Source organism: Setaria viridis, chromosome 1 (assembly GCF_005286985.2).
Source record: "Setaria viridis chromosome 1, Setaria_viridis_v4.0, whole genome shotgun sequence".
Taxonomy (NCBI): domain Eukaryota; kingdom Viridiplantae; phylum Streptophyta; class Magnoliopsida; order Poales; family Poaceae; genus Setaria; species Setaria viridis.
This window is the reverse complement of record NC_048263.2, coordinates 5,233,943-5,509,322: the sequence shown is the minus strand read 5'-3', so window position 1 is coordinate 5,509,322 and position 275,380 is coordinate 5,233,943. Positions and strand designations below refer to the sequence as shown.

The window sequence follows — 275,380 nt, the reverse complement described above, 5'->3', positions numbered from 1 at the left end:
ATCTACTACCATAAGAATGTGTATTTTTCGCATCCAAGTGCTCACACCAAAATCGATACCATCTAGATCCACCTAGCTGGAGCAGCCTTATCTGATACGCAGTAGCAAGATCTAGATTCTAAAACGCGCTACCCATGAAATAGAAAATTCGGTTAGAACCAAATGAGCCACCTTTCCGCATCCAAGCGCCATTTCTCACCGAATTTTGCTAATTATAGATAAACAAAGCACGTAGACGAACCTGGGGATCCATGTCCGGGAAGAGGGGGAGTAGGTGGTGGAGCAGCGCCTCCCTCCGGCGAGCCGGGGAGCAGCGAGCCCGCTTGGAGGGATGATGGTGATGGGGAGGGGACGGAGGGGAGGAAGGGGAAGGTATAAGCTCGTCGCCGAAGATGGAGGAGGACCTCTTGCCGCACACTACCGCAGACATGGTGGCCCCCGCCGCCGCCTCGCCGCGCCGCCGATCCGTTCGCCGCCGCCGCCGCCGCCGATCGCGCTACTCGCCCCCGCCGGCGCCGGACACCATCTGGCCCGCCGGGGCCCGGCCGGTGCGCCCCTCCTCACACGGTGATCCACGGCGGGATGGAGAGCTTGGGGTGCGGGGTTCCGAGGAGGCGCGCGCGGGGGGTGTCCGGACGGTGGCGGTGGCGGAGAGAGGAGGCGGCGGCGCTGGTTCGGGGATGGGGGAATTGCGTTGCTTGGTTTGGTTGGGTTGGGTTTGATGGTTGGCGACGCTGGGCTTGAAGGTTTGTGTGGCACGTCACATTTTTATGGGCGTTGCGATATTCGCGGCTCTGGTTATGTGTGTTTTCTTTTCACAGGCGGTGTTGTTGCTTCTTTTTGGGCTTTTGGCTGCTGCATGCTGGAGCTGGAGTGGAATGTCTACGCGAGGGCACTAGATGTTAGTAATAATTCAATCCAGATTTTCTGCATTGTGATTAAGATTTCTAGAGTTTTTAACAATATAATTCAGCGTGTTGCTCAGTACTTTAGTACTCCATCTATTCTAAATTATAAATAGTTTTAACTTTTGTAGGTTCGTAGCTTCCAACATGTATCTAGATATACATTATGTCTAGATACGCAGAAAAAATATGTATCTAGTACAATTTGAAATGGTGAAAGTATGTTTCAATGATTGGATGGTAGAAATAGAGCTGAAAAAAACTTAAGCATAATGCCGGACATCTTGAATTGTAGTATAGTCATTTTTAAAACTTAAGCATAACCTAACCTATGGCAAATAATTTTATTGCTGCAAAAAGTGATACCAGTCCAAGCAAAATGTGATACTAGTATACTACCTGGGTGGCTGGGTCACATGGGCTTACTTGGATCCTGTCCGTCAGCTGCTGGGCTATGCATACCTTGTTAGTTCCATCTTCGAAGAGACATCCTAGCTCACGCTTCTCAACCTTCGTTTCTCCTCGCCTGGAAGAAACTTTACCGTGACTTCGATGCCCGGTGGGGGGATCGGAGTTGGTATCGTGCACATGTCCACCTCCGTCGCAAAGAATCCTTCGCCCTCGTATTCTTCTTCCCTTTTCTCCTCGTCCCCCCGGCGTTATCCGTTGGTCGACCAGGTGGCTGGCTCTCCATCGCCGACCACGGCCTCTCCACCCTTTCCACTTTTTTTAGCTTGCCCGCTCACGTGTCCGGGGGAACAAATTCGTGCTGTTCCGATGGATCGTTGCTCCGCTCCACGGGGTCGGCAGCGTGCCAGAGCATATACGTGCCTCGTCATCCAGCGATTTTGTGCCGTTGGAACAGCACGCTCCAGCTGCGGGCGCGCGTGTGGGTCGGAGCATGCATGGAGCATACAGCGACATGATACTTTCTCATGAAAAAGAAACAGTTTTCGACCTCTGCAACCAACCGTATAGAGCCAAGTGCTTACAACATCTACACCTTCAGTTTCAAGCTGATCGCAAGAATAGAGATTACACTACTAAGAAGAAAAGGGAAATAATCAAAACGACATGATACTGGGCTACACAAGCCATCACAACTCTCAAGAGAAAATGGAAGGGGCATTGCCGCCCAGGTAATGCATGTTCAGAAGGTAAAACAAACTAAGGGTGGTTTGGTTATCTAGGAGCTCCTAAAATTCTTGTCACATCGAATGTTTAGATACTAATTATGAGTATTAAATATAGACTAATTACAAAACCAATTGCACAGATGGAGATTAATTTATGAGACGAATCTATAAAATTTAATTAGTCCATGATTTGACAATGTGATGCTACAGTAACCATTTGCTAATGATAAATTAATTAGGCTTAATAGATTCATCTCGTAAATTAACCTCCATTTGTGTAATTAATTTTATAATTAGTTTTATAATTAGCATTCGAATATTCGATGTGACACGAACTAAACTTTAGTCCATGAAACCAAACACCCCTTATCCAGACAAATGATGGAGAGAGGAGTCCATTTTCCAGGCTCAGCAACCGCGTGCCTTGGAACATTGCCGTTCCCAACCATTCCTTTCTTTTGCATTTGTTTTTTTTTCATTATCAATATGTTGTAACGCACGTACTCACTTCAAAATTTGGGAACAGTACAAACAGAGGGCAGTTATTCACAGCTCAAGAATAGACCACCACCACCGCACACAGTGACACAAACACCTCTACTACAGCCTACAAACAAAATCGCATTTCCATCAAGCATGGAAACGGTGTCTCCTTTGGTTTTCTCGTTCATGTGGTATGGGAACAGAAGCTCGGAATGGTGTCATTGCGTCAGTATACCCATCTGCTGCAGGGCGAACCTCAGGTCATCGGTCGTGTAGCCCTCGACGCCGATGATATTTGAGCTGTCGAGCGCGACGACATCCTGCAAGGGGTATCTCCTGACGGTGTGGATCCTGTTTACAGGGATGTTGAATTCGCCCTTCAGGATGACGGTCCTGTGGAGACCACCCAGCAGCTCCTCGTAATCTGAATCGCCACTTTCGCCGACGAGGACTGCCACATTGGGTACCTCTATCCCCCAACGTAAACACAAGTACCTAATGGAAAAAAAAATGTCATCGGTGGTAACAATATGATACACATGTGCAGACTAAGAGCTTATTGAAGTTACGCACAAAGCTCTCTATTCAGCAAACTTTAGGGCATATTGGTACTATTCATGAGAACTTTGCTTTTGCTTCAAAAAAAATAATAATAGAAAAGACAACTTTGCTTTGAGACAATAATAGAGCTTCCATCAACTCGTGAAAGAATCCTACTGAATGTTAAATATCTATTCAAAGCGAAAGCATGCAAAGGGAAGGCACAATCTTATACTAAAACTTGAGGGGATTTATAACAAAATGAACTGCAGTCGGGTCATCTGAACACAATAGTAACTAATGGAGTATGAGGTTACAACATCTCAGACTTCTTTGGCTAGGGGATTGTGACCAAATCCTTCGAATTTTGATCATATTTGAACTACATCCTGAATTCCTACCTATCCAGTCCATCCAGACGAGCCCTTAATGTTTTGCTTGTACGAACACACGTTCGTAAAATTTTTAATAAAATTAGTAGGAAATCTAAAATGCAGATACAATACCTTAAAGATATAAGCTGGTAACTGAAGGGATGACAAATAAATAAATAATAAAAATAAATAAAAATGCCAAACCTTAGAGCCTGAGAACGTGATGCGTGAATAGGGACTACAGATAATCTTGTAGCACTGTGGTTATACAATGCATTGCAACGGAGAGATTGGATTCTCATCAACTTCCTCAACTCCTTCAAAGGAGGGAGCTACATAAGAAAATAGTCATGTCAAAGGTCATGCAAGGAAAATGGTGGTAAATACTTAAATGAAGGGATGTGCACACGGAGTTTCAAGAAAGTAACATATGGCTGGGAAATTAAAGGCTTACATGATTGGGATTAACCACTCTAAATGCAAGACAATAGGTTGAAGAGTGTTCTGGATCTTCAAAAATAATTTGCCTCTCTGTTCTCCCCTTTCTTTCTACCACTGAAGTGGCCCACTTCACTAGATACTTCCTTAGGCCTTCTCCTCCCCAACGATACTCGATATGTGACTGGTGATTTTGATCTAATGCAAATGTAATCTTGGAATTGTTTGGCGTTTCACCAGAGTATGAAGGATAATAAATGTTGCTCCCACTATTACAGATGAAAGCATCAAAATCAGTGGGAAGCATGCCTGCAGGTACTAGCAATGAATATATCTCTGATATTGTGAGTGAAGTTGACAGCACAAAACCAGTTGAATCCGACATGTTTTGTGTCCGTATGACCTCAATAGCATTTCTGATTATCTTAACTAGATCTTCCTTGCTAACAGAGTCTACAGAAATAACAATGATATGCTTCCTTCCTGAAATAGGTGTATTACTCTGCTCCTCTGTGTCACCGATAGCAGGAGACCTCGGGCCAAGAGTTAAGATCCTTGACAGGTAATTCTTGCAGTGCTCAGGCCATGAGAATTGGTGAATATTTTTCAGTCCATTCTCTCTGCACCTTGACCAAAGTTGTTTGTCAGAAAGAAGTTTGTAGAGGGCATCTGCAATGGCATTCTGATCATGTGGATCAACAAGGAGACCGTTGTTCAGGACCTGCATTAGCATCAACAAGAAAAACCAATGTAGAAATGTAACATATTTTTCAAAAACAAAGTACGTGTACCAAAGGACTAACGGAAGGAAAACACACCTGATTAATTTCAACAGGGGCTCCATTTTTTGTTGCGATTATAGGCAAACCATTCATAGCAGCCTGCTCATGGATACAACAAATTGGTTGTAACTAGGATACAGAGACAATATAGTACGGTAATAGCAGCAAATAGTAAATTGGAATCTCAAGAGTTCTGACCTCTATCAGAGTAACCCCAAATTGTTCAAAGTAAGCTACATTTACGAAAGCTCCCTGCAGAAAGATAGCGTACGATCAGCATCCAAGTGTATAGTAAAGGAACACAACTCCTAAGGATGTAACAAGTTCAGCTGCTATTAAATAAACCATGGCTTCTAGTTCACAAAATCAAGAATCCATTCTTCCTTTTTTACTTGATTTTTTTATATATCTCAAATGTATGACTTTCTGTGCTAGAACCAGATAAACAAGTACAAAACAAGAACCTCAAATGATATGTTCCATACCAAAGGAAAAGAGTGTACCTTTGTTCTTGCAGCTAAACGATAAATGTCGGGAACTTCTGAGTGCTTATGATGCTTGGGGTATGCCACTTGACCATACAAGTCATATTCATCAATCAATGTAAGCACTGATGTCAGCACAGCAGCACTCATATTGTGCATCTTAGAAATAGCTTCACGATTACCCATTATCAATGTCTGCAATACAAAACCAGAAATAAGCACAAAAGATAAGATCATTCAACATCCTAAGGGTTGTGGTTAAGGTCCTGTAACAAAAAAAAAAGAATATCAGGACAAGTAATATCAATCTTACAAGATTTGCAAGCTCCCTTAGTGGCCGACATTCACCAAATGCCTTTACAAGTGTTGTAATATTCTTCTCAGGATAAGGGCGAGCAACAGCTAGAATCATAGGCTTCCTGGGATTTGTAAAGAAGCGCATTATCTGCCACCAGTTGTACACATATGTATAGTCAGTGTTTAAAATTTGAAATGCAGGTTTGACAGGTCAAAATAAATCATCTACGTTAACAATTGAATAAATGCTTAATTAATGACTTAGTGTGCAAAGTGTGCTGTAGAAAACGCAGTGACCTGAGACCAAATAGGTGGATCCTCAGATGCTGGGCATGGATTCTCTTCTTCACTATCCATATCAAAATCATGAATGATGTGGCCAAATTCAACTCCAGGAGGAATTATCTGCAACAGCCATGAAGAGAAAATAAGAGAAAAATCAAAGCCACAATAGACAATTGGTGCAATTACATCTTGTGCTAATTGCCTGGAAAGAATATACTTGCAACGTTCAAAGTTACAGCAGGAGGATAGTAGAATGTGTACTTACAACCATACGAGGCATAAAACGGCCATAACAATTAGCACCACGTTTTACTCTTGCTCGAAGCTTTCTTGCAAGTATAACCTCAAAACCATCATACAAGTTCCACTGCTCTTCTATCTCTTGCCTGGTGCTTGCAATGACGATCTCAGACGCATCAAGAGATAGCTCCTCTGCCTCAATTCGGCACATTATTTTGTATGTCATATTTATTTGTTCCCTTGTTTTTCGCCCTTGTTTGAGAAGCCCTTCCAATTTATCTTTCCCAAGAAAATGTCCCGTGAACGCCATAGGAAGGTTAAGTGCTCCAGAAAGTAGAGCAGCAGCAATTCCTGCACTGGCATAATGCCCATGAATCACAGCAGGCCATACTGGATGTCGGAAGCCAATTTCTTCACCTATGGCCTTTGACATCTTCACAATATGGCTGAGTGCACCATCAACAAATTCTTGAATGAAAGGCCATAGCTGTTCTTTAGCTAGATACTTGTCTTTTGGACCAAACGGTATCCGTATTATATATGCACCACTATTCTCTCCTCTTTCTTGTTTAGAATTTTTACCACTTGTTGAAACCAACAATTCCACTGGTTCACCATAACTGCGATCAAAATTTGGTGCTAAGATTTGTCTTGTTAGCAGATCAACCCGGTAAACTCCAGGAGATGAACTCAATGCTTTAGCAAGTTCGACCACATATTTGACCTACAAAAATGTTGAAATATATTGTTTACTCATCTAACCTTTACATAGGTGGGAAATATCAGATGACAAAATATAAATGTGAATGTGCTGTGTCTTTTCTAGGTATGTTCATTTGTAATGGAGAAAACAAGTGTGACCGATCAAATACTAAAATCAATGACACAAAATCTAAATGTTTTTGAGTGATAGAGCAAAATAATAGAAATTCCAATACAGGAGGAAAAGTATCCAATTATAATTAGATGACAACCGCTGAGTATCATATAGGAGTAGAAGTTTTTTTTTTTCCTTGCAAAATATAGAACCTACTTAAACTCCCATTAAGATACATTCTTCAGTAAAATTTGAGTTGTGAAGAAATAGGAATCTTTGTAATTTTTTAAGAAATAATCATCAAGTCAAACTTGAGTTGTCAAATATTGGAAGTGTGCGCAATATAATAGATCATGATGTGCACTTGTACATGTCAATAAAAGTTGTTATCTTATTAGCTGAGTGCAGCAAAGTTACCTGGCCACCTGTATCTGAATCCCGGCCAAGCTCCATATTCTCACCACGGACAAGACCATGTAGACTGCAGTATAAAGTGCAGATTGATTAACAAAGGCTATATGCCAGTGATGAGTTCCAAATTGCATATTAGCCACTGTAAAACCGGCTAGCTGCCCATATGCCACTAGAGTCGTGAGCGATTCATTTGGCTTTCCACTAACACTGACAGTAGGGAAACGCCATAAGATTTACGCATTTGTCAGAACAAAGAAATCAGTGCCCCTCCAAATACTAAAAGAATAGAAGAAATCATTTCTTCCTTGCTCCCTACGGAAAAAGATTTGGAAGAACCTGATTGTTTATCCATCAAAAAGGACCATAACCTCTTACTCTTAGTGCGCATATGTTTATTAAATCACCAAAATAGAGGTGGAAACATTTCTTTTAAAGGAGTATCATCTATACCTGATCAATACTATGTATAGCTTGTCAATTGAACTTGTCTTAGGTGAGCTCCCTGTTGTGCTGTCACCATACGCAACAGATGGATCACCAGCATCTTCTCCCTTTTCTCCTTCAAACAGATCTTCAGACATATCTGCAGTAGCATCAGCTCGTGTTTTCTCGGTTTCTGGCTGGCGTTTCAACATACGACAGGCTTCTTCCTTCTCAAACTGCATATCCAAATATGTATAAATAGAGGACAATTTTAGAAAGAGAAGAATAGACAAAACTCTAATATTTGGCCTCTCATGGAAGCAGGAATAGAACATCAGGACCTCTGCGCTCTTTGATATAAAAAAACTTATGTGGTACAATTAACACAGCATTGGGTACTACATAGTCATAGTTACAAAAGAGGTATAAATGTAAAACGGCAGGCCAAGTGGTAAATCAGAGGTAGACTAATGGTCTGTTTGGATTGTGGTACCGTCCCGTACAGGCTCAGTTCATCCGTCATGAAACCAAGCCGCGGAAGATGGGGTCATCTGATGATTTTTGAGGAATCAGCGAATCAATGAAGACCCCTCGCAGGGAAGCCTAGGAAGGATCACTTTGTGATAGACCAGATCGATCAAGGTCAGATGTAGGTTCAGGTGGTACCAGATTGGTCTGTCTGTCAATCGAGACATGCCCTAAGAATACTGTAAAGTGCTTAACAATGCGACAGGGAACTATAGTCAAAATGGAATGTGATGTGTTATGAGAACACAATAATAGCCAGGGTCCAGGGAGAGCTTTGGAATATACGAAAGGATGCCCGAATGTTATAGGCCGAGTCAGAATGGCCAATTGACTCAGATACTTAGCTAGTGGGCAGTGGACATTCATGAAATTCCCTTGTTCCCAGCATCTGTCACAATTGCTTTAGCTGCTAGACAAGGAAAGGCATTTACAAACTAACAACGATTAGAAACATAGGAGGAGGAGCTGACAAACTTGGGATTTATTAGAAGTGGGCAAGCTGTAACATCAAAGCTGTATCAGAAGGCAATGACGTCTGAAAGCAAACTCTCCCAAGTCAATATAGTGTTCTGTTTTTATGCATCTCATCTTAACTGATCGAGTTGCGTCCAAACGTCACCTAGCAACATCTGTGCAATTTCTGGCAAGGGATCCCTTCTGGCAATAACTAGGGAAAAAAAGCACTCGTCTATCCAACTCGCTCGAGCTAATCACCAACCTCTCGGTAGAATGGTCGCCACGAACTCCATCCAACGCCGAACGATACTTTGAACTAGCACGGTCCAAGGAGAGAAAAGCAACCGGCGAAAGAACCGAGCTCACCTCCTTCTTCTTCCTGGCGAGGTTCCAGATCCTCCACGTCATGTTCTCGAGCCGCGTGTTCCTCTCCTGCGGGCTCCTCATCGCGTTCGCCTGCAGACACGGCACGCCCAGATCGGTGATGGAATCAGAGCAGCAGCAACGGGAGAGAGGAGTCGGAATTGCGGTGGGCGCATCGGCGACGGACGTACGCGCAGCCATGTCTTGTAGAGGTCGGTCTCGTCGTACCCGGTGATGACCTCCTCGACGAAGTAGCGCGCGGGGGAGAAATGGCCGCGCTCGCGGAGGAGGAGGGAGGGCCGGTCGCCGCCGATGGCCGCCTTTCCGGCGTCCAGGATGGCGTCGAGGTAGCTGTTGATCCAGTTGTCGTTGCCCGCCATCGCCGCCGCCGGCGAGGAGATCCCGGCGAGATCGGGGGGACGGAATGGGAGAGTGGAGAAGGCTAGGCGGAGGGAGGGAGAAAAGGAGAGGAGGAGGTGAGGAGAAATAAGCTAGCCTAGTTAAAAAAAAGATATATATAAAAAAAGCGTTGGAATTGTTATATTGCAAAAAAAAAGGAAAGGTGTCCTCACAATGGGGTGAGTAGCCAACAAGAAAATGGTAAGGTGGCATGGTGACATAAATGCTTGTTTAATTCAATTGGGTTAGTCGATTTCAGATTAAGTTTAATCTTGAATAAAAAAGTTTGAATTAATATATGCAGTTTTCATCTTTGATTTGGTTTTGGGTTTCTCTTATGCTCAATTTTCCATCATTGCCGACAAAAGATGTAGGAGGGGTTACTATTTTCGTACACACTCAAGATCAGGTTATCTGGACCCCAAGACTCTTAGGGACGTTTGGTTTCATGGACTAAAGTCTTTTGATTAAAATTTGCACTTTTTAGTCACTAAACACCTAAACAGGTGGACTAAAGTTTGGACTAAATCCTTTAATCCTCTAGTCCACAAAACTGGACTGAACTAGATTAAAGGATATTGGGGACAACCCTACCCGTCATTTATTGCCCACCCTCCTACCCAGCTCCCTCCTGCCCGCCACCTCCCTCCCACCCGGCCTCCTTCCACCCGCCGCCGCCCTCCCGCTCGCCTCCCGCGTCCGGCTGCCGCTCCTCCACCCGCGCCTACCCACTGTTGCTCCCCTCCCCTTGCTGTTGCTGCCTACCTATGCGTGCCCACCGCTGCTCCTTCCCCTCACCTACGCGGCGGCACTCAGCCGCATCGCGGCTGCACCGTCGGAGCTCGCTTGCCCCGCAGCTAGGCGGCGGAGCTTCAACGTGCGACAGTGCTCACCCACCATGGGGGAGAGGCGACGAGAAGGACTGTCGCCGCCCTCTCGGGGTCCTTCGACGGTCAAATCAATGTGTTGCCGCCCCGTTGAGCCTCCCCAGCGTCCAAATCAACGCGACGCCGCCCCCTTGAGCTCACCTTGCGGCCGAATCGACGAGCCTCCGTCTCGTCGCCGATTCGAGGCTCCTCCATTCGGGCCAATCCTCCGCTCGCTCTGTTGCTCGCCGGCGCACAAAGGATCTTGCCTGCACCGCACGGGAGTTCGCATGTGGCGGGATAGGTTAGGCACGCCTGGACGGTGCTCCACCGGTGCTAGAGATGGAGATTAGGGGCGGCGGACAGTGGGTAGAAGCTTAAACCAGCGGTAGTTGGAGTTCCAGCAGTAGTAGGCGCAGGGGTACCAGGAGGGTAGAGAAGAAGGATAAAAGTATCTTTGTTCAATAGTATATGTGAACTTTATTTACGAACTTTAGTCTATTTTAGTTCGCGGAAGAGTGGGACTGAAGGAACCAAACTACAGTTAGAAAAGAGAGAATTTAATCAAAACTAAACAAGCGAAATTGCCCCACGAACACCGCCGCGTACCTAGAGAGCATGCGGCCCGGTGGGCTTCTGGATGGAGTACGTATACTTCCAAGGCCCGCCCTCTTCATCAAATCATCAAATGACTTTTCTAGGTCTCCTGGGGCCAATGACGATTAACCCAAATATTTTTAAATTTTCAGATCCGAATAACAACAAGAAAATAAATGAAACTTCTACAACAAAATAAATGCATTATTTAGAGATTGGTACGAAGTACAGTCGCATCCAGGCTGCCACGCACACGATCCAGCAAATACGAGCCATAGTACAGGCTCATCCAGCGAATACGAGCCCTAGTACAGCCAACTGGATTCGCCACAGCCGTCAGTGAGTGCCTTTGTTTTTTTTTCTCTCCTCCTCTTCGTCAACTTCGCTGGCAGGCTAAGGAAGTCGTTGGTTTCCAGACGCATTTTTTATTTGTCGGCAATGATGACGTCAGTGGGTAATTGCTCATTATATTTCTGATTAGAAATATGATTAAAGAGGTTTTGCATGATCAGTAATCTAAGTAATTGGTGATTGCAAGCATGATATTTCTGATAAGAAGAGCAGGGAATGGTTTTTTTAGAGAGCAAGATTACGCGCGAAAAAATCAGTGTGTTTTGTCCATATTCTAACTGAAATTCAGGAAGTTTGTTCATCGATCATTGCTGTTGTTGTGTCTTTGTAAATGCTTCCTTTTTGTGACATTGATCATCAGTTCATCGACAACTTGACAAGTGTTTGCTTCTCCAGATAAGCCTCGGCGAGGTCCGTAACCCCTGAACCAAGTGGGGATCGTGTCTACTCTTAATTTGCTCACGTCAGGATCATCATCCCTGGAACTATTCCCAAGTGCCAACTACTCAAAAAAAGTGAAAGGCACCCCCATTATAAAGCAAACAGATCTATGCGTCTGACGAGGACGTGCCAAATCTTACCCGGATTGCATAAGGCTGGTGTGTTCCTGATGAGGTTAAGGAAAAGATTTGGATTTATACACACACACAAGTACTATTTATCTCATTGCTAAACGATGAATGGATCACATCGTTTGATGCACGAGAGGGGTGTGGAGAATCTATTCATCTTGTGATGTTAGCTTGGCAATCTTATCCCTTCGTTGATTCTTCATCACAAAATAAAGGCAGCTCTTTCAAAAATAAAATGAGAACAAAGATGGTTGATCTAGGAGTATGTGTAGGTGTTTGAAGGTTCTTGGTCAAAATCGATTTCATCATCAGCGATGACTCATCAGAACATTTCAGCTCAACCAAATGGTAAACCTTAGATCGATCAGTACCTAACAAATGGGAAGCATATTCTTGGACCATGATACTGACATGGTGCGAGGACAAATTCGCTTGAAAATTATAAAAGGGCGTCATTGCTCTTCTGAATAAAGTACTACTCTCTGCGTCCCAAATTACTATTTATTTTGACTTTTCTAGTTACATATTTTTTATTACGCACCTAGACACAGTATATATCTATATATGCATCTAGAAAAGCCAACACGAATTTTAATTTGGGACAGTATATATCTATATATGCATCTAGAAAAGCCAACACGAATTTTAATTTGGGACGGAGGGAGTAGCATCTAAAAATGCCAGAATGAATTCAGCCGCCACTTTGAATTTCTTGTTCAACTTTGTTTCGCATGGTATCTAGCTAACGCCAATGGTTGTTACTTAGAATTAACACGCGTGGCCCTTACGTTTTCTGACCACGTGTGAATATTGCAGCAAATAGGAGGTCAAGACAGGAGTGCCGTTGGCTATCCTGAACTCTGTCAAGGTTTTCTTTTATTTTTAAGAGAGAAACTCTGTCAAGTTTTAGTATATGTAATTTCACTACTTTGAAAGTGTCATGAATCAGTACGTCAATGAAAACTGAAAAGAACAGAGAAGTTTGTCTGCCAACTTTTGCTGAGCCTTCATCAGCACGTTTCTGGCGGCTGAATTGGTGTTCAATATTTTTCTCCATGTGACAACTGAAAGTGACGGTTGCGCGTGCAAAGGCTAAAACGTGCAGGACTCCAAGAGTACATTTCTACTGTTGCATGTAATTGTGTAATTCATGTTCGTCTGCTTAGGTCAGGTGCGTTTGCTTCTAAACCAAGTATCAGCTGATGTAATCCAATAACGATCGCTTTGTCTGCCTATATAAGCCCATGTTTCTTTAGCAGTAAGCAGACTTTGACACGGACGGTGAACTAGCCCAAGATCGACAGGAATTATTTGCATGCCCTTGTTACTTTCCAGAACAGCAGCCAAGTTTGAACCTAATTCTTCGAAGTTGGAACGGTTGAACCTGATTGAAGTTCCAGAACACAAGCACACTCAGACACTCTGAACTGCTACTTCTACAAACTATTTCTTATTGAGTTGGTCAAGGCCAGCTTTGGTTTAGTCTTATTTTATCTAAAAAGCCTCCAAATTCAGGTTGAGGAGGACTCTTGTTTGGAAGATCGAGTCGAACAGGACGACTCAACCTAGACGAGCAACGTCTGCCACCAATTGAGCTACTGCATATCTCTCCTGTTATGTAATAACGCGAGTAGAACCCTATGCACACATGAAAACTATGCTGCCAGAGAACAACAAACGTAACAACAATACTGCGGCACCACCAGACAGTGGTCCACCATTCCATGGGCGAATTGTATCTACACCGCACAGCAGCCACGCCTCATCGCCATCCGTAAGCCATAACCATAGGAACTTGTGTCCTGCAATGGCCTGAATTCCTGAAAGAGATAAGAACACCAATAGCAGCATGGAGACTGTGTAAAGCATGAACGAAGCATCTATCTGTATCAGAGCCAGATAACACATTGGAGTCTGAAAACGATAAGCTCCATCCAGAGGATCACACGCATGTAGGATATATGCGTGCAGATACTCGATTTTGTTCTCTTTTTTTCTTCTTCCCATTTTGCCTTACATATATGATTGCATTCGTGCATTCCTGCTAGTACCATATTGTAGCTAGGATATAGGATGTCATTCCAGAATTATTGTGGCCTGAATGAACTTTGTGATCTGAAACTGGTTCGTCTCCTGGCCTCTTATCCACGTTGTATGGCAATGGCGTTTTTTCGCAAACCAATTTTCTCCTCTCTTGAAAAAAAAGTATTTCTCATTCACTTTGAAATTTGGCAGAAATGAAAACTATCTGTCATGTGTCATGTATGATTGGGAAACACGGATATTCAGTGTTCTTGTTATTGATGATGGTCCAAACAAAGATACTGTGTTCTTTGGTAGCGTTCCATGCAAGCTACCCACCCATGCGGATGGAATTTGCGCATTTTAAAAAAGGTTCATCTAGTAGGAATATGTACCTTTTAATGTTGGAATATGTTCTTTGGCAAGGTCAGAATATATAGGGCAAAAGAGAAGCCCACTCAGTTGTGACAGGAGAAGGAAAAAAAAATTAAAACGTGGCCAGTTCAGGTGTGCTGTTAGCTGATTCTTTCAGGCTTGCAGTGTGCTTAGTACTTACATTTCGCAGCATAAAAAATGAAGTTGATGGGTTTGTTGCGAAATCGCCTTTGAAGGTCTCTGATATTCTGTCGAGTAATTCCTTTTCGGCGTTGACACCCGGATGTCCACTGAGAGAGTTCCCATCGGACGGTCGGTTGCAACATACGGAAATAACATCTACAACATTGAAACTTAGTTTTTGTAACATTCAAAATAATCACTACCATACAATCCTAAAAAATCAAATTCCCACCGCAACAAATAGAGATGTTTCACACAACATATCCTCCCCTATTTTTTGGAATCTCAACTTTGCAAAAAAAAAATCTACTAAAACACGTCAGACCTTCTGCAACATTAAGAAAAGGCCAATGCAACATATCACTTATTCCAATTTATTCCGATATAAGTAAAAAGGTTGTAACATTTCAATTTGATTTCTACAACATTAGCAAACATTGATGCTAACATCTCAAATCACACAATACATCAGAAAATCGAATAGAACTGGACATTTCAAAATTAATCTTGCAACATAAAAAATCATCTAGTTCAACCTCAACCAAAACTCCTAACATCTCAAAATACCAACAGCAACATCACAAAATTTCGATGCCTCTCAGCATGGAGTCTTCTTCCTCCTAGAGCACAGCAGATCGAAAGCTCTCGTGGAGTAATAATTTCCCTTCCCCTTGACCTGCTCGGCAGGCACGGGAGTAGGGGTAAGCATGCGGCTCGGCTACTGGCACTGGAGGGAGCGGCATGGCGGCCGCAGCTCAGCGTTCGGCAATCATGGCTTCAAATCTCTCCGGGTGCGAACATGAGGAGCTTGCATAGGTCAGCGGTGGGCACGCAACAGGAGCTCTAGCCTCCAAAGACGCACTGCTAAGGAATCTGTGGGGTGCGACCACTGCAGCCTCACCATCATCTATGTCATGGACGAGCTGGATGAGCAAGGGAATCGAGGAAAGAATGATTATAGGAGAGAGAGTGAAGGATAAGAATACCTGGAAGATCAAACGACTGGTGGAGATGCATCTATATTTTTTTGTATGGGATACGTCCGATATTTTCACTGCCCTCGGATGGCCGGATTGAATCATTACCGATTCCCTTTCTTGCTAAAGAAAAAATGGACTTACACGGGCGTGACAGTGACAACGAAATTAAAGTGTTCAATGGAAGTTGCTTGGTGACAGATTGGTGGTTCCAGCAAAGATTCTTGTGCGTGGGTTGTCATGTACGGAGTGGTTTTGTTCATTTGGTACTGTCATGAATTCATTTACAAGATCATGTCACCTTCACGGCTTCACATTTGGATTACGAGATTTGTTTTTCCAGAATCATGGGGAAATTGATCTATCTCTCGTGTTCCAGTGACGATAAAGGGCTAACATTTAATTATTGTCGTATCGAATCTTCGGATGCTAATTAGAATAAAAAATATGAGCTAATTATAAAACTAATTACACAGATGGAGGCTAATTCGCGAGACGAATCTATTAAGCCTGATTAATCCATGATTTGACAATGTGATGCTACAACAAATATTTGCTAATTATGGATTAATTAGGCTTAATAGATTTATCTTGCGAATTAACCTCCATTTGTGCAATTAGTTTTGTAATTAGTTTATGTTTAATACTTATAATTAGTATTTAAACATTCGATACGATAGGAACTAAACTTTAAACCGTGGAACTAAACTGGAGCTGGCAGGTAGCTATAGGATGCCCGACAATGATCTTTCATATGAACCACAAAGTGTCGATATCACATCAGGTTTTCTTTCCCAATAAGGTGAACAGGGCATGATCCAGTGCTGACGAATCTCCTCTGTCGAGAACTAATTTTACACGTGCAGAGCTCGGCGTGCCGTGCAGTCTGATGCACAACTTGTAAATACCAAGCATTGTGTTTGGTTTTGGAACGACGTGAGTTGTGTGGGAGCCGACCCACTTTTCTAGATTAGATTTGACCTACCTCGTGTTTGGATGAGAGTGATGGGTTGGATCTAATTTTTTTATTGGAGGGGTTGAGAAAGTTGGGATGGATACCATTTTAACACCGTTAGCCACATTTATTGGTGGACCCATGTGTCATCCATTAGATCTCACGTGTCATCCACCTAACATTTTCTTTTTTTCTTTTACCCCACCTTCTCCCAGCCGGAGCAGCTCTCGGGCCATACCGGCAGCTCTCAGGCTGGCGGCGGAGCTCCCGGCGCCGGCTGCCCCTCCGCTCCCTTCTCCCCGACGCCAGCTGCCCCTCCCAGCATCGGCCACCCCTCCCTTCTCCCCGGCGCTAGCCACCCCTCCCTTCTCCCTTCTCCCCAGCGCGGTCCTCTGCCTCGCGTCACTGTCTCGGTCGCACGCCGCCACACGACTGGAGGCCGCCCCCACCCCTGCCCCGCCTACTACCGCTGCCCCACGGGAGAACGGAGACAGACGGTGTTGATGTGGGTCGGGGTGGTCCACTTATTTTGGATGGACCATTCCAACCGCATCTATGGGGTATATTCCCTATGAGGGTCGAACCTAACCCACTACATTTCCAACCAAACACGGGTCGATGGGGGTCGAACCCGTTTCAACCCAATTCGACCCCCAAACCAAACACACCTCAAGAGACTCCAACCTACCAACCTGACGTGGAGATGATATACATATTACTCCTTCCGTCTCATATTATAGATTGTTTTGGCTTTTCTAGATTCATAAAATTTGCTATGCATAGATATATGTTATGTCTAGATGCATAGCAAAAGCTATGAATCTAGAAAGCCAAAACGACTTATAATTTGGGACATAGGGAGTAACTTTTTTTTTTTCAAGAAAAGAAGACAGTGTTAAACCATTTGATTTGAAAATCGCTTCACGTCCGACCAGCATGTACAACTGAGTTTTTGATTTTACAAAGTATGCTTGCAGGACCCACTGCCTTGCTGGGATTGCAGTCGGACTGGAGTCATCGGACGACAAACGTTCTGAAGTAAAAATGGACTCGTGCATTAGGAACTTTTTTAGAGCATATATGCATCATGAATCTTCGTCATGCAAATAAATGTTTATCCTTTAAATTATATGCTTAGGGCGGAAGAGAATACCCTTCCTTTAGATTTTCTGTAAAAAAGCAAGCACACTGGAGTTTTAACTAAAAATGCTGAAGATTTGGATCTGGACTTCTCTCCATCGAAGGATGAGAGCATCACCTTTCAAAAGAAATATAAAAAAAATACTTATTCCTTTTTCAAGAACTGAAACTAACACGATGCTTGTGAAGCACAAAGAGAAAAGCGTCTTAGCACAAGTAGTGCCTAATACGGAAACTCCCATGATGGGGAAACTGGTACTCCAAGTTCCAAACATGAAACATGACATGAACACCAAAAGGTAGGTAAAGCTAGCAGCACCGGTACAAAGTAAAGTAATTAGTAACTTCCAAGTTCCAACTAAGGGCAAGTACATTGCTACACGTCAGCGGTCTCATAGGTCGTCTCATGCAGTACCACGTAGAATTTTTGATGATGTGGAGGAGAGAGAGCGAGGAGAGAGAAAGAGGTGCTTCGCGAAACAACCACCTCATGAGCTAAATTGTAGGACTACGAGACAACTTAACAACCATTGTACGAGTTATTGTTACCATGCAACTCATAATATTTTATTTTTCTTATGCACAAATTAAGGAATTACATACCACTACCAGACAACTTATAGGACAACCCACTGTACAGGTTGCCTGTTAAATCGTCTCAAGATTACGTGTCAATGCATGAGACCGCCTATTAGACGACACCAATGTACTTGCCTAGTATCTTTAGTTGGTACTTTTATTTTCTGTTTCAAACAGACCCATGTGAGCCGCGTATTGGAACAAACTGGACAACTCGCAGAAGTGATGCTGCCTTAAGTCATGTTTGTTTCCTCCTAGATTATATAAGTTGGATTGTGATCAAAGGGTAATAGGGTAAAAGATAATCTTGGAATCACAAATAATTTGAAATAATCTACTTATTTATTTGAGATTATTTGTGATCCCATGACGATCCTAAAATATTTTTTTACCATAGTACCCATAACCCTTAATCTAGATTATATAATCCGAAACAGATCGGATCTAAGGATATATCAGTGCAATAATCTCCGCTCCTAATTTCGCTTCCTTTCTCTTTGATTTCAATGTTATGATTTCAATGTTACGTAACGAATTGACGCTTGGCCTGGGCGATTGCTATCTCACCACCGTTTCATTACTACGTCACGTGCTTGTTTGTTTAAGGGTGTTTGGTTTTAGGATTAAAGTTTAGTCCCTGTCACATTAAATATTTAGAGTATTAAATATAAGTTAATTAAAAAATAATTGTATAAATAAATGTTAATTCGCAAGACGAATCTATTAAATTTAATTAATTCGTAATTTGAATCAAACACTCTTATATCAGGATGCAGCGGCGTTGCCTCGTGTGGCAGGAGCTGGAAGAGCATAGCCGACGCCGCCGGCGGCCGGCAGCGAGCCGCCCGGGCGCACGGTAAGTCCGGCGAGGCTGGAACAGGGGGCTGCCTCACCCAGCTCGTCGATTCGGGGACGCTGTGGAGACGCCGCGCCATCATAACCCTACGTGTCTACGTGGCTACGTCGTTAGGGAGTTGTTGGGGGAGCGAGGCAGACAGACAGGATGACCATGGCTGTTTGTGCCGCGTACGTACGTTCGCCCGGGAAAAAGGATCGGAAGAGGTGAGCGGCGGCACGCCACCCGCCACCCCCCGATACAACCGGCTTTTGCCCTTTTGGTACGTCAGCGTCTTTTTCTTTAATGCCCGTTTTAATGGAGCTGGCGTGCAGTGAGATCACGAGCTACTAGCTGTCAACGGCGGCGAAGGAGATTCTTTAAAAGATCATTCACACGAGCCTATTCGGATTTTTGCTGAATTGTGATTTTGTATTTGGAACGTTGGACTGCGAGGTGCGGTTCTAATGCGACAACCAAGAATATGTCGATTCATAGTACCATCAAAGGTTTCGTTTTTTCACATGTCTTCTTCTACACATCAAGAATACGTCGGGTTCGTATCGTTTTTCTCCTGCTGCGGCTCCACGGTACCGCAATGCTTCATTCAACATTTCACTTTTGTGCTTCTTAACCACATTCTTGACACGGCATTGGGTTTGTGCGCTTCTCGAATCTCGATGCCTAGCGCCGCTATTGCGCTGCATCGCCTATTCGGCGGCCCTCCTCATGGGGGTTTGGAAGGAGGAGGCTAAAATTTAGGAGTATTAAATCTAGACTAATTATAAAATTAATTGCACCATCCCTAGGTTAAATCGCGAGACGAATCTATTAAGCCTAATTAGTCCATAATTTGACAATGTGGTGCTACAGTAACCATTCACTAATGATGGATTAATTAGGTTTAATAGATTCGTCTCGCGATTTAGCCTAGGGGTTCTGCAATTAGTTTTGTAATGAGTTTATGTTTAATCCTTCTAATTAGTATCGAACATCCGATGTGATAGGGCTAAAGTTTAGCCTCCTCCTCCCAAACACCCCCTTACGCTATTCTAGCCGGCACCTGCTTTGTCACTGCTTCCATGTCGGTTGCCACTGCTAGAGAAAGACCTTCCTTCGAACCTAAATGAAATCAAGGGTTGAAGTCGGCTAAAATACTATTTTAGATTTTATAATTTGTTAAACCGAATAAACATAAAAGAACCCATCGTATTTCATGATAACTTGAGAAATTTCCCCCAAAAGTGTTTTGAGACTTTCCCTATAAAATAATTTGAGAAACTGAAAGCCCGAGAATACCCTTCTCCCACCTAGCAGTCACTCGCCTCACAAGTCACACACACACCTCGCTGCTCTGCTCCGCCCGCTCGTTTTCCCTTCCTTATAAGGCCCGGCCGCGACTCTGCTCGCCTCTCCTCCCTCCCCATACCACTCTCGTTTCTCTCCGGTTTGCGGAGGGGCCAAAGCCTTCGAGAAAAGGAACCCTAGCGCGGTCGGAGCAGCTTCCGGCGATGGCGGCGATCCTGCCGGAGCTGGCGACGCAGGTCGTCATCCCGGTCGCTGCGGCTGTGGGCATCGCGTTCGCGGTGCTGCAGTGGGTGCTGGTCTCCAAGGTGCGGCTTACCCCCGAGCGCGGCCGCGCCGACGGGGGAGCCGCGAAGACCGGCCCCAGCGACTACCTCATCGAGGAGGAGGAGGGGCTCAACGACCACAACGTCGTCGTCAAGTGCGCCGAGATCCAGAGCGCCATCTCCGAAGGTGAGGGAGGGATCACGTGGCTGGTTCTGTGAGTGCATATACACCCGCGTGGGTTTGCCCTTTTACTTCTCTGTTTAGGTTTGCAACTTGGAAGCGCGGGTTTTTTTCTGGATGCTTGGATTAGGACCTTAGCATTTTTTTTAGTTGGATTCTGTTGGAAATGATCAGAATCGTACCTGGTTTGCCTATTGGCTTAGGCGCGAATTGATGCTCCTCGTAGGGTGGATTTGATTTCGTTTCCTTCCGGTTTTCAAATACAAATCGTGAGAAAAGGATTACGAGAAATCCCGTCTGTTCAAGTAGAAATCGTGAGAATTCTATTCCGTTCTGAGCAATGATCTCCCAACCGCACTGTTTATGGAACCGACTTTGATTTTTACTTGCTTGCTGTGTGATTACTTGAAGGGGGCAAAGAAGCGTTGATTGCGATTTTGGGTTTTGTTGGTGGCATGAGAACGTCGCTCGTATGCAAGTCAGTTTGAGCTCGAAAGGAGACTTCTAATCGACTAGCTTTCATGGAGGTGGTTAGGAGATTGCTCGCCTTGCACGTGACAAGTAAAGGCGGTGCTCTTTTCACAGTCCTCTCAGAAGTTAATTGTTTGTGGCTTCATGTATGGGTGATTAAACTATTTGTTTGTGGCTTCATGTATGGGTGAGTAAACTAGTGCTCCCGGCTATTTGGATCTAGGCAAGGCATTAAACTATTTGTTGTTGCTACTTTATGCAGCAGAGATTATACTAAGCATTAGTTTAATGTGTTCTAAGTGTCGTTAATTAAGCTCTCTGAAGCCCAGCTAATTCTAGTCCAACCAGATACCTTCTTTGGACGTATCTTTTGGGAATGTGTGAGCTCTTGGTCAAAATTGGTGGTTATAATATAATAGTCCAATTGGTCAGAAGCTGCCTGTAGGGTAAGAGATGAAGGGATAAGTTCTTGCAGTCTGAGTCTCTGAAGTAAGCCCACAAGTGGGGTTACAGATAAAGAGATAAGTTCTTGCTGCACGTGGTCCTCACTACTCAAATCTTCACTGCAGCTGATATTAACTGTAGTCTGTCCAGACTCCATCTTGTGGGAACCACATCCCGCTGCCTTTGGTGATTTCATAAATCATTGCAATCCTTGCATGATGCACATGTGCTGGGAAGTACTGTTGTACCTTGGCTCCTCATGTAACTCTTAGGCATCCTCCTAAAAAAAAGGGAAAGAACTGTTGCAGTCAGCTGATGCTGGCAAACGATGTAGCTTGGCTTCTAGTGGGTTCTTGTACCATTTCAAAGCTATTTGTTGGTGTGGTCGCAGTAGTGTTTGTCGGATAGTCTCTTTATATAACTAGAAACAAGCATTAGCTATTTTTCTGAATTAAGGACTCTATGATATTCCATAATCATCTCTGATGATATGTAGGCTAGATATTGTATAGGTTAATTGTGACGTTTTCCGTGAAGGTGATTGCTTGCGGTTTACTGCTTACACGATGCCACGATGGGCCAGAGACAAGCCATGCTGTTTCTGTTGCTATTGCAGTGAAACTTACTGTAGCTATTTTGGCTTTCACCAATAACTGCCTAATTTGTTTAGAGGTCCTTTAGTAGGCTGTGTATTGACACACATTTTGTAAAGATTGGTGGATTAGATTTGGTTGGTTCCCATTGCAGCGCCAATTGGCTGTGTCATGTTGTATTTTCCAGATAGGTTTGATGGATAAGTTTCCATTGGACGCCGTGGTTTTCATTTAAATTAGTACCAGATTAATTTGTCCTTCAGGCTGCTGTCACTGTTTACCATTTGTCTGTAGTTCTTTGTTCCAGTTGGTTTGATGCTGACCCATTTCCTTGTGCTGTTGTTGACCGTGACAACATAGAAGTGGAAAACTGGTAGTAGCTAAGCTATCGCCAGAATCTTAATTCGAATATTTTTTTTTGTCAGGATGGCTAACTAAAGTATGTAAATTCATCAACTTATTCACACTCCAAAGTCAAGTGCAAGGACTGTGATGAAAATTTGCGCATCTGTGTGTTAATAATAGAGAAATATGGTGTATGTTCATAACCGTGTCAGCATGGTAGAACTGTTTTGAATAACTTCTATCTTCCTCATTGAGTGAATATATTCGTGCACATAGAAGTTGAGGTCATTCCGGGATTTTGCACTCCATTGTGTCACTGTCATGTGGTGATTGAGTGGCAATCCTCAAGCACAGAACATGATGGCAAATCCTCAAAACTTTCATTATTTAGAGGTGTTTGTTGTATAATAGCATCACACTCATATTTATTGGTAGTTCAGAGTCGATATTGTTGTTGTGACATTCTTTACTCATTTCAAGTTTTTATTTAGAAAGCATGAATACATTGTCTGCAACTGCTATAATCACTTGCCATCCTGTTTCTTACTTTGTTATGAACAGGAGCAACATCTTTCCTTTTCACTGAGTACAAGTACGTTGGATTATTCATGGGCATCTTTGCAATACTTATATTCCTCTTCCTTGGGTCCGTTGAGGGATTCAGCACAAAGAGTCAGCCTTGCCACTACAGCAAGGACAAGATTTGCAAGCCTGCTCTTGCGAATGCCATCTTCAGTACTATTGCTTTTGTGCTTGGTGCAGTCACCTCACTGGTGTCTGGCTTTCTTGGAATGAAGATTGCAACTTATGCAAATGCCAGGACAACTTTAGAGGCCAGAAAGGGTGTTGGGAAAGCATTTATTACTGCCTTCCGATCTGGTGCTGTTATGGGCTTCCTGCTTGCTGCCAGCGGTCTTTTGGTTCTTTACATTGCTATCAATTTGTTTGGGATCTATTATGGTGATGACTGGGAAGGTCTTTTTGAGGCTATTACCGGCTATGGCCTTGGTGGTTCTTCTATGGCTCTTTTTGGCCGCGTTGGTGGTGGTATTTATACTAAGGCTGCTGATGTTGGTGCTGACCTTGTCGGGAAGGTTGAAAGGAACATTCCTGAGGATGATCCAAGAAACCCAGCTGTAAGAATTTTTTCACAAGTTCTGAAAAGTTCCAATTGTTAAGTGCTATCTTGTTACACTTCAATTGCTTAGTGTTCGTACTTGCTTTTGGTTATAGCATATAGCACTGCATTTTGCTTGCTATGGGAATAGGTTGGCGTCTGAACCATGGTGTAGCCTTGTAAGGATGATCCCTTGTTATACATGCAGGTCATTGCGGACAATGTTGGTGATAATGTTGGAGATATTGCTGGGATGGGATCGGATCTCTTTGGCTCATATGCCGAATCATCATGTGCTGCTCTTGTTGTGGCCTCAATCTCATCTTTTGGAATCAACCATGAATTTACTCCTATGGTGTACCCTCTTCTTGTCAGCTCTGTGGGTATTATAGCATGTCTCATAACAACACTGTTTGCAACTGATTTCTTTGAGATAAAGGCTGTGAATGAAATAGAGCCTGCTCTGAAGAAACAACTTATAATTTCCACTGTTGTGATGACTATTGGCATTGCACTCATCAGTTGGCTAGGCCTCCCGTACACCTTCACCATTTTTAATTTTGGAGTCCAGAAGACAGTGCAAAGCTGGTAAGCAATTTTGGATTGGCCATTGAAATTTTGTTTAATATAAACTTCATATTACAATCTCAGTATACTTTAAATTTATCAGGCAGCTGTTCTTATGTGTGACAGTTAGTATTTGGGTGGCTAATTGTTGATTTTGTTACACAGCAACTGTGTATTTCAGTCTCATTCTTATTGAAATTTATCAGGCAATTGTTTTTGTGTGTGGCGGTTGGTCTCTGGGCTGGCCTAGTCATTGGTTTTGTCACTGAGTACTACACAAGCAATGCCTACAGGTATCAGCGATTTTTTCTTGTCAGTGAGTATGGAGGTAGCCTTCATTCTCTGCTTCCAACATATGACATCTTTGTTGTTTTCCATTTCAGCCCTGTACAAGATGTTGCTGATTCCTGCAGAACTGGAGCTGCCACCAATGTCATTTTTGGGCTTGCTTTGGGATACAAATCAGTCATTATACCTATTTTTGCTATTGCTTTTAGTATCTTCCTCAGCTTCAGCCTTGCCGCCATGTATGGCGTCGCTGTGGCTGCTCTTGGAATGCTGAGCACCATTGCCACAGGTCTTGCTATTGATGCATATGGCCCTATCAGTGATAACGCTGGAGGAATAGCTGAAATGGCTGGCATGAGCCATAGAATTCGTGAGAGGACCGATGCTCTAGATGCTGCAGGAAACACCACTGCTGCAATTGGAAAGGTAGACATGTGCCTGCCCTTGTTGTATAACAGTTCTGATTGTCTGGCAAGTTTAAAAAAAATCAGTTCTCTTGTTGTTTTCATTTACAAATTTGGTTAGGGCCATACATAGTTCATATTTTACTCGTGGTTTGGTCAAAGAGATTGGACACCCCCTAGAAAGTGCACCTTTTCTTTTTAGATCATTTTTGTACCACCTTCAGTGTGATTAGTTTATCCTAGAAAAAATATCTTATGGTTTTGTATTTGCAGGGTTTTGCCATTGGCTCTGCAGCCTTGGTGTCACTTGCACTCTTCGGTGCCTTTGTGAGCCGGGCTGCTATCTCCACTGTTGATGTTCTGTCTCCTAAAGTATTCATTGGACTTATTGTTGGTGCTATGCTCCCATACTGGTTCTCAGCAATGACCATGAAGAGTGTAGGCAGTGCTGCACTCAAGATGGTGGAGGAAGTCCGCCGGCAGTTCAACACCATCCCGGGGCTCATGGAGGGCACCACAAAGCCGGATTATGCAACCTGTGTGAAGATCTCCACTGATGCATCCATCAAGGAGATGATTCCCCCGGGTGCTCTTGTTATGCTCACCCCATTGATCGTTGGGATTTTGTTTGGGGTTGAGACCCTCTCTGGAGTCCTTGCTGGTGCTCTCGTCTCTGGTGTTCAGGTTGGTGAGAGTTCTTCTCAAATTTTGGCATGATAGTTGCATTCAAGTTTTTTCCTTAATCCGTTTCATTTTTTTCAGATTGCCATCTCTGCATCCAACACTGGTGGTGCCTGGGACAATGCCAAGAAGTACATTGAGGTAAAATTACACAGAATTTACCAACCATTGCTTCCGTCTGAATCTGCATATTACCTACTGTAAAAAGGTATTGAGAAATGCCTCTACTAAAATCTAAAAACATTTTGATCTTTGGTTTGTTCAGGCTGGAGTTTCAGAGCATGCCAGGACCCTTGGCCCGAAAGGTTCTGACCCTCACAAGGCGGCTGTCATTGGTGACACCATTGGAGATCCTCTCAAGGACACGTCTGGCCCCTCTCTGAACATCCTTATCAAGCTCATGGCGGTCGAGTCCCTCGTGTTCGCCCCCTTCTTTGCCACTCATGGTGGCATCCTCTTCAAATGGCTCTAAACCGGCTAGAGTTGGGGACGAAGGCCGTAGTTTTGCAGGGTGGAGAGCAGTGTGTCAGCTATACAGCATCTATGGCATATGCTTTGCTCCTCGAGTTGATGAACCCCGTCGTGTGCGTGGTTTCCGTTTTCTTCGTGCCTTCTAGTTCCAGATTCCAACCATGTTTTGATCCCATAATTTCTCCTCTAGCCTTCGTGTAACCGAGTATATCGTCATAAGTCATCAGCCCCTGCGGAACATTGAAGCATCGGAAAATTTAAAGATTCTAAGAGATATATGTTGATGATGTTGGTTAATCTCAAACAATTTTTTTCTTGACATTTATTAGAATAGTCTTTGCTTAAAAATGCTATTTTTCTTCTTTTTCTCAAAACGTCAAATGGAAGTGCAGTTCCTTGAAACTGTTTAAATGCGCAGTGTGGCTTTTTTTTTTTTGAAGAACAACGCAGTGTGGCTTTTAACAAAGGTAATTTGGTTTTCCCAACGACGACGACGATGGTCATATATAACTTTTCATAAAATAAAAAAATAAAAAGGTGCGCATAGAACTACAGATGTTTCACAGCTTTCGATGGCTCCATGCCAAAGCCTACCCGAACCGAGTCTGATCAATTTCCGTGATTCACGTAGTGAAAGAAACAGGTTCTACCCGAAGATAATGTAACAAAGGCCTGACGTGCCAGGGAATCTTTAGGAACGAAGAATACCGTAGCGTTTCGTTTGTATTTATGAATTATTATCTAAATATTGACTAATTAGGCTCAAAAGATTTCGTCTTGCAAAGTACAATCAAACTGTACAATTAGTTTTTGATTCGTCTACATTCAGTACTCCATGCATGTACCGTAAGTTTGATGTGATGGAGAATCTTCTTTTTGCATAGTGCCAAAGTTGGGATTTTAGGGTAAGCCTCAACTCGTCCTCGGCCTCACAAGTCCCAACAGGGGAGTCTATGCTGTTCAGGATCTTAGACAAAATTACACCGATGTCGAAAAGTCAGGACCAATTCCTCAGGCTATTCTCTGTTCATCCTGGAATGATTTGGCAGATTCAACACCTCTGCAATGCAAATTCTGCTGTCCAGTGTACCCGCAGTCACGCATACAGGCATCACACATCAGAGGCACCGGGATAAACAGGCAAAGGAACATCAAATTCAAACTGCAGTGCAACAGGCAGTACGATCATGAAGACCATATGTGCCTCAAATCTCAAGTAATATAAGCAAACGTTGCCGATTGCAGTACAGGATTGAAGCAAACATGATTTATAAACCATTCAGAGTATCAGGAGGGGTTGATAGCAATCTGTGATACAGGATTAAAGGAATGGTTTAATAGTACATGCACAATTAAATGTTTCTCTTTTGTTTGCAAACTAGGCTATGAATCGTCCGTGACAACGAGCAAGCTAAAAACCCCTACTCACTAACCAGTAGGCTGCTATGCAGTGACGAACAAGGCTGCATTTCCTGCACACAAGGTACCCGCTCTAAGCCATTGATCATTTTCTCTTCTTGGTAGGTGGTTGGGGGACATCGTCGTCATCCTCCTCCTCTTCCTCTTCCTCTTCTTCTTCCTCCTCCTCATTGTCATCATCCCCATCATCATCGTCGTCCTCTTCTTCATCGTCTCCACCGTCGTCATCATCATCACTCCCTCCTTCACCATTGGCTGCAGGATCCTCCTCCTCCTCCTCCTCCTCCTCGTTTCCGTCATCATCTGATCCTTCTTCGCCACCATCATCTTCCTCTTGGTTTTCAGCATCCTCATCATCTCCCTCCTCCTCCTCATTATCATCATCAGACTCACCATCATCCTTGTTCTCAGGTGCAGTTTCAGTTTTGCTTTTACCCAGAATCCTTGGGAAAGGAAGGACAGAAACACTCAGTTTTGCGAGAGACAAGAAACAAGTATGGCTATGGCAAATAATAATGCAACACGCGTTTGACAGTGTCAAATGGGTTGAGAGAGAGAAGCTGCATAGGGGCATACCTATTAATCAAATCTTTCTCTTCAGCAGATGTAAATATCTTGTGGTGCAGTGACAGCATCTGGACAACAAAACCAAAAGGGCAGACAAGATTATCTATCTAGAGGTATACAATTTAAGTGCACGAACAATGCTAAATGTTTTTTTAGAATGGCAAAGCCATAAAGGGCAACCATCTTGGCACAATACGGTCACCAAATTATTATGTTAGTAAAGGCACCAATTCTAATAGCTTTCCTTTTTTTCATCAAGCTCCCTCTGCAGTGAATCAATTATTCTGCATAACTTTCAGGCTCAACAAAAATCTTCACAAAACATGCATTGCACTCTACTTTCTGAGTAGAGGTCACACAATATGTTGAAAATGAACATTGAAACAACTAGGCAGCGAGACATTGAAGTACAGACGGTACAAATATCAAAAGCTAGGCCAAATGTCTGTTAACAGCACAAAATGTCTGTAAACAAACAGAAAAGCAGGTAACCTAATGTCTGTTAACAGCATACAAGTACAGTTAAATAATTGACTTGCTCGTCAAAAAGACCAGACCACTGGTTTTTCATGGGCATTGACAGGATGTAAAACACAGAATAGGAAAGAAAAAATGCTAGAGCAGTAGAGCTTTCACAATTCCACTCCAGATGCAGAAAGTATGTCAAGACATTGTAGCATTTGGCTCAATAAAGACACCACTAGGCATTGTCAAGGCTATTGTTGGGCAAGAAAAGTATGCCACTTTAGACCAAAGACCTCCTTCAGAACTGCTTTTATTGAAAGTGAAAGGATGCCTGAGTGGTTATACCAGTTACAGAGGAGCACATCAACAGAGTACAGGTTCATCTCTAAGCTGTGTAACCTTCAAACCAAGCAACACTACCCAAGCAACAGACCGATAAATTTGCCATGCATGGCCTGTACTTGTACCAGCTCAAATGCGATGGCGCGAGCATACAGAAGATAATTTTGGCAAAGGAAACAAACAACTGCCAGATTGCCAGGCACCCAGGTAATCAACCGTTACCATAATGCAGCAATTGCATAAACTCCCCAAAATTAGTCCTCCGATATCACAGTAAGCTATCATTGAGAACAGTACAGAATACGGAGATGCAACAAATCCTAGAAACAAAACATCGTGACTGCGTGACCCATCAATGATTTCTCAAGTGAACCTCTATCAGCAAGAGAAATTTAAAACAGCAACAGAAGAACCTCGTTACATTCCATACAGTAACACAGCTGTTGTGCAGACAAAATACACAATATTAACTAAAAGAAGTATGGGAGAAGGAAAACATTTTACCACGGCCACGAGCCCAACAAGCGACCTTTGCACCTCCAAGGCGACCTCAGCAACGAGCAGCTGGGCGAAATCAGCTGCCTTCGCCTCCACATGGTTGTTGCTCCCAAGCAGCGCCTCCATATTCAAAGCAGCTAGAATTCTGCACCAAGACCGAGTTTCACCAAACGAATCATACAACAGAGAAGGATGGCGGAATTTCGGAACCTTCTGAACTCAAGCGAGATCTACGGTAGAACCTACGGTCAGTGAAGAGGGCGGACTTAACACTAGACATGGAAGTGGAACTCTAGTTTTTCACTCTTTTTTTTTTTTGGAAAAGTTGGATTTAATAGATGATAGCGGGTCACAGATCTACCAGAACAAGTAAATCTTAGAAGAACGAAAAAATTCCATCGAAGAACAACCCTAACTCCACAGATCTCTACTTCACCCAAGTCTTTGTGAAAGAAAAAAAAATACACAAGCAAGTTAGGATCCCTTACCAACGGAAAGAGCACGTTGCGAGGTGCGGAGTACTGCGGGCGGCTGGCTGCCGTCTTCGGTTGAAGGAGGCCGGCGGCGACGGAGAGGGCGGCCAAGAGAGGAGAGGAGATGCGGTTGCAGTCGAGGTTTTGGGGTCCGTTGCAGATCTGGGCCTAATATTGGGCCTGTGGCGGCCCGACACGATGAGGTGGAGGCCCATAACAACTTCTAATACTTTCATTTTTCAGAATTTTCTAAAGAAATGACGTTTAAACAAAGAAAAAAACAAAAGAACGCCAAAAGAAAATGGGAATTTTGTGTGTAGCACACGTGGTATTCTATGCGACACAGTTGGCTGGACACTACGATTTTACGTTTTTGTCTCCACCTCACCACAACACATAAAAAGACCGTTTTGCCCTCAAAGGACCAGTCCCACACGTCAGCCCTCTCCCTCTCCTCCTTTCCCTTTCCTCTCCGCGTAGCCACTTTGCCACCGCCGTCCGCGTCCCGTGCCCCGAGCCTTCCGCACCGCCGCAGGCCATGTCCCGAGCCTGACCTCTCTACGCGGCACCGGCGCTCCAGCACCGCAGGCCACGTCCCGCACCCTACCTCCTCCGACCGCCTCTCTACCGCCGCAGGTCATCTCCCGCGCCCCGCTCCTCCGCCACCACAAGCCACCTCCCGCGCTCCAACTCCGTGCTGCCACGTGCCACATCACGTGCCCAATCCCCTTCACGCGCGCTGCGAGCCGCTGCAACAGGTGCCATCCACCCATCCAATGTAGAGCAGCTCTAGCGACTTGCTAACGGCGGAGCTGTTCACCACTTGTGCTGAGCAGTCCCGCACAATGAGGGTGGACATCGCGATTGCCACCCGATCCCTCACGAAGATCCCCTGGTCTCCACCCTGCAACTGGCCAAGCACTACGTGTGGGGGAGGCGCACATCACCCGCTTGGTGTTGCCTTCTCAGTGGGGTGCTCCTGAGCTACATGTGGAGGTAAGGGAGACGACTAACAGGTTGACCCGAACTTATGAGGACAAAATGATTTTTTTACGTGCTGCGGTGTGGTGGAGATAAAAATGCAAAATTGTAGTTTCTAGCTGACTAAGGGGGCGTTTGGTTCCCTTTGCTTATTTTTAGCACGTGTCACATCGAATATTTAGGTACTAATTAGGATTATTAAACGTAGACTATTTACAAAACCCATTACATAAGTGGAGGCTAAACGGTGGGACGAATCTATTAAGCCTAATTAATCCATCATTAGCAAAATGTTTACTGTAGCAACATATTGTCAAATCATGAACTAATTAGGTTTAATAGATTCGTCTCGTCGTTTAGCCTTCACTTATGTAATGAGTTTTGTAAATAGTCTACGTTTAATACTCTAATTAGTATCTAAACATTCGATGTGACGGGTGCTAATAATAAGCACGAGAAACCAAACCAGACCTAAATTGAAGAATAGTGTCCCTTACAAAACCATGCGCTACGCACAAAATTCCTAAAGAAAATACCGAGTCAAAGCGGCCCCGCGTCGAGCAGGGTCCTCGCCTTGCGTCCTCCCGACCCAATCCCACGCCGCGAGGCCGCCGGATCCCCCATGGCCTCGTCGGAGATCGAGGTGGTCGACGACACCGAGACCGTCTCCACCGCCGCCGCCACCGGGGACGGGGCGGGACCGGCCGTCGCGGCGGGGGCAGGGCAGGAGGGGGAGGAGGAGGCGGCGCTCAAGGACGACGTGTACACGGGCGCGGCGTACGGGGACCTCGAGAAGCTGCACCGCCTCGTCGAGCGCGAGGGCCGCTCCGTCACGGAGCCCGACGCGCTAGGGTACCACGCGCTGCAGTGGGCGGCGCTCAACAACCGCGTCGCCGCCGCCCAGTACATTCTCGAGGTTGGTTCCCCACTCCCGGCCCTTCTCCTTTGTGACCAATGCGGTAGGCTGCTGGGCACAGCTGCTAGTAATGGCGATCGCTTGTTGGTGGTGGCGATTTTCGAGGAATGTGCAGCTAAGCTACCTGCGCGTTCTTCTATCTGAATTGTATGTGCTGTATGTGTGGCGTCTCCAGCCTCTGCTTCGATGAGAACTGCGCAGCTGAGCTCAATCTTGTAGGCATTGAGTTGTTGTCATTGGGAGTTCTGATCCGGGGTAGTCTGTTCGAGATTCGAGCCTGCCGTGGGCGTTATGGTTGGTGGGTAAGGTTTGGGCAGAGCCATGGCTATCACTGAGGACTTAATGCACATGTTTTATGCGTAGGTTGTAGTTGTAGTGTGGCGTGTTAGCAACACGTTTTGATTCTGCACTTATAGAGGCCTGCAGCACTCTGTTGTTGCTACAATGCAGTTCGGAAAATGTTGAATGGTGGATACAATCAGGGCGGAGCTAGGGGACTTTATTGGTCTGAGCCTGATGAAGTCTAGCAAATTCAGTAGAAAATCACTGTTCTCAGCGGTCCAGATCCCAGCCTTCGTGTGGAGAAGACACCCAGGCTAGCTCTACCCCTGTACAATCTGCATCTTTATGTAGGGCTGACGGGTGCGTTCGAGTCTGTTTGGCTAAAGTTAAAGGCAAAATGAGATTTTGTCTGGCGTTGTCCTTTAGTTCGGTTTGAAGCTGAGCATGCAGTCTTATCTCTAAACAGATGGCATTTTCTATCTTCTTAGCTGATATAAGATATTCTCAAATTGAACCTGAATCTCTAGTTGGGCTGATGTAATGGTCATCTTCAGAATTTACTCTCCTTGTAATCATACAAGTCCCTACCATAATTATTAACAATGTTAAAATCTGCCACTTTTAAATTGTTGTTCTGATTATATATACATGTCATGTGTTGTGCAATGTAGTTCTGTCGTTAACTCTATGTTTCGTTTACTGCACTAAAGCATGTGCATTTTCCCCCCTTTTGGGTTAGCTTTTGCAGATGATGATTATGAACTTTTTTTTTTCACAGCATGGAGCGGATGTAAATGCTATAGACCACACAGGGCAAACAGCTCTTCACTGGAGCGCTGTGCGTGGTCATATTCAAGTTGCAGAATTACTTTTGAAAGAAGGAGCTAAGATGGATGCCGCTGATTTATATGGATACCAGGTTTGTAGTTTGATTTCTCTATTGCACCCATGGCACTTCCCGCTATAATCATATCTTTTGTTTGTCTAGTATATTTTCATAATTTCTCATGATGGCCCACTTCATCTGGTACAAAAATTTATGAAGTTTATTTAGTGGCACACAGATCAAGAAAGGGCACCTTATCACTGTAGACCAGACTTCTTTCTGGCTGTAAGAATGCTTTAGATGGGGTAATTAAGCTGTACTACAAATTATGCCATTCTTTTAATTGCACTAGGCATGCTATTGAGGTGTCCAACAAGTCGGTAATTGAAGAATGGCTAAATTTATATCAGTATATTAGTGCAAGGGCAATTTTGGAAAGAAGATGGCTGATTTAGCTTACTTATGGATTGCACCTTTTTTTCAAAGTTTATGTCTAATCCTTGTGCTAGAACTACTTTAGATTCCCTCTTAATATACTAGGTTATTGTCAGAAGATGAAATATAGTTCTTGTTTGGCCCTAAAATCCTCATTTGTTCAAAAATCAAGAGTCAGCATAATTAGCTTGTGGCCGGAGTTTTACTCATGATTCAGTTATCAATCTACTGTTATATCACAGACCACACATGTTGCAGCACAGTATGGTCAGACAGCATTTCTTTGTCATATAATTGCAAAACGGAATGCTGATCACGATGTCCCTGATAACGATGGGAGAAGCCCTCTTCACTGGTTTGTACCTTTATTTTGTACATTTAATATGAGCCTGGTGGTATTATATATGTTTAACTTGACTTCATAGTTTCCCTACTGATGCATCTATTATCATGCCACCTTTAGGGCTGCATATAAAGGATTTGCAGATACCATACGTCTCCTCTTGTTTTTAGGTGCCTATAGGGCACGGCAAGACAAAGAAGGTATGCGTTGAATGACTGCAGAACTATTCCTGTCTTTATACAGAAATATTCCTATCAAAAGAGCCTTTGTTTCCACCAGCTTGTTGCTCATTTCCATTGCAAATGCTCTCCTTAGGTTGTACTCCTTTACATTGGGCTGCTATTCGGGGGAATTTGGAGTCATGCACTGTGCTAGTTCAGGCTGGCAAAAAGGAGGACCTTACGGTGCAAGACAATACTGGCTTGACTCCAGCCCAAGTTGCCGCTGATAAGAATCACCGACAAGTTGCATTTTTTCTTGTCAGTATTATTTGTTATTATTGATCTTTCTGTTTAATGTACTTATAGTAAATATTTAGCGTATCTTGATTTTGGAGTCCAAAGTCCATAAGCCTATAAAGCGTTGTTATCTGACGCAGAGTCTATTAGTGCATTACTGTCTATAAAACTTAATCTAAATTGCATGAAACACGTTGCTGTGGGTTATTTTTATTTGCATTGCGGCAGATTTTTTTTCACATGCTCTTCCTTGACAACTTTATCTTGCATTTTATACAAAAATTAATTTTCAGAATTAGTGAATTTGATCTCACGTTGCTGATTTTACATGAAAGACGGTTGAACTTTTTTTTCCAAGAAAAGTCATGTATTAACGTGGAAGCAACAAAAAGAGGAAGAGATTTCTTTCTCAAACTCTTTAATGCCGAAATCCAAAAGTACTCTTCTGTAGCTTTTGTGGTTTGTAAATGCTCTTGTAATTTTTTGAATACCCCTTTCGCAGTTCTTCTGTTCCAGACCATCTTGGTTAGGGTCTTACGGTGGCCATTATTGACCTCAACATAAAATGTCCTCTAGTGCATTTAGGAAACACAAAGAATTCACTTGATGGTTTGCTCGTTTATGCAGGGGAATGCTAGAAGAGTACATGAAAGAGGATGTGGTGGGAACGGTTATTTTCGGAAACTATCAAAATTTGGGCTTGCTCCCCTGCTTTGGTGCATCATTATAGCCTTAATATTTGTATTCACACATTCAATTATCTTAGGTATCTTACTATTTTGATGTATTTCAGATGATTGAATCTTCCATATTGTGGCACTTATTTTATTCCTTCTATGCAGGAGACTATAACACAAATATGACTCTACCTTTGGGGTTATTTTCATGGTTGGGAGTTTTCCTTGCAACTGCTGGCCTGGTTATGTTTTATAGATGCAGCAGGTAGACATCTTATTATAATACTAGCTACAAAAGAAAGTTAAGAAGCAGAGAAATAGACCTCAAATGCCTTACCTATTGGCCTATAAGAAACAGCTTTTGTAAGAATCTGGGTTATGTATTATTCTCACGTATTCTGTGCTAATCTTGAGTTAAGCCACATGCAGTTTGTAAAAGTAAACACTGATTTTTTTTGCCAGACCCTATCAGTTTGCATTCTAGATTATGCTTCGTTTACTAGAATGCCATGTTATTTTGGTGAATTACTAGAATGCCATGTTATTTTGGTGAATTACTAGAATGCCATGTTATTTTGGTGAAATCTCAAGTCTTTGTGGCAATGCCTTATCTAACGTCTCACATTATTTTTCATGGGTGTCTATAAAAAGTTTGTTACTTGTGAACACCATAGATTTCAATTTGTTTAATGCATTGTCTATTTTCCTTGTGAATCTATATATGCAGCACCCGGCACCCTACTTCTTTCACTTCTCAACTATGCATTTTGACCATCTATTTTTTTCGCTGGAATGACTGTACTGTTTGTTATGCAGGAAAGATCCTGGTTACATCAGCAAGAATGTAAGAGACTCACAAAATCAAAGAGATGACGTAAGCTTGAAAGGAAACCTACTGTGGCTTCTTGTCAATACGTTTATCTCCTGTCTGATTATGAAAGTGTCACTTAAAGAAAATTAAATAATAACAGAGTCCTAAATGTGCAATGTTTATCTTTTGTTTTGCACCTCTAGGAACCTTTGTTGAAGAGGGACCTGGACAACCTTGAACTTCTGGATGGTAATTGGTCTCAACTATGTATAACTTGCAAAGTAAGTCTTTTTTTATTGAGCAATCTGTGGTTTTCTCCTGAAATTGACATTTTTCTGAAGCGGCCTGATTTGTCTAGTATCAATAGATTGTCAGGCCTGTACGCTCAAAACACTGCTCTACATGCGACCGCTGTGTTGAGCAATTTGATCATCATTGCCCTTGGGTATCAAATTGCATTGGAAAGGTAATCATTCTATCCTTTTATATGTTCAACCTCCTATTGTCAATATATCAATGGTGCAGGGTTAAAAAGTTAAAGGATAAGGGAAATATCCTAAAAACTACACTTATAGACCCAGCAGAAGCTGAAGAACAAGAAAACATAGTTCTGCTTCTAGTTGATGAATTGCATCTTTCTTTTTTGTTACCCCACTATGAATATTAACGAAAAATAGTGATATTCTTCAGCCTAAGCTACAATGGTTTGAAATTGCAGAGAAACAAATGGGAATTCTTCATGTTCCTTATCCTAGAAGTTTCTGCAATGATTATTACTGGTGTAACGGCCATCATAAGTATGTTTGCATTTTCTGCTATACCAGAAATTTACTGTATTAAGAAAAAAATAATTCTATATTAATTTTCTTGTTGCAGGAAGTGTAGGAGACCCAGCTTCTCCAGCATCATTTGGTGGATGGCTTGGCTATACAGCTATAAACCATTCGTGGGTGGTGTCTTTTGTCATAATGGACCTCTTCCTTTTCTTTGGCATTATAACTCTAACAGTAATTCAAGCATCACAGGTATGAACCAAGATGGTATTCACCTCCAATCAAGTATTTGGCTTTGACATGATTCTGTTGGTCCATCTGCCCATGTTTGCACATAACTGTGTAGATTGTTCCTGCACATGACATAATTCTTCATATTGTCATGTTATATGTCTTGTTCATACTAAAAGTTATTGCCTTATCGAGCTTTTGTTTGTTTGTTGTGATCCACTGCTTCTAAGATTGCTGAGGCATTATAACTTTCTTTACTGCTTGTATCTTTAGCACACTTTTTCCACAAGCTGGTCATTTCTTGCTTTTCCTACCTTGCAGATATCAAGGAATGTAACAACAAATGAGATGGCAAATGCCATGAGGTACAGTTATCTCAGGGGACCAGGTGGCAGATTCAGAAATCCATATGACCATGGGGTGCGCAAGAACTGTTCTGACTTCTTCCTGAAGGGATACAACGAGGATATTGAGAAGGTTGTGCAGACATTGCAGCCTGATGAGGAAATGGGACCGATTCAGATGAGAAGCGCAGTCTCGCAGAATAGTGAGAGCGTTCCACTTCATGCGAATGGCAGTGACCATTCTTCCACCCATTTACAAGGGAACTCAAATTCCCATCGCCAAAGTTCGTCCAAGTGTTGCAGTAACAGTAAGAAATCTGAGAGGACCCCTTTGGGCCTAGGGCTGGGCCTTGGGCGTAACAGCCCCTCTAGCCGTTATTTGCGGTCTCTTCTTCCCTTGTGATTCGTTTTGAGAATGCAGATGTGCTGGTGTTTTTTCATTCTTGCGTGCTTGTTGCACAGACACAGCTTTGTTTGGGCTATTTCTGCGTTGGTGGTCCGTGATTTCTCTCTGGTTGCACTGACATTGCAATGCTGCTGGAAATGGAGCCCCACCATCCACCAGAATAATGCAATGGCGAGGGTAAATGAGATGGGAGTTGCTTGAGGGCTTCATAAACATCCTCGACTTACACCTACATATATACACCACAATTCATTTTTTTTTTGCCAAAGGTATAGTTTTTCCTCTCCTTTTTTGTTGGCAAAAGTGCACCATTGTGCAATGTCTTTGACATTTTGTATGTCAGGGGTTGTAGTTGAGGTACCAACCCATTTTGAGGCATAGCTGTACACAGTACACTAGAAGAACTGTAAATTGTAGAAAAACCTAACGCATATGGGCATGATTTCCCCTGTATCTTTTTTTAGTACAAAAATGTGTTGCCCCTCTCATGTAACACGATAGATGGATTATGTCGAATGCTTTAGCTGACTAGGCGGTTGTGTTGATGCAGTTTGTGATCGTTTTTTCCCCCTTTACAGCTACGAGTTGCGATATCGATGGCTAGGTGTTCGGTCTTGACTCTTCTGCGCAGTGCAGGAGCCTCTTCTTCCTGCAGTCAGATACTCAATGTAGCTGGAGTGCCGGACGACAGAGACAGTGCCTACCAAAATCGCCCACCCTGGGATTCAAGTATTTGCAGTTTGCGCCTATCAAACCCTGACGAAGATCTAGACTGTTTGGAACCAAACCTTGCCTACTCCCTCCGTTGAAGAAAAACAAAGTCATTCTTGATTCAAAATTTGTTAAAAAACAAATAATTTTCTGGGATTCAAAATCTCTCTCAAAATCAAGTCATTACTTATGTACATGTGCATGCGATCATTAATTAGCTGTCAAATATGGCCAAATAGACGGAGGGAGTACACTGTACTTATGGTCAGAACTCAAGTACATGTACAGAAACAAACAGAAGACTGCTCGTCCAAACCACATATCATGGCACGACATGGCGGGCACTCTACCGAGCCCTACTAGCTAGTCATCCATGGCGGTGGCGGTGGCGGTGGCTCCCAGTCTCGAAGGTCCTGGCCGGAAAGTCCCAGTCACAGCCACACCCTGCCGCCTCGGCTTCCGCGCTATCCGCTCGAGGAGTTCGCGCGCGACCGCGGCCGCGGCCGCCGCTTCCGTCGCCTCATGATCTGCCCCCGGAGTCGCCTTGGCCTCCGCCGTCGACCGGTGCAGCCTGCACCGGAACGAGCCCGGGTGCGTCGTCGGCGCGCACAGGCAGTACTTACTGGCCGGCGGCGGCGCGCCGGCGGCCTTGGAGCACGGAGGAGAGGAGGAGCTCATCGCGAGTGTTTGATCAAAGTGGTGATGTCAATGTCGACCCCCTTAGTAGTAGATCCTAATGTGCGTGCTGCATGCTCTCGGGCAGAGAATTTTTCGTGGCTGTTGAGTGCAACGGCCTCCTTGTTTCGTGGCACAAAGGGATAAAACTGCAAAGGGAGATCCTACAGAAGAGGGGTGTTTATCCAAAGGAAAGAAGATATGGAACAATAAGCAATCGCAAGATTGAAAAAGTTCAGTGCAGGACAAAATTGTTAAGAGGCTTTTCTTTTTTCCCTCATGTAATGCGGGCACTATGGACATGTGCTAAACATGGGCCCACCAGTCAGCCTCTCATCGTTCCCACTAGGTCCCCTTGCAAACCGCACCATTCTCTCAGCAAGAGTACCGGTGATGATGATGTTCTCTCTTCGGAGAAATTTTGTACTATAGGATCACTGTATAATGTAGTCGCCAGAATTATCGAAATTGCATAGTGTTTCGTACATAAAACACTAATGCCGACGACTTGAATGCAATGTACAGGTATAAGTATAATACGAGCCTAATCAAGCTAGCTGATGCTACATGCGATTCATCTTCACATGTACTGCCTCGCCGGGCTCTTGAGAAACGCCCTCTCCTCCACGGGGAACTTGTACGGCGGCGGCGCCAGGAGGAGCTCCCTGGCCTCGCTCCTCCGCCGCCGCTCCCGCGCGTGCACGACCCAGAGCAGCACCGCCAGCAGCACGGCGACGGCGGCGCCGAGCAGGCCCCGGAACACCTGCCCGCTGTACCGGCGCAGGCCCGGGCAGTGGTCGCCGCCGATGGACCCGAACGTCTCCCTGACGAACGTGCAGTCCGCCAGGTCCACCAGCACCGGCCCGTAGTGGTAGAGCCCGTAGCTCACGTTGGCCGCGCCGGCGAGCTGGTCGTACATGGACGGCGTGACGCGGCCGGGCGTCGCGCACACCTCCGCCCCCGACGCGGCGTCCGTGGTGGTTGAAGCGCACACGTAGCGCCGCCAGGCCTGCGGCGCGGCGTCGAGGGTGAGCTCGCCGGGCGCGCAGGCGCGGTCGCGGAGGTCCGGCGTGTAGGGGTTGCAGAGCCGCGGCACGGGCGGGCCGGATTGGTTGTAGTTGAGCGGCGGGGGTGTCCCCGGCGGGAAGTCGCGGTTGGAGACGTTGGCCAGCGCGCCGTTGAGCACGGCGACGAGCTGGTAGTTCACCTCCTTGCTCCGGTCCAGCGCCTCCGTCGCCGCCGCGGTGTCCACGCACGGCAGGATGTCGTCCAGCGCCGTGCGCGCCTGCGGGTGCGCCACCCACTCGCCCATCGCCACGCAGGTGTCACCGACCACGCTGCAAACATGGCACGCGCAAGCATTCTTTCCCTTTAAACCCACGTTACAACTTATGGAGTACAATCCAAGCCATGGAGCGAAACATAAGAATAAAACAATTCTTGGTCATTCCGTATGAATACGAATACAGAGGTTGTATGCTAAGCATTTCATTGTGTAAATGGAAAATTTCTTCAGGCAGGTATTAGTAGTGTGGCCACCAAACTGGAGTGGTAGTGAGAGTACTGACTTGTAAGCAACAGCTAAGTAAGTATAACAGCAAAGGCACTTACTTGTGAAGGAGGAGAAAAGTACCGCAGAGGACAAAGGTTCCTGCAACCAGGATCCACACGAAAAACACCAACCTGCATGTCAGTAAAAAAACGGGGGCTTGGCATCAGATTTTCATGCTGCATTTTCGTCAGATGAACTCTGGCGAGTAACAAAGCATTGAAAAAGCCATGTGTCGATGCTTACACGTAGATAACCGATTCCAATCCACAAAGCGAGAACACTGCAAGATTGCAACCCCACTGTAAGCAAACGTAGAGACGAACAAAGCGTTGTTTGAGCTTCCTGTCAACTTCTTAGCGTGAAAAGCTAGAAGCTCAAACAAATCAAACAAACAGTAAACTTCTCGTGCAGCTTCCGAGAAGCTAGAAGTCCAGAAAAACTGAGTTTATATGGAAAACAGAAAAGCTAAGTTTTATGCGTTTTTTATAGTATTTTTAGCACATCTTCTAAAAATTAGTGTTGGCTTTGAAAAAAAAAAAGCTAGCAGCAGCTTTTCAAAAGCTCAAAAGTTGCAGCTCAGACAAACAGGCTTAAAAAGACATTGTGCACGGAACTGTTTCCGCTAAAATTCGAGACATGCCCTAAAACAGTAAGAGGTGGATAAGTAGTATAGGTTTGCTCACCAAGGCCAAGAAAAGCAAGGATTAGCATCGCCGCTGCGACGACAATCAGAACCTTCCTTCTGCAATGGAGCAAGAGAACAAATTTATTCTCTTACGAAAAAGATAACGACAAAATGATTAGGAACAGGTCCTTGTGATTTTTTTATTTGCAAGAAAGAAGAAAAGCACTGGGGATGGATGCTTGGGTCGGTGACGTACACGGTCTCCAGGGCGGCGCGGATCTTGGCAGCGTTGCTGGACGTGCGGGCGGCGAGCACGTCGGCGGCCGCGCCCACGTTGCGCACGACGTCGTCGATCCTCCCCTTGACATCGTCGGGCAGCGTGACGGGCCCCACGCCGGCGGCCTTGGCGGTCTCGAGGAAGCCCGTGAAGCTCCGCAGGTTGGCGACCGTGTCGCCCGACTGCCGCACCACGTAGTCCACCGTCGCCGCCATGGTGCCGTGGAAGCGGCCCTGCCCGTCGTACAGCACGGCGCACCCGACGCTGCGATAGATGACGAGACACGAGACCGGTTAGTACTCTACTTGATCGACGCCGGTGATCGAGATGTAGGGGAAGAGATGAGCGGGGATCGGAGGATTACTTACGCGGCGGCGGCCGTGGCGACGAGGAGGAGCAGGAGCGAGACGACGAGGCAGGCGCGCGAGTACGAGTCGGAGGCGCCGCCGCCCGGGCAGCAGCAGAAGCAGCAGCCCGCGAGGAAGAGCGCAATGCCGAAGACGACGAACCAGACCCCCGCCGCCGCGAAGACCGGCGCCGCGGTGAAGCCGACCGACTGTGGAACGGAGATCGCGCCGCGGAAATCAACAACGAAATCGATAAAAAAAACCAGGAATTGTCGAGGAGAGAGGCGTAACAAACGAGAGGATCGATCTGATCCGGAAGGAGGAAGGACTCACGGCCCAGTAGTGCTCGTTGCTGATGTTCCACCCGCCGGTGTAGTACCTCAGCGCGTCGAGGGGATCCTTCCGATGCGTCTTCTCCGCCGCGAGCACGAAGGACAAGTTCGCCCCCGGCCCCGCCGCCGCCGCTGAAGACGACGACGATCCGAACATTTCACCGAAGTTAAACGCCTTTCCAAATTCTCGAAGCATCAAAATCAAAGGAAAAAGAAAACAAACCAACCTGATGCATCGGCCGGGAACAAGGACGCGGAGACGAGGAAGAGCAGGACGAGGGGAGTCGCGCGACGCGCCGCCACGACCACCGCCATGGCCGTGGGGAGAGTGTTCCCTGCTCGAGTCGTTCGTTGCAGCCTTGCAGGTCAGCACGGCGTCAGTGAGTCGGAGTTCAAACGGCGGGACTGGGGAGGAGAACGGTGCCGTGGGCCATGAAATCCTGACGAGTACTGTCCGGCTGGTCGGTGGAATGCTCGGTTGCTTGGGGATATGGGAACAAGACGCAGGGGATAGAAGAAGACAACGTCGACGACGACGAGAAGAAGACGTGTTGGCTTCGGCAGGTTACAGGCTTACAGCTAGCGAGCGTTACTGCTTGCTCGCGAGGAAACGGCCGCGGTTCTTGAGAAAGCTCGTTTTTCTCGTACTTTTTTTTAAGGGAAAAAAGTTTCGATTTTTTTATAAAAAGAGTGCGGTCAAGAAATGGACGCGAAATTCAAACGGGAACCGAGTGGAGCAGTACGTGCCGCCGCATGTTGTTGGCGGAATATTTGTTGCGCGTTCCGGGATTCATGACGCGGTTCGCGGGCGGGGCGGAGCAGTAGTGCGTGCATGCACAATTGCAGTTGACGTTTGCGTGGGAGGATCGGGCTCCGTGCCCTGTGACGGGACGTGATTAATCGCATTAATTTCTGATTATAAATGAGGCAACACATAAGAAATTTTCAAAACTACATGGATGATACTGCTAATTTTAATTTATGGAAGGGTTTTCTTATCCTCCTCTTCTTTCCCTACCGTACGGATCCAACATGGAGCTGGAGCTCCCCTGTTCCCGTACGGCCGAAGGGAGCTAAGTGGAAGAAGGTGAAAAGGAGAAGGAAGAAGAGGAGAAAGAGAGAAAGGAGGAAAAGGAAGATGACCCTCTCGGTGAGCTTCGCCCAGTTCTCCAAGATCTTCCCTTGCCTATGTTACCATGGGTTGAGCAACCTAACCTTCACATTTTGCCAACCCCCATCCTAACTCAATGCATGGTACCGTTGTCATGCCCCTCTCTCCATCTTTCCCCTTTGCGCGTCTTCAAGGGGTGTAGGCCAGAAGAAGTACTTGAAAGGTGAGGAACCGCGATGTTCGTTCCTCTCCCAGGCGATACCAGAGGTGATCTAAAATTTCTTTCCACAAATCGACACAGCCAATCCCTTGAAACCCGAAACCAACAGAAATCGAACCCCAAGAGCGAAAGCAACAACCCTATCCGAGCAAAATCACAAGATCATGCTAGAACCCAGACCAGAGGCAATAGAGCCGCCAAAATATCAAGTAACCTTGTAGATTGACTACGGGTCCTAAGAAAGAGAGTAGACGGTCTGAAGATCAAAGTAGCTAGCATTCTTGAAGATGTGTACAAGATGCCACCTGATCCGAGCCCTAGGAGCTAGCCACAATCACAACCTGGTGCTGCTAAAGCCCTTCATGAAGAGAGGAAGGAAGTCACGGCCCTTGCACTTTTAAAAAAGGAAAACATATAGTTGTTTACAGGTAGTAATTTGAGGTGTCTTGAGGCAGGTTGCAAGGGAGAAGATGAATCCATAAATGGAGAGAAGATCTACCTCCAAAATCAACTATTATCGCTAACTCATTTTGAACCTTGTTCCACCCTGCATATAAGGTGTTTGTTAAATTGCCTCAAGGTGTCTGGTGGACTTTTGCTGGCACTTTTCATCAAGAAGTTGCAGGAGGAAGAGGAAGATGCCATTGAGATTGATCTGGGGGATGTGGAGGAGGTGAGGAAGTGGTTAGCGATCGGAAGATACTATTCGGACCAGAACTGCGTTCAACATACTATGCTCATGGATATGGGCACAGGATGGGGTTTGACGGAGCCAATTTCCACGAGGGATTTGGGTGGTAACAAGTTTCTTACGGATTTTGGCTTGGAGGAGGTTTTTTAAGCATGTGCTTAAAGGAAGGCCATGGAAGTACAGGGGAGACATGCTAATCTTTGTGCACATCAATGGATTGCAACGTCTATCAGAGGTGGCTTTTGAATCAATTGCATTATGGTGTAGGAGTAGTGACCTGCCAAAAGTGTTGATGGACGGACACTATGGAAAATTCATGAGAGTTAAGCTGGGAGATGTACAGTAGGTGGGAGGGATTGTAAAAGTATCTTTACATGTGAAGTATGCATATCCACCATGGTTGAAGTTTATGTTTTCAGGAAAGTAGGTAATGGATCTCGATGTGCAGTACGAGAGTGTGCAATCTTTATGCTTTAACTGTTGTTTCATTTGGCACATGAAACGAGATTACCCTGAGAAGGAGATGGGAGAAAAGGTGGCTAATTTTGGAAAATGGGTGCGCACATCACCAAAGAAGGATGCTAAGATTATTACGATCATTTCACCTGCTTTCCAAAGATAGGTGAATGGAGTAATGAATATAAGTGGGAACCAGAAGTTTCGTGTATGTTTTGGTATGTGCTCACCTCATGATTGTACATCAAGCAAGAATGCTTTCATGTGTGGCACTAAATGTGCCTACAATGAAGAGGTCAGGGAGGGAGGATAAGGACAGAAGGAGATACAGATGAACTTGCCAAGGCTTGTGGACAGAGACAACCCAGAAGGATTTAATTAGAAGGCAAGATGCTCGAGGAGTAGTGAGTTTGACTCACTGGATGTTGGCTCTTTGCCGTCGGGGTAGGCTACTGTGATTGAACCGGTTGTTAAAATCCAGGAGATGTCATGTAAATATTTGTTGTTAGACTAGATGCCCAATAAAAGGCTAGGATCCAAAGGGGAATTGTAGGAGAAGAAGCGAAGGCTAAATTTCTAAAGACACCAAGAAAAATGGGAAAAGTAAGAAGAGTGTGGTGCAATTAAATGCTACAGTGGAAATATCCCTTAAAGGGCTTAAAGATCAGGAGGTTGGGACGACTTGTTTACTAAGTCAAGCTCTAAACATGTAGAGACATTTACTGGAAAATGTTAAGCAGGATGTAGTGGGGTTGATGAAGCAAGAGAATGAGGATGAAAGTGTTACTAACCTTGGAGATTTGAGAAAAGAGAAGACCGCTATCTGTAGAGATGACCATACATTTATAGAGAGCCATATAGGAATATAGAGAGTCTAATGGGAATCTGGAGAGCCTCATGAGAATATAGAGAGATTTTATATATTTAAAACCCCCTTCAAACTCAAGGTGGAAGTGGAGGATCTGAAGCGTTGAGTTTGAGCAGGTGAAGCCGATGCTGCTCTCGAGTTTATGCTTTAGTAAGAAATCCGCTAACTGCAACTCAGAGGGCACATACTGTAGAGCAATGGTTTTCTGATGACAATGGGATCGAGTAAAGAAGGCATCAACTCCAATATGCTTGTAAGTTCATGCTTCACAGGATCATTGGCAATTTGTATGGCTCCTGTATTATCATAGAGAAGAGGTGTGACGGCATCACAAGAAATACCAAAATCAGCTAACAACCATCGAAACATACAATTTCTGCAGTAGTAGTAGCCAATGCTCGAAGTTCGGCCTCTGTACTAGACCGAGATACAACTGCTTCCTTCTTAGACTTCCAAGCAAGAGGAGATAAGACAAGAATAATGCAGTAACTTGTGATAGAATGACGATCTGTTGGGTCACCCGCCCAAGTGGAGTTCGAGTAAGCATGAAACTGAAGCGGACTAGCATGAGCATAAAACAAACATTGAGATGAGGTCCCCCTTAAGTATCTCAGCACACGAAGTAAATGTCCAAAGTGAACAGAGGTAGGAGCACTCACAAACTGACTCAAAATATGGACATCATGAGCAATATCAGGTCTAGTGACAGTAAGATAAAAAAAGACTGCCCACAATATGCCGACATTGAGAGGGATCCTCAAGAGGTGTACCATCAGTAGGATGAAGTTGCAGGTGTAGATCCATAGGTGTGGCAGCCGTCCGATTATCACTAATGCTTGAACGACCAAGAAGATCCTCTATGTATTTAGACTGAGAGAGAAAGTATCTCTTTGGAGTGCTGAACCTCAATCCCCAAGAAATAACTCAGAGGACCCAGATCTGACATCTGAAATTGCTCACCAAGTTGCTTTTTCAAAACAGAAATGTGTTCCGCATCATCACCCGTAATCAACATATCGTCGACGTATAGAAGAAGAAAAGTACGGCCGTGTGGAGAGAGATGAATAAATAAGGCAGGGTCATGAGCACTAGGTGTAAAACCAGCAACATGTATCACAGAGACAAAACGCTCAAACTAGGCACGCGGAGCCTGCTTAAGACCATATAAAGCTCGGCGAAGACGACAGACATATGCTAAAGGAGCATCAACACCTGGGGGTGGTTGCATATGAACTTCCTCATGCAAATCACCATGAAGAAAAGCATTCTTAACATCCATCTGAGAGATAGTCCATGAAGAAGTGGCAGCCACTGCAATCAAAGTTCGAACAGTAGTCATATGAGCAATTGGAGCAAATGTCTCATCATGATCTCATCTTTGAGTCTGTTGAAAACCTCTTGCAACAAGACGAGCTTTATATCTCTCGATGGAACCATCTGACTTGGTCTTAATTTTGAAGACCCGCTTAGATGTGATAGGCATAGCATGGGATGGTAATGGAACAAGATCCCAAGTTCTTGTACGATCAAGGGCAGCGAGCTCCTGAGACATAGCAAGCTGCCACTCTGGAATACTAGCAGCTTCATGATAAGTGACTGGCTCAACAACAGCAGTAGTCACATGGGAAAAACCATACTTGTCTTCAGGACAAATAGTACTACGATCTCGTAGATTATATCATGGACCAGCCTCTGTCTCATTAGAAACAATATGTGACTCATCAATATTATTATTAGGACTATCAACAACGGGCACATCAGGACTGGCCAAGGTGAAAGAAGTAGAAGGATGTTCGGTGGGAGGTTTTTGGACGACGACTACTGAAAAAATGTGTGATAGGTTGTTTTGAAAAAGGACGAGGTGGAGGTGGTGGCGGTGTAGGTGGCGTATGGGAAGGTGATGGAGGAGGTGTAGGCGGCGCATATGAAGGTGGTGGTGTAGGTGGCGCATGTATAGGAGGCATGATGGAAATAGAAGGATCAAGAATGGACACTGTCGGGCATACATCCATGGACCCACCTAAAGGTTCATACGGATCCATACAAGGAGAAGTACACCAAAACATATCAGGACATGGAGACTACGGTACAGGGTGGTGTAGTCTACATGAACTACCAGGAGACAAGTTATAAACAAGGAAACTACTCCTCTGAGTTATAGTAGAACTCTATAGTCGTATCCAACTAGTACTCTTGTAAAACAACTACCCTATAACCCTGCTTCCTCGAAATATAAGGGCAGGCAGGGACCCCCTCCAAACAAGTTCAACCCAATACAAGCAAAACGACACATATGATGTAGGGTATTACGCTATCTAGCGACCCGAACCTATATAAATCGCGTATCTACGTACATTATCGAGCTCCTAATTTTGATGACACCCACCAACCAAAACTCTATCTTGGGGATTCCCTTGGTAGGTTGCCGGATTAAAACACCGACAGCTGGCGCGCCAGGTAGGGGAAGTCGCTAAAATTCTCCAGGCGAGTTCAATGGCTCAAATCATCATCAAGCCTACGATCGCGTTCGAAGCTAGCGCGACGTTTGTTTTTGGCTCCTAGGTCTTCATCGCCAATGGCGCTAGAGGTTTCCACCGCTACATCGCAGAGGCCCCGGAGAAGAAGCAACTCGACGTCACTCTTCGTCGACAAGCTACGGAGGATTTCATCGAGAAATTCAGCAAAATTTTCAATCTGACCAACAACGAGCTCGATTACAACTTGGACTCTACAACAACTCGGACTGGCTCCCACGAGCAGGCAACCAAGTCATCGTGTGGACCGAATCAAACTCTGAGTCAATTCTCATTTGGACTCCAAGACGCGGCTTTGGTTTATCAAGCAACTCTCTCCAAGTCACAATCCGGATTGGAGACGATTGAAGACCACAACCTTGACTTCTACTCGAATTCCATCAAAGAAATCCCTTTATCAGGTCCACAGCAGGGTCTGGTGATTACTTCAAATCCCCAAGGCAGATTCGTCTACTGGCCAGGCATGAAGCCATCGTTCCTTGACTAGAATGACGAGTCACGGATGATCGCCAACCTTGAGATACTACCATACCAAGAGGGAACACCCCTGTCACCAATCTATGAAGAAGATGGCTCTACAGAAGTCATTACCTCAAGCTCTGACAGTTATAGTCCAGAAAGAGAACTTTTCGCTTTAATTACAAATGGGAAAGAAGGTGAACAACATCACCCAAGAACCCCCCGACGAGAGCATCACCCAGATGATGTGTCACAAGATGAATTATCTGCCAACATTGTTGAAGAAACTGAAAGTCAAAGGACTCGACGGAGGGCAAGAAATGCGCAGAGAGCAGAACAATGTCTTCAACTAGCCGCCCAGCTCCTAATTATGAACCTCGAAAGAGCATTCGAAGCAGTGCAAATGCGACAACACAATACGCCACTCGTCACTATTGCCTCCATCGACCTCATTACTCGTGCTATGCCTCAAGACAAGTACAGTACTCTGATAGCTCAATTGGCGGAACACGCTTATGAACTACTCGATAGAGCGACTCCAATTCCATCGGTATCTCGCACCCCGTCGGGGCGTAGTCAGCATGGCAGCAGCAGAGACCACACATGACCTTTAGCTCGACCACGCGAAGACGCCAGACAATACGGGAGCACAATTGGGGCTCCAAGGCAAAACAGAGATGTACTCGAAAGTCCAAGACAACACAGAGGTGCGCCTGAGGGTAGTCGAACAGCTTCTAGGGGAGGCGCTCGCCACCATAGAACTGACCCCGAACCCTTGATCATCGATGGTGATCTCAGGAATAAAATCAACAGCAACCGTGATGCACGCAACATCATCAACAACTGACGTTGGGAGCATGAACTCGAAGAAGATTACTAGGGTGATGACAATGATCACTTTCCCACCTTTACAAGTCGGGTTAGGAGTACAATCTTACCAGAAAAATTCAAACCTTGGGTATCTCCAAGTACGATGGCAAACAAGATCTAGTTCAGTGGCTCTGCAGCTACTCGCTGGCGGTCTAGGCTGCAGGGGGGACTGACGACACAAAGGTCATCTACTTTCCTGTATGCATGGAAGCTGCGCCACTGACCTGGCTCAAATCCTTAAAGCCCAATTCCATCAACTCCTGGCAAGACTTGAAACGAGCTTTCACTAGCAACTACGCAGGGGCAATGCAACGCTCCGGTAATAGGATCAAATTAGCACAAGTCAAGCAGCAACGAGATGAATCACTACGCAGCTATCTATGACATTTCTTTGATAAAAAGGCCACATTTGTGGACATCTCAGAACCAGACGTTATAGAATGCTTCCAAAATGGCCTCTATGATCGCCGCATGTTCCAAGACTTCGGTAGGCGTCGCCCCGTGGATGTCAAGGCAATCAAGATCATGGCCTAGGCATGGGCAGACGAGGAGGATAAAGAACACGAGAGGTTTGACTCAAGCCACAATCGTGGCCGTGACAACAACAATTATCACGGCAACAACCAAGAGCATGACAGGAACCGTAACAGCGATCACCGAAATAACTACTCGGGCAACCAAAATCGCAAGTGCGAGCCTGGAAATAGTGTCACAACAATGACAAACTCAAGTAAGAAAGGGTCCAACAGAAATGAAGATAGGTTCGCATTCAGCGAACTGCTAGAAAAGCAGTTCCCATAACACCCGCACAGCAAGCACGCTGCAATAGATTGTTACAGCCTGCGCAGGGTAATGAAATACTTGCAAAACCCGCAAACAATAACAATGACAAGGGGAAAGACAAGGTAGACGAAGGCGAAGACGGCGACAACAAATTCCAAACCCCATCCTAGACCGTCTACATCATCTTTGGCGGGATCCCAGTCACTTCCTCTAAGCGGTCCCAAAAAGTAATACTCAGAGAGATCATGTCCATTGAGCCCGCTACTCCGACACCCCTCAAGTGGTCCGAGGTACAGATTACCTTCTTCAGGAAAGACCAATGGACAAGTTTCTCAGAACTAGGATGGTTCCCCCTCGTCCTGGACCCAGTTGTCGCTGGCTCAAGACTCACCAAATTACTCATCGATGGTGGCAGTAGCGTCAATGTCATTTTCTCCACAACTCTAAAGAAGATGAGCCTTGACATTACTAACATGCTTACCCCAACGAACTCCCCATTCTATGGGATCGTCCCAGGCAATGCAGCTATACCGCTCGGACAAGTAGTCCTACCGGTTATTTTCGGAACCAAAGAACACTACCGGACTTCGAGACTTCTTATCACGCTATCCTCGGAAGACCAGCGCTGGCCAAATTCATGGTAATCCCACACAATGTTTACCTGCTCCTGAGGATGCCAGGACCCAAGGGAGTACTCTCCCTCCATGGAGACTTACGAAGATCATCCAAATGCGACACAGAAGCTGTTGAGTTGGCGGCAACTACTCAAGTACCCAGCTCGATACAACAAGTCTTCACCGCTTCAAAAAACCTCTCCCCGACAGAATTTGAAATCCCGGAGAACAAGTCGGGAGCCACTAAATTCAAGCCGGCGAGTGATTTGGACTTCAAAGCCATTGACCTTGAGATCGGCGACTCCTCCAAGACAGCTCTGATTGGTACAGGGCTGGATGCCAAATAGGAGAATGTGAAAGGGAAGGATCCAGTGATCAATGATTGGTCACTGAAATGAATGAAGAACCAGAGTCCTAAAAGCAGGAAGGAGAATTGGTTATTGCCACCTGAGGAGTGGGTGAAGCTAAACATCATTGCCGCCTTTCAATCTGCATCGAGGGAGGCTAGTATTGTATCAGATTTATAAGCCTGACAGTCCACCAGAGGGTTACCCAAGTGGTTGATTTGTAAGTGGAGGCGATTGTGAAACCAAGAACTCGAAGGTGATCGCGAGAACACAAGGGACATGAGGGTTTTAGACAGGTTCAGACCTCCAAAGAGTAATACCCTACGTCCTGTATGCTAGATTGTATTGCTTTGCGTTGGTGCGTGGAAAAGTTAGGATACCCTCGGGGGGTGCCCTAGACCGCCTTATATAGACTGATGACCTTAGGTTACAAGTCGGTCTAAATCTAATCTACTCAGTAGTTACATGGAAGGTAATCTGAGTCGAATTACAACACGCGTTCCACGATAACCGAGTAGATTTGAATTGTCTTGTTGCCTTGACATGACTCCAAGTATCTTCATGTGCTCGGCCTGCACGCCCTAGTTGGGCGGGCCCACTTATCAAGTCCGGCCAGTATCCTGGTCGGTAGGGACCCATGGGGTACCCATATCCCTCAGTCGGTGTCATCATTAGGGACCATATGGGATAGCCATTGCTCTCGGCATGGAAGATCATCTAAAATTGTGCATTAGTGGAAGTAGCATAAGTAGAAGCATGCCTGGAGGGTATCCAGTTAGCCGCTGAATGGATCAACAAGCCTACGATCATTGAATCAGACTGCTTGAACATTGTGAAAGTGCTGCATGAGATGGGTGTTAACAGGTCAGGCATCACCAACATAGTTAAGGAGCTAAAGGCAAGTATGACACTATTGCTGCAGGTGAGAGTTAGAAAAATTGGGAGAGAGTGCAATAGAGTGGCTTATGAGTTAGCTCAATTAGCAAAACTTATAACAAATTGTGCTGTCTGGAGAATGAGGGCCCCTAGTTGTGTAAATGAGCTTCTCAAACTTGATTGTAATCCTATATTTGATTAATTAATGGAATGCACTCTTTTTCCTTGAAAAAAAGATGACTCTCCCATTTTTTTCCAGATCTAGATCCACCTCTGATCACCGAAGCTTCAATCTACCACCCCCATAACTCGTCTCCCTCCTCATCCGATGGCATCTCTATAGACGCCCGCACCATGACCACCCATGACCACCCATGACTTCCATTTTATCTACCATTACTTCTTCTATTGTTAACTCATATCGCTAACACTATTCACCAGTGGTCACTTACCACTTGGCAAATGATGCCTCCATCATCTCACCTCACCGCTCTTGATCCACAGCTAGATATCCCTTTAAGCCTTTTAAGCCGTGAAGCCCTCTCCAAACACCCAAAAACACTAAGGCTCCGTTTGGGAGAGCTTATTTCGGCTTCAGCTTCACCTATTTTACGCAAAATGAGGTATTGTAGTGTGAAGCCGTTTTGTAAGCTGAGGTTAAAATGACCTAGAAGTCAGATAAAACCACTATTTTTGGCTTCACTAGTGAAGCCATTTTGGAAGAATTCCTCCCAAGCAGCCCGGTTCGTCAGCTTCTTCTTCTAGCACCGAGCGGCGTTGCATGAGCGCTCCGGTAGCTTCACGATAAATATAGCGTTTGCGATGCTGTAGCAGCACGGCGCACACGCTTCTTCTTCTTTTTTTTTTGTCTCCGAGTGTGCGCAAGATTACTTTTGGTGTTTTAGGAACTCCTTCAAATGTGCATGCTTTACTATCTCTTAGCATATACAAGTACATATCATCTTTATGTCCTATGTGTAAGGACAAGAAAGAAGGAAAACAATTGAGCTATCTCCTATTCCCACGCTGGCCGGTCTCACTTAGAAAAACAAGGCTCCAAGATGCCGACTGCTAACTTTTCGCTGACTCTTCATCATCTTCTTTCTATATATACGCATGTAGTCTCGTTAAGTAAAAGCAACAAGAGACAATCTTGGAGATAGTTTATTGAAAAAATAGTCTTAGTAGTTAGTATGCAGGGTCTTTTAGATGATATCTATAGTCTTAGAGATAGAACCATGTCTAACCGTCGTTGGTTGTGTCCACCACGCAACAACGACACCATCAGCCTCTTTCTCTCTTTCTCCATGAAAAAGAAAACAAATATAACAATCTCACGCCAACTGCAAATTAGCAGACCCCAGGCCACCATACAAAACTGCCGGTGCTCGATCGATCGATCGCCTCGTTCGTTCGAGGTCGTTACGACGTCGAGCTTTGGATCGATCAGAACCGATACTCTACAACACTACAACTACACAGTTATATTATGATTTGTGCTAGTAGTGGTGGCTGTGCCAAAGCTCTTTGCGCCAAGCTAGCTAGCATACGTGCCTGGTCCGTTCATCCGATCCTAGGCACGATCCGGGACAAGGTGCCCCTCGGTCCTCGGCCCGACTGCAGCATTAAGCGAACGGTCAACAGCGGCGGCGTCTGGGCGACCGGCACGTAACCTCGTTACCAACCACCACTGCACGCCGGGTGTAAACATGCCGTTGGGCTGCAACCTAGCTACAATGGTTCCGACCTGGATCCATGGTGCATTTTGCTGGGCCGCTTGCTCGTTGGAGAGAAAGTCGTCGACCCCCGCTGCTCGCGTCGCTGCTCAGCTTCCAGGTTAGAGGGTCCACCCCTCATCAGCGGACCTGAAGAAGGTAGCGGGAGGCCTGTCAAGCAGAGCAAGAGCAACTCCAACTCCAACTCCAAGAGACTATCCATTTTAACTCTTTATTTTATTTTTTATCTAAGTTGGTAAAAAGATTCCTCTGCATATTAAGTTGCTTATTCCAACAGACTATCCATTTCTCACTCTCCAAATCCCAACAGCTAGTTTCCTTTCAAAAATATATACTCTCCATCCACTCCAACAACCTCTCCATTTCGGACTACAGTAGCCTCCCTATTTTGCACTTCCATTTTGACAATTATTGCATGTGGGACCCACACTTTGGCAAGGCAAATTGGCTTGCCAAGTTTGGCAAGTGTGAGGGGAAGTTTGGCAAGTCGGATAGGATGAAGAGCTAGATAACAACTCTGTTGGACCCAGGGTTCTCAATTTTGTTTTCACTCTTTTTTCGGTCCCCATCAAAATCATCGAAATTCACAAAATTTCAGCTGAAATCCAGGTTAAAAAGATGACCTTTCGGTGAACAGTAATTTTGATCGCCACTGAAAAAGATCGAAATTTCACGAAATTCACAAAATTTCAGCTGAAATTTTATCACTGGTCGAACCACGATTTTCTTACTAACTTGACAAATTTTGACTTGGGGAGTCAGGTAGCAACTCTCTTTGCTCTAGCTATGCGCAACCAGAGATCCTACAGACCTATAATTTTCAAGAAAGTTCATTGGATTTCAATTTACACATATATGCACCTACCAATAAACCCCTTCAAGACAAAGAAGTCGAAAAATTTGTAGGATATTAAACCTATATAAAAATATCTAATTTAGAACAAAGAAATTTATCTTATAAAAATTCATAAATATCAAGGAAAGTTTTTTTTTTGTATCTGCCTTTAAATTCAAGCTAGTAGGATGAAGTGCTAGGAAAGTTACCAAAGAGCATTGCCGCAACATGAGAGTTAGCTTATCAAATTACACTTTCAATCCATTTCTAGATGAACACTTCGTATATTATCTGAGATGTTGATATATATTTTAGGAATTTGGTCAAAACTAGACAACCTCGACTTATAACAAAACTATAGTGACAAATTAATTTAGAATGAAGGGAGGATGTGGTGAAGAAATTAAAGAGACCACGTACTCGAAGAACTTTGCATAGTGATCCAAGCATACAAGTCGTTCAGCATGACTCGACTCCTCCATCTACGGAGGGCAAAAGAGCTTGCTAAGATGAGGTTTCTGTGGCTTCGTGCCCTCGAGCCCCTTGATCGGGGAGAACTATTTGGCGCCATGGAACAACTAATGGGCCTTGAAGGTAGTAGCATGGGCTGGACTTGGAATGACGAAGCTGACAACGAACGCACCACCGAACTAGAGGTGAGAGCACCTATCTGTCTACATGTCCCCCCCAAAAAAAAACCTATCTCTCTACAATCTTCTTCCTCCCAAAACTACTATCCCTTGTACCTAGAGCGTTATAAAAACTAGTTCGATCGCTGCTGTAGTTTGTTTAGTTGAATTAAACATTGATCGAGGTTCGTGACACAAACTATTGTGCCTCGAAGAACTTTTCGTTTGGACAGTACACTACTTGGGCCGGCCCAACACTGGTTTAACCGTATGCTTAGAATATATAATACTATCATATAGTAGTACATACCTTCGTCAAGTACCTGCATATTTCAATAATACGCCGTCCAAATCTCCTAGGAGAGAGAGATGGAAAAAAAAAAGAAGAGAAAATAGAGCGAGGCGACCCATTTTGCATTTAACCCCCCGAAGCTTTGTATCAGCGGCCGCAACCGGCAGAGAGGTCCACAGGGAAAACCGCCACAGCGCATCCCACCCAACGCGTCCTCCGATGCGCGGCACGTGAGGCGGCCTCCCCGCATTAACCTTGTGTCAGACGCCCCTCACGTGGCGGGCACCAACCCGGCCCCCCGCCCCCACTACGCCACGTGTGCGTGCCCCCGGATTGTCTACGCAAAGGGCGTGCGCGCACACGTGCGGCGGCCGTGCACATGCACCGCCGGCCCTGCTTCCTGTCCGGCTGTGGCGAAAGGCAAAAGCCAGGCGATCTCGTCGTGGACCAGAGCATCTCGTTTGCTTCGTTGTCCACGTCACGATGCAGCCGCTCGCTCACTGACATCTGGGTCCCAAGTTGTGGGATCCAGACGTCATGGTAAAGGTTGGTGTGATGAGTCCGGTTCGGCTTCCGTACGGCGTGAACGGCTTTTGTTAACTGGGCGGAGAGCGATTTGACCAGAGATTAAGCTCATGAGACCGACAAAGCGGAGTTAGAACCATGAAAGATTATTCTGGTACTCCAGCAGCAAAGCTCCTTTTGCTAGAGCTTCAACGATATAAAATCAGGCAGAGTCTACTTGGGTATTGTGTGACCCAAGCTAGGTTCATGATTATAGGTCACCTACAGCTACAAACAAGAGAAGACATCCATTGCTTCGACACTACTCTTGGCTACTAGATTAGGAGTAGTGTCCTAACACGTCTAGAAAAAAAATGCTAAATATTACTAGCTGGTAATCCTAATTCGTCACCAAGCTAAGCCGCCGTCCTTGGGTCAAATCCTACGATCAAGTTGATGCTTTTTTTAGAGCTTATAAGGGCTTATTAGGGTTGGAGGTATGGAGATTAAGGCCGGGTTTATTAGGCTTGGAGTTTTGCTATTACACTTCAGTATCTCGAGAATGAGGAATGCTTCGAGTGCAGCAATTTGAGGACTTGTATTATAGCGATGTTTCCTTGAGAATATGTTCTCAAGGCCGGGAGAAATAAACTTTCAACCTGATATGTGAAGTTTCAGGTTGAGCACAGCTCAAATTCCCACCTGTGACGCCAAATTGCGAAAATCCCTAGAGCAGTTCCCTCGTCCAAACACGCTAGAAAGTTTAGTACACACAGCGAAACACGTCAGCTTTTTTTGGTTTAGGGAATCATATATAAAAGTACTACTAAACCTGAAGTCTCTAAAGAATGGCAACATTGAAGCGAACAGAATGAGAATCTTACTGTAGGTTTCTGTTCATCCATGCATGCCAAAAATACCCTACACCGACCTCAGCCACGTCATGCTCAACCACTCTCCTCTAATCTCACTTTATGGTCATTCAGTATCATCGTTACGTATAAGAAAAGGATGGCAAAATGTCTTTCCCTGAAATTCATCATAATTTGACCAAACTATAGAACTAAAAAAGCCTGTCTAAGACCAGGTACAAGAGGCAAGAATAAATGCAATCATGGTCAAGATCCTAATAAAAAACAGTTCAGATATGAAACCGAGCAATTGCGTTTGTTAGATCATGTTACTGCTTCATGTCTGTTTGACTTCCAGAGCTGGAGCCAATCAGACGGTTTATTAGGGATTTCCTGTCCATCAACTCCACCCTTCCCAGGGACAATGGACAATTCTCTGCAAAACAGTCTAGGCTTTTTCGATGTATCATCAGCAACATCTCATCAACAGTTTGATGGATGGTACAGTGCCATGTCAAAGCTTCTAGAGTGTAACCATGAGGCAGTACAGGGGGAAAAAAAGTGTGCCTCAATGCATCTAGGTGAAGAGATTCATCATTTACAAACCATATCACACCCAACCTGAGATAAGCCATTACAAAACCTATCTATCAGATCCACACCTGGAACAAGTCAGAACCAGATCACTAACTGTTAGATTCAACCAGTATTCATCTTTTGGAATCTAGAATACATACTTATAAAGGCCAAATAGAGACAACTTATTCATTTATTGCAATTGTAGTAAAAAAACTCGACTAGGGGAAAGACCGCCCCCACGGCATGGCAATTGTAGTAACTAGTTCAAAATGGTATCAATGTTGAAGGTTAGCAGTAGTCTATACTCTACATTGTATAACAACGGACTCTAAAGTCTAAACACAGAGAAAGTAACTGTAATTTCACTTTAGCAATTCCACTCAAACATATGAATTCAAAACCATACAAATTTGTATTCAAAGCAAAAAACAAAAACAGCTGAAGGGTGAAAAAGAATGCAGATTCCCCAAATAAATTCACAGAACACACTACTCAAGCAGATTTTGTAGTGTACCATTTGAAGTTTAAAACTCGAGTAAAACAGAACCTATCCTGTAGCAAACACGATGGGGCAAAGCCCAAGGCAGTAATTTGTTAGTGGAGGCTGTCGATTTGTATTGTATGCATGTGTTGCCCAGGAAAGGCCGTACTCGCCCCCACACATAAGGCTCCAAACAAGGAATCAAAGGGGCTCCTTGGGCACTGCATTTCTTTTTTTGTTTAAGAGAGGTGAGCTCTGGTGCCAAGGCTAGAGATTTGAGCTTTAGTCATAAGTTAAAAAGTTGGCACAAGGGTTGGGAAACACTAGAAACAGCATCCACGTTCTCCTCACCTCCCCACCTCCCCTTTCCTTCCTCCAGAATTGTTTTTGTACGTTTTGTTGGCTCACTATGTACATGTCACATTAGCCCAATCTCCAAGAGATGCAAAGGATCTATACGGTAAAACTTCTGGCCTTGCCATGTTCCAATGTCAACACAATTGAAGTGTTGAACTTGTGAAATATTTCCTTTTCTATTTGTTGAAGGAAAGGGGAAATGTTATCACATTGTCTTTAGAATTCCACATCAGGAGTTTACTGGAATGAATAAGGTTTTAGCTATAATAATCTGCTTTGCATAGTAATTTGTTTTGATACTCAAAACCATTATACCACATAAATTTATGTTGTAAACAGTAATAACCACTTGGCCATGTTATCACATTGGGCATCAGGATTCATGATTGTGGTCATGCAAAACTAAATATTTATGCTGCCAATTCACTTGTACCAATTTTGAAACAGAGTTTTCAACTGTAAAATTATTTTTAAAAAGGTATTGTTTGTTTCAGGATTAAACTGATGAAATTATCACCGAAATCGGCAGACTTTTCTATGAGAACGGAAAGGCACTTTCTGTCACAATTATTGATTGATCTCAGAACAGCTATTGAAATTTTAATAGGATCGACTCCAGCAAGTTCGATGAAAGGCAAACCTGGTACAAACTGATGTTGCAGCCCCTTCCAATGAAATTACAAAATCAGCTCCCCTTTTTGAAGTATAGCATCCCAGCACCTACAACAGCAATTACGGAACATGTCTTAAATTTGATTCAAAAAGTAACTACAAATGCCTAAAACTCTGTCATAAAGCAAGGTGCATTCCATGATAGTGCCATAGATTAAGGAGTCAATTGTCAAAAGCCATACTGATGCAGATATATAGACCCCTCTCCTGGTTGTCTCATTAATACTTCTTAGCCCACTAAACACCCCACCCTCCATCTTTCATAAGCTCTCATAAGCGTCTCTCTCTTCTTCAAAACTCCCTGCCTCATCCAACCCAGAACACACACAGCACCAGAGGGTTTTTCACCTACATACATGATCATGGTAAGGACTCTAACCTTCTTCATGCGCTCCTGCGAATTCTCAGATGAATTCACCATTTACTGATGCAAAAACTGTTTGGGATTTCGCAACATCAGCAGGCAATGTGGAAGCCGGCATGGTTAGAGGCACTCAACACACAGAAGTTCTTTGTAGCATGCTCCTTCCATGAGCATGCCAAAAAGAATGAAAAGAACATCTGTTGCCTTGATTGCTGCACCAGCATCTGCCCACACTGTGTGTCAGCACACCGTGTACACCGGCTGCTGCAGGTGCGGCGGTATGTCTACCACGACGTCGTTCGGCTGGAGGACCTTGAGAAGCTTATTGATTGTTCCAGCGTCCAGGTACATCAATTATGCATAGTTCGTGCATGCATGCGAGTCTGAGAATCGATGTCTGAGGTTCAATATGCAAGAAGACTTACAATTCTGTATCAACATGGTGCAGTCTTATACCATTAACAGCTCTAAGGTTGTTTTCCTGAAGAAGAGACCACAGAATAGGCAATTCAAGGGGTCAGGGAATATTTGCACCTCCTGCGACAGGAGCCTTCAAGAACCCTATTTCCACTGCTCTCTGGATTGCAAGGTGATTACTTAGCTCGAAGAAATAAGCATAGTTGTTCTATGTGACTTTATATAATTGAATTATAGTGGTTGAGAAAATGATACAGTATAATTCATGCTAAATGAGAGGAGCAGAACAATTATGATCTAAAAGGTACTCTGCAAGAGAAGTATGCTTCTATCTGTGGAATTTTCCCAGGGAATTAGGATAGCACTACAAACACAAGTTTGGATATTATATCAGTAAATTTATAAAAAATATTTTGGAGAGATATGACATGCGATGAAGCTCACCATGAAATTTCTACACATGCTACGAAAATTATTTGACAATCTGCATCTTTCTCAGGTAGAGTATATACTACGGCAGAAGAAAAATTTGTCAGCATACTTGCGCCCATGCAAGATCTTGCAGCTTGGACCTGACTTCTTCATTCCTCATGATGCTGATGATGACACAACTCACTCAACCCTCGTTGATGTTGATGAGCCTATGGGATCATCAGACTCTGAGAATTTGAGTGCCCCATGCACAAATTTTGTTCGAAAAAAAAGGAGTGGACCATATATTTGTGCACGATCTGCGAATAGAGTGTCTGATGAAGACATGGCCACAAATATGAGCAGAAGGAAAGGGGTTCCTCATAGATCGCCTTTGTGCTAATAAAATCAATAATTAATTCTTTTTCCTTTTCTTTATTACTTCTTTCATGTTCTTTATCTGTTGGACTAAGCTGGTGCAATACTGACAGAATTTTGTCTCAATGGAACCATGTGATTTTAATGTACATCACTAGAGGCAATTGTACTCAAATTCTTCAAGTAGGTGCACCAGTTCATATATATGTACGTTTTAACATAGTTCATGTTATCTCCTTTTCCCAAATTCTTAAAGTATGCTGTTCTTATTGTTCAGAAAACCAAATGATGTCCATAGTTTTTTAGTAGATCATTAACTATGATTAATATCTAGACATGGTATCCATTATGTCATTTTTCTTAATGCTTGACATGCCTACAACTACGTCCAGTAATAAAAATATTGGTTTGTATATAAATTCAATAGCCAAGTCTCAAGATGTAATTTTGCATCTTAACAAGGAAAGAGTTTATATTTTTTCCCTTTTGCATTCACAACCTGAATTTGTGGACAAAATAGAGGGGTTCTCTGAATGGGTTTAATGTTTTCAAAGGAATGTGAAAGCATATATAGTTAGTATTTTGTCAGTTATAATCAGCAATAAGATCAGTGAAAGCGAAACATTTTACTATAGCCTCAACTCTAGCAGAAAATACTGCTAGCACGTTCAGAACGTTACTGGCTGTTACACTTAAAACATAAATAAGAGGAAAGAATATTAGTGAAATTATGCATAGCAGGTTTAGTAAAAATGAAAAGTCATGAAGTAACTATGACAAAGTAAGAATTTCCCACTATTCCTTGTTTCAGAAAACATCTTCTATTATCTCAAAAGTTCATGCTGCAATGTAGTAGAAAATAAAAAAAAATGCCCACTATCATTCCTAATTTCCTACAACCCAATGTTTAGAGGAAAAGGATACAAACTTGTCGAGATACAGCAGTTTCCATGAAAGCAATAGTACTGTAGCAAGACAACACGGTTGGATCTTGTTGATTACATTTTGCTTTGCAGGGAAGCGTTAACAACACAAAGTTAAAATAAACTTCAACCATTGGAAGCTGAGCAATTCTAGCTTTAACTAATGAAGGCCTCAGTGATGCCTACTCAGATCATCTCGAGATCAGAACGTGAGACTAATATTTTTCCCATGCAGCTCGTGATATGATTCGACACATATAGCTGGAAAGCTCGGGAAGTGCACTCGTGCGCGTCATCGACTAAATATTATAAGCGCATTAAGATAATCTAGTGTTGATTAAAACAGTGAAATCTTTGTCATCCTCTCATGATGATGATTATTAAAAAGGATCTGCTTAGTTGTAGGTACCCTCTCCCCCTTGACTTTGACTGGGACCGAACTGTTTTTTCCCTTGAATTTTCTGTAAGCATTTGCATTTCAAGTTTCAACCACTGTAATTTCTTAGCAGCGTCGAATGTGTTCTCGCTTTTATAATCCAGATGCATGCATTATCTAGTTCCATGGCAGATCTCAAATCCATGCAAATTAGTATCGTCAAAAGTAAATAACAATTACAAAAGAACAAATTCAGATGTTACATTCAAATATCACCAAATATGGTTATATGTGTCTGGTGTATTCATTTGGGAAGGGGAAAAAGCTAAGTGGCAGTTGATTATGTCATGTTGGGATGTTAATCTAGGATCACTAATAAACCACTTTGATCAGACCAAATGGGTGCTTTACTCTTTCTGAGTTCAAGTTAGCATCAAACAACAGAGTTAAACATATTTAGTGATGTTTGGACAAATCAGGTGCGCAAAACAAGACAGTAGTCTAATAGTAAAAAGCGGCAATACTAATATAAAATCCTGTGATGGGAAAAGGAATAGCTACTGGCAGCAAAGATAAGAAAGACATGACATTTGAAGAACCGTACTGTTGAGTATTTTGGATGGAGAAAAACTGCCATATCTTTACGTCTTAAACCTTCAAGGATGAAATATGCAACTTAAGTTATTTGCCTTTGAACCACAGCAGTTTTGCAGTGACCATATACTCATAAAATACTAATTTACTAATGCGATGGCTCCAACTAGTAATCATGGTAACTCGGCCAAATATGCTTCATTCCATGGTCTTCTAATGAACATGACAGATGAAAAGTTGCACCAGAATTTAATTATCCTGGGTGGGTCTTGGAAAACTCAGAATCGAGGCTTCTGATAGAGGTGGCGAGCATGGAGGACTCAAGTGTAATCTGAAAAAGTTGGTTTTCACTCTTGCAGACCCATTTCAAGATGAGCTGTACAGTCTAATCAGATACCTCAGGCCTCAACTTTATAGTCTCATAACTTAGAATGAATTAGAAGCTTTGCATAATCAGTGTCTCAGAACTAATTTGTGGCCTATGCCCTTTGATTTGATCATTCTGAAAATTGTAGAGCAAAGTGCCTGTTACAGATGATCCGCGCTCCTCATATACAAGGCAGCGGTATCCCTTGTGATGAGCAGAGTAGCCAAGAAAAACGCAGAGGGCAGAACGCGGTGCGAGTTTGTGGCTAGCGGTGGCGGATAAATTGGGGTAGCACTTACAACCGAAAACACGAAGATGCTCATAGGATGGTGTTGTGCCGTGGAGAGCAAGGTGTGGGGTAGCGAACTTCAACGTTTTGGTGTGTAAGGATAGGTCGCAGTGGCGAGTGCTTCTACCCAATAAGCAGATCACAATGTATAAGATCAAGATTGTTTGAAGCACGCGAAGTGGAATTGTAAAAGGGTAGGTGAATGTGACGGCCTAGCTGACACACATGACAAAGAGAATTGCTAATGTCTTTATTACATGAAGGAATAACAGGAGCTAGCTTGGCGAGAGCTTCATGACCAGGGTGACCCAGGCGGCGGTGCCAGATGGATGAGGGGCGCCGACAACAAAAGAGGAGGCGACATGCAGCTGTAGGGGGTATAGCGGACCAGAGCTATTGCACCTGACGATCACTCTCCGGGACTGAAGATCCTTCATAGAATAACCATCGGGATCAAATTCAACAGAGCAATTGTTGTCAGAAGTAAGCTGGCACATGGAAATAAGATTCTTAATATGACTTGGAGAGACAAGAACATTATTAAGAGAGAAAGATCGAGTAAGACGTACTGTGCCAGTGGCGGTGATAGGAAGTAAGGACCCGTTACCAACAACGATTGATGAAGGAGAGAGATACCACGGGAGGATGCATGAGACAAGGTGCTAGGGTCGGAGGTCATGTGAGAGGAGGCACCTCAATCAAAATACCATTCGTTGTTCTGTGGAGGGTTCAATGTCATGGTGCTGAATTTCTGGTCCCATGAAGGCAGGCTCGCGATTGGGTTGTAGAAGCCGGGCGCAGCCCATAGAGCAGTCTGGGGTGGCATGGCCTCCTGCGCCTGGAGGTGGGCCTGCTGCTGCGCCTGGGCGAGGAGGTGGGCCTGCTGTGCCTGGGCCTGAAGGTGAGCCTACGCCTGCAGCTGGGCTTGCTAGGCGTGCTGGGCTAGCATGGCCTGCTGCGGCTGCAGGCCAGGCTGTGGTGCTGTTCCGTGCGGGCCGGGCCACATCTAAATGGACCTTGTCCAGGGATTGAGCAGGGATGGCCAGCCGCCGATGGGAGCCTGCACGCCGATGCCAGGCGTAGGGGCGTTGCCGCCACCGGACATTGAGGATTGGGCGCCGGCGCCGCCGCCGCCGGACTTCTTGCCGCCCTTGCTACGACGCGACTTGGAGGAGCTGGTGGAGCCACCTGAGCCACCACGGGAGCCGCCGTGAGACTTGGGCTGCTGCTGGGCTGGCGTGGGAGAGCGTGACGGGGCTGAGGCGACGAGGATAGAGGAGGGCGCGGAGGGGCGGTGCGCAACGGTGAGCTCCTCCAGGAGGAGGTCGTTCCTGACCTCCAGGAACGAGGGGAACAAGCGGCCGCGACGGAGATGAAGACCCAGGGTGGCATAGCGTTCGTTGAGGCCGCGTATCACGTTCAGCACGAGGGTGCGATCGGTGACACACTCGTCGAGCTCACGAAGCGAGTTCGCCATCTGCTTGAAGCGCCTGCAGTAATCGGTGATGGACAAATCACCTTGGATGAAATTCGGAACTGGGCGTCGAGGAAGAGGGCGCGCGTCTCCCGATTCCCAAGGAATTGGGTCTCGATGGCAAGCTAGGCGGAGTGCGCGGTGGAGTCGCGCTCGAGGACGGCGTCGGCGAGGTCGTTGGAGATGGATCCGACGATCCAGGAGCGGACGACGTAGTCCATTCGTACCCAGTCGGGCACGGCAGGGGCGGGATCGTCGCGCAGGACATGGTCCTGGAGCGAGTACTTCGCGACGGCCAGGAGGAATTGCTCACACCACTGTGCGTAGTTGCCTGAGTTCACATCGAGGACGTTGTGGATGAGGCTCCGGATGTTTTGGACGGTGACGGCTTGGGCGTGGAGGTTGAGGATGGCGGCGGCTTCATGGAGAAGCATGGCGTCGTGGACGGCGCCGTGGTCCTGATCGGAGACGTGGGAGCCATCACCGTTGCCGCGGTCCTCCGCATATGGATCAGGGACGGCCTCGGCGGCAGCGCGCGCTAGGGCTTCGCGGGCGCGTTGGGTGGCGGCGTCGCGGGCTTGGGAGGCATCAGCCGCCTCCTTTTCTGCAGTGGCGGCGTCGCGTTTGGCCGCGGCCTGGGGAGTGCGCTCCTCGTGCTCAGCCTCGTCGGCGGTGGCGGCGTCGTGCGCCTTGGCGTCGGCAGCGTGGGAACCCGAACTCGTGATACCATAAAAGCAATATTGGCTCGGGATAATAGATTGATTGATGTGCAAAGCATCAGGTACAGATTATATAGGCAAGGACATCCTAGGGTTTATAATAACACCCAATTAACGGAGATCCTTGCCTAATCTAAAGACCTAGGCAATCAAGTCATCCCAGGGAGGGGGAGGCGCACGGCCATGGGCCTGTGCGGCACCCAGCCCAACAGCCCAAAGGGCCGGCCTAAACATATTGTCTAACAAGCAAGACTGTTGCATAAGCCTTGTCAACCTCAGATTTCTCGTCCTACACGAGTCCAGCATGGCACACGCCCTATTCCTCGAGTCCCTATAAATCTATAATTTCGATTCCCAAATGAACTAATAATTTATTTGAGCAGAAAATATTACTGTACAGTAATTTCCTCGGCTGGGGCATCTCTGCCAAGGAGTAACGAGTCTAACTATCAGTCCTTCCCATAGTCATGGGAAGAGATTGAGAACTGAAGGTCTCAGCAACTCACATCAGGTGAAGTCAACGAAATGCATTTATTCCATACAAGCTCATGAGTGAACTCAAATAGTCAACTAAATTAAGAAGTTCTACCATTTTCTGTTCTAGGGATGCACAGTCAACTAATGCCATATGACAGATGATGGTCCAAAGAAGATTGGTGAAGATCTCCAGATATTCTGATTTAAAATAAACTGGCTGTGGTAATAAGCTGATGTATTGTAAATATTAAAACCAAGTAAATTAATTTTCCACTAAGGAATCGCAAAGTCAAGACCTGGCATACCATCTATCATCTGATCCCAGACAGGTATGAAGATTACAGTGTTGACCGAGTTTCTTTTACATGGGATCTATTTAACCATTTCCCGCCAACAACTTCTTTATCAAAACAGAGATCAATGCAATGTAACTAGCAAAGGATGCAAAAGTTCTAAGCGGGGGTTAATGGCAGTAGTAGATAAAGTACTGGTTCCAGGAAACTGGACAATATGCGTGCAAATTGCATTCAAATATTATAGCTTCATCTTCTTAATGAAATGACATGCAGCTCTCCTGCGTTGTTCAAGAAAAAATATTATAGCTTCAGAAATTAGAGCTTTGCACAAAAATATATTAGCTCAGTACTTCCTGTAAAAAAATGTGTGGTTTTTGTTATTAGTCGATTTGCCCGTCTCAGGGGTCAAGATTAAAATGCTTTTATAGGTAAAAACCTTGTTCCACTTTGAACACTGGAATTTCTTACCTGGAGCATGAACAAAGTCACAGGTAGATAGAAGATGATTAAGCAAAGTCTGCACATAAGAAACGAGACGTAGATTATCAACCTGGAGGTCCAAGCCCAATGGACCTGTCCATGTCAGTGGTCCTAGAAAGCTGGAGATGTGAACAACACACTGGCATTTCAAAGCCCTATCCTGCAGAGATCAGCCTCCTTGCTTTTTCCAGAGCAAGACCGTGAATCCTAAAAGAGAAGTGTCAAGGATTCATCAAGAATAAATCACAATCCAGTGAATGGTGCACAGACGCGCGTGCAAAGATGAAAGGATTCATCAAGAATAAATCACAATCCAGTGAATGGTGCACAGACGCGCGTGCAAAGATGAAACAATTCTTCACCATGAGAAGCCGCAAGACAAACAGCAACTCCTCTGAAGTCGGAAATGAGCTCATCATCTCAACGTCTCAGCGTGTTTCAACACAACGAGTCGAGGACACCAACATGAATAATCGCTAGTTCAATCCCGGACCCAGAGGATGCACATCCAAAACATCCAATCCTAGTCCTCCCGTCCGCCGCGCGGTGGCATTACATCGAACACTTGGCAGTACATCGAACACTTGGCAGGCAGCAAAAAGTTTAGAGCAGTGCTCACCCTCACCAACGTTCCCAACACGATCGCCGCTCTGGGGCGCAGCTTCCGGAAGAGGCTGCCCCGGTAGGAGGCGGTGGCGGCGGCGGCGGCGGCAGAAGGCGAGGCCGCGTGCCCGCCATGGCGGCGGTTCTGCCTCTCATGATCGCGTGCGCGTCGTCCTTTCGGTACTGACAAGTGGGGCCCACCTAACCCGTCGATCAGGTGGGACCGTGGGGCGCCGGGCGAACAAGGAACACCAAAGGAACACGTTTTCAGAAAAGACCCCTCCATGTTTTCATAAAAGGAAAAGACCCCTCCCCCCAGGCGTTGTCCCTGGGTCCCTTGGAAGCTGTCGAAAATACCCTCGCTGATTTCATCTTCGCCGTCGCCCGTCGCCCGTCGCCGCTCTCCTCCGGCCATGGCGACCGCCGGCAAGCCCGCCGCCTCTCTGCCCCCTGCCGCCGCGCCCTCCACCTCAGCACACGCGCTCGATTCGGTCCACTTCTCCTCGGGGAACCCCCGCATCGAGGAGACCCGCGGCGTCGTCCTCCTCCACCCGGAACCGCCCGCCGCCGCCTCCTCGTCTCGTCTCCCGGTAAGCAACGCCTTCAAGGGTTCCGTACTGGTATAGTAGTGTTGGTGACCTGACATCTGGCTCGCGTGCGTGTGTTTGTAGGTGGGGAGGAAGCCGCGGGTGTGCGTGCTCGCCGTGCCCAATCACATGACCTACGCCGACTTCTGCCGCTTCTGCGGCGCCTTCGTCCCCCACACGCTCGAGATGCGCATTGTCAGGTGCCTCGCCTGATCGCTACTACTATGCTTTGCTTACCCTTCATGCTGCTGCGCTTCCGTGGAGTCCAATCAGTCCAGCCGATGGAATCTGAGTAGCCTCCATAGTTGGTTCGAGTTAATTTGTTGGCTTAGTTTCCTCGATGCTGTGTTCTGTTGTATTTATAGTACTGAACCTCCAAATTGGCCAACTTATAATCCTGTCAAAGAAACGAATTGGCCAACTTGATGTTCTTGTGTGATTTACATGGATGAGGGTTGGGGTGTTAATTGATGGTTATGTTGCAGGACTGATGGTGCAGAGGACCAGTATAGTGTTCTTATAAATTTCGACACTCAGAACTCAACAGACAACTTCTATAAGCACTTCAATGGGAAGCAGTTTTCTTCGCTGGAGGTGTTTATTGTTTTGAATCTGCTGAATTTAGTATTGTGTTTTTCTCCTGGTGCTGTGGTTAAATTTTACAATGATAATTGATTGGAGGTTGATATGGTGCAGGGGGATGTTTGCCATGTCCGTTTTGTGGAAGATGTGCACTACACTCAATTGATTGAGCATGCACATAGCTCGGTTACAAGCTTGGCTGAGCAACCTACATGTCCAGTATGTCTTGGTATGTCTAGTTGTCTTAAACAACTCTATCAGTTTTTCAAAAAAAAAAGGCGGAGTGTTCTGTTCTGTTTGATTGAAACTTTGAAAGCTTGTAGCCTCTTGTTGAATTTTCTTTTGTATTGCATTGAAATGATTAGAATTTTTCAGTACCTACACATTTAATCATGATTCCTGCTTGTACAGTGTGTGTGTGTGTGTGTGTATTCACTGGTTAATGGGAAAGAAAACATTTGCGATCGTGTCCAGTTAGATGTAAATTTGGCTAAGTGAAACCTGATTTTGACACATGCATTTGCTATCTCTTTATTCCATAAAGAAAACTTGGGCCATATTTTAAGTTTTTGCATGATGATGTGGCTGTTGAATTTCAGACCCTCATTCCAGTTGTGATTTATAGCCTCTGTGTCGCTGTCCTATATTTAATTGATAACAGAAGGTTTATCCATGCTTAGAAATATGTAAATTTAGGGTTTTCATGCATATCATGTTTTAAACATGCTTACTATAATGTAGGAGGCTAGGTTTTTTTTTTACATTTCCCTTTTTTGTTGGTTTGGCAGTGCGCAGTACATGCAACTTTGTAGCTGTTACATGTAATAAATCCATTATTTTTTTTATGTTCACTTCACAATACAGAAGCTCATTGCCATGCATTTCATCAGCTCACTAGTATATTTGAGTCTAAACAGGGTGTTCTTTAATGTTTATGTTGGTCACAGCATCTATTTTTTCTATCTTTAAATAGAACGACTTGACCAAGATCCTGGAGGCATTCTCACAACAATCTGCAATCATTCTTTCCACTGCTCGTGCATATCAAAATGGACAGACTCCTCATGCCCGGTAAGAGAGTAAGATGAAATACTTAGTAGTGTTTTTTCTAGATTAATTTACTAACTTCAGTATTATACTGATTGTGCCATGAACGTTTCTACATTTAAATTCAAAATGGAAATGTGAAACTCAATTATGCTATCGGTGCCTTTGGGAATATCTTTTATCTCCAAATTAGCAGTATCTCAAAGTTGCATTTGCTAGAGAATGAATTGGATTTGAACTTTGTTGCTAATCTGTTTTCCCTGGCTTTAAGAAAAGAAAAGCATATTATGCCATTCTTTTAGGCACACAGGCATCATGTGAAGGTTGTGTTTACATTGAAAGTCTCTTTCAGGTCTGTAGATTTTGTCAGCAACAACCAGAGAAGTCCATGTGTTCTATTTGCGGAACTTTGGAGAATCTTTGGATATGTGTAATTTGTGGCCATGTTGGCTGTGGAAGGTAAAATATTTCATGTTCATTCTGGAATTTGTGAATTTTACTAAATCACATATTTAATTTGATTGCTGGGGATGTGCACAGGTACAAAGGCGGCCATGCTATTGAACACTGGAAGGAAACTCAACATTGCTATTCACTTGAATTAGAGACACAGAAAGTTTGGGATTATGCTGGGGACAACTATGTCCATCGTCTTATTCAGTCAAAAACAGATGGAAAGTTAGTTGAGTACAATTGCCATGGTGGTCACACAGCAGAGAACACGTGTTCACTATGTAGTGGTGATGCCGCAATGAGTGAAGCTCTACTGAACAGTAAATTTGAAGCTGTAATGTGTTAAGTAAATAATTTATTTTGTTGATTGTTATCCAATACCATCTTGATAGACTTCTGTGTGCCTTGCATTACAACATTGATTTTCCCTTCTTTTAGATTGTTGAAGAGTACAATGATCTCGTCACATCTCAGCTTGAAAAGCAAAGAAATGTAAGTTAATACGTTGATTTGCTTTTCTTTAATGATGTTTATTATTCTGTTTATGGTGTTTTTGTACCTAGAAGATTACTTTATATTAAGCCATGTTTCTTATTTGGTTTCCGTGCTAATGCAGTACTATGAGTCACGTCTACTAGTAGAAGACAAAGAGGAAACTGAGGAAATTTCTGCTGCTGTTGAGAAAGCTTTGAGCATAAAAATCCAAAAGTTGGAAGCAAAGATTGAGAAGTGCATGGAAGAGAAAAGGTTTCTTGATGAAGTAAGCACTTGAGTACTTGGCTATTTGCTAAAGCTAAATCTGAATGTTAGCGCTTAAAAACTGGTGTTATCTGGGGCCTTTCATTTGTGCTCATAGTTGCTTGGGTTGTATCCTTTTCCTCAGGTTCATGAGAATCTTGTCAGGAATCAGGAGAAGTGGATTGAAACGATACGAAAAGCACAAGCAAGGTAATTGTTGTGTTTCAAATAAATACAGAATCAATCTGTTAATCGTTGCTTCTTGTTTGATGCAATCCTGACATTATTCGAGCTACTATAGTATATGGATCAACAGGATTAAACGTCTTTGTTTTCGTTGCCTTCACAATAATTGATCCTCATATTTCTCGCCAGAAATGCCGTGGACAGCTCAATTTGGTATAGGCCCACGAGCTTCCATATCTCACGAGTCATGAGCGGTCATTTGTTGGATTGTGTTCTGTTCTTTAGCCACTGTTGCCGGTGTTGAACACAATGATTTTAAAGCAATTTACAAATTAGAACTTACACTTATTTTGGTTTTCATCTAAGATGGCATGCTTTTATTTCAGGGAGCAAGCTGCCCTTAGATTAAAAGATGAAAAGATTGAAAAACTGAACGAAGAGGTTAGTGTGTTGAAAGTAATGTTTGTTTCTTTTCAGAATGTGTGATATATTCATGTTCTGTTTTCCGTCATCCTAGCCAATGCTCTGCTATGCAATGTGTGATATAGATTCTGGTTTGCGGCTAACTGATCTGCTGTTCTCCTGCGATAGACAAGAGACCTGATAGCTCATCTCGAGTGCCAATATGCCATTGCACAAGCTCCTGACTCGATCTCAGGCGACATACAAGGGGGCACTATTCTTCCTGTAGCATCTTCGACATCCTCAAGCAACAGCGACAGCAGCAGCCCTATTCCTGGCACGATGAAAATGGGAAGCTGAAGTGAGATCTGCACCCGCTGCAAGCTGCAACGCTGTGAACCAGTGAGAATTGATTTCTTTCGTTTGTTCGCAGACTACAGGACAGTATAGTAGGAATTCCCACCCCCACCCCCCCGGTTCAAGACTCAAAAGAGGGCGGAGAATTTTCTGAAGCTTAAACAACCAATCCAGCGGGCGCCGAATTCTAAGGCTGACCAATGTAGCAAATAAATTGTTACACGTCAGGGTCTCATAGCTTGTTTCATACTGCATAGAATTTTGCTAATGTAGAGGAGAGAGAAAGATGTTTCGCAAAATAACTGACTTATAAGCTAAATATTAGTAATATGAGGCTACTACACTATTGTATGAATCATACTATTGTATGAATTGTTGTTGTCATGCAACTTGTAATATTTTTTACACACAAATTGAGGAAATATAATTACTACAACATAACTTAAAGGACAACTATTACACATGTTAGTTGAATCATCCAAAAATATATGTCAATGCATAAGATGGCTGACACTAATGTACAAGACCCAGACGGGCTGAGCCATTAGACACCTGAAGTCTAATAACAATCGGGCTTTCGAAAATTACGTAGGAAACCCGGTGGAATTGACTGCTTCCAAATATCTTCAGCCACGTCATGGCGAAATGAAACAAAGCCCACGCCAGGAGGCTCATGAAGACGCTACTATTCCGCGACTGTATAAATGGGTTGCCATTGGGCCATCGGGTTTCCTATACAACTTCCGGAAGTCCAATAGCTATTGTGCTTTCGGTATTTGAGATTCATTGTGCTTTCGGTACTTGAGATTCGCGCGGGTCTCGTAGCTGTTCGATCCGAACAGGTGTCCCGTGCCGCCGCCTCTGGCCATGCCAGCCTCCCCCGCCACCTTCGCCACACACTACTGCCTCCGCCACCGCCATCTTATTTCGGTGCGTCACTAAGATAATAACGAACGAAAATTTCTTATTATGGTGCGGAAGCAGTAGTGTGCACTGGAGACAATAGTGACGTTCCTTATTTCGGATGTCACTAAGATAATGACGAATGAAAATTCATCCCACATGTCGTCATAAAACTGTTTCGGAGGTTGCGCCACGTTGGGCAGGTATCCAACGTGGCTCCGACGTGGTAGGGGGTTATGACAATTTTGGTTCGTCACAAATTGAAGTCCGGTCCATGCAAGAGCCTTTATGAGTCCAATTTTGTTGTGCTATTTTTTCCGCGGTATTTTTTGGGCCGAGAAATGTTTGTTGCACGCTATATTGGGCCGTTTTATTCTAGGCCCTAGCCCATCTAACGAAGAGCTCTTATTGCATTTTGCAGTACCATATTGGGCCTTTTTTTCGGGCCCTAGCCATTATTGCATTTCACAGTGTCATATATTCAATTTTGGCTGCTGATCACCATCATACAATCATATACATAAAAACTGCTCTTTTCCAACTTCCATATAATTCACATCACAATCATTGAATAGTTCACCAGCAACAATTATGCAACATACAACAAAAGTTCATCAGCAACAAACAAGTTCACTAGGAACACACTTTAGTTGAGGGAAGGATTCACCTGGCTCTGACTGGTGCTGAAGTTTAGCAGGTTAGAAATCAGAGAATGCAACTGGTTTGTGGTTCTCTTCAAAGCTTGGAGCTCTTCTGTCTGAGACTTCAATGTTGTCTCTTGTGTTTCAGCCGTCAATCTCAGTGCGCCCATCTCAAACTCCTGTTCAGCAATCTTTTGCCGAAGTTGTGCCCCTCCTTATTTCTCATTCTCAAGATCAGCTTGTATTTCTTCAACCTACATCGTAGTACCATCCCTAATCCTTTTCTTGAAGGGTGGGTGAATGCCAGCAACCTCCCGAAATGTCCTAGATTGGACAACTTCAGCCATTGCTTCAGCAGCAATCTTTGGTTGTTGGTCGTCTCCAAGTTGGGCAACAATTTGTTCCATCCGAGCCTAATAAAAGAAAGAAAATGGAAGGTCTCACAAAAGTACTTACAAATGTTTCAAAATAAAGAAAATGGAAGGTCTTACAAAAGTACTTACAAAATCTTTCTAGTGTTGTTGTTGCAAAGAAGAATGAAAAGTAAACAAGTACTTACAATGGCTACCTGTACTGGAGCGGTGTAGCCATTCTTGCTGCAGTGGAAGTTCTTGAAAAGATCAATTGGAGTTGGGTCTCCTTCAACATACTTCTGCCTCTAATATGATGTTAAAATAGGCATAACGTGTTAGCCTTGAACAAGGAGCATGAGCAGGTTGATCAAATAAAGTACAGAGCAAAAACATGATTTGTTCAGTTACTTACCACAACATGAGCATGTGCAATGTAGCTTTGAGATCCTGTACATTGAGGAAACTTGACCTGTCCTTGATTACCGGTGTTTGTAGTACACCTCTCCTTTACAATAATAAAAACTCGTGTAAGATACATGAATAAGAGGAACAGATCAGTACATGGAAATGTGGTAGTGGCAAGTTGAAGTTCTATCATACCCTGTGAGATGGGCTACACCATAGCGTAACTAGAGCTTTCCATTGGTCGTCATTCACATTGGTCACAGGAGATTTGGTTGGAACTTCATTTGCTGGAACATTATTGAAGAACTTTTTCTTGAGCCGGTACCTCCCCTGTCTCTGTTGCGACTTGAGCATGTCAGTGCATGCCACTATGGCAGGTTCACTGGTGGTGTCAATGTCAAATTGTCTCTATTAAGCACAACACAAGAGTAGTCAGAAAAATGGATGAAAAGAAAGGATGCAAAGAACTATGGTAGTAGACGAGTCGATATATACACACCGCCAGTTTACCAATGTAGTTCTTGAGATGGTCTTCATTATCTTTGGTCTTGTAGTCCTTCCAGTGAGTAAGGATCGATATATGCCCACACACTATGATCCCACCTTATGATGCAAACTTTGCAGCTTGCATTGGTGCCTCTGGCCGTTTGAGCCCTTCTCGAACATGGATCGAAACCTTGCTGTGTAACCCTTTGCTTATCCTATCCAGATCTCTGCCCAACCTTCTTGGATCCTGTGGTACTTGTGCTCTTCTGGAAGGGCGTGCCTCACCTAACAATTTTATTATGGTCATATAGGTGGTGTGTGTTAATAATTATTTGGTTGCTAATTGCGGCATTCTAAATTTTTGGCTTTTGGGAAAAAGAGATCAAATTACTTGCCTTCGCCAGTCATCATGTCGATGATGTCCTCAGTGTGGGTGGTTGTTGCTTGGCCTTCGGTTGGCAATTCTTGTGAATCAGGAGTCATCCCATCCGAAACTCCTGCCTGAGCTAAAGTCAATTCCTTTGCCTTGGTCCTAGTCACTCTAGGAGGCATACTGGTAGAGGCATCAGGTGCCCGAATTCTCTTGGATAACCCTCTTTCCCCGCTAACAGGTATGCTAGCACTGATCTGATTGGACAAAATGCATAAAAAAAGATTCTGAGAAGCAATCCTACATAATTGATATAAGAAATTTGGTAGGCAACAGCAGATACCTCTTTGTTGGCATGTCTCTTGGTCAGATTCATGCTGTTCTTGAGATGGGTCATACTCCGGATCTTGATCTTCACTTCTTCTTTTACTTCTTGTTTCATTGGTATCCTTTCTTTTTCAGTTTGTAGCCTCTTTAAATATGGTTGCGAGTTTTCCAACGCCGAGGGAAGATAGTACATTGTTGTTCCTTAGGATATTTGCAGCCCTTTGGTGCTCGTAAGGAGTGACCTTTGGTACTTTATGTTAGAAAAAGAACAAAACTTCTGTAAAATTTTTCAACTACTGTAAATGAAACAAACTGCTGCAAAATCTAAAGGTAGAGCGCACCAAAACAAGATCCAATATAGGATGTTCCTAGCCAAAACAAGATCCAAGAAAGGATGTTTCTACCCATCCTTATATGAGTCGAAAGGTCAAATTACTGTAAAAGAAATAAATTAATGTAAAATCATAAAGGTACTGCCCCCCAAAACAAGATCCAAGATAGGATATTCCTACCCAACCTTGTATGCCGAAAGGAGAAACTAGTAAAAGAAACAAACTAGTGTATACATGGGAAGTGCGAGATCTAAAAACAAACAACAAAGTAAAAGCAGTAACAAAACCAAACAAGGAAACACTTTAATCGCATCACCGGGAAAGCTTAATTGTGGAGAAAAACATTGTACCTGGTTGTGGATGTTTCCTTTATACGACCTTCCCGCCTAGTGCCATTGTGTTTCCGCTGGTCCTACGGAGGGAGATGGGAAAGGGTCGGCAGCTATGAGGGGAAGATTGTGGATGGCGGTGAGGAGGAGGTGAAGATTTGGGATGGGGCGAGGAGAAGGTGAAGATTTGTGTGGACTGCGGAGGGAGGGAAGGGGAACTAATGGTGAAAAGTTTTTGGATGCTGAAGATTTGGGCGGAGGGAGGGAAGGGACGGGGGGGTATTTGGCCAATTGGGTGGATGGCCCTGTGATATTTCCAATATACCCTTTTACTATGGTGGTGGATGAAACGGGGTGCTGTTGGGAACGGGGAGAAAAATTGACATTTCACATCTGTCACACGGCTTGGTCCGGGCGTCCGAATATTTGAATAGTGCGCCGATTCAATTTTGGGGCTGGTTTGCACCAGGTAATGGCGATAAAGGATGTTTCGCTTAATAGAATATGCCGGATAAAAAAATCCAATTAGTGGAATGTCTATCTAGTAGTCTATTCATTGGATGTTTCTTATTCTTGGTACAATCAGTGTAATCTGTCCCAAAACTTTATTGGTAGAATCAGGAGAATTTGGACTCAGATTCAACAAATTATCATTCAAAATCTTTGGTATATCATGAGAACACCTTAAAACATCCGGATATTCCATTATGTGGTACCACTCCCTCCGTTTATGTACTGCTCTGCTTATATTGAAGTCCGTTGTTAGGTACTAATCCCTCCTTTTATAAGGCGTATGCGCATAAGTATAATAAGGAGACAGTGTCATATCATATCACGTCTTATAAACAAGAACAGAGGGTGTATTTAGGATGGAGAACTACTATAAATATTGAGTTTTACATTGGCAAACCAAAGAAACCTCCCGTCTATTTGGTGTGCTTACAACGATTGGAAATCTTTGTACCATACCGGCAACACTGGAAATCCTTGTACCATACCTTCTGTTGGATGTGTATACTACTTAATCATGTGCACATTGGAAATTAAACAATACACTGAACCAGATAACAACCAGGCAAATGGGCGTTCGAAGATTTTGGAAGTCGTCACAGGATGTTCCAGTGTTTGATAATACAACGAACCGGATAAACAGCTAGCCAAACGGCGTTCGACATTGGAAATCAAACAACCCTCCCTTTGGTTGCATGTGCTTACTTACATGTCAACATTGGAAACCAAAGAAACATTTCGTCTATTTGGTGTGCTTACTATTGGAAATCCTTTCACCATCCCGGCAATATTGGAAATCCTTGTACCATGCCTTCCATTGAATTTGTTTACTACTTAATCATGTGCACATTGAAAATCAAACAACCCTCCCTTTAGTTTCATGTGCTTACTTACATGTCAACATTGGAAACCAAAGAAATCTGCCTTCGATTGGGTATGCTTACTACTTATTCATGTGCACATTAACATCATTTATCCCGATTGGATGTGCTCCCATGGATTAAGTAGCTCCGGACATCCACATACTAGCCCTTTTCCTGATTGGATTTGCTAATATAACTACTCAATCATGCGCACATTGGAGATCAACACATCCCTTCCTCCAATCAAACATCCACATGATAGCATCACTCATGGATTATATGATGGCGAGGTCGGAGAAGTCTCCTTTTTGGGTGGTGTAAAACTAGACCCTACCACGCATGTACGCCCGCATGTATCCATCATCTTAATCCACTCCGGTGACTCAAACACATGGAACTCCGAGTCTTGAAGGCCCCTAAAGCAATTTGATGATCTAGCTTCATTCGCAACTTGAAGACGACGTGCCAGCCTATCCGCTTCCTCATTCTGCACCCCATTGGTACCAGACTAGTTAAAAGACTCGTCCAACTTCGGTACAAATTCCGCCACATCACTAATTGTAAAACCCTGAGCACAAAGCCCAAGCAAATATTATTACATGGCTCAACAAAATATTTATTGTTGGTTTGTACATAACAATGAAGCATTTATTGTTCAAATCGAATACAACAATGAATGGCAATCGGGGTTGTTTAACATTCTACCTCTTTGTCATCGGGGTTTGAAGAAGGTGCCGACGTAGCAAGATTGGTTGACAGAAGATGGTCATCGAGAGCTAGAGATACATGATTATTTGGAGGAGAAGCACTAGGAGTAGGTGCAGTAGAGCCTTCCGACGTAGTTGGAATAGGAGCCGGTGTAGCAGAGTCTTCCAACGTAGTTGGAGCAGGAGCCGGTGCAGGAGAGCCTTCCGACGTAGCGAGACAAGGAGCAGCTGCATGAGACCCTTCCAACATAGCAAGACTAGGAGCAGGAGCCTCCACATGATCTTCTTGAGCTTGCAAAGTAGTGAGACCAGAATCATCCTTAGCTTGCAATGTAGTGAAACCAGGATCATCTGGAGTAGTAGTGGTAGATACTTCACGATCATCCGGATCTGTAGCTGTTTCCACCACAGGATCTTCCTTTTTCTGTTGCGAGACGGTTGCAATATCAGATAGAACCATGAGTATTGATGCATCCGCTTCCTCACCGTTGCCACCCTTCTTTGCAAAAACAAGTGTGGAATCTTTTTCTGTCAGGATCGTCGTTGATGTCAACAATTATGGATAAACAACTAAATTGTGATGCGGCTCAGAGACTTCAGAGGATTTACCCTGTTCAGTAGGAGGCATGATTAGAAAGGGGGTCTGACCAGCATGTGGGAGTTAAATTTGCAGTGCTACTAACTCGGCCTGCTAGCACACCTGATTGAGTGCAGCAGAGAAGGTTGTGATCACAGTGTTGATGTTCTGGTCTGCCCTCTATGCCACCTACTCTAGCCATGCAAATTGTCTCTCCTCGTGATGAGCCAGTCTCTCATCCAACCGTTTCTGTAGCTCGGCCAATCGGAGATTACTTTCTGCTTGTTTTTCCTGACTATCAACCAGTCCCTGAAGAATTAAGGCAAGCTCGGTCGGCTGACTGGCTGTTGTTGGAGTGACCGGTATTGTTTCTATAGTGGATCGTGATGCACCTGCCTCCGTGTCATGAGTGACTTGGAGACAAGGTACATACGTATTTTCCTCCTCACTGCCTTCGCTGTCTAAGCAATCGTTCTCATTTCTATGCTCATCAGGAGATGGCTCATTCCTAGCCCTTAGGCCACGACGTCTGTCTCCTGGTCCCGCTGGCTTGTATACCTTGAATTGTGTGTTGGATTACTTACTCATGTCGCCAATTTTTGGGTCCGGTTTGCACCTCTCTACCGTTCTCATCTTTTTTAGTAAGATGACTTAGGATGGCGGTGATCTAGTGAGCATACGGCATATGTCGGGCCACGGTCAACCCGTCATGGATAACATCTTGAATCTCACAAAGAATAAAGTCCATGATGTCAAACTCCTGGTCAGTCATGATGTGAAGAAGAAGCCACTGCTGAAGACTAGTGATGGACTCTGCATTGCCGATCCGTGGTAACAATATCTTCCTTAGTGCCCGGTGAACCACATTGGCCTCAGGGGTAAGCATCTCAGGCGTGCGATATGCTCGGCTAGAAGGGAACACCTCCACAGAAAGTTCAGCCATATCCTCGTCAGAAGGGAATGATCCACCAAGCAAACTATGTCAAAGTTGTCTCCAACTCCAAGACAATTAGCAATTTGGTGTTGCCAAATTCTATGTGGAGGTCCCTGAAACATGACCTGAATGTACTGTCTATTCTCAGGATTGTACACCGTAGCATACAAAATTCGGACCCAATCCTCAATATACTGATGATGCCCTAAGACCAAATCAGCCAATCCGTCATGTTGATCGAAGTATCCCTTAATATCCTCTTCTCCCGCGGCCATGTGCATATGATCCCAGTTTATAATCTTGTGCTCAAACAGTTTGGTGGATAGCTTGTTGTAGTTATAGTAGAAAGTTTGCTGAATGACATTCCTAAATTTTGGTTCGACCCGTCGGTCATGGGATTTTTCAAATCACATCTCCTCAGACAAATAATCTAAGCCTTTTAATCATTTGGTAGCTATGCATTGGCTAGGTACTATCGGAGATTCATTGAGAACTTTTCCAAGATTGCCAAGCCCATGACCGAGCTGCTTAAGAATAACGTGAAGTTTGTGTGGTTAGAAGCTTGTGAGAAGAGCTTCCAGGAGCTAAAGTCGAAGCTCACCACTACCCCAGTACTCACCCTACTGGATATCAAGAAGGATTTTGTGGTGTACTATGATGCTTCCAAGCAAGGGCTAGGGTGTGTATTGATGCAGGAGGGAAAGGTCGTGGCCTATGCGTCGAGACAACTAAAGAAGCACGAAGAGAATTACCCGATGCACGACCTGGAGTTGGCAGCTGTAGTGCATGCTCTCAAGATTTAGAGGCACTACCTAATCAGTAACAAGTTTGAACTAACGTGGTGGCAGATGCCCTGAGCAGGAAGGCCTACTGCAACAACTTAATGGTGAAAGAAGGAAAACCAGCCTTGCATAAGGAATTGGAGAAGCTAAGGCTGGAGATTGTTGAGTAAGGGTAGAGAAATAAATTACAAGTGACCTACGATCTGGATGAATGAATTAAACAGGCACAAGGCCGATGCTCGGAGATTGAGGCCCTACGAGAACTGATGAAGAAAGGCAAGGCAAACGACTACCGTATGGACGACCAAGGCACCGTCTAGTCGAAAGACAGGATTTGTGTACCCAAGGATCAGACTATACGGGAGACCATCCTGAAGGAAGCCCATGATTCTAGGTACTCTATCCACCCAGGATGTACCAAGATGTACCAAGACTTGAAAGGGAGATCCTGGTGGAAGGATATGAAGGTAGATATAGCCAACCACATCGTCTGTTGTGATATTTGCAAGCGAGTGAAGGCAGAACACCACAAAACGGTAGGATTACATTAACCCCTGGAGTTACCAGTTTGGAAGTGGGAGGACATCTCCATGGATTTCATTGTGGGTTTGCCCAAAACCTAGAAAGGAAACGACTCCATTTGGGTTATTGTGGATAGGCTAACCAAGGTCGCTCATTTCATACCCGTAAGAAGCAACTATCGCACCGAGAAGCTTGCAGACTTATACGTTGACAACATCCTAAGGCTACATGGAGTGCCCAAGAGCATTGTGTCAGACAGAGGTCCACAGTTTATTGCTAAGTTTTTGAAGAGCTTCCAAAAGGCTATGGGTACTACCCTCGACTATAGCACAACGTTTCACCCCCAGATAGATGGGCAGACTGAAAGAGTGCACCAGATCTTGGATGATATGGTGAGAGCTTGTGTTCTTACTCACAGCACCGACTGGGAGAGCAGTCTGTCGTTTGTCGAGTTTTCCTCCAACAACGGCTATCAAGCCAGTCTGCAGATGTTGCCTTTTGAGGCCTTCTATAGAAGAAAGTGCAGAACACCTCTGATATGGTCCAGGGTTGGAGAGAGGACACTCTTCAAGCCAGCTACTATTAAAGAGGCTGAAGAGAACGTGAGCAAGGTTAAGAGAACCTAAGGATTGCTCGGAGTCGCTAGAAAAGCTACGCAGAGAAGAGGGGGAGAGACTTGTCTTTTGAGGTTGGAGCTTGCTTACAAGCTCGCCCTATTGGAACAAATGACCGGAGTACATCCAGTATTCCACGTTTCTCAGCTAAGGAAATGTTTGAGAGTACCCAAGGAGAAAGTTCACACCGAGGCTTTGGATTTGCAAGACACCCTCAAGTATGCTGAATGCCCAATCAAGATTCTGGATCGCGCAACCAAGGAGGCAAGAAGGACCACTATTCCCTGCTGCAAGATTCTTTGGAGCAACCATACTGAGAGAGAAGTGACTTGGCAGAAGGAGTCCGATCTGAAGAAAGACTTTCCCCACATGTTCAAGGAGGAGGTTGGAGCATAATCTTGAGGACGAGATTCCCATATGGGGGGAGACAGTAATATTCCTAAAATTTAGAATATTAGCATGGGTGAGTTTTCGAAAAAATTTAAAACTTTTTGTATTGTGATGTGTGCTCTTGTGAAATTAGAATACAAATGCTACCCTTATCTCAACTCCCTAAGAATTAAATCCTAAATTAATTTCAAAATTATTGAGTACTCTTGCCCGCGCGCACGTGCCGTCATGATGCCCCGCGCCAGCCTTTCCGCGGCCAGGTCGGGCCACCGCATTGCTCGCAGCCTTGCCTTGGCGCGCCATCCTGCGCCATGGCGCAATGCGCCGTGCCATTCGCAGCCACTCGCCGCGCGCTAGCCACGCCGCGCCACAACATCGCGCTGTGTCGCGACGTCGTGGATGCGGTCCCCACCGTCCGTGCCGGCTGCGCCACGCCGCCCGCAGCCTCACCGCGCTCCAGCCCTCGCCATGCCACGACGCGCCACCGCTGCGTGCCGCCGCAGCCATCCGGACACGCGCCACACACCCGGCTACACGGGCGTGGCACACGGGATCCGGCCGGCACACCGGGTCTCGACCAACCTCGAGCCATCACATGTACACCACGTGGGCGACACGTGGCAGTGCCACGTAGGATAGTTACCCACATGGCTGCAATGTGGTGCTGATGTGGCAAGGGTCGAGCCCACGTGTGGGCCCACTAACCGATAGACGGGCCGACTAACCCTGTGGGGCCCACCAGTGGACTGGTGAGGCCCAATTGACTATTGACCAGGTCAACGCTGGCGTCAGTAGACACATGCCACGTCCTGGTGCTGCCACATGGCGCATCCAAGGGCTGACATGTGTCCCCTTAATTAATAAATTTCCATAATTAATTAAATATTTAAATAAATCCTTTAATCTTAAATAATTCATAACTATTTTGTTAAAGCTTAGAAAAATATGAAACCAGTTGCATTAAATTCGTAAAATCGAGCTTGTGCTGTTTATAGCTAGTTTAGAGTTATATGGATCTTATAAATTTGGTTTTATTATAGTTTTTGCCTAGATATAGTGCCGATAATTTATATTGTGTTGTATCTCGTTTATCCAGAACCCAAGCTACGACCAGGAGGACTCTCAAGATCCCGACTACAACAAGGAGGACATCTACGACAACGGACAAGGTGTCATGTCACTCCCAAACATATAGATCCTATGCGTGCTTAGTTGCTAGCGCTTTATTTATGATTCTTAGATGATGATTAATTGCATAGCCTATGATTCTAGCCATGCCTCGATAATTGTTTATCCTGCTTTCCTTGTTAGCTACTTGTGGACTAGCTATAGACCCCTAGCTAGTCCACCTTACTTATATCCATATACATGCTTTTGAGTTATGGATGGGCATTTGCCATGGATTTGGTGACGGGATTCCTTGTATACTCTCGCGTGTGTTTTGGGTGAGTGTGATCCCTTGACATGTTTTGGCAGGAGTGAGCCGCGGTTGGTAATGAGGAGTGCCTAGCTAGGAGAGAGCATTCCGGTCTCTCTTCACCCCCCTTATGCCTGTGGTGGGTACCTTGTTTATTACAGAGTGTTAGATTGTAATTATCTATGGGCCCACAGGCCCTGTTATGTGTATGGGCCGGCTGGCAGCCTGCCTGTAGGTGCCGCTGGCCCTAGCGAGTCATAGGTGCCGGCTAGGGTTCCTAACCCTAGCGAGTCCCCCCTGCGCCTAGTCTCCCAGGCCTATATATGGTTGTAGCCTATGCTCCTGTATAATTAATCTAATCTTTCCTCGCCTAAATATCTCTTTCATGGTATCACACGTCTAGGTTTCATCCCTAGATCTCCAGCTTCCGCTTCTCGCGCGACATCTGCGCCTTCTCTCCTATGGCTGGCTCTCTCGGCGCTCCTGTCGCCACCCCTGCTGGCGCCTCGGGCGCCCCTGCTGCCACTCTTGGTGCCCCTAGCGGCGCTATTGGCGCTGCCCCTGCTGCCTCTAAGCACGATGCGGCGCAGCATGAGGCCGTGGCCGCCGTGGCTGCCGACACCCGCGCTCGCGTGGAGGCCGCCGAGCATGCCCTCGCCACCGTTGTCGCTGCCCGCGAGGAGGCTACCACTCGTGAGCAGGCCGTCGAGCACGCCCTCGCCACCATTGTCGCTACCCGCGAGGAGGCTACCACTCGTGAGCAGGCCGCCATCACCACCGCTGCCCGTGAGCATAAGGCACTGAAGCGCGCTCTCGGTCCCCCTCACCCCAACGACGCCATCTTCGGCGACGATATCGACAACGCCCTCCTCCACCAGGAAGCCGCCCACCTCCTGGCGCTCCATGCTTAGACGGTGGCTGTCCAGAACATCTGTGCCCTTGTCACCATCATCTCAACGTTAGGACCGGCAATTACACACGGTGGCGCAGCCAGTTCCTTCTCACCCTCGGCAAGTACTCGTTGTCTGGCCACGTCCTCATCGACACCGTCAGCACCCATCCCGACTGGGTCCGGATGGACTACATCGTCCTCACGTGGCTCTCCGGCACCATCTCCGCCGACCTGGAGGAAGCTGCCGTCTCCCCGCACACCACCGCCTGCGTCGTCTAGTTGGCCCTAGACGAACAGTTCATCGGTAACCACGAGACTCGTGCTCTTCTTCTGGAAATCGAGATTTGCACTTTTTGCTGGGGTGATCTCAGCGTCACCGACTACTGCTGCCGCACGAAGAGCATGGCCGACGCCCTCGGTGACCTCGGCGAGGCAATCTCCGACCGCACCCTCGTCCTCAACCTCATCCATGGGCTCACTGATCGCTTCTCCTCCATCGTCATGCACCTTCATCGCGCCCGTCCGTTCCCCTCCTTCCTAGAGGCTCGCGCAGACCTGCTCCTAGAGGAGCTCACCGTGTCCAAGACCGCGGCAGCCACCGCCCTCGCCACCACCTCATCTAGCGGCCATGACTCTGCATCCTCGTGCTCTGCCTCCTCCCGACCTGCGCAGGGAGGCGCTGGCCAGGGCCAGGCAGACTCGGTCGGCTAGCCATCCAAGAGCGGCCAGCAGCCCCGCGGCAACCGAGGCGGCCGCGGCCGCAACAAGGGCAAGCAGTCGCACCAGCAGCAACAAGCCGTGCTCGGGTCTGGCGCTGCACCTTGTCCCACCGACACCTGGCCCTCCTTCTACAATCCGTGAACGGGGACGATCTAGATGTGGCCTGGGTCCCTTTGCCCCCCCCCTTGGCGCTTCTCCTGCACCCGGCATCCCAGCCTGCGGCTCAGCTACAGCCGTAGGCCCTCTACGCCTGGAGACAACCACCTCCAGGGTTCTCCACCGCGCCGTCATGGGATCAGCAGTTGCTCACCAACTCCTTTCACACCATGACACTTCAACAGCCTCAGCAGCAGCAGAAGTGGTACTTCGACTCAGGTGCCTCCTCCCATGTGTCCTCCGACCCTGGTACTCTCTCCCATCCCTCCCCTCCACGGTATCCCACTCCTTCCTCCACCGTTGTCGGCAACATCACGTTGCTTCCCGTCTCTCTCACTGGCACTGCACATCTTCCTGGTCCTTTTCATCTTAACAATGTTTTGGTTTCCTCCCACATTATTAAGAATCTTATATCTGTGCGCAAGGTCACTGCTGACAATAATGTCTGTGGAATTTGATCCCGTTGGCTGTTCTGTGAAGGATCTTCCGTCCCGGAGAGAGATCGTTCGATGCAATAGCTCCGGACCCCTGTACCCGCTGTGCGTCCCTGCTGCCACCGCCCTCCATGTCGGGCCTCCCTCTGTGTCTGTCTGGCACTGACATCTCGGTCACCCTGGCGCCGCCATCCTCTCGAGACTCACCTATTCATCGATTGCTGCTGCTCCCTTGCCAGGCGCCTCCTTATGTCATGCGTGTAAGTTAGGCAAACATGTTCGCCTACCCTTTGCTGTGTCCACTTCTCGAGCGTCACATAAGTTTGACATTATACATTGTGATTTATGGACATCTCCTATTCTTAGTGTCTCTGGTTACAAGTACTATCTTGTCATCCTCGATGATTGCTCACACTACTTGTGGACTTTTCCTTTGTGTCTTAAGTCTGACACGTTCCCCACGTTGTCTAACTTTTTCGCTTTTGTCTCCACCCAGTTTGGCACTACCATCAAGGTTGTTCAGTGCGACAACGGCCGTGAGTTCGACAACTCCAGCACGCGCACGTTCTTCCTCTCCCACGAAGTTCACCTTCGCATGTTGTGCCCCTACACCTCCTCCCAGAATGGCCACATTGAGCGTATGATCCGCTCCATCAATAACGTCATCCGAACCCTCCTATTCCAGGCTAGTGCCCCTCCGTCCTACTGGGTTGAGGCCCTCCACACTGCCACCCACCTCCTCAACATTCTACCCACTTCGACTCTTCAGTTTTGTACACCACACCTTGCACTTTTTGGTTCCGAACCCACGTGCGATCACCTTAGAGTCTTCGGGTCAGCCTGCTACCCCAACCTATCCGCCACAGCCACGCACAAGCTCGCACCTCGCTCCATGCTGTGTGTCTTCCTCAGCTATTCGGCGCATCACAAGGGATACCGCTGCCTTGACCTCTCTTCAAATCGTCTCATCATCTCTCGACATGTCGTCTTTGACGAGTCCATCTTCCCGTTCGCCTCCGCAACCTCTCCACTCTCACCTGTGGCGTTCGACTTCCTGGACGATTCTACTAACCCGGTGCCGACTTCTGCTAGTATGTCACCGTTTTCTTCATGTGCAGGTGTTGATGCCAGATTTTGACACGTGTAACGCCAACAGCAGGTTCCACCGCCGCATTGCCACATGCGGCCGCCTCCTCGTCAGGCGCATCGCCAGCCCCTGGCGCCGTCGTGCTGGCTTCTAGCGCTGCCGCGCCGGCCCCTGCCGCTCCCTAGGTGCCACCTGCGCGGGCCCATGCGCCAGTCCCCCGCCCTACGCCGGCCTTTGGCGCCGCACTGGGCGCCCCCTCCACGCCACCAGCCATCGTGACGGCACCCTCAACAACGCCCGCGCCCGCAGCTGAAGTCCAGGCCCCGACCGCCCCAACCCCGACCGCGCCTGGCGCCAGTGGGCCATCAACGCGTAGCGTAATACCATACGTCCTGTTTTGGGAATTGTATTGCACCCTGCGCTCGGTTATTGGTTGTTGTGTTGAGGGATTGGATCGGTTCTCCTCCTAGGGGTACCCCTACCTCCCCTTGTATACTCCGAGAGGTAGGGTTACATGGTAGGACCCCTAGTCGGTTACTATAGATGAGATCTTAGTCGGATTACAACACGTAGGGAGCACTAGCTGAACTCTATTTTCTGCCTTCTTCATCAAGTCGGACCGGCCCATCGGTCGGTTGGGCCCTCCATGAGGGTACCCGGGTATCTATAACCGCCACTACATTTCTCATCGACGTCATTTCTAGTACAACTTTATAGCTCAAAGATTGTTTTTTGCTTGAAGCTATCTTTGTGTTGAAATAATCGATATATTGTTTGTATCTGCAATTATAGATATGGTATTATATCGATTATTTCGGGATCAATATGCTTTCAAAGAAAAAGGTTGTGAATTAGTAAACCTCGTGAAAGCTCTACAATTTTCATATATATAAATTCTATTTCCATCAAGTTTATATGAAAAAATAACATTTTTTTAAGACGTGCTCCACAGAGAAGGGGCATATTCGCTGCAGCGCCCCCAGACCGAAAGTTTTGTCCGTTCGCAGCTGCTATAAACTTTGCGTCCTCCGACCAAACCTGATCCGTTCTGCATCGCGAAGCCTGCAGAAGCTAGGCAGCCAGTTCATTTCCATGGAGCAAGCGGCGTTCTACCACCTTTGCCTCTTCCTGGTCCTGCTCCTCCCTCTCCTGCTCCTCAGGCAGCTCAGGAAGCGCGACGTCGACGTCAACGGCGGCATCAGGCTGCCGCCAGGCCCGTGGCGGCTGCCGGTGATCGGCAGCCTGCACCACCTCGTCGGCAAGCCGCTCGTGCACCGCGCGTTCGCCGACCTCGCGCGCCGGCTGGGCGCGCCGCCGCTCATGTACCTCAAGCTCGGCGAGGTCCCCGTCGTGGTGGCCACGTCCCGGGACGCCGCGCGCGAGGTCATGCGGGCGCACGACGTCGCGTTCGCGACGCGGCCCTGGAGCCCCACCATCCAGATCATGATGGAGGACGGGGTGGGCCTGGTGTTCGCGCCCTACGGCGACCTGTGGCGTCAACTCCGGAGGATCAGCGTCCTCGAGCTCCTCAGCGCCCGCCGCGTCCAGTCGTTCCGCCGCGTCCGGGAGGACGAGGTCGCGCGCCTCGTCGCCGCCGTTGCGGCGGCGGCCGCCCCGCCGGGCGAGGCCGTCAACGTTAGCCACCGGATCGCCGTGCTGGTCGCCGACTCTGCGGTGCGGGCCATGATCGGGGACAGGTTCAACAGGCGGGACGAGTTCCTGGCGTTGCTCGAGGAGGGGCTCAAGCTCGTCTCCGGGTTCAACCTCGGCGACCTGTTCCCGTCGTCGCCGCTCGTGAACTTCCTCACCGGCGCGGCGCGGCGTGCGAAAGCGAACCACCGGAAGAACTTTGAGCTCATGGAATGCGTCATCAAGCAGCACGAGGAGCGGAGATCCATGGCGGCGGCGAGCGGCACTGGCACTGACCAGGAGGAGGAGGACCTGGTGGACGTGCTCTTGAGAGTACAAAGGGAAGGTGGCCTCGACGTGCCTCTCACCATGGGAATCATCAAAGCCGTTATCCTCGTAAGTGCATTTAATCAACAAGGGAGTTCGTTTAATTGTTTCCATTTCATCAATTATGTTTCCTTATATGGCTTGTTGAAACTTTGGGTAGGACCTGTTTAGCGCTGGAAGCGAGACATCAGCAACAACTCTGCAATGGGCCATGGCGGAGCTTATGAGGAACCCGGATGCGATGAAGAAGGCACAAGACGAGCTACGTGGCGCTCTTAACGGGAAGCCGAAAGTGACCGAAGATGACTTGGCACAGATGAAGTACTTGAAGCTGGTCATCAAGGAAACATTGAGGTTGCATCCGGCGGCACCATTGCTTCTCCCAAGGGAGGCTAGGGAGTCATGCAAGATTCTTGGGTACGACGTGCCAGAGGGCACCACGGTGTTGGTGAACGCGTGGGCGATTTGCAGGGATCCTAGATATTGGGATGACCCGGAAGAGTTCAAGCCGGAGCGATTTGAGTCCGGCACGATCGATTTCAAGGGCCTGGACTTTGAGTACATACCATTTGGTGCGGGGAGAAGAATATGCCCGGGAATGGTGTTTGCGCAAACCAACATAGAGCTCGCACTCGCAGCCTTGCTCTACCACTTCGACTGGAAGCTCGCAGATGGGTTGAAGCCGAGTGAGTTGGACATGGCTGAGGACATTGGCATCACTGTCCGGAAGAAGAACGACTTGCTTCTGCATCCCATCGTTCGTGTGCCACTCCAATCAACAGACTAGCTTCTTAAAGCATGTAACAGTATGTGCCTAGCTATGGTTGATATGCAATTTAAATAATTAAACTATTATATGTATTGATAGCTACGGTCGAGTATTGGGCTAGCTATGGCATTTAATGCACGACACACGAGATAAGTGGATCGTCGGACTAAATGAAAATTTTGCCCCAACGCTGGTGTGGAGTAGTTTGATTATGAAAAAAGTTGCACACACCTAATTTATCTAGATGAAACCTCTATCATCTCTCATTATCAAGTGCCATATAAACATATAATGAATCACTTCCTCTGTTTTAAAATATAAAATGCATAGTAAAAGTTTTATATTTAGAAAAGCTAATACTTCTGCGTCCCAATTAAACTGCACCCGGTGCAACCAAACGCGCTGCGCACTCCCACGCAGTGGCAAAATGGTCGTGATGGAGCGGAGTTCTTGGCTCCAAGGGGTAACAGTGAGGACAGAAACTATTGTTTCCTGGAGCTTGTTCTCAAGTTTTTTAATATATTTTAGAATGAAATTGAAAATTTTAGCAATACTCCCTCCATTCCTATTTATAAGACCCAATATGACATAGCATGTTGACCATTCATTTATCTTATATTATATTGTTTATGGTTATAAATTTATAATCATGGAAAAGTACATTTGATTACAAATCCAACCATGTCAAATTTATATTAAAAAATAAAAAATTGTTTGGGTAAATTATTAGTCAGAGATTGTAGAGTTTGAATCTTGATATGTGTGCACGCCTTATAAACAGCAACAGAGGAAGTAGTTACCAATTGTAAAGTGTTGTTTGTTCCTAACAACAACGTTCGATCACATGCTATACATAAATTTGACTTGTGATGTACTTCCTTATTTCATCAATGCAGTGTATTTTGTTTTGAAAGGCCAAAATTTACTGTTTTGGCCTGCAGTTGGCCAAACTATGCTCGGTGTACAAAATTTGCATCCCTTGATTATTAGTATTCGAACTATTGTTAAGATTTTTTTTAGCAGAACTATTGTTAAGATTTTGATGCTGATAATGTAGCAATTGACCATATAATGAACAATCGATGGAAAATATAAAACTGAAGAAGTCACCTGCTGACACGTGGACCCGAGTGACGTATATATGCAAGGCCCGCCAACTGGATCCACATACATGATACACCCATCACCCATGCCCCATGGTGTACGTCCGACGGGCGAGATGGCGATCATCGATGATGAGATGACGTGCACCAGCATCGTCAACGCCGCCGCTGTCGCAGGGCCGGCCGGCAGGAGCGGCAGCATCGTACATGCGCAGCCGGCGGCCGGCGGCTGGCTGAGGTATGATCCCCTGTTCCCCTTCGACGGCGACCGCGACGCTGATGTGTTTGGCAGGGAGGTTGTACCATCGACATGAAAAAGGCAGCTTTCCAGCTGAGAAGTACAGCGACAACAATTCAGGCCTTCTTGAGGTAGATCCCGGCCCTGCCTCGTATAGTTCCGGAACAAACACATAATTAAACGGTGAATCCGACGCTCACGCATATCAAAGCTTCTCATTGTCGTCTTCGCGCTGTCTCACCGATGACGCTGGAAGAACCTTTGAGCACGTATATCAGTATATGTGGTTTTTCAAGACAATTGGCTGGACCTTAGATCCAAAACATCACGATCGAATGTCACTACTAGAAGTGTGTGTGGTTACTGGGGTAGTGCAATGCCGAATGAAAAACTCCTAATTTTAGTGATCTGAAGCATAGGAGGTGTGCTGATGTAATTGTCCTGCTCTCGCCCTACATTTGGTTAGGGGAATGGAGGTAACCAACTGATGTTGCATGGTCTAATACAAAGTTATTTGATTCACAGATCTAACCCATTCCAATTTTGACAAATTTGTCCACCATTAATTGGATGAAGAATTGGGGACTGAACGGTCTAGGTACCCTAACCACCGGCCTCCTTCGAGACTTGGCGCATCAGACCCCACCACCACCCCTTCACGTCGTTCACTCTCCAGCACCGGTGCAGCCAGGGGCGGATACATAGGGGGGCTCTAGCGCCTTTACCAGTTCACAGCCTATGGATACCCCCTTGAGCTTCTCCAACAATTTTTCTCATAGATTGAGGAGAGGAAGAAGAAAAGAGAGAGAAAAAGAAGAGGAAGAAGAAGGAGAGGAGGAAGAAGAAGAAAGATGGGGTGTAGATGAGCCCCCTTAGTAGCTGACCTGTGCTTCGCCCCTGGGTGGCTTTCTAAGAAACGAGCTGCACATTATGCATCCACAATGCACTCACTATATTTGACGGCGTGATATCGTCACAAAGACCAATCCACGGGTAGACACTCTGCTGTAAAAAAATGTCGCAGTATTGTTGACGATTAAAATTGGCAGATCTGGCTAATTTGGCGAGGCCAACCGGTTTGACCGGTCTATTGAAACGGTCTGATCGGGTGGTGGCCCTGTAGCCGATCCAGCAGTGCAGACTGGTCACCAAACCGGTCAGACCGGTTTGATCAAGGTGCTCAAAATGCATATGTAGAACGTACAATTTGAAGTTCGGATGAGAGAGTTATGACCTCGGGAAGACCTGTCCCCTGCAAACCGATCAGACCAGTTTGGGTATATACAGTCCGAGTAGGAGTTGTATTTTTGCACGAGATTTGTAAGGGTTTCGACTCCTCATGGGGTAAGATCTTCCCACTCTATAAATATAAAAGGGCATGGCCGATTGAGGGTATCCAATCGATCAAAAATATATCTTTTATCTTTTTTACCTTTTCCCTTTACCCTAGCTTTTCCAACCTATTCCTACTTTATCTCTACGTTGATTGAGGGCGCTCTAGGTGGCCTGCCAATCCTAGAACAACTATGTGTGCGCTTGCTCTGACAGGATCCTTCCCGAACGAGCGTTCGTTGGTTCATCATCGGGTTGCCCCGGCAAACCGGCTTGACCGGTCTATCGAACTGATCTGACCAGCCTATGCGGAGCTATTGCAAGGAACCCTTCCGCACACCGCATGTTCGAGCGTGTTCGTGTGTTGGCTCTAGATTTGCGCCAACATCTATCTCTTGCCTCGGGGAGCCTTGGTACTTCGTAGTGGTCGCTATGAAAAGTTCGAGACGACCACACGCATGGCGCCAAACGAGCTGCTTACGAATTACGATGGAGAATTTCTTGCCATATGCTAAACGCCGAAGCAAATTAAAAACTCCTATTTACGATGGAAAATCTTTTTGATTTTCTTCTTTTCGTTCTTGTTTCGTAATTCTGACGTGGTTTCCCTTTTAAATATATAATATAACCACTAGGGGAATTTCCCCTCCTGTTCCAGAAAAAATATATAGATTTACTAATATATATATATATTATATATATATATATATATATATATATATATATATATATATATATATATATATATATATATATATATATATATATATATATATATATGCCTCCTCCAAACTCTGATTCAAAAACCATTCAGTTCTTGGTTAGCCTCAACAGCCATTGATCCCTAGTAGATCGACTCCATTGCCATGGAGCAGCTCACGTACTACCTGCACCTCTTCTGGGTCCTCCTCCTCCCTCTCTTGCTTCTCAAGCTCAAGAGGCGCGACGGCGACAACGGCCTGAGGCTGCCGCCGGGCCCGTGGCGGCTGCCGGTCATCGGCAGCCTCCACCACCTGCTCCACAGCCCGCTTCCCCACCGCTCCATGGCCGACATCGCGCGCCGGCTCGACGACGCGCCCCTCGTCTACCTCAAGCTCGGGGAGGTCCCCGTCGTCGTGGCGTCGTCCCCGGACGCCGCCCGCGAGATCATGAAGACGCACGACGTCAACTTCGCCACGCGCCCATGGACCCCGACGATGAAGGTCTTCGTCGTCGACGGGGAGGGGCTCGTGTTCGCGCGCTACGGCGCGCTGTGGCGGCAGCTCCGCAAGATCAGCATCCTCGAGCTCCTCAGCGCCCGCCGCGTCCAGTCGTTCCGCGGCGTCCGGGAGGAGGAGGTCCGCCGCCTCGTCGCCACCGCCGCAGCCGCCGGCGAGGCCGCCGTGAACGTCAGCGAGCGGATCGCCGTGGTCATAACGGACACGGCCGTGCGCTCCATGATCGGCGACAGGTTCGAGAGGCGGGAGGAGTTCCTGGAGAACCTCGCGGAGTCGATAAAGATCAGCTCCGGGTTCAACCTCTGCGACCTGTTCCCGTCCTCGAGGCTCGCGAGGCTCGTCGGCGGCTCGGAACGCCGGGCGGCGGCGAACCACCGCAAGAACACTGAGCTCATGGACTACGCCATCAAGCAGCACGAGCAGCGGAGGGCGACCATGGCCGCGTCTGCGGACGGCACCGTGGAAGGGGAGGACCTGGTGGACGTGCTCCTGAGGGTTCAGAAGGAAGGTGGACTCGAGGTGCCGCTCACCATGGGAATGATCAAGGCCGTCATCCTTGTAAGTACTAAACATATAACATCTAGAGCTAACTGATTAGTCGCATGACTCATGAGCTCATTGGTACCCTTGTTGTATGTACAGGATCTTTTCGGTGCTGGGAGCGAGACATCGGCAAATACGCTCCAATGGGCCATGTCGGAGCTCGTCAGAAACCCAAAGGTGATGCAGAAGGCACAAGCCGAGGTACGCGAGAAGCTTCAAGGGAAGCCAACGGTGAGCGAAGATGACTTGGCCGACTTGAGGTACATCAAGCTCATCATCAAGGAGACCCTAAGGCTGCATCCGGTGGTGCCATTGCTTCTCCCAAGGGAGTGCCGCGAGTCATGCAAGGTCATGGGGTACGATGTCCCCAAGGGAACCACCGTGTTCGTGAACGTTTGGGCGATCAACAGAGACCCCAAATACTGGGACAATCCTATGACGTTCAGACCGGAACGATTTGAGGCTGGTACAGTTGATTTTAAGGGTACAGACTTTGAGTACACGCCATTTGGGGCAGGACGGAGGATGTGCCCCGGCATGGCGTTTGCACAGGCAAGCATGGAGCTTGTGCTCGCCGCACTCTTGTACCATTTCGACTGGGAGCTGCCGGGTGAGATGCTGCCGAGCGAGTTGGACATGGCGGAGGAGATGGGCATCACCGTCCGAAGGAAGCACGACCTTTACCTGCGTCCAATTGTCCGTGTGCCACCACATGTGGCACCATAGATGCGTTACACGTCTTTGTCACCGTAGCCTCTCTTGCTTTTCACGCCATGTACGTGCAGGAGGAGTTTGCGAGCTGGCTGTGACTTGACTAATAAGTACACGCAGCATGATATTGTTTTCCTTTGTGAAACACTGATGATGAGGAGACATGTTGTGTGTTGAAGTGCCATGAGTAATGTCGTTAATGGATCAGAGTGATGCATGGCATATTGCGTGTTTATTTTAGAACCAACAGAAGATGTTGATGGTTTATGGAGTGACAAGTGAGTATGGTGGAGAACGCTCATCATGTGTAGTTGCTTGCATTGGATGCGACATGATGGTCGATGAAGGGAGGGAGGGAGTGAGTGTGTGTGTGCAAAGCTAGGGGCCTGCACACCGCCGACGAATGACGCTGATGAATGGACTCCTTCCCTTCACGGTAATTAAAAAGGATCTTACCATTATTAATAAAGGCTAAAAAACATCCCGACATCATTTTACTAAACTAGCCAGTATACAAAGATGTCCAAACCTCAAATGTAAAAGAAAGAAAAAAACAAATAACAAAAAAATTGATGCTGATAAATGCTCCGGCAGCAGACTTCTCTTGCTTTGACAGAGGGCAACCTCAGTGCGTTTTAACTATTTTTAAGGGTAGAATAACCAAAATGTGCCATATGCTCATCAAAACTTTATCTGCGGCATCCATGAAGATTCAAGTGAGCGGTTCAGTCACAGGTACACTCAGCCAGCATGAGTGACAGGATTCCCTTGAAGAGCTATACCCACTACAGACGCCGATTTTTGCACCTTCTTCTCCCATGAGTTTCCGAGCTTCTTTGACGAGTGAAGAAAAGGTTCCGTACCTGTTCCACACACATCTCATCAGTGGCGATCTCGTGCTTCATCATTGATATGACCATCCTGCTAATAGGCTTCAGCAGTCTCAGGTTCTCGTTCTCGATATCGGGTCGTTGTTTCTTTCTACCATCTCATTGAGCATTCTTGGAAACCAAAGTGCATTCGTTTCAAAACTGAAGCATCTCCACGAGCAATTGCATCAAACTGGCGAGCCAAATCATGATCTCGACAGATAAATGTTTCACATTCCGTCACACAAAGGGATAGCGAGGCGACCATGAAGTCTACGATGAATTCTTTATCATCCTGACATCTCCAGTGTGTAACTAGCTTGCTCGACGTCGGTCTTGTAATCTTGTTGACGCAGCTCGGTCAGCGATTCAGCAGCCAGTCAGTGGCTCGATCAGTGCACGCGTCGGTTCCACCCGCCAGACCGCCACGGCTGGAGCTGCCGGAGCAGGAGGCGCGTGACCGAGGGGAGAGATAGGCTTCTGCTTCGGAGTCCGGAGTGCGCGGCCGTGGCGCTTCGCCGCCCTGAAGCAGGCAGAGGCCCGATGCGCGGCTTGTTGTTGTGCGGGCTGCCGTCCGTGCATGCAAGGGCGCGAGCGGCGCCCCGCGCAGCTGGCAGGCGGCTGCGCGAGGCCGGTCTTCCTCGCGCGGAGCACCCCGTCCTCTAACCCACGGCGCAGCGCGGCTCCAACAGTGCAGCTAGCTAACAGCAGCCGGAGTGGCGGTGACCCCAGCGAAGGGGGCGGTCGGTGCCTCGTTCCCCAACTATACATGGCCAAACGGGCCGCCTGACCCAGCCTAGCATGCTCCCGTCCTGGCCCGGCCTGTATCGGCCCAACTATAGTGTCGGGCCAAGCCGGGCCGTTTGCCGTGCCGGCTTAGAGGCCCAGGTCCGGCCTCTTTAAACCTTATACGGGCCGGGCCAGCAAGGTAGCCCAACAGCCCAGATAGGTTGGGCCGCCCATCGGCCCGAGAAGGGGAAGGAGGATAGGCGGAGGTCGGTGGCGCGGCGGCGCTGCTCCGGTGACCGGTGAAGGACTGGCGGTGATAGGTGCCTGGTGGTGAGGGAGAGAGCTAGAGAGAGGGAGAGGAAGGAGGTGGATGGCAGAGGCGGGGCAGCGCCAATAACCGGTGGTGCCCGGTGAGGGAGGGAGCCAGGGAGGGGAGGGGCCGGAGGGGAAGGGGAGAAGGCGGGGTGGAGGCGTGGAGCGCCGGCGAGCTCAGGCCCAGGCCGGCGAGGACGGGACGGGGCTGGCAGGGGCGCAGGGCCCATGACCGTGAAGGTGCAGCCGGCGAGCGAGGAGCCGAGGACGACGCGAAGGTGGGGAGGCCCTGCGGCCGGCGATGCGAGCCAATGCGAGGGGCCACGGCCGACGGTGGGCCGGTGGCGGTGGTGAGGGAGGGAGGCAGAGAGGATGGGCGAAGGCGAGAGGGTGAGACGGCGAGTGGCGATGGCGGCCTGCGGGTTGCGGCGGAGAGGGAGGAGGGACCGAGGGAGCTAGAGAGGGGAAAGGGGATTAGGGTTAGTGGTGGCCTGGTGGCCGGTGGGTGGGCCGCGGGGGGTTATACGGGCCTCGGTCGGCACGACTGTTACACAGGCTATGCCAGGCCGCCCGACGTGCCGCCTCTTCGGCCCAGGTTCGGCCTGCTGCGTCGGGCCGTGCCGACATGGACCCGTGTAACGGCGAGCCAGGCCGTGCTGGTGCCGGGCCGAAATTGCTTCGACAGATGCTCCCTGAACTGATGAGACTCCGGCGAACAGCTCGCCATGGCCCTTCTTCCCCGTCGCCGGCCTCGACATCCTGGTCACTCTGGTCGGATTCCGCACGCTCTGCAGATGCATCATCACCACAGCTCCGCTGCTCTCTGCTGCCTGCCCAGCTGCAGCGGCTCTCCGTTCGTGCTCTCTACGTACTGTGCTTCCGGGACAGAGCTCTCTGAGCCTCTGACGCTACCTGCCGCTGTTTCGCCTCCTAGGATTTGATGTCCTATGGCATTACACTATCTTCGTCCTTAGAGGTTTACACGGTTCTTATCCTGGGACATTTAAGTATCAGCGCACGGTGCGTACGTGCGTGCGTGTGCTACTGTGTTTGCTTCAAACCCCAGATGTCCTGTTTCCTTAGCATTAGGCACTTCGGAACGCTCGGCACCATGGGCATGACGCCAAATTTAATACGAGCTGTTTGATGGAAATTGGCTTCTCGATCATCGTCTCTGGCTATATATGTGCATCATTACCCATCCTTTCGTCCCAAGCTCCCAGCATATGATCACCATTATCCACATACAATTCCAAGACCTGGCCATCGGTTGTTCTTGGTTGCTACTAGCTAGCAATTTGACGCCAGCATGGAGCAGCTCACATTCTACTGCATGTGCCTCTTATTGGCTCTCCTCCTCCTCCCTCTCGCAGCACGCAAGCTGACCAAGAAGCGCGGCAACAACGATGGCCCGAGGCTCTGCCGCCGGGCCCGTGGCAGCTGCCGGTCATCGGCAGCCTCCACCACCTCCTTCTCCGCAACCGCTCGCTCCCCCACCGCGCCATGGCCGGCATCGCGCGGCGGCTCGGCGCGCCGCCGCTCATCTACCTCCGTCTCGGGGAGGTCCCGGTGGTCGTGGCGTCGTCCCGGGACGCCGCCCGCGCGTTCCTCAAGACGCACGACGCCAACTTCGCCTCGCGACCGTGGAGCTCCACCGTCCGGACCATGATGGTCGACGGGCAGGGCCTGCTGTTCGCCCGCTACGGCGCGCTGTGGCGGCAGATGCGCAAGATCACCATCCTCGAGCTCCTCAGCGCCCGCCGCGTCCAGTCCTTCCGCCGCGTCCGGGAGGAGGAGGTCCGCCGCCTCGTCGCCTCCGTCGCGGCGGCGGCGGCGAATGGTGGCGGCGAGGCCGCCGTGAACGTCAGCGAGCGGGTCGCCATGCTCGTCACGGACTCGGTGATGCGCGTCATGATCGGCGACCGGTTCGAGAGGCGGGAGGAGTTCCTGGAGGGCCTGGACGAGGCGATAAAGATCACCTCCGGGTTCAACCTCAGCGACATGTTCCCGTCGTCGAGGCTCGCGAGGCTCGTCGGCGGCACGGCGCGCCGAGCGGAGGCGAACCACCGCAAGAACTTCGAGCTCATGGACTACGCCATCAAGCAGCACGAGCAGCGGAGGGCGGCCATGGCCGCTGCCGCAGACAGCGCCGGGGAAGAAGAGGAGGACCTGATGGACGTGCTCCTAAGGGTACAGAAGGAAGGTGGCCTCGAGGTGCCCCTCACCATGAGTATCATCAGGGCTGTCATCCTAGTAAGTAACCATGACACGTTTGCACATAGTTTGCTTTAGTCTACACATGATTCTTAGAGATTTATCATTTGCATCTTCTTGTAACATTTGATAGGATCTCTTCGGAGCGGGGAGCGAGACATCGGCAAATACGCTTCAATGGGCCATGTCCGAGCTCATGAGGAACCCAAGGGTGATGCACAAGGCGCAAGCCGAGCTGCGTGACAGCCTCCATGGCAAGCCGACGGTGACCGAAGACGACATGGCTGATCTCAAGTACCTGAAGCTCATCATCAGAGAGACCATGAGGTTGCACCCGGCAGTGCCGTTGCTTCTTCCAAGGGAGTGCCATGAGTCGTGCAAGGTCATGGGGTACGATGTACCCAAGGGCACCACCGTCTTGGTGAACGTTTGGGCCATCAGCAGGGACCCCAAGTACTGGGACGACGCTGAGACGTTCAGACCGGAGCGGTTTGAGTCTACGACCGTCGATTTAAAAGGCAGGGATTTTGAGTTCACGCCGTTTGGAGCAGGACGAAGGATTTGCCCCGGCATGACGTTTGCGCAAGCCACCATTGGAGCTTGCACTCGCCGCGCTTCTGTACCATTTCGACTGGGAGCTCTCGGCTGGGCTGCTGCCGTGGGAATTGAACATGGAGGAGGTGATGGGCATCACCGTTAGAAGGAAGCATGATCTGTACCTGCGTCCAGTTGTGCGTGTGCCACCACAGGATGCATTAGCTGCATGTATGTGACGAGCCGCCTGTGACATTACTAGTAATACATGGCAATAATCTACTTTTCCTTTTGTCAACATGTTGAATTTCTCTGCAAAAGGGCTAAAGAATAAGCAAGGTAAGAATTTTGACAGTACGCGTGACCGTGAGAAGAGGCACTGAGCTATTCATAAACAATGTACGTTGATTGTATATTTTTTTCATTCTTTTCTAGAAGATGTATGTAATAAAAATCCCAAACACCAAAGTATTTATTCATTTCGTATTCTCTGCTTAATCATTAATTCTATGTCTTGTAAACTTGTCAGTATATATAATATTTCAGTCATAATTGATTTTTTATGCTTGGTCCATAAGAATTAAGCTTTTCACTACTGTATATTAAGATTGTTCTTTTCATGTCCTACACCATAGCTGATTAAGTTGGTTCCAAGCACTTGAAAAATAACATTGGATGGATTTCATTCTTACAGTTACAGATTTTATGAGTGAAATCTCCCACTTTTGTAAGCATTGGATTAAAATCCAACTGTTTGAATTCACGCCTCTATGATAGAAAAAGTTAAAAAAACTAGAATATTTTATTTATCCATGTGGAATTTTTTTCTTAGGCTTGAGCATTGCAAATCTGATATATTCTTTGCTAGTAAATCTGTCACCCCAAAAAATATTAAGAATAATTATTTTTTCTACACAGAAGAACATTTTATTTCACTCCGGAACATTTTTTCTTAAACTAGAGTATTGCAAATTTGACAGATTTTTGTCAAGAAATCTGAATAGCTTTTCTAAAAAAAGATTAGGTATACCCGGTATGAATTAGTATTTTCCTTTAATACTTTTTTTGATCGAAGTCAGTAGGGAAACCTCTACCTATTTTTTTTAATTCGCTCCCACGGGGAATTGGACCCGAGCCTACACGATTCCCCGATCTGTATGTTGGGTGCTATTGAGGTGCTCTAAACACTATAGGCTAGAGGTCCTTTCACTTTTTTTTCCTTTAATATTTACCCAAGAATTTGAAGCTTGTACATACCATTTATTCATTTCTTTACTGGAAAGGATAATCACACAACTGGCATTCAGTTGCGATCAATGAACGTATCTGGGCTGTTGGTCGCATATATCAATGCCCATCATAAATACGTGCCATTCTTTTCTATCACCACTGGAAATTTACCAGATACGTTTCCAAATCAGCACACATAGCATGCAATCAAAATTGTACCCTCTACTATATATTCATGCTCTCGAGGAAGCCATGGTCACCACTCAGATCCCATCCAAGACTCTAGTGGAGTCGACCTAGCTAGTAGGAGGCAAAAGTCCTCCAATATGAGGAGCAGTGGCCATGGTGGTGCCCAAGCGTACGCGGTGACCGTCTTCTTGTTCATCATCTTTGGATTCCTCGCCTCGCCTGCACAATGTAAGCATACGTGTGCGGCATCAACATTTTCCTTCTTGTCAATCATATACACTAATCTCCTGTATGAAAAAAAAACTTTGTTAAATGATGATTAACTACGCCAGATTTGATTTGTGCTGGCACAGGTAAATTAGCGTGCTGGCGGGCGTGATTGGCACCAGCCAGCACAAAGCTTCCTTGGGCCGGCGGGGGAGCACCCGCCAGCACAGTGGCCCGTACAGATGCACCCGCCAGTACAGATGCACCACATCTGTGCTAGCGGTTGGCTTATGCCACCCGCCAGCACAGAGCTCACCCATTTATGCTCCTGTTCATCTTCTTCTCCAGGCAACCTTCCATTTAGAGCTTGCCCGAAAGGAGCTCGGGAAAAGCTCCAAAAACACCAAATCTAAGTGGGAAGGTTTTGCTCTTGATTTCTTTGGAGGAGGTGGCTATATAAGTGAGTTTGTGTCATTCCAACCTTCTTTTTCAACTTCTATCCATCATTTGCATCATTATTTTACCCAAGCATGGAGAAGCAGTGGTTCTCGACTTAGCCAGATTTAGCAGAGATAGTTATAAGGAAATCATAGGCATTATACAAAAGTAAGATATTTCTTGGCAGTACTTAAATGCATGTTGAAATTCTATACACCTAACTTGTATTACTAACTCTTGACTTTATATCCTCAAAGTGCGTACAAGCTTTACATAATGAAAAGGCGGGGAGTGCCCTGAAAACAAGAAGAAAGCTATAAAAATAATATATCATAGATTCGTAAGAACATAAAACTTGGTTTTTTTTTCATATAATGTAGACTTGTCATTAATAACAACTCATCATTTTTCTATTTGATTACAGTACCACAGGCAACCTCCCGACTCTATGCTATATGGATATTACGTGTGCGAGTTCCTCGGAAATAATGGGAGGTACCGAACGAACCCCGAACATGTAAGTCTCTTATATACTACCATGTGCTAACTTCCTAATGGTAATACATTCTAATCTTCATTTACTGTATACCTGCAGATGTCTAGAATCGACACTCGCGATGCGGCGCTCGAAGACAAAGGCATCGACAACATTTGTAGGGATATGGCGAGATTTATCCGGCGAGATTTATCCAACGTGAGATTTGTCATGAGGATGGAACATTTTTTGATAAAGATGGCGTGTTGATGGCGGACGAATGCAAAGGTCTTTGTGTAGTTTTAATATTAACGTGGCAATGAATAGCTCTATTCCAAATGTTGAATTATGTGAATTATTTATTATTCAAGTTTGTTGAATAATGTGAATTATCTATTATGTGCGTTCAGTTTTTAATAATGTGAAATATTTATTATTGGAGATACATATTTAAATTTAGCGGCTAAAAATAATTCATAGGAAACAATATATTGAATAGGAAAATACATATTCCTGACGGGTGGCATAAGCACCCGCCAACATAGAAACCATATATGATGGCGGATGATGTAAGCACCCACCAGACAGATGCCATTTGTGCTAGCTCAAGGTTGCTGGCAGGTGCTCGACCCGCCAGCACCGACCAATTTTTACCCACTAGTACAGATATTTTGTAGCCTAGTGATGACTAACACACACTATTTGCAGCAGGTCGTCGCCCTCATCTAGTGGCTACTCGTGCCCGAAGTGCTAAAAACGCCACTGCAGCAGTCAGCCCGGCTTCGTCGCCATTGGATGCGACCAAGCTCGTCCTGGTGTTCTGCCATTGCTGCCAGAACAGCCGACTGCCGGTGCCGGAGCCGCCGTGCTACGTAACGCTCGAGGAGTGCCAGGCCCGTTGCCCCCGGTGCAACCCGCAGTGCCCGCCGCCGCAGCCGTCGCCATCGCCTCGTCTAGTGATGATAGAATGAAGGAATGCTTCCTTGATCAGATTAGAAGTGGTTGTAGGTGCGGTGAGCTGCAGTGAGGAGTGAGCAAAGCTGTAAAATGGAATTCTTTACAAAGAATTTGGATCCCTTCATTTTGAAGGAATTGGAATCTACTTAATGGAGTAAGCTATTTTTCTTGGAATATGGTATTCCATAACTTTCCAAAGTTTAGATATAAGTCTATCTTAAATTCATAGGGGTGGGAGATGTAAATTGATTATATAGATCCTCATGCTATGTTTCGAATATGCAACTTATAGCACGTTCTTCAACTCGCTTCCCTGTAGCAGAAGTGCAGCATATAAGTATCCATATACTCCCTCCGTACTCGGAAAGCAGGTCGTTCTGGGCTCTAGGCCCGTTTTCACAAAGCAAGTCGTCGCACGCTCAGAGGGGAAGAGTCGGACGCGTTTGCCCCTGCGCTTCGGCTTCCGTCCGCATTAATCTCGCGTTTCGGCTCTCGCGCACTAACTTCCACGTCTCCCTCACGCCGCTCGCGCTGCCCTTCCACGCCGCGCCGTGCCTGCCCTCGCACCCGCGCTCGTCCTCGCGCCCGCGCCCGTCCTCGTGCCGCGCCGCGCCCGCAGTCGCGCCCACGCCCGTCCTCATGCCGCGCCGCGCCCGCACTCGCCATGGAGTCCAGCTTCATGGAGGTCGCTCGCGCCATGGAGGAGGCACCGGACTCGGTCGAGGTGGCACCGGACTCGGTCGAGGTGGCGCCGCACTCGGTCGAGACGGCGCCGGACTCCGATGTGGTGCCGGACTCCGTCGACGTGATGCCGGACTCTCTGTGTGCTCGCTGCGGCACCTTCCACGCTGAGAACGACGACAAAGGATGCTACCAAGCTCGCCGCGAAGCTAGCAGGTGTGCACGTTGCGGTATTGTACACAGAGACTACGATCTCACAACATGGATACTTGATGGTATAGAAAAATTTGATTGTGAGCTTTACATTCCTGATGTGGAGAAGCTTCAAATGGATGGTGACACAATACTTCTTCCTGAGCACGTTATCAAGAAGTTGGACGAGATGTACAATATTAAGAAGTTGGAAGATGGAAAGAAAGAACAGTAAGGTACATGCAAAGAAACTAATTTGCTAGTAATATTTTTCTTCGGCTAGCATGCTACAAAGACTAACATGCTTCTTCTAAATTGCTGCAGGAAGGCTAGCAATTGCTTCGGCTAGCAAGGAAGATTCACAGGAGATTTGCAATGGCAGTCGATCTTCTTTTTCTAGTTTTTCTTTTTGCATGTGAGGAATCTTGAACCTATTGCACCCTTTAACTTTCATGGCTTCCCTCAACACACTCTGAAGTGTTACAAAAATCCTATTTTCTTTCCATGGAGAGTACTCTAAGAATGCCTACAAAACATGTGTTAAAAAATCCAATCAATGAGTATATTAGTTGTTCAAGAAAAAATGGAACAAGTGAACAACTGATCAGTTTACCTGTTGGACTACTGGAACTAGCTCTTTTATTGTTTTTGCATCCTTCTTGTATTGAATAGCTTGAATAGCTCGAAAAAACCCCAAGTCTAAAATGTTAAAATCCGGAGAATTGGGCGGTTGACAAATGAGGCGAATGTCAAACCCTTCTTCCTTAGCAGCCTCACAAAAAATAGGATCATCCACTTTTAAATGGGAAGGTGCATTATCTTGTTGTATGAAAATTGTCTTGTTCACATCTTCTCTTGGCCATTTGGCTCGAATGGCAGGCAACACATTGTTTACCATGAAATCTCTAATCACCTCTCTTGTGATTGAAGTAATTGGCTTGATTACTTGTTCTCCACGAAGACGATTGTGACTTCTTCTAACAGCATGTTCATAAGTGACAAGTGGAAAACAACCTATTTTTCCATGAAAAACACATTCTCCATTCCTAAACCTTGGCCGAGCACAAACACATAAGAACATGAGCCTAGGGATGTAATTCTTGTTTTTACAAGTGCGATGTGGTTCATCTTCCTCGGGTAGCAAGTAATACTTTTCAGATTTTTGAGAGATGTAGAACCATTTTTCATCAATGAACACAAAATCAAAAAAATCCTTAAATCTTGGCTCACCAAGCAAACCCTGCTCAATCATGTCAATGCACCACTTCAACCTAGTCTTCTTGTTAGCATCTGTGAGGTATGGTTTGATGCTACTAGAGTGCCGCCTAAGCAAACCTTTTTTCAAGTACCTTTGTATCCTAGCTTTGCTCATACCAAGTTTACTAGACACATCTTCTATGGTCATTCTTTGTTTGAGAGGAATATTGCGCAATTGTTCCAAATCAAGAGGGACTAACTTGCGGCCACATCTACCCTTCTTTTTACTTGCAACCACAACAGGAATGTTATGAGCAAGTTGTTGTTTACCTCGCTTCCATAAGCGCTGAACTGACCGAATGTGCACTCCAAATTGATCAGCAACAATTCTTGTATCCTTTTTGCCTAGTCTCCCATTCTTGCTTCTAGCCAACAATGCTGGGTACACTTGTCTTGTGACTTCTTCTGTCATATCCTTCCTTCTATGGTGCACTTCAACGGGAACTTCAATGAGGTTTTGTATGTAATCAAAGTCAACCGCACCATATTCATCTAATGGTAAGTTCAAATCAAATCCTATCCATAAAATGAAACAAAAAAATCAGAAAAGTTGATGCTTGAGAGAAACAACAAACTCAAACAAGAGAGGTGATTACCATTGTCGTTGCTGGACTCCAATATTGGCTCGTTAAGATCGAAAGCAATATTGTCGTTGTCATCTTCTTCTAAGCGAACATTTAGATCAAAGGCAGCAATTCTAGGATCAGCCATTTGCATTGCGGTAGTGTAGAGAAGAGAGGGAAACTGAGGAAGGAGAAGAGCAGCAGCAAACTCTAATGGAAACAGAAGAGAGGCAGGGGGAATGGCGCCGTTGAAATAGGCACAGCGAAAACGTCCAAAAAAACTGGCGCCCAGTGCCCAGCGGAAATAATGGCGTCCAGACCCAGCGCCCAGCGAAAAAATGGCGCCCAACCAAATAGTGCCATGCGGCACCAACACCCAGCGAAATGCGGCACCAACACCCAGCGAAAAAATTGCCATGCAGCACCCAACGCCAAGCGAAAAAATATCGTCCAGCGCCAAGGGAAAAAATGGACGAATGTCGTCCAGCGCCCAGCCAAACAGTGCCAAGCAGCACCCAGCCAAAATCAAGCGAGAACAAAAAAAAATGGCATCCCCCGGTATCGAACCCGGGTCTTCGGGCCAAGATCAACACTTCGCTACACTAGCCATCTGAACCATGATTGTTTCTCGCTACACTAGCCATCTGAACCATGATTGTTTCTCGTATGGAATGCACCCGCAACATGGTCTTAATAGGGGCAAACAAGGAAAAATACCCCTAATTAACTACTCCTTGGTAAGCACAATTATGTCCTAAACGACTTGCTTTACGAGTACGGAGGGAGTAGCCAATAATAATATACAAATATATTCCACGTACAACTATATTAGTTTAATTAATTTGTGTCTAAATTATGATTATTAGAATGGAATTCAATTCCAAGGATCCAAACGGGACCTTACAGATCTCTAGTATAAGATATTGTGCAAGGAAAGTTTTACTTGATAAATTTGCACCCACAGACCACTATGAATGAGACAGATTTCATATCGAGCATTCCATTGCTGATGGCCTAACAGCCACCGGCCGTCTACATTCAACAATCATGTGAAAATAAGAACACGCGTGACCAAATTTTTCGGCACTAACAGAATATCATCGTAAACAGAAGTTTACTGCTACCTTTGTAATTGTACCCTTCTCTAGGTGCTCGCAGCTTGATCCGTGCAATAACCAGCTGATGATGCACTTATTACCAAATCTTTTGTCAACCACCCAGAAAAGAAATATTTTCCTCCAGATTTGCTACGGGGCAATATATGATGTAAACACCATTGCGTATCGTATTATGTACGTAAACACACAAGGTCTGTCAACAAAACTGTCTTCCTTTGCCGATAAGGCAAACAATCTATGACCTTTCTTTTATGATACTTGTATATCCCATCCACAACGAAGGAACAAAAAGAAATCATGAGCCCCAGAAGGAAAAGAACGAATGTAACAATTTCAGCTGCATATTCCCGTTGGCATACATCATTTTTATGATGCAGAAATGTTTCGGTTATGATGCTATGGTCCCACAGCATCATTTATTCCAGCATCGGCGACGAGTTCTTCTGTCAAAGAAAATAGCCCAGCAATCTCCTTTTTAGCTTCGAGAATCACATTCGTTTTCTTCTTTGGTTCCGTTTCAGAAGCATCTTCACTACTATTTGTATGTCGAGATGGAAGCAAATTGGTACCAGAATCGGTTCTGCCACTTCTCAAGAATTCTTTAGCTATATTTGCAAGCTTCTTCAACATAGTAGTAGCAGCTAGTGCCTCCACCTCCACAGGCTCGATTTCATGCTTTTGGAGCTCCACTTCTTCCACATTGTTGTCTTTGGTTGCCATCGCCTCATCAGCAAGGCTAGACAATCTCCTGACGTCATTGGGATCTATGGATAGCTCATCCAGTTTGTCTAGTTCCTTGTCCCTAACATCTAACCTTCTAAGTACTGCCTTCAGCTCTAGGTCTTTTGAGTCAAGTGCTTTATAGGCAGCTCTTAAGTCCATGTCCTTCTGTTGTAAGGATTCTTTCAGCATGTCGATGTCAGCCTCCAGTTGGTTATGTTTATGCAAATTGGACTCAAGGGCTGTACCTGTGTTTAAAATTTCATTATCGAGCAAGTTATAAATGTCAAATTCTTGACCTTCTACAGAACCTATAAGATTGCCAGTGAGCTCAACTATCTTTTGCACCACAGATTCAGCTTGTGAGCATCCTAATCTCATCTTATCCAATTCATCCTGCATTAATTGTATACGTTGCTCTTTATCATGTAGTTTGGTTCTAACCTGAACAAGTTGATCCTCCTTGGTACTTATCATCTGCTGAAGTTCAACAACTTCATTGTTAACTTCGTCAAGTCTTCGTTGTGTCTCCAGAAGCTCCAAATCCTTCTCATGAACCGCAAATTGTATGGAGTCCACCTTCAGTTTCATATCTTCGACTTCGTGTCTGACCTCTAACAACTCACTCTCTTTTGTATCGACTAGCTTTTGTGAATTGAAGTACTCATTTTCCTTCTGAGCTAGCTCCTCTTGAAGCAAGTCTACCTCCTTGGTTTTTTGTTCCAAGCTCTCCCTTTCTTTAGTTAACATAGCCTCTAGGGACTCAACCTTCTTCATTTTCTCAAGTAACTGTGATTCGAGTTCACTACAGCGAGATTGTACACCACTGAGTTCATTTGTCTTTCCTTGAATCTCCAGTTGAGCAACTTCCAGATTCTGAGTATAAGAAATAAGCAATGCTTTTTGGTCTGCGAGTTTCTGCACCTGCTTACTCAACTGTGCCGCTTGGTCTTCAATTTGCCTGCGCGAGAAGGTGAAGGCCTCTTTTGAAGCCATTAGTTCGGAACGCACAGCGTCCAGCAAAGACCTCACGCGTTTGAAGTCATCGATAGTATCCTTGATATTATCCTTATCCTTGGATGCCATTTGTGCCAGTTCCTTTAACTCTTGCTGTGCTGCTATCCATCCTAAATTCTGCTTCTCAAGTTCCTTTTCTACAACCTTCAGTTTCTCTTCATTAGCTTTCCTCAATTCATTTGAGCTGGCAATCTCAGTTTCCTTTCTTTTAATTTCACTTTGGAGCTCCCTAATTGTTGCTTCTTGCCGTGCAAGGGTCTGATTGGCTACAAGAAGCTCTTGTTCCTTGGACTCAATCTCTGAGCGCATCAAGTCTGCTTCCTCGTTCTTCTTCAGCATATCTTGTTTAAGCTTATCCACTTCAATCACCTTCTTAGAAAGCGCATCTTGTGAACTAATAATTTTCTTGTCTTGTTCCTCGACCAGAAGCTTCAGGTTATTGATCTGCCTAACCTGTAAAGATAAATCCCTACTCGCCTTCATCAGTGCTTTCTCCATTTCATGTTGTCTTGAATACGCTTTGATGATGTCTTCCTCTCTCTGATCAAGGTCCTGCTTCGTCTGGTTCAGCCTTGACCTATCAATGGAAACTTTCTTCTCCGCATCCCGAAGGTCTCTCTCTTTCTTCCTTAGGATTGATAGGGCAGCCTCAAATTCAGTCTTCAGGACCTCAATGCTCATGCTCAGCTCCCCATCCCGAGAAGCACTTGGATCTAGGCTCTTTGTCTTTGCGAACAATCGTTCCAATAGTTCCCTAGCGGGCTCGGTCTCATTGTCACCATTAGTGATATCTGATCTAACACCTTTTACAACAGATCTGATCAAAGGGTGTGAAAATTTCATATGTTGGGCCTGAAAAGTTGCCAGGAAGCTCAGCTTCTGCCTGAACAAAACCTGAAAGGTTGCGTGAAACAATGCTTGTTATCACAATGAAAGAGCTTCCAGAGCTGATACAAATTATCACAATTATATCTAGATGTTACCATAAACAACTATCACAATTATTACTCTTTGTGCTGAAGAACTCAAATGAACTGCATACAAATTCACAACTATATCTACTTGAAAGATCACAATCCAGAGCTGCTAATTTTGCAGTGATGAAGTGTCATAATTAATGTATGTTGGTATAACATCTATTACTGCATAAATATCTTTTATTTTGAAGATGATGTGTAGTTAATGCAACAACAGACATTACTGAAATGACGATTTCATTAACCTGATACAAAACCCGAATTAACCGCCATAAAATCAGTTCCAGCAATATGAGCTAGCAATGTCTGTTCTCGAATACGAGCTAGCAATCAGTATACGATTTCCCCGCAATCTGGAACGCTTCTCCAACAGCACGAATCGCCGACTCGCCATTGAACTCATAAGCCATCCGATACCAAGACACATCGCGATGAGAGACAGGAAAGGTAAGAGGGTGCTCACGTGAGTGGCGGCGCGGCAAGGCGCGGAGGCCGTGCGGAGAGCGGCAGCGGCGGCCGCCCGCGCCGCCGGCGAGGAGGTGGAGGAGAGGGGCATGGCCGCGGAACATGGGCGGGACGGGGATCGCGGCCGCCCGGGCTCGATCGGACGGATGGCGACGCGCGAGCGCGCGGGGTGGATGCGGGCGACGCGAGAGCGGCGGCTGTGGAGGGATGAGAGGTGGTGGAACCGGGGTAGTCGAGTGCCCAGCCGCGTGTGGAGCGCAGCGCGGATGACGCGAGGAGCACGAGAGACCTGTGCTTTTTCTTTTTCTTTTCCTTTCTTTTCGTTTCTTTTTCTGCGAATGGTTTTTATTTCCTTTTCTTTTGAGAAATGGCAAGAGGGCTGGGCTTTCCAGTTCCGAGACCTGCTTATTCTGGTCAGGCCCAGCCCATGAACGGGTCGAGCCCAATTGGCTGGCAGCTCAACAACCTCCCTCCTCAGTCCTCACCATCGGCGGAGCAGTGGTGCGTGCGGCGGCCGCCTGCTGCAGCAACCTTTTCCACGCGTCGAAAACCTACTCCGCGGCGGCCCCCACTCGCGGCGGAGGACATGGCGGCCACCATCCCCGCCAAGTTCTTCTGGCCGCCCCCCGGCAATACCCTCAGCACGGACGGCATGACGCCCGCGGCGATGCGCCACGGGCTGGACCCGGCGACGCTAAACGTCTACCAGGACACGGTGCTCGGCTTCCTCTACGCCTTCCTCCCCAAGCCGCCGGTCTCCGCCGCCGCCGCCCTCTCCGGCGCGGTGGCCACCGAGGGAGGCGAAGGGATCGACCGTATCAGCGGCCTCCCCGACATCCTCCTCCGCCGCATCCTCGCCCGCCTCCCGGCCAAGGACGGCGCCCGCACCGCCACCCTCTCCACGCGCTGGCGCGGCCTCTGGCGCTCGGCGCCGCTCGTCCTCGTCGACACCCACTTCCTCCCCCGCGGCGGCGCCGAGGGCCGGCCCCCTCGCCCCGGCCCCGCCTCGCGCGCCGTGCGCCGCGCCGCCGACGCCGCCCTCCGCGCGCACCCGGGCCGTTCCCCTTCGTCAGCCTCTCCTGCGGGTTCATGAAAGCCGTCGACAGGGACCGCGACGTGCTCGCTCGCTGGTTCCAGCTCCTCGCCACCAAGGGCGTCGACGAGCTCGTCTTCGTCAACCGCCCCTCGCCCCTCGCCCTTCGCCGGCCTGCGCCTCCCCGCCGCGCTCTTCAGCTGCGCCTCCCTCCGCCGCCTGTACCTCGGCGCGTGGAGGTTCGTCGACACCTCCACCCTCCCGCGCGGTGCCTCCTTCCCCAGGCTGCAGGAGCTCGTCCTCGGCGCCGTCGCCCTGGAGGACAGCGACCTCGACTTCCTGCTCGCTACGAGCCCCGTGCTTGAGATCCTCGCCATCATTGGAAGCGTGCACAAATTGAACGCCCGTCTTGCCAGCCAAAGCCTTCGCTGCGCACAGTTCTGCCTAGCTACCCATGAAGAAGTGGCGGTAGTGGACGCCCCATCCCTTGAGCGGCTCTTCTTCTGGCGGTGCCTGAACCAACGTCGCGGCGGGAGGATCAAGATTGGCTGTGCCCCTCGGTTGAGCATGCTGGGTTACTTACAGCCTGGTGTGCATGCACTGGAGATTGGCAACACCGTCATCAATGTCTCAATTAGTCAATTTCCTTTTTCGTTCGTTCTCTCTGTCGATAATTGGCATGCATGCATTAGAAATATCGGCCGACTGAGGAGTTTAACGTGATGGTGCTTCATGGATCTGTTGTTTTGTGTGTTGCAGTCTGGAACCAGGCCGAGTCCAAAGACCACTGTTCCAAGTGTGCAGATGTTGGCGCTGCACCTGCATTTCAAACTTTGCAATGAAGTAAAAATGCTTCCAAGCTTCCTCAGGTGCTTTCCCAATGTAGAAACGCTGTGCATCCAGGTACACTGACCTCTCCTCTCCCTTCATTTGACATTTGCATGGCCATTGTCGTCATTGCTAAACACTTTGTAGCATTACATTCTTCTTGCATAATCCATTTTCTTCCATCACTTTATAGCTGAAATGTCCACTGCCTTAAAACTGCAGTCTGAAGAAACAAGTGAGCCTAGTGCCAAGCTGAACCTGAAGTACTGGCAGGAGACCGGTCCCATCAACTGTGTCCAGTCACAACTCAAGAGGCTAGTTTTCCGTGAGTTTCATGGTGAGGAAAATGAATTCGCCTTCCTTATTTTCATCGCGGAAAATGCCCGGGTGTTGGAGAACATGGTTCTTGTGATGGAACTTCGAACGCCCTCTGCGCCAGAAGATCTTGCCGCCAAAATGAAGGCTCTGGAGACTGCAAGATGGGCAAGCGGGAGCAACAAAGCGGGGTACTTGCTTTCCCGGCCTGGTGTAGGAGGAGGCAGCGCTTGGTGTCTGAAGGCGGGTTCTGACTTTAAGTGCAATGATCCTTTTCTCTGCCTTGTTTAGAACTCAAACCAGTAAATAAACAATCAAGTTGCACACAACTGCTAAATTTGCCACTGTTAAGCAGATTCCTGGATGCACATCTGAACTAGAGATATTGCAGCTAGTTATTTAATAACTTAATTACCGTTGCTTTATAATGTGCCATATTTCCATGTGGCAGCACTTTTTCTCATTGTGTGTTTGCTGATTGTTTACACAATTATCATAACTATCCATCTTTGGGCATTATGATTTCTGCCCTGAATCCATTTTAATTTCTGTAGCAGAGGCTTAATTGAGCTGGATCAAGCTAGGGAATGCTTGTTTGTGACCTTGTGGGTTAAAATGCCAGGCCCCTGTGAGTGACATTTATCCTTAAATCTTATCTGCATATGATTGAACTCGTGTCATGCATGCATTTCTGCTTTCTTGTAGCATAGACACTAGGATTATTCCAAAGACGATTCACAAGAATGTCCTTTTTGCTCTAGCAGATGTATGTCGGGTGATTGTGCCAAATTATATTGCTTTGTTTCTTATTTGTTAACTGTTTCTTTGTGCTGCTGCCCTTTTCATTCATACTAACAGTAATTGAAAACCTTGTGCATCAAGTTATGTACAGCATTTCTTCCAACAATTCTCTCAGGTCTGTGGTTAACCACATTAGGAGATGCATGGAAATGCCACTGCACTACCCACATGGTTATGGGTGTCTATTGTCATATGGGTATGGCCCACGCATACTTCTTTGATTGTTTCTTGAGACAAGCATGTTTCTCCAGCTTCTGAATCTTGCCTGGGAAAGGTGGGTGGACTAGCATGATTGGCGGCAGGTTGTTTCAGCCATGGGGGCTGTTGTGTTTGCTTAATTTGTTGCACAGTTTTCTTGCCAAGAGTGAATAAACCAGTCTTTCATTTGTGGCGATGATCGTTTGCTAAAGAAGCACTTTAACATCTAAATACATATGGAAGTCACGATAGGTTCTACATGATGAAAGTTCAAACTTTTTCCCTTACATATGAATGCCTTGGAAGTACCAAATAACCTGATGAATTACGGATTGGCAGTGGCACACAAATCATTCATGGATTGAGGTAGCTAAACGCTAACGACAGTACAGTGAACAGTTTGTTACTGTCAGAATCAGCCCCAGATGTACAGAATTTTACAAGCCATAGGAAAACCATACCAACACAAATTGACAGTACGCAGATAAGCATATCTGTGAACTGGGCAAGGAAGCACCCAAATTAACCTCCTAGTAAAAAGATGCACTCATATAAAAAAAAAAACATTTCTCCCAGGCAGGGAGCTCAGGACGCCTGCTGACAATACCACTCTATGCATCTACTACCTTGCCGAGGGAACTGTCTCACTTGAATCAACTGCTGCCTCTATGGCATCTGCTTTGGAGCTCTTCTCCTCGGTGATGCAATCCGAGCTATCAGGCCCGGATGAGCCCTGGAACGAGCTGGTCTGTTCAGGCTTGAACAGCTCATCATTCTCCAGGTTGGACAACTTCTCGGCAGATTCTCCTTTGAGCAACTCAACAACTTCAGACATTATCGGTCTCTGCTCTGGCTTGTTCTGAGAACATGCGAGTCCCACAAGCACCATTCGCTTCAGCTCATCCTCGATGAAGTTACCATTGAGCTTTGGATCGGCGATTTCCTTGAACTTTTTGTCGCGAGCTAGAGGAAGAGCCCACTCGGCTATGGTTCTTTTTGTGGTGGGGTTTAGCTTTTCGACTGGCTTCTTCCCGCTGGCGAGCTCTAGGAGCATGATTCCAAAGCTGAAGACGTCGCAGCTTTCGGAGGCCTTCCCAAGCATCGCATACTCTGGTGCAAGGTAACCCAGTGTGCCTTTTACCTTTGTGGTGACATGTGTTGCACCATCTGGAATGAGCTTAGCGAACCCGAAATCAGCGACCCGAGCTTGGAAATTCGAGTCCAGGAGGACATTGCTTGCCTTGACATCTCTGTGAATGATGTGCGGTGTTGCATAGTGATGAAGATAACTGCAAGATGAAAGAATTTTAAATGTTAATGTTACTGCAGTTTGATGAACATGATAAACTGATGTTGTGAGGCTTACGCGATCCCTTCTGCAGAATCTATGGCAATCTTCATTCTTCTTTCCCAACCCAGATTGCATTCGGCTGCATGCTGTCCATGAAGTTGAGAATGTATGCTCAGGTTTGGCATATAATCATAGACTATCAACCGTTCTTGGCCTTCAGAACAATATCCACGCAAGCTCAAAAGGCTTTTGTGCCTCACTTGTGCCAAAATCTTCACCTCGACAGCAAATTCAGTTTCAGCCTTGTTGCTCCAACTCTTGAGCCTTTTTACTGCAATCTGTTCATGTGTCATTAATGAGTGAAGCGTTAGTTGGAGAAAATGAAATCCCATTCATGGAGTAAATAAGTAAATACAACCTACTTCGTCCCTTAATGAAACCTCTAATGGATCAAAGAATTCAAAGTGTACGGCAAATATGCAAAGAGCCCACAAGGACCACATAGCTCAAAATCTCACCCAAAAAAAATATAAATCTTATGTTACAGCATGTAAGTAAACTATTGTCACATGAATGCTATTTTCCAAATCAGCACAAACCACTTATATTTGTAAGCAATTTTGAAAATATGGAAGGAATCAAAGTTCCAATGTAGAGGCTTTGTTTTGATTTAGACTACCAAATAGGTGCAAATGAAATTTCAAGTAGACAGATTGTTGCAACAGATCATACCCATGTGTCAGGAACCTCAATTATTTATCTAGCCATGCCCATAATGGAAATAGCCTCAGCGCATATAGCAAGAACGATGCAAGCTTTTACAAGCACTAGGTTTGCTATAGAGCACAAACAACCAGCTGAAGTGGCCCATATGTGAATAGACTACAAAATTAAGCTTTGGAATAGCAAGGTTCAGGCACACCCAGGTACAATAGTAGTTTACTTGGCTACAATCTGGCAGTGGAGCCATATAATTGACTAAAATAGCTCAAGCATATACAAGTATATAACACCAACAATATGTCTGAATGTTTTTTTCCTTGAAAACAAGAAGTCACAAACCAGTACACTATAGCAGTTTCAGGTTATGCCATTACACCAAAAGCTAGTTAGGTGCGATATCACTGTTAGTGCAGCACAACCCAACTCCATCCTCCTCAATAATGAATATGAAAAATATTATCATGTTTATCATATTTATTTTCATATGAAGATAAATCCAACAGGGGGACTTCAATGGTCGAGTCCTTCCCAGTTCCCCAAGTTATTTATCTTTCATCCAAATATCATACCATGTTATTTGTCTTTCCTGCTTTCGAGAATATTAGGTGATCAAGAGGATAGAAACAAACATTGAGAGAGAGAAAAAAAAGTAGGGTAGTCTGAATTTGTCGAGACCCTGTATTGGCTGGTTGTGGAGTGTTGACTGCCTTATTTCAGTCCGTGTGGTTTCATTATATCCCTCAATTGTATTCCACCTAACAATTATGATACTATCTAGTTAAATGATAATGTGATCTACAACAAGACTGTGGCTATAATAGTTGTAGAAAGGAAAATTCATAGAACCAGGACGCCCGTGCTTGGCATGGTCTCAAGCTAAGCTATAGTTTGGATTTCTGTCGTCTTCAAAAGAATATTCATAGAACGGCTCTGAAAACTACTAGAAACAGAAAAGGCGCAACAGGGTGAAATTGAATCAGCTAAGATACAATCATCAACATCAGCATTGCATTGTCCTGTTCCTAACAACAATAACAGAAACAACAGATGCTAAAACTGCAGCCTGCAGGGGAAAAAAGGTTGCACACAGCAGAATGCAGGATTCCTGTGGTTCATAGTTCAAGAGAAAGACAGCACCTGTGATCCGTCCCAGAGCTGGCCCCAGTAGACGCTGCCGAACCCACCCTCGCCAAGCTTGTTATCGTAATTAAAATTGTTCGTCGCCAACTGGAGTTCCTTCAGCGAGAAAACCCGCCATGCTGTGTCCTTCTTCTTCTTCTTCCTACCCGGTTCGGCCCTAAGAACACAACAATGAAGTGAAAAACTTTTGAGTTACTAGCAGACTGTACTGTAATAAAAGGAAAGGTACTGATGGAGCCCCCTAAAGGTCATCACTTCACCCAACCCAACTCTTCCCCTTCCCCTAAAAGCAGCACATTCTGAACGGACTACATAAATCTAACATTATGCCATTTTCAACCTGATTGCAGATCACCAAGCAAAACTGAGACAATATGCGCAATGGAAACAGTGAAATTTGAACTGATGAAAGTTCAGATGTCTGATTGTTGTCCTTCCATTCAGTCCAATCGAGATGTGATTACTGAATATAACTTAACTCCTCACCGAAGTACTAACTAACCCACAGAAAAACACATCAAGTTCACAATCAGCCTTTCACGATGCAAAAAATGTCAAAATCAATTCCTACCAAAGTCATCGCCCAAATACACCAATTTTTCTGTGTAATAAGCAAAGGTAAAGTTGCAGTGATGCACATGTACCAGCTCCCCTAAATCCCAATGTCCAACAGAGAAACACAAACCAAATAAGCAAGGAAGAAAAATGACACGACCATTTCACCATCTCCCCCAAAACCCCAATTTCTCAGTCGTCCCGCCCTTCTCCCCCAAACCGAACAACCCAAGATCACACCCCAGACCCGCACCCAGACCTCAATTCCAAGACCAAAAATCGCGAGCAACACTTGTCCTGAGGACCTGAACCACTCACCCGTCCGACCGCTTGCAGCAGGAAGCCCACCCCATCGCCCGTCCGACAGCCTGCAGCGCCTCCAGTACCCCCAAATCAGCACGAGCCGCCGCGTCCACTAGCTCGCCCGACGGCCCTTCCTCTCGACGCCGGCGACGGCCCCCGGGACAGGAACGGAGAGGAGAGGAAGAATAGAGAAGCGGAGCGGGGCGGGGGGAGAGGAGTCTTCTTCTCAGGGGGATGTCTGTGTCTGTCGGCTGAGCGCACCACCACTCCCCCACTCGCATACGCAAAGCCAAGCGGGCGCGGTCGGGTCACCCGCGGGCCGCCGGTCGCCGGGGCCGCCGCGCCCACGTGGCGGCGCGCGCTTGGCCGGTTTTGAACCGGCTGCGGTAACGGTCGGTTCTAAACCGGCGGGGTAACGTCACGGGGCCGGTGACGGGGACGGGGTCCGGCGGCCACTGAGCTGTGGACCCGGTGGCGATGACCTGGCGCCGGTGCGGGCCAGGGCCCCTCCCCGGCGGTTTGTCCTGCCGGACCCGGACGCCTCTGCGGGCCCAGTTGTTGGGTGATGGCTACGTTTGACCAAAAGAAAAGATCCTTGCGGGAGACTTGGCTGAGATAGCGGGTGAGCACTATACTCTACGACAGAAATTCATGCGAATTTTGAATGCTCGCTGTTCTTGACCGTTTCAAAGTTCCTTCCTTGGGATTTTCAAAGTACCCTACGGTAAACGGGTGAGGACGCTACAGGTTTTCGTCGAGAAAATCTGTATCTTGGTGTTAGCAACAGGGGATTGTTTGTGTAGTCAATGATATCAATCTGAATGGAAGTGAGGAAACGAGGGAAACCGTGTGACTTTTCAAATTCCTCCGTAACAGCATGGACCGATCATCCGATGCGTCACTTGGTTCACCATGAATACAGGTGGAATTTCTATAACCCGTAGTTTATTTGAGGAGGTTAATTATACAATTAAATAAAAGAAAATGGTTCCATTTCAGTGAGATTCACTGCGCCTTGCATGGTGTAACTTCGTGTTTTCTTTTAAGCAGAGTTGGTAAAAGTGATGGTCTAGAAACGGGTTAGCGATTGATTACTCTTGTCCGTTGCTTGGTCTTATCTCTACACAAAGCAAAAGGGAAAAGCAAGGAGCGGATGCAATGCAAGTGTGCCCCCACTAAAATCCAGGGACGGAAGGCATCACGAGCAGCTAGCAACACGACGATCAACTCTCGCTGGCCCCGTTTGGTTTAGGCACTAAGCATGTGCTGCCAAGCAATCAAGAAATGGTTTGCACGCTCGACGCCCCCATCCATCATGAATTGATTCATCCTTGCGCTCGCAAAAGTGTCCAAGCAGTACTCACTTTTTTTTTAACGAACCAGTGAGGCAATAGGATGTTTTGTTGGATGCATTGACCAATTCTCCTCTCACCCTTGCCCTCTCTTCACATCAGGGGATTCATATCTCCTGCAAAACGCACAAATTTTTGGTCATGGTACCGATACTATTATAATTGTCTTTTTCCAAGTGGGATGCCGCGACCATTCACACCCTTCATGAAAGAAAAAGAAAATTATAATAAATTTCTTTGCTGAAATAAGTACAAATTGTGGGCTATGCGGTACTATACTATTTAGAAAACAAAATCAAGTGAGTTTTTAATGGATTTGTAAGCAACGTGCTCAGTGGTGGAGCTAGAAAAAAATGTAGGTGGAGCAAATTTTATTGAAGAGACTAAATCAAGAGTAAAAAAAAAATCATGTAGTGTGAACAGATTTATACCAAATTCACATATTGCAATCACACAAATTATAGGAAAAAGGTGAATGTGAATCACAAGTCTTTAGATGCTACTCTACCTTAATTTTGAAAAATAAATTGATAGTACTTGTACCATATGTTGAAAATAGAAAAGAAAAATAAAAAGGATGAAACTAAGTTGAATTTTAGATCAATTTTGACTAGTGAGTGATAGTAAAGTGATCATATGCCCCCCAAACATTGGTCAATATATGAGAATATAAAAAATCACTAGCAAAGGACTAAGACTAGAAAGATCATTAGGGAATCTTTGGCAAGTTCTATCTTCGGTTGTTTATGGAAAGTATTCTTAGCCAAACAATTCACAAGAAGGTATGGATTTTTCACCCTTTGCTGCTACTGGGAGGCTGGCCACACTAGACACAGCCATGAGTTCCCATGTCTGGCTCTACCTGATTCTCATCTTCATCTCAATCTTTGCCAGCAGCCATGGCAGTCTGAGCGTTAGTTGGGCAGAGAAACACGAAGGGGCAAGGAGCATACACGGATCGACGGAGAAGAGGGTGGTCTGGGGTGCGCATGCCGGTAGCTAGGACAGCCACCCCACCTCGCCCGCCCTGTTAGGTGCTGTTCTTGACCGTTTCAATCAGCTCCCTCATTTGCTTCGCGGGGGGGGGGGGGGGGGGGGGGGGGGGGGGGGATGAGCTCCCTCATTGGATTTTCTCCAAATGACCTGTTCGTAGATGTCGTCCCAAGCCAAGAGGATACTAGCGTGGATCCGTAGATTGTACAAATTTCAAAACAATTTTGAGACTTGTTGATAACGTTTAGAATCCACAGTTAGATTTATAATTTATAAGGCGGCCAGTGTCGGTGACGAATAGGGAAATTGGTGAGTATTGCTTTTGCTTGCTAACTGGTCTTTGCCCACACAAAGCGAAAGTTAGGAAAAAAGAACACGAAGCAGAGAAGCTGAGTGTCCCGCCACTAAAAATCCAGCCTTCGCCATCACGATACATCAATGTGGCAAAGCAATCAAGCAAATGATCTGCACGCTTGGTGCTTTGACGCTACCCATCATCCAGATCGCGATATTATTGCTGTGCATGTAAATTAAAAAAAGTAGCATCAAGCAATAATCCCCAAGTCCCGCCGGAAGCTCGGGCTGTGCTGCTCTGACCAATCCTAGCATTTGCCGCAGCCGTCACATGCTCACATGAGTCGATTACACGGCACATCCGAACATGACAGGTGATGTCGTTGTCGGACTGAAAGAGACATCCTGTTTGTTGTTTTCAACTGATCCGGTGAACTTTGCCACGTACGTCGTAGTACTATATACGTATCCTTTGCATCTATTGTTGACCTAATCCGAATGTTACTGGGGGTTATTCCAATGGCACGTCGCCCGTGTGTTAATGGCTACATCCATGTTAGGCGGATTGATTGAACAGGTTTCCATGATTTGAGCCTAATCATCATTCGGATAAGCTGAGCATAAGTGCGATAATGCATTGCTACAGTGCCCCCGGTGTTTTACCGAATGATGCCACTGTCCGGCGCCTGTGGGAACTCCCTCGAGGCCTCGACCAACGACGATACACACGCTGTTTCGCATGGGACCCACAAAGTTAGGCCAATAGTTGTCACATGTGGGAAATACTCGGATAAGTTATTATTTTTCATCAATAATAAATTAATAACTATATTCTCACGCCGAATTTTCGAGAGAAATTCTCACATCGAAGCAAAGTAGGACATGTGAGAACGGATCTGAACCGGTTGGTCACCATAAGCTCAAGTAGCACCGGTGTTAGTAGGAGGTCCTAGGTTCAAATTCCTTAGGAAGCGGATTTTGGAGGGATTTTCCAGGATTTTTTCCTGAATGTCCAAGACCATCTCTTTAAGGTAAGCTTGTGAGTGTGAGTGTAGGATGTAGGCTTTAACTTGTACATATGCGTGTGGGATGTGTGTACATGTAAGTTCAGATACTACAAGTACTCTCGTAAGTGAGGCTATAGGGCCTGTTTGGCACAGCTTCAGCTCTGAAAAAACAGCTCAGCTCCACTCTTATCTTTGTCTCACTGACAATTTGGACCCATGCATCAGAATAAAAAACGTCTCCTTCCTCGTCGCCGCGAGTGTGACCTCGCGCGCTGGCGTCGGCTCACGGAGTAGCAGAGCTCGAGCGCAGGCAGCATGCCGCAGAGCTCGGGGATCTCGTGGTAGTTGAAGCCGAAGCCCAGATCAACGCAACCCTTCAGCTCCTCCAGGTCATCGACGGTCAGGCTCCGCACCCTCTCCATGGCGCCACTGACTTCCCTGCCAAGCGTCGCCACCACCGAGGCGAGCAGGGGCGGCGCTCCTTGATGCAGAATAGCCCGCCGCCGTCGGGGCTGCAGGCGGCGCCAACGTCCGCCCGCCGGCAGCTCACCTGGTGCTGGTACCCGATGCACGAGTTCACGCTCAGGTTCAAGCCCCGGACGCCGCCGCCCAGGCCGGGCTTCCTACCGCCGCCGGCAGCGCCAGTGGGCTTGCTGTCCTTGTGCGTCTGCGGTGGCGGCACCCTCCTGTCGGCAAACGCCAGCTCCGAGGCCAAGGGCGCGGGGGCGGGCTTGGCCGCGGGTCGCCGGATCTGCCAGACCGGGCTGGACCGGCCCACCGGCACGCCGCTGCCCGAGCACGGCGCGCTGCTGACCTTCCGCGCGGGCGGCCACGGCTTCGACGACCCGGACCCGCCGCCGGCCGAGCGGCTCCGGGAGAAGGGCTAGATGTTGATGTTCAGCTCTGAGCCCCCGCCGGCGTGCGCCGCCTGCTTCCGGCGGCAGGCGCGATGGAGCTCTGGCAGGCAGAGCGAGCGGGGCGGGCGGGGCGAGCAGAGGCGAGCAGGGGTGGCGCTCCGACGGCAAGGGCAAACGGGGCTCGGGCGGGCAAGGGCGAGCAAGGGCGGGCGATGCTCCGGCGTGCAGGGGCAAACAGCGGCATAGCAGAGGAAGAGAAGGACGGCAGCGTTTTGCACGGAGAAGAAGAAAAAAAATAGAACGAACCGGTCATTTTCCTCTAAGAGTGGCAGTGGTGGGTAATTTTCTCCAACTCCACCAAATTTGATTTCGTGGAGCACCCCCTGAGGGCAAGTACATTGGTACATTGGTGTCGTCTAATAGACGGTCTCATGCATTGACACATAATCTTAAGACGATTCAACAGATAACCTGTACAATGGGTTGTCCTATAAGTTGTTTGGTAGTGGTATATAATTCCTTAATTTGTGCATAAGAAAAATAAAATATTATGAGTTGCATGGCAACAATAACTCGTACAATGGTTGTTAAGTTATCTCGTAGTCCTACAATTTAGCTCATGAGGTGGTTGTTTCGCGAAGCAACGACCTCTTTCTCTCTCCTCGCTCTCTCTCCTCCGCATCATCAAAAATCCTACGTGGCACTGCATGAGACGACCTATGAAACTGCTGACGTGCAGCAATGTACTTGCCCTGAGGAGCTCCACCAAATCCATGGATTTGGGGTAGATCCACCGTTTTTGTGAAGCAGATCTGCGGTGGAGTTGCTAGAGCTAAAACCGTTTGGCTGGAAAAATTAGGAGCGGAGTTATTTTTTAGGATTCGAAGCTGCGTGGAGCTCTGCCAAACAGGCCCCTAAGAAAACAAATTATAGGTTGTTGTTCTTCACATTAGCCAAAAAGGCCAAAGCAGGCTTTTACTAGTCGAGCCGCATCTACACTAGGCCCAACAGGCCCGATTCACAAATTTTTGGAACCCGGCCCTAGCTAGAGAAGAGAGAGAGAGCCGAGAAAAGTAGCAAAGCCTAGCCCACAGCACATGCCCGGTTAGCTGAAGGGCTGACCTGGGGCATCATCTCGTCTCCACACCCCAAACGCTAAAACCCTCTGGGCGGCGGCGGCGGCGGGTTTCACCAGCGGAAGCTCCCGGCGCTCTCCTCTAGCGAAGGAAAAGGGGGAATACAGAGAGCAGCTGGGTCAGATGGACAGCGGAAGCGATTCCGACAGCGCCCCGGAGGAACTCACCGCCGTCCAGGTAAATCTAGTCCTCCCCGCTCGAGGACCCCACCCCCACGCGAGAGCAGATCACGATTCCGCACGCTTCGGTCGTGTATCCCGCTCAAGCAGATGCTAGATAGACGCGTAGATAAGCTCGTAAGAGGATTTTACTGCTATGTGCCGTCGATTTGGTTAGTCGAGGACTTAATTTTGTTGGATTAGTTTAACCTTGCTATTCATTTTGTTTTGCTGCTCACGCTTCAAGCTTCATATTGGAATATGCAGAAAGTACTAAGTGATATCCTTTTTATTGTCTTTAGGGTGTTGAGAAGCACGAAAAGATCAGTAAAGTTGAGAAGGACAGTGCCATCAGGTGTGTTTCTGTAATATGCTACGACTGGCTGGATTGACACTCTGCTCCCTAATGTGCTACTTCAATCTATTTTTGTTTCTGTAGTTTTTACATGAGTGGACGAGTAGTTTCTATTCATTACTTGCAAAGTGGAGACTTTCTGCTCGTGTTAGTGAGCTACTCCCTTCATCCCAAATTGTAGGTCGTTTTGGCTTTTCTAGATACATAGTTTTTTGCTGTGCATCTAGGTATAGATCATGTCTATACATATCAAATGCTATGTATCTATAAAAGCCAAAACGACCTATATTTCAAACGGAGGGAGTACTATGCTAGATAGTACCTTATGCCCTGTCTTGAACTACACTTATGTGTTCTCCTTAGCTTCACTAGATGCAATCATGCAAGCACCTCATAAATTCTGTTAGGACCATAACCAAATGGCTTCAAAATGCTCGATTAATCTGGAGAAATTGGTTTCTTAGTACAGATACGTTTGTAATGTTTATGCTTACATTTAAAGCTTTCATTTGCTCAATATCTTTGTTTTAGATGCTTATATAATTCTGTGTATAACCCATGGTGTGTTCTGCGGTCATCAAATGATATATAATCTTTATGGAATTGTGGTCAGGCTTTTTCTTTCTTACCTTTTTCCTTGATATATCAATAGGAATTAGCTGTCTGAATCTTGTTTGTCTCAAGATCGTCAGGGTCCTATAAGTTTTTCTTCAGATTTTAGTATCTCTGAGATAATGATGTCATGTGCTGTCCTTGCAGAGTAACACGGGAGGGAAAGGAGCGGAGAAAACGTTGGGCCCAACGGAGAACATCCTCTAAACCAGATAACCCCGCGCCAGAGGAAATAGAAGATCAAGGTACCAACCAGCGTGAGGAGAATGAGGAGACACATACTATGCCTGGCATGCTCCCCAGTAGTGTAATTGAAATGCTAGCAGCTCGTGAGAAGTATGTGCACTTATCTTGCACTATCAGCTATTCAATTTTTTTATGACAGAACTTCATTGGTTACTTTGGCTTCATTTTCCCCCAGGCAAACCTTCTCATCTGACTCTGAGGAAGAAAATGTAAAGCAGAAGGTTCAGAAAAAGAAGAAGAGAACAGAAACTTCTGGGTATGTTTAATGTTTCAGCATCTAATATGAACTTTCTGAAATGACACTTATGCCTGTGTTCGTTAATGTTTTCAGGCCTGAAACTATTTTGTTGAAGGATGTCCGGTCAACTCAACACGTGAAGAATGCCCTTGATTTCTTGGAGCAAAGGAAGAACCAGGTGCCAAGATCGAATGCAGTTTTGAAGAATGCCAATAAGGCTTTGCGTCTCCTTTCTTCGAAAGGTAACTTTCTAAGTTAAGAGTGATAGAATAGCACATTTTCTGAATCTGTCTGTAGACATCTCAACAGCTGATGTGGTCAAGAGACTTATGATCAATATGTTTGAAAGGAATCGACTTGGCATGTGAGGTGTGATGCATCATATCCTTGGTGTGAAAATGTGTAACAATTGTTGCTCCTGTTCCTTGTAAGAACTACAAGGTCTGTATGTTGGTTGTGTTTGAGTATTTTTTTTATGGATCTTGTGTTGCAAACTTCTAAAAGAAAATCCTGAAAGATTTCCAAATTTTGATATCAACGTAACACCTACAGAGGTCATATCATATTGCATGTTTTTTTTTTTTGTTATTGACATTCCTCAGGAAATATTTTACCTGAGAAATTGATGCTCTGTTGTATGCATTTTGCATTGCTTTCAGCATGGCGATAGCACTCCATATTTCCTTACGCATCAACAACACGTTTGTTCTGTTTGTAGCAGGACGTGTCAAATCAAAGTGTCAAAGGTGTTCTTTAAGGTTGTGGAAAATTATCCATGTGTTAGGAAGATGTTTGATCAGAACAATGCAGAATTGTTCCAGTATTAAAAAGGAATAAAGAGGAAGCGATTCCATATTATGACTGATTATTGAGTGCCAGTACCATATCACAAAAGAAATTAGAATGTGTTCAAGGAAAAATATAAGCCGCCTTATGATGGGTAGGGATAAAAGGAAAAGCAGACCTGTTCGATTTAAATTTAATGGTTGAAGCTTATACTTAGATAAGCATCGAAGTCGTCTTCTATCATAATATCGCGTGCTTCGTGAAGAATATTTTTTTTATCAGATCGGCGATGATTCATGATCCACGCTTTCATTTCTTTAATCACGCTCTGTCGAGCCCTGACACTCTATGGCAGGGTTTGGAGGTTCTTGTAACTTCCCGACTGTAGAGGGGCGTCGGGGAGCCACCGGCATGGCGGTGGAGGCGGGTGGCGGGCGGGACGGTGAGGTGGCGGGGGTGCCGCCTGCCGTGGTGATGGGGATGGCGGTTGGGTGAAGCCGCTGGTGGGGGCATTGATTCGCTCGGGTTAGTGAGGGAGAGGTCATGGGGCGGCAGCTCCGGCGGCGGCGGCGCTGTCGGAGCTGGGCGGCCTGGGCAGTGTGCTGGTGTCTAGTCGGAAGGGAAGATGGAAACCGAAGGGATAAGGCGTGTGTGGAGGTGGGGCGGGGGGTGGAGAGGATTTGGGCCATTGGATGTCTATTAGAAGGTTGAAAAAGCGACAGATTTTTGGCCAATTTCTGTCGACAGTTAGGTAGAGCCTTCCAAAAAATAAGGGAAAAGGGGAATGGAAAGGGGATATGTTGGAGCAAAATTTTCTCCCCAGTTCTCTTTTTATGGTTGGAAAAAGAAAGAGGAAAGGAAAAAAAAAAAGATCCGCTAGAGATGTTAGATTTGTAAAATGGGTGTGGTTTATTTGTTGGGGTGGGGTGGGCAATGGTCCCCCACGTTTGCTAGATATTACCTCTAATTATTAAGCTAATAAGCATTAATGTTGTTAATATTGGAGAATTAGAACTAACGTTCGTCAAGCCAAATTCACGTTTTTTTAAAAAAAAAAACTGAATCCATCTTGCGTTGCTTGATTCATTAGTGTGACCACTAAAAGTCATTGACACTTCTAAAATGTTGTTGAGCTACTGTTACTTGGGAGGACGACCCCTAGTCATAGGCTTCGGATGATTCTCGTATTCTCGTCACCGCTCCCAGCTATCATGCTTCTGTATCGTTCCCATTCTTCAATATTTGACTACGGCATTTGGCGTTCTTGACTTCCTGTTACTTCGTCAAGTTTGAATGCTGATTGTAGGCCTAATTTTCAACATGCTTTCCTAAAATTTGCAAACTGCCTTAACCTATTACATTGTGGCTTAGAGATGACATGGCCATGTGATATTCTTGAGGACTAAGAGTCTGTTTGTTTGAGCTGCAGCTTTTGAGTTTTTCTGAAAAGCTGTTGCTAGCTTCTTTTTCCTGAAAAGTCAATACTAGCTTCTAGAAGATGTGTTTAGTTTTCTGAGCTTAAAAAGCTACGAAAAGCTCATAAAACTGAGCTTTTCAGCTTTCTATATAAATTCAACTTTTCTGGGCTTCCAGATTTTCGGAAGTTGCACGAGAAATTTGATGTTTGTTTGAGCTTCTGACTTTTCACGCTGAAAAGCTGCAAGAAAGCTCAAACAAATAGGGCCTAAATCCTCGAAATTGGATTTATTCCAAGATACCGTTGACGGCGAGACGTTAGTGGTGACTTTGTCAATCTCGAAGATTTGTCAGTTCAGTATTTTAGGTGTTTTTAGGGGTTGGGTTGCATGAATGTGTGTCGTAGAGGGTAAGTGTGCCTGCGTGTACGTATGTTTCGGGAAAAAAAACCTTCAAAGTATACCCCTACCTAATTTTTTAACCCAATATTCAGCTTTTCCCGCCACAACTAATTCCTTCTCCTTTTTTGTCACAAGCGTGACACTAAATTTTCTCGAATAAAGCTACGCTAACTCTGTAACCTCCTTGGAAAAAAAAATCTATGTTCACCCAGTGGACACCGGGACACGAGGTACAACCACAAGGTCAGACCGCAGCTGCGTCGTGACCCCGAACGCTTCGGTCATGTCGAGCTCCTCGGCCGCCATCCCTCCCGGTAGCTCCCAGTCGAAGTGGAACAGCAGCGCCGCGAGGGCCAGCTCGACGTGCGCCAGCCCGAACGCCATGCCGGGGCACATCCGCCGCCCGGCGCCGAACGGTATGAACTCGAAGTCCGTCCCTCTGAAGTCCCTTCCACTCTCCTCGAACCTCTCCGGCGAGAACTCGTCGGGCCTGTCCCAGTGCCCTGGGTACCTGCCGATCGCCCATGCGTTCACGATCACCATGGTTCCCTCGGGGATGTCGAACCCGAGCACCCGGCATGCGCTGCCGCATCTGCGTGGTAGGAGTAGTGGCGCCGGCGGGTGCAGCCGGAGCGTCTCCTTGATGACGAGCGGGAGGTAGTGGAGGCTGGCTAGCTTGTCCTCTGTCACCTTGTCGTGGCCGGCGAGGGCTCGCCGGACCTCGTCCTGCGCCTTCCGCATCACTCTTGGGTTTCGCAGCAGCTCCGCCATCGCCCACTGCAGTGTCGTCGCCGACGTCTCGCTACCGGCGCCAAACATGTCCTGGAAATGAAATTGATTTCAGATTTTGCAGCAACAAGATTTGGAAGTTGGGGATTGATCAGGAATTCAGGAGGAGGAGATTACAAGCATGACGGTCTTGATGTTCTCGGTAGTCAACGGATACTGGGAGTCGACTTCCTTTTGGAGTCTCAGGAGGACGTCGAGCAAGTCCTCGTCGTTGTCGTTGCCGGACGCCCTGCTCTCCCGGTGCTCCGCGATGATGGTGTCGATGAACTGCCGCATGCCACGGCGATGGCCCTCGATCTGGGCTGGGACGCGGCTGAGGAGCCGGGCGAGGTGCGAGGACGGGAAGAGGTCCGGCAGGGTCATCCCGGGCACGATCTTGAGCCCCTCCTGCAGCATCCGCAGGTACGCGTCGCGGTGCTCGAACCGGCTGCCGATGATGGCGCGCACCGTGGAGTCCGCGACGTACGCCGCCACGCGCTCGCTCAGGTTGACCGGCGCCGCCGCCGCCGCGGCCGCCGCGACGGCGCGGAGGAGGCGCCCGGCCTCGTCCTCGCGGACGGCGCGGAAGGACTGGACGCGGCGGGCGCTGAGGAGCTCCAGCGTGCAAATGCTCCGGAGCCGGCGCCACCCCTCGCCGTAGGGCGCGAAGATGACGCCCTCGGCGCCCTGGTACGCGAGCTCCTGCATGGGGCTCAGCGGCCGCGACGCGAACGCGGCGTCGTGGGTCCGCATGACCTCGCGGGCGGCGTCCGGGGACGAGGCCACCGCGACCGGGAGCTCGCCGAGGCGGAGCGCCATGAGCGGGCCGTGGCGGCGCGCGAGGTCGCGCAGGGCGCGGTGCGGGAGCGCGCCGGCGAGGTGGTGCAGGTGGCCGATGACCGGCAGCGCCCACGGGCCCGGCGGGAGCCGCCCCGCGCCGGCGCCTGGGCTGCGAGGCGCCGGGCGTGTTCTGGCGATGAAGAGGACGAGCGGGATGGCGAGGAGGACCGCGAGCAGCAGGTAGACCGGCAGGTCGGCGGCCATGGCGGTCTCTCGGTGCTGCTCCGTTTATTGCTCTGATGGTTTGAACGCAAGAAGAGTTTGTGTTTGTGGTTGCCTGACTTTAAAGTGTCTGTGATTGTGATCGCGCTGTGCGGCTCGCGACTTTAATTTGTTATGAGCACTTGGAAATTTCGTCGTTCCAAGATTTCGGTGGTCAAGTCCAACAAGAGTTTGGTGACGCATCTTTGCCTATGTGTTCTAGCAGCCTTACAATCGATTGTTTTGTAGGATAGCTCTCCACGGACCATGCCAGGCCCTCGTCCGGTCGTCGTCGACCGACGGGAAGCGCCTGGGCTTGCAGCCTCGCCGTCGCAGTCCATCCCGGCGGCTGACTCTGCGGCCGGCTGCGGCGCGAGCGTAGAGAAGACGACGAAATCGCAATGACTTGACTTCTCCTCAAGGTCACCCTGTCTCCCGGCCAGGCCATCTCCGCTGCCCCGTACTCGCGGCGGAGACGTGGCACTGCGCGTGTTGATCGGAAGGCCTTGTGCACGAGAAATGTGCCATCCAGGCATAACCGTGCTAACAAATAACCTGACCAAACCATTCAGGGTGATAACGGCTTTGGTTGCGATGCCATGCACCTCTGACTGAGCCGGTCGGCACTGAAGTTTACCATCCTTTCAGTTCAGAATTTGAAAAGTTTCAAGTTTCTAAGCGTTCTAGATCATCCAATCCACTGGTACTCTGAGGAGAGATTCAGGGGCCATGAATGGCATAGAAATTGCGTGATCCGATCCGGACACAACCAAACAATGCAACTAACCTCCCGAATCACTGAACGACGCATCACTCAAGAGTACACGGCTTGGTTCAAGAACTGAAGCTCTCTACAATTCGATCTCCTACCTCCCCGAGGACGAGGAGGAATCCTCCATCCTCGATTCAAGCCGCCATGGCCTCCGAGCTCCCGCTGTACCTCCTGCTTCTCGCGGCCCTCCTCGCCGCCCCCCTCTTCTTCCTCTTCGCCACCAAGTGCGCACGAACGCCACGCGGCGGCGCGCGGCCGCTCCGGCTCCCGCCGGGCCCGTGGGCGCTCCCTGTCATCGGCCACCTGCACCACCTCGCCGGCGCGCTCCCGCACCGCGCCATGCGCGACCTGGCCCGGCGGCACGGCCCGCTCATGATGCTCCGGTTCGGCGAGGTCCCCGTCGTGGTGGCCTCGTCCCCCGCCGCGGCGCGCGAGGTCATGCGGACCCACGACGCGGCGTTCGCGTCGCGGCCCATGGGCCCCATGTCGCGGCTCTGGTTCCAGGGAGCCGACGGCATCCTCTTCGCGCCCTACGGCGACGCCTGGCGCCAGCTCCGCCGCGTCTGCACCCAGGAGCTCCTCAGCGCCCGACGCGTCCAGGCCTTCCGCCCCGTTCGCGAGGACGAGCTCCGCCGCCTCCTCCGCGCCGTCGCAGCCGCCTCGGCGGCCGGCCGGCCGGTCAACCTGACGGAGATGATCTCCACCTACATCGCCGACTCCACGGTGCGCGCCATCATCGGCAGCCGCCGGCTCAAGGACCGCGACGCGTACCTCCAGATGCTCAAGGGCCTCTTCGGCATCATGCCCGGGATGAGCCTGCCGGACCTCTTCCCGTCCTCGCGCCTCGCCATGCTCGTCAGCCGCGCTCCCGCCCGGATCCAGGCCTACCGCCGCCGCATGAGGCAGATCATGGACGGCATCATCCAGGAGCACCGGGAGAGGGCGGCGGCCGCCGGCGACGGCGACGACGAGGAGGACTTTGTCGACGTGCTCCTCAGGCTTCAGAAGGAAGTGGACTCCCAATTCCCGCTCACGACCGAGAACATCAAGACCGTCATGCTGGTAACCTATAACACACACACACACACACACACACACACACACACACACACACACACACACACATAAACATCGACGTCGCCGTTGATCGTGTACCACAGGATATATTCGGCGCGAGCACGGAGACGTCGGCGACGACGCTGGACTGGGCGATGGCGGAGCTCCTGCGGAACCCGAGAGCTATGGAGAAGGCGCAGCGCGAGGTCAGGGAAGCACTCGCCGTCGCCGGGCACGACACGGTAACGGAGGATAGCCTGGGCGACCTGCACTACCTGAGGTTCGTCGTCAAGGAGACGCTCCGGCTGCACCCGCCGGCGACGATGCTGGTCCCACGGCAGTGCCAGAGCCCGTGCCAGGTGCTCGGGTTCGACGTACCGGCGGGCATCACGGTGCTCGTGAACGCGTGGGCGGTCGGCAGGGACCCGGATCACTGGGACGATCCGGAGAGGTTCTTGCCGGAGAGATTTGAGCGGAGCATGAAGGACTTCAAGGGCGCGGACTTCGAGTTCATACCGTTCGGCGCCGGGCGGCGGATCTGCCCCGGCATGACGTTCGGGCTGGCTCATATCGAGCTCGCGCTCGCGGCGCTGCTGTTCCACTTCGATTGGGCCTTGCCGGGTGGGGTAGCGGCTGAGGAGCTCGACATGACCGAAGCGTTCGGGATTGCAACACCTCGGCGTTATGACCTCTTGGTTGTCGCAACCTCTCGTGCCCTATAGTTCGATCTATTTTGATGGTTAAAATTAATAATTTGATTTATGATAAAAATTAAATAGACTTATATTTAAAATCGTCGGCGAGAGTAATAAGATCGACACCAAGGATTGCCCTTGGCGAAATTGGTCAAAGTGGCGACTTACATCACCTTGGCACTGAACTCCGTTGATAGGTTGCGAAGAAAAAAAATTTGGTGGTACAAGTGGCGGCCACCAATCAAATCAAATGACCAGGAAAAGATGGATGCAAGGCCAAATCAAGAAGGGAAGCTTTTCACCAAGTTGTATATTATTATTACTCTCTCCGTCCTAAATTATTATTCGTTTTAACTGTTTTAGTATAGATTCTTTTATGCACCTAAATATATATTATGTCTAGATACGAAATAGTAATTTGGAACGAAAGGAGCAGCTTCGGACATGGATGACTAACATATATAATAGCATGGGGGACGGCTTGACTTTTGTTTCACACACACTGAATGTGATTTTTTCCCCTTCAACCAACCAAAATTCATACTCCAAACGGATGTTTGCCAAACCATTTACCGTAGTGTTTACAGATTAAATAAAAAAGATACACATATACTTGAATAAATTGTATATATTAAACAAACCAAGCTCGCCACAAACTTGGAGCTTCTCTCTTACATCGCCTTGGGCTTCTACGCCGCACCACCGGCAGCCCGTAGAGGCCTGGAGACCCGAGCAGCAACCGCACGCAACGCTCTGGCCTTTGATGTTCCTTACGTACGTGATGCATCACCTCTTCCGCAAAAAATCCGAATACAGAAGAGACGCAAGCAAAACCAACCAGCAGCTTCTGATTCCTCGTGAACTTCTTGAAATCCGCATCTCTCGCCGCCATCCTAGCGTCAAAAGCACCCCATCAAGCTTGCCAAGCCGGTGGTGCTTCGGCTCCCGTTGTTGTAATCTCATGCCCAGCAGTGGACACGCTGGAGGACGAAAAAGCTCGATCTACTCCTGATCTAATAGAGTGTGCGTTGCTGGGGATTCTGATGATGCTACGGCCATGCATGGATCCAAGGTTAATGTGAGCCGAAGAGGAGCTGGGTTGAATTGCAGGTCCATGAACTCTACCCTAGCAGAAGAAGCGTCATGTGCCCGGAGGAGTGTCCTCGATCTAGACATCTAGGCGGTGAGCTTATGAATCACGAATCATGAGCGCAAAAATCACAAATCAGAGTTACATAGCGCCAGTTAGCTGTTAGCCACGCGTTGTGCTCTTCCCGCTTCCTCCTCCGTTCTCGCGGCGTGCAGGGATCTAGTTGGGCAATGAGGGTGCGTTTGGAAGCCTGTATAACCTCAGCCGGGCCCATGAGCTAGGATGGAGCTAGGTGGGCCAAGCTCATAGGGTGTAGAGATGTTGATTGGCAAATCTGTACCCCATGGTACTGGCTGGATCGGGATTATGTTTGTTATGGTGGGCTGGCTCTGGCCCCCATAACTACCCCAACTACCATCTAGAGATGGCGTTTGGTAGCCTGCATAGGGGACAGGTGCCCTCACCATGCGCAGGTGCTGGTGAAGGTTACCACCCAGCTACAGGCGCCCAGAAATGCACACATCAAAGTATGATTGCATAAACTCTTGTTCGAAACACCTAATTAGGGAGGTCATCAGTTCAAATATAACACAAATTTACATACAAAGCTAATTACATCAGTTTCAGAAAGTAATTAACAAGTATGGTAACATCATGAAGAGGAATTGCATGATAGTTGCATGTGAACCAAGAAGGAACAATGTACACTTTCATCTTGTACACAGGACTTTGAGAAACGAAATTAGAACCACAAATAGTAAGAAACCGATCTTGTGAAGGCCTCCCACCCATAACTCCAACATGAATAGCAGAACAAGAAGAAACCAATAACTGATGAGGCATGAACTTGGGGCAGCAGCAGGCAACATCTCCAAGCACCATTGCTACCAGTCGAAACCACCAACATAGGGAACAAAAACAAAATTCACAAGTCAGGGAATGTGTGAATAAAAGCCTTAGACAGAATGCATTTGGGAAAAGAAAATTCTTCCATCATTGGGAAGAAAGTAAAGCATGGCTCAGGTGAAATTCAGTACTTGCCTACGAAATATAACACATGCAGGAGTTGCCTCCTAATGAGGCAGTCAGAGGAACCCCTGACCGCATCACTAGGAGCTAACACCTGCAAGGATCTTGCAGTTGCTAATGCGTTTGGTTATCACCATGCATCATCATCGCCATGGACATAATCGTCTCAACTGAAGAAAAACAAACAAAGCAGCATAATAAGAGAATGCCCTCTTCTTTAGGCTCAGCTCAAGTGCAGATCTTCTTGCGGCATGCATGCTACCGATTAGGTATACCTTGTTTGGCTCAGTATGTAGGCAACATCTTGCGGCATGCATGCTACACACCTTTACATCATTGCCACAAGGAACACGGAGGTGTCAAAGAGGGTTGCTTGTGTCCTACCGAGAGGTCCTACTCACCAAGCTCAAGTGGATGTTGGTGAAGTTACCATATGCAATATTACCAAGGTCCACATCGAGCTTGGGAAATACAACCCTACCTCGGCACTCGCAAGCTATCCTATCATCATCCGCACACATGAGTAAGACACGCAAAGAAAGCGGCAAAAAAAGGAGCCTCACCATGCTGAAAGCAGTTGCCTCACCAGTCTGAAATCGTTCCTAAAATATTTGGATTGAAAACTGTAATTCGATCATCAAAAACCACAAAGTCAGATCAAGAATGTGCTGGGTCAGAGCACAAATAACTTAACTCATCATCCCCAAATAAACAAACATAGCAGAACTGGCAGGTAACATGAGATTGCCTCAGTACAAGTGCATCACAGTCGTAGAAAAAAGTATGAGGGACCTCAGATCATAAGTCAAATATCCGCAAACTGCCATACAGACAGGTGGACTCCAAAGTGGCAGCGGAAGAGCAGAAAGAAAGAGAAGAACAGAGGTAATAAAGCTGTGTTGGATTTATAAGCCCGACAGTCCACCATGGGGTTACCCAAGTGGTTGATTTGTAGGTGGAGGGGATCTTGCGAAACCAAGAACTTGAAGATGATCGCAAGAACAGAAGGGACACGAGGGTTTTAGATAGGTTCGGACCTCCGGAGAGTAATACCCTACATCATGTATGCTTGGTGACTTGTATTGCTTGAGAGTTGAGATGTGATTGTTGGGTTGCCCTCAGGAGGCTCCCTTGGCCGCCTTATATAGGCTGACGATCTAGGGTTACAAGTCGGTTTGAATCTAATCTACTTGGTAGTTACATGGAAGGTAGTCTGAGTCGGACTACAATACGTATCCCGCACTATCTGGGCTGATTTGAATCGCCCGGCTCCTTGGCGTGTACTCCAAGTATCTTCACGTCCTTGCCCCGCACCCGCTGGTCGGGCAGGTCCATTTGTCAGGTCCGGCCAGTATCCTGATCGGTAGGGACCTATGGGGTACCCATATCCCTCAAGCTAAAAGACACCAAACAGAGAACACCATGTACAAAAACAATAACAGAAATACCACTTCATCATTGCCCAACCTAATAGTAATCATCATAGGCCAAAGAAGGAGGGAAACAACAACAACAGCAAGGTAACAAATCAAATAGGTCAAGAATAGCAGGAAAATGGTATCAAGTTAAACACATAATTGAACAACAAAGGAACATGATCACAAGTTAAATAGCAAATTAAACAACAGAACCAACATGTGATCATGCCAAACAAGTAGGTAAATAATAGCAGGACCTGTCACCAAGATAAATATCAAGTTAAACAGCAACAGTAACATGTCAACAAGGGAAAAATAGGCTAAGATCATGAAAATAAAACAAATACCAAAATAAAGCAGATCAGGAAAATATCAAGATGGCAAATTACTAAAGTAAAGCAAACATGCATCTTAGGCATACATGGCATCACATCATAAGCATATAGTAGTGCTAGAACCATCATATTACAATACTTACTAACCATGAAGATCCTTAGCAAATAGTTAGTTCTAATGTTCTTAACCTTGTCATGCTGCCATAGAACTTAATTAGTAATTAGCCACCCCCATGTGAATCCAAAAACCAACACAAAAACCCAAGTGCAAGTGAGGCTACACCCTATCAGATCAGACCTACGTATATAGAGATCTGCGCAAAAGAAGGGAGTGATCAGGGATGGAGACATGCTCAGTTGTTTTCCCTGAGCCAGAAGGTAGTAGCAACACATGTAGTAGTGCTTGCCTAGCCAGGTCCTGAGCCAGAGGATGCGGTGGTTCTCGCCCATCTTCACAAAGGCATTGTCTTGTGACTTGCTGTCCAGGAGGTGGCTAAAAACAATGATGAGGGCCTCCTCAGAGAAGTCAGGGGTCAGCATCACAACATTGTAGAGGTCAGGGTGCTCCTGCTCAGGCCCAGTCTCCCTTAGTGCAACAGCCACATTGTTCACGGCATCTATCATGTTGGTAAGGACAAGTATCTTCTCCTCGGACATGGCAGTCCTCTTCCTCTTGTTCCCAGCACCTTGCAGCAGGTAGTGCTCCTGCTCAAGAGTGATGCTGCATGTGTCACAATCCCAGATAGCACCACTGAGGTTCCTGAGCTTGCACACCCTACCCCACCTCTGCCGCCACTTACGCAAGTGGTTGTACATCTGAGTGGAGGTGACATGCTCCCCAGTCCATTCCCGCAGTGCCTTGGCCCCCTTGTTCACATGCACCTCCTTGAAGCCCTTCTCAGGCCTCATACCAGTGCCAATAAGCTCACACATGCGACGCAGCATAAACCCGGAGGTGGCAGTGGTCTACCTCATATGAAGGTGAGGCAGACCACCACCAGCTCCACCACCCTATCCCTGACCACCACCACCACCAGCCCCCAGTCTCGTAGGACCACCACCACCACCCCCTAGAGCCTGAGCAACAGCACCAGCAGCACCACCCACACCAGCCACAACACCACCAGCAGACCCAGGCTCGAGGTAGAAGGAACAACACCCTGACCAACAAGTAGCTGACCAGCACTAGCAAACCCAGCAGCAACAGAACCAAAGAACATGTCCTCCTCAGCCATTGGCCTAGATAGCCAATAGCATAGATTGCACCACAAACCATTAAGTACCAGACATATCATAGGTTAGGTCATTGCAGCCCTTATGTCCCTAGAGCAATAGCAAATTAATAGGCAGCAGGGAAAACATCAAAGTAACCACAAGGTGATAAAAACAAAATAGTAACAGCAAATGTGTAAAAACAAACAGAATTTAAACAACAGCAAATGCAGGGAGAAAGCAAATTAAATTAAGTATAGTTGAGGTCAGCAAGTTCCAGCCAGCATCACATCAATGCCACACCATGGTTCCTTACAGTTCCACTAAAACACACATGACACTACACCCTAGAAGACCTCTTATTCTGCCACATAGCTAAAGCCCACTCATCCCTCTTAGCACCCCAGGCCCTAGCTTCCTGTGACATGGCTGCATGAGTGGGTGCAGGCTGTGTTTGTGAGGGTGGTAGGAGAAATCCTCCCTTGGGATAACTTCATCTACCACAGACCCCAAGATCCAGTTATGCAGAATACAACAAGCAATGACAACCTTAACTTGAGAGGGGTATGGATGGTATGGCTTATTGTCTAGCATTCGAAACCTGCCCTTAAGAGCCACAAATGCCCTCTCAATTGTTGTGCGGAGGGATGAGTGCCTTAGGTTAAACAGTTCCTTGGCATTATTAAGGGTTCTCCTACCCTCGAACTCCGACATGTGGTACCTAACAACCCGATACGGAGGAAGGAATCCAGACCGCAAAGCGTAGCCAGCATCAGCCAAGTAGAATTTCCCTACACATGAATGGATTTACGGTACATGAGCTACCTAGTGGAAGAAAATAAAATAACTTGTGCCTGTAACAAGTTGGGTGGACAATGTACCCTGTGGCACCCTTAGCCCATCATCCCGCTCTAACGCATCAGCTAGGATCAGCGCATCATGAGCTGATCCTTCCCACCCAGCAAGGATATAGGTGAACCTCATGTCGAAATCAACAGCAGCTAGCACATTCTATGTTGTGCTGTTCTTACCGCCTCTAAAATTAGCTGCATCTTAAATGGCACTCTAGCAAGAATGCGGGTGCCATCAATAGCTCCAATGCAGTCCTAGAAGAATTAACATGCATGCATCAATGTACCATGTATTGTGTAAATAAAAGTGCAGCAACAACGTACAATACAAACTACCCAAGTACCTTGAAGTGTGGGTTCCATCTCAGGCTCCCAAAGATTTTAGGATGGGTGGCACCATCAGGGGCTCTGATCATCTCACCCCTCAGCTCCCCAACTGCATAAAGCACCTATGCAAAGTACCTACTGACAGTTGTTGACGCTCATTATTGCACACTTTTAGTGCTATTTAACTAGTATTCTCATGCTTAATATTATATTAACCCACCATTTGGCACCTGAAATAACCCAATTATTGCATATGTGTTGTATTTTGGAGTATATTGCATAATAACATGAAATACAACATAATAAAGGGGGTTTGCATAAAGAGCTTAATGGACATTTGGATATGGGTCGTCGAGGGAAGCCAGCACAAGGAAAGAGAGGACCAGAAGGGCCAGGAAGGGCCCAGGCCAATCGGCCTGGGATCCTCTAGGCCAATCAGCCTAGCCCATTCCAGGGCCCGGTCGACCTCCCGTTTCTTCAGCGTGAAGTTTACGATGATGTCTAGGGTTTTTTCACCGACATTGACCTAGAGTCGTTGCTTATAGGAGACTATAAATACCCCCTCATGAACTTTAAGGAAGAGAGAGTTGGAGAGAGAGGAGAAAACACCACGTAAACACCATCCACCGCCGCCACAAGGAGGAAAAACGGAGAGAAGATTGGATCTATGAGAAGCCACACGAAGCGGAGCACCATAGGAGGAAGGAACCTCCCTAGCCGATCGGCTTGGAGGTGCCCAGGCCGATCGGTCTGGGGCTTTTCTGCCCCCATTCATCGTTGTTTTTGATCCAATTGATCTACAGGACAATCTTTACCTAGAATTCTGTCAACATGTGTAAGATTATGGGGTAAAGTCTCTGTTTGTCCTCAGGGTTGTATGGAGATCTTGATTTGTAATCGTTGAACCTCTTGTTTAAGATATATTTGTTATTTATCATATCTTGATGATGCTCTTTCATGTAATGGCTAGCCAGCACTACTTTTAGTTGCTTATTTGCTTACCTAGAATGATCATTAAGCCATGTTTTTATCGTTCAATATTTAAGTACCCTCGTGTAGTGACAACGTGCGAGAGGGAAAGTGTTGGGCATGGTTCACATCCACTCACAATAACACTTAGATCCAGTTCTTTCATGCATGGTGATTACATCTACAAGTGATACTAGATCCCTAAGACAAGCGTTTTATCTATCTTGTTTACATTCATACTCTCTATCTGCTTTAATCTAAGTCACTAGTTCTTTTGTTAGATCAACCTTATCATATACAAAGAATCTTCGGTTACATAGATTAGTTCTTAGTTAAGCATGCAAATTCACTTGTTCCATAGATTGCTAAACCTTGGGGATTACTTTAAGGGAAGAGCTACAACTGATCCGTACGCTTGCGGTTCATAAATTGACGTGCTAACTGCCGTCAGCAACAGTCTCTATGGATCTCCTAAAGGTATGATGGATCACCCTAAATCTCTAGTTGTGTCCTACAATGTGGAGGAACATGGCAACCTGTTCCTCAACACTAGTGTGTATGCTGTCCTCTAGGAGGTGCCTCTCTCTAAACAGGTTAACCAACTGAAAGAAAGGAGCTTTACACATCCTTAGAATGCTTACAGACTCAACCTCTATGCAGTTATATATCTTATCAAGGTTTGCCTGCCTCTCAACATCGACCACTACCCTATGAACTCAAACAGAGTTCTCTTCCTCATCTGAATCAGACGTGGCCCTCATAAGCCTAGCGTACAGAAATGCAATGCATACAACAATAAGAGCAGCAGCTTGAGAAACCATCCTGGCACGGTAGTCATGCAACTCCATCTGCATTATGGCATGATAATAAAGAAATTTTAGAACTTGAGTGCTGAAATGGAAATGAAGACATTCTAAGGTGTGGCAGTATACAGCAACATGGCAACAGAGGGGTCATTCCCTTGACTGCTACCAAAGTAGCCTTTTAAAGGCTCCTCCTCAACACATCATTGACCAAAAACACCCAACAGATAAGTCAATAGGTCCAACAGGTATCACTACCTTGGCTGCTACCAAAGTAGCCTCCCAGAAGCTCCTCCTGAACACATCATCCTCCAAAACCAGCCATCATACAAGGAAACAGGTCCAACAGGTATCATTGCCCCGGCAGCTATGAAAAGTAGCCTCCCAAAGGCTCCTCCTCAACATCATCAAACAAAGAAAACACCACAACAGCATCATTGCCACGGCTACCACCCAAGGTACCCTCCTAGAGGCACAGAACAACCATATTAGCCTCGGGCAGGCTCCTCGTCGGTAACACAGACCGACATTAGAGACAGGTTCATGGCAACAAGTGCACATCCACGCGGTAACTACACATGAATGGTAAATAACATCATGAATCAACTATAAACAACAAGCTAAGGCATAGAAGCCAAGACAGTGCATCAAATAGACATGTAGATCCAGTGAGGATACCCCACTAACCGCACAAAGAAACCATAATATCAGATCCACTCCGCAAGAACTCTAACCCGAGGGATTCCACCCAACAAATTGTAAAAGATCGAACAACAATACGAAGACTCTATCATCGGAGACCCTATCCCATCACAAACAAGACGAAAAGCCACCCTAACTGCAAGAGGATAGTAGATCCGAGCCTAACCTGAGGAATTCCACCTAACAAATAGTAAAAAATTGAACAACAATACGAAGATTCCATCGTAGGATACCTTACCCCATCGCAAACAATACGAACCTCCACCCAAACTGCAAGAGGATAGTGGATCCGGACCATACCTCCGCGAAGATGAAGACGACCATCATGGGGAAGATGAGGAAGTAGCGCGTGCTAGTGGACGAGCCAAGGGACGCCTAGAACAGCAAGTAGACGAGGCAGATCTGCTCGGTGGAGAGGAAGAAGTAGGTCACACTGGGGACAAAGATGTTGCTCAAGTTGCTGCGGACGAAGAGGTAGCAGATCTGCTCGGTGACGAAGACGAAGCACGGATCCAGTGTTTGTTGCTGATGGAGACCCGACGCTCGCCGGTGAAGAAGTACCCGCACTCGTCGGAAGTACTCGCGGCTGCCGGTGTAGGCGACCACGGACGCCTCCGGATCAGGCACTCCGCAACCAGCCGCACCGTCGCCTCCGCTGTAAAGTCGCCGGGATGAGAGGAGAGGAGTGGAGGAGTCGAGTGCGAAAGGGAGATAAGGGAAAGGAGTGTAGGAGTCGGTGGAGGCGGCGCGTCTGCGGGGGAGGAGGGCGACGCGCTCGGGAGGCTACCGCTATATACCAACGGTGGGAACCCTAGCCAGCCCAAATTATGGCGTCAGGCCGCGTCCGTCTCCCACGCTTCCCTCTGCATGCGTGAAAACGCGCTCGCGCGGGCCTGCACTGCGTGAAACGGTCGACTTTTGTGTTCCATGCGATGCAGGCTAGCGGATCGTTTTTCCCGGGACTAAAGACCCCATTTAGTCACCAACCGGGACTAAAAAGTTTTAAAAAAATTAAAAAAAAGGCCACAACGCCGCCCGCCCGCCCGCGCCACCCACCGGCCACACGCTGCCCGCGTTGCCCGCCCGCCTGGAAGAAAGGGTGAGGAGGGAGAGGAGGAGGAGGGAGAAGAGATAAGTGGTAGAGGAGCTGCCTGTGGAGTGGAGATAAAAGGCCTCGCGAGACGCACGTGAAAAGGTTGGGATGGCCGTTTAGTCTCAGTTGGAATTCACAACCGGGACTAAAGGCCCCCCTTCAATCCCGGGACAAAAGGGGGAGCGTCGGTGGGATTTTTTTGGAGCCGGTATTTACAACCGAGACTAAAACTTCCTCCCGCGGTAGCTTTCGGTGACACATTTTTGACCTGGGACTAAAGCCACTTTAGTCACGAGTTCAATATTAACCACGATAAAAAAGGTTGGATGGAAGGTCAGTTCTCTAGTAGTGAGGTTAGCGAACAACTTGTTGTGCTAGCTGGACCTAACCTCCATGCGGGCTGCCAAACGCGCCCCGAGGGAATCCCTCGTCGGCCGGGTCGTGGCGATGCTCGTGTAGCGGGGCGGTTCGCTGAGCGAACGGCGCCTGGGCGACGGCCTGGCCTGGCCGACGGCCGTGGACGTGTCGCACCTGTTCCAGCCTTCCATAACGAGAGCATACCATGCCTGCTTCGCCATCGAACGATCGATCTTTCTTGGCAATCAGTGCCAAAGAAGGAAACATCCCATCCCGATCTGCATTCCTTAATTGCGTACATGTAATTAAGCTGCAACGTGGTACACGGTGCTGATTAACTTATTCATCGGCATCCATCGGATCCATACCTGCACCCTACACCACCCACTAGACGCCAACCAAAAACTCTTGTTTGATCGCTTCAAAACCATCCCTCTCCTTTTCTGCGTGCCTGTGTCGTTAGTTTACTTCTTCCGAGACCAGTGGTGCGCAGCTTGCAGCTTGTCCCTTTCGATCGGAGCATGGTGTCCCGCCGTGCACTAGTGTGTTGACGTCAAGCTCAGCAACTTCTGACCATCTCTACTCGACCATTCGCCTGCCGGCCGGCCGTGGATGAGATGAGATGGCTGGCTTCGCCTACTCGGTATAGTTCTTCTCCAGGTTCTAATCCAACAAATTGAGGACGATTTTTTAACGAAAATTCACCTAGCTAGTTTCTCTTACGTTGGTGAGCACACACATGTCGTGTACATGTACCCCTCACTGTCGATCTTTCTTCTGGAGCAGAGCAGAGTGTAGGTAGGTGTAGCAACAGCAGCGGCAGCGTTGATCCGGCGGGCCGCGGGAACGGACAGCCAGGATCGCGCGCCGTCGCCATCGTGCGGCTGGTGCGGCGGCGGCGGGTGATCGAGAGGCCATAAATGCCGCGGGAGAATAGTGTGCCAACCATCAGTGACCAGTCTCCAGCGAACGAGAAGCAGAAGCAGAAGCGGAAGCCCACCAGTAGCAGATTCCAGCTAGCTCCGGCCCGGGCACCATGGCCGTGGCGCTGTTCGCCTCCCTGCTCCTCGCTCTCCTCCTCCTCGTACCCTCGCCCCTATCCGCGGGCGGCGACGCGCACCCGGGGTACCCCTCCGGCGAGGGCACCTGCACGGTGGACTCCGACGCCGGCGGCGGCGGGTTTTGGTTGCGGGAGCGCGGCCCCGCCGGGCGCATCATCGACATCACGCACGCGTACGTGCCGGACCTGCCTGCGTTCGCGCCGGGGGCGGTGGCGGGGCCCGTGGTGCGGCTCAAGCACTCCATGGCGGAGGGCTCCGAGTACAACCTGTCGGAGCTGCGGATGGAGTGCCACACGGGCACCCACGTCGACGCGCCGGGGCACATCAACCAGGACAACTTCGCCGCCGGCCTCGACGTCGACACGCTCGACCTCGACGTCCTCAACGGTAACGCATCATCATCGTCTCAAACCCCTTGCTGGTCTGTGGATCAATTTTGGAATTGAGAATTTGAGATGAGGATGAACATGGTGGGGATCGAATCGAGGACGGGGAATTCGGAGATTCCCAACCGCTTGTCCGCTATCCACGGCAAGATCTTTTTGAAACCCTCTTCCTTACGCTGACATACAAGGCCCACCACCGGCCAACAACTCTTGCATACACACGAGACCTTGCATGCACAAAGGTGCCATTTTTTTTTTCGAGGATACACACAAGAAGAACCGGGTGCCACCTAAGCTTTAGACTGCAAGCCGTCTCCTTGATTGAACTTTGTCGAAAGCGACACTCGCATGCAAAAACTCATGTTATGCGAGTGTAGCCTCTGACTGGAATGATGCATAGAGAGTGGGAAAAAAAGAGAAGAATTGTTTATGGTGGCTTGGCATCACGCCTCTCCTTTTGGCTTTTCGGCTATGGCTTCCGAATCTTACGAGAGACACGAATTTTAAACTCGAGAACTCGTCAGTGTCAGCCCTTTATCCCAATAATTTTAGGCGTGAGCCAAAGATAAACTATCCGGTGTCTGGACTGGAAAGGATCGAGTGCGATCAAGAGCATTAGACCAGCACTGTGCAGCTTGCTCAGTCTTCCTCAGCGTCACTGTGCTCAATTGCTGGCCGTTTGCTGCTCGCTTTCTTGCCTGCAAGCTGTCAGCTCGTGGCCATGTCTCTTCCTCCCCCTCTGATGGCGACCCTCCTGCTCGCCGTGACAACGGCGTCCTGCGTTCTTGCCGCCGGGGACGACGGTGGCATCGCGGCCCACCCGGCGTACGCAGACGCCGTGGGGACCTGCGGCCCTGCCTCTGCGGCGCCGGCGGCGGGGGCGCGGCGGCTGGAGGAGTACGACGGCGAGCGCATCGTCGACATCACGCACGCGTACCGGCCGGAGCTGCCGGGGGTCGGGCCGGACGGGCTGGGCCCCGTGGTGTTCCAGACCATGTCCATGGCCAATGGGTCCTTCTGCAACCTGTCGGAGCTCCGGATGGTGGTGCACGCCGGCACTCACATCGACACGCCGGGGCACATGATTCAGGAGCATTTCGAGGCCGGCCTTGATGCCGACAAGCTCGATCTCGTTGTCCTTAACGGTAGCTCGCGAAGGATCAACTGATTCCGTTCCTCTCAGCCTATATTAGCTTCTATTTTGAGCCACGAGATGCACAAACACGCTGGTTCAGAACTTCGGACGCACATATCCGGGGTTGATTGTTTGTAGGTAGTGTTTTCAGATTCAGAGTAGATGCGAAATAGACAATCCTTTATCTGTTTGATTGCAGAATTTTTTTTGAACGAACGTTGTGCCTATTTCATTGGTAAAGCAGAAGTTTACAGGAAGGAAACAAAATCAAAAGGAAAAACAAACAGCCAGCCGAGCGGCTAGCCATGCAAGAAGACAAGGACTACTCTCGCGCTACGAGTAACGCTAGGTCTTTTGCCCCCGCCAGCATCCACGCTAACGACTCCTCCTTGATTTTCGCCAGCAACGTCGTTGTAGAGCTCTCATGTGCATTGAAGATGCGCTCATTCCGTTATTTCCAAACCTCCCACATGATGAGTAGAGTTAGACTTCTCAGAGCCTTACGCGGTGAATCCGGTGTTGTGGTTATGTGAATCTACCATTCCAGTGCGTTGGATGAGGGTCGCCATGCGCTTGGCCTGAGATTGCAGAATTTTGCATGTTATACTTGAGTATAGATCATGTTGTAAATGATTTGCCTTACTGATTGATTCCTACTTACTGGACACAGGACCTGCATTACTGGTTGATGTTCCAAGGAACACAAATATAACAGGTACCATGCTTTTCATTTTGAGTGACTTAGCTCCTCTACCAAATTATCTGATGAATTGCCTCATTTCACAGCTGTTGCTCTTATTATTTAGTAAAGATTTATAAGTATGGTATGGGATAAACGTGTATAATCTATTATGGTGCCGTATACAGATAATGTTTTATGTATCAAATACATCTTGTGCGTGATTTTGCTGCAATTTAGTTCCATGAAAAGAGAATACATGTATATAGTATATTAATCCCCAATGAATCCATGCAGCTGAAGCAATGGAATCCCTAAAAATCCCCAAAGGAGTTCGCCGAGTTCTATTCAGGACACTGAACACTGACAGGTATGACTCCCTGCTCAGGGCAGTATCATAGACTTCTAGTAGGGTTATGAGTTACACCATTAAAATATCTTTAAGCACAATCATGCTTGGAGGTTTATACTGTATTGATCGTCTAAGCAAACGGTTCATAGGAAGCTGATGTGGAAGAAGGCAGGTGACCTTAGTTATGTTGGATTTACAGAGGATGGTGCACAGTGGTTGGTTGACAACACCGACATCAAGCTAGTTGGTAAGAAATTATTTCCTGACAGCATAGAGTTACTGCAGTACCAAATAGTTGGCGATATTTGATTGGTTGAATAAAATTTGGTTTCCCGCAATCTTTGCACAATCTGTTCATAACATATATGTGCTAGTAACCTTAAATTGTGTACACTGTGCAGCCTTTCAGTTTCTTCTGTGGCCTTTTGTTACTCAGCGCACTGATTAACACTTGACATACTGATATTGGCAATTGTGCAGGGGTTGACTATCTCTCAGTTGCAGCATTTGATCACTTGATCTCTGCCCATGTCGTCTTCTTCAAAAATCCGGTTAGATACTGCAGTTTCCTGACCTAAAATATTTCATTCTGTTTCTTCCCCAATTCCAGCACAGAAGATTTCCATGTGAAGCTTTACTGCTATATAACTCAGGAAACATGTCAGCAGTTCAGTGTTGACTGTTGACAAGTGTAGCATAATATATTAGGTTCCAAATTATATGTGCTTGTTTTATTTCAAATAACCTTTTCTTGTACCTAAAAAGAGCGCATAGCATTTGGACCATTGGTTGATTTTGCTTTCTTTGTTCTGTCAGGACATAATCCCAGTCGAAGGTCTGAAACTAGACGATGTCCCGGCGGGAATATACAATCTGCATTGCTTACCTCTCAGGCTGGTTGGAGCTGAGGGTTCACCCGTCAGATGCATCCTTATCAAGTGATCACTCCCTGGTGTTGCCGAAGGACAAACTGTATCAAGCCACCTGATGCTCCATCCTGGCTTGATATCTTGGTGCGTACTGAGCCATGTCTGTATGAAAAGGAAATGCTGCAAGCCATGTAGTCATGTAGATATGTCTAGACATTTCAGAAAATATACTACCTCCGTTCTCTATTATATGACGTTGGTTAGCTCATTTTTTAACTAATCAACGTCATATATTAAAGGATGGAGGGAGTATAAATAAAGCAACAGCAATATTTCTGTCGTGGTAATGTAAAAGTAAGCTGTGGGTAAGTCTGTGGTGTAAGAACAGCTGGCTCGAACTTGAGATCTCAAGGATTTGGGTCCCTGTCAAATCCCAATAGAGCCTTAAAATTTCTTAGGGTTGTCAAGCAGCTTGTACTCTCCTCCCAAATTTCTAGTTACGATTAGCCTGAAAATTCAGAAGCTACTGCCCCCAAGAAGGTTATCAGAATATAACGATGGCAATAGTTGTGTTCAGGTTTGAATTTAGAGCCCCACATAACCTTTTGAAACTTTGATCATGCCTGAAATTTTGGCAACTAGCTACTGGTTAGTTGTCACCAAATCTGTTCTGACGATTGCTACAAGTTTTTACTAGAAAAAAACCTCTTCCCTTCTCCTCCGACCTCCGGCGTCGCAGTCGCTGAAAGAATATCGATTGGTGGCATCAAGTTGCTGCTCATCGGTTGGTTTGCAGGACATAATTATCGGCTTGTCGCCATCATATCTGACGTGTGCAACAATTTGTTAAAGACTATACTGTAGAATGAAACGGTCGGTGTTTGTCCTTCCGCTGAAGAGTCCCCAAGAAGCCGTGGGTGTGGGCAGCTGCTCATTTGCCACTCATCTTCCTCTTGCCAATCTGAACTGCGACCGGCCATGTCTGCTGCTCCTCTGATGCTGATGCTCCTATCGGTCGCCGCGACACTGGCGCCCGGCGTTCTCGTCGCCGGGGCCACCGGCGGCGGCGCCGCCCACCCGGCGTACGCGGACGCCGCCAGCACCTTCGGCCCGGCCTCTGGCGGCGCGGAGGTGAGGCTGGAGGAGCACGGCGGCGGGCGGATCATCGACATCACGCACGCGTACCGGCCGGAGCTGCCGGCGCCCGGGCGGGACGGGCTGGGCCCGGTGACCCAGCTCACGGAGTCCATGGCCAACGGGTCCATCAACAACGTGTCGGAGCTGCGGATGCTGGTGCACTCCGGGACCCACGTCGATGCGCCGGGCCATATGGTGCAGGAGCACTTCGAGGCCGGCTTGGACGTCGACAAGCTCGACCTCGACGTCCTCAACGGTGAGTCCCAGCGGTTCCAGATTAATTTCTGGTTCGCAAAATGCAGATTAATTCTGGTGCCAATCTCAGTGCATAGTTTTATGATACAGGCCAATCTTGGTAACTGTGACTGCTAGGTTCTACAGGGACGAAACTCGTCTCATATTATGATGAAACTCCATCTCATCTCTTCTCATAATGATCTTGCCGCTGACTGCCACGTCAGCAAAAATTCTGAGGTGCCATAATCATGAAACTCTTAATCAAACCTTCTCAGTCCACTGAGACTGGTCTTATGAATCCAGCTAGAGAGTCCAATACGGGTCCAAACCTTTCCCTTTTTTTCCCCTGAAAAGAACTAGACGTTCAATGGTCTAAACCTTTCTCTTTTCCCCCCCTAAAAAGAACTTGGACGTTTTTTAACTGTAGGTCATATTGTCAGGTTAAACTACTGTTCTTCAGTTGTTTCTGCCCCATACAGAAAGCAGGAATATCACATGAATTTTATAGGAATCGATAAATACAGCTATCTGATCACAGGAAATTTCTGCATTCTGAACAGATCTAAAATGCACAGCATTCTGCATGTAAGAATTGATTAAAATCTATGTGGTTCTCGCAAAAGAATGATTTGACAGTGCGTGATTTTCCTTTTCTGGACAGGGCCTGCATTGCTCATTGATGTTCCAAGAGACACAAATATAACAGGTATCATGCATTACAGTATATCATCAAACTAGCTCGTATGTCAAATGAACTTATTCCCAACTCTTGCTCCTATATTAATTATAAACTAATAGAGATTCAGACATCGGCCTGTTCGCTTCAGCTTATAAGCCGGCTGAAAAGCTGAAACGACTGATTTGTTGTGAGAGAAAAATACTATTTGGTGGCTGATAAGCCGGCTGAATAAGCTGAAGTGAACAGGCCATCATTACCAGCATTTAGTAGCAAGTGGTCATTTCTTTTGGGATTTCAAGGGATCATGGGAAAACATAGTAATCTCACTTACTGGACACAGCCCAAGCAATGGAATCCCTAAATATCCCCAAAGGAGTTCGTCGGGTTCTCTTCAGGACACTGAACACAGACAGGTCTACTCTTTTTCCAGGACAAAATTTTTCAACATTCAGCTATCATTATACAGCTATTTTGTTGACAACTGAAAGTAGAACTGAATGGTTTCCAGGAAGCTGATGTGGACGAAGGAAATTGACACGAGTTTTGTTGGGTTTACAGAGGATGGTGCACAGTGGCTACTTGATAACACTGACATCAAGCTAGTCGGTAAGAAATTATTCCCCTAACAGCACATATGTACTGCACTATCAGATCATCAGTAATACTCTGAATGGGTCTTGGTGTCTCTTATGTGCTGATAGCCATGTGTTTGTAACTTTTTTCTAATCTTGATCTAGAGTTGAGGGCTCAACAAATTGTTTTCTTGGAGCTTGTAATTGTGGATAATTTGTTTTTTGTTTGGTCTTTGTTATTTGGTGAATCAATAAATATAATCAACTTACTGATATGGCAATTATGCAGGGGTTGACTATCTATCATTTGCAGCATTTGATTACTTGATTCCAGCCCATTTGGTCTTTTTAAATAGACCGGTAAGAATTCTATAATACTTCCATGCCAATCACATCATTCTATGTAACTCAAAAACATGCCATTACATTATTGAAGTTGACAAGCTTAGCTAAGTATTGGCTCTAAATTCCATGTCAACTAACCCTTTTGGGATTATCCTTGCTTACTTTTACCTTTCTGCTTCTCCAAAGTACATTTTACATCATGCATAGGAATGGACTGTGTCATCTAACAACTTTATGCATTTGAATCATTGATTGCTTTGTTTCTCTCAGGACATGATCCCAATAGAAGGTCTGAAACTAGATCATGTAAAGGCTGGAATATACATGTTGCACTGCTTACCTCTCAGACTGATCGGATGTGATGGCTCACCAATCAGGTGCATCCTTATGAAGTGATCACGTGGTGCTACTGCTGAAAGTGATATGGTATCATGCCAGCTGATACTGCATCATTGCGCAAATACCACCTCTGTATGAAAGAAATGTTGAGTTCCGTGATGATATGTTTCATGTTTGTGCACTCAACAAGGAAACATCAATAATTTACTACTGACAAGTCCATGTTGTATGAAAGACTTACAATGGTTCACCTGGGAAGCTATGGCTGTCTGCTTATTTTGAACCGTTATTGCAATATTATAATCTGTAATAATAGCTATGTCTGCAATTCTCCATTACTAGCAATACCTAAAGTTTAGCATAGGCATCTTGCATACTGAATTACCGATGCAAAACTGCAGATTCATATGTTCTTTCTATAATGTGATTGTGATGACCTGATGGAACTCCAATATTTTACAAGTCATTGGTCTCGGGTGGACATGGCCTTTGCAACATTACATGGATAATCATCCTGCATATAGGGTCCAAGAAATTGGCTAGTGCTAGAATTAGGCAAAACTATGGTGGCACACCTTCGCAGTTCACCCCTTAAACTAAAATATTTGTATGTGCCTCCAGCTTGTACCCCAAGGTTCAAATCTACCAAGTACCAATGAGTTTAACTGAAAATACTCTAATTCAAAAAACGGGCCATAGAACCAGACTTTTCTTCAGACACAACTCACAGCTATCTGTTCTGTCAGATTAGAATAAATTCTGATATCATCAATAATATTGTACATTACTTACAAGACTGAACACAAAAATTGTATGAGAAACCACATGTGATCAACCAGGCAGATCAGATCTATGAAATACAAAAATAACTAGAGGAAAAGGATTGCAATATGTGGAAACCAACTATCGTTGAAAGAATTAACTCATCCATCTATTAACTGGGAGTCTGGCCTACTTTCATGCAGATGCTCTCCATTGCAACATGCGTAGCTAACTAGCTACTCATTATATTCAATGATTCATCCAGCTGGAGATTCTAAGAGAAAAAGAACAAATGGGCCGCATTCAAGGTAGCACCAGCAGGCTGTCAGACTTGGCAGTATCTTTCTGATGGATCAGTCGTTTGGGTTAGCAATCAAAACTCACTAATGTAGGCTTCAGTACTTGATCACATTATGCCGCAACCACAGTTCGTACATAACCATGTGGAATGCATCATATGAGAGAGGAGGTGAATGCCACACAAAGTGTTTCTGCACCTGTAATCCAACTTAAGCAGTTAGCACAGCACTAAACGAGAATTTAGTTAGGTTTCTACTTTCTAGTTGTCTCAAATTGACTCGGAGCTCTCACACAAATAAACCCCAGAGTAGCTAATTTTCTACTGACAAATAATTTGCTATCTTGCCACCCAATAGATCGTTTTTTCTATCACACCAAAATTTAATAAAGAAAATCCCAAATACTCTTTTGTAGGACAGTGAATGCAAAGAAGAAAGTAAGAGTTAGCAATTGTTCAGAATCAACAAACCTGGACCAGAGATTTGTGCAATGAAACGAACTCCTCCTGTGATATAGATTTCAGAATACTCTTTAGTTGATACACGTCTCTCTCCCTAAGTACAACCGCAAACTTTCTCCAGTCAAGGGCATCATTGAAAGGCAAGTCATAATAGTCTGACAAAATAACTAAAAGGACAGAAGAATATGTATTAGAACAAAATCATCAGGCAAGTACTAAAATAATTGTATTCCCATGAAAATGAAATAGATATAACAGTGATGTATTTTACATGTCAATTAGTAGAAATACTAACCAGGAACACAACCATAGTGTATTGAGTCAGATATACGAGCACTGTTAACTTGAGAGCCACCAGGACAGATACAGAACTTAGTACGGTAAAACTGCTTCTGATAAACTAGCTCCCCGATAGCTCTACTAATCCGATTGTTGCTGATAGCAAGCTCTGTGTCGTTCTCCCAGAATCGTGCCAAAATAACTCTTATTTTGGAATTGCGATGACCAGCCCAAAATCCAAGAATTGTCCTGTTCAATTGCAAAATCAGTTCTAAGATGCAAATTTTGTAATAGAGCAATAGTGCAGCTAGATTTGTACAATGTACTCCCTCTGTTTCTTTTTAGGAATAATTCCATGCATGCCATTACAATTTTCAAATATTTGAATAATGCCATTGTCAGTGACTGAGGTGGCCCCCACCTGTCAGTGACACAACCGATGGCAAATTTCCAATTCTTGAAAATTGTAATGGCATGAATCCAACTAACCTTCTTTTTATGAGATTGATTGGACATGGGAATTGAGGAGTTAGTGAAACTGAGAACAATAGAAGCAAGCAGCAATGGTGCTAGTCTTAGGAATATGCCAGAGAACAGTGGTGTGAATGTTTACCCATAAATAATAAAGAGATGAAAGGTTAATAGGAAAAAGAAGAGAAACCAACATTAAATCTACAGGCAAGCATTATATTTTGAATTAATTTTTTTTTGCAAAGAACTAAAGCCCTTGGCCAGTGCATGGTTGTGCGCTACTTTCAGTTTTGTTACAACGAAAGTGTTTCTTTGCACTAGATCGTAGCAATGGATAGTGTGAACCTATATACACTTCAATGCATGAATAAGGAGACAACTGGGTGCATTCCACATAGCTTTTCATCTGAATCAGAATTTTCACTTTGCATGACCATATAAGCACAAGTATCGTACGGAAACATAATAGCAAGTTTTCATGGTATTTGTATGAACAAACATTAACCTGTTCTCAATATCATTTCCTCCTTCAGGTAGAGCAAATGGTTGTAGTACTTGAGGAAGAGCAATATCCTTGTGCGGTATAAAGTCAACATTATAGCTCGGCGAACATACAACTCTAATAGAGTTTTTCACCATGAATGGAAGTCCTTCAAATGCTCTAACACCTACATCATGGCAGGTGACAAAGAAGTGGTCTGCGCCTAGTGTCCTGTTCCAGTAAGGATACTTGTTTATCAATCCTTCTACATAGTCCTTAACTATCACCGTCATATTCTCATATGATGTACCCTGCAAAGGCCAAAAACAACACACCTAAGTAAATACCAAGGCCTTGAATCAAGACCAGATTTTTTTTTAAAAAAAATGTAAATAGTAAGCACATTGATCCAGAACACATTACTAACTTTTGCTGCTGCAGGCCTGCAGCATAGGAACACATTAATCAACAATACTCCAAGAACCCATTACAAGTGCAAACTGAACCAACATACAGATTTCAGGTATGTAATCACATTGTACATTCATACAGATAAACAAAGCACTGATAGTCCAAACTTTAGCAGCAGTATCATAGTTCAATCAAGGTGATCTTAACTACACTCCACATTCAGCTACAAAATTCAGAATAACCCTACTCCTCTTTATAGATAACGAAATAACCCTACTCCTATGAGGCGAAATTTAGCATTTGCCAACCTTGACATGGGCCACAAACCACAAAGTGGTTTTGGACATGATAAGAACAGTTCAACATTAACCCAATGCCTCCAACAACTAATAGCATTATTACTGTTGTACAGCGCGATGAAACGAACAATAGAGTTCCAAGGGACTGAAGAGAGAGGGAGGGAGGTGATCGACCTTGCCGCGCATCTTGTGGGGCGAGATGGGCACGAAGAAGAGGTGCGCCTCGTCGGGGTCGTCGGTGCGGAAGCGGCTCTCGCGGATGTTCTGGAAAAAGTACCCCTCGCTGGCGTACTTGCCCGTGAGCTTCCGCGGCGTCTGGTAGAACGTCTTGGGGTCGCCGTCCGGGTAGATGTACACCTTGAAGCTCCGCTCCATCTCCGCGTACCCCGCCGCGAACGCATCGGGGGAGTGGTACACCGACGAGGAGGTCCGGAGCGGGAGGCCAGGGCGGGGCTTGTCGGCGGCGGCGGCGGCGAGCGAGGAGGCCGTGGCGGTGGCGAGCGAGGGGCCCGCGGCGGGGCGGAGCGAGCGGAGGGAGAGGAAGGATAGGGTGAAGAGCCCGAGCGCGGCGAGCAGGAGGAGCGCGCGGGGGAGGGGCGAGGACGCGGCGGCGCCCGGGACGCGGCCGGCCATCGCCGGAGGCGAGGTGGGGAGTGGAGTGGTGTGTGGTGTGCGATGCGGGGCCTGGATCGAAAGATCGAGGAGTTGGCTTTGGGCAAAAATTAGGCGAGTTGGAGAGAATTCACAAGCGCAGGGATTTCACAAGGGTTTTCCTGAAGACATTTCAATTCTGATTCATGTAAAAGTCGAGAAAATTCTTGCCTTGCAAATGAGATCTTGCAACGTACCACCACTAGGTTGGACAATTTACTGAGCTAAAAAAAAATGGTGTCCAGTGTCTTGTCCTTGAGGATAAAATGAGGACGGGTGCCATTTTGAATTTACATTTCATAGTTCTTAACGAGTTAGCACGCAAAATTAAGTATTCCTTCCATTTCAAATTATAGGTCGTTTTAGTCTTTTTTACATTCATAGATTTTGTTATGCATCTAGATATACCATATATCTAGATGCATGATAATATTTAGAAAATCTAAAACGACGTATAATTTGGGACGGATGGAGAACTTCAGAAAGAAGTAAAAGGAGAAATGTTTACATTGATTGATCAACCATTACAAAATTTACAAAGAAGATGCAGTGCAACTGTCTAAGTACCCAAAAAAAACAGGAATGTCCCGTCAGCTAGATGGCACAGGGGTAGTGAAAAAAAAGGCACGGAGCCGGGAGTTGCCGATCCGCCACGAAAAGGATCAGCACGTTCTCAGTCTCAGCTGCTGGAGTCGGGCCGGCGGAGGTAGAAGAAGAGAGCCGTGCACGCCGCGGCTGCGTAAGGGAACGCCGTGCAGACGCCCTGGTTGCATTGCAGAGCAAGCATGGCCTGATCAGAAAACAGGGGGGAGAGAGAAGTTCTGGAAAGGGCGGGGAAGACAGAGAGGTAGGTACCACGGCAGCTGCGACGCTTGCCAGAGCGATGACAGGCCTTTCACGGAGGACAAACCCAAGTGCTAACTGCATGAAAGCGCCAGTTGTTTTGTCACAGAACAAAAGTCAACAGGTTCTTGTTAATGTTAGTACTCCCTCCGTTCTTCGTTTTGACATTTCTAGATCCATAATTTTTGCTATGCATCTAGATATACACTATATCTAGATATATACTAGTTATGAATCTAGATTTGGCAAAATGACCTACAATTTGGGACTGAGGGAGTACTAGCTAAGCCCGACTTATAAGCTGCAAAGGAAGAACAAAAACAAGATTGCCATGATCTGAAGGTCGGTTTACCTGAATAGGAAGAGTAAACAGGCACCCGAAACAAACTCCGGCGAAGTAACAGTCTGCTGGTATACCCTGTTTATAATGGCCAAAGAATGTCATTGGCAAATCATTTGTGTGCAATATGTGCTCCAATATCTGTTAAGTCGTAGAATTTTTTTTAAAAAAAAGTTCACTGACCAATGCGCCAGCTAGAAATGCTGTGATATTCCGTACGCCAATCGAAAATCTCTCAACTGCAGCAAACATCATAGTCATCATCAATTTAAGTGACAAGCAAATTTAACCATCTAGTTTGTCTTTAGAACATCAGTGTTGAGTGCATATGCAATGCCAATGCTCTACAGAGTTTCCCATTTTCTTTCACTCAGGGCTACAAATGCTTTGCAAAACTTATGCGAAGGTTCAGATGTATACCAAAGCCAATTAGGTTCCCGTACTTTTGGACTGCTCGTGATATGCTTAGTGCTTTGTCCTTGCCAATTCCAATCTAAAAGGACAACTGTGATTAGATATCAGTAAGGTAGCAATACTTCATGTCATAGTTTTGCCAAAAAAATGATATTTATAATATAAAACTGAGGAACTAACAAGTGTATTATAAAGTGAGACAAATCCCTTCTTCGCACCTTGCTGCTTATGCCTTCAGATGCTTTAGTTTGTCTAAAAAGCTTCCCCAGAAAGAACGGGATCATATCGCTGAGACAAACACCCCTACGTGAATGAAAAAGTTAAAAAATTTAACTAGTAGCATTCACTACTCACTAACAGAGGAACAACTGTCTACAGATCATGGACAGAGGATGCACGAGCACGAACCAGTAAATCCATAGCACTGTAGAAACTATATAAGGTGCATTCGCCGAGAACGAGTTAACGAGAGATTGCCAGGTTCCATCCAATGAAAGTGTACGTGATAAAGAAATTCCAGCCTACATCATGAAGGGAAAAATGCTTCTCAACACAAATAAATGGTTGATGAATGCTTATATATAAAATTGTGTTTGAAGTCTGACTACTTGTGGAAAATAAAGCTAGAAACTTAGTTGAGTTGAGAGTGGTCATATTGAAGGTACCAGTGCAAAGGACAGACCCAAACATTTAAAGCTTCTTCACTGATAAGTAGTCCAAATCCAGCAGCCATGAGCAAACAAAAGTAGACCCACCTGAAGAATTTCAGCAAGACAGTATATTAGAAAAATGGAGCAAAAAAGTTACAGGTAGGCTTCCATTACAGGTACCAAATAGATCACATATTTGCATTTATTTTTTGAAATCAGCCTATGTGGTCCGTGAACTTTCAACAATCCTCAGTTAGCATGATACCATGGATAGACTTGAAAATTTATTTTTTTCAGAGAAACTTTCCCCTAGAGGCTGTGCACGTTGTTTAGCATTTGGTAGCAAATGCAATTGACATATTATTGCTGATATAATTTGATGACCTGTGGTTAAAAGCTCTCCAAGGAGGAACATTTATTGACTTAATTTGGCAGTCCCATCAGTGAAGTGTATCTAAAAGTTGTCATGAAAAAAATAGAAGCATGAAAAGCAGAATGATAACATGCAGATAGCCAAATTCACATACCCTGGTGTGTACTCTGGAAGTATGACTTTCTTCCCAAATGCAGAAAATGAATATCCAAGGGTTGCTGCTGCTGCATCAGACTGCGTGGAGGCATCAACTATTTGTGGCAGACTGAAAGATGGGCCTGATGAAGGCTGCTTCCTGACTAGTGAAATTACAGTGACCGTGGCCGCAATACCGATAGCAATTGCCACTTTTGCAAGGAATGAAGCACCCGGGGTGGTAGATTCTACTGCTTCCACTTTACCAATAATCTCATTTACATCTTCCCCACCTGAAGAAGTTTCTGCCCCGGACACTGATGCCTTTGCAGTCCCAGAGACCAAGCAGGATAAGTTGCGCGAACTGTATATGCTTGCAAGAAACACAGAATATTTAATGTAACAATCGCATTGCAGCTAACAGTTTCACCTAAAGCCAGCCCTAAATCCATCGAGGCGGTTACTCAAATATCATAATTTGCTCAAATTTGCAAGAAATTTCATGAATCTACAGAACAGCTAGAGTTCAGACTCTGATCCGGCTAAAAGAAGCTCCAGGAAAAAAAAATAACTAACCTCCTAATGCGACCGCGTGCAGCGGCGGCGGACCGCCGGGCTCCGGCAGGGAAGGCCGCGCGGTGGCGGCGGTATAGGCGAGGAGGCGGCGGCGGAGGGGAGCCGGAGTGCGTGGCGACCGTCGCCATGGGAGGAGGGAGGAGGAGGTGGCGTGCGTATGAGCGTATCGGCGCCAGTGTACGTTGTGTGGCGCCAAGCAGGGTGCTGCAGTGGATGCCGAGGATGATGGGGCCAGTACCCCACCCCAGCACGAAACGGAATATTCCGTGTCCGTATTTGATTTACTCATTGGAGACAAATATAAAATGGAATTTATAATTAGGGAAATCTAAATTTGCTGTATTTTTACCTATCAAAACAGAAATTCAGTTTAACAAAATCGTGACATGCCTCCTGTTGTGGTGCACCTGTGAATTACTGGTGGATCTTTTTTTCTCGCCTTGATTGTCACTTTCAAATGTCAAGCGATGAACCAAGTACTAAAATTTTTTATAAAAAAAACACACAAATTTTATGTGCAGGTTGCGCATCCAAGCATGAACGGGCAGGGTTAAATTTCTCTGATCTGTATTTCTGTGCAGGTTGATGACAATTTATATATCTACTAGCAAATATGCCCATGCGTTGCAACGGGAACAAACACAAGTCCAATAGATATAGCCTGAAATCTAAGCGATCACATCAATTATTTCATAAAAGTTATAGCAGTATAATATGGCCTAAAACATTACTACAGATTGGGCTATCACTGTCGGCCCTGTAACCGTCATCACCACCGGTTTTGCAATCCGTTAGATCGAGATCGGAAGTGATGATTTTGATTATCACAGCCGGATTGCAAACCATAAGCATCTCAAAAAACAAAAAAAAAAGAAAAAAAATCCTGTCTGCCAGCGCTGCCGGCCGCGGCCGCTGACGTAGCCTGCATCCCACGACCCGTCCGCCGTCGGCCGTCGCCACCGCAGCCCACCGCCCACGCACGCCATCGCCGTTGCCGCCGCGGTTTGCTGCTCGTGCCTGCCATCGCATCCTGCGTCGACGTGCCGGGGAGCTCCGACCGAGCTCCTGCTACTGGAGGCCCACCACTCCCGACGTTGCGGGGCTCCCGCCATTGAGACCCTAGAGCTCCGACCGCCACGCCCTCGCGCCCCAGAGGAGAAGGGCCGGCATAGCGGGTGGAGGAGAAAGTGGAGAGAGGGGAGGAGAAGGACCGGTGGGTAGAGGAGAAAGTGGAGAAGGGGCCGGCAGGCGGTGGCGCGCGCGGTCGGAGGATGGCGAGGGGACCGGCGGGAACCTCCCTTCCCCCCGCCCCCACGCAACCTCTCATGGCAACACGCACCACACATGCGGAGGTGGCGGCCGGTGGATGGCGAGGGGGCCAGTGGCGGCGAACCGCGAGGTGAGGGAAAGAGACTGGAGGGCACGAGTGGATGGCACACGGCCTCAGAAAGAGACTGGAGGAGGAGGGGCACGGGTGGATAAAAGGATTTTTTTTAAAATCGTCAAGAATTATTTCAAGGAATGCGGATTGATTAAAAAAAGTGAATTTTTTTTGCAAAACAATTACGATGGTTGGAAGAAACAACCGCACTTTAATATTGGGTAGAAATTTTGTTCTAGCTAAGTAATTCTTCTCTCATGTATACTTATCAAAACATATGATATAGATCATCACACTACATACATGTATGAGTCAAACATTCGAGCAGCTCCAGATACACTCTATATACCTGCGCACGACGACCCATATCTCACACTTGCTCGCCTTATTCACTTGATTGATATACCAAAGGCATAAATCGTGGAGTCCATTAAGAGGGTGTTTGATTCCCACCTCTAAATTTTAGCACATCTTACATCGAATGTTTAGATACTAATTAGAAGTATTAAACATAGACTATTTACAAAACCCATTGCACAGATGGAGGTTAAACAGTGAGACGAATCTATTAAGCCTAATTAATCCATCATTAGCAAATGGTTACTGTAGCAGCACATTGTCAAATCATAGACTAATTAGGTTTAATAGATTCGTCTCACCGTTTAGCCTCCATCTGTGCAATTAGTTTTATAATTAACTCATATTTAGTTCTCCTAATTAGCCTCCGAAGATTCGATGTGACATGGATTAAACTTTAGCTAAAGAACAAACACCCCCAAAACAGGACAGGTTAGCCAACTTGCGGCATCGGAGGGACAACTACGAAGTTACGATCGATGAAGACACGGACACGCTCCTCGTCGCGTGGGCCTGGTTGTACGGCTTCACCATCTGCATACTCTTCAATGTACACGTCCGGCCGCTCGGTGCAGATGATTTGGTGCGCCGTATAATACGGCGTGTTCACCAGGTTCGGCCACTGGGTCGGCACTCGGCCCGGCATGGCTCTTCCGACGCCATCAACAACCGTCCTTTCGTCGCAACGCGAGATAGTGGGCATTGCTGGATGGTCAGTTGACACGAACAAGTAAAATAAAACTCTATATTTTTGGAAACAAATTAAAGAATATATATATGTATAATTTCAAATTAAGCTGCTGTAATACGTATGTATGTAGTTCAAGGGAAACTAATAATACAAGTAAACTAACAAAGGCAGAAATAAACACATATGCCAAATTGCCAACCAACCTGCCGGGGAAGAACGCAAGAAGTAGAGAAAGATGTATATTAGAGCTAGCAGTGCTTGTGGTTACGGCACTCATACGAGGTCTATATATACACGCGAGAGGCGAGCGTTGACGGACGCAGCTATCCTTGTGTCGATGATAGTGTAGTGTTGATTATGATGTACTTATTATGTTAATGCGGCAGCAGATATACATCATGTCCATCACCCTCCTCCAGCGTCATCTCAGTAAATGATCAAGTGCTAGAGCTAGCAGTGCTGACGTGCGTATACGTAGCTGACCATGTGTCGATGACGTATAGTGTGGTTGGGATTATGGTTTATGCGGCAGCACATACATCGTGTCCATCGCGCTAGGGTTCCTTGTTCGACAGATACTAAAATTAAATAGGGCAATGTCTGTCCAGTGGTTTACATGCCAAGACAAAAACTATGCATGCGTGCTGGACATGGGATCTGAGTTTTCCAGAGTCCTCTTGGATCCCATTCTTGTTATGTACTTTCGCGTAGATAAAAGAGAACTATCATGTGGAAACAGACCACGTTGCAACAACCATCATTATCCGCCAAAGTTATTTTTAGCATAACTAGCAGAAATGCCCGTGCGTTGCTACGGGTAACATAAAACATAAAACATAAGTTTCTTCTTCATCAGTAACTTGAGCATATGATTTTGCCTTTTTCCCACCCCTCGACGTAGTTCTCCCAACATATGAATCATAAGTTTTGGCGATAAAAGCAGCCGGTTCCATTTAAGAGCACATATTCTACTTTTCAAAGATGTATGGTCATTGATTGCATTACCAATAAAAACATTGTTCTTATCGTATCAAAATTTTGTAAAAATAAAACAATATGATGTAAAACATAGCTTCTATTATTATGAATTTTCAAGCTTAATCAAACTCCTCCAGCATCAACATGAGAACAGGTTGCAACAGCTGCCAATCCAGCATTAGGATCCTATCCATCGAAGTTCGCAATGTTAAAACGGGAACAAGAGTTCCATCATACATCAAGTTTGAATATAGTCAATTTACTTTCACATCCAAGCAACGCAGAATCTGAGAGGTGTCAAAGAACTTACTTTCACCTCTCAGGTACTAAATCCTAGCATGCTTTCTAATGTAAGGGGGAAAACAACAACAGTATCTGAGAGGTGTCAAAGACTTACACACCACTGGCCAGAATATGTTAACGCAGGAAGCTAGCGCTGATTCATCAAACCTTTTTATATATACACATGCACATCAAATGAGAGTTCTATTTGAAGTGCCCAACCCTGACCTAGGTTAGGTCAAAGAATGTATCACTGAGAAGGTTTCATTGCAGCTGTATCTATACAACCTAAAATATTGACTATTCTCAAAAACATTCTATATGAACAGGTTGCTACTTTTTTTATCAGACAAGCAACACATGTAGCTACACTTGATCAGTACCACTTGAGAACATTAGGTAAAAAATGTTAGCTACAAGCATAGTATTAGAACATCACCTCATAGTGAGTGAGTGTTAGATAAGTACAGATTCATCACCTTAAGTCGACTGGCGAAACTAATTGAAGTGCAGCTACAGTTCTCATAGTACAACAGACAACACCTCACTGCACATTAATATAATGTTGTAGCAACCTGAGAATTGAACATAGTCAATTAATAAAGAAAATGATTTGGCATTAGCATGTTATGGCACATTCGCTCTAACTCTCAAAAGTTCACAGTTCAGCTCAGAAAGATCAAATGGTGTTAACTAACCTTCATTTGCAGTTTGTGGTTTTCAAACGACAACCAGTATTCCTAACGCAATAAACAGCTCCTTCAAAGATATCAATGTTCCACGTATTTGCGGAGGAGAAGTCTCTGCAATATAAAGTGGGGCACCATGCATTGCGTGGCACATAGCACCATAATGGTTCAGTGGCATAACACCAAATGTTTTAGGACAGTATTGGTCTATAAACTCTCCCAAACCCCTAGCTGAATATTCATATGCTCCTTTGCAACTGTAATGATCTTCAATTGCTACTAATCCCATTTTAACAAAGCATGGAACCATGGAAATTTTGATGCTTGTGGATGTTGAAAGTTGGTGTCAAAAAGGCTTGGGTAAAGTGCTACACGCAATGTAACCACCCCAGAAATTAAAGAAGAAAATTATATTAAATATCTTAGCAATACAACCAGCTTGATTTTGCGGCGTACCAGTGAATATGTTCACTACCCCATCATTGGAATATCAGAATAATCAAGTGCAGGAATGTTTTATATCTACTTATTCCATAATTAGTTATACCAGAACATGATCATCAAGCTACAGTAACATCAATTAGTTTTGCTACTTCACACTTCAGTAAATGATTAGCATATCAGAAAACTATAATGAGACATCATGACATTATAAGTTTATAACAATTTTGTCAGGTTACTCAGCTTGAGTGAATGTACTTATCATCCCCAGAAAATCTTTTTTATATGCATTCGTAAATTAGATTTTGTTTAACAACAGTAACATGGGATCATCTTAGGGAGGAAGAAGATTTATGCCTGCAGGTACTCACCAAACCAATACCAATCCCATAAAGGATACGACCTATGATTAGACCTACAAAATTAGGGGCAAATCCAGTGACCAAAGCACCAAGAATATATAGTGCAGCTGCGGTGACCAATTCTATTCTCCTTCCTGTATCAAGATGGTAGAAGTTATTCACCCCCTTATCAAACAAGTATGGTGAGGACAATTAAATTGGTTTAGCTTTTCAGTTCACCTAGAAAATCTGCAATGCGGTGTGCGAGAATAGAGCCACCAAGAGCTCCATAAAGTGAACCACTTGCCTGAATAAAAGGAAAAGGAAACTCATTTGGATCTTGATAATTGATATGAAAAGGGAGATACGAAAGCTTAGGAATCACAGAAATTTGGATTACCACAAGGCCTAGTTGCACAGATGACCGGTTGAACCAAGTGGTGCCACTGAGATCAGCAGACTGAAGAAGAATACACCCAGTGGCAGTGAGACTGTATGTCAGCTAGAGGAAATTCCAGAAAAAACCAAAACGGGGACTAACTTGTACAGAGATTGTTGCTCCAGAGGTTGCACCAATGTCATAGCCAAAAAGGAGACCGCCCAATGCAGGGAACAAGATCCTAGGTTCCGAACAGTGATCTATCAGTACTGCAAGGCTACAATCTGGTTAGGCTTCCTGATTACCCCATTTTATTTGTTTATTCTCGAAACTCTACACCAAGAAGCATTGCTATGGCAAGCATCAGTCTGTACAGAAATATTAAACAGATCCTAGATTACTCTGCATCATCATACATTCTATGACTTCTCCATGTTGAAGCATCACAGTTTAAACAGTCTATGCAGTGAAGGATCACAATTTAATCGGTTGCTTCAAACATAACGTGTGCAAGGTCGAATCAGACCAGAAATGCATCCTTTCTGATTTCAACACCTACCCCGCATTCCAGATAATCTCCAAATGCTAAAATTCGAGAGGTGTCTGACAGATAGCTTACCAGAGTATGACGGGTGCCCACGAGAAGGCCGCGTCCCCCTCCGTGGCGGCGCCACGCCCGGCATCGCCCTCACCCTGCGCATGGGTCCGCACCTGCACATCGACCTCTATGTTTAGCCGCCGATTGGGGGTTGGGTCAGGCGGCGTACGCGGAGCCTGGGGTGTCCCCCGACGGAGGGGCGGAGGAGCGGCTCGGCCGCCGCCTCCGGGCGCGCGACGCTCCGGCCGCCACTTACCAGGAAGGGTGGCGGCGAGAGAAGCGTGGTGACGTCGGCGTCGTGGAGGTGGATCCATGCCCGTCAACTGGGGTTGGTCGTGGCCAGCGGCTGACCGCGCGGGCAGGGACGGCTCCCCTCACGTGCCCCGGCCGCTCCCAGTTGCAGCTGCACCAGGCTGCGACGCCCCCCAGGCCCCGGCCCGCCGCCGTGATCACCAATGCGCGCAGGTGTCGCGCGCCCGGCTCGCGCGCGTGGCTGCGCACCCGCTTTCTGGTGGCCCGGCCGGCCGACCGAGAGTGCTTGTCCTCTTCTTCTTCCCCAGCGCAGCCAGGCGGTGATTCGCGGCGGTGAGGGCGGTCTGCTGGTGCGCGAAGGTGGCGCGGGGCGGCGGCGCCAGCGAGCGGCGGCGCCCCGAGAGGCGAGAGAGAGAGAGACAGACGGTAGATGGCAGAGACACGGACAGGCACATGGTTTTTTTTCGCCAAAATGACCAGCCCTAATCGATGGATTGCGGGTTGATTTCACGAAACGTCAGGGTTTTTTTGCAAAATGACCACGACGTACGGAAAGCCAGGCAGAGAGGTTACTTACTTTAATAATATACTACCAAATATGCCCGTGCGTTGCTACGGGTATTACCATACTATATAATATGACCATTTGTAGCTAATCATATTTTAATATGACTTATATATACTTTTGATGTTATATTTGAATAATTTATAGAAGAGTAATAGCTATAGTTGAGTTTTATTAGGTTGAGGATCGGAATGGTTGTAGTTGAGAGTTCTAAGAGTAATATCTATTTAGATATTTGCAAATTAATTAATTAATGTATGCACTTCCCGTAGCAACACGAGCATTGGATAATTTTATATCTTCGCAGCATGGTACCGTGACTTTTATATTTACTACCAGGTCGCTGCTACAAATATTATATTTTCTAAGTTCTTACAAATATCTAGTAGTACTTCTGTAAAAATTGAATAAAATATTAATTATAGAGTATGTTTTTTTAAAAAATAGGAAAAGCTCAGTCAGAAGCACAACGTTGAGTAAAACTGCTGGAATAATAGGCCCAACTAAGCCTACCAAACCTGGCGATACCAGCCAACTCGGTTCACCCAGAATAGGCCTGCTGCTTGGTTGGGTCACACACACAGCTGCCGGACATCCTACAGGCCCAGCCCAGCCCATTAACTCTCCTGGAACCTTCTTCTCCGGGAAGCTTCCTCATTCTTTGCCGTTCCCTCTGCTGCAATTCTGACAGGGAAAGGAAGCGGCGGGCGTCCTCCCCTTTCCTCCTCTGCTCTTCTTCCCGCTCCCACCCCCAATTCCCTCACACAGCTGCAATTCCGATGAGACCCCACACCAGCACCTCCAGGCCACCGGGCTCGCCGACCCCCAACTCCGGCACCATCAAGCGGCAGCGGAAGGCGGCGGCGGCGGCGGTGCTGGGTGACGTCACCAACCTCCTCCTTCCCGAGACCCCGACTCCAATCAAGCCGAGACGAATTGAACTCCACCCATCCTCACCCCCTCCGACGCATCCGCTGTCTCCTCGACCTACTCCCGCTCCTCCACCGCATCTGTCACTCCCGCGCCCAAGCCTTCGTCCGCCGCCGGTGAGTGAACCTTCACTACATCCCCCGTCCGTTCGTGGTGAACTCTAGGAGGGAGCCCGAGTGGTGCGGCGCGGGGGAGGGGGACAGACGGCGGTGGAGCGGGAGGCCGACTCCCTGGGCAGGCGCGAGCGCAGCTCGCGCGGCGAGGCCGTGGTGCGGCGCGGGGGAGGGGGACAGACGGTGGGTGGTGGGCGGTGGGACGCGGAAATCGTGGGAAACGGACAGGAGCCGGACAACGGACGAAAAATATTGGCAGAGGCGTTGCTTGCTTTAATAATAGGTATATAGATATAGATATAGATATAGATATAGATAGGTAATAAAGAGTAAAGATAAAGATTTCAAGAACATTATGTTACAGACTTACAGTACATTTGAGAATGGGGCACGCACGGAGAGAACAAAAGGAAATGCGCCAGTACAATGCCAGTCACCATGGAAGGATCAGTGCAGGAAGCTCAGGGACAAGAGGGCAACGATGCCAGCTCCCAAGAGGCTGTTCTTCCCGGCGTTGAAGCTGGCCGCCGAGGAGGTGTTGTCAGCGGTCCCCTTCGGCGCCGGCGCGTCGGCGGCGATCACAGCTTTGACAGGAGGCAGCGGCGGGTCCACGACGTCCTTGGGTTCCAGCAACGGCGCCGGCCCTGCCGCCGGTGCTAGCGCCCCGGGGGCTGCCAGGTGGACCAGAGCACCGGGTTGCGCTGGCAGGATCGAGTAGCTCAGGTTCAGGCTCATGTCACTGCATGGACTCCCTGCAGTTCATAGATAGTATATATGATTCAAAAGCCATTTTCTCTGAAATTTGTATGTTTGCAAACAGGTATTGAAACAGATTTAGTGTTCTAGATCTGGCAAAACTCTTTGGTATAGTGGTATCTGAAAATTATTCGTGGATGTTTTCAGTGGTTACAGCTGTCTTTGAGGGTGTCAGGTACTCACTGAAGTATGAAGCTGCAGTGCAGTGGCAGGGTAGTCGGTGATGAGCCCGTCTGCCATCACCGCCGAGGAGTAGGTGACGATCTCGACGGTCGGGTCAGCGAAGTAGTCGAAGCCAAGGTTCATGAACTCGTTCTTGAGCACGCCGATGAACACGGTGAGGTTGGCGGCCTGCAGGCTGCCGACCGTGTCGGTGAACCGCGTCATGAAGTACCCGGTGATCTGAGCCACCGAGCTCCGGTGGATCCTCACCCCGTCGGCGAATTTCTTGATGTCGTCCAGCGACGGCTGGGAGGCGCCGCTGAACTCCATCTCGAGGTTGAGCACCCGCTTGAACGCCGAGAGCACCGACGAGTCATCGGACTGGATGAACACCTGCTGCTTGGTCTCCTTGTCGTAGCCGGCCTTGGTTAGCGCGCTGGACACCGACTCCACCACACCGAGACCTCTCTTGGCGAGATATGAGGCATGCTGCACGCGTGCATCCCGCACAAGAATGCTTGATCGGTTTTTTCTGAAAACAGAAGAATGAAACAACGTCGAACGAACTGAATGTTGGTTACCTCCATTTCGATCAGTATGCCGGAGACGTTGCTGGCCTTGGCCATGTCTAGGAATTGGGGCAAGGTCAGGAACCTGCCGGCATTCTTCGATGCAGGATTTCTCTTCAGGCCTGCCTGAGCAAACGGAGAGAAAATATCGGCTGCTCAGAAGAAAAAGGGAGCAAAGTCGTCAGTGCCTGACATTCTGGTATTAAAGAAAACCATGAACAAGCAAACAAATGTGCCTCACGTACGCTTCAATGTTTGGATCTCACTCCATGACAGTTCGAACGAGAAGATGCCAGACTTGTTCTGAATCTCATGGACAGTGGAGCTTTTGGACACGAAAGCAGTGGCCGCGGTCGTGTGTGTGTGTGTTTGTTTGTGTGTGTGTGTGTGTATGTGTGTGTGTGGGGGGGGGGTGGGGGGGGGGGGGGGGGGGGGGGGGGGAGATCGGCAGAGTGCATGCAGAAGGCCACTCCGTCTTTTGACATCTGAACCGAGCAATCTATGATGTCGGCGGCATCTTTGATCGCCTCCTGGTAGGCAAGATCTGTGCTCCCAGCAAAGACACCGCCAGCCCCATTGTGGGTGATGATCAGCGGCCTGGTGTCCTCTACATTTGTATAGGGGGGGTAAGTACTAAGGATGATGATAATAAACTTACAAATGACGTCGTGATAGTAAACATCTATAGCTTACTTCCAGGAGGTGCTAGAGGATTGCCCTTAGAATGAGCCAAGCAAGCTGTAAAAAGCAAAACATTTAAGAGATTTTATTAACGAGCAAAAGAAGGTGAATTGCTATGATATTAGAGCATAATGTGCAGATCTCTATCATTTCCAAAGAAACATGAATTATTCAGGTTTTCTCCTTCCAATTCCAACATGGAATAGTTCTTACCAATAGCTCCTGATGCAGTGGGCGGGAAGTCCGTGAGCACACCGTCGACAGAGAAGTCTGGATTGTCTATGAACTGCAACTACTCTGCACTGGGATCATAGCTGTAGTTGTAACTTGTAGCGATATCATTGGCAAATCCAGACGCATAGACTTCGAGCCCCAGGGCATGCGCATCTTTGACCAAACTTGTGGATGGTGACAGGTACTGATCTTTGTTCAGTGGCCAGATGTAGGTCTTGGGGACAAGAATCCCGACCGCAAAATCCTTGATGGATTTCAGGTCTTTCAGGAGCTCCCCATATGTCTTCTTGGTTGAAGGCTCAATGACATCTTCATTGAGGAACCGGAAGGCCAGTTTCGTCTTGCTTTTCTTGAGTTTTCCACCCAGGCTTTTCAAGAAATAATCTCTGTCGAGGAGATGTAAGTGAGGCTAAATTCTTTTGGTAGTCCTAATATATAATCTTCAGTACTTAGTTTGTGCTCCAGAAAGAATGAATTGTACTGCAAAATGGAATATGAAGTTGTGTTAAATACGTTACATGGTAAAATAAGAAGAGAAAAGGCTCGTGAAATGACTGAAATCACATTTACCTGTACATTAAGCCATATTTGAGGGGGGCGGAGCTCAACAATATCATCAAGCGTGTACATTCCCATGGAGCCATCAAATGTGCTTGGGCGAGAAAAGATGTTCTGGATTACTGAGGAATGATCAAAGGACAGCATGTCAAGTCAGAAAAATTCCAACAGCAAAATGATACTTCAGAATCGTTAGTTCCATCTTATCTCCATCCTATTTTTTGGCAAAACTTCATCCATATGGATCAGGAATGTAGCATGGAATGTTTAGTTAGAAAGTAGTGATGGTTCTTTTCTGCTTACACGTGACGTTCTGAATCAGCTGGTCCGCGGTGAAATCTAGAGAGAACCAGCCATGGACATCTTCTCCCTGCACCTTGTATGTCTTTTCCATCTTGGGGAAGATCTCTGAGACTGTCGTCGAGTTGTCAAGGGTCAACCCTGTTTTGCAGAAGCCCGTGCTGTCGCTTGAGAATTGCAGATCGCAGAAGAGAACAACGTCAGGCAAGCTGGTCGACAAGGCAAACTGGTAGGCATACTGGCTTGAGTCAGGGAACAAGCCAGAGAATCCTCCTCGAGCTATGACTTGAGGGGGACGACCTGTAGGATGATATCACAAACATTAGGAGCTTGATGACATGGCGCTGCAATTGAACATCAGAGCGCTTGAGTCCAAATGCTAGAGTGCTTGAAAATCTTGATAGGTGAAATAATAAAAATAACAAAAAAAGAAAGAAATAGGAAATATGATACCGCTCAGAGTCTGCCATTTTGGCCCTGCTGGAGCATTTGAAGCAGCATTGGCTCCATGAAGCAGTAAGAGGATCAAAAACATGTGAGGATAGCTTGCTCCCATTTGTTCAGGAGGAGCACCCTGCATTACAGCACAATGTTGTGAGCTCCAGCAAAACGCACGTAACCATGCTCTACAAGGATGCGATGTAAATATTAAACAATAATCTGCTACTTTTTTTCCTAAAGAAAAGAGTCATCAGGCACTTCATGAATTCAGACAATAACCGGAGAAAAAAAAAAGAACAGCCATGCATAAACTAAGGAAGCGAGCAGCAGCAGCAAAGAATTAAGATAAAGATCAGAGAAAAAATATACTAACATTCAACGAACACGATTATTAGTTCAGGAGGGAGACAACCTTGCACCGCACATGAAATTTCAGACAAATCCAAGGTAAATTGAAATGTAAAGGTTTGATGACAGAAACGTACCTCACATGAAAACTCCCAAGGAGAAAATTGAGAGAAGCTGTTCTCCGGCCCCACCGAGGCTAGGCCTCGAGGCACCCTATATCAGATTGTGGAGAGGAGAGAAAGGAGGAGGTTTCCAGACAAGGGAAAACCTTCTAAAATTAGGTGGCTACTGAATGATGGCCACCTTTTAACAGGCTTAATTTAGAGCTCCAAATCACAAAAATAACTTGTTCCATATGCTCCTTTTCTCAAAGGGGAAGAAAAATTGAAATGGGTGAAGCGTCACGTACTGCATATATCTGGCTGGCTGTTTTCATCGGGGGACAAATTTTTTGCCTGTTCGCTTCAGCTTATTCAGCCGGCTTATCAGCCACCAAACAGTATTTTCCTCTCACAACAAATCAGCCGTTTCAGCTTTTCAGCCGGCTTATAAGCTAAAGCGAACAGGCTTTCTTGTTTTTTTGTTGTAACTGATCGCCTATTGTTGTAACAGCAGCTTTCTTGACCTGCTTCTTGTTGAAGAAACAAAGCAGGCATTAAAAAAACACAGGTAAAATATTTTTCAAACATGTAACGTCACATTTTTTTTGGCAAAAACCTTTCTTCTGTAACTGCTCTCTTACGAAAGAAAGAAAGAATGTGATACTTTTTTCTTTCTGATTGTAGATTCACAAATTTCAAGGAAATGACAATTACTAAATCTGCGAAATATAGTGCATGATCACACAGAATTTTAAAAAAAAAACTTGAAAGATCAACAGCCTGGTAATGATCTCCTAAGCCAAGAATCACACAGGAAACAGTAACAGCAAACTTATTGGAATTTCTAGCTTCCATATATATGTTACAGTCAACCGTTCAACCCAGTACATGGTACACTTGAAACAGAGCCCTAATTTTACATCATTCAGGTCCAAATTGCATTTGCTCAGTTTCCTGCCAGCATATAAGATCTTTCAAGTTAGACTCCGTTGAGAGTAATCACAATTTTGCGAGGGCTGGCATGATCACGGTGTTCGCACAGCCATATACCCTGGAACAGTTGAGTAAACACTAAGTAAGATTTGGCAATCTCAATACAGGCAGTTTATTATACTATTTAGATGGCTCCTATGAGCCTTTTAACCAATGCAAATTAGAATCGGGAACTAAGCTTGAATATCATATGATCAGCTGTGAAAGGATATGTGTTTCCTTTACCTGCCAAGTGCCCATATTGAGACGTCCATCAGTTATAGGAATCCTGCATAGAGCAACATGCAACCTGTTAATTCTTACACAGTAGAAGAACAACACAACGTGAGGGATGAAACAATGAGTGAGGGTACACATACGTCAGGGCACAACCAAACATTGACGATTTAATATGTGCTGGCATGTCATCAGGTCCTGCAATTAGAACCTAACTATTACAGTCTCATCATAAGGAGGGCAAAATAACACAGTGAAGACTTAACTAACCTTCCATAGTGTGCTTCCAAGGAGCATTGTGGCCCTGATAAGTGATAGCAATGAACATGTAATGAAGCAAGAATTCAATTGTGACCATTTAAATAAGAGGAGAAAAAATTGGGCCACTGACCTCTGGGACAATTCTGTTAAGGAAAGTTTCAGTGTCAGCCTGCACGTCAGAGTCGTAGTTCTCATTGATGGTCAGGGAAGCGCTTGTGTGCTGCACTGCAGATCGAAGACAACTTCACTACCACTAAAATACAATTGACACCTGCTATCTACATGCTTGTCGGCTTATGAACATGCATGTCAATAGTGACAAACTGACAGTAAAAAAGGTCCACGACTTATAATAAAAATTACGCGAACTGCTCACATGATTACATGGCTACATTGAATTTCTTCCGTGCTATCATACCACAAATTAAATAAATTATGCCTAAGTACTCTTTGTAAGCACCATCAGTGTAAGATACCGCAAACAACCTAATACTACAGCTCATGTTGAAACTACAAATGATGATATAGTTCCAGCTGACTACATGGATCCATCCCCAAAATGCCATCAACACACCTCAACACCTTGTAACCTGGTTTGGCTACATATCAGCGTTTCATACAGAAACTATCTAGATCAACGGTACAGGTACAGCTGAGCTGACCATCAAATTACGGCATCAGGCGAGAAAAGGTGAACAAGGTAATGCCTAGGAATTGAGCAAGTAGATATGCGCGTCACGTACGGAAGAAATGAGCGAGCCCGCACTTGAACCCGGACAGGTCGCCCTCGATCTCCCTCAGAATCTGCAGCACCAGAAGGAACATCAAGGGGAATCTTAGTAGTAAGTACCAAGTACCACAAACCGCGAGGACGAGAAGCCGAGGGCGAGAGAGAGGAGCTGTTGGGACCTTGGGGGTGATGAGGTGGCAGCCGCGGCGCTGCGCGGGGATGACGACGGTCTTCTGGGCCCACTTGGCGGCCATGGAGCGGGGCGCGATGAGGGCGGGGGCAGGGGCGAGAGGACGGGACCGGGCGGCGCTGCTGGTTGCCTGATTGGGGGCACCTCACGGCGGCGAAGAGGCAACAGGAGCGTGGAGGTGGGGCGGCGTGGGCTTCTGGCCGCGTGGTGCCCCGTGTTGCGGCGGAACAACTGCGACACGGATTCGCGGCCGTCGGATGGATGGGAGAACGAACGGACGCGTGTCTTGCCTTGCGGTATCCCCGAAGTCATTTTTCTTCGAGCAAGGCCCTTTGTTCCTTTAGGATTAAGGGTGTATTTGATACACCCCCAGTACCTGTCACATCAGATGTTTGGATGTTAATTAGAAGTATTAAACATGGATTAATTATAAAAATAATTGCACAGATGGAATCTAATTCGCGAGACGAATCTATTAAACCTAATTAGTCCATGATTTGACAATATGATGCTATAGTAACCATTTGCTAATGACGGATTAATTAGGTTTAATAGATTCGTCTCGCGAATTAGCACAGGGTTCTGCAATTAGTTTTATAATTAGCTTATGTTTAGTCCTCCTAATTAGCATCCAAACATTCGATGTGACACTGCTAAAGTTTAGCACCTAGTATCCAAACACCCCTTAAACTAAACTTTAATCCCCTTTAGTCAGGACTAAAGTTTAGTCCCCCTATTAAGTTCTAGTGACTAAAGGGCATTAAATGAGTTGAACAATGACCAACTTGCCCCTAATCATTGCTGCCCCTGCCCTTCTTCCTTCTCTACCTCCCCACGTAGGCACGCATAGCACACGCGCGAGCGGCGGCGAGGGGCGGGGCAGCGGCACGGCGAGCAACCGGCAGGCCGGGGGCGGCGAGGGCTGGCGGCGGGGCGGGCGGGAGCGGTCGGCGGGCCGGGAGTGGCGGCGGGTGGCCGGGAGGGCAGGGGCCGACGGCGGGCGGGCGGGAGCGGCGGATGGGTAGTCGGGGGCGGGGGGAGCCGGCAGCGAGGCAGGTGACCGAGGATGGCAGGGGCTGGCGGCAAGATGGGTGGGGTGCAAGGTGGAGCTGGTCACGGACGGGGCATTAATGAGAGGTATAGGGTGTTCAGGGTACCTTTAGTCCCCATAAGAAACCCCTTTTAGTCACCCTGTTTAGTATTTTAGGGACTAAAAGGGACTAAACTTTTGTCCTTAAAGTTCAGCAAGGTCAAACCAAACAGGACCTCAGTAAATATTCTTCTTTCACAAAGTTCCTTTTCTACTATTTCCATACCATTTAATTAATTTCAACATTTTCTGCTATTCGGCCTCGTGAATATTGCATCTTAATTTGCTTCAGTATTTGAAGAGGCAAAATATTTGTGTGATGTAATCATGTAACTGAGGCAAACATGTAAGTAGCCGAAGCGAAATGTCGAGCATCAAACTCAACTCACGAAGACATCGACATGGGATTCAAGTTAGATACCAAAGTGAGGAGGTAGAACATAACCACCTGACTGTAATTAGTAACTATGTCACTATAACAAGGTTTCCTACGAATTATTGCTATAAACTATTTAGTATGTGACTATTGTTTATACATGAAAAGGCATCGAAAAGTTCTTTGCTGCTTTTTTATCTATTTGTCGCCTTTTATTGATCTTTCTTGCATGTTAACAACCTTATGGCATCAAGAGAAGTGGGGATCTCTTTCCCACTTGCTGGTTCTCTTAGTCTATGCATAGTATGGTTTATGGCATGGGCGGAGCCATGTGGATGCATGGGTAGTCACGATTTTGGTGAAAAATTGAGTATGTGTATGATTTATGCATGTGTATAACTTATGTGAGCTTAAATTATGTCCTTCTTAGCTTCCTATTCCACCAGCCGTAAGGTCCCAAATTAGTAGCAAACAAACTAATAACAATTCAGCTCGCCTCTCACTCTCTCCAATTTCGGTCACGCAGGCAGTAACATCGGCAATCAGGCATGAGTCATTGCCGTCTCCGACCGCAATTCCCTACTGATGTATACTCTAACCGCTTGGTGCAACAGTGGGGCAGCATCATGGAGACTTGGCAAGGCCTCGATATAGTTAGGTCCGCACTGTTGCCATGTCGAGGGCTCTATACTCTAAATGTTAGGAGAAGCGTCGTACAGTATAGCCTAGCTAGTAGCAACCACACCAAGGCAAGCACCACTCACCAGAATTTGGTGAGGATTATCCATCAGTTCTCAATCCAACTTTACACTTCCTAATTCTTTTTATACCGTTGATATAGGATGGAACATCATTCAATCCTGTTGATATAGAAATTTTGGTTAACCTTGCTCAGTTTTATCCAAATGATTTCTTAAGTTTAGTGATGAGCATCTTTGTTTCAACTTAAAATTTTATTATGCTTGTTGAAACAAAGAAGCACACCAAATAGGATGTGTACAAGCTTTTGTTCTAGTACTTCTGGTAGGAACTGCTAGTTTTTGAAAGATTGATCTCCTGCATGAACTATGTGAAGAATAAATTGAGAACTAATACGGGAATTCAATACTTGAAAGATTGATTGGTTTTGTTGAAACAAAGAAGCACACCAAATAGGATGTTACGTACAAGCTTTTGTTCTAGTACTTCCGGTAGGAACTGCTAGTATTTGAAAGATGGATTTCCTACATGAACTATGAGAAGAATAAATTGAGAACTAATACGGGAATTCAATACTTGAAAGATTGATTGGTTACATTTTCGTTGAGAATGAAATCATTTTTCAAACTATGGATTTAATGAAATTGTACCTTGAGTTATATTATTATGGATCTTTTGTACTTTATCATTGGTCGATTTAACTTAAGAAATGGGAATACCCAACTTCAAAATCTTGGCTCGGCCACTGGTTTATGGACTTTCAAAAATTCAAAGTGGATCTTCATCTGTTCATTGCTAGTCATAAAACTCTTTTGCCCTTTTTAAAAGCGATTCCAACATAATCTCCAAATACAATTTTATCTAGTAATTTTTATAAGAGTATTCTAATGTACTTAGCGGCATAAAACACGGTTAGGGGCTAAAAGTTGAATAAACTTTTTATGCTTCTTAAAAAGAGCTATCTAAAATTGCATGTTATTTATAATAATAATAATAATAATAATAATAATAATAATAATAATACAAAGATATACGGCTCTCTTGCGTATTTGAGAAAAAATATCAAATGATATATTTATAAGGTGGGGAGGTGATTAGAATCATACGATGCATCACAACTTGCAAAGGTCGGTTTGAATGTAGAGTACTGTTTGTGTTTTAGAAAAAAAAATACCATGTTCTATTGAAATAGTTTGGTTTTAGAAAGACATTGAGTATTTGGATGCTACGCAAACATTGCAGCTTTGAAAACCATGGTATTACTAAAAAGTGTAGCATGTTTAGAGCTTTAGAAACTTCAATGTAGACTTTTTTCTTCTAAATATGGTTTTGCACGTACCTGGCTTCTAAAATTAGTGAAATCGGAAAAGAGAAAAGATTCTCACAAAATATAGTTAATTGGGTCGAAAGGCTATGGTCTATTTAGGTTGAACGTCCCGCCATGTTTTCCACATTTAATCCGCTCATTTTCATATTTATGGATAAATCCGGAAACGGGATGGGAAGTGAGAGAGTCATCACGCTCATTTTTGCGGGATCCTATTTTTAGTCAGGATGAACCCGTATTTATTCCGTATTTAATAAATTCATGATAGACTTAATATGCATTGGTATATACCTAGCTCTAACTCAATATCCTTATGGTCCGAGAGTTTCTGAAAGATCATTAGCATAAGAGTTCTTAGCAGTACCAAAACATGTTTGGCAACTAGTAAGAAAAAAACCAACAATGTGTGCTTGCGTGTTCCCGTTTAAATACCCAGTTTCCGTCCATTTTCGTAGTCATGTTATCGCGCTCCCGCTCCCAGCTGCTCCGAATCGGTCCTATTTTCGGTGATGAAATGTTGCAAATAGGATTCGCTTTGACCTCGTCCAAGCGAGTGAGAGGGAAATCTCCCGCGGGCGTGCGCGTATGGTCGTGCAGACATGCGCACGTTCTCGTACGTGAAGGAGGTGGAACTGCCCACTACCGTCTTCCCAGGAGTTTATCTCCTAAACCTCCTGTAATTACCCCTATAAATATGTACCATGAATGATTAAGAATACCAGCATGGTTACTGTTCATCTCCATCTCTCTCCAAGTCATTTTCTACTTACAACAGAAATGTGGGAGCGGACGAGAGAAAGGTTTTCCCTGTCCGTTTATGTCCGTTTTCATCCCATAGTCTGTTTGGGCCGACATCAAATTGAAACTTGTGGCAGACAGAGCAAATATCAAAAGCATATGCTATCTCTTTATCAGGGACCGAGCGCTGGCAGCCTCCCAGTTACTTTACAACGTGTGGTCCAAGGTGCTCATGAAAATCACAAATTTGAGGGGGGTTTATGCAATAGAGCGGCAGAAGGGGATAGCATCGCCATAGCAAAATGCAGGCGCTCCTACTCCCCGCGCGGTCCGCGCCGCCGCCGCCGGCGGTGGCGGCGTCGATGCTTCGGCAGCACGCGGTTTCCGCATCCGCGTGTGCGTCGCAGGCCCGCCGCCCGCTACCCGGCTCCGCCGGTCGCCTAAGATGTGGCGTCCGCGAAAGCACTCGGCGGCGCCTCACAGCGGCGGCGGCGGCGGCGTCCTCATCCTCATCGGGACCAATCTACCCGACGCCCCCACCAACAGAGGAGGAGGTGGAGCGGGTCAAGCTCGAGCAGGTTCTTTGCTGGTTCCTTCTCTGACTTTGATCTATCGATTCGACGCCTCGTGCTGTGCTCTGTGGATGAAGTAGGGTATATGCAATTATGCCACTGTTTTATTGAGAAATTGTATGCTTCCTGGCAGCATTGGTGAGATTTTGGGGCTCGAATCAAGAATTGTAGTTAGTTGCGGACTACTTAGATGGTTACTTGTTTAAGGAAATGCAGTTGGGCAGAATGGATTTTTGGGCACTGGGAGCTGTGCTTTTATGTTTCGTTTATAGAGGAATTGTGGAGAAGGAATGCAAACAAAATTGTAGGGAGCTATTTAAGGGTATATCTTTGTTGGTAGTTCAGTACTTAAACATTCTCCACTCTCCACAGTGGCGTTGCCTTGTTATCAGAGTCAACCATTGCTCATCAGTGATTTTGAACATGTGCATAATTTCTGTTTGAAACTTTTCCTTCATCACTTGTTCTTTCCAATTGAGAGGCATCTTATTACAAAATATACTTTTTTTTTACGAAAACATTACAAAATATACTTTCTATTTACTGAAGGCTCCATGCTCTTATTACGACTTCATAATTCATACCTTCTGGTACTGATGCTCCCGTTTAAATAACTGACATGAACAGCATACTTTTAACTCCTATTTGATTTAACGGAGCTTTAATAAACTGCCGTCTTCAAGTATAGTGTGCTGGCTAACCTGTGCAATCTTTTTGTTTGAATTAAGTTGTTTTTACATGGTGATGTGGTCAAATTGGTTGTGTGTTTTCTTGCTCGTCTCTAAATGGTCTAGAACATGTGCCGTGGTTCTGAATTATTGGTCTTTCTCTGTTTCTTTTTTATGAACTGACTGGACAGGTTAAGAAGAGGCTAGAGAAAACAGCAAGGTATTTCAAGAATTTGGGTACCCTAGGATTCTGGTCCCAGTTGGTGTGCACAATTGTTTCTGGTGGAATTTTGTCGTTCTCCACGGTTGCGATGGGGAAGGTGACTGCACCCTTCACATTCTATGCGACTGCTGCTGGTATTGCTGCTGCTTTTGTTTCAGTCTTCTGGTCATTTGGTTATATTCGTCTCTCTGAAAGGCTTAGAAGAACGGCAAAAGAACCTGCTAAGGTAATCTTTTTTCTCAACTGCTCCCTACTCGTACATTTTTAGCAGCAATACCAAAACCATTTCACATGAAAGAACCACATTGCATCTCCTTGCACACTTGCTCTGACTATTGCCATTCCTTCTGTCATTTGATAACTGAACTGGTATTTTCACATCATGTTATTCATCACAAAGATAACTTGTGGCTATTTTTAGTCTGATTGTGTATTTTAGATAAGTTCGCATAGCAAGCTTGATATGCTTATTCAGATATGCTTTTGAAACTTAAAATGAAATTGTAAATTTCTCTCCAGGCTCCCCCACGCGCCGATGTTGTCAGGAGTCTCAAAAATGGCATTCTGCTTAATATGCTCGGGATGGGCGCTGCTGTTCTGGGGATGCAGGCGACTGTTGGTGCTTTGGTAGCAAAAGCTCTCACAACCTCTACAGTACCGTATCAGGCTGCCCCTGGCCAAAGCCCTGTTTTATCTATAGATGTTTTCCTAGTCCAGGTACTTGCTTGTTTACTAATTTTACCATTTGGCGCAAATCATTCTCTCATAAAAAACTGCACCCAGTCCGGTGGTGCTATTCTCTTGTTTTCAGCATTATCCTATGCAGCCTTTGTGACCTTGACTATCTGACTACTGCACTTAACGTCATCAGTTCATCTTACCTCAAAAGAATCCATCCATAGAGTTCACTAAATGTTTGGGTAGTGAAATCACATCTCCAATATGTACCATTCATCATTTACTTCCTAGCATCTTTTTTTTTTCTCGATAGATTTTTATCATAATCCCTTTGGTGTACACAGTAAAATGGTACAGCACCCGCATGTGAAAGGAATCCTCACATACAGGAATAACACCAAAATTAATTCAGCCTGGAACCTGACAATGCAAGTAACTGTAGGATTCAGAAATCAGAATCCTGCAGACAATCACCTATTCAGAATCAGTAATCATAATAGAAATCACTGGGCAGCAGAAAGAGTTGTAAATTTTGTTACCAGTTTGCATTAGTAACATACCAGTGGTTGTTCGTTCAGTTATGCCTACCATCCTAGTTCACTAAATGTTTGGGTAGTGGAAGCAAATCTCCAATGTACAGCGTTTTATCATTTTCTTCCGAGCATTCTTTTTCTTGTTACATTTTTTATCACAATCCCTTGGTCTGCATAGTAAATGGTACATCACCCACATGTGAAAGGCATCCTCACATATATAGGAACACATGTTAGGTAGAGATTGCTGCTGCAGCGCTGCGGCTGCAGCTGCAACAGCCAACTGAGCAGCTTGAGGCTGAGCTGTGGGCCTGTTGCCCCGTGCAGCTGCAGCTGTTTGTGCAGCCAGCACACTGATTCTGATAGCTGAATAGGTGCTTGTGCAGCTGCAGAAATCACACTGAATCCTGTGCAGAAATCACACTGATTTCTGCACATGTTTCTTTGTGTTCCTATTCACACTGAACTGTGCAGAAATCACACTGATTCCGAATCCTGCAGACATCACCTATTCAGAATCAGTAATCATAGTAGAAGAAATCATTGGGCAGCACAAACAGTTGTAATGGTTACCAGTTTTGCATTAGTATCATACCAGTGGTTGTTTCAGTTGTGCCTACCATCCTAGTCTGTCATTACAATAGCCACGTTATGATGCTCTACTACTACTAATTTTTGCCATTTGTGACCCCATGAGCAGGCTTCGGCGAACACCATCCTGTCGCACTTCCTGGGGCTCGCGAGCTCCCTTGAGCTGCTGCGCTCGGTGTCGTTGCCCCCAGCGGAAGCCGCTCCGGCCCCTGCCCCTGCGCGGGCCTGAGCACATTCCGACCATGCCGAGCAAGAAAGAGATCTGCATTCCTGGGGCTCTGCACCTGTTGTTCCTTTTTGTATGTAAGAACTAGCATCAGGCTGACGCATCGATGCTTTTGGGTTTAATTTTAAACCAACGTGTTCCCGTATTTTTCGTGGCGCGAGCCTTCGCACAAGTAATTACATGTGGCTCTAGTGATGGGCTGGCTCGTTTGCTTGTCACTGTACCTGTGTCCTAGCATGCGTTTGCCTTTGGAATGATGTGCGTTGGGTTGGAGCTGACCTCTTTTTTGATTGGAGTCCACCCATCTCGTGTTTGGATGAGAGGGATGGGTTGTTTGGATGAGAGGGATGGGTTAGATCAATTTTTTGTTTGATGGGAGGGATCGAGAAAGTTGGGATGGATGGCATTTTAAAACCGTTAGTAAGAGCAACTCCAAGAGTATCTTCAAAAATTCTTCCCCAAAACTATGTATTGGGGGTTCTCCTAAAAAAAATTTCCCCCAAAAACATATCAGTCCACAGCAGATCGCTAATAAATAGCCCCCAATATTTCAAACACAGGCCACGTCATCATATTGGGCCCATCGGAAGGGACGCGCGAGCGTGCGGGAATCAGGATTGGGGGAGGAACGTCAACGCTAAAATATGCGCGGTGGCAGGCTGTTTTTTAGCGTCGCTAAAAAATTGGGGAAGGTTTAGGTGGATTGTTGGAGTTCATTTTTTCTCTCTTTTTTCCTAAAAAAGATATTGGGGGTAAGATTAGCAGCCTCTTGGAGTTGCTCTAATGGGTCCTACCTATCAGCTGCGGGACCCATATGTCACGCACTTCTCTCTCTTTGTTTTACCCGCGGCCTCCTCCCCACCCCCTGCCGACCCCCGCCCGGCGACACCACCTCCTCCCCTTCCCGCGCGGTACCGCTTCCTCCCAGCTCTGCGCCGGCACCTGCCTCCTCCCCGCTCGCCACTGCCTCATCCATGCCGCCTGCCTCCTCGACGGCGAGCCCGGGGTGCGCGTCCCGGAGCCCGGCGATGCCGCCTCCTCCCTGCCCCATGTCAGCCCTCGCCTCCTCCCCGCATGTCCCGAAGCCTGGCGATCGAGGGAGGCGACAAGCGCGCCGGCGCGCAGGCGACCGAGGGCGGGCAGGACGGGGAGGTGAGGAGGGAGGCGCCGAGCACGGAGACGGAGAAGGCACGACATCCATCCGGGTCGGCGTGGTCCGTCATTCTGGAGGAATGCAGCGAATCTAAATCTCGTGGGAATATTTCTATCTGGGTTGGATCCAACTCACATCATTTTTCAACCAAACGTGGAACAACGTGGGTCGAACCCGTTCCGATCCACTCCAACCCAATAACCAAACACAGGTTTAGTTAGCTGGTCTCAACCTGGAGCGATGTGTGGGGAGTACAAGCGGGCCTGGTGGGCCTCGCGATGACGAACACCACTAGTCCACTACTATGCAGCTGCCGCACGCAAGGAAGGAGCCCGCCCGCTCCCTCCGTGCCACACTGCCGCTGCCCGTGCCGGCAGCCCGGCAACGGAGGCGGTTACGGCCAGGCAACCAATGATGCGTAGGCTTCTCCGTCTTTCCGCTCCGTCCGTGGCAGCCCCCGCGTCCTCCCGGTTGTCCGGTTGCGGGGCGCTGGAATCCGCGACCGCGAGCCCGTGTGCGGCCAGCCTCGCACGCGCAACACATTGCTCGCCGGTCTCGCCCTGGCCTTGGCCGGAGATATCCCGGATCCCACACGGCGGGCACGGCGGATCGCGTGCGGTCGGGTTGGTCCGGCCACTCCCGCGACGTGGCGCTCGCACGCTTGCTCCGTACGCTCCCCGGTCTCGGCCGGGCCTGGACCTCTTGCGCCTAAACAAAGCCGCACGGCCGTTTGGTGCGCGGGCAGGCGCGATCCGCCGGGGATTCGCGGCGTGGGTTGGCGTCGAGAGCGTCGGAGGGAGGCGAGCGCCGCCACACTTTTTGCCAGCTCGGCGATAAACAAACAACACGATCATGCATTCATGCCAGCAAGCAACGGCACGGACGGATCGGAGGGGGGCCCATGCAAATGCCGATGCCACGGATCGGGAGCGAAGGTGCAAGGAAGCTGCCTGCCGCCTGCGCCCGTAACCGAAACGGGTGGGGAGGTTGGTCGGCCTGGTCGCCATGGATCTGGCTCCTCCCGCTCTAGGAGTATTCTATTGCGGAACGGGATCTTGGCCTGAGGGAGCCGCAGGGTACAGTGCGGTGGTACAGTACCGGCCGGTGTCGGTGCGGTGGGAGGCCGTTAAAGCCGCGCCAGCCAGCCTGGCCCTGCGCCTCCCCAGATCCACGTCCCCACCCCCCTCCGATGCCGATGCGATGCTGCTGCCGCCGCCTCTGACTTCCTCCCCCTCTCCCTCTCCCCTGCTTTCTTTTCCTCTCTCCCTTTCTATCTCTCCTGCTTTCATTGGGGCGTTCGAGGCCCACGGCTGTCGTCTTCCGCGGCCCGCGACGTGTCCGCGCCGTACGCGTACGTGGAGCCGCCTCTCGCGTGCACCCGCGACGGCGTGCGTTGCATCTGCACGCGATCGCGGGGCGCTTGCTTCTCTTTGCTTTGCTTCGCTGTGCTGCTCCCCGTGGCGGTGGTGGTGCTGGTGGTTGCTGGAGACTGGGAGGAGTAGTCAATGCTCCCTGTACGGTGCGCTCCACCGGTCGTCTCCGGGCAGCCGCTGCCGCCGCTGCGCTGCGACCCGGACGGTTGCACGTACGTACTAGGCAGTTACTCTAACCGTGACCATCTTTTCCTCCAACTGACGACACCGTGAAAGCCTCCTTTCTTTACCCGTCGGGGTACCAGACGACGCGTCGCCAGCTCGTCAGTCGTCACGGCCGCTGCTTTTGCATCATCGCATCAGATTTACTCCACCACGAACGTGGCTACAGATCTACAGTCAGTGCAGTAACAGAAGACTAACAGTGATCACGTTCGCTGTCACGGCGATCCATCCGTTCCAACGGCGGGTAACAATGGAGCACGTTTCTTTATCCTTCACCCGCATCGCTCCAGCAGCAGCAGCAGCAGCAGTGGGTGCCAGCTCCCCCGGCCGTACGAGTACGACCCACCCGTGGCGCGGCGCGTCAGAGGCAGCGGGGCAGCGGCGGTGAGCAGGCGCACGTACACGGAGACACCTGGGCCGCGGGAAGCTGAGCTGTGCCCATAACTGCCATGCCTCCCTCCACGAAATCGCGCCGGTTTTTATTGCCCCGCCCCACCCCACCCCGAGAGATTGCGCTCCAGCCTGGCCACCGGCCCCACCACCCCGCAAACCGCCGCGCCCTTCCCCCCTATCCTTTCCCCTGTCGCCTTCCGCCCCAACCCCCCGCCACCACCATCCCCCACGTGCTCCCTCGCTGTCCCGTGGGACTTCATCCCATCCGGCCCGAGCTGTCAGTGGCGGTGGGTGCCGCGTCGGCGCGGGTCGCGCGGGTGGGGGAGGCCCCCCCACCACAAACCGTCGCGCACAGCGGTCGTACTGTCCGGCTTGTACACATGTACGGGCGTGGCGGGGCCCACCGCCCGGCGACCCGTCATCAATTCGGCGGGATGGGCCGCGGGTTGGGTACACACCGTGCCGCTGCGGCTTGCATCGCATCCCATGCATGATTTGATTCCAGCTCCAAGGGGGATGGATGGATGGATGGATGGGGTTGGATGGATTTGGATGCGAACTCCCGCGGCCACCGGATAACCACATCGCCACGCCCTGTCGGTCTGTTTCCGATTTTTATGGCATCATTTTTTTGTGCGAATAAAAAATACGAACATTCCGCAAACGAAATGGATTACACATTTGGCCATTTGAACGCTAGTGGAAGTAGAAATCTAAAATGCAGCGTGCAAAAGGAACAGAAACGTGCAGTGATACGGAGCTGTAACGAACACTCCAACGAGTGGAGTTAATTTTAACCCGATCGATAGCTGGTCAGATTTTTAACGTACTCCTGCGTTTGACGGTACGGAACCCCGGAAACAAAACAACAATTCAAAATTCAAACCGCCCGGGGGGACCCCATGATTAACAGCCAAACGGCCTCGATCCCGTCCGCTCCGCGGCCTCGCATCCCCACCGCCATGTGGGACCACACCACCACCGACCCCACCCGCCATTGGGGCGGCGAAAACGAGCGTGAGGTGGCACCTCGCCAGCTGTAACCCGGTGACCAGCCACCGGCCGTTCCCGGTCACCCCTCCCTCCCCGTCTCTCCCCGGCTATATAAGCCCCCCGGCCTCTCCTTCCCCTTCCTCCAGCCACGGATCGAGACGTCCCAATCGAGCTGCTTGCTAACCAGTAATCACACAATCTCACGCACCGCCATTGCCAGCAGCAGCTGCAGCGAATCAGTGTGTCAGGGCGATGGGAGTGGGGTCGGAGTGCGACAGGATAAAGGGCCCCTGGAGCCCCGAGGAGGACGAGGCGCTGCGGCGGCTGGTGGAGCGTCACGGCGCGCGGAACTGGACGGCGATCGGGCGGGGCATCCCGGGCCGGTCGGGCAAGTCGTGCCGGCTGCGGTGGTGCAACCAGCTGTCGCCGCAGGTGGAGCGGCGGCCCTTCACCCCCGAGGAGGACGCCGCGATCCTGGCGGCGCACGCGCGGCTCGGCAACCGGTGGGCCGCCATCGCGCGCCTGCTCCCCGGCCGCACCGACAACGCCGTGAAGAACCACTGGAACTCGTCGCTCAAGCGGAAGCTCTCCACCGCCACCACGGCGGCGGCGGCGGAGGAGGGGCCCGAAGCTGAGCGGCCGTGCAAGCGTGCAAGCCCCGGGCCGGGGAGCCCGACGGGGTCGGAGCGCAGCGAGCTCAGCCACGGCTCCGGCGGCGGCGCGCAGGTGTTCCGCCCCGTCCCGCGCGCGGGCGGGTTCGACGCCATCACCGCCGCGGACGCGCGCCCGCGCCCTCCCCCGCCGCCGCCGTCGCGGGACGAGGACCCGCTCACCTCGCTCTCCCTCTCGCTGCCGGGGCTGGACCAGGCGTCGCCGGGGTTCCACCACGACAGCGCCCGGAGCCACTTCCAGGAGCTCTCCCCCTCGCGCTCCCCGTCGCCGCCGTCCCCCTCCTCCTCCGCCGCGTACCCGTTCAGCGGCGAGCTGGTGGCGGCGATGCAGGAGATGATCCGGGCCGAGGTCCGCAGGTACATGTCCGGCACGGGGCTCCGCGCCGGGTGCGGCGCCGGGGCCGTGGGCGAGGCGTGCATCGTGGAGGGCGTGATGCGCGCCGCCGCGGAGCGCGTCGGCGCCACCGTCGTCGTCACCCGGCCGTAGGGAAACCGAATCAGATCGAATCAATGCGAAGCATTGTGTTAATCAAGATCCGATCCCTGTGTAGCAGTACTACTAGTAGTTGTTCTCGTGGCCGTTGTATGTAGGAGGAGCTCTGCTCGCTGTTTATTCTTCGGCATCCGGCCGCTCTGAATTCACAAGGAAGGAAACAGAGCGGCGGCGGAAGCCGGAAAGGTGGAAATGGAAGAGGAGGTCGGCAGTAATCGAGCCTGCCGTTTCTTTACTTGAATGTGGTCACGGTTTGTTCGAAAAAGGAGGTGCTGTGAGTGAGATGCGCCCAAAACCTGCAGGTTCAGATCTGCTCGGATTTGGAGCAAGCCCATCTGTTCCGGGTGTTCCCACCCACATTGCGGCACGCCTGCGAGCGCAACCGAACAAAACGGGCAGGCAGATCCGTGCCGCGTTGCAGAACGGCAACCCGTCCATTGTTCACACGAACGGCTCTTAATGATGCTCAAAACCGTCGATGCATTTATGGGATTGTTATGCTCGAATCCAATGGTTTTTTTCTACGCAATTCCGATGAAATTTGTTGGGTTCCATCGCATACAGGCGAAGCTGAATGAACTGGGCTCGTCCCATCAGTGGAGCTGAGTTTATTATGAACTGTCTCGCAATCAAGTGAGCGCAGGACGGGGAGCAGCGGCCGATCGCTGGTAGCGACAACCAGCAGGTGCGCAGTATCAGCTATAGGAGTGGCGTGGCGGGCAGCCGGCAGTGAGCTGGTGTGGTGAGGAGCGAGGGAGGACGCCGCTCGCAGCAGCAGCCAGCTGTTTCTGGGGCCTTAACACCCCTGCGCAGAACAGTAATGAGAGGGCGATGCAACGCAGCCGGGCCCCCACCCGGCCGGACTTGAAGAGGATGGGTTCTCGTGGTGCCTGCGCGTCCTCCTGTGCGTGCGTGCCCACTGAGGGCTGCTGGCTGCTGCTGCTGCTGCTGCGAGGCGCTCTGCGGCCTAGCAAATCAGGGCAGGGAGACGGCGGCGGCGGCGGCGGCGTGCCGGCGAGGCGTTTGCGCCTTCGCCTGCCTGCCTCTCTTCTGGAGGCAGGACCGAGCTGGAACGTAGGCCTGATTTCGATCACGCTGGGCTTAGAAATTGGTACCAACTCTCTTCTTCTGGTCAAGCCGGATTACTTACTGTGGCCCAGTACGAAGCGGCCTAGTGTACTTCCAGCGGTCCAGCCCATTGCGACAGATGCAGTGGCACTTTTTTTTTTTTGTACAAACGGCCGACAAAAAGTTTAGCACAAACACGCAACGCCAGAAACACTAGATACAGGCATACTCTAAGTATACTACATAGGAGTAGTTTTTTTATAGGAATAATATTACATAGTTATTTGGCCTGAGAACAACTCAAGCATCCACCATCCCGTCTGCAAGCTGATGCCGATCGAACAAACTCTCTCTGTGCCAGCAATTCAGCTGCAGCGGTCACTCGCCCTTCGCCAAGCCCAGAAGGCCAGAACACACACAACTCAGCCCAAGGAAGCAGAAAGCCCACGCACACCTCGACACACGAGACCGACACAGCCTCACGGTCCACGCGCACACAGGGCACCGTCAATCAGTTGCTCGGCGCCTCCGCCGCCGCCACGGCCTCCTCGATGTTGCTCCCGGCAACGTCGACGACGAAGCGGTAGCGGACGTCGTTGCGCTCCAGCCGCTCGAGCGCCTCGTTCACGTACCCCATCTTGACCACCTCGATCTGGGAGGTGAGCCCCTTGTCGACGCAGAACTGCAGCGTCTCGGCGGTCTCCTCCACGCTGCCGATGAAGCTGCCCGTGATCGACTTGCGGCCCAGCATCACCATGGGGGACACGAAGCTCAGCGGCTCGCCGATGACGCCCAGCAGCACGTGCTTGCCGTCCATCTTCAGCAGCGCCAGGTACGGCTCCAGCGGGTGGTGCACGGGCACCGTGTCGATGATGTAGTCCAGCGAGTCGGCGGCGCCCGCCATGGCGTCGCCGTCCGAGCTCACCAGGTACGCGTCCGCGCCCAGGTGATCCATCGCCTCCGCGCGCTTCCGGGACGACGAGCTGATCACCGTCACGTGGTGGCCCATGGCCTTGGCCACCTTCACGCCCATGTGGCCCACGCCGCCGAGGCCCAGGATGCCGCCGCGGAGGCCGGGGGTCGTCAGCCCGAAGTGCTTTAGTGGGCTGTACACCGTCACGCCCGCGCATAGCAGCGGCGCTGCCTGCTCCGGCGCCAGACCCGCCGGGATCTTCACCACGAACCTGCACGTGAACCGATATTTTAATTGCTAGGCAACTAGATATATATTATGTCTAAATTTGTAAATGCTACGTACTTATAAAAGATAAAATGAATAGTAATTTGAGACGGAGGGAGTATAAATTATAATCTTCAACTCGATCAACACAGAGATCGGTAATTGTTACCAAATTCAATAGCTAGGAGTTACTGTCTATCATAATTCACATATATCAAAAGAAAAATCGATATTTCATACTGTAGATGGATGGGGAACGTATCTGGTGCAAACCATCTACCCCGTACAACCTTTGAAACTATGAATCAAGACCACAAGATGCTAATCCAATGAATAATTGCACCATCTACCCCGTGCAACCTTTAAAACTATAAATCAAGGCCACAAAATGCTAATCCAATGAATAGGGTTAGTGGTGGGATTATTTTGCAGTTAAGCCCCCCCACCCGCCGGCCACTTTTGCATATCATGGAAAATGTGCTGCATCAAAAGTGGCTGGCGGGTGGGGAGGCTTAACCGGAAAATAATCCCACCACTAACCCTATCCATTAGATTAACATATTGTGACCTTGATTCATAGTTTTCAAAATTGCACGGGGTAGATAGTTTACACCAAATACGTTCCGTGGAGGGATAGGTAGTGCGATTTGTCCACTGCCTAAAAAAGACAGCAGTTGTTGTAGAGAACTTGTGGATCAAAGGATGGAGGAAAGGTATCCTCATTTCTCCCAACCACCAGTGTTTAGGTGACCATTCTTCAGATGAGTAGGTGAGAATTCGGCTTCTGTGGTGATGGTTCAACTTCACAAAGTTGAGCTAGCACACTAGTCTTACTTTTTGACATCGCACTGTTGCCTGGTCACAACATCCATACCCATACTTGGAGTTGCATCTAGATGATGAACTTTCTCAATGATAACATTTCTTCACTGTACCCATACTTTCCTCCACCTTTTCTAGAAGGATTTGACCTCATCCACTTCACATAATTCAAGTTAAAGTTCTTGCTTGCTTTGTCCAGAACAATAATTTTTATGTTATAAATAAATAAATCTCTCTAGAACACTGACCAGATAGTGCTGAATTGTAAGTGCAGTGGTGATCGACTGGTGTTTAGAGGAACTCACTTCTGGTCGACGATCATGGTGGAGGCGAACCCTCCCTGCGTGGGCCGGCCGTCGGTGTAGACATCGTTATAGGACCAGATCCTCTTGTTGCAGTACTGCTCGACGTTGGCCTTGCAGGGGCGGCACTCGCGGCAGCACCCGACGATCACCCCGACGCCGACGACATCGCCGACGCGGTGCCTGCTCACCTCGGGCCCAACCTCCACTACCTCACCGACAACCTCATGCCTGAAAAGTTTCAGTCATCAGCAAGGCAGCCCATGATTACAAGTGTGCATTTCACAACACTATCGGTTCACAGGTGTGGAGCTGTTGTGCTGTTGGAAAAAGTTTGGTGAGGTTGGCTTTACTCATGGCTGTCAAAATGATGGTGTAGCTCTTTAGCTATAACGAAAAAGGATAGGAATGCGGTTTCCGAAAGTAAGCAATCTACTAAAGCGGTGTTTTATCTTTACGTTTCAAATAATGCGGTGATTGACAGTTATTCACAACTAACCCACCAAAGAGTGATTGTGACAACATGTAAACCTGACAACAGTTCTGAAATGATATGGTCATTTCCAGTTACCAAATGTGCACTCATACCTACTAATCTTTGCGGGTCAAATCCGATACATCATACATACCTAAGTTTGATTATACATGTAATTTCTCATCAAATTGCTCCAAAAAGTAGCTGTTACTACTGTCTATCCTTTCACACTTTTCAGAAAACTTCATGGAAGTTGAATAGAACACTTGAATTTTCGGTTTATTGTTGATCATTCTCGATCCCTAGTACTGCTGAAACGCTAGAAGACGAAAGAAAAAGCTATGGATGTGCTTTGTGCTTACCCAGGGACCATGGGGTACTTCGAAGCACCGAGCTGGTTCTTGGCCTGGTGGATGTCAGTATGGCAGATCCCACAGTACAGCACCTTCACCACCACATCCTCAGGGCCTGTCTTCCTGTTTTACGTTGTCGCCACAACAAACCCATGGAAAAAGAGGGACAAGTGTTAGTGGATTCTTGCAGGAAGACGAGCATATGCAAGTTTTGAGACAATTAGATAATATTTCATCACTTTCCTTCAGAGAGCTCTAGTAAAAGGAATATGAATACGGAAACTCTGTAAAAGGAATATGACTATGCATTTATGCAATCGATAGGTGCTGCCTGTCTGCCGATCGAATTGCACCACAGAAACCTACGTACTGACTGAAAGCGAAGGTTATGGCTTTACGTTCTGTTTTTCAGCCTGGTCGGAGGAATCAGGTGGATAGAAGTTGCACCTGCAGTTACTGGATAGAAGAAAAAAAAATTCGATGGTATTTTTCCTTCACAACCATTCATCGATCGGATTCCTTGTTTTCTCTTTTTGCGAAACCATCCATCAGATTTGTGTTCCTGATCGCGGAGGAGTAAAAGTGTAAAACAAACTGACCGCACGAGAACTACTAAAGACGCAGCAGAATCTGTTCGTCTTCCTGAATTCTCCTTCGCGTGCACGTTTCAAAGAACGGAGATCGAGCAGGAAGGGAGCGACGAAGACCGGAGCGATGGAGACGGCCATGGCCGGCGGAGGGCGGCGGAAGCGCGTACCTGACGGTGTAGGTGTACGGGGAGAGGTGGCCGGTGGCGTCCCGGGCGGCCCACCCCACCACCGTCCTCTCCGACGCCAGGCTGCCCATTCTTCGCTCTCTCGCTCCCGTGACGCCGGGCGCCGGCCGGAGGATGTCGAATCGGAGACGGCGGCGCAGGAGGTGGGGGTGCGCGACGGCGACGGAGAAGATGTGGTGGGGAGCGGGTGGTTTTGGCCTTGGGAGAGCACAAGTAGTGCGTGCGCTATATAGAGGGAGCAAGCTGGGCACATGCAAGTTTTTTTTTTTCAATAGAGTTAGAACTGTACTGTACAGCTGGTAGGTAGAGCAAGGGCAGGCTGGGCACGTGCAAGTTTTTTTTTTCAATAGAGTTAGAACTGTACTGTACATCTGGTAGGTAGAGCAAGGCCAGTACATGTGCATATAATAAGCTTGTTTTAGTAGGCCTAAAGGGCTGTACTTGGAGAAACGAGGCCAATGCAATGTCAGACTGTACAAGCACAAGAATGGTTGCTTCGATGTAAGATCAAGTCTGCACTTGATGGAGCACAAGGCCAATCCCCGTTTTGTTTTGACCTGAACATTTCCGCTAGTGGTGAGATGGCACAAATTGTCATCCATGTACAGACCAGCAACTCTGCCTCAGTCCAAAGGTCGTCCAGTGACCAAGACAAACAGGCTCTGCTTGAGCATTCCGTGCAAGGGGAGGGGGTCGGGGGAGGAGCAGGTGGCGTTTCTTCTTCACCGATCGGAAAAAAACAAAAAGGCCATCACACACTCTAGCGGGTAGTTTGAGATCTGTTCGCTTCAGTTTATTCAGTCAGCTTATCAGTCATCAAACAGTATTTTTCTCCCACAACAAATCAGCTGTTTCAACTTTTCAACCGACTTATAAACTGAAACGAACAAGTACTTGGTTTGGCAGAAGATCCTGCTGCATGGGGGGGCAAATGGAGTTTGGGTTAGGAGAGGCTGCCGGAGCACGCTGCTGGCTGGACGAAGAAGAAGTGTGGTCGGAGGGAAGTGACGTGGCGCGAGGCAGTGGATGAGGATTAGCCGCGAAAGGGACGTGGGGGTTGGTGGCCGTGGCCCGTGGTAGGTGAGCGGGGCCCACCAGGCCCTGACGTCACGGCGACGTCACCGCTGCAGCAAACGCAAAGCTGTTGCCGTTTGTTTCAGAGCTATACCATCGTCAGTGTCTGTCTCGGCTGCTACCGAACTTTCAGCTAGGCTTTGGAGTAGCAGATAAAAGTTGGTTGAGGCGCCCATTTCGCATGGACTTTAGATTACGATATTTAGTTTTTCTTCTTTTATAAAAAAAACATAATTTTCGTACTAGTATTGATCTGGGTTTTTTTTTCCGAAACATGCTACGTATTAATCGCTCGTGTAAGAATTTACAAATTTACTGTTTTTAATGAAGAAAGCAACAAGACCCCTTTTTTGTATTTGAACATCACAGTGAAACTGAAACACAAGGCTATCATAAGTCGATTAATGTGCTCTGTGCTTAGACCTTACGACAGCAACGTCTGATTGGACACGAACAATACGGCAGGTAGAACTGCCTAGTCGTGTGCCGTTGTATGGCCGTCGGTATCGGTGTGGACGTGTGGTTGCTAGGGCCACCGATCAGCATCAAATTTTCGTCCGTCACCGTGAAACCGACGCGAATTCGAGAACTAGGTAAGTCAGCTAGACAAATCCGTAAGCGCACCGAAAATTCAAGTGAGCACCGAACACTGATAGGCTACCGAGAGCTCGCGCTCCTAATCGTCAAGGAGGCAGCTCGAAATGCACTGAAAATTTCAACGGGTCCCCTCGCGCGAGGATCAACTGAAAGTGTTTTTCTTTAGGCAGGATGGATCAACTGAAAGGCGAAAAGGTCATGAAACACGCCAAGGCGGAAAGGTCATGAAACACCCAGGATCCATGGACTAATTTTCGTGAACTAATTTTTAGTTCGGGTCACATCGAATGTATGATACCAATTAAACTAATTATAAAACTAATTGCATAAGCCGTGACTAATTCGCGAGATAAATCTATTAAGCCTAATTAATCCATGATTAGCACGTATTTAATGTAGCATCATATGATCAAATCATGGACTAATTAGGCTGAATAGATTCGTCTCGCGAATTAACCTTCATTTATGCAATTAGTTTTGTAATAACTTATATTTAATACTCCTAATTAGTATCTAAACATTCAATGTAACATGAACTAAACTTTAGTCTGTGTTTCTGTTGACGCCAGATTTTGACACGAGTAAAATCGGCGTCAGGAGAGAAAGAAATTTGGAGATATTGCGAGATACAGGGGCGACAATTGGAAATCGGCCGAATGGTGCTACAGTCAAGGATCGGCCGAATGGTGCTACAGTCAAGGATCGGCCGATTGATCCTTGGAGTTCCGCTTCGCCCGACCCCTGAGGCTTGGGATCAGATGCACCCGACCCCCAAGGGAGGATCTCCGCCTCGCCCGACCCCTGAGGTTTGGGATCGGACGCCCCCGACCCCCAAGGGAGGATCTCCGCCTCGTCCGACCCCAGTGCCCAGGGTCAGGATGAGTTTGAGCCCTTGATGTGTGGGTCCTGATCGGTTACCTCCTTGCTAAAGAGGTAATTGGGCCGATGTGGGCTTAAAAAGGATTATGAAGATGAAGAGGAGGTCAGCCCATGAAGCGCATAAAGATAGTACGAATCGTACTCGTAAATATTCGTTTTCTGTTTAGATTTGGGATAGAGTCCCAGTCGGATAAGAAGTTTTTCTGTTTAAAGTTAGAGATAGAGTTCTAGTCGGATAAGGAGTCGTTTGTACGGGGCTATAAATAGCCACCTTTGTAGATCTGTAAAATAAATCAACAAATCAATACAACAAACTACTATTTCCTCATACTTACTTTCAAGCAGACGACTTCGCCAAATACTTTCTTCTTTTTCACGAGTTCGTACGGGTTGGCGGGGCTGCATCAACTTGACCTCCGGCCGATCTTGTAAGTTCCGCTTATCGAGTAAATTCTAAGCTTTAACTTCGGGCGCATCGCTGTCGTTTCGTTTAGATTTATTCACTAGTTATCGATATTTACTAGAATTATAGGTTTTACCTTTTATTCTAGTTTTATCATCAGTTATCCAGCTAGGAATCGGCAATATCGGCTTTTCTCGTATTTAGTCATTTAACCTGCTTATTTTACACATAGCCGATTAGATCTATTCCTGGTGTTGTTACTGTAGCATTGTGCTGATTACTCCAATAGTTCTCATTCACGCTGCCCGGTAATCGGCTGCTTCCTAGCCGATTCCTTTATTACGGCAAATCGGCCGATTCGCTGATAAGCTTTCTCGAGATCGGAAAATTAGCCGATCGCGACCTTTGGATCTGACATGTATTCTACCTTGCCAATCAACAGGTCAGATTGGCTGGCACGCCGCGCGAACCGCACCAGGGCGATCACCCGAACAGGAGTTAAGCAGATTCTCCCGGGTCGTGTGTCAGACGCTGGGAATTCGGTTGACCGATTTCTAGCGCCAACACACTTTTGGCACGCCTGGTGGGACCATTACAACCGCCACCATGTCGAAAGCTACTGAAGTCTTCGAAGAAAACGTCATCGAAGTGACAGAGGCAGATCTCAGGGACGACTAGAAGGAAGAACTCGAGAAGGAGACGGCACAATACCGGAAAGCTTGCCTGCAGTCCTTCAGTCGCACCAAAAGCGGGGAGACTATCAAAAAGTCTCCGTTTCCAACTCCCCGCCAGATCACAATCACCGAGGACTCGGACAAGATGGCCGAGATGGTCCAACAGTCCGTTTATCATGCCTTCATTGATCAATCCCCGGTGCTTGCAAATACGGTGTACAACGCCGTCATCAACTCCATGGGTAGCGGGGTACCTCAAGGATACAAGGGACCGGCATATACTCAGCCAATTCCACCAAACAAGGGTTATTTGAATTCGGCTTATCAGCCGATCCAATTTCCTGATGGGGGTTCAGGCGCTTCCTCATCATCAATTCGTATGGGGTATAATGGCACACAACACCTTCAGCCACACCCTGTCCAGCTGTCCTCTGCGCCGTTCCCTCCAGTTAGCCCAGCGCCTTGGGGGGCACCATCAGCTACGGCCGTTCAGGATCAATCGGCCAGTCAGGGAAGTCCCCAATTCCAGGCGTCTTTCCAGACGGTCACTCGACCAACTATGCCGCCGTACCAGCCTGTCGTACCGGAGATGAGCAAAGCGGCAGAGCTCGTACTGTATGATGAAACGAGTGGCTCATTCAAACAGCCGACCTTGACTACACAGCCGGCTATAACACACCAGATGCCACATACTTTCACTCAGCATCAAGCCGTCCCGCCTCCGATATACCAGCACGTGCCAGTTCCCCAACCAACAGTTTACCAGCAACAGCCGGACTGGTCGGCACGTATAGCAGAAGTGATTCAGGAACAATTCGGCTTGAAGCCGAAGGTACAGACTTACACTTACAGGACACCGTACCCGTCTACATACGACCTACTACCGTTTCCCCATCGGTATAAAGTTCCTGACTTCACCAAGTTCTCGGGGATGGATGACACTTCAACCGTGGAACACGTGAATAGATTCATCATCCAATGCGGAGAGGCAGCTGCGCAAGACGCTCTACGGGTGCGGCTATTCTCATCATCCTTGTCTGGGTCGGCCTTCCAGTGGTTCACAACTTTACCGCCCAACTCGATTATTACATGGGCCGATTTGGAGAGACAGTTTCATAAATATTTCTACGCCGGGGTGCATGAGATGAAGCTGTCCGATTTGACCAGCCTCAAGCAGAGAAGCGACGAGCCGATATCCTCATATGTACAGAGGTTTCGAGAAATCAGGAACAAATGCTACACTTTGGCTCTAAACGACGCACAGCTGGCTGATATAGCCTTTCAAGGTCTCCTGCCCCACATCAAATAAAAATACGCCTCACAGGAATTTGAGAGCTTAAGCCAAATCGTCCACCGATTGTCTGGACAGGAGGTACGTTCTTTCGATCCACGGAGGAACTTCCAGAAGAAGGTTGCATTCTTAGAAGAGGTTGAAGCCGAAGAAGATGCTGAGGTCGGTCTTGCAGAGTGGGTCAAGGGAAAGAAGCCGATATCATGCCCGTTCGGCAAGAAAGAGCCTGAAACGTTCGGCTTTGACACGTCGAAGGCCGATAAAATCTTCGACCTTCTCCTCCAGGAAGGACAGATCAAGCTCTCGCCATATCATACGATACCTTCTGCCGAACAACTAAAGAAGATGAAATATTGCAAGTGGCACAACGCTACATCCCATGACACTAATGAGTGCAAAATCTTCCGGCAGCAGATACAGTCGGCCATTGAGCAGGGCAGACTTAAATTTGAAGTACCAACAAAATCAGCCAAGCCGATGAAGATCGACCAACACCCCTTCCCCACCAACATGGTTGACACAGGGAAGAACTCGCTCCAAACAAAGGTGCTAACGTCCGAATCGGCTAAAAAGAGTGGTGCCGTAGACCCCAGAAATCAAGCGACGCCTGAAGACGTCAAGGGGAAGCGGCGGATGGAGGACGACGATGGCGAATCAGGTGAGCCACACATTACTTCCCAATTCCTGCTCCAAAAATATCAGCGGCAACATGAACGCTCAAGATCCCGGGAAGAAGCGATGCGGCGACACGAAGATCACTGGAGGTGCCCGTTCTTCATCCACTGTTGGGAAAGCAACCTTAGGCTACCTTCGGCCGATAATTGCCCTGAGTGCAACGGCCCGTATCATAACAATCGGCCGTTCAATAGGTCTCGCTCCAGAGACGGGAAAACAGAACCGATCAGCAGGAACTGGCGCGACCAAGACGACCGGCGCCCTCCCGTGCGTGATCGGCTGGGGGGCAGAAGTGACCGATATGACCGGTCGGAAGATAGACGCCATGGTAGGCCGGGGGGCAGGTTTGATCGACATGACCGGCCAGAAAACAGGGCTAGTGTTCACAGTCGGCTTGAAGAGATGGCCGATGCTCGAGTGACAGACGAAAACCCTTTAGGACGCGAACCGGAATGGGAACGTGCCAGGCCACGAACCAAACCAGTGAACCCCAGGTGGTGTCCCGACGGATTGACCAAATCTCAAAAACGAAGGATCCAACGTCTCCGCCAGTGGGAACAGCAGGAGGAAGAACAACAGTACACGACGGACAAGAAGGAAGGCAGGTCTCAGGTATGGCGCCCCAAAAGAAACGACAGAGGAGGCGACGAATCGGCGGGCGATGAATCGGCAGCCGATATCGGCATGGTTTTCATACTACCGATGGAATTTATGACTCCTGCCGACCGACAGGATATATCGGCGATAGAAGAGCAGATGGCACAATTGGCTTTGGAGCCAATGATAGCCACATTCGAGAAGCCCGAAGATAACAAACGGCAACACCTGAAAGCGTTGTTCCTTAAAGGACATGTCAACGGCTGACCCCTCACCAGATTAATGGTAGACGGAGGAGCTGCAGTCAACATCATGCCATCTGCCGTGCTCCGAAAGCTCGGGAAAAGCGATGATGACTTGACCAAGACAGACATGATGCTCAAGGACTTCGAGGGCAACGTATCCCCCGCTCGCGGCGCCCTCTGCGTCGACCTCACCATCGGCAGTAAGACCCTTCCCACCACTTTCTTTATTATTAATGGCAAGGGATCCTACAACATGCTTCTCGGCCGAGACTGGATACATGCAAATTGCTGCATCCCATCAACGATGCACCAATGTCTTGTACAATGGGTCGGCAATAACATCGAGGTGGTCAACGCCGACTCCGCATACAGCATCGCAGCAGCCGACACGCAGCAGTGGAGTTGCGAAACCGTCAAGTGCATATCTGGTAGAGTGTGGGATACTGACTTCTTGAAGGTCTCTGATTTTGGCCTACAGCCGATCCGAGCAGTCGGCTCCGAAGACTCAGATTAAATGGATCAGTTCGCCTGAGAAGATGGGAAGCAAGGGTACGGGTTCACGTCGGCCGATTCTCTAGAAATGATAGACTTAGGCGATGGCACCAAACCAAGGCCGACTTATATTAGTGCAAATTTAGATCCAGAATACAAATGTAAACTGACGAATTTGTTAAGAGAATTTAAGGATTGTTTTGCTTGGGAGTATCATGAGATGTCCGGATTGGATCGATCTATTGTTGAACATCGGCTACCCATAAAACCAGGATATCGGCCGTATCAACAGCCTGCACGACGGTGCAATCCTAAAATTCTACCAGACATAAAAGCCGAAATAACTCGGCTAATCGAAGCAAAATTTATTCGGCAATGCCGTTATGCCGAGTGGATCTCCAACATTGTACCAGTATACAAGAAGAATGGAAAGCTGCGTGTGTGCGTCGATTTCAGGAATCTCAATCAGGCCACACCGATGGACGGATACCCCATGCCAACGGCCGATGTGCTGATAGATGCCGCCGCAGGACACAGGGTTATTAGCTTCATGGACGGAAACGCTGGGTACAATCAGATACTTATGGCCGAAGAAGACATACCCAAAACGGCCTTCAGATGTCCAGGTCACCTTGGTTTGTTCGAGTGGATGGTAATGACATTCGGTTTAAAAAATGCCGGCGCCACGTATCAGAGAGCCATGAACTATATATTTCACAAACTCATCGGCATACTGGTAGAAATCTACATCGACGACGTCGTAGTCAAGTCCAAAGGACACAAAGAGCATCTGGCCGATTTGCGAAAAGTGTTGGAGTGCACTAAGAAACATGGGCTGAAGATGAACCCGAATAAATGTGCCTTCGGCGTGTCCGCCGGACAGTTCCTAGGATTCATGGTGCACGAGCGGGGAATAGAAATCAATCGGAAGACCATAGCAGCTATCAACAAAGTCGTGGCCCCACAGAATAAAACTGAATTGCAGTCTTTAATCGGCAAGGTGAATTTCATCAGAAGATTCATATCTAATCTATCTGGGCGGATCCAGGCTTTCACACTACTATTAAAGTTGAAGCCCGACCAGGCGTTCATATGGGGGGAGGAGCAATGCAAGGCACTGGAAGATATCAAGCATTACTTGGTTTCACCGCCGGTATTGGTCCCTCCTCAAACTGGTAAGCCATTTAAATTATACTTATCAGCCGATGAAAAGGCTATTGGGTCGGCTCTAGTCCAGGAGTTCGAAGGAAAGGAACGAGTAATTTATTATGTCAGTAGAAGACTTCTGGACGCCGAAACAAGATATCCTCCGGTGGAGCGGTTGTGCCTATGTCTTTACTTCTCATGCACCAAACTCCGGCACTATTTACTGTCGGCGGAATGTGTGGTCGTATGCAAAGATGACGTAGTAAAATACATGCTGTCACTGCCGATTTTGAAAGGACGAATCGGCAAATGGATCTTAGCTTTGTCAGAGTTTGACCTACGGTATGAATCGGCGAAAGCCGTCAAGGGTCAGGTCATGGCCGATTTCGTCGCCCAACACTGCGGACCAGAGACTACCTTCGTGGAACCGGTACCTTGGACTTTATACTTTGATGGATCGTCATGTGGGGTCGGATCAGGGATCGGCATCGTCCTCATATCGCCTCGGGGGGCAAGCTATGATTTTTCTATGCCGATAGAAGCCACCGCCACTAACAATCAAGCAGAGTACCGAGCTGTATTAAAGGGGTTGCAATTACTAAGAGAAGTTAAGGCCGATTCTGTCGAAGTCTTTGGGGATTCCATGCTTATTGTGGATCAATTAACGGGGAGGTCCGAATGCAAGGACGATGTATTGAGAATTTATTACGAGGATTGTCTGCAGCTCTTAAAAGAATTCAAATCGGCAGTAATCGAGCACATCCCAAGGGATCACAACGAGGATGCCAACAAACTCGCCCAGCACGCATCTGGATATCGGCCAATTCTAGGCGCTATGGCTCTGGAACTCGCGGCCGATGACTGGCGAAGAGAAATTGCCGACTACCTAAAAGATCCGTCTAAGAAAGTGGATCGACGGGTGCGTTTCCATGCTACCAAATACGTACTGCTTGAAGACGACTTATTCTACCGAACAATTGACGGCGTCCTACTCAAGTGTCTGGGAACAGAGGAGGCTAAGACTCTAATGGGAGAAATCCATGAATGGGTGTGTGGAGCCCACCAATCGGCCCATAAGATGAAATGGATGATCAAGAATAATGGGTATTACTGGCCAACGATCCTCGAAGATTGCTTCAAATATTATAAGGGATGCAGGATTGCCAGAAATTCGGGAATGTCCAACGTGCGTCCGCATCGACCATGAATCCCATTATCAAGCCATGGCCGTTCAGAGGATGGGGAATAGACCTTATCGGCCAAATTTACCCTCCATCAAGCAAAGGGCACAAATTTATTCTGGTAGCCACCGATTACTTTACCAAATGGGTGGAAGCAATTCCGTTAAGAGCCGTGACATCGGCTATCATGGTCGATTTCGTAAGGGACCATATCGTCTACCGATTCGGCATTCCCCAGACTATCACAACCGACCAGGGGACAATGTTCACATCGGGAGAATTCGAAGAGTTCACAGCCGATATGGGAATCAAATTATTAAACTCCTCTCCATATTATGCCCAAGCTAACGGCCAGGCCGAATCTTCCAACAAGGGGATAATTAAGTTAATCAAGAGGAAGATAGAGGAGCAGCCGAAAAAATGGCATCTATGTCTAACTGAAGCCCTATGGGCATACAGGATGGCTTACCATGGGGCCACCAAGTTATCCCCTTATCAGTTGGTGTACGGTCACGATGCGGTACTACCGTGGGAATCAAGGGCGGGGTCGAGGCGCATTTCGCTCCAGGATCAGTTAACGGCCGACGACTACTCATCACTCATGAAAAGGGAACTTGATGACTTGGCTGGCCAACGATTGAGAGCTTTGATAAGCATTGAGGAAAACAAGAAGAAAGTGGCCAGGTGGTACGATAAGAAGGTCAAAGTCAAACAATTCTCCCCAGGGGACCTGGTTTGGAAGTTAGTATTGCCGATTGGGTCGAAAGATCCTAAATTCGGAAAGTGGTCCCCTACATGGGAAGGGCCGTATGAAATCGGCAGATGTGCTCCAGGAAATGCTTATATTTTGGAAACAATCGAGGGAGAAGAGTTTACTAGGGCTCTAAACGGAAGGTACTTGAAAAGATACTACCCTAGTATATGGGTCGGAGCATAAAGGATCAACCACAATAAAATGGCACACAGCCGATACACAAAGGTTCGTCCAGAGAAAACATATAATCGTCCAAATCGGCCGATGTATTCATTCGGTACGGACGATGAGTTACACGGCCGACAAGGTACAAGTCGCCCTTAGAACAAAAAATAATTAACCATTCTTTTTCTTACGCTCTCTCGCAGCCCGACCTAATTCTATCATAAGACGGATGTACTCTTCGTCCATTTCTTTCATCGAAGCCTCACCATTCTTTTTCTTACGCTCTCTCTCAGCCCGACCTAATTCTATCATAAGACGGATGTACTCTTCTTGTATCTCTTTCATCGAAGCCTCCGCTTCGACTTGACGGGGGAGAGGGTGGTCCCGGTCCATGGCCGGGCGCGATGTCCCTGTTGCCGCATCTTCAAGGGCGACTCGTGGAGGAAGCGGATGACTTCTGTCGGCTTGAGGTCGCCGGCGGGCGTTGCCGTCCAAAAAGTCCCAGATCCGGCGGATGTCGGCAGGGACATGTTCTTGAAGTTCATCACGATGAGCCCTGATTAAGTCCTTGTCCTCTGACGACAACGGTTCATCAGAGTGCATGAGCTCGATGGCGCGTTCAAGTTTGGGGCTAAGGCGTCGAGGCTGAGGAAAGAACGATTAAAAAGGTGATTCCCTTCAAAAGAGCTAAACTGAGAAGAAGGATCAAGGCAAGATTTTCACCTGGTTAACAGAGGAAGAGGAAGACGATGAAGACATGACTGAAGGTCGCGCCGACGAGAGCAGGTTGAGCAAATAAAGCCGAGCCAAACTGGTACTCTCGGAAGGAGGGTCTAGGCCGGCATTTATAAGAAAAAGAGGCGTAGATATTTGGTAAAGGTGCGTCCCGTCGTAAATGAGAAAGGCAATGAATAAAAAAGGCGTCGCGAAGGACGGTCAAAGCAGTCATTAAAGGTTGCGTCTTCATTGAAACCGTTGTAAAAGCATCGGAAGTACTCGGCCACTTTTGTAGCAGAGTACAGACAACCGGGGAAGGCCGACGCCGCTTCACCAAAAGATGTGCATCGGCGTCGAGCAGTGGGATCTTCTGCCGATTCGATGTTGGGGAACGTCATGTGTTCCACCCTCTGCTGAGAGATCTTGCTCATATAAAGGTTCAGCCACAAGTTAATGAACCACCAGGGTCCGCCTGGATTTCCAATCGGCTCCCCCTTGGAAAGTTTGATGCCGATTTGATGAAGCATGTGGTATGCTGCTCCTAGCAAGTGTTTTCCAAGAGGAACAGGAGTTCCTACTGATAGTGCTTCGGCTAAGGCTTGGGTATTGGTTGATGGGCCGGCTGCTCTCCCGCAAAAGAAGTGTTTTTCCAACCACATCATTAGAAAGGCCGTGTGCTCCCTGTTCTCAACAGATCCGGCCCTTTTGTTGCATCTGATAAAGCCTTTCCACCCGCCGATTCCCCTCGTGTCCAGTCGATGCGATGTTGCGGCTAAGAGGCGGAAAGGGGTGTATGGGAAGGAAATGTCCAGGCCGGTCAGCAGAACCACATCGGCCAGTGTGGGGGTCATAGGTCCATGTCCAAACAAGAATGCATTGAGAGCATCAGACCAAAAGTAAGAAGCTGCTATCACTAATGGTTCGTTGCGCTCCATCTGGGACAAGGATAGGTTGATGCATTGGCCGATTTTGAGCTCGTCCCATTGGACCCTCTTTGGTTCGGCTATCCGTTGGTACCACTCCCTCCAACCGGGAGTTTCATTCGGCCAAGACCTAAAGGTGCCCAGCCAGTGATCCAGGTCCATGGTAGATTGTTTGAAGGGGATTCTATGGGTTTCCAAATTGATGAGCTCGGTTGGATCGGGGTTCCCCATGGATCCGAGGCAGACAAGGCCAGGATTTCCCGTAAGATGGATAGTGATGCGATGTCTAATTGCCTAAAAAAAGGAAAAGGGGTGCGAAAGTAAGAAATAGATCTAAAGTAAATGTATTGCCGATAGAGGAAGGATTCGGTAATGACCTCTGGGATGAAGTTCCTTGTAGTCGGCGTGACCGTCGGTGCAGCTGCGGAGGATGAGGCCGCTATTGGGATCGCCATTGGGATCTCGGAAGAAGCTTCGGCTTTCGATGGAGCCCTTTCTTCCGACGATGGAGCCACCACTGTCGCTACTTCCGCCGGAGGCGCTATTTCCGGAGCATCGCGCGTGGGTGAGTTGCCTGAAGGTGCCGCCATTGGAGGGGAAGGAGAAAAGCGACAGGAAAATGGTGCCGGAAAGCTGTGGAACTAAGGGAAAGTGCTGGAGGAAGAAGAAGGCTCGCGCGCTGAGGAAGAAGGACGTGAGCTCGAAAAGGAAGTGCGGGGTGTGCTGATATTTAAAGGGAGCTTGAGGAGGGGTAAAAATGGAATTTTTACCGCACCGGCGTTTCGAGTTTTTCGGGAGTAGTGGTTGTCGTGGGCGCCCGTTTCGAAAAATTGCAATCATCAGATTGAAAACCGCGAAACGGAAGGATATTTTCATTGCGGCTGTTTCGGAGGGGAAGTTGAAAAGAATTTCGAAGTAAAAACTATGTTTTACTCCGAAACTGGGGGGCATGTGTTGACGCCAGATTTTGACACGAGTAAAATCGGCGTCAGGAGAGAAAGAAATTTGAAGATATTGCGAGATACAGGGGCGACAATTGGAAATCGGCCGAATGGTGCTACAGTCAAGGATCGGCCGAATGGTGCTACAGTCAAGGATCGGCCGATTGATCCTTGGAGTTCCGCTTCGCCCGACCCCTGAGGCTTGGGATCAGATGCACCCGACCCCCAAGGGAGGATCTCCGCCTCGCCCGACCCCTGAGGTTTGGGATCGGACGCGCCCAACCCCCAAGGGAGGATCTCCGCCTCGTCCGACCCCAGTGCCCAGGGTCAGGATGAGTTTGAGCCCTTGATGTGTGGGTACTGATCGGTTACCTCCTTGCTAAAGAGGTAATTGGGCCGATGTGAGCTTAAAAAGGATTATGAAGATGAAGAGGAGGTCAGCCCATGAAGCGCATAAAGATAGTACGAATCGTACTCGTAAATATTTGTTTTCTGTTTAGATTTGGGATAGAGTCCTAGTCGGATAAGAAGTTTTTCTGTTTAAAGTTAGAGATAGAGTTCTAGTCGGATAAGGAGTCGTTTGTACGGGGCTATAAATAGCCACCTTTGTAGATCTGTAAAATAAATCAACAAATCAATACAACAAACTACTATTTCCTCGTACTTACTTTTAAGCAGGCGACTTCGCCAAATACTTTCTTCTTTTTCACGAGTTCGTACGGGTTGGCGGGGCTGCATCAACTTGACCTCCGGCCGATCTTGTAAGTTCCGCTTATCGAGTAAATTCTAAGCTTTAACTTCGGGCGCATCGCTGTTGTTTCGTTTAGATTTATTCACTAGTTATCGATATTTACTAGAATTATAGGTTTTACCTTTTATTCTAGTTTTATCATCAGTTATCCAGCTAGGAATCGGCAATATCGGCTTTTCTCGTATTTAGTCATTTAACCTGCTTATTTTACACATAGCCGATTAGATCTATTCCTGGTGTTGTTACTGTAGCATTGTGCTGATTACTCCAATAGTTCTCATTCACGCTGCCCGGTAATCGGCTGCTTCCTAGCCGATTCCTTTATTACGGCAAATCGGCCGATTCGCTGATAAGCTTTCTCGAGATCGGAAAATTAGCCGATCGCGACCTTTGGATCTGACACGTATTCTACCTTGCCAATCAACAGGTCAGATTGGCTGGCACGCCGCGCGAACCGCACCAGGGCGATCACCCGAACAGGAGTTAAGCAGATTCTCCCAGGTCGTGTGTCAGACGCTGGGAATTCGGTTGACCGATTTCTAGCGCCAACAGTTTCCAAATAGGGTCTAAGGGATTAGTGGGAGGCTAAAATTTAATTCACCAGTTTTAGCTCCCTTGTTTGGGAGCATAAGTGACTAAAATAGACTAAAGTGGGGGTGCTAAAGTTTAGCATCCCTCTCCCAAACAGCCCCTAACAAAACCACTTGCTTTGTTTTGACGAAAGACACCCAAGGTCATCTTATACCTGATTTGTACATTAAGAAAAACAAGAACCGTACGTTCTTGTCTATATTTCTGCAAATTCCAAGACGACAAAGCACATGACGTTGTGGTGCCAACGAACAAGCACACACTTCTTGGGTTGTGTGCCGAACACGCTCTATTTTCTGAAGACTAGAGTCTGAGGCGCGCCGTTTTTCGTGTTCATTAGGAATTCAGGCTATTAATGACATAATTGATAACTGATCAATGTTTCCCAATAACATCAAGAGTCCAAATTGCAAATTAAACAAAAAAGTACTACTTATTTGCAACAGCCTGGTGGGAAAAAAAGGGTATCAGTGGCGAGGACGGCATAGTTTCTTCCACTCCTGTGAAACACTTGCACGGCCACGGCCACGGCCACGGCCACGGCTCAGCTTGGCATGCCCTGTGCATCTATGAAGCTCTTTCCCCAACTGAGCTTAGGCCTTCAGGCTCTTCGATCAAGAATGTGGCAGACACTCTTCTTCCTACCAAGGCCCCAGATCACCTGTGTCACTCCAATAGTTAACATCCAACCAAGAAGACCTTCCATCTGCTACCAACATCACAAAAGCCATCTCGCAGAAGCAGATGAACACAAAAGAGCACCAAACATCACAGGTGCATCGTACGCCATATGCATGACAGGATAAAAGAGCGCAGTCATAGCACACATTGGCAAGCTTCTCCAATTCATGGCATCTCATCTCATATCTTTACTTCAGTTTAGGCAGTGCACCATAACTTCCTTAAACTGCAGACAATAACCCCAGTGCATGTGCAAACATTCTCCTAGCTGCTCCAGTTTGCTCTTTCTTCGAGCTCTCAGTAGCAGCAGCTCTACTGTTAGCGATGCGACACCTTTGGCTTGATGCAGTTTGGCTTACCTTTCCAACATCACTCTCTTCTCTATTATCTGCTCCAACTGGGTAGAAGTTGTTCCTACTGTGTCGAAATATTTGGCCCGTTCAGCAGTTGTTTTCCTCTACCTTCTATCAAGGCACCTGTCTCTATGGATTTTGAACTTTTTGACCAAGTGCATGTGCTATTATCTGATGAGCAACAATAGGAACCTGTCTACATTTCACAGATGATCTATCATTTTCCTAGGCATCATCCCTAGAGAAGATTTGCTCACGAGCATCTCAATAAGCAGCTTCCCTATTCTTCACTTTCAGTGATGCTGCCGGAAAAACCGCTGACTGTTTCAGAGGCTTCAAATCAGAAAACATATGGACTACTCTTTTCCTTTTCAAAACCCACATACTCTTATGTCAAAATTATGTTGAGATCCGTGCAAATAAAATATGCCAAATTCCTATTTATAACCAGAAGACATTTGTACGGAAGTTAGAGTTCATGGCATACCTGTAGTGTCTTTCAGATGCGAGCTTTGAACCGAAGTATCTTCTTGGACAACATCTGTACCTTCCAAGGCTTTTCGGAATCTGCTTGAAGAATCACAACTTGTTTGACAGGAGCAATGCAAGAGTTGTCATGAGAACATACAGCTTTTGTTAACTATGAAAGTCTGAAAATTTTGATTATCTGTTATAATTTCTCCGGCACGCCTAAGTTCAGAGCAACAAATCAGAATTGAGAAGCTAGATTATACCCAATGAAGCGTCACAAAATTTTCAATAAATATGTGATCAAAGCATCAACATATAACGGTAGAATATGCGCCGCCTTGGACGCCACTCCTGCTCACTTCGTAGCTGCAATCTACAAATTTGTATTTGCACTCTTTCAAGCACAATTAACTAATCTCAGTGCTAGGTAACATCAACCTTACTAGCTTGCATATTGTACAGGGAAAGCATGACATATTGAGAATCTAAACCAGGTACTGGCATGTTGAGATATCTAGACCAGTACTATCACTTATGCACGACCCATGATTGGATGAAGCTATGTTATTACCTTAGATGCACTTCCTGATCCACTGCACCTCCTGACTCTACATACAAAAGCTTGGAGTCAAACCTAAATTGCTGCAAAGGGTGGGAATAGTTTCTGTGGGGAAAACCTGCACCTTGCCAACAAAACATATTGTAGTCATATATTTTAATCACGTGCAAATTAACAACTAACAACAATAATAATTTGGAGATTAGGGAACAAAAGTAAGAAAAATAAGTGGGTTTACTGTACCTTAAAGGCTCCCCTGGACTGCGGGTTGGTATCCACAAAATAATCCCCATAACACTCATGATTGTGTTAATGGCAGAAACTCCTTCACATCCAGGATTAGTAGCTATTCTTGCAGGCTGCAAGATGTTAAGTAAATACGTGGGGAAAAATAATTCTAATACCAAGAAAAATAAAGAAAAAAAATCTTACCCAGCAATCTAATGTACAAAATAACAGTACTACAATACAATTGGGAAATCGGTAAAACCTATTGATGTAATGATGTGACATTTGTATTCAACAATTAAGGCCTTTGTGTGATGTCCGAAAGGACGATAAGACTATTCCTATGGAGATAAGTTAACTGCTACATATCTGGTTTCATTTACAGATAAAATGGCCAGAAAACTCACAACTTGGCAACATCCAAAAAAATATAAAATGTATAATGGAAAAGGCAGTACAGATAAAGCACATTACTTATTTTCTAATCAGATTTAGTCTTTTCGTTTGAAGGATTAGCAAAAGTTAAAATAGAGAATCAAACTACTTAAATAATGGAAAACAAGCCAAGGACGTGAAAACAAGTTAGGGAGGAAATAATAACTTAGAAATTCATTTGTTCTGACACAGCTTAACAGAGGATAATGTGCGACTATTAAGTACATCATAAATGCATATTGGCATATATTAAGCTAACCTGTATTATCTCTAATGTTAGGAGTCACCGTTGCCCAAACAGGCACAACGGCCTTCTAATTTATCCAACCACAAACTTCCTCTAGCATGCCATGTGGACATGAGACATTAATCTCAAAAACATCATAACAAAAACAGGTATCAGTTGCACTCCTCCATCCTTTAAGAGCGGCTGTATTGAAACCACCGGGATCCCTCGGTTTTTGTAGGCAGGCTTGCAACATTCATAGATGCTTCAGTTGTCCCTTGGCTTGATCAATGTCAGTGAGATTAATTATTTTCTGAACAGCACTCTGCCACTAAATAATGATCACAATAAGCTCTGAACCACTCGATTCCCATGACAAATGACATGTCCTGGAGAGAACGTGTTCTTCATACAGTTATCAACAACACATTTCTGGTTGAGATTTGTACCAGCAGCCACGCCTGCAGTACTGATGATGTCAAGTGCAATTCACTGAACCAATTCTCACCTGAACAAATTCTATTGACATTAACAACATGAAGTAATCGTCCATATCACGGTCACACTTCTTCTGTTTTAGATCTCAGGTTAACTCAAAATCCATCCATGAAACTAACACATCCTGACATGAGAGCAAAATAGAAACATTGCACTGATGTTTCTCAAGCACTATTGCTGCGGCTCCAGGAAATAGCACGACAGAACAGACAAGCTCTGCAAAGTAAATATTGCAACCAAGAAGTGATGGACCAAGTAAACAAAAACTCACCAAATGCTTGGCTAGAGCACTCCCTAATGTCAAGTTGCCTTCCAGAACATTACTAATTGCAATATGTGTAGCTTCTAATTGTTTGGCAAGAATATGCAATGCATCTGTTTTTATAAGCACAGCAACTGGTTCCAATATCACTATTCAACCAATCAGTAACTGAACTAAGCCCGATGTAATTTGAAGAGAAACCTTTGACTTGGATCCTCCCAGATTTAAGAACACTCCAAGCACACAGCAAAAATTGTTCTCCATCAGTGGCCTCATAAAAAATCCTTACATACGTTGGATGCTATTTTTCTTGGACTTCGCACATGTTGTAATTCAGCACTACCAAATATCAAAATCACCACTGCAGTAGCTGATATCGTAGTTTTGCTCATTAATTTGGAACCTCTCAAAATGAATAATACTCAAAAGATTTTCCCACACTTCTATGTACTTCAGCGATGGAGTTAACAAGCATAACTGACAGGGATTGCTTCAAATACACATCAGCTGGGCCGATCTTGCGAACTGCCTGGAATCAGCGAAACAAAGGAGAGACCGAGTGTCAGATATTCCATTAGCTGATATGTTCAGATGGAAAGCGAGCAATAGCAGAAATATGAACTTCCAATTCAGTCAGTGTACAACTCGAACTGGAGCAGCTTGAGTATGCCGCTCTACATCTTGACGAGCTCCTGCTTGGTGTAGGTGTTGTCTGTGATGTAGCAGAAGTCCTCCGCATGAGGCGGACTGATCTCTTCGTACTTTCTACAAGCACAAGCATCCAACGGGACTCAATCCCCAAATCCCCAATCTCCAGACAGCAGAGCAGCAAAAGACGCAATGTGGGGGCGGTGGTGCCCTTACGCGGCGATGAGCATGGCAGCGACGCAAGGAGCTGCAGCCTGTTGCGGCTGAGCGCATTGGCGGAGAGGAAGCGGTCGACGCGGCAGATGGCGAGGTAGAGCGTGTTGGCCACGAGCTTGTACTCCTCGGCCACCTCGACGAGCCAGTCGACGAGGATGGTCTGCAATTTGTCGGATCTCGGCCGCCGCCGTGGCTCCACCTGCATCGGCAGAAGCCCCCCCACCCCCCACAACCCCCAAAATCGAGAGGAATACCCCGTCAGATCACATAACGAACCCAATGCCGACGGATCAGAGGAGAGCGGGGTGGAGAGGAGCGGAGTACCTCCAGGGCGCGGAGGTAGGTGTAGATGTCGGAGGCATAGGACCCGCAGAGCTGCGGGTCAGCGGGCGCCGCCACGGCGGCGCGCGACGGGGAGGAGGAAGCGGAGCAGTCGGGGTCGGGGTCGGTCTCCGCGGCGGCGGCGGCGCGATCCTTGGCCTCTGGCACTGCCTCCCATCCTCCAAATCCCCGCCTTCCCCATCCAGGCTAGCGGTGTGGTGCCGGCCGCCGCGCACCAGCCATTGCCCGTCGCTCCACCACGTGCATCGCTATGCCCCGTCGCTCCACCGCGCACTGCCGCCTCCGACTCCGAGGCCAACCGACGCCTAGGGTTTGGGCCGTCACAACCGAGGCTACCCGACATCTAGGATTTAGTCAGAGCCAGGTCGCAGGGCAAGACGACCCACTCGCAAGGGGCAGCCGAGAGGTACAGGGGGGCGGCCGGCGGCAGCGACGACGAGCGGCTCGGCGTTGAGGCGGCCGTTAGAGAGAGAGAATGAGGAGGGACACGGGTCGGGGCTGCGGGAACGCGGCGCAGGAAGGGCCGGCAGGGGGTTTTCTGCAAAAGTAGCAACGGGCGGTTTCTGCAAAATTGACGCGATTTCCGAATTTTCTCTTTTTGGCGTTGAAATATTTTGGAACCCGGGGGTGTTCCATAATAAAATCGAACGCGGTTACTGTAGTCTGAGGGCCTCCCTGGATCCGAAGTGGATTAACGGAAAGATGGAGGGTTTTTTCGCAAACCTCGACGCACCTGCCGGTGTGCTCGTGGACGGCCGGATGTCGGCAATCCAACGGACGTGAATAAGGAGCGACGTGGCCCGCGCGAATGGTCCCGCAGGACCCCCAGAATAGGGGGAGTTGATGGCTCAATTTGCATGAATCAAATCGCACGGCCCATTACAGCAACAAGGTCCAAGTCCATTACCACGACAGGCCCAGACCAGCCAGTGCAGAGATAGGAATGTTATAGGAATGTAATTTGCGGGCCGATTTGTTGGGCTGATCGCAAGAAGAAGGTAAATTACATTCCCATAACTTTATGAACCCATTAGACTACAACTTTAAAATCCACTAAGCTTGTCTAGCACAACTATTACAATTTATTAATCTCCCTTCATGAATAATATCCGTCATTTTCTTACACTTAATCCTAATTTTAACATTTCGAACAAGCTAACCCAACATTGCATGAAAGTCAGATATTATCTTGCTCACCCCCACCTCACCTAGATTTTCCGACATGCTTCAACATCTTTCTTACAACTAATTCAAAAATCCGCAAACTCTGATTCAATATTTTGAATAGGCTAATTCAACATTTAGCGAGAATCAATATTTTTTAGCTTGGGAGATCCGTGAGCTCTGATTCAACATTCAACATTCAACATTTCGCGAACTCTGATTCAATCTTTAACAAAAGAACTCGCGTCCCGGCCTCATCTTTTTATTGTGTCGCTGGGAATCCTTTGGTCGTTGAATGCTGCTGTTCGTTGCAGCGTGATTATCACAAATTCACAAGGACTTACGCAATCAGGCAGGGCCCCATATACCTGTTGGCGGCGTTGATGCGAGAAATCCTGTGCAGGCTCAAGGTTGGAGCCCACTGGCCCTCGCAGAGGAGGATGGTGACATATCCTTCATTCCAAGAAAACGAAGGGCCGGTTAGTTGTAACGATAGATGACATATATATCCTTCATATCCCTCTCCGTTCTTAAATATACGAGGTCTGGACAAATTTGTTCATCTTTGAAATAAATTAGTTTAAATATTTATGGATGGAGATCGTACAACTAACGGAAACATGATGTGTCTTTATAAAGAAATTGATGGCGCCCGTGGTCCCGTCGTACCCGAGAAGAAGATTGACAAGCGTAGTAGGGCCGTACGAAGTTTAATGATTACGAAAAATCCGGTCGAGTGTTTGGTATCATGTGTGGTTGCTGCAAGGCCAAGTACACATTCTTCGCACCGTCGTTTGATCAGGGAGCGAGGAAGAGAAACACGATCGGGATGATCGAGCTTGGCCGGTGACGTGCGTAGGGCCGGGCCGAAGAGTGTTCCGGGATGGACGAACGCAGTCGTCGGTCGGATGGCATGCATGCATGCGTCTTTTGTACAAGGTCAACGAGCGACAGAGGAATGGCAGCCGAGAGAACACGTACACGACCCCGTCCGTTGTTCTGGGAATACGCGTCCGATCGAGGAACACATGAGCCACCGCATCCTCCTCCGCCGTATGGAACGAACGGCGGCGGTGCAGCCCACTTTTCCCGTCTGTCTTGACGGCGCGCGGCCGCCAGCAGCGAGCGGCGGCCGTCGTTTTTTCGTCGTCGACGATGCCCACACGGCCCACGAGCGGTCACCTTTTGTTTGATCGAGGACGGAAGAGTGATCACGATTACACGATCGACGAACCAAGCAGCTTATGCAAACGCGGCCTTGCCTTGTGGTATGTGCAGGTCGTCCGTCATCCCTGACGTTTTTGAGCGTGACCTAACCTTGCCCGGTGACGTAGGGGGCCGGCCGAGCAGCGTATCAGGAAGGGCAGCCGGTATGCAGCAGCAGCTGGGAGAATTCTAGAATGCCATAGAGTGGTGCACTGTTTTGTTCTGTTTGATCCTGCAAGATTTTTTTTCCTTATTTGACTTTTCTTTTAACTACATGATCTATTTTATACTGCCGTTGGTTCCTACTCCCGTCATCCCATCTAATATTAGGATTTTTCCTCGCCAGCCCTTAATTTTTAGTCTACTGGTCACCCGGGTGTTTATTCTGGCCACAATCACCTGGGTGATTTGCAGGGGAATAACATCCGATTTTGAACCGGAAAAAATCCAGATGATACAAAGAGATCTGTCACTCGAAAATTCTGATCCTAAGATTCTGATAAGACGATTAACAAAAAAAATTATATAAATAAGGAAAAGCAAAATAAACAACTGAACATATTTTTTCTATGGTTAGCCAAAGAACAAATAATTTTAGGTTAGTGAAAACCCTAAAGATGCAAACACAACATGCAAATTTACACAGATTTAAAATTATACAATATACAAATTAAAATTACAGTAACACACTGTAAGTTACGTACTAATGTAGTGTAAATTATTAAGAATCATAATGTATATGGAATCCTAAAGTTACTTAGGAATATAATGTATAACGAAAGGAGAGAGGCAGGAGAGATCCTTGGCAGGCAGAGGGTTTGAACGAGGAGCGGGTCTAACAACCGGACCACAAACTGCTGCCAAAAAATTAAATGTGTTGCGATCTCACAAAGATAGGATAGCATCCCCACCGCTGTGTCTATTGGTACTCCGACTCGCAATAATTACTGGTCGGCATACCCGCCCGCCCGCAGAAAAGAAGCCCAGCTTTGATTTGGATCAGACGGAGGAAAAAAATAAATCATTAGATCGGACGGTGCGCCAAATTCAGGTGACGGGAGCTCCTGAATCACCCGAGCAATCGTATAGCTTTTCCCTAATTTTTACCCTGTTCCATGGTCGATTAAGAGCGTGCTTGGTTGGCAGCCTTGGTTTGCCAGCCCGCAGAAAATTAGGCCATGTTCCAGTACTGTCGCCGACAAAGGAATCACGTGCCTGCATCGATGCTTTTATGTGGGCGCCTGGCACCGTGACACACGACCCATCCCGACCCACTCGGCGCCGGAACAAGTACCACGCTGACACCGCGTGCGCTCGTGCCCCAGGGTTCGTCGCCCCCACATCGCCGTCGACCCATCCGTGCCCCGTACGCCCCTCAAGCTGCAGCCGCGCCTGCCCTCCTCCTGACGAGACCTCGCCGTCCGTTCACGGGCGGGCTCACCTCCACCCCAAAACCAACCTAGCTATGAGTAGCTTCCAACGCCAAACGAAACTACTCTCTCCGTATCAAATTGTAGTCGTTTTGCTTTTTTGTTTTATAGATAGATGTTTGTACCCGACTACCCGTTCCAAATTATAGTCGTTTTGCTTTTTTATTTTATAGATGTTTGTATACACCTAGACATATACTATATATACACTTATATTTAGTTGCTATAGAACTAAAATAGAAAACTAAAACAAACTACAAACTACAATTTGAACTACAAAATTTCTCAGCTCTCCGATCCTCTGTCTCATTGGCTGGCATGGCATGGCATTGGCAGCTCGCCCGCACCACACACCCACACGCGTCGTTGTGTCGCCTCGCTCCAAACGTTCCATGCACACACGATACGACGAAGTGCAACAAAACAAGACTGCAACCCCGGTAGAACAAACAAAATGTCAGCATCATCGTCCCGCCTGCGTTGAGCCTGGCCACAGCCGGGGCCCTGGCGGACGGGATCGAACGAGCCAGGCTCGACCATCGGTTCCTACGAGAACCGATCACGCCCGACGTGGCGTGCCTGTGACTCGGCGCCGAAAAGAGCCCTCGCGCCGCGACACTTGTGTGCCCGGGAGGCCGGGATCGCCCACGTCGCCGTCGACCCATCCGTGTGTGACCGTGCCCCATACGTCCCTGCAACCAGCAGCCCTCCGTGGGCGGGAACACCTCCACCATAACTTCACTTCCAACACGCCAGACTGCAAAATTTCTGAGACGGCTCGGTTTCGTACTTTCGTTTGGTTTCATGCTCTTGGCAGCTCGACGTCTCGCACGCCCGCACCACACGCGTCGCTTCCGGACCTTCCATGCACACACGGCACGGCACGACAAAGGAGCAACGAACAAGTTGCAAACGCGGTAGAACAAACAAAATTTGGTTTGCAAAAACACCCAGGGATGCCGTAATCACTGGATCATTATTCTAAGATTTACTTTTCACCTTCACCACGCACAACGCGGGGTGATCACCACACCGCCTACGGAACGGCTACCTCCACTCTCTCCTGCCGCTCAGCTACCCCTACGAGCGAGGAGGCGTCCTCTGACGACTCCTGGGCCCGGGCCTTAGCCGCTCCCGCGGCGCCACCACACGCTGCTCGCCGTGCCACCTCGTCCACGAACGCCTGGACGTGTGCGTCCGATGACCCACCGGGCCCCACGGCGCGCCTCGCGGCCTCGCTCCACCGCCTGGCGCTGGCGCGCATGGCCTCGGCCCGCGGCCCCGCCACGGCGTCCTCCACGGCCTCCCGCACGGCCTCCCGCTGCAGCTCCGGGGAGCCCGCCCGGAGCCGGACCCCCATCCCGAGCTCCTCCACCAGGAACCGCGCGTCCGTGCACTGGTCCCCCCACTGCGGGAACGCCACCACAGGGACCCCCGCCGCCACCGTCTCCAGCGTTGAGTTCCACCCGCAGTGCGTCAGGAAGCACGCCGTCGACGGGTGCGCCAGCACCCGCTCCTGCGGGCTCCACGCCACCACCGCGCCGCGCCCCGCGGCGACGGAGGCGGGGAAACCCGGCGGGAGGTGGGGCTGGGTGTCCGGCCGCACCACCCACAGGAACGGCCGCCCCGTCGACGCCAGCCCGTGCGCCATCTCCGCGACCTCGGCGGGGGACAGCACCACCACGCTCCCCACCGACACGTACACCACGGAGCGCGGGGGGTGCAAGTCCAGCCACCCCACGCACTCCTCCGCCGCCTTCATCAGATCGCCGCGCACCTCGTCGCCTCCGCCGTCGCCGTCACCGTCCTGCCACCCGACGGCCTCGACGAGCGGGCCCACGGGGATGAGCTCCGGTGGGCGGGGCGTGACTCCCCGGAGCGCGGCCGCCACGCCGGACTCCAGCTCCGTGAACGAGTTGACCAGCACCCACGACGCTTGCCCGATGGTGCGGAACTGTTCGACGATCGCGCCGGCGAGGAGCTTGTACGGGTTCGACGGCAGCAGGAACGACGGCACGTCGGCGACGGTCATCTCGGGCAGCCCCGGCAGCGAGAACCGCGCCTCCGCGTCGTCCTCGGGCGGGAACTCCACGAGGCCGTGCACGTGGTGGTAGTAGAGCGAGAACACCGCGCACGACTGCACCCACAGCACCGCCGACGGGATCCCGGCGCCGGCGGCCACGCCGATCGTCCACGGCATGAACGGGTTCGCCACCACGCACGCCACGGGCCGGCCCTCCGACGCCTGGCGACGCAGCAGCGCCGCGAACGCCGGCGGGCCGGCCGACTCCAGGTGCCGCATGAGGTCGTCCAGGTCGGGACCCGCTGGGTCGCCGTCCTCGAGGAACTCGAACCGGACGCGGCCGCGGCCCACGCGCACGCCGTCGCCGCCGGACGACACCCCCGCAGAGGCCGCCAGCTTCGCGCCCACGCTGGACACCGAGGAGAAGGTCACGAGGAGGCCCTTCGCCGCCACGCGCTTCGCCAGGCGGAGCATTGGGTTCACGTGGCCCTGCGCCGGGAAGCATATCAGCAGCAGGTGCGGCGGGGCGCTCGCTGCCGCCGCCGCCACGGGCACGGCCGCTTCCTCACCCATGGCCGCGTACTGCGCGAGCGAGCTCTCAGGACCTCGTCGGCCTTCGTCGATCTCTGAGCTGCTTGATGATGACTCTGTCTGTCTGCTGGGCCTCTTGCGATGTCGTAGCACAAGGCTACGGCTCGTGTACACATTTATACGGCAGGAAAATGGCCTGGATCGCATGACGTCGGGGGTGACCATGCATGCCACTTGCCACGCAAGCACACACATAGACAGATTACTGACTTGTGATCTCGTGCGTGCCGCGAAGCTAGAGGGATTCAAGTTGGCTCTCTCTTGGTTCACTCAAGAAACGCTACCGCAAAAGACAACAGGAGATGGTTTTCGCTCAGATGGGATACATCCTGGGACCAGCAGCTGGGGGTGTTGGCCTCGGCTGTCTTGTCTGCTGTGCGGAGTTGGTTTGCTGTGCGGAGTTGGTTTCGAGGGTTTTTGACGAAAGTATGGCCGCATATTTGCCGAGGCCGACAAAGGCTACGTCCTCACCTTACTAGGGCGTTGTTGCGGCCACCAAAGTCAGCAGTTTTTGCCAGGTGAAGACTTGGTCTGCTCTCCTGGAGATAGACGGACGATGACGGTGTTAGCGTCGTTTCCTCCCTGAAGGCATCGTCTTGCAGGACCTCCTCACTCTACCTCCGCTGGCTTCTGGTTGTTAGACAATCGGTGACATGCGTGTGCTCATGGCGTCTTTCTCCCTTGCAGGCTACAGGCATCTTAGGTTGTGTTTTGTGTGGTGATGGTGAGGCTGTCTTTTCTGTTGTTGTCGTGTTTGTGTTGTTTGTCGTCGGTCATAGCTCTCGTTACTGTGCACTTTGGGGTTTCTCCCGAAGTTGTGATCCTCCTCTTCTTAATGAAAAAATGCACTGTGACGACCGGACCCTAATCTTCCGGGTTAACCTTAATCCTAGCCCTGATCATCTGCCTTGTTTTGCCGCGCCTGAGTGCTCAGCCTTCCGCCCGATCCTGACCCCTGAGACCCGACCCCTCCCCGCTTCGCTCCGATCCCGACCCCGGCGAGCTCAGCTCACCGTCGGATCCTTCTAAGTTTTCCTCAAACGTCCGTTCTATCCGCCCGGTGGACCCGCGAGATCTTTTCCCCCAGATCTTCCGCGACAGGCGCACTCGAGTTGCATGCCCGCTTCAGAGTCTCCCCGCCGCGTGGCTCATCTTCTCCGACGCCCGCCGCTCAGTTTTGTCTCTGGCTCGCGACCGAATGGATCCTCGCGCCCCCTTCCCCCAATGGCGGCGGAAGCCCCTCTGCAACCTTTCTGCAGCGCCTCGCCTCCCGCGCCCATCATCACACCGCCAGATCCCGGCCGCAGAGCCCGATGTCGCCCGTCTTTTCCGTCACTTCGAGCTCAGTCGCGCCGCCTGGTCTCCGCTACCCGACGATTCCTCCATCGCCAACCCTGGCCATGGCAGCGACAGCTCCTTTTCCCCCGCCCTGCCAGAAGCCGCCCGACAATCTGTTGCTCCACGCTCGCCCACGCGCCCGCGGCTGCATGTCTTTTCACCTGTGCGCCCTCGATTCTAGCGCCGTTAAACCGGTCGCTTCTATCAAATCTTCCGCACGACGACGCTCGCCTCCGCCAAATCTCAACCACCGGCATACCCGCTCCTGCGCCGCCCTGACGCCAGAACCCAATGACCGCTGGCGTCATCCCCGAGTCCTGCACCACCGCCCTCTTCGCTCAATCGCCGCCCCGGCAGAGCACTCTATTGCTTCTCCCCGGCCTTCGCGCCACTCCCCTTCTCTCTCCCGCGCCGCTTCCCTTCCCCGTTCCAGCAGCTATATAAAGGAATGCGCAAGCCCGCCGGAGTTCCCTCCGCCATTGTTGCCTTCAGCCTTTCTCTTGCTCCCTGCTCAAGCTCCTAGCACCACACCCTAAAGTTCTTGAGGAACTCTCCTCTCAGCTCCCCTCCGTTTTCTCCAAGCCACCCAGCCGCTTGCTCCCCCGTGCTGTGTAAAAGCTCACTTGTGACCCACAAGAAGCACCGCCGCCGGAACACTGCCGGTCTTAGCCGTTGTTCAAAGCCTTAGCCCCTCCGCCCAAGTCTGCTTCTTCCCGACCCCAAGCCTTCCTTGTAGAAAGAAGGTAAGCTGCCGACCCCAGTCCGCTTCGCCCGACCCCGGTTCCGTCTCGCCCGACCCTATCTGTTCCGCCGACCCTTATCCGCCTCGCCCAAGGGCTCGGCTGTGATCTTCTCTTCAACCCGAGGGTGTATGTGTAAAACTTAGGAACCCTTCCGCGCTCACGTCGAAGGATCCCTAGTATACCACATCCTCTAGTTCAAGGATCAGATCATAAGTTCCTTTCCGACCCTTGCCTCTTGATCTTCACCAGCTCTCTTGAACCTCACCACCCTCCTACTCTTTGTCGCGAGTTTCTGGGCTCAGGCGAGCAAGTGTTGCTGTTGAAATAACCGTCTATGCTAACTCTTGCATTGCATTCGTGTAGAGCTACGCCTCGCCGACGGCTTCTACGAGCTACACCCGGCGCCAGAAGACGACGCTGTAGCTGAGCTCTTGGCCGCTGAAGCCGAAGTCGCCCCCGAAGTCGAGCAGTTCTCTTCCTCTTTGCTCGAAGGCAAGCCCCGGTTGCATGAAACCCTGGGTTGTTTTCCAAACTTGTGCATGCCTTCTGTAACATGTTTGTGCATTTACGTATAGGAGTTGTTTGAAACCCTAGATGCATAACTTAGTTATCCCCATGATCTGAGCACTAGCTGTTGGACCGAGTAGTTGCCTTGCTTAACTAGAAGGCGGTAAAAGCCGAGTGATTTCCTGTCACTCGCGAGTTGTAGGAGTTGCATGTCTATCTTTCTGTTATAACTATAAGGACGATGGACGGGGCAGGGTTTGGTAACTCTTTGGTGGACGGATGGTTGCCCCGTCTGTCTATGAAAACTTGCTAAGGCCCGACAGTGGTGGTGTTCGTGATCAAGTGTTTGAAAGTACTAACCTCATACTTAGTATGGGATGAGGAAGCCTAGTACCGGATTGAACCTAGACGTGAGCGGTCGCCCCATTGTTCTTGGAACGGAGTTTCCCCTGCTGGTTGTCGCACGTGGTGGCAAGCGTGGTCACAGGACGGCCGAGGCCGGGTCTGTGGAACCTTGCACCAAAGGAAATGGGCCCGACACGGGTTAGGGGATTGATGGGGAAGGCCGACACAGGAAGCGACCTCCGGGTGCGCGGATGTCGTGAGGTTAGGTTCACCATGCATGGTTTAAGAATTCGAATCGATTCGTCTGCCTCTCACAGTTTGAGATTGCTTGATCGCTATGTCACCCTGAGTAAAGGAGGAATCTGATAATGACATGGTTTTGTTGATATACATACCTTGTTTGGCTCTATGATTGCTTAGAATAGGAAGCAAAACCTAGACTGGTTAAAGAACTTAGAATCGGAGCTAAAACTTGAAAATAGGGTTCACTTAGTGCTTTTGGCAAGCAAACCTCTCAGCCAGAAAGCCCTGCATGTCTAGAAGTGTGAAGTAGTTTTACTCCTGTCGGTTAAGTCTTGTTGAGCTTAGTAGCTCAGCCCTGTTGTGGCTCCTGTTTTTCAGGTGAAGTTGCTGCTCCCGACCCCTCTCTTGGTGAAGCTTGGCCGCCCCAGCTCCCGCCGGGCTGGACGGTCGAGTGGGATCCCTCCTCGGACGGCGAGGAGAGGGATCAGTGATGTCCCGGCTGGCCTCACCAGGACATCCGACCCCGACGATTGCTTCCGCTAGTGTTTTACCTTCTGTTGTTTTCTGAAAGCTTGTAAAACTCTGATGTTCCTTTCGCAACTAAAATCCAGTGGTTAATTTGTTAACTCTTGAGTGGACTTGTTGTACTCTCTGGACCCGCTCACCTTCGTGTGAGTCTGCTAAATCGGTCCTGTTCAAGTGGTTAAATCGGAGGAGAATCCGACGGCACTTCGTGTTTACTCGGCTTAGGCATGAGTGTCGCATATCAGGCGGCTAAATCATGTCTAACCCAGTAGATCCGAAGTGGATCCGCCACATGCACGTCTTAAAAAATACGTCCTGGGACTAGCAGCTGTAGGTACCAACGGTAAATGGACAGAACATGCGATTGTCCTAGGATTCTTCCAATTCGTTGCATCAGTGAGCTAGATCCAACACGGTAGTTTCATAATGCACTGATCATTTGCCGAATTGTTAAGGAGTTGATGTGCTACGGCCACAAGTTCAAAACTCAGATTAAGCCGTTCGAGCGGTTGCTGCCACCGACGCCCGTCGCTTTAGTTTTGCTGCCTCTCGCCTCCCGTCCTCATCCAAATCTCGCCTCGCTCTCGCCCGGTCGCTCGCTCTCGCTCTGGATCCGCCGCCGCCGCTCCCTCCGCTCACCCGCTCCCTCGCTCTCGCCCGCTCTCCGCCGTCGGCGGTCCGTCGCGTCGCCCGCTCACTCGTGCTCGGCCGCTCTACGTCGCCGTCGCTCCCACATCTCGCCCCCTCCCTCGCGCTAGTCCCCTGGCCGTATCCGTCGATCCCTCGTCTTGCCCGCTCCGTCGCGCTCGCCCGCCGCCGTCGCTCCCAAATCTCGCCCGCTCTCCGCCGGCGTCAGCCCCTCCTGCTCCATCCCCGGCGGCCGGGTCCCTCTGTCGGTCAAGCTGCATAAATTGGGTAGATCCAGCACGGGAGGCCTCTTCCGCGCCGGCGGCGGACTATTCGGCCCCACCGCAGCGCCGCGGCAACGGGGGTGAACGCGGCTGCCAGGGATCATCGTCGCCGCCAAGCATGGCAGCCGGGATCCGGGCTCTCCGCCGCGGCGACCTTCACAGTGCCCCCCCCAGCAACCCCCCACCCCCCGGCCGCCTGCCAACTAGAGCTGCAGGAGGTCACCCAGAGACGCCATCCGCCGCATCCAAGCCGTGCCGCCGCCGTCCCCTGACAAAGCCTCCCTTGTACATCCAGGTAAGGCTTGTGCACCATTTTTGGTAGCGATAGGGTTGCTTCTGGTAGTTGACTGAGTTCATTTTCAACTGTTTTGCAGGTTCATGGTTCACATTCTGTTGGGTGGTGCAACAAATTCTTGAATTCGATCTGCTAATTCCTGCCTTCCTTAATGTACAGCCCTTCCTCTTCTATTGCTTCGTGCACATGCTTTACTGCTGCAATGCCTGTGATTATGATCCATGATGCCTGCTTTCAACAAACCCCGTGAACATGCCTGTGCACCTGGGGCTGCTTTGCTGTTCTGTGCATTATGCTTGTACATTGTTACCTCTCTGGTTGTAGTTGGGTACACATGATCCATTTTTATACAGTGATGTCTTACGATGAAAATTAGCCATACATGTTCTGTCCATGACATGTTTGCTCATACTGATCTCTTGTTTTGTTGATGTATGGGTTTCATTACGATGTCATATTTCTTAGCATGCTACTGTCCATGTTCATGAAGTTAGCACTTGTGTGCATTATGCTTGCAATGCTTTGGAATTCCTCCGAAATGTGCAACCCTTCATACAACACACTCAACATAAGTAATGTCTCTATTTTTTTTAACCTTTCCAGGCGTCTGCTACAAGCCTAGTAGCAGCCCACCCGCGACGAACTACCTACAGTGCCCACACTGGCATTGTCATCCACTTCTTCGTGCTCTCCCTCCACCGGTCTGTCCATACAATTTCCGCCACAAACGTGCCAAGACAGCTGCTAAGGCAAGTAACATATCCATTACTGCTGAAATTGTGTACTTGTATGCCTACTGGTTATCCATACTTCGGTGCAATATAATTGCAGCTGCTATGTACTTAGATGGCTTCCAACCGTGCCAACTGGGATGAGTCCACGACGAAAATATTGCTGGACCTGTGCATTGCTGAGAAGAACCAATTCAATTGGAGCAACAAATGCCTCACTAAGTTGGGATGGAAGCATGTGTACCGCAGCTCCAACCAACAGACTGGGATGAATTTGGGCAGCAAGCAGCTGCACAACAAGCTCAACGCCCTGCGGAGAGCATTCCTGAGCTGGAAGGACTTGCAATCCCAATCTGGTTTAGGGCGTGACAAACAAACTAGTGGCGTTGCTGCTGATGCCAGCTTTTGGGATGACGATGAAGGGGTACGTCCTTTGACAGTCCAATAACTTATTCCTCATCTTATTTGTAGCAACATATTTTTGTTACTGACATGTACTGTTCATCATCGCAGGAAACCAGTGCTGGTGCTGCCCAGCCGAGTTCCTAGCCGAGTTCCCAGCCGAGTTCTGTTAAGCCACCACCGTTCCTCGATGAATTGTACACGTTGTATGGCCGTGACACCCAAGATAGGGGCACCTTGCTGACGGCAGGAGGTATTCGTGAGGCGACACCTAGCGCGGGGACTGAGGCCAATGCACAGGACTTGTACCAGGACCCATGGCTGCTAGTAGTGCTCATAACTTGTCCAAAAGGCCACCCCGGGAAATCTCTATTGACAGTTCTCTGAAAAAGAAAAGTGGCAGCTTGGAGGACTACGTCAGAGACCTTTCTGAAACTGTGGCAACGAGGAGCCAGAAACGTGGCGACCGTTAATAGGAGGAACTGGACCGTGCAATGCAGCTTATAGAAGAAGATGGTCTACAGGAGACGTTTGAGCTGTACTGCCAGGCACTTTATTTATGTAGGAACGCAATGTATCGGAGGGCCTTCACGAAGATGAAAACGAAAGAGGGCCGACTGAATTGGATCCAATTCAACTGGGACAGGGAGAACAAGTAGAGTGATTGTGGCATGACTTTGTTTTATTCTAGTGATGTGTACTGATGGGTTGAAACGATAATGTTTCCTTATGGGTTGAAACAATAATGTTTGCTTATGTAACGTGTCCTGTGCCATGAACATTGTGTTGTAGTACAAGTTAATTTTTTTTTCAAGTTCAATATCGCCCATGATCAGTAGTTAATCATCACTTTTTTTAACTTGTGTCACAACGCTTGTCTTAATAGTAATTTGGAATTTTGATGTCTGTTGTCTACATCCTTTGACAGGAAGGTGGTTAGCCCATTGGAGGCCCTCAGCAGGCGAACTAGGAGGAGGATTGGTTTTATTTTGGTGAACCTGAAGTAAGGTCGGGATGGTGAACCTAAAGTAAGGTGGGGAGGCAACTCCACTAGCGCTTGACAGGTTTGAAACAAATGCATCTGTAAAATGTGGTGCAACTAGAAATGTGTAGGCTGTGTTGGTTGATGCCCCTCCGCTTGTGCATGCACAGGTTCATTCAAGTATGAGTAGTGCTGAGGAACCAAATAGTGACACCGGCAGTGATTCCAGCTCTATTGTGTACGAGCTGGCGAGTGTAGCAGCAGCTGTAGCCGCATATGTGGAGGTGAACAGAAGGCCACCTCCTGTGGTGAACCCGCCAGTGGAGTTGCCACGCATGACCGGACAACAATGGGTTGAGCTCAATATGCGGGAAAGCTGGAGGTGCTTCGACAATTTTCGTATGTGTCCCGACGCGTTCCTTCAGTTGCATGACATCTTGGTTAACAATCATGGGTTGCAATCATCACAAGGGGTAGAATCTCTTGAGGCTTTAGGTATGTTCGTGTGGGCGTGTGCGACACAACAGGCTTGTCGTCAAATTAGAGATAGATTTGAGCGGAGTTTGGACACAGTTAGTAGGAAGATGGCGCATGTGGCAGATGTAATATTTTCATTTGCCCAGACGGTAATTGCTCCAAAGGATCCTGCATACTCCAAGGTTAATCATAGGCTGAACCAATATGCACCGTTGTTTGATGGGTGTATAGGTGCTCTAGATGGAACACACGTTCCCGTACAGGTCGGGTGTGAGCCCTGCTTGAATTTCATTAACAGAAAAGGGTGAACAAGCTTTAATGTATTAGCGATAGTGGTTATGGACATGCGATTCACGTACGTAGGAGCGGGGAGGGCAGGATCCTGTCATGATATGTCGGTGTTGCGGGAGTGTATGGAGACACCGAACTACCCGCATCCACCTCCAGGTATGGTACTTGCCTAATTACGCACATGACGTAGCAAATGCAAAAATTGGTGCACTAATGGTGAATATTTTTTATTTTCTGTAGGAAGATATTATTTGGTGGACTCGGGGTACGCAGTTCGTGAAGGCTATCTGGAGCCGTATCGAAGTACTAGGTACCATTTGGAGGAATTCAGCAGAAGAGCGGCTGACAGTTTGGAGGAGAAATTCAACTTCCACCATTCCAGTCTTTGCAATGTTGTCGAACGAGCATTTGGCGTGCTCAAATCCAGGTGGCATATTTTGCGGCAAGTTCCATTATATGATCGAGAGAGGAAAACGAAGATCGTTATTGCTTGCTTCGTACTCCACAATTATTTGCTGGACCTTGCCGATGCAAGTACTGCAGGTTCGAACATGGCGCGAACTCCGGACTACGGGGTGTCCGCATGGGTCGCAGCAAATGCTACTCCAGATATGGCTAGTGTACGAGATTGGATCGCGACAGGAATCTCTTTGATGTAAATGTATGCGTATGCTGTGTATGTTTGTGTTGTATGTAAGCAATTGTGTGGCTTATTCTGTACGTTCGTACCTTCGATTCTATTGGTTAAATTTGCGCCAAAAAATTTGAATTTTTTAGATTCTTTTACCGTTACAAATTTAAATTTGAAATGTAGCAGCGCAGCAGTACGAGAACCAGCCCCAATAACCCAAGCAGCAGCTAGCAGCGGTGGCTAGCTGCTTCTACCACCGCTTCCAGCTGAAGCCAGCAGCACAGCCAGGAAGCTGCTGCCACTGCCGCTTGCAGCTGAAGCCAGCAGCGGCAGTTAGCTGCAGCGCACCGAATGGGCTGCCAGATATAAGGGCCAGCCACTATGTTAGTACCGTGCACCGTATGATCAACTTGTCATCTCGTGCATTACCACGTAGAATTACCATGTAGAAGTTTAGGTGATTTGGAAAACACACAGAGAGAGCGAGGATTCTACTTAGATAAATGAAATAGTTTCGAACTCTGCGTGAAAGCACGCTGTCCATTTCTATTACGTAGTTTATCAGCTATTCGGTCGAGAAAAATGGGAACAAGAAGAATAGAAAGATATATAGCGAATTAAGGAAACCAAAAGTTATATTATTTTTTGACCAATCCATTCTTGGAGTAGAGGTCCATGGCCAAATCCTCTTGCGCTTCGCGTCATCGCCGGTTCCGCCGCACGCTGCATGGGTCCCACCTCGCCCCACGGTGAGCCCAGCAGTGACGCAGCGCCGTTTGGCCGCTACCCCGGCGGAGGCTTCCGTGCGGGACTCCATCATCAAGTTTCTCCCACATATGCTTCTGGAAGGCGCAACACAGAATCAATCAATCAAAATCAAATCACAGCTCGTCAAGTAATTTTCTTCGTTGCGCCCAAGGCCCAAGCTAACAACCTCTCGCTCAGCATCTTGTTGCTATCACCCTTTGTTAGGTCAATGGCGACTTCCGGATCGGATCGAGCGAGCAGCCGCAGGATATCCCCGCATCCTAGCAAAGGCATGACTGAATACGGGGTACAAGTGTTGGAAGATAAAGGCGATGGCAAAGCGTGAGTCGTGGAGGTTGTAACCGTGCCGCACTTAAATTGTTTTTAAGGAAACTTGTTTCACCGTCAACCGCCAGCGCTTTTACATTAGGACCTTTGCATTAGGAAAATTGTTGGCAGGGCCGTACCTAAGATTTGGAGGCTCTGGTGCGAAACATAAAGTGGAGCCGTACATTTAGAAAATATAAGTAACCAAAATGTATTTTGATTTGATTATATAATGTACTATGATTGAGTATTTTGTTATCCTGATATGCGGAACAGCAACATATGGGAGGGATGGAGAGGAAAGCTCATAAGTTGCAGCAGAATTGCAAGGAGGATTATTGAAGGAAAAATAAATGACAAGACTATTTTATTTGGCTAGATTTTAGAAAATGATAACAGATTATAGGCTGGAGTTTATTCGTGAAGAATAAAAAAAAGAAAGAAAGTATGCTTTGAGATTTTGTGGACGAGTTAAAAGAAAGGAAAGGCTGCATGTCGCTAACTAGCATTCATCAGGGAGGCAAGGAAATGGATGGAGATTAACTAATACAACTAATTTGTATGCATGAATACTTTGACGCCCCTAATTTTGGGTGGCCCTGCGCGGTCGCTCCACGTGCACCACACAATCTACGGTCCTGATTGTTGGACTCTACGAGTGAAAGTGCATTTGGCTCCCTACGAGCAACTTCAAAAGCTGTCTTAAAATTATCCTAAAATCTTATTTAGTGGAAAAATAGAAAAAACTCACCTCCAACAGCTCCCCCATCCTTAGCGTAAAAATGTGCAGGCGTGAAAAACACCTCCGTCGCCCCACAGATATGCGGGAGACCGATCCTTCCCCAATCCATCAAAGACTGGCGAATGTGACGTTGACTCGCTATTGTATCGAAATCCTCGGCGATCCCAACAATTGCATCGCTGCGGCCCGCGAACACCATCGGCGGCTTGCGCATCTTCGCTCGCTCGATCGAGAGGCTACGAACTGGATGGAAGGACAAGGAGATCCGGCGGGCTTGGTGCTGCCCAAGGACACCTTCGCGGAAATCCTCTGCCGCCTTCGACCGCGCAGCCTCGCCGCCTCGTGGTGCGTGTGCAAGCCATGGCGCACAATCATCGATGCTCGCCGGCTGCTGCTATCGGAGCTCCTGCCACACTTAGTGCGTGGTATCTTCATTGTGTGTCATGATGTCCAACGTGATCCTGCAGCGTCTCCGCACCCATGGCCACCATGGGTGGTCTTTGCTGCCTGTGGGCTTTAGAGGGACGTACTCATCTACTATCGCCGTCATACTGCATGAACGGAGGTTTCAGAGCAAGGGGGACTTCTTCCCGGAGCCGTCGTTTCGGAGCTGGCGCGCGTACGGCGGCGCGCTCCTATCCACGGGGCCGCGCCTGCGTGACTGCGTCACCAGCCGCTCCTTGGAGGCCGTCGAGGCTGGGACGCTCCTCGCCCAGAGCGAGAACCCGCTCCGCCGCTGCCTCTCCTGGGTCAACCTCGCCTTCCTCGGCTTCGGCTCTGTCGTGGGGTCTGGGGTCTTTGTGCTCACCGGCCAGGAGGCACGCTTCGACGCCGGCCCGACCATCCCACTTGCCTACGCTGCCGCCAGCTTCTCCACGCTGCTCTCCTCCTTCTGCTACGCCGAGCTCGCTACCGAGATCCCCTCCGCGGGGGACTCCTTCTCCTACCTCCGCGTCAAGCTCTGGGGCGCCACGTCGTAGCTGAGAGCTTTAAGTGGGTTTTGATGTTGATGACATGCATAATTAAGAGACTAGCGATTTTATCGAGAAATTGACAGGTTCAAATCTATAGAAATGCAAATGTGTAAGAAAGGACCCATAAGTACTCGTGGAAAGGTGTTCAAGCATAAAGGAAAATTGATTTATTACTTTATATTTTTGAATTTGAGTAAAGAAATACCGTACTATAAAGGGGTGACAGGTTCAAATCTATACAAATGCAAATGTGTAAGAAAGGACCCATAAGTACTTGTGGAAAGGTGTTCAAGCATAAAGGAAAATCGATTTATTACTTTATATTTTTGAATTTGAGTATAGAAATACCGTACTATAAAGGGGGATGCGGCTAGTTGGTTTGAAGATGTCAAAGTGCTTACTTGAGATGCTAACTACTCATGAGAGACATCTTAATCGCACACTTGCACATTTTATTTCTTACAGTTTCTGTGAGTGTCGGAAGTTCCAACACCAGATGTTTTCAGAAACTTTCGATAGGGGGTGCTTAGCGGATTCCATTTAATTATGTCGGAAGTTCCGACAGATACATTAACAGCACAACAACGGCTAGTTTTTGGAGCTCAGGTATTTATACCCCCTCAGCCCCCTCTTCATTTGCTGCTGATCTAACCCAAGACAAACACCTTCAAGAGCATTCAATACTCCTCCCCACTCCCTCCTTGAGCTAAATCTTTAAGAGTTTTTAGCTAGAGCTTGGGTGAGAGAAGGATTTGAGGTGTGTGACTCTAGCTTTGAGTGTGAGGTCAACCAAGTTCATCTCAAGAACACTTGAAGCATCTTCGGTTTTCAATTCGCGTTTGTTACTCTTGAAGCTTTCTTCTAGACGGTTAGGCGTCGCTCGTTTGAGCGTCCTCTTGTTGTGGTGCGCTCAGGAAGTTTGCATTGCCCATCCTCTTGGAGGATTCATAGTAAGTAACTCAACCCTCCTTTGTGGTTGATTGAGAGAGGTAAAGGGTTAGTGAGGACACAGCTCTTTGTAAGCTTCTCAACGGAGGCGTAGCTTCCTTTGTGGGAGTGAACTTGGTAAACAAATCCTTTCTCTCGTGTGCTTGTTGTGTTCTTCAAATTCTTGTTGACCTGGAGCTTGATTTGTGCCAATCTATAATTCTTATGAAGTTTCTCTTATAAGATCACCTGCAGGAGTATCTATACATCATTGCTGAACTTTTGATTCAAATAGATTACGCTGAAACTTGTTTAAATTTAAATTTCGTTCAGCTCACGTTATTTTTTTTTCAGATCAGTGTACATGTCACGTTCTTCTCTCTAGAGGTTAGAGCTAATGTGATTTAAAATGTTAGAGAGAAAAAAATAAATGTCACGTTGGAGGGGACAAAAAGAAATATCCATGTCAATAACGGCTGGACATAATCATGCTAACATTATGTTATTAGATCGACGGTCCATGGTGCCCTTATAGCTATCAACTTAACGCCGCAGTCCTCTTTCTCGGTGTTAATTACTCCATCCATTTATCTTTATAACACTTTCACCATTCGTTTATCCTATATTATATTATTTATGATTATAAATTTATAATTATTGTATAATCCAACTATATAAAGTTTACATTATAAAAATAAAAAAATAATAGTCGAATTATTGTCAAAGATTGTAAAGATTGAATCTTGATATGCGTGTCCGCTTTATAAATAGAAATGGAGGGAGCAGTGCGAAATCAGTGCGAAATAGTTACGCACTGTTCATGAATACAACTGACACCGATGTCAATGAAGCTGACCTCGGTAGGTGGTCTATCTTCTGGCTACGCACGACTTTACCCTAGAACAATTTTGTCATTTTATTTAATTTGTCGTGTGCATCTGTCATGAACTGAACAATTTTGTTCTGGAGTTGAAGCGGTCAGTATGCAGTTCCAGACCTCCTTCCAGTTTGCCATGTGGTTGTAAACTTGTAAGAAAAATGCATGCATGAAAGCTCCGATTTGTATATGTTTATGACTTTATGTCCCTAGATAGCGAAGGCCACTATCAAAATAAGAAACATGGCCGCGTCAAAAGCTAGCTGGTACAAATGTTGGAAGATAATTAATGAGATGATCAAGCATAGTTCGTGGAAGTGATGGTCATACTTCATTTGTTTTTGAGGGAATTTGTTTGGCTCTCGTCAATCTCTACCTAATTATTAATATTAAAATCGGAAATGCTAGAAACCTGACGTCTGACATCCGGAGAGGACTTGAAAAATCGGACGTTCTCGTCTCACCTTCCACCGTTCATGACACATGCTTTCATTCTCGTCCACTCGTTTTCTACTGCCCTAGGTCCCACCTTCCACCGATTGAGGGGGTGTTTGGATACGAAGTAATAAATTTTAGGAGGGTCACACCGGATGTTCGGACGCTAATTAGGAGGACTAAACATGAGCTAATTATAAAACTAACTGCAGAACCCCTATACTAATTCGCGAGACGAATCTATTGAGCCTAATTAATCCATCATTAGCAAATGGTTACTGTAGCACCACATTGTCAAATCGTGGACTAATTAGGCTTAATAGATTCGTCTCGTGAATTAAACTCCATTTGTGCAATTAGTTTTGTAATTAGACTATATTTAATACTCCTAATTAGTATCCAAACATCCGATGTGACAGGTACTAAAGTTTAGGAGGGTGTATCCGAACACCCCCTGAGCTTAGAAAAAAATCAGACATCCTTCTTCCTCAATCAATCGCAGCGGCGTGGTTGTAGATGATGGCAACCTCCTCCGTCGTGTTGAATGTGTCGAGCCAGCGCCGCTCCTTGGTGTCAGGTCCCGGATCTCCGCTGCCTACCGGCCCTACGGCGCCGCTCTTCCTCCATGGACAGAGCCTTGATGAGCACCAAATGCGGCACCACGCGGAGGTCACGCGGCAGCCGCGGCAGGCGTTCGCGTCGGATGTGTTTTGACAGGTACACGCCCGTGGAGTCCCACGGCGGCCTCCTCGTCCTCCATCGTAGCGCCCTGTTCGCGGAGCGCGCCGGCCTCTACATCTACGACCCTGTCGCGCCGCACCTTTCTCCCACCCCCGGAGGCTTCTCGGCGACGAAGGCGGCACCGGTGGCTGCGCCGGACGGTTGTCCTGCCGGCTGGTCGTCGTAGATCTGAGCGGGCTCCGTCTCCTCTGCGTGATGCTCGATGTCGTAATGAACTGGAGCAGTAGAAGCTCGCACCTACTGACGGCTCCATGTTGCGATAGATACCTCCTGATGTTGCAGTAGAGATTTTTGGATGTTGCAACAGTTGGCTTTTGATGTTTCATTTGTTTGCAACAGTTCGACTTGCTAGCAATCGGGTGTTGCACCAACTTGTTTACGATGTTGCGTAGGGTTGTTTTCTTTGTTTCGACCTCTTCTTCTTTCGTTGTTGCAATGTTGTAAGAGATGCTTTTTTGTTGTTGCAGTGCTGTAAGAGATGTTTTTTTTGTTGTTGCAATACTTGATTTGGCCGAGATCGTAAGATTGTTTCTATTCGAGATGTTGCAACTTGTGATTTTCATTATTGCAATGTGTCTGTTTTGAATGTTGCACGAAGCGATTCGAGATGTTTCATGCACGTAAAGGTGTTGCAAATTTATCTTCTGATGAATATTGCGTGAAACATGATGAAATGCTGCGTACGGGGATTTTTTTATCCTATAATGAGATGGATGGCGTGTATGAGTTCCAAAACTATTTTTAGTGCATGTTTTCATATTGCAAGTGTTAGTTTTGATGTTTCGATAATTATTTTTCAATGTTACAACAGAATGTCTGATAAAAAAAATTATCGGACGTCCGGACACTAGCGTATCCATTTTAAAATACGGAACCAATCCTTCACGCGTTTTGCCTTCTCCAATTTTTTTACCGTCAATCCCTGTCCCGCTCGGTCTTCACCTCGTTGTCCCTCACACCTCCTGCCCGCGAGCCGACCTGTGGACCCGTTGTGGCGTATGTAGTGCCTTCGGAGAGCCTCCGCTTCCCCATTCCATTCGCTATAAGCCCCCACTACCGGCTACCCACGGCCAAAACGGCAACGCCATGCCCCACCAGACGGAACGCGCGAGTAGGGAGAAGCAGAGGAGACAAGGCTAGCTATCTCGCATTCTCGCCCAGGTATACCACGGTACCCACGAAGTTCCAGCATCACCTGCATGTCCTGTCCGCTTGCCATGCCTTGCCTGGCTGGCCAGGATTCATTTGCCCACAGGTTTGAGCTATTTGTCTCCATCCAGCGAGAGCCCCTCCAGGTTTCATGCACTCATGCGGAGACCACAGTGAACCCCTCTGGCCCCATATTGTTGGAATCATGCACACTACTGCTCACCTTGTAAGCAGGACCGCACAGGACAGCAGTACACGGAGGAGAGTAGGAGACACAGTTGTATGCCTCACTGTTAAGCCTCCACACCAGCCAATGAGTTCTGCATTGTCGATGTGAGTGCTTGGACTCCAGTTTCGTGAGAAGCATAGGTAAATTACAATAGACTGTACTAAACCGCGATATGTGAGTGCTCTAAATGTCAGAATGTAGAAGCTATGTTATATTGAAATTTAATATGAGTTTACTAAACTGCGATCTGTGAAGAAAAGATCTTTTTAATTGGCAAATTCATCTCTCAACGTGAGTTGTAGAATTTAGAATTCTTAAACTTATCCAGTAGCTTTCTATAGCCCTGATATGATTCAGTTTAGTTGCATTGCATATGTTCAGCACAGACCAATCATATTGAGGCACGTATCAAAGCCAGTGAGCACATGCGAGGTTATCTCTGATTCATCTAAATTTTTTAGGACTGCTATGGTATGTCACTCTGCGCTGAAAATGTATGGAATGTTTTTTTTGCTCCCGTTGCACTACACGGATATTATTTATAGATAATACATGTAATGTCGTACGGGTATGTTTGTACGGATACGTTTGCTAGTCAAAATATAAGAACCGTCAACCGCCGGTGGACTGACTCTTACTCCTAAGTCGTTTTTTTTTTTTTTTTTTTGCTTTCGTTGTATGTTTCTCATCACGGATGAACGATATGCTCACGACTTGATGGCTATCATGTTTCAATAAGTAGTAGTATAGACTTATTCCCTTAAAAAAAGGTTTGGAATGATAGCTGTATTTCCATCATAGAAAGCCCGAATTTCTAAACAAGCTGAATTTTAGTCCCTCTTTTTTGTTTCCTTTGATTTGATCGACATGACCGTGAGAATCATCGGCCCATGTAGGAGACCGAGATGGGCTGCCGAGGGCCCATGTTGTCGAAGTTTGGAGGCAGTGGGCCTAGCTAGTGCTTTATCGCAAGTTTGCAGGTTGATCTCCCCTTGCATTCACACAAAACCCGAGCATTTGCAACATCAAGCAAGGTGTCAATCCTCTCAAAGAAGAAAAAAAAGAGAGATCAAGCTAGATCTCAGGCAGTGTCCTTCCATGGGCAGCCTCAAGTGATAGTAACGACCTAACCTAGGAAAACAGCTTATGCTCACTCTGCACGAGTGAACCACACCAAAGTATTAACTTAAGATTGAAGTGCTTCCTGGAGCTAGCTAGCTATTTAAGTTGATTCATTCCACTCTCCACTTCCAGTTTGGAATTGAAATCCTAGAGCTACTATGCCAATACATGGTACTTAAGTTGTTGGCCCACTGGCCTGGCCCAAGCCCATGGGCTGGATGTTACAGCTACGGCGTGCACTGGGGAAGTGGGGATCGCAGGGGGCGCAGTTCTCCTGGCACTCCTTCACCTTCCTGTAACATGACGGCTCCGGTGGCTGCTGGCAGCAGAAGCACACCCGCTCGTCGTCGGACGGGCACGTGTCCTTGACGCAAAACACGAGGAACAGCTTGCTCTCGTCGGACGCTTCTCCCTCGTGAGCACCGGCGCTCCTTCTGGCGTCGACGACGACGAGTAGCAGAGATCGGTTGCCGGTTATTACGTACAAAAGTTGGTGTGTTCATCAGGACGTAACATGCGTGTAGAGGCAACAAAACAAGAAGATAAGATGGTTACAAGGATGCTTACAACCGAAGACGACGATCACGGCGACGATGATGACTGCCGTCACGGACACCCGGCGGCCGCCGCCGCTCGCCATCCTACCAGGAGACTTGGTTGCGGTGGGCCTTGGCGTTCCCGACTCCAGGCGTGCTGCGCGCTTCAAGAAAAGAGAGATGTCCTGATGTTGCATGCATGTGCAAAAAGGCTTATTAGCCTCGCGAGTCGCGATCGAGGTCGGAGTCACTCACCGGAGCCGAGGATAGCAGCGACGGCGCCTCGCCGGAGGTCACGGCCGCACGGATCGATCGAAAAGCGAAAACGTCGTCGGAGGAGGAAGGGTTTCTTAATTTTTCTCTGGGCGCTGGAATGTGAGGAGGAAGGGAGGCGATCCATGCTTTGGGCGAAGCAGAGAGGGAAGCAGGAGAGGAGGAGCAGGTAGGCAGGAGAGCGCACGGTGTTGTCGGGCTGGGAGCTCGCTTGCCTTTGCCGAGCCGGAGCTAGAGGACGAGGAGTCCAACAGTAACCCAACGTCGGTTCAAGTGCCTTTCAGGTTGTCTTGGACCACCAGTAACCCAACGTACGGGTGCGCGAGAAGTCAGCCACGCCCCCGCCCCCGATCCCGACAGATATGAACTAGCCGGCCAGTCAAAGCCACGCCGGGAAGAAAAGAATTCGAGGACACGCGACGACGCGAACGAAGGTCAGAACGGCGACGACACTGCATGCATACCGCCATCATCCCAGCTGTGGTTGGTGATCGTCGGCGAGCTTAGGCGCGAGCGCTTTCCCTCCAACGTGCGCGACCCCGCGGCGGGTTCACGGAAGACCTTGGCGGCCGGTGGCCGTATTTTTCTTGATTAAATTGTTCGGCGCCGTACGGCAAGGCGCCTGGCTCCGATCCCCAAGCGAGATCACACGTACGGGCAGTTCCCGGCCCGGTCGCCTGCAGGGTGGTGGACTGGTGGGTGGGTACGCGTGGTACACGGTGTCCCGTGGGCTGCCGCGCGCGGCGCCGGCAGGATCGATCCCTCCCTTCACCGCAGCAGAGAACATACGTCCTAGCGGTTAAAACATTTGTGACGGCAGATTTCGCACCCGTCACCAATCAGCGGGTCAGATAAGGTCTATTGGCTTCACTAGCTTGGTGTTATTTGTGCTGGCGGGCACTAGCCCGGCGATCCCGAGCACTTTTATGCTGGTGGTTGTCAATTTCGCCCGTCAGCACGCTAATTTCGACGTGACAATACAAATCGTTTATGACGTAGTGCTTTCGGCGGCGCGGCGAGAACGATGAGCTCAGCATGATCAGGCTTAGAGTAGCTAGCTAGTTAGTTACCATACGCGGTACGAATCTATGCCGTCAACAAAGCCATGGCGTCATGGGGGTGCCTTGCCTACTAGGCTACCACCAAAAATAGCTACATACCTGCTCTACTGCATTTTCCTAATAGTTGTGACGAAATTGCCGAGAAAAAAAAGTTGATCCATCTCTCGATCTCAAGAAAGGAATAAAAGTGTGGTATGCTCCAAAGAGTAATATTCATTCATTTGATGGTATTCGAGGATGTATAAGAGGAAAAAAAGGCTAGGGAGCTCTCCCTTGCTACTTGCTACTTCCTCCATTCCAAATTATAAGTCGTTTTGAGATTCATAGATATTATTATGTATCTAGATATATTGTATGTCTAAATATATAATAATATCTGTATGAACCCAAAAAATCAAAAGAACCTATAATTTGGAACGGAAGGAGTATAGTATATGGTTCCCTAGAGGCTCGGAGAGCGTAGTCCTTCACTTTATTTCGCTCATGTGAAGGCTACATTCATATATTCCTCTATCGATTCGACGTTGAACAATATGAACGGACTGGGTCTCGTACTCTCATCTACATAACACAAAGTACGTACTCAATAGCCTTACATGCAGCAACGCGACTGCAAAACTGACGCTTTTTCGAACTCGTTAGGATTCCAAACTACTAGCAGCGAGTAGCTTTCTGAATCGAGTATAGCTAGTGGCTGTGGCATAGTGGGTAGTGCCTACCGAACCCAATGCAATGCGCAATAGCACGATGAGCAGGGAACGGAGCTAGGGCGCGAGCCGTACCGGCAGTCAAACGCCTCAGCTGGCGGGCCACGTCCTCCGAACGACCGGCCGGTCTAAAAAGATGCACGACATGCGATGGCGAGTCAAAAGCCGCTTGCGCCGGGAGGAATTTCGCGGCACGACGCTTGGCAAACAGGCAAAGGCCGGCGCCCGGCGCCTGCACCTTCCTCCCCAGCTTCCTGTTCGGCCGCGCCGCGCGCAGCGGCGGGCACCGCGCGCTAGCTGCTGCACAACCGCTCGATCGATCAGGTGGCGCCGGGCGTGGGTGCGCGTCGGTCGTCGGCAGCGGTCGGTGGGCATGCGATGCGCCTACATAGCATGACGGCAGATTCGCCACCACACCCTGCTGCTTGACCGACCGTACTGCTACGGCGTTGCTCCAAAGAGTGATGTGCTGCTGGTCTCAATGGAAAGATGAAGACCAAAAAAAAGAAGACTGTTTTTGTCCTCGATCGGTGTAATCTTAACCACCGTGCCAAAGGATCTCTTGAAAAAGAAATCTCTATTAGTGTTAAAAGAAACCACCACGTTCATCGAGAGAGTTTAGAAATTCCAACGTTAATTAGAAAAAAGAAAAAAAATTACACCCTGTCAGATTTTATAAAGATCTAACAATCCAAATTAACCCAAAGAGTCTATGTGAAATACAATTACTAAATAGCTAAATTTAGAATGTATAAAAGAAAAAAAATACACTACGGCTCGAATACACTACGGATCCTATTAGATTACAACTTTTACGAAAAGTTGCTTCACAAATTGAAAAAAAATACCACGTGAAAGAGGGAGAATAAAAAGTAAACTTTTTTCGTGCAAGGCCGTGCCCAGTGACTGTTGCTGCTATGTTAACGCCACCACGCGTATTGCATCTCATCTCCGGTGCTACTGCTGTACTGTATGGTAGCTGCTGCCCTACTACCTCCAGTCTCCCTGCTCGATTCAAAGAGCAAGGAAAAATGATGGAAACCGACGAAAGGAAGAGATTCAAGAGAAGATGTGCTCCTGTCCGCGAGGGTCGTTTTAGTATCAAAAGTTATGCGGCATGTGCACTCCCGAATCCCGATCAGGAGGCTGGCATGCACAGGCAAAGAACAAATGAGAGAAGACAAAGGTGAGCGCCTATATATCTAGGTGCATGTGCATGCTCTCTGCTCCAGGGTCTTAAAATTCACACATTGTTTCTTATTCATTCATCCATGTACCTTTTGCAATACGTAACTTACATGGAGTCTAACAAAGGTCTTTGTCGTTGAAACTAAACCAGCCAACAAACACCAGTAACTTGCTGCTGTGATGTGATTCCAATCTAAAGAGAGTCCGTTATTCCAACTTCCGAGAGTGTAGTGAAAAGCACGAAGAAAAGCTTTGGGAAGGACGCGCCAAGGAGAAGTGCAACTTAACAAGCATATTTGGAAGAAAGAAGAGAATGGACATAGTGTAGCCAACTAGCCATATGGCAGAAACTGCGATGTAATTCTTATCTAGAAGACGATAAAAAAGCATCAAATTCCGAGGGGGTGATGATGACCGTGGAGAAAAAGCAGTGGGTTGACTATGAAGAAGCATAATTGGATAACACTATATAGAGAGTAATAACTACATAATTAAAATTAGAGGACAGAAGCGAAGAGCGGCTGGGTCCAGTGGCAGAGGGAGGGGGCAGGCAGGGGCATGGCCCCCCTATGGTTCCCAATTTTTCACTAATTTTTTTAATTCAACTAAATTTTGAAAAATTACCACGGTTGGCCCCCTATCAATGAAAAAATAAGTTCGAAGCTACGCCTTAGCTAGGTCACGGTGAGACTACGAAGCAATTCTAATCTATAAAAAGTTATGAGAGAACTCACGGCTCCGAAATCTTGATGACAACAATCCTATGGAAATGGCAATGACAGTTTGGTACGCGGCCATGTCGAAGCCACGGCATAATTCTAGCTGTTCTCACTACCACTACAGTAATGGCAAACACCAGGGGTGATGAAAAGCAACCTAACGGAAATGTCTTGCTGTGTAGCATGGTGATCAGTGGAGAATCAAGAGCTGTAGAGTTAGCGTTAACAAAGCAACATGAAATTGCTGTCGGCATTTATGCACATCCATAGAAAGCTGAGGTGTTCGACGAGAGGGGACAATGGGTGGATGTGTCCTCGATGATTGTGGTGCATCCATCCACTGCTCAATAAGGTTCCCATTAAATATTAAAATTAAATTTTAATATCATTGGTAGTGTATATTATAACATGATTTCTTCTTAAAAGAAATACACCATGGTTTACTTTGCTACAAAATCATTTTAGTTAGTACTGACACGAATAAACATAAAACTGTGTTACAATTTTTTACTGTTCGTATCAAACTTTGAGTTTATTATTTCCATAGGCCTATCCTACCGGGATTGGACTACATCTTTCCATAAGAATGATTCCGATTAAAGTGAAAAAATTCTCAAAAAAGAAAGGAAAGGTGGCATCATAACACATGTCCGTTTCTCATCATGTGTAATAGAAAAAAAAATCTTCAAGGTCATGACCAATTGGAGCCGCGCATGGCCTTCCCGACGGGGGTCTAGAGTGTCTGTATCTGCGCTTCTCTTCTTTTCCAAAACCAACTAAAGCAGAGTCATGGCATAGTGATGGTGTGATCTATAAAAAACCAACTCAAGTATCGATGTTTCGCATGCGCGCCATAACATGCTGCATGTAGTGTTCGACGAGAGGGAACGATAGTCACAATCAAGGATGCATCTTTGATGACCACAACATAGCGAGCAACACTCCTTGAGAGCAGAAGCCAGAAAGAGAAAGGATGGGCACGACTAAGGACTAGCCACAACAACGTATTTATTGACCCAGGAGTAGAGTTCATAATGGGGAATTGGTGCAACTGCCATAAGGGCAAATTAGGATCATGCATGTATACGTCTATAGGAACCGGTGATTGGAGAACAAAGAAAGGAAAGGGAATTTGGATACGATAATAACTAAAAAGGTCAAAGTCAAAATTAAATTTTAATTATTATTTTATATTATTCATTGAACATTCTTATAAAATATAAAGATATTTTATCATCGTAACTGAAACTTACAAACAAAAATCTACATCGCGAGTCAAAAGCGTAGGAAATTATATTCATGCGAAGAAAGTATAAATCTTTATGTTGCTTCATTAAGTATAAAAATATGTTTCTATATAAGCCATTCTTTTTTCTCTTTAATTCATGTTAAAAAATATATGCCACAATATGACAATAAAAATATGATAATATCTAACCATGACATTACTAAACACAACTATTTATAATAATTTAGTTTGAAATAAAATATCTAAATATTGGCAACTATTTGTGCGGGCCATCTTGTTAACCACCATGCCATCCAAAGGATCTCTCCTTATCCAAGGAAAGGAATTATATATAATAAAAGGTGGCTGCTAACACAGGAGATTTCAAACACGCATACACTATCAGGAATTCAGCATAAAACGCAACTTGTACGACCGACCAACTGAACCACTGAAGCAAGTCATCAGTGGGGGGGAGCGAGCGAGGAATAACTCACTTAACCCTTTTGCTAGGCATTCAGCATTCCTTGAAATTTCTCATTGGAAAGGACTATAAAACGATTGATTCTACGTTTTGAACAGTCTGAATGCCATCAGCGGACTTGGTCTCATTCGGATAACACAAAAGTATTCAAAAAGTTAAAAGAACGCGCAGGAAAATACTTGCAGCATTAGCGACGATGTAAATATCCTCGGTCGCTCGGTGCATGCTCGCTTTAATTTGCAACCCGGCAAAGCTTTGGACTCCATGGATCAAATGGCACACTTGAGTAAGGAGCACTCCATGCATGATCTTTGCTGCAATGTGAGAAATTTGTTGAGATCGGTAATGTCTGCATGCTTAACTATGTTCTTATTAAGTAGCATGGCTTTCCATCCTAAAAAAATCATTTGCTTTTCAGATAGCAGAGATATGATTGCAACAAATCAACAGTGTATAAATTCTCCACTGCAGAGTACACAACACAACGCTCTCAAGTCTCGACTTTGAAACATCTTGTCATAATCCATAGCACGGACTTTACAGTATTACTCCATCCGTCACAACTTGTAGGTCGTTTTAGCATTTTTAGGTTTATTGATTTTACTACCTATACATACCAAATATTATGAATCTAAAAATACCAAAACGACTTGCAATTTGGGATGGAAGGAGTACTAATCAAGTATCACGTTAACCAGTTCCTCTCTGCAAAGAAAGTACGCACGTACGTCTGCACAAACAAACACATCCACACGGGTCAAGGCTCAAGGACTCGACGTGTAGATGCAACCCAAAGGAAAAGGCAACTCTAGATTTGGTTCACAATCCAAAAGTAGCGAGTGGTTGCAGCCTAACGAGATCTAACCTACTTCCCTTTCTTCCTCACCTCCCCCTTCCATTTGTCAACTCCCTTCCACGTTCAAACTCCTTGCCGCACACGCCTCATGCAGCACACCCACACCTCACCATTTAAGCCTCCTCCTCCTCCTCCTCCTCCTCCTCCTCCTCCTCTTCCTCCCCCTCCTCCTCGAAGTAAACTTACACCTCACAAAGCTCATACCCGCCATTATATTTGCAGCTACAAGCTTCACCAGTCTCCATCCTTCGTTCCCAACATTCCTCTCGCATACCACGAAGGCGTGCGCAGCGTCGTCGTCGTTGTCGTCGTCGAAGTAGCAGCAAGGACGATGGCTTTCCGGCCGTCTCGGCTGGCCGTCCGTTTGGTGGTGGCGGCGGTGTTCCTGCTTCTCTGCGGCTACGCTCTGAGCACGGCGGAGGGTGCCAGACCTTTGCACGGCCACGGCAGCGGCGGGTTCTCGACGGCCAACTTGCCGGTGTTCGCCGTCGCGAGGGCCGGGCCCAGCCGGCGAGGCGCCGGTCATTAGTACTTCTTCCCTGTAGTAGAGAGTAGAGACCTGCCTCTGGATCTCTCAATCAAAGCTAGTTTTCTCAAAAGTGTAATCATTAATCTAGGGACTTTCTCTTTTAGTAGTTTACTCTTCTAATTCTTCTCCTGCTGTTTGTTCATTTGTTCTTTTCAAAGGGATGATGCTCGTATGTAGCTTGTGATATCTGATATGATGAACAAGTTTCGTTAATATTATTTCCCGTTGATGGTTAGTTTTACTTAGCTCAGTTGTTCTGGGTTTCAATGGCTTGAGGTCGTATCAACAATAACGTCAAGAGATTCAACTCTATGGCCCAATCCAGAGCATGCGAAACTTTCCAAAACTATACAGAAATTGAAATGTTTTCATGTGAAGTTGTTCTGTCAAGCACAAAGGTTTGGTCTCACCGTACTTGCAGGGCTTGCAAGCCTGTACATGCACAACAAAAATGTGTACTATGTGAATCGTCAACCATTGTTTCTCATGCAACAAGAAGTTCTATACATAGTTGAATCCTTCCATAGCACAGCATAATAAGCCTTTCATTGCACTGCATAATAAGATCATTAATTTTTTTAAAGGAGCAAAAACTCAGATCATACACATATATACATTAAACTTTGGGATAGTTAAGTGAGTATTTTCTAAGATTGCAAGGAATCGTGTCATCTCCTCTTTGGCTGCCCGTACGGAGGAGCACGTAAATAAAAAGAAAAGGACACCATTTCAGAATTTGATTTCCGTGGAACAAAGCACATATATATTTAGCCTTCAATTGCCCTGTGTCTTCGATCTTTTTGAGGAGAACCACTTCCCCAGCTTTGGACGTGCATTTTTCTTCTCACAAGATGGTGCCACAGTGTCTTCTGCATGCGTCCTCCTGTTACTCCTCAATTTAGAGTAAGAGAACCAGCCGCGGAATAAACTTCCCTTCTTGCGGCTTTCTTCTTCCATGCGCTCCTCATTGTACTCATAAATACAAAGATCTTCTAAGACACTTGTAGAACACCTGCTGTCAGTAAACTTCTCACCCTCATCTTCATTGAGATCATCCAACAAACTCCTTGGCCTGATATCATCCGACGAAGTCATTGACCTACAATAGTATATTATTTGTGATGTTAGCAGTTGTCAGCAAATTGAATTTTGTGCTTCATGGAAACGGAAGGTGTGTGATGAAGCGGATAGAGGGCATTAGAATATTGAATACCTTCTGTGAGATGCTGTCTTCTGGTTTTTGGGAAGACTCTTGCATGGGCTGTAGTCAACAGAGAGATGCTGGGCAAAATGAAGCTGCATGATGGGAGAAAGTATAAGAAAAGGCACGGCACTGAAACCTAAGGATATGCTGCATCACAATGTGAAGTGTACTAAATGGGATTTCAACATTGCCATACCAAATGTCACAAATACTAAAAAAAAATACTGTATTTGATTATCCAAGCAGAGTGACTTGATAATAATGGTTGTATTATGCTATTAGAAGCACACAAATGGCAGATCATCATGACATCCGAAATTCCTTCAAAATCAAGAAAAAGAAGAGATTGTAAAAGCAGTAGAGTGTAGTTCTGCACTATATCACGGTTTCTTGAACATATATACTACAGAATCAAAGTAACTGAGCATTGAGATACAGTTCTGCACATGCAAGGGAATAGGGGAATCGTGGTTTGCAGCAAAGCTTAACAAAAAAAATGCAATTTAATTGCTTCTGCAAATGTCGTGTGCTGGTTCCATGTCTTGTGTATGAACAAGTAACCATACCACTTTTGTTTGGTAAATGAAGCAGGCTATGTAATATTCCTACTTACCCCACAAGGCAAAGCAGGATTAGTCGGCACTAAAAGGGAAAAATGCATCCATGAACCTATGGCTGAGCAGGAAAGTGCAAGTACCTCATCACCATCCCTAATACCAAATGCACGCAATGTTGCCTTGTCATCCGTCAGTTTCTCGTCCTTGAAGCATAAGCAGAAGTGACTCCACACGTGCTGCCTACAACAAGCAAGCCCCAACCTTGGATGTTAAGTTGCCAGCATGAAAATCGCATTGAACCCAACCACCTCAGAAAATCCGAATCGATAACCGTAAAGCACCATTTCGTGATTGCAAAGTCGCAATCGGATAGTTCATGGTAGTCATATTGGGCATCACATCATGGGAGGGGAAGAGGGTGGGGGGGGCACATGTGCCGTACCAAGGGATGGTCTTCTCGGTGTCGTCGAAGAGGGCGAAGAAAAGCTCCTCGATGGCCGCCTTTAGCTCCCACACCGCGGCGGACCTCGCAATCTCCACGTCTGTTTCAAAACGTGAAAAATCTTATCAGAAATTTCCCCCATTCCGACAAACTTTGGGGGAAAATAGAAGCCCGTTAGATTAATCTGGAGGGTACCGAAGAAGGAGTCGTCGAGCTTGCGGACGGTGAGGCGGAGGCGGGGCTCGGGGAGGCGGCGGTAGGAGAAGCTGCGGCGGCGGCCGCACGCGAGCGCGCCGATGCAGTCCGCGCCGCCGCCGCCGCCGCCGACAACGAGGTCCTCGAGGGCGAGCGCGGCGCCAACATCGCCGGCGGCGTCCGGGGACACCGAGCGGATGCTGGCCGGCATCGCGGCAGCATATAGCGGACCCGAGAAACCCTCACCAATTTAATCCGCCGCCCCCCGGCCGCACGAAATCAGCAACCGATTCGTCGACGCCGAGATCGATCGATCGATCAGCGCCCGTGGAAAAGCGAAGCGATGCCCAAATGGAATGCCCCCGAGAGCTCGATCGATCGAGGGATTTGTACGGGAGGCGATAACGGCGTGGGGGGTGGTTCGCTTGGATTCCTCCCCGGCGCGGCGGCTGTCGTGTTGCCGAGGAGGGGAGGGGCTGGCTGCCTCGGGGGCAGCGAACGGGTAGCCGAAGACCGTTGGAGGCGAGATAGCCGCCGTGCCCGGGCCGTTTCGCTCGCTGGCGGCGGCCGTGAGCTGGCCCGGAGAACCCGACGGTTCGGTTGGGTGGGTTTTGGGTTGGGCCACCGAGCAGGCCACGGTTGCCGGTTGCGCGGCCCAAGTTGGGAGTAGATTCCCATTTCTTCTTGTTTATCCGGCCCACCAGCCTGTGATCCTTTTTGTCTTTGAAGGGTGGAGGAAGAAGCCCATTTAACTCTTCCACTACCCATCTATTCAGCTTCCGCAACCGTAAAACCCCAATTACGGTTTTGACCCTGTATTGTTAATGCTACCTCCGTTTTTTAATATTTGACGTCATGTTAGGACAGCTTCATTAGTTCATTCTTGAACTAATCTTGCTGTCCTAATGTCAAATATATGAAAACGGAGGTAGTACTTCTTACAGAGAGTGTCGAATCTCTCGTGCGACCACCCACTTCTGTAACCTTTCTCAAAAATCGATATGCTCCCACGCATATAAGGATTTATTCTGCTCTCAAAAAAAGAATTTGTTATGACTATTGAAAGTACAAAGATTTCCATATTCAGCTGTAGCGGCAGTAATTTTTTTCTTTGGAAAATATATTTTCATGATGACGACAGTCACGTAACTATCTTATGACGAAATTTTTGGCCGTATGATTATGCCGTTAGAAATATTGTTCGAAGAAATGAGGAGGCAAGCTCACAATTTCACACCAATGGATCGAGTAGGTGTAGGTCATGAAGATGATGCATGCTGCGGCTGCCGCTGTTACATTCAACTTGCGGTCCTTGTGGACACACGCAAGCTGAAAGAGAGAGATTAGTATGACTATCGTATGATTATTGATGTTGAGCCTCTATGGTAGGAGCTAGCATCTAGGTTCCGTTACTTTTGGAACAAAAGATTCCAAAAAAAACACAAATTGAAGGCATTTCTATTATTCCTGCAAGCTTACGAGGAACCTGCATTCAAAGCGATTTCTATCCACGGTCTACTAGATCATGAGAACAATCATTCAAAATTGGTGCCTGCTAGTAATTAATCACATATATTTACCTAATGGGATAAAGATTATTCTAGTCCCTGCATCATGAGACGACGCAACCGACAAGTACATTATCAAGATCAACAGTTATATTAGTTCATGACTTTTATTGTTACATCGCATGTAGTGTGTGGGCGCGCATCTATACTTGGCTAGCTTGTTTGGCAGTGTGATGTTTGTGTCCCATCTACTACTCCATAGACGTCGTGCAACTTAACGCGGAATTGACACAACTGACAATGATGTTTTACGGTTCACAAACAGCTCTTAATGTCAGAAAATTATTGTTGCATAAAATTTGTGCAAGTACATGGCGTAAATGATTAATTTTAAAAAAGGCATGACCTAAAATATCCTGTTAAGCAAATCTAGCTAGCAAGTGGTCTGTTTGGATTGCAACCTAACTTTCGTTTGCAAAAAAAGAAAGAAAGAGGGAGGTCTCCTCTCATCTGCAGCTTGATTTTGGAATAAATTGATCTGTTTGGCTTATATATAATTCATTGGTTCATTCGAATGCATGCCAGTGATCTTTCTAAACAGCTAACTATTGAACTACTTGCAATTTCAAGCAGGAAAGAGTTGTCGCTGCTGAACTACATGCGTGCAGCAGTACTTATCGGCATCCCAATCAACAATTTAACTCGGCTAGTAATCAGAATTCATAACAACAACAACAAAAAAAAATGATTGCTCCAAAGAAAAGAAAAGGGAACAAAAGTGAGTAAGAAACAGATAAGCTGAAACAAAGAAGTAACGACTGATCATCTAACCTTTGAGAAAGTAGCTAGAACGCTGCTGCAATCCTTTATGTGTGCGTATGGTGGAAGGAAGTGATATTGGCGCGGCTCAATCAGATACTCTGGATTCACCTTCATGTAAAACCCCCATCATCGGATTGAACCTCACCAATATCGCTCGCTCCATCCACCATGTAATTTGATCATCAAGCGCAGAATGGTCGTCGTCGCAGATACATAGCTGAATATGCCCTCCATCTATGATCTTTCTTCCTCCACCTCTCTCATCACAAGATCTCTTTTACAAGTGCTCATCATATGCATGGCACACCTATGGCAAGCTATAGATCTCAAGCAAAATCAAGACAAGAATCCCTCAACTGGTGCCTTAGATCTTCATGTATATCCACACCGTGTCCTGTTGCCAGCCATAGGCAAGACAATCGGATCGACCGGAGATTATCAAGATAGGATTTTTCAAGCAATAATAGGAAGTGGTGGGTTGGGCGATGATGTGATAAAGCAGCTTTGGCCAAGTGCTAGCTATGCTGTTGTGCAGGGGCTGGGGATAGCTGCTGGCTGCAGGTGGAGTCATGTAGCACTACCAAGGCCCTCCAAAAATGTTGGCACTCCCATATGTCTCATCTCATGCATCTGCCAAGTCCAAACTAATTTGAGCTATAAGATCGGCATGACATTTGGTTAAGCAGCCAGCATATGCCCTCGCCATGGTAAGAAAAGGGAAAAGGGAGAGGAGAGAGAAGGGGGTTGGAGCCTGGAGGAGGAACGTAGTGAAGAGGATGGTCTCTCTCTCTCTCTCTCTCTCTCTCTCTCTCTCTCTCTCTCTCTCTCTCTCTCTCTCTCTCTCTCTCTCTCTCTCTCTCTCTCTCTCTCTCTCTCTCTCCCCCCAAATTCAGTAGCAGGTGAGTCATGCCTAGCTTTTTAACCCTATATATAAGCATACATTGACCACTAAGTGACAGGTTCCATAAATAAGCACCATAGCAAGTTTAGAGTGTTAAACTTGAACACATGGCGTTGTCTAGCTCCATCAAATTTACATCCAACTATATGTGCATAATTTTTAGAGGACAAGTTAGAGGCGCCGGGTACGCACTTACACCTATATACACTAATGCGTGGACTTACACCTATATATACATGCGTGGACATCAGGGTTTGGGATTTCGTTTTCCGATTTTTCTGGCCCCAGTGAAGACACCGAATTTCGCAAAATTAAGACCGAATTTTGGGGGGAAAAAGTGTATCTTTCAATGAACAAACCGAAATTTCAGACAAATAGTAATATCTCTCATGACAAAAAAAAACAAATTCTCACGCCTAAAATTTAATCCCAAGAGAGAATTGCGATCTTGAATCTCCATGGGCAGATTCCCACAACAACGAGACATACACGTGCGTGCGTGTGTGTGTGTAGCGTGTGTGTGTGGAAATAATTAGACATAAAAAATTGTCACGCCAATACTAAACTCGTTTCACACGAAGAACACGAACTGAATACACGGTCAAACACGTACTACGCACAATAGAGAGGTTGAGAACGAATTGCGGAGGCGCCGGCCGAAATCATGCGCCGATGCGGTTGCAGGGTTAGGAAACAGAGGCGGCGAGAATCTTTTCTCCTGCGACCGAAGACCATTGCATGCACCCAGCCATCGGGAGCAGGAGCGCGGAATTTGTGGCACCTAGAATGGATGAAGCCTCGGAGGTACGTACAAGCCCATGCATGCTCCTCTTACCATCACTCGATAAGTCTCAAGTGTGTCTTAAATAGTTGATCCTCTTAGCAGTAACGTCATTAGCAGTGGTTTCAATTTCGTCAGCATCTTAATCTTCAGTAACGTTTGTTCTTTGGTGTGTGCAACTCAACCTATAGAACAAAAAGTTAATACCTCCATCCATGAATATACGACGTTTAGAAGAAGCTAGTTCGTGGACGGAGAGAGTACGTATTAGTACATGATGATGAGTACTTGAAGTGGCTACGCAATTGTGACTCTTCTATGTTTTGGAGCTACTACCATCAGTGTTCAGTGCAAAAACAACGCCAATTAATCTCTGCTCCTCTTGAGATCTTGACACGAACAATTTGCTAGGAGTATTAGGTATTCCTGCTGTTGTATCAGTTGCTTAATGAGCACCCCAGCTACGAATCGGGGACAGTGGCGTTGAGGAGGCACTGCTGTGACACCGCGCCCGGGGACAAAGGCCTCGCGCCTTGTTGCTGCTTCTCTTTAGTTTACTCTCTCATGCCGTCCTCTCCTTTTTGCATCAACTTGAACTCACAATCACCAATGCTAATGTTTTCTCTTGCAAAGGTACTCCTAGCTGACCTTTTTTGCATCTGAAAAGGCATGTAAGAGATCTGAGGAAGGGAATGTTTGTCGCCGAGAGGAAGGCCCCAGCCGAGTCGCTGGATTAATGGTGTGGGACCCACCACACACAATACGGTAGACAGATCAAATGGCTTTTTACATAGTGGGATAAAAAAACATGCCCCAGCTTAATAGTGGCCATTGGCTAAAAGATCCAACAAATAACAAAGGCACGCTAAAATAACAAAAGTACGGCAACATGATGCACAAATCAAATGCTAACTTGTTACTGATGCATTTAAATTTGGCAGAGATTTCCATTGTAGCTATGTGTTTAACATGTGTTTGCATATATAGCTTTTCTTTACCCATGAAATTGTATATACCACGGAATATTCCCAGTGAAATGCTATGCATGAGGGCCGAGGCATCGGCGATGCTTCGGCGCTTGCATCAATGGAAGAATGGGCTGTGCAGCCCTGCCACAAATGGGCCGGGACACCAAGTTGTCGTAATCAAAAGTAAGGACTAAATCATTGTAAATTCAGAGAGCTTGAGATCTTCTCCTTGCATTTTATTTGGGTCAGGAGCTTAAAATTCTTTGCTTGAGATGGGGCAAGGAGAAAATATAATCATTGTAAATTCAACTAGAAAGCTTCAAATTCTCTGTTCAAAGTTGAAACATTCCATACCTTTTACCCCAAATTAACAAACAGATCACAACACAACGCAAATGCAACAACATGTCCAGATCAGAACGTCAATTAGATGATGGAAGACACACTCAACACACTGACACGACCAGCCAATGCAGCTAGTACTAATAGCAACACTCAGTGGCCGTGGCCGAGGATGGTGAGGTGAGGGTCGAACATGGGCAGCTCGTCCTCGTCGCCGTCACCGTCGAGGTCCACGCCTCCGCCCGGCAGCAGCGTCGGGCCGTCGGGCTTGCACGTCTTGTCCACGGCCGGGTTGCACCCGAACACGGTGCCGCCGATGGCGGGCGGGAGTCCCTCCTCGGCGCCGGCGGGCCTGCAGGCGAGCAGAGCGCACGCCGCCGCGAGCGCCGCCGCGAGGAGCCACACGCGCGTGGACGCCATGGCGATCGATGCAGAGATCCTTGTTGTGGAGTTTCTTTCGGCGAGGACGGAGATCCTTGTGGAGTTTCTTTCTTCAGCGAGGCAGATCGAGGAGCTGCCCGCCCGCGGTGCTCTAATAGGCGGCAATGGAGCGGCGCCGAGCCGGCGGATTCGGGCAAGGGCGTTGCTGTTGGGTGGTCGCCGCCGGTGCGGGGAGGCGTGCGGCTGCGCGCGGCCTCCGCGGTGGCGCGGTGACCGGGTGTCACGGAGGCACCTCTCGCGAGCAACCGCTGCCCCTAACGTTAGGACAGTTCTTTCTCAACTATTTTGGGACAGCTGGGAACCCTGAGCAACTCTTTTGTTCTAACATGCAAAAGCTTTGCGAGTGGAGCTTCATGCCTGCAAGAATGTGATACATATACTTACTTCCTAGTTTCCCTTCTTCTTTTTTGGTTTAGAGATAGCACGCACGAATGGAACATAAAGTAGCTCCCTTGGCTAATATTTATTCAAAAATGAAATGAGCAAAATAGCTGTAATTGCAATTTGTTCATATTATATAAACCACATCATAAATATAAGTCCATTTACTCGCAAAAAGTAAATATAAGTCCATTTACTCGCAAAAAGTAAATATAAGTCCATTTACTCGAAAAATTAAATATAAGTCCATTTAGATTTACTTCCATAATATACAATTCTTTTTCATTTGATTCGCAAAAAAAATTCTTTTTCATCTAAGAGAGCATTTTTAATTGGTATTACTAGTCTAACCTTTTTTTAAAAGTTTGACTTAGGTCAAACCTAGATGGACTTATTTAGGATCACAGGAAGCATATGCAAGAAATGTGTAATTTGTTTGCCCGAGTATTCTTTGCAGAAGAGAAACAGATGCAGTGTGTGAACACCTTGCTCATCAGTTTCTGAACTTTCATAAACATATCTTAACAATGGGTGCTGAAAAGGATGCAAAGACAGATTTGAAACACAGTCAACGCAAGGGCTCAGTGAAAGGTAAGGATGCTGCATTAGCTAAGATTTAGTTACACATTACAACCGTACAATTGAAGTGGAAATGAACACTGCCAAAACTCACATAGTTTTGCGCTTTGCAGGGCCAAAAAAAGAACTCAAATCGTTGAAACTGTGTATCTGAACTTATGAACTTCATTGTTTTACAGGAGACCGTCAATCTCCCAGTTGTCATCATCATCATCACGAGCCTTTGCGGCGCCTGCATCTTCTTCTGGGAACCTTGGCTCATCCATCATGCGCCTGCAAAGTTTTCAGCACACAGTCTTAGTTAAAATTGACATATGATGTAGCACAGTTTAGCTGATCATGTCAAATCAATACTAGGAACTGAAGATGTTCTCCAAAGTTCAATATTTGCTTTGTTTAGGCAGATCATTTGAGCTGAACTTTCATAGATTGTTTAACTAACCAATGCATAATCCTAAAGGATGTCAACACTGAAATCCAATCGAGTCATCAACTACACTACACAATAACATCAAAACTAACAACAATGCACAATGCATTGCGTTGAAATGACTGAATAGTACAAACAAGGCGGGAACCAGCTAGAATTCTCTCTTTATTCAGCATATCCATCATCAAGTTAAACTGGCCATACAGCTGAACACTGACTTTTTTTTTTTTTTGCGAGGAAGCTGAACACTGACTTAAACCAGGAAACTTTACCTGCACTGCTGCACATCAGTGCTGCACCAGAGAAATCTTGTTCTACATCATCCCTAAGACGAACTCTGGACATAGCTACTTGTAAGTTCACAATAACAGAAAGATCGACCACTTCCAACAATTCGCACTATCACCAAATATCAAATTGCGAGTCCCAATTTACACCACAACTGCATAGTATCCCTTCTGCTGACAGGCATGGCCATCGAACATCTATACGCACTACTCTGTCACTGTCTCTTATAGCTGTGTGCAGGTAAATTGATTTCAAGAATAACCAGTTCCATCACCAAGAACAAGGAAGCACAAGCACAAAGCATCCTAAATGCACAAGCACAAACCGTATCCAATTTCCATGCACTAGCTCGGTTAGTCTACAGCATCAAGGAAAGATAGCAGAAGCGCCGAGACGTTTACCTGCGGCGGTTGCGGCGTCCGGCCTCGCGCGCCTTGCGCTTCTTCTCATCCTTCTTGCTCTCGTACCTCCGGCGGCGCTTGATCTCCTGCAGCACGCCGGCGCGCATCACCTCCCGCCGGAACCGCCGGAAGATGGACTCCTCCCCCTCGTTCTCGTCCACCAGGATCTGCACATTGTACCCCTTGGCGGCCACCACCGCCGTCGGCGCCCGCCGCGGCACGTGCACCACGGACGGCGGCGAGCTCTTCCCCGAGAACGGGGCCAGGGGCAGCTGCAGCAGCGTGCTCAGCAGGGACGTCGTGGCGGGGGCGGCCATGGCTGCGGCCTGCTTCGGCTGGCTGGCTATCTGGTAAGTGGGCGCTAATGGCTGCCGGTGCTGCGCGCTCCCGGGTCTGGAATTTTTCGGGGTTCTTGGATGGATAGGATGAGAGGCTGAGGAAGGAGACGATGGATAGTGAAGGCAGGGGAGGCTTGGCTTATCCTCTCTATTTATTTCTGGATTTTGGAGGGAAAACAACTGCTAATAACTTAGCCTTTTTTTTGTTCCTTTTCCATTTCTTTTGCCCTTTTTTCTTCTTTTCTTATGGGTCTTTGTTTTTAGAATTTCATTTTTTTATGGTAGGTAGTTATTTGTGTGTTCTGGTTATTTTTTTTCGGAGAACTCGTACCTCGAGAAAAAGAACTGAGAGCACTCAAATAGGTTTTCGAGCCTAATAGGTATGGAAACAAATTTGATAATTGTTTAACTTTATGAAATGCGAATGGTTTGCAAAACCAAATTGATCCGCGGATTAAACGAATTTGCGTGTTATGAAACACTGAAAAATAGGCTTCTCAGGATATAATTATTTCCATGGGCTCTCACCTCAGGCATCGGACATAATTTTGAACTCAAATTCTGGCCCATTGACGTGGATGGACCTGAGTTTAAGCCCACTAGACATTAGCCAACGTCGTCCGCCAGCTGGCTGGAGACACTTTCAATGTTCACAGAATGTTTTCGTTGGTTGGTATACGGTGGTATTACAATTGTTAAATGCGAAACCAAATGGGTAAAAAGTTAAAAACTGCAGCCAAGAATCAAGCAGTCGAAATTCATGATGTTGGAACGTTCTGTAACATGCACACACGAGTGCTCAAATCGTGCACAACTCATTACATGAATTAAGCAACAAACAAGCATGGGACCGCCTGTCAATCAGAAAAGTCGACCACGCCTATTCGCACAGGCAACTGCAAAACATGGACAGGTTAGTAAAATTTAGGATCAATTATTGATTTCTTGGTTTATAAATGGGAGCAGCAATATAGTGCCCATATGCAACTACTGAAATAAAATGATAGCGAAGACATGGCAGATGTCACCTTCTTGCTCCATTGGTGCCATCTCTACAACCCAAAGGAATTATCTTGGCTCATGGCAACATGTGTTGCCTAAGAGTGAAATTCCTAGGCTGCAAAAGTGCTAACAACATGCAGAGTCAAAAGAAACATTTACCTGCAATGGCAAACACGATTATTTTACTTGTCCTAACTTCCAAATCGTGCATTCTCTGCTCATACACAGCCTGCAATAGCTGAAAAGGTGTATTCCAGTGTAGTTTAGATGCCACAAACGCAATGAACAGAAAAGGCAATGATATACTGCTTACAAGTAATTTGCAAGCCTGCATATAGCACTTGTAAGTCCTAAGAACATGTGGTTTCAATATAGATGGCCCAAAGCACTGAAAACTGAGATGCAAGTGAACTTGAAAACTTTGCTACTCTTATGCAGATGAAACCCAATTTTAGAATGTTGTTTAGGTCCTGACCCCTTTAGCGACGCGCCATATCTGAATACAGATTTGACATTATGCAAGGGCTAAGCTGCCACCCTCCTGGCTCCTGGTGCCACGCCATATCTCGATCGAGCTACAGTGATAAACGATCAAAGATTCGGTTGCCACTCCCTTTGTGCTGAATGAAAAAAGACTTCGTGTTTCACTCGACGGGTGCAAGGGTAAAGGTAGCCAAGACGAGTAGGATTTGTTAAGGCCACCTATTTCTCACACTGGACATATTTCTGCAACATATACTCATACAACCTACAAGGATCACTCACCGGACAAGTGACAAAATACTCATCAAAAAGTTCCTAATTAACTTGCGTAACCGCATTTATTAGCTATATGGAGATGATACACCAAATATGCACATTTCCTACCTGCTAAAAATGCGCTATTGTTTCCAAGCTGGTATTATCTTTCATTCCCATCTGTTCTTCCAGATTGGACATATCCAAACTTTCTGAGGTACAATTGTGCACACATCTAATCCTACTAAATATACGTATTTGCATAATTACTACCTGCTAAAAAGCGCCTTGATTTTTATGCCGATGTTATATATCATGCCTATCCGTCCATACAAGCTGGACGAATCCAATCTTGATACAGGTGATTTGGCATGCATTTATGTACTCCCACAAAATTTAATAGTACCTAAACATACAAATCTCTATATAAAGACATGCGCGTCGTCAAGCTACACCATAGTTTGCACATTGCTTTCACACATACACAGAAGACGGCAAGACGCTAGAATTCATTGCGTAGGCAAAGGTGAAGGGTTCGTCAAGAATGGATAAGCAAAACACTGGTATCATCTTATCACCCACCAGTAAGCATTACTACTTTAACCACTATTCTATCAACTCTGACAGTAACTGCTTCTTTGTAGGTCATGCTAGCAATAGCAAAGGCACTACTACGATGACTGCACTGCAAAGGCTCATGAAAGAGGAAGCAGAGCTGAAGAAACAGCTAGAGGCTGCAAAACACCAAGGCGAGGAGCAAAAGACCAGGATCAAGAATTTTGATCCAAAACTGGCTCGCATGCTGAATGGTGACTTTGAAGGAATAGGATATGAGGAGCTGAAAGTTTACGATGACAATTTAGTTGAGATACAGCGTGAGATTGATGGCCATGTCAACTAAATGTCTTGCTTAGAGCTAAACCTGCTCCTAGTGGTGCCAGCAGAGTTGCAGGCTCTGGAAGTGATCTGAGTCTGTCTGTTCCAGTATGATGGAAGTAATCCCTGTCCCTGTGTTTGTTATTCAGTTAGTCAGAGTCATTTGCTTTCAGAGTCTTTCAGTTAGAGTTATCTGTTGCTTTGAGTCGGTCAGAGTCTGTTAGAGTCAGTTAGAAGTCCTAGTCTTCAGGGGAGGTTAGCTGGGTCAGGAGGCTCTCATCCACTGGACGTGCTCCAGGTTGTTAGGGCCACTAAGGCCAGTAGTGATCGGCTGTTAAGCCGTGTACTCCTTTGTTATAAATAAGAGAGCAATACAATCAGAAAAGCTGTCTTTGCAGCACAAATACTCGTGTGTGTTCTTGAGTCCGGTGAGTTTGAGAGCTTACACAGTAATGTTGCAAACTTGCAAACCATAATTATCCGTCATGCCTGAAGGTTGATTGCGTTTAATGATCATATCTCCCAAAGCATTTTATTTATAGTTCAGGCTATATTATGATAAATTTATAATTCAAACTCATGTCAATAAGATATTATGCCGATCTCATTACCTTTGATGTTTGGTAATAAACCTATACATATTAAAATGAGATGAAGTGTGTCAGCTGCTAGGAGATAGTGAAAGTCTAGAAATTCTCATAAATGAGAAATATGGTGGTCCTTAATTATGATAACAGATCGTAAACACTCGTTCTGATTTCATAAAAAAAAAACACTGGTTCTGAAAAAAAAAACATGACATCATAGCTAGAAGATAAGGCAGAGTTGAAATAGGCTTCTTTAGATCATAAATATTGGATCCACTAAATCAAACGTTGTCGTGTATGTGGCAACAGGCGCACCCTCTGTGGCTCTGTGGATCCACATCAAACATGAAGCTAGCAATCATGCTCTTCTTCGCATAGCTACCAGCCTACCATCCAAATAAGCACAAGAAAAAGAGCCCAAACAATTTGTGACACCATCAGGCCTCTGAATCAGGTTACCCTATGGCTGTCCTATTAACAGGGTTGCACACTGGAAATGTCAAAGGCTGGAGAAACAAAGTAAAAAAAAACTTATGTTCCTCCGCCCCCCTTAACTATGCATGCTCTTTGCTCAAATAAGGAGCATAATCTGTTTTTTTATTGCTTAGATCATAGATGAATGTTTTTTAGAAGAAAAAAAAGGTGGTCAGCAGGCCCTCAGTTCTCCTTTGTCTCTAAACTATAGTGGATCATGTTTTCTGTAGTGATAAAACGACAGGACCCTGCCCAATGCCCATGGAAGGATAGACTTTTTACAGTGAGCAATTGCAACATAGATAATGTATCCATTGTCGACAATGTACACCAATTGTTACAATCAACGATGCTCTTCTACATATCATGTCCTACAACTACAACAATACACTCTTAATTAACAATTTAGCCATGCTACCTTGCGGTTATACCAGCTAGTTGTCTAATAAAGAAAACCGCATGAACAAAGAAGAGATAGTTACCAGTTCCCTAACTCATCCAGGAGTTCACCATCATCATCATGCTATTGTCAAGTGCAGTTATTTGGCTCTCCATATAATTCAGCAGGATAATTTTCCATATTCTCCACTGCAAAGGTATGCATAGTCATAAGGAACAGCACATCAAAAGTTAAAGCTGAAAGTCATGCAGTTATACTTATCTCTACACTCAGATTAGTCCAATGGATCATAGATTGCGGAAGAATAGATAGACTGGGACCAAGCTAGACAGTAGGAGCATGCAGTCCGCTTCATCTTCAGTACCAGTTGGGAGATGGTTCAGGGGCATCAACTGCACAAAGCCGAGGCTATATAGGCAGCAGAGTCATGGTCAATTGTCTATACCCCGCCTCTGCACGAGGAATGTTGTCACATCCTTGTCCACCTACATCAATGACTGAATTTAGATCAGAAAATTAAGGACTCAGGTCAAGCCCTATTCTCCATTCTCTGAGCCTCAGTAGCGTGTTGCGCTACTTGGGCACATGTATGGCGGTTGGTTGTTAGCTCCGATGCTTCTTGGACTTCCTCTGTAACTGCTGTTGCAGAACTCTCGGAGTGAACAGCCACAGCCCTGAGGTCCCAGGAGCCTTGACCAAGCAATGCCTTTCTCTTAAGAGCAGCAGTGTCCTCCACTGCTTTCCCTAACCATTCTCCTCTGTTCAGCAGAGGTATGTTCCCCAGGACACTTGTCGTAAATGTCACATAAAACCTTAAAGAGTGTCAGCTAACTTCATGTGTCCACCACACTCCTCGAACTCACATGCTACAGGACTCGATGGATGCCTTCTCTCCACCCTCAAATCAAGCATGTAGTTAACCAGATTGGTGGCTTCATCAAAGAACAAGCTTGCAAATAAAAAAATCACTCTGAAGACACTGAAAATCATAGAACAGAATACTTCAATAGGTTGATGTGTCTACAAGCCATAGACTTCAAGTTTATTGGCAGACAAATGGCTAATGTTTTACCTGCCCTAAAATAGATTAAACAACCATACATTATTTACAGCAGTCAAAACCTGAACCTCGAATGCTATGGATGTTGAACCATATCAGCAAAACACAAGAATGAGTTAACGATATAGCAAAAGACATGTTAAGGATGAAACAATTGTATGCATACAGAAGTGCAAACTCTCATCAGTAAAATATAGTGCCTTAAACTTCCTCCATTTTAAGCCCAAGAATGCTACTCGAGCCAAGATCTGTGCTACTGGGCATCAGCAGGCAGCTGTTCTGCACTGCTGCGGCTGAAACTAAGAACACTGTCCCCGCAGAATGCACTACAAACAAAACACAAGTTACGATCCCAGAGTTGAGCAAAGCTTCCTGCTATTATAAGTTGATAGAAAGCTTCTATGATCCTTCTGTATACTGCTCGATCAGATATATGTTGCTCCCAGACCTGAAAATAATCGACCGACTATGAGTAATTTAACTCTAGAGGAAACTGATCGCTGTTCAGAAGGTAGACAATTCATCAAAGATGAGTGCCAGAAAAGACCATTACTCCATCACCATTATGAAGGAAAACAACAATTACCCCCCAAATATGAAATGTATAGGAAGATATCAGCAAATACTACATATCACAAGAGCTAGCCACATGATTCCCCAAGATAACAGCAGCGTATTTCCATATGAATATCTGGTGTAAAAGTTCATCCTCTCAAACTCCAGAATCACACATTGAGGATGACAATACGAAGGCTTAACGTCTAAAGTATCAAGACATGAATGAAAAGAACTCCTGCAGGCTAATTTACAAGCAAAATAAAAGCCCATCCATGTAAGCACGTAGTGTTACAGATCATACTGGTTGCCCTGCAGTTGCACGTACAAGAAATTGAAGAGAGCTAATTCACTACCACCACAACAGAATATTGAACAAAATCACCTAATTCTTATAGACATGGAGAAGTAGCATGTGAAGAACGGCTACTATCATCATACTAGTATTCCTTATTACCTATGCAGTCTACACTTTATACTCCTTCATATAAGGGGTCTAGGTCTTTAGGATACAACCCCACCACACACACACACACATAAAGAAAAAGGGGTCTGCTGCACTTACCAATATGCAGCCAGCAGGCTAAATATCATCAGGGCTCTGTCCAAGGTTCTGTTGCATGGTATCCAACTTCTCAATTACATACTCCAGCTTCTTACAGCATATCTCGTTAGCAATCCTTGCGCTGTAATCACACTTTTCAAATGGGCGATATTCACAAGCACTTTTGATTTCCTCACGCAAAGTCGTTTGAATATCCTAGTCCAACCAAAACAATAATGAATCAGTGAGTTAGCCTGCATCATTTTTAGCACATACGTTTCAATCAGTAGAATAAAAAGCAATTGATCGGCACATGTTTATATTTACATAGTCGGTTTGATGGAAAGCAGGCAACATTGGCAACAGCAAAATTTTGCATACAGCACTTTGAAACCGACTGCTAATTTTTCAGTACGAGTCGCTCTAGCATGGCCTTAGCGAGGATTGAGGCGAAGTAACGAGCAACGGTAGGGATCCGGGAGCAAGCAGCTTTACGATCTGTGGCCAGGAAGGCTGGGAGAAGTGGAACACAGTAGGCCCGTTACCTTCATAGCGAGCATGAACTCGCGGCAGTGCGCGCCGACTGCATCGGTGCGGGGGCCCTGAGAGTTTCCGAGCTCCTCCATCACCGCACCCGCAAGCTCCAGCACCCGCACTATCCGCTGCACATGAACAACAAACACCCAGCCGACGAACCAATAATAATCAGGATCCGAACCAACAGCCACCCTAATTAGGGAGGAGAGAAGCGGTTGGGCCGCGAGGATACCTTCTCGACGTGGTGAAGGCGCTGCAGGGAGCTGCTCTGGCTCTGCGGAATCATCGTCACCGGCGACGACGAGGAGAGGCTGCGGCGGCGGTGGAGAGGAAGGGGGATCGGTGGTGCCGAGGATGGGAAGGGGCGTGATCTGGTGGATCTGGCGACTTTGTCTGGGCTGGGCTGGGCTACCATGGGCTGTCTAGTGTCTACTGGCGCCTTCCGTGTTTGTGGGCCCATCTGGGCTTTGTTTCATGTCGTGGGCCTGGTGCCAGATACAGTGGATCTCAAGTCATCGTTTTTATTGTTTATTACTCCGTAGTTTCCATTTTCAAAGGATCCTATGGTACGCACGGCAGAACCTATATACAAAGAGACACCAAAAGGATGAATATATTTTTTTACGTGGGGAAACATTAAAAAAAAAGGTCTTGGCAACAGAGAAAACGTTGGGGGCAATTTGACATGCGTCCCAAGCACAAAATCACAAGTGAAAATATTATGTTCTAGTGGGAACGGCACATTTTGGTGATGAAGGTAAATATGTTTGCATTATGAATGGTTAGTGACTTATCTATTCTTTTAGAAAAAGTAGAAGTAATTTGGTGAAAAAAATAAGTCAAATCCATCTAGTAAAGGATAGGCATGCTTGTATCCTTCTGTTAACTTCCGGCGCCTGCTAGTACAGACTGAAGCTGAAAGCATATCGCAGAACATAACCTGTTACTTTGAAGTTGATGAAGAGATAGGTATGATTAAAATAAAGAGGATGATTGAGATGTGACTGGATAGCATATGAATAACATTACTGTTTGTGAAATAAGCACATAGTATGCAATATGTCGACAATAACAAATATTATGAAACCATACATCTTGACTGTTTAAAAATATTTGATGTGAAGGTTGTTGCAGTTTGATTAAACATTCTGCAACAAAATAATATCGATCAACCTTGCCTAGCCCGTAGAAACTGTACAATAAAAAATGTATTGTGATAAACGAAGAGTAAACAAAAAGCCTGATTTTATAGATCAGTTGTGCTGGAATGTCTTTGATAGGTACAACAGACCATATACAAACAAATAAAGATGGAGCTGCGGAGAGAGCAGACCAATTGCATGTCAACAAAAATTACAATGGCACCAAAGGGCATGGAAAAGATCGATAACAAAAACAACGGAATAAACGGATGATTACCATACTGATGATGGTAGACTTGCAGTTCAGCTTCTGCCAAAAAACAAAAAACAGGATTCCACAAAGATGGTACGAGTTAGTTTTTGCAGCAGTCAATCTACGGTTAGACTCATTCACTTTTTGATATAAATCTAAACAACCTCGTATCTCTTTGCTTGATGAGGACTCACATCGACGATCCCTTGTGGCTTGTCATCACTTGTGCATGTGTTTCCAATATTGAGTGTGTTAGAAGGTGTATTCAGAATTTCCAGTTGAGATTACACCTGTTAGTCTTGGGAGCGGACTGTCTCACCCCAGGCCTAACATTACCTTCGTGACATCGCTGCACATACATACTCACCTAGATGGAGGTCAGAACTTTTGCTGGAAATGTCGATGAAGGTCTCAAAAACATTGCCAGAAGGGGAAAACACTCAGATGGTGGATTAAGGATGAACAGAGTCGATAGCGGCTGCAGATCAGAGAGGAGATTGACCACGGCGAGTTCGGCTGACCGTTTCAGATCTGAACAGACCTGCCAACCTTGGGAGGTATTGCTACCATTGCATATAGTTAATTGAGGAACTTTAAAATGAATGAAACAGGACGTATATATCTTCTATGAAACGAAAAAGAGGCAGATATCTTGAGACAGGTAGTCGAACTCACGTGACAAACTAGTCGATACACAATAGTTGTAGTTGGTAGCACTTGTAGCAATAAAAATTGGAAAAAAGAAACAAAGAAAGGCAATAGCAAGGGAATTGGGAGATGCATGGCCACTCGAACCCAATATTGGTACTCGAAGTTAAACAAGTTTATATTCTAGCTAGACTTTGAAATGATCTTCCGCATCAATTATATTGTTTATAGGGAAGTCTTCTATCCAGCATGGTGTGTAAGGGAAAGATTCTCTTACGAGTGCATGGTTGCCAGCGACACGTCCATGATTTCTAGGGTACATATTACCCAAGTCTTGGACCTTTGAATCATTTAAATGGTAGGCGAATCCTCTTTTCATTGATTCATAAAGGAAGATCACCTCCTTGTAAGGATGAAATCCAAGTAAATAAGTATAGCCACAGCACTTGCCAACCATATCTCCAATCACTGGTGGAAAACGGGCCTTTAGTTCCGGTTGGTAGGGAACAAATCTTCCGAAAATCCATCCGGGATAAATCGATCAAGACAAAAAGTGGGTCTTTAGTCCCGGGTTGTTCAATCGGGATTAAAGCCCCCCTTTAGTCCCGGTTGGTAAAACTAACCGGGACTACAGGGCCTGCCACGCTAAGCGCGGGACAGGGCTCTTTACTCCCGGTTGGTTTTTCCAACCGGGACTAAAGTCCTGCTTGAAATTTCAGACGCGCGCCATGCAGGCGCCTGTATGGTGCTTGTAATTTCATGCATCACGGACGTACCTCTTTAGTTAACCTTTAGTAGTTGAGACTTTTTTTATAATGAAATCAAACTAGTATTTAAATGAATCAAAATAATATTTATACAATTACTATATATACAATTCTTAGTGTGTGTATATATATATATACAATTCTTAGCATACTATACAAATCTTAACGTATTATACAAATCAAACTATCTACGATCTTCGAATTAATCTGAAGAACATTGTCATTATCAGAATCCCACTCAAATTTTGCTTGCTCTGCTGCATCAACATTGTACCCTCCAGCTCGATCATAATAATTGATATCTTGGAAGATCCAGGGACCTTTAGTTTGTCCATTATATTCTTTATTTACATGCTAGCACAGAGTTAAGGTTAGCTTCATGCTTCAACATCCACTCCATTTGCATTGGTTACACGGACGAGGATCCAAACCCGAAGCTGATATGAAAGAAGTGAATAATAATTTGCTAAAGCACAGTACACCCCTTTCTCAGATCTTCCTAGATGAAGTCCTCCTGTCATCGGGACTTTAATATCTACTGGTGGTTTAATTACTCGGTATGTCTTGTTTGATTAAAGATATTCTGCAAAATATCGACCGTCGAAAAAGTGTTAATAATCGTATAATTGCGTAGCTACAATGGAAGTGTGCCTCAATACCTCATAAGAAAATCAGCTTCACAGCCCACATAAAATTCTCCTTTCCAATATGCTGTGTAACGCTTCTCGACATGAATACAAGCCAACCTCAGGTCAGCAATTAATGGTCCCTGAAGAAAGAGACTCCGACGAGATCACATTCAGAACGTATTGTGACGGCGGCCATTCTAATTCCTCAAGCGAGGGGTCCAATTTATCCTTGGCACTATCATAACCAAAATTTCCAGGTTTCTCCTTGTGCCAAATGCGAGGTATCGAGAACACCTCAAAGTGCGGCGAGACGTTAGGATCATACACGAGATACTCATCTTCGTAGAAGTATTCCTCGCTCATGCGCGGAGGTGGGCGCTTGGGCAAGCGAGCCCATGCACCTTCGCGTGGCGGGGTTGGCCACGACATCGTAGAGCAGGAGGAGGCCATTGCAGTGATCCCGGAGGAAGGACCCCTCGTTTAGGTCGGGCAGGTAGTCGAAATCGCCGGAGGTCGCGGGGCCTGCTGCGGTCGTCGTCGGCCGGGCGAGGAACTCCCATGATTCCAAGACGTTGAAGTTGATGAAGATGCCGCCGACCTTGTGCGGGAGGAGGTGCGGGAGCAGCAGGCGGCGGCCGTCGATGACGTCGCGCCACGCCTTGCGGACGCACCTGGACGCGGCGAGGCCGCGGCGCGGCAGGCGGCGCAGGACGTCGGCGAGCGCGTCGTCGGGTAGCTGCCGCACCAGGTCCTCCTGATCCTCCGTCTCTCCTTGGTCAGCTCCGTGCTCGCTCGCCGTATCCATTGGCGACTAGGTCCTGTTTGGCATAGCTCCACTCCACAACTCCAGCGACTCCAACAAAAAAAGTAGCCAAACATCCCAACTCCAAAACTCCATGGAGCTGCCAACTCCATGGAGCTGTAGTACAAATGGAGGTGGAGTTTTGGAGCACCTCTTTTGCTGCTCCAAAACCCCCTCTTTTGAACCTCCTCGTGGAGTTGGTGGGTAATTACCCACCATTGCCACTGATTACACAAAAATAACGTTTCATTCTTCTCCCTCGCGCCTCTGTTTTTCTCCCTCGCGAGTAGTCCCGCCCGCGCCGCGTGTACTGCGCTGGCGCAACCCTAGCCGCGCCACCACCGTAGCCCCTGCCGGCGGCCGTCCACCCCCGGGCTATGCTAATCGTCTGGGGTATTTGGCTCCATACAAGGGTGAAAGGTACCACTTACCCGAGTGGCATCGAGGTATGGAACCAAATACTCCAAAAGAGAAGTTCAACCGTATACACTCATCTGTTCGTAATGTTATTGAGCGGTCGTTTGGAGTGTTAAAAATGAAATGGCAAATCCTTTACAAGATGTCCGGTTATTCAATGGTCACACAAAAGAAGATTGTTGCTGCTACTATGGTTCTACACAATTTCATACGTGAACATGCTAGCATTGATGTGGACTTTGCTAATTTTGATAGAGATCCTACCTACATGCCTACTATTCCGGAAAGATACAACAAGTATGCTGTGTCTCAACATACCTCCGATGGATCAACTTCGGAATCAAGCTTTGTGACTATGGACACCTTTCGTGATAGTATGGCTACATCAATTGCCCTAACATGGAATTAGTGCAATGATTATTGTAACGACCTTATTTTGGAACTATGAATTTATTTCGAAATTTTAAATTTTTGGAACATGTAATTTTTATTATTATTTTGGACTTCAATGCATGTAGTTTCATTTTATATTTGTGAAGTAGTTCAAGTCGAACCAGGGGTAAGAAAGTCAATCTACCCTCAAACTCCTCTTTTCTGGAGCTAGGGACACCCTCCCAGCCAAACACTCTCACCAGACAGCTCCAACTCCACCCAGAGTTGGAGTCATGCCAAACAGGACATACTCGGTGATGACGGCAGATGGAGCGGCGGACTGGCGGAGGGAGAGCCAGAGACTCGCGCCACGCTTGATCTGTATGAATGGGCCGCGATGGGTCTGTATGATGGGCTTGGTTGCATTTGCCCAAGAGCCTGGCCCGTGTGCGACTGATCCCGGACGATGCTTTACTAGTACTGTACTTCACAAGGTTTTCACTCGTCTACAGGCACTATGGTTTGGACAAATTTTGTAAAGTTGACGTTGTAGGAAAAGAAGATTGTATTTTATTGGATGAATAGTAGTAAAAGAATATCAAACGACAATAGACTAGAGACAAATGGAAGTTTCCATTCAGTTATCTGCAGTTATCTGCAGTCTCCAACAGTTGTTGGCCTGAAATCCCATGACAGCGAGTCATCAGTAGCTCGCCAAACCCTGCAGAAAGGCGAGGGCAGCACATCAAGAAATTGGTACCTGACATGACCCAATCAACAGAAACTGAGCCACACTTGCTGACCTGGAGGAACCGCAGACCATTCCCCAGCATCGATCTGTGCACGCAGGCAGGACATGTCGACTCTGCGGCATTCTCTTGTACCTCTCATGCTCCTGCAGCTGCACATCCTCTCCGGCGGGCCAGCGGCGGCGAAGGTCCCGGCGCTGATCGTGTTCGGCGACTCGACGGTCGACACGGGCAACAACAACTACATCTCCACTGTCATCAAGAGCGACTTCGCCCCCTACGGGCGCGACCTCCGTGTGGGCAGCGGCGGCGGCCAGCCCACCGGCCGGTTCTCCAACGGCCGCCTCGCCGTTGACTTCATCTCGGAGGCTTTCGGGCTGCCGCCACTCGTGCCGGCGTACCTTGACCCGAACGCCGACATGAGCAGCCTTGCGACCGGCGCCTGCTTCGCCTCTGCCGGCGCCGGCTACGACAACGCCACGTCCGATCTTTTCGTAAGCTACCGTGCAATGCATTTCCATGCCAGCTCTGACGCCGATTACGACATTGCCATGGTCACCAAGAGCTTGGTCTGTTTCGCAGTCCGTCCTGCCGCTATGGAAAGAGCTCGACTACTTCAAGGAGTACGCGGCGAGGCTCCGGAGCTTCCATGGCGACGACAAGGCCCAGGAGACGCTTTCCGAGGCGCTCTACATCGTCAGCATGGGCACCAACGACTTCCTGGAGAACTACTACGGCGTGCCGTCCGGTCAGGCGGCGCGGTACGCGGCCGCGTCGGACTACGCCGGCTACCTCCTCGGCGTCGCGGAGTCGTTCGCGCACGCGCTGCACGCGCTGGGGGCGCGCAAGCTGGACCTGAACGGGCTCCCGCCGATGGGTTGTCTCCCGCTGGAGCGCCGCGCGGCGACGGGCGCGTGCACGGAGGAGTACAACGCCGTGGCGCGCGGGTTCAACGAGGGGCTCCGCGACCTGGTGGCGCGGCTCGACGGAGGCCTCGGCGGCGGCGCGAGGGTGGTGTACGGCGACGTGTACGGCGCCGTGGCGGAGGTGCTCGCGGACCCGGCGGCGCACGGGTTCGAGGACGTCGGCGCCGGGTGCTGCGGCGCGACGGGGCGGTTCGAGATGGGGTACATGTGCAACGAGGCGAGCCCGCTGACGTGCGCGGACGCCGGCAAGTTCGCGTTCTGGGACGCCATCCACCCCACCGAGCACCTCCACCGCTTCATCGCCGAACGGAAGATGAACACCACGCTCTACGTGTTCCTCTAGTGAAATGGTGATGGAACAGTACTGTTGCATGATCTTGCTCGACGCTAGACACGCGCCAACAAGATCATCGTTGTCAAGAACACCAAATTTATCCGTGAATCGATTTAGTTGTTCAACTCTAGGTTGCAAGCACACACATGACACATGGCGTTTGTTCGTGAGTTCGTGTGTTGCTAGTTCCATTGCAGTACAGTGGCGCGGAGGTACATGCACCTACACTCACTGTCACTGACCTACATTTTCATTTCTTCGTGCAAAACGGTGCGATCAGTGGGGCTAACAATATCTTAGCTTGGCTGCAACAGTGGCCATGTTTTCGATATTGAGGTTTGTGTTATTCACACATATACTATCTTAACGCACTTATGTGAGTTTCAGAGTTTGTAAACGGGCTTGTCATGGTAAAGTCACTGTCCATTCTTTTTGGGGTTACAAGCATGACAGTTGTGGTCGTTGAAGAAGAAATTATTGCCTCCCACTATGTTTTATCTGTAATTGATTCATTAAAGAAGAGAATTGCAGCAGATCGTTTAACTTACATTAAGGTGATATGAAGTTACATATTTTGTCATCTTTGAAGATAATTTTTTAAGCTAATTAAACTACAAGAAGTGCAAAAAATTCTGCCTTGTGACATGGACAGGGGCGGAGCCAGGAATTTTGCTTAGGGGGGCCGGCCTGACAGTAAAATGATTTTGCTTAGACAAGCATAGACTCTGCAATAGCGTTAGCCTTGCTCGTTGTAGCTTGCAAGGTCTGCAGTTGCCTCGGAGGACTGCAGCTGGAGCCGGTGTCAAGTATAGAGCGTCAGAGCACACTATAGGGCTGGACTGCTAGAGAAAGGGGAAGGTCTTGTACTGTCTGTGTGCTGTGGTGCAGCAAAGCAAGAGCTATGAGACGAACCAGTCATGTATACAAGGGAGATTGGGTGCTGTGCATAAACAAAAGGCAGGTCCTCGGCCATGCCAAGAGGTCCATGTAGTATCTAAACAAAAATTGATTGCATTAGAACATCTGTACTAAACCTACAACGTGCAACACAGGAGGTAAAATACTTTTTGCTGCTTTGTTATGGGGGGCCATGGCTCCTGCTGGCCACCCCCTGGCTCCGCCCCTTGACAAGGATATTTTTAAATTTTATTGTGTTGATTACAACCATAATGCTTTTCTCATCATTTCTAGAAGGGAAAAGTCCAATTTTCACCCTTCAACTGTAGCAGAAGTCTGATTTTCAACTCACAACTACAAAATTGGATAGAAAGAGCCATCCAACTATCAAAACCAGGCAAATTTAGCTCTTTAGATGGTTTCATGAGTGGTTTTGCATTTTCTAGAAAATCAAAAAGTTCAGGTTTAATTAAAAAATTCATAACTAATTTATTTAAAATCAAAAAAATATCAAATTGGTGCCAAAAATTTTCTGAAAATGCAACCTATTTGTTGGTATTCTATTTGGCATTATTTGAATCTTAGTTGTGCATGTTCCTTGTGTTTTATTACAATCAATTAAACACTAGGAATAGTAACAAATATGATGTAAACAACTCCAAATATAGTACAAACAAATAGCCTGCATTTTTGAAAACTTTTGGTACCAATTTTATATTTTTTGGATTTGAAATGAATTTGTTATGATTTTTTTATTAAACCAAAAAATTTTAAATTTCTAGAAAATGCAAAACCACCATCGAAACCACTCAAAGGGTCAAATTTGCCCGGCTTTGATAGTTGGATGGCTCTTCCTGTCCGGTTTTGTAGTTGTGGGTTGAAAATTAGACTTGTGCTACAGTTGCAAGGTGAAAATAGGACTTTTCACTTTCTAGAACCATGTACGTTTCAATTAGATACTGACCAATAGAAAATGGCATATACACACAAGATCACAAAATCCATTTTCCCACAATGTGTAAGAGTAAGGTCTCATAAGACATGTCAGGGCGCAAGGTATGAGTGGTGCAGAGCTGCAGATGCAACAAAATTCCCTCGACTGGCGTGCTCTCAGGATGCAAGCAAAATTCAGCTTCGAGCCTTGCGGCTCTGGCGCTCTGCAAGCCAAGAGCGAGCGACAACTCGACGCAACAGACACCACGCTTGTGAGCTCTAGCTCTGACCCCAGCTCAGCGGTGTTTGGTGTTGTAGCTGCTGGCCCTGTTGCCACAGTTCCCTTCCCAGCTTCCCGCCACCTCACCAGCTCACCTCCATTTATTGTGGCGAGAAACCAGCCGCGCACTCCTCAGTCTCAGCCAACACTACTCGCTCGCAGCTCGCTCGCCGTCACTCGCATCGATCACCCTCCGCCATTTATGGCGCCACCCCGCCGTCCCGGGGCCGGAGCGGCGCTGCTGCTGCAGCAGCAGCTGGTGGCGGCGGCGGTGCTGCTGCTGACGACAACGGTGGCGGCGTCTCCGCGTGTGCCGGCGGTGATCGTGTTCGGGGACTCGACGGTGGACACGGGCAACAACAACGTGATTCCGACGCCGCTTCGCGCCGACTTCCCGCCCTACGGCCGCGACATGCCGGGGGGGCCGCGCGCGACGGGGCGGTTCGGCAACGGGCGGCTGCCGCCGGACCTCATCTCGGAGGCGCTGGGCCTGCCGCCGCTTGTGCCGGCGTACCTCGACCCGGCCTACGGTATCGATGACTTCGCCCGCGGCGTGTGCTTCGCGTCCGCCGGCACCGGCATCGACAACGCCACCGCCAGCGTACTGGTATGTTTTTCTTTGTGCCGTGTTAGTTTCTCCGCCACACATGTGAGTCTCTCCGCGGAAGCAGAACTTAGGGTGTGTTTGATTGTTCCGTGACTTTCGAAAAAGTTACCGTGAGCTGTGGGCTGTAGAAAAGCAGCTGTGGAAAAAAGGAGAAGTCTATTTGGTTAGAGTAGCTGTGGTTTCTGAATAAACTGTTGAGTGGACACTACATGTAATTCACAGTCCACCCCACTCCACTCTCTCCCTCTCTCACTGACGAGCAGGTCCCGCTCATCAGCCCCTTCTTCTTCCTCCCCAGCCACTCCCTGGAAGCATCACTGACAAAATGGGCCCAAGGTCCACTTGACGCCGCCGGTCTTTGTCTCTGGCGAGGGGGTTTATGTCTACGCGACCAATACGGTGAGGTGCATCCACGTGCCTAGTCGCTAGGGTCGGACGACGACCGGAGCATGGCCGGTGACGAGCGGCGACGGGTGGTTCACGGTGGGGCGGCATTTGGCCGAATTTCCGACGACTACACCGGCGGTAGCACAGGAAACGAATGCGGGAGCATCAGGGCATCACCTTGAGTCAATTTGTGTCATCCCGTGGAGAAGAGGTGGCCGGGATGGTAGAACTCCACGACGAGGTCGAGTCGGGGCAGCGTGGAACTGGCGGGCGGGGAACTTCGATTTTCTGGTGGTTCAGTCGCGGCGGGTGGGGCGGGCGGCGGGCCGCCAGGGGCGCCGGGAGGAGACGGACGGGGACTGTGCGGGGGAGGAGGCGGACGGAGGATTGCGCGTGCAGGAGAAATAAAATAGGGAGGAAACGAACCGGTACTTTCATAACCAATGACAGGTGGGTAATTTTTTATCCTAAAAGTACTTGAAAGCAGGGAGAATGTGCTTTTTTGATTTTGTACTAGAGTAAAAGCAACTTTTAGGTAAAAACACATATGGCTTTTAAGTCTTTTGGTTGGCTTTTGACTTTTGCAAAAGTAAAAGTAGGTTGGAAAACCAACCAAAAACACTCACGGCTCACTCACGTTCCGAAGCAGAAGTGTCGTACGCGCGTACACCGTCTGCAAAAAGAGACGGTAGGAATGTGTGTTACTGTTCATAAACACCCATATAGAAAAGAGTCACCTCGTTAAACCTCGTAAACTTGAGGTTTCAAAGGGGGAGACGCGAGACGTTGTCTGTTCCAATAGTGTAGCGAAGAAAGGGATCAGAAACCCAGAACCCAGATTGGCTAGGCCATCGCACGTATGGTATGGTGCTCGCCAACTCCACGAATTCAGTGTGTGTCCTTGTCTTCTCGTAATCCAGACGGCGGCGTGTCCCAGGGTCAACACATTGAATTCGCTCCAGCTTTGCGCCGTTTTTTCTGCCCAGATGAGATGGATCGCATCTAGGCTGCCCATGATCACAGGACGAACGGGCACTCCCAGTATGATTCTCTGCTACAGCTCTGTACATGAACCCTGGTCGTCCCTGGCTGGTCAGTAGTACGTGACCTCGCATGCGACGGCCGAGGTAGACGAAGGCCCGGCCGGCCGGCCGGCCGGGACCTTGCGCGCGGCAGCCAGCGGGATGTGCAGTTCCGGCGGTCGCACCCACCGCATGGCCGGTCGATGGGGTCTTGAGCAAGGGCACTTCACTGACATGAATGCGAGCTCTCTTTTTAGAGAATTATTCTCTGCTTCACCTTGCAACCACTTGTACCGGCCGGCATTTAGTACGCTGACTGTTTTCAGCGATTGATCAGTTCTAGGATGTTTCGCTGAGCATGTACCATGCATGCATTTGGGCACTGACACTCCTCACCTACTAACAAGCGCCGCCGGGCACTGTTCGTGGACCTCAGAATTACAGAATCTGCTGTACAATTTTTTTTAAAAAAAATGTTTTGAGTCCTTATGCATCTTTCTACCCCGAAATGGGATCAAACTCGTGCACTGCGCTGACGAACGCCGTCCCACTAGTCAGTGATCCCGCTGTGGAAGGAGGTGGAGTACTACGCCGAGTACCAGCGCCGCCTCCGCGCGCGCCTCGGCCGGTCCCGCGCCGCCGCCGTCATCCGCGACGCGCTCCACGTGGTGAGCATCGGCACCAACGACTTCCTCGAGAACTACTTCCTGCTCGCGACGGGCCGGTTCGCGCAGTTCACGGTGGACGAGTTCGAGGACTTCCTCGTCGCCGGCGCGCGGGAGTTCCTGGCCCGGATCCACCGCCTCGGCGCGCGGCGGGTCACCTTCGCGGGCCTCGCCGCCATCGGGTGCCTGCCGCTCGAGCGCACCACCAACGCGCTCCGCGGCGGCGGGTGCGTCGAGGAGTACAACGAGGTGGCCAGGAGGTACAACGCCAAGCTCCAGGACATGGTGCGCGGGCTCAGGGCCGAGTTCCCCAAGCTCAAGCTCGCGTACATCTCCGTCTACGAGAGCTTCCTCAACCTCATCACCGACCCGGCAAAGTTCGGTGAGCACCAAACTGATTGCTAACAGCTCGATCGTAAGATCGGGGCAAATCCATGTGCTGATCGACGATTATTGTGCGTGTCATGGCAGGTCTGGAGAACGTGGAGGAGGGGTGCTGCGCGACGGGCAAGTTCGAGATGGGGTTCATGTGCAACGACGACGCGCCGCTCACCTGCGACGACGCCGACAAGTTCCTCTTCTGGGACGCGTTCCACCCCACGGAGAAGGTGAACCGCCTTATGGCAAACCACACGCTAGAAGTCTGCTACCAAGAGGGCGTCCTGTGATGTCTGGACACATGAGCAATTAACGTACGGCCCCTTCGATTCACACAGGAAAACAAGTTGAGTATAATCTAATCACCAAGGATTTGTAATTCACAGTAATAGATGAAAGAATTACGGGGACAATATTCTTCGATTGCCTGAGAAAAAAAAATACTCCTAATACTTGTCATGGTTGACTTTTCCTCGTAATGTTTGAGCATTTATTTTATTCAAAAATTTATTACTAATATATGAAAAGATAAGTCACACTTCAAAGATAAAGTAAATCACATACAAAATAATAATACTTCATAATTATTTTGAATAAGACAAATGGTCAAACGTGGTAACTAAAAGTCGGCAGTGACAAATATTTTGATACGGATGCGATAGTTTTTTAATGCGACGCTTTGATCAATATGCGGCTTTCATTGCTAGTTTGTAATATAACCCATTGGTGAAAGGTTATTCTGGACCCGAAATTTTGTATTAAAAGTAGTTATAATCTCGGGTTCAAATCCGTTCACAAAAACCTCCCCCTTTCCTATCTTATCTGCATCCTCTTTCCCTCCTCTCTCCGCCGGTCTCCTCTCCCTCCCTTCTCTCTTATCTACATCCCATCCCCTCCTCTCTCCGCCAGCCTCTCCCTCTCCACTTCCTCTCGAGGTTCTCCGCTCCCCTTCCCCCTCCGCTGGAGATGTAAGGAGTAGTAGCGGGACACAAGGCGAGGTGCAGCGGCAAGGGGCGCCGTTTTGGGCAAAGGCAGCACTAGCTTGGGCGAAGGTAAAGCTCTAGTTGCACAGATGGGGTGGACGCAACAGCGCTACAACGGTGCGTGACTGGGATCTAGTGGCGTGCGCGGTGCGCCCAAGTGACGACAGCTACCAGTGGGCACGGCGCCTTGGCGAGGCAGGGTGTCCAGATCTGGGAGCCCCTCATCTCTCCCTCGCTCCCTCTCTCTGGTTTTGGCGGCATGAGCAGCACGTGGTCGGGCTACGGCCGGGCATAGCACAGTGAAGCTACGATGGCAAATTTTTTTGTTTTTAGTAAGATTTCATCACCCGGTTGGATGTCCGGTAGTAATGGACTCTTATCAACCCCCCCCCCCCCCCCCCCCCCCCACACACACACACACACACACAAACACACACACAAAGGTGGTCACCGAGCAATGCAACAACCAAGATGGCATTGTTTATCACGGGTTAGTTAGAGGGCAGCAAGGGGAGATGGTACGAGGAAGGAGGATGGTGCTCACAATAGTGGTCCGGTGCGCAAACGCCGGCGACGAGTGTGATTTATGGTTTGGTGGCGCTGCTGGGGTCAATGGTGCAAGACCAGCAGTGGTTAGCGCGTTCGTGGCGATCCATAAAGGTTGGGTACACCGTACACGTGAGTGTTGTCCTAGGTACCTTTTTGTGTTGAATACACATGAGTGTCATCCTAGATGCTATTTTTTTTTTGTGTTGTGTACACATGAGTAAATACACAAATGTACATATGTACCATCTACCAAACAGATCCGGAGCTCAAGGTGTCAAGTGTTCTCCAAACGGTAGACATCTACCTAGAAGCTCACTAGTTCAAGTTTTCAAATGGTAATTTTGAAGATGCCACAAGGGAAATGCAAGTGTTGAATAAGGGGTTATGGTGCATCAAATCGAAGCCCCATTAATTTTAACAACTGAAGACCGGAGGAGGAAAGAAACATGCGTCAAAGAACTGGAGTTAATACTCTATTTTGATACGAGTTGGGGGGCAAAAACAAAATTGCCAAATAGCTGTTCCTTTTATATTTAAAAAAATACCAAGCGGTGGGCCGTGCGTTCATTGGTAGTAGACAACTTTTTGCTGGGAGAAGGGTGTTTGATGGACTCAATGGGCCAAATTTTGGGTTAATGGGCCTCATTGAACTTCCAAGCGATAACTTAGTTGTTCAGTCATCATTTTCTATTTCCATCATCTCTACCATGCTTCAACTGTGCAATGAAAAGTACCAAGTCAATAAGGAGCACGTGAATACGTGTACCCAACATGATTTTCATATGCTTTGACCAATGCCGGGAGTTATACATGCATATACGGTATATAGAAGTAATAATGAACAAAAGAACGAACAAATCTTTTCAAGAAATGCTAGCATAGTACAGTCCCTGCCGAAGAACACGTATACGATTGTGTGGTAATTGTCGTTGGATTATACCACTACTAGTAATTACCGACATGCGGCCTCACTCACTCTCTCACTCACACTCTCGGACCCTTGGGAACAGGCACCTGTACATCTTGGACATGAAGGACCTCTTGGTCTTGGGCTTCCTCTTCCCGTACCGCCGCGCCCCTGCCGCCGCCGCCGCCGCGGCGTGAACGTGAGGCATCATCTGCTGCGGCGCCGGCACCGGCGGCGCGGGGGCCGTCCTGGCCTCCTCCCGGTGCCGCTTCACCTTCTCGAACTGCACGGTGAACCCTTGCGCCGCCGCCGCCGCGTTCTGCTCGTCCCACACGCCGAACCGCGGAACCGCCGACGGCTTGGGCCGCCGCGGCGGCGGGGGCGGCTGGTGCCGCGGCGGCGACGGCGACGGCGAGGCTGCCGCCGCCCTCGGCGCGCCGTGGTGGTGGTGGTGCTGCTGCTGCTGGTGGGCGTGCGCGTGCGCGGCGCCGTGGCCGTGGCCGTGGCCGTGGCCGGCGGCTTGCGGCTGCGACGCCGGGTAGCTGTTGTTGGTGGTGTTGCTGCTGTACCGGGGCTGGTACGGCCTGGGCGGCGAGAACTTGCTGCCGCGGCTGCTGGTCTCGGACGCCGCGCTGCTGCCGTTGCTCCCGGTCCGGCGGTGGTGGTAACCGTGGCCGCCGGGGTGCTGGTGCTGCTGCTGGTGGTTCTGCGGCCGGTGGTGCGGCTGCGGCGGCGCGTGGCCGTGGCCGTGGGAGCTCGGCGGCCGGGACGGGACGTTCCTGCTGCTGATGTTCTCGTAGTGCTCGTACGGGTCAAAGTCGTAGCCGGCCGGTGGGTGGCCATGGCCGTGGGAGCTCGGCGGCCGGGACGGCACGTTCCGGCTGCTGAGGTTGTCGTAGTGCTCGTACGGGTCGTATCCGCCGCCGCCGCCGGGCGCCTTGGGACCGCCGTGCGAGCTCGGCGGGCGCGAGGGCACCTTCCTGCTGATGCTCTCGTAGTGCTCGTACGGGTCGTAGTCGTATCCGCCGGCGGGCGCCTTGGGAGCGGGCGCCGGCGCGTGGCTGCCGTGCGAGCTCGGCGGGCGCGAGGGCACCTTCCTGCTGAGGTTCTCGTAGTGCTCGTACGGGTCGAAGTCGTAGCCGCCGCCGCCGCCGCCGCCGTTGCGGCTGGTTGGCGGCTTGGGGGGAGCGGTCGTCGCCGGCGCCGGCGCGGGCTTGTTGTCGCGCACCTTCTCGAAGAAGACGGTGTAGCCGATGTTCTCGGCGTCCCAGGAGCCGAACTTGGGCACGACGGCGTTCCCGGCCTGCAAAGTCAACGCGCACGGATCTCGATGAGCAATTGCGACCCCCGGTAACGAGTCTGGTCTGCGGGTGTACGTTAACCAAGCCATTAGACATTTGCATTTCAACATTTTTGAAATACAAGGAATTTGCGTTTTTTTAAGAAACAGAAAAAAGTCAGGCAATGTGAAAAAAAAATGGACACTGTACTTAAGAGTAGGTCGCAACCAAACTGAATAGAATTGCCTTTGACACAAAGAAAGACAGAGCACATGACAGCCGAACGAACACCAGTACGAAGCAAAGGCAGGCAGTTCCCAGCTAACACCGACCAATAATTGTACACGCGTTGCGTGACGGCGTCATTGTCGCAGAAGGAATGAAACAGCTAATCTCCGATCCGGTTCCCGCGCAAAATTTCAGCCTGCCTGCGCGTTGCAAATCGCTTTGCCGAAACTTTAAGGCTCGACCAAGCTTCGCATTGTCCGGATGCACCGGCGCGATCGCCTCGATCGTGCCATGCCCATACAGAAGGGCACATGGGGGCGGCCCGTGAGGACGCGACCCGGCGACGGCGAGTCGTCCGAGCACGGGTCCGCGGCCGCGCCATGCCATGTGCGTGCGGACGGCACGGCGGAAAGGAGAAGATATCGTCGGGTGCGGCTGCGGCGCGCCCCATGTTCAAATAGCGATAATGGTGTTCAGACCCGTGAACTTTACCCCTGTCTGACTACCCAAGCCAGCGAGCAGCGGCCGCCACCAAACTCCCAGCGCATGGGATGCATGCACCTTGACAGCTCGCTGCTGCCTAATTCTGGATTTAGGGGGTGTTTGATCCCCGGGCTAAACTTTAGCCCCTATCACAAGGAGTATTAAACATAGGCTAATTACAAAACTAATTTCACAACTCCTAGGCTAAATCGCTCCTAGGCTAAATCGCGAGACGAATCTATTAAGCCTAATTAGTCCATGATTTGACAATATGGTGCTACAGTAAACATTCGCTAACGAATTTGACAATATGGTGCTACAGTAAACATTCGCTAACGATGGATTAATTAGGTTTAATAGATTCGTCTCGCGATTTAGCCTAGGGGTTCTGCAATTAGTTTTGTAATTAGCTCATGTTTAGTCCTTCTAATTAACATCCGAATATCCGATGTGACACGGACTAAACTTTAGCTTCAGGATCCAAACACGCCCCTTAGTAGTACGGAGTACTCCCTCCGTTTCAAATTGTAGGTCGTTTTAACTTTTCTAGGTTCATAGATATTATTATGCATGTATACATACACTATATCTAGATGCGTAATAATATCTATGAACCTAGATAAATCAAAACGAACTACAATTTGAAACGGAGGAAGAATATCACTATATTGCGCTCGTTGTTGCCTCTTTCTTAATTCTTAAATAAATAAATAAAAATCTGAATTGAGCTAGCTATAATGTTAGGCACCGCCGCGGTTGGGGAAAGGTGGCGCTCATCAACATGGGCACGCACATGGGGGCAGGGGAAGGAGCCATGGTCCCAAATCCACAAAATCGATAACAGAAAAGCAATGTGATGCATGAAACATCACATGAATCTTGTTCCCTCTCTCTCTTTTTTTATCTTATTCTTTTTTTTAAAAAAAAACATCGTATGGAGGCACGATGATGCAGGTATGGCGATGTTGGCTCGCGCACGCGCAGCCCCTGCGCGCAATGGCAATGGCACCATTTCGGACGGGGAAGCGGCGAAGCGCAAGCAAAGCCGCCACGCAATCGGACAGCGCGATCGAATGCAAACGTAATTAAGCGCGGACGAGGATGTAATAATCATGTAATAGTAGCACTTACAGCAGCCATGGTGATGATTGTGCGCGCCTGGAGAAGGGTTGGTCAGAGAGCTGTGACGGATCGGAGACGGACGAGGCCGCCCGGCCGGCCGGCCCTGCTGCTTGTTCTTGCTCCTGCTCCTCCTCCTTCCCCTCCCTTGTCCCTCTCCCTTTCCCCCCTCTCTCTCTCTCTCTCAAGAGGAGAGGAAGGAGAGAGAACGCGGCAGCAGGGACGGGAGGAAGGAGAAGGCAGCAGAATGGTGTGTCGGGGGCAGGGCAGGGGTCGGAGCTTGACGAGGAGACGGCTTTATGGTTGGGCTTAGCTCAGCGGCCAGCCAGACATTCTAATTAGAGGGGGTCGCCAGAGCTCCACGACGGCCAGGCCACCCAGCTGTACGTGTGCAACGGCGGTAGCTCGGCTGCACCCAGGTGACTTGTGTGCGCAGGGGGGGGCAGCGGCGACGCGGCGGAGGAGGGAGGAGACAGACAGCTCAGGCCAGGCCTTAACCTCCTCCGATCCGATCCTCGCCCCCGCCTACCTAACCTACCGAGGAGAGGACTGGAGGAGGACGGTGGTTGGTCGCTGGCAGCTGCCTCGTCGTATCCCCCCGCTTTCATTTGCTCGTGGCAGCTGGCGTTGCCCTCCGCGTTTGACCTGCTGCTCCCTCACCGTCGTTAGCTAGCGTAATCCGCGTTGGATCTCCGCTAAATTAACCCACGCGCATCACAGCCGGGATCGTTGCTGTATTGACGGCCAAGATTTGCTTAATAGTACCACTGCTGTTGGACACTGTACGATCAAACTCCCAAATTGTCAACTCCAATTGAATCCATTTGCTTTTCCGGGTGTTTCCCGTCGAATTTCTTTGGGGCTGTGTAATTAGCGGCTACCCAGCCGATCCCTAACCAAAATGTGCATACTCTTTCCCTCCATCTCCTTAACCGTGATCGCCTCAACCTCATTTGTTTTCGTCTTTCAATTGAATCAAAAAAAAAATGTTAGCACTTGGTAGCACGACGAGGGGGCCGTCGGCTGAGTTAGCAATCTCGATATCATTCTACCCGGAGTACGATACCTTGAGTAACCAGCACACACCAAATGCAATCAAATCAAGAACAAACGGTACCAGTATACTTGTACCAATGGAGTGTACAGTAAGCAACACCCACCAGGACCCCGTCTAGTTTCTGGCACCGCAAATTGCTCCAGCGCAGTGTGCAGAGCACAGACAGGCGCCTACCAGCTGGCTCACGCTCCATTGACAGCTGATGATGCACTAACCTCTTCACAGCCACAGGCAGAAACCGTCCAAGTCAAGCGACCGCGGTTTCTTGAGGAGGATGCAGCATGATGTTAACAAAAACCCGCAATGGCCCCCCATCCATAACCTTCATTCCACCGAAAATGTCCGGTGGTATGCAGCCCAGAGGCGTCAATTGGCGCCATCCTTGTCAGCTGCATAGCGCACAGACAGAACTGGTTGATGCAGCCACCGGCACGGACCAAGGCACATGGGGGGAGAGACCCTTGCTTGCCTTCACCCGCCCTGCATGTTGATCAGCAGACAACGGGCCGCAAGATCTGGGGCAGCTGAAACAAAGGAGCAGAGCAAATAGATTAGTGGTTTAGCCAGTAACCTAATCACCAGATCATCAATGATTAATGGCAGCATCGGCGGAGCAGATGCCGAAATAAAATGAAGCAGATACTAACAAAGTTAGTTAACTATCCGCAAGTGTCCACATAATCATGGGGAAAAGCGGCCAAAATTTGCGGCATCTTTGGCAACTAGTCTAGCACCATACTCAGTAGCTTTAGGATGCCAGCAACAACATATAATGTGTTCTGAAATAGTGTTAACATGATACACTATCATTCATCGGTCATGATATGGCCATGCATTTTCTAAAACTTTTCCCACAGATATATAAAGACACACTATACATGACAAAGAGAGAGCACAGCATGAAATGGTTATCAGGATGACCATTGGTGCTCTGAAAATTAACACTACAGTAAACCATAATAGACATTGCCAGTGCTGATTTGCTGAACCATAATCCCACGGTACCTGATAAACAAGTGGGCAATCAAGTGGTCGGGTATAGTGGAACAAGTGCCATCAATTATGCAAATCAAATGAATGCTCCAATAGGTTTTAATGGGGGAAGGACTAAACTAGATGTCAGAGAGACTGTGACGAAAAATCCTGAGCCACCAAACAAAATCAGCTTATGAGGTACTAACGAAAAGCACGGATGAAACAAACAAAATGCTAGCAATCTATTGTAAAAAAAAGGTTATGATGCAATCAAACAGGGAGAAATCTAGTGTAATACGTAAAAGCTCAGCTACGACCACACTTGCGAAATCAAGTTTCATGACCATCTTGATCGACTATGCACTCACAAGTCACTGAGAAACAACCATCTGGATCAACTGTAGGAGCAAAATGCCAAATGCATCATAGAAAAGAGGGAGGTACAATT

At 47.4% G+C, this 275,380-nt stretch overlaps 34 protein-coding genes, 1 long non-coding RNA gene, 1 other non-coding gene and 4 pseudogenes across 47 annotated transcripts in view; 16 read left to right on the top strand and 24 right to left on the bottom strand.

Annotated features, from left to right (window-relative positions):
* LOC117837624 (uncharacterized) overlaps positions 1-756 on the bottom strand; it is a 3,705-nt gene extending 2,949 nt beyond the window's left edge. The window contains exon 1 of the mRNA XM_034717351.2: positions 242-756. Coding sequence (XP_034573242.1) covers positions 242-430 — 189 coding nt within the window. The 5' untranslated portion in view covers positions 431-756. The remainder of the gene's footprint in view (positions 1-241) is intronic.
* Positions 757-2,528: 1,772 nt separating this feature from the next.
* Positions 2,529-9,377, bottom strand: LOC117837615 (probable sucrose-phosphate synthase 2). Its single transcript, XM_034717339.2, has 13 exons — positions 9,158-9,377; positions 8,970-9,059; positions 7,647-7,855; positions 7,200-7,263; positions 5,991-6,689; positions 5,738-5,845; positions 5,457-5,588; positions 5,162-5,338; positions 4,857-4,910; positions 4,695-4,757; positions 3,893-4,597; positions 3,643-3,770; positions 2,529-3,019 (listed from the first exon to the last, which is right to left on the bottom strand). Exons 1-13 carry the CDS (start codon positions 9,344-9,346, stop codon positions 2,743-2,745), a joined length of 2,895 nt encoding a protein of 964 aa, XP_034573230.1. The 5' UTR covers positions 9,347-9,377; the 3' UTR covers positions 2,529-2,742.
* A 5,312-nt stretch (positions 9,378-14,689) lies between these two features.
* LOC117844705 (uncharacterized) lies at positions 14,690-15,447 on the bottom strand. The gene is made up of 2 exons (XR_004637914.2): positions 15,318-15,447; positions 14,690-15,238 (listed from the first exon to the last, which is right to left on the bottom strand). It is a non-coding gene; the product is annotated as an uncharacterized lncRNA (long non-coding RNA).
* Positions 15,448-20,198: 4,751 nt separating this feature from the next.
* On the top strand, positions 20,199-26,237 carry LOC117847910 (pyrophosphate-energized vacuolar membrane proton pump). Of its 2 annotated transcripts, XM_072291604.1 has the most exons (9): positions 20,443-20,575; positions 20,981-21,227; positions 22,984-23,558; positions 23,748-24,127; positions 24,313-24,399; positions 24,490-24,820; positions 25,072-25,482; positions 25,561-25,620; positions 25,745-26,237. In XM_072291604.1, exons 2-9 carry the CDS (start codon positions 21,224-21,226, stop codon positions 25,949-25,951), a joined length of 2,055 nt encoding a protein of 684 aa, XP_072147705.1. In that variant the 5' UTR covers positions 20,443-20,575; positions 20,981-21,223; the 3' UTR covers positions 25,952-26,237. The 2 variants fall into 2 exon arrangements, with proteins under 2 accessions (XP_034585115.1, XP_072147705.1); XM_034729224.2 differs by lacking the exon at positions 20,981-21,227 and having other exon boundaries at positions 20,199-20,575.
* A 965-nt stretch (positions 26,238-27,202) lies between these two features.
* LOC117834986 (uncharacterized) lies at positions 27,203-29,890 on the bottom strand. The gene is made up of 4 exons (XM_034714351.2): positions 29,730-29,890; positions 29,248-29,386; positions 27,946-28,004; positions 27,203-27,812 (listed from the first exon to the last, which is right to left on the bottom strand). Exons 2-4 carry the CDS (start codon positions 29,365-29,367, stop codon positions 27,455-27,457), a joined length of 537 nt encoding a protein of 178 aa, XP_034570242.1. The 5' UTR covers positions 29,368-29,386; positions 29,730-29,890; the 3' UTR covers positions 27,203-27,454.
* Positions 29,891-31,214: 1,324 nt separating this feature from the next.
* LOC117859526 (protein S-acyltransferase 24) lies at positions 31,215-37,713 on the top strand. Of its 2 annotated transcripts, XM_034742652.2 has the most exons (13): positions 31,219-31,611; positions 32,672-32,812; positions 33,397-33,509; positions 33,618-33,697; positions 33,813-33,976; positions 34,583-34,721; positions 34,798-34,897; positions 35,449-35,506; positions 35,647-35,724; positions 35,811-35,909; positions 36,162-36,240; positions 36,320-36,468; positions 36,769-37,713. In XM_034742652.2, exons 1-13 carry the CDS (start codon positions 31,318-31,320, stop codon positions 37,192-37,194), a joined length of 1,920 nt encoding a protein of 639 aa, XP_034598543.1. In that variant the 5' UTR covers positions 31,219-31,317; the 3' UTR covers positions 37,195-37,713. The 2 variants fall into 2 exon arrangements, with proteins under 2 accessions (XP_072147704.1, XP_034598543.1); XM_072291603.1 differs by lacking the exons at positions 36,162-36,240; positions 36,769-37,713 and having other exon boundaries at positions 31,215-31,611; positions 36,320-36,462.
* A 1,118-nt stretch (positions 37,714-38,831) lies between these two features.
* Positions 38,832-42,334, bottom strand: LOC117845894 (uncharacterized). The gene is made up of 8 exons (XM_034726973.2): positions 41,944-42,334; positions 41,718-41,848; positions 41,406-41,593; positions 41,017-41,301; positions 40,819-40,877; positions 40,379-40,415; positions 40,195-40,266; positions 38,832-39,920 (listed from the first exon to the last, which is right to left on the bottom strand). Exons 1-8 carry the CDS (start codon positions 42,029-42,031, stop codon positions 39,164-39,166), a joined length of 1,617 nt encoding a protein of 538 aa, XP_034582864.1. The 5' UTR covers positions 42,032-42,334; the 3' UTR covers positions 38,832-39,163.
* Positions 42,335-58,693: 16,359 nt separating this feature from the next.
* LOC117864616 (protein RGF1 INDUCIBLE TRANSCRIPTION FACTOR 1) lies at positions 58,694-60,291 on the top strand. Of its 2 annotated transcripts, none has more exons than XM_034748746.1 (4): positions 58,694-58,846; positions 58,942-59,190; positions 59,294-59,434; positions 59,762-60,291. In XM_034748746.1, exons 1-4 carry the CDS (start codon positions 58,838-58,840, stop codon positions 60,074-60,076), a joined length of 714 nt encoding a protein of 237 aa, XP_034604637.1. In that variant the 5' UTR covers positions 58,694-58,837; the 3' UTR covers positions 60,077-60,291. The 2 variants fall into 2 exon arrangements, with proteins under 2 accessions (XP_034604637.1, XP_034604643.1); XM_034748752.1 differs by having other exon boundaries at positions 58,697-58,846; positions 58,945-59,190.
* A 3,315-nt stretch (positions 60,292-63,606) lies between these two features.
* Positions 63,607-65,214, bottom strand: LOC140221519 (uncharacterized; annotated as a pseudogene).
* A 1,762-nt stretch (positions 65,215-66,976) lies between these two features.
* Positions 66,977-71,390, top strand: LOC117866661 (BRAP2 RING ZnF UBP domain-containing protein 2). Of its 3 annotated transcripts, XR_004642964.2 has the most exons (13): positions 66,977-67,239; positions 67,321-67,436; positions 67,722-67,830; positions 67,933-68,047; positions 68,792-68,889; positions 69,218-69,324; positions 69,406-69,652; positions 69,757-69,810; positions 69,935-70,078; positions 70,202-70,266; positions 70,629-70,683; positions 70,791-71,005; positions 71,078-71,390. XR_004642964.2 is itself a non-coding variant. In XM_034750940.2 (12 exons), exons 1-12 carry the CDS (start codon positions 67,063-67,065, stop codon positions 71,002-71,004), a joined length of 1,458 nt encoding a protein of 485 aa, XP_034606831.1. In that variant the 5' UTR covers positions 66,979-67,062; the 3' UTR covers positions 71,005-71,390. The 3 variants fall into 3 exon arrangements, 1 of the variants encoding a protein (XP_034606831.1); XR_004642965.2 differs by lacking the exon at positions 70,629-70,683 and having other exon boundaries at positions 70,834-71,005; XM_034750940.2 differs by having other exon boundaries at positions 66,979-67,239; positions 70,834-71,390.
* A 15,454-nt stretch (positions 71,391-86,844) lies between these two features.
* On the top strand, positions 86,845-88,495 carry LOC117853123 (desmethyl-deoxy-podophyllotoxin synthase). Its single transcript, XM_072290824.1, has 2 exons — positions 86,845-87,777; positions 87,869-88,495. The coding sequence occupies exons 1-2, from the start codon at positions 86,845-86,847 to the stop codon at positions 88,493-88,495; spliced, it is 1,560 nt and encodes a 519-aa protein (XP_072146925.1).
* Positions 88,496-91,972: 3,477 nt separating this feature from the next.
* LOC117845906 (zealexin A1 synthase) lies at positions 91,973-93,799 on the top strand. The gene is made up of 2 exons (XM_034726983.2): positions 91,973-92,925; positions 93,010-93,799. The coding sequence occupies exons 1-2, from the start codon at positions 92,017-92,019 to the stop codon at positions 93,634-93,636; spliced, it is 1,536 nt and encodes a 511-aa protein (XP_034582874.1). The 5' UTR covers positions 91,973-92,016; the 3' UTR covers positions 93,637-93,799.
* A 3,041-nt stretch (positions 93,800-96,840) lies between these two features.
* On the top strand, positions 96,841-98,555 carry LOC117853113 (zealexin A1 synthase-like; annotated as a pseudogene).
* Positions 98,556-102,725: 4,170 nt separating this feature from the next.
* Positions 102,726-105,578, bottom strand: LOC117842886 (uncharacterized). Its single transcript, XM_072291593.1, has 2 exons — positions 104,502-105,578; positions 102,726-104,421 (listed from the first exon to the last, which is right to left on the bottom strand). The coding sequence occupies exons 1-2, from the start codon at positions 104,884-104,886 to the stop codon at positions 103,253-103,255; spliced, it is 1,554 nt and encodes a 517-aa protein (XP_072147694.1). The 5' UTR covers positions 104,887-105,578; the 3' UTR covers positions 102,726-103,252.
* A 152-nt stretch (positions 105,579-105,730) lies between these two features.
* Positions 105,731-109,035, bottom strand: LOC117842869 (uncharacterized). Its single transcript, XM_034723397.2, has 2 exons — positions 108,764-109,035; positions 105,731-108,217 (listed from the first exon to the last, which is right to left on the bottom strand). The coding sequence occupies exons 1-2, from the start codon at positions 108,854-108,856 to the stop codon at positions 105,983-105,985; spliced, it is 2,328 nt and encodes a 775-aa protein (XP_034579288.1). The 5' UTR covers positions 108,857-109,035; the 3' UTR covers positions 105,731-105,982.
* Positions 109,036-109,211: 176 nt separating this feature from the next.
* LOC117842907 (FBD-associated F-box protein At5g60610) lies at positions 109,212-111,404 on the top strand. The gene is made up of 3 exons (XR_011897402.1): positions 109,212-110,425; positions 110,558-110,701; positions 110,849-111,404. It is a non-coding gene; the product is annotated as an FBD-associated F-box protein At5g60610 (transcript).
* Positions 111,405-112,246: 842 nt separating this feature from the next.
* On the bottom strand, positions 112,247-116,221 carry LOC117842895 (PTI1-like tyrosine-protein kinase At3g15890). Its single transcript, XM_034723420.2, has 4 exons — positions 115,968-116,221; positions 115,092-115,251; positions 113,307-113,569; positions 112,247-113,229 (listed from the first exon to the last, which is right to left on the bottom strand). The coding sequence occupies exons 1-4, from the start codon at positions 116,000-116,002 to the stop codon at positions 112,563-112,565; spliced, it is 1,125 nt and encodes a 374-aa protein (XP_034579311.1). The 5' UTR covers positions 116,003-116,221; the 3' UTR covers positions 112,247-112,562.
* A 5,331-nt stretch (positions 116,222-121,552) lies between these two features.
* Positions 121,553-123,738, top strand: LOC117840954 (uncharacterized). Its single transcript, XM_034721503.2, has 5 exons — positions 121,553-121,768; positions 122,052-122,104; positions 122,864-123,052; positions 123,138-123,218; positions 123,294-123,738. The coding sequence occupies exons 1-5, from the start codon at positions 121,715-121,717 to the stop codon at positions 123,457-123,459; spliced, it is 543 nt and encodes a 180-aa protein (XP_034577394.1). The 5' UTR covers positions 121,553-121,714; the 3' UTR covers positions 123,460-123,738.
* A 2,124-nt stretch (positions 123,739-125,862) lies between these two features.
* On the bottom strand, positions 125,863-127,784 carry LOC117840943 (desmethyl-deoxy-podophyllotoxin synthase). Its single transcript, XM_034721494.2, has 2 exons — positions 126,710-127,784; positions 125,863-126,625 (listed from the first exon to the last, which is right to left on the bottom strand). The coding sequence occupies exons 1-2, from the start codon at positions 127,613-127,615 to the stop codon at positions 126,008-126,010; spliced, it is 1,524 nt and encodes a 507-aa protein (XP_034577385.1). The 5' UTR covers positions 127,616-127,784; the 3' UTR covers positions 125,863-126,007.
* An 8-nt stretch (positions 127,785-127,792) lies between these two features.
* LOC117840934 (desmethyl-deoxy-podophyllotoxin synthase) lies at positions 127,793-130,648 on the top strand. Its single transcript, XM_034721483.2, has 2 exons — positions 127,793-129,446; positions 129,545-130,648. Exons 1-2 carry the CDS (start codon positions 128,529-128,531, stop codon positions 130,160-130,162), a joined length of 1,536 nt encoding a protein of 511 aa, XP_034577374.1. The 5' UTR covers positions 127,793-128,528; the 3' UTR covers positions 130,163-130,648.
* Positions 130,649-141,257: 10,609 nt separating this feature from the next.
* LOC117849712 (cyclase-like protein 1) lies at positions 141,258-145,270 on the top strand. 2 transcript variants are annotated; one of them, XM_034731367.2, is made up of 6 exons: positions 141,258-141,769; positions 143,574-143,618; positions 143,880-143,952; positions 144,084-144,181; positions 144,415-144,485; positions 144,751-145,270. In XM_034731367.2, the coding sequence occupies exons 1-6, from the start codon at positions 141,358-141,360 to the stop codon at positions 144,874-144,876; spliced, it is 825 nt and encodes a 274-aa protein (XP_034587258.1). In that variant the 5' UTR covers positions 141,258-141,357; the 3' UTR covers positions 144,877-145,270. The 2 variants fall into 2 exon arrangements, with proteins under 2 accessions (XP_034587258.1, XP_034587253.1); XM_034731362.2 differs by lacking the exon at positions 141,258-141,769 and adding an exon at positions 141,844-142,913.
* Positions 145,271-145,665: 395 nt separating this feature from the next.
* LOC117849724 (cyclase-like protein 1) lies at positions 145,666-148,395 on the top strand. Its single transcript, XM_034731377.2, has 6 exons — positions 145,666-146,196; positions 146,839-146,883; positions 147,197-147,269; positions 147,365-147,462; positions 147,718-147,788; positions 148,044-148,395. The coding sequence occupies exons 1-6, from the start codon at positions 145,782-145,784 to the stop codon at positions 148,167-148,169; spliced, it is 828 nt and encodes a 275-aa protein (XP_034587268.1). The 5' UTR covers positions 145,666-145,781; the 3' UTR covers positions 148,170-148,395.
* A 452-nt stretch (positions 148,396-148,847) lies between these two features.
* On the bottom strand, positions 148,848-152,267 carry LOC117849692 (probable glycosyltransferase At5g03795). The gene is made up of 5 exons (XM_034731338.2): positions 151,750-152,267; positions 150,890-151,176; positions 149,930-150,162; positions 149,644-149,801; positions 148,848-149,371 (listed from the first exon to the last, which is right to left on the bottom strand). Exons 1-5 carry the CDS (start codon positions 152,206-152,208, stop codon positions 149,270-149,272), a joined length of 1,239 nt encoding a protein of 412 aa, XP_034587229.1. The 5' UTR covers positions 152,209-152,267; the 3' UTR covers positions 148,848-149,269.
* A 444-nt stretch (positions 152,268-152,711) lies between these two features.
* Positions 152,712-155,746, bottom strand: LOC117849703 (uncharacterized). The gene is made up of 10 exons (XM_034731350.2): positions 155,558-155,746; positions 155,001-155,345; positions 154,506-154,578; positions 154,232-154,344; positions 154,042-154,126; positions 153,830-153,902; positions 153,593-153,648; positions 153,422-153,487; positions 153,082-153,147; positions 152,712-152,989 (listed from the first exon to the last, which is right to left on the bottom strand). The coding sequence occupies exons 1-10, from the start codon at positions 155,683-155,685 to the stop codon at positions 152,906-152,908; spliced, it is 1,089 nt and encodes a 362-aa protein (XP_034587241.1). The 5' UTR covers positions 155,686-155,746; the 3' UTR covers positions 152,712-152,905.
* A 1,383-nt stretch (positions 155,747-157,129) lies between these two features.
* LOC117849731 (D-xylose-proton symporter-like 3, chloroplastic) lies at positions 157,130-162,398 on the bottom strand. 6 transcript variants are annotated; one of them, XM_072291575.1, is made up of 8 exons: positions 161,951-162,398; positions 161,716-161,807; positions 161,259-161,365; positions 161,118-161,177; positions 160,958-161,024; positions 159,945-160,872; positions 159,726-159,821; positions 157,130-158,000 (listed from the first exon to the last, which is right to left on the bottom strand). In XM_072291575.1, exons 2-6 carry the CDS (start codon positions 161,795-161,797, stop codon positions 160,706-160,708), a joined length of 483 nt encoding a protein of 160 aa, XP_072147676.1. In that variant the 5' UTR covers positions 161,798-161,807; positions 161,951-162,398; the 3' UTR covers positions 157,130-158,000; positions 159,726-159,821; positions 159,945-160,705. The 6 variants fall into 6 exon arrangements, 4 of the variants coding, with proteins under 4 accessions (XP_072147676.1, XP_072147674.1, XP_072147678.1 ...); XM_072291573.1 differs by lacking the exon at positions 157,130-158,000 and adding an exon at positions 158,934-159,150; XR_004639086.2 differs by lacking the exon at positions 157,130-158,000 and having other exon boundaries at positions 159,382-159,821; positions 159,945-160,049; positions 160,748-160,872; positions 161,259-161,373.
* Positions 162,399-163,901: 1,503 nt separating this feature from the next.
* Positions 163,902-168,388, bottom strand: LOC117849769 (glycerophosphodiester phosphodiesterase GDPDL7-like; annotated as a pseudogene).
* Positions 168,389-168,525: 137 nt separating this feature from the next.
* LOC117849758 (uncharacterized) lies at positions 168,526-170,331 on the bottom strand. Its single transcript, XM_034731429.2, has 7 exons — positions 170,084-170,331; positions 169,918-169,978; positions 169,305-169,399; positions 169,184-169,217; positions 169,057-169,111; positions 168,923-168,965; positions 168,526-168,755 (listed from the first exon to the last, which is right to left on the bottom strand). The coding sequence occupies exons 1-7, from the start codon at positions 170,156-170,158 to the stop codon at positions 168,684-168,686; spliced, it is 435 nt and encodes a 144-aa protein (XP_034587320.1). The 5' UTR covers positions 170,159-170,331; the 3' UTR covers positions 168,526-168,683.
* A 4,260-nt stretch (positions 170,332-174,591) lies between these two features.
* On the top strand, positions 174,592-178,033 carry LOC117863394 (protein TIC 21, chloroplastic). Its single transcript, XM_034747088.2, has 4 exons — positions 174,592-174,902; positions 175,756-176,013; positions 176,307-176,504; positions 177,699-178,033. Exons 1-4 carry the CDS (start codon positions 174,627-174,629, stop codon positions 177,816-177,818), a joined length of 852 nt encoding a protein of 283 aa, XP_034602979.1. The 5' UTR covers positions 174,592-174,626; the 3' UTR covers positions 177,819-178,033.
* Positions 178,034-182,075: 4,042 nt separating this feature from the next.
* On the top strand, positions 182,076-183,351 carry LOC117838758 (transcription factor MYB77). Its single transcript, XM_034718947.2, has one exon. It carries the CDS (start codon positions 182,205-182,207, stop codon positions 183,108-183,110), a length of 906 nt encoding a protein of 301 aa, XP_034574838.1. The 5' UTR covers positions 182,076-182,204; the 3' UTR covers positions 183,111-183,351.
* Positions 183,352-184,410: 1,059 nt separating this feature from the next.
* On the bottom strand, positions 184,411-188,312 carry LOC117858705 (probable cinnamyl alcohol dehydrogenase). The gene is made up of 4 exons (XM_034741834.2): positions 188,074-188,312; positions 187,326-187,439; positions 186,492-186,719; positions 184,411-185,368 (listed from the first exon to the last, which is right to left on the bottom strand). Exons 1-4 carry the CDS (start codon positions 188,160-188,162, stop codon positions 184,696-184,698), a joined length of 1,104 nt encoding a protein of 367 aa, XP_034597725.1. The 5' UTR covers positions 188,163-188,312; the 3' UTR covers positions 184,411-184,695.
* A 14,218-nt stretch (positions 188,313-202,530) lies between these two features.
* LOC117858198 (uncharacterized) lies at positions 202,531-207,615 on the bottom strand (annotated as a pseudogene).
* Positions 207,616-211,824: 4,209 nt separating this feature from the next.
* On the bottom strand, positions 211,825-213,924 carry LOC117833131 (gallate 1-beta-glucosyltransferase 84A23). The gene has a single exon (XM_034712568.2). It carries the CDS (start codon positions 213,713-213,715, stop codon positions 211,943-211,945), a length of 1,773 nt encoding a protein of 590 aa, XP_034568459.1. The 5' UTR covers positions 213,716-213,924; the 3' UTR covers positions 211,825-211,942.
* A 24,392-nt stretch (positions 213,925-238,316) lies between these two features.
* Positions 238,317-243,264, bottom strand: LOC117850840 (uncharacterized). The gene is made up of 6 exons (XM_034732754.2): positions 242,530-243,264; positions 240,191-241,218; positions 239,996-240,095; positions 239,694-239,793; positions 239,006-239,088; positions 238,317-238,891 (listed from the first exon to the last, which is right to left on the bottom strand). The coding sequence occupies exons 2-6, from the start codon at positions 240,399-240,401 to the stop codon at positions 238,567-238,569; spliced, it is 819 nt and encodes a 272-aa protein (XP_034588645.1). The 5' UTR covers positions 240,402-241,218; positions 242,530-243,264; the 3' UTR covers positions 238,317-238,566.
* A 2,182-nt stretch (positions 243,265-245,446) lies between these two features.
* Positions 245,447-246,780, bottom strand: LOC117848305 (uncharacterized). The gene has a single exon (XM_034729657.2). The coding sequence runs from the start codon at positions 245,930-245,932 to the stop codon at positions 245,666-245,668; it is 267 nt and encodes an 88-aa protein (XP_034585548.1). The 5' UTR covers positions 245,933-246,780; the 3' UTR covers positions 245,447-245,665.
* Positions 246,781-246,919: 139 nt separating this feature from the next.
* On the bottom strand, positions 246,920-248,507 carry LOC117848296 (uncharacterized). The gene is made up of 2 exons (XM_034729645.2): positions 248,033-248,507; positions 246,920-247,186 (listed from the first exon to the last, which is right to left on the bottom strand). Exons 1-2 carry the CDS (start codon positions 248,347-248,349, stop codon positions 247,087-247,089), a joined length of 417 nt encoding a protein of 138 aa, XP_034585536.1. The 5' UTR covers positions 248,350-248,507; the 3' UTR covers positions 246,920-247,086.
* Positions 248,508-253,619: 5,112 nt separating this feature from the next.
* On the bottom strand, positions 253,620-255,537 carry LOC117848284 (mediator of RNA polymerase II transcription subunit 11). Its single transcript, XM_034729630.2, has 4 exons — positions 255,376-255,537; positions 255,152-255,268; positions 254,628-254,822; positions 253,620-253,955 (listed from the first exon to the last, which is right to left on the bottom strand). The coding sequence occupies exons 1-3, from the start codon at positions 255,427-255,429 to the stop codon at positions 254,646-254,648; spliced, it is 348 nt and encodes a 115-aa protein (XP_034585521.2). The 5' UTR covers positions 255,430-255,537; the 3' UTR covers positions 253,620-253,955; positions 254,628-254,645.
* A 2,930-nt stretch (positions 255,538-258,467) lies between these two features.
* On the bottom strand, positions 258,468-259,387 carry LOC117853105 (uncharacterized). The gene is given in 2 exon segments (XM_072291270.1): positions 258,468-258,981; positions 258,983-259,387. Coding segments are annotated over 2 exon segments (681 nt in total). The 3' UTR covers positions 258,468-258,705.
* A 1,427-nt stretch (positions 259,388-260,814) lies between these two features.
* Positions 260,815-262,715, top strand: LOC117864453 (GDSL esterase/lipase At2g04570). The gene is made up of 2 exons (XM_034748570.2): positions 260,815-261,416; positions 261,505-262,715. The coding sequence occupies exons 1-2, from the start codon at positions 261,030-261,032 to the stop codon at positions 262,189-262,191; spliced, it is 1,074 nt and encodes a 357-aa protein (XP_034604461.1). The 5' UTR covers positions 260,815-261,029; the 3' UTR covers positions 262,192-262,715.
* A 1,464-nt stretch (positions 262,716-264,179) lies between these two features.
* LOC117844401 (GDSL esterase/lipase At2g42990) lies at positions 264,180-267,810 on the top strand. Its single transcript, XM_034725115.2, has 3 exons — positions 264,180-264,899; positions 266,863-267,355; positions 267,445-267,810. Exons 1-3 carry the CDS (start codon positions 264,195-264,197, stop codon positions 267,639-267,641), a joined length of 1,395 nt encoding a protein of 464 aa, XP_034581006.2. The 5' UTR covers positions 264,180-264,194; the 3' UTR covers positions 267,642-267,810.
* A 1,804-nt stretch (positions 267,811-269,614) lies between these two features.
* LOC117857830 (uncharacterized) lies at positions 269,615-273,054 on the bottom strand. The gene is made up of 2 exons (XM_034740706.2): positions 272,913-273,054; positions 269,615-271,093 (listed from the first exon to the last, which is right to left on the bottom strand). The coding sequence occupies exons 1-2, from the start codon at positions 272,919-272,921 to the stop codon at positions 269,864-269,866; spliced, it is 1,239 nt and encodes a 412-aa protein (XP_034596597.1). The 5' UTR covers positions 272,922-273,054; the 3' UTR covers positions 269,615-269,863.
* Between the last annotated feature and the right edge of the window lie 2,326 nt (positions 273,055-275,380).

Coding starts and splice junctions, on each gene's coding strand:
- LOC117866661 (XM_034750940.2), top strand. CDS start 67,063: ATGGCGACCGCCGGCAAGCCCGCCGCCTCTCTGCCCCCTGCCGCCGCG. Junction 69,653..69,756: donor TGAACAGTAAATTTGAAGCT/GTAATGTGTTAA, acceptor CCCTTCTTTTAG/ATTGTTGAAGAGTACAATGA. Junction 70,684..70,833: donor TTGAAAAACTGAACGAAGAG/GTTAGTGTGTTG, acceptor CTCCTGCGATAG/ACAAGAGACCTGATAGCTCA.
- LOC117842895 (XM_034723420.2), bottom strand. CDS start 116,002: ATGGGGTGGGCTTCCTGCTGCAAGCGGTCGGACGG. Junction 113,570..115,091: donor AGCTCTGGGACGGATCACAG/GTGCTGTCTTTC, acceptor ACACATGAACAG/ATTGCAGTAAAAAGGCTCAA. Junction 113,230..113,306: donor GATTCTGCAGAAGGGATCGC/GTAAGCCTCACA, acceptor TTCATCTTGCAG/TTATCTTCATCACTATGCAA.
- LOC117834986 (XM_034714351.2), bottom strand. CDS start 29,367: ATGGAGGCGCTGCTTGGGAGCAACAACCATGTGGAGGCGAAGGCAGCT. Junction 28,005..29,247: donor TTGTTGGGCTCGTGGCCGTG/GTAAAATGTTTT, acceptor TTTGTTGTCCAG/ATGCTGTCACTGCACCACAA. Junction 27,813..27,945: donor GAGAAAGATTTGATTAATAG/GTATGCCCCTAT, acceptor TCCTTTCCCAAG/GATTCTGGGTAAAAGCAAAA.
- LOC117837615 (XM_034717339.2), bottom strand. CDS start 9,346: ATGGCGGGCAACGACAACTGGATCAACAGCTACCTCGACGCCATCCTG. Junction 7,264..7,646: donor CTATACATAGTATTGATCAG/GTATAGATGATA, acceptor TTTATACTGCAG/TCTACATGGTCTTGTCCGTG. Junction 5,589..5,737: donor ATCCACCTATTTGGTCTCAG/GTCACTGCGTTT, acceptor AACTGGTGGCAG/ATAATGCGCTTCTTTACAAA.
- LOC117849703 (XM_034731350.2), bottom strand. CDS start 155,685: ATGGCGACGGTCGCCACGCACTCCGGCTCCCCTCCGCCGCCGCCTCCT. Junction 153,488..153,592: donor CATTTCTAGCTGGCGCATTG/GTCAGTGAACTT, acceptor CATTATAAACAG/GGTATACCAGCAGACTGTTA. Junction 152,990..153,081: donor CAAGCGTCGCAGCTGCCGTG/GTACCTACCTCT, acceptor CAATGCAACCAG/GGCGTCTGCACGGCGTTCCC.
- LOC117864616 (XM_034748746.1), top strand. Junction 59,191..59,293: donor TTGATTGTTCCAGCGTCCAG/GTACATCAATTA, acceptor AACATGGTGCAG/TCTTATACCATTAACAGCTC. Junction 59,435..59,761: donor ACTGCTCTCTGGATTGCAAG/GTGATTACTTAG, acceptor CATCTTTCTCAG/GTAGAGTATATACTACGGCA.
- LOC117848284 (XM_034729630.2), bottom strand. CDS start 255,429: ATGATTCCGCAGAGCCAGAGCAGCTCCCTGCAGCGCCTTCACCACGTC. Junction 255,269..255,375: donor GCCTTCACCACGTCGAGAAG/GTATCCTCGCGG, acceptor GTTCATGTGCAG/CGGATAGTGCGGGTGCTGGA. Junction 254,823..255,151: donor AGTTCATGCTCGCTATGAAG/GTAACGGGCCTA, acceptor TGGTTGGACTAG/GATATTCAAACGACTTTGCG.
- LOC117849758 (XM_034731429.2), bottom strand. CDS start 170,158: ATGGCCGCCAAGTGGGCCCAGAAGACCGTCGTCATCCCCGCGCAGCGC. Junction 169,400..169,917: donor CGGGCTCGCTCATTTCTTCC/GTACGTGACGCG, acceptor TTCGATCTGCAG/TGCAGCACACAAGCGCTTCC. Junction 168,966..169,056: donor ATGTTTGGTTGTGCCCTGAC/GTATGTGTACCC, acceptor TGCTCTATGCAG/GATTCCTATAACTGATGGAC.
- LOC117849731 (XM_072291575.1), bottom strand. CDS start 161,797: ATGCGCAGGGTGAGGGCGATGCCGGGCGTGGCGCCGCCACGGAGGGGG. Junction 161,178..161,258: donor GAGCAACAATCTCTGTACAA/GTTAGTCCCCGT, acceptor ATTCTTCTTCAG/TCTGCTGATCTCAGTGGCAC. Junction 160,873..160,957: donor CCGCATTGCAGATTTTCTAG/GTGAACTGAAAA, acceptor ATCTTGATACAG/GAAGGAGAATAGAATTGGTC.
- LOC117833131 (XM_034712568.2), bottom strand. CDS start 213,715: ATGTGTGTGCTTGCGTGGCAAGTGGCATGCATGGTCACCCCCGACGTC.
- LOC117842886 (XM_072291593.1), bottom strand. CDS start 104,886: ATGGCAATTTTTTCGCTGGGTGTTGGTGCCGCATTTCGCTGGGTGTTG. Junction 104,422..104,501: donor GGAGTCCAGCAACGACAATG/GTAATCACCTCT, acceptor TTTTATGGATAG/GATTTGATTTGAACTTACCA.
- LOC117863394 (XM_034747088.2), top strand. CDS start 174,627: ATGCAGGCGCTCCTACTCCCCGCGCGGTCCGCGCCGCCGCCGCCGGCG. Junction 176,014..176,306: donor CGGCAAAAGAACCTGCTAAG/GTAATCTTTTTT, acceptor ATTTCTCTCCAG/GCTCCCCCACGCGCCGATGT. Junction 176,505..177,698: donor TAGATGTTTTCCTAGTCCAG/GTACTTGCTTGT, acceptor CCCCATGAGCAG/GCTTCGGCGAACACCATCCT.
- LOC117859526 (XM_034742652.2), top strand. CDS start 31,318: ATGGCCTCGTCGGAGATCGAGGTGGTCGACGACACCGAGACCGTCTCC. Junction 31,612..32,671: donor CCGCCCAGTACATTCTCGAG/GTTGGTTCCCCA, acceptor TTTTTTTCACAG/CATGGAGCGGATGTAAATGC. Junction 33,510..33,617: donor GGGAGAAGCCCTCTTCACTG/GTTTGTACCTTT, acceptor TGCCACCTTTAG/GGCTGCATATAAAGGATTTG.
- LOC117864453 (XM_034748570.2), top strand. CDS start 261,030: ATGTCGACTCTGCGGCATTCTCTTGTACCTCTCATGCTCCTGCAGCTG. Junction 261,417..261,504: donor ACGCCACGTCCGATCTTTTC/GTAAGCTACCGT, acceptor TCTGTTTCGCAG/TCCGTCCTGCCGCTATGGAA.
- LOC117849724 (XM_034731377.2), top strand. CDS start 145,782: ATGTCTGCTGCTCCTCTGATGCTGATGCTCCTATCGGTCGCCGCGACA. Junction 146,197..146,838: donor CGACCTCGACGTCCTCAACG/GTGAGTCCCAGC, acceptor TTTTCTGGACAG/GGCCTGCATTGCTCATTGAT. Junction 146,884..147,196: donor AAGAGACACAAATATAACAG/GTATCATGCATT, acceptor TACTGGACACAG/CCCAAGCAATGGAATCCCTA.
- LOC117840943 (XM_034721494.2), bottom strand. CDS start 127,615: ATGGCCGCCGACCTGCCGGTCTACCTGCTGCTCGCGGTCCTCCTCGCC. Junction 126,626..126,709: donor ACATCAAGACCGTCATGCTT/GTAATCTCCTCC, acceptor TTTCATTTCCAG/GACATGTTTGGCGCCGGTAG.
- LOC117849712 (XM_034731362.2), top strand. CDS start 142,490: ATGTCTCTTCCTCCCCCTCTGATGGCGACCCTCCTGCTCGCCGTGACA. Junction 143,953..144,083: donor AGGACACTGAACACTGACAG/GTATGACTCCCT, acceptor AACGGTTCATAG/GAAGCTGATGTGGAAGAAGG. Junction 144,486..144,750: donor TCGTCTTCTTCAAAAATCCG/GTTAGATACTGC, acceptor TTGTTCTGTCAG/GACATAATCCCAGTCGAAGG.
- LOC117848305 (XM_034729657.2), bottom strand. CDS start 245,932: ATGGCGTCCACGCGCGTGTGGCTCCTCGCGGCGGCGCTCGCGGCGGCG.
- LOC117842869 (XM_034723397.2), bottom strand. CDS start 108,856: ATGCCCCTCTCCTCCACCTCCTCGCCGGCGGCGCGGGCGGCCGCCGCT. Junction 108,218..108,763: donor CTTGCCGCGCCGCCACTCAC/GTGAGCACCCTC, acceptor GCAACCTTTCAG/GTTTTGTTCAGGCAGAAGCT.
- LOC117844401 (XM_034725115.2), top strand. CDS start 264,195: ATGCAAGCAAAATTCAGCTTCGAGCCTTGCGGCTCTGGCGCTCTGCAA. Junction 264,900..266,862: donor ACGCCACCGCCAGCGTACTG/GTATGTTTTTCT, acceptor CCGTCCCACTAG/TCAGTGATCCCGCTGTGGAA. Junction 267,356..267,444: donor CACCGACCCGGCAAAGTTCG/GTGAGCACCAAA, acceptor GTGTCATGGCAG/GTCTGGAGAACGTGGAGGAG.
- LOC117847910 (XM_034729224.2), top strand. CDS start 20,329: ATGGCGGCGATCCTGCCGGAGCTGGCGACGCAGGTCGTCATCCCGGTC. Junction 24,400..24,489: donor TACACAAGCAATGCCTACAG/GTATCAGCGATT, acceptor TTTCCATTTCAG/CCCTGTACAAGATGTTGCTG. Junction 25,621..25,744: donor ATGCCAAGAAGTACATTGAG/GTAAAATTACAC, acceptor TGGTTTGTTCAG/GCTGGAGTTTCAGAGCATGC.
- LOC117858705 (XM_034741834.2), bottom strand. CDS start 188,162: ATGGGCAGCCTGGCGTCGGAGAGGACGGTGGTGGGGTGGGCCGCCCGG. Junction 187,440..188,073: donor CCGTACACCTACACCGTCAG/GTACGCGCTTCC, acceptor AACGTAAAACAG/GAAGACAGGCCCTGAGGATG. Junction 185,369..186,491: donor ACCATGATCGTCGACCAGAA/GTGAGTTCCTCT, acceptor GTTCACGTGCAG/GTTCGTGGTGAAGATCCCGG.
- LOC117848296 (XM_034729645.2), bottom strand. CDS start 248,349: ATGGCCGCCCCCGCCACGACGTCCCTGCTGAGCACGCTGCTGCAGCTG. Junction 247,187..248,032: donor GGACGCCGCAACCGCCGCAG/GTAAACGTCTCG, acceptor AAAACTTTGCAG/GCGCATGATGGATGAGCCAA.
- LOC117840954 (XM_034721503.2), top strand. CDS start 121,715: ATGGACAGCGGAAGCGATTCCGACAGCGCCCCGGAGGAACTCACCGCC. Junction 123,053..123,137: donor ATGCTAGCAGCTCGTGAGAA/GTATGTGCACTT, acceptor ATTTTCCCCCAG/GCAAACCTTCTCATCTGACT. Junction 123,219..123,293: donor AAGAGAACAGAAACTTCTGG/GTATGTTTAATG, acceptor TAATGTTTTCAG/GCCTGAAACTATTTTGTTGA.
- LOC117838758 (XM_034718947.2), top strand. CDS start 182,205: ATGGGAGTGGGGTCGGAGTGCGACAGGATAAAGGGCCCCTGGAGCCCC.
- LOC117853123 (XM_072290824.1), top strand. CDS start 86,845: ATGGAGCAAGCGGCGTTCTACCACCTTTGCCTCTTCCTGGTCCTGCTC. Junction 87,778..87,868: donor TCATCAAAGCCGTTATCCTC/GTAAGTGCATTT, acceptor AACTTTGGGTAG/GACCTGTTTAGCGCTGGAAG.
- LOC117840934 (XM_034721483.2), top strand. CDS start 128,529: ATGGCCTCCGAGCTCCCGCTGTACCTCCTGCTTCTCGCGGCCCTCCTC. Junction 129,447..129,544: donor ACATCAAGACCGTCATGCTG/GTAACCTATAAC, acceptor CGTGTACCACAG/GATATATTCGGCGCGAGCAC.
- LOC117850840 (XM_034732754.2), bottom strand. CDS start 240,401: ATGCCGGCCAGCATCCGCTCGGTGTCCCCGGACGCCGCCGGCGATGTT. Junction 240,096..240,190: donor GCTCGACGACTCCTTCTTCG/GTACCCTCCAGA, acceptor GTTTTGAAACAG/ACGTGGAGATTGCGAGGTCC. Junction 239,794..239,995: donor ACCGAGAAGACCATCCCTTG/GTACGGCACATG, acceptor TGCTTGTTGTAG/GCAGCACGTGTGGAGTCACT.
- LOC117845894 (XM_034726973.2), bottom strand. CDS start 42,031: ATGGCGGTGGTCGTGGCGGCGCGTCGCGCGACTCCCCTCGTCCTGCTC. Junction 41,594..41,717: donor GCAACGAGCACTACTGGGCC/GTGAGTCCTTCC, acceptor TCCGTTCCACAG/TCGGTCGGCTTCACCGCGGC. Junction 40,267..40,378: donor TTGGAATCGGTTATCTACGT/GTAAGCATCGAC, acceptor ACTGACATGCAG/GTTGGTGTTTTTCGTGTGGA.
- LOC117845906 (XM_034726983.2), top strand. CDS start 92,017: ATGGAGCAGCTCACGTACTACCTGCACCTCTTCTGGGTCCTCCTCCTC. Junction 92,926..93,009: donor TGATCAAGGCCGTCATCCTT/GTAAGTACTAAA, acceptor TTGTATGTACAG/GATCTTTTCGGTGCTGGGAG.
- LOC117849692 (XM_034731338.2), bottom strand. CDS start 152,208: ATGGCCGGCCGCGTCCCGGGCGCCGCCGCGTCCTCGCCCCTCCCCCGC. Junction 150,163..150,889: donor GGAAATGATATTGAGAACAG/GTTAATGTTTGT, acceptor GCAATTGAACAG/GACAATTCTTGGATTTTGGG. Junction 149,802..149,929: donor ACACTATGGTTGTGTTCCTG/GTTAGTATTTCT, acceptor CTGTCCTTTTAG/TTATTTTGTCAGACTATTAT.